We start from the raw sequence: 270,802 nt of genomic DNA on the forward strand, positions 1-270,802 counted from the left end.
AGTTTGTATTTTGTTAGCCTTGGATCTCTCTTTTTTTTTTTTTTTTTTAAAATGAGTAAGTACAAGAAATACAAAAGGAAATATTACAGTGCAAAAGCCTAAATGAAAAGATGTTCAGAAGAGGCTGCTGCGGCTGTGCAATGGGAGTGTGATAAAGAAATATTAACTGCAGCCCAGGCAGTTAGTGGTAGGTTTGGGTTTTTTTCAGAAAACTCTTCTGATGAAGAATTTCCAACTGTAACAAATATAATTTGGGGAGAAACCCAGGCAATTCTAGGAACAGAAAAAAGGATGCTGCATATACCATTGCAGTAAAAACTGACAGATTAAACAAAGAAGTCTCTCCTGAATATCAAATCTCTGTATGCAGTGTTACAGAGGCCTTCATGATCCACAAAGACATTCTGACAGTGCACTTCATTTCTGCCTGGCCCTCATTTAACAAGATTATTTTGCCTTTCTTTAGCACTTTACATCTGAGATTCCAAATGTCTTGGAAAGCACCTGCCATATGGACCCTGGCTACATAAAGATGTATTTTTTGTCCTTACTTGACACGGTAGAATCTTAGGACACCGAGTTATGGAGAATTCAAAAACCTGTTGAGTGAGAGCTGCCTTTGGAAACGGTACATCCCTTTCAGAGCTGCTTGAATTTCCAGAGAAATCACTGCTGTTGTGAGCAAAAGGATTAAAATATCTCTTCCTTTCTTTTTTTTCCAAGTTTAGAAATACAGTTACTGGCAGATGGCCTATGGTACTCAGCACTCATTCAAACAGTACTGAAATATTAGGAATTTCTGTCCATGTGTCAAGGCACACACAGACCCACATGCACACACAGAAACAATTCTAGGCAGCTTTTTAACGTAATTTTCAAATCAAAGCATACTTCAAGGCAGATGCCCAACCAGATTCAAGCTAAATTTGTAGGCTGAGCTCATCGGATGAATCGTACTATCTGACTGCGAAAGATTATAATGATTAACATGTGTGACAAGTATTTTATTGAACGAGTTGACTGTTTAAGGGATTTGTCCGTGGCAAGTGCTTCCCACTCCCACAAGGAGAGGACATCAGACTGGTGGTTTGCATTATGAAATCAGGCTGATCCCCTTGGTTCTGGTGAACCATGAACGTGGCTGTGTTGGGGAAAGCGGGAGCAATGCCAGTACCTGGGAACAGGGTAGTGCTGGCAGCTGGCTAGCCGCGGGGCAGTGCTTCTCCAAAACCTGGCTAATCTCTTAAAACACTTCTCCTTGTACAGCCCTTGATTAATGTAATACTGATTAGGCATTGACTCTGCTATTTGTGCATTAAAGATGTGGACATTTCCCTGGCGACAGATTGCTTTGGCAATGTTTAAGCAGGACTTGGTATCTGTTGCACAGTTATTTTATAACTCCTTGGTGCCAGTTCCATGCAAGAAAGGGTTTCATCAGTGTTTTTCTTATCATCCTGTCAAGACAGCACACACTTAACAACTATTGTGAATAAAACATTCTGGTTTCTCCGACAGGTATGTGCAGATACGGATTTTTATGCAAAGATGATGTTCAAATTGAAGAAGGTGCTTTGAAACAGTAAACGACTCTGTGTCCTGGTTTCAGCTGGGATAGAGTTAACTCTCTTCTTAGTAGCTGGTACAGTGCTGTGTTTTGGATTGAGTGTGAGAATACTGTTGATAACACGCTGATGGTTTAGTTGTTGCTAAGTAGCACTTATCCTAAGTTAAGGATTTTTCAGTTTCCCATGCTCTGCCAGCAAGCAGGTGTGCAAGAAGCTGGGAGGGAGCATGGCTGGGGCAGCTGACCCGAACTAGCCAAAGGGGTATTCCATACCATGGAATGTCATGCCCAGTGTATAAACGGGGAGGAGTTGGCTGGGAGGGGCAGATCGCTGCTGGGGCATCGGTCAGCAGGTGCTGAGCAATTGCATTGTGCATCACTGTGGTTTTTTTCTCCTCCCCTTCTTTTTTTTTTTGTTATATTCCTTTTCATTACTATTATTATTATATTTCATTATTATTATTGTTAGTATTATGTCTTACGTTAGCTATTAAACCATTTTAATCTCAACCCACGAGTTTTACCTTTTTTCCTGATTCTGCTCCCCATCCCACTGGGAGCAGGGGGGAAGCGAGGGAGTGGCTGCGTGGTGCTTAGCTGCTGGCTGGGGTTAAACCACAACACTCTGTGTGTGCCCACATATTTAACAATGAAATCTAAGAAATCCTAAAACACACAGGAGCACTGCTGTACACAAAGGGAGGAACTGATCACCTAATAATAGAAATCAAAGAAATCAAAACTTTATTACTTTGAAGAAAAACAAACACAGCATCAGAGCAGGCTTGATAAACACTGCTTAATATAAAGAGGAGGATGACTAATTTTCTCAAGGAATTAGCAAAAAATCTTTTGTTGATGAGAAGCTCTAAGACGATCTTTAGTGACTGATTTTTTTTAACCTTAGACTTCTTATATCTGTTTCTTTGGTCTCTGCAAATATTCTATCTACAGTCAAGTTCATCCAATGGATGAATTTGACCTCTGATATCTTATACCACGGAAACCGAAACAAGTGTTGATCTTGGAATGATATGGAAGAGAGTCTTTAGAGAACTGTATCATATATATAGCAAATGAATCTTAGAGAGGCTTTTACCCTCAGGAGTTTGGAAAACGAATGTTTCTATGAAGATTTGTAGCTGAGTGTTTGAATCTGAGACACTTTCACCCTTAGTATTGACTTATTTTGGTGTGTTACAGTATTTATACAGAGTATGTATCTTAGACTTTTGCAGCAAATGAATAATTTAATAGGTGGTATCCACAAACAATTTATAATAAATGTATCTAAGTGTATATTTTCTCACTTTAAAGTTTAGATCTCGTTGATAGTGGCATTTTTGCTCCCTGCCTTCACCTCCCTGTATGTTGGAGGCAGTTATGCTTCTATGTTTCATGCTAATTTAAACTAAATACTTCTTAAGGGTTGTCCACTTTTGTGCTCTGGGGGAAACCCATTGCATCTGGGGAACTTTACATCCTAGTAAGACTTGCAGTTAATCTATGAAAATTCAGGAGGAAAGACATAAATGGAGAGAAATCCTTGCTGATGGATTCACAGCTATTAGGGTTTTTTTCCCCCCTTGCTGCAAAGATGTAGTAGGATTTCAAAAGGCAGTAAAAAGGTATTGGATCAGGATAATTATTTTTTTGTTGTTGTTGTTCCCATTTGTAGCTGGTGATCCAAATTAAAGCTGGAACAAAGTGGAGTGTCATTATTACAGATGACACAAGGCTGTGCAGAGCCAAACTGTGGCTGTGGCTCTAAGCCTGGCGTGACTGTTCACTTTCTGTGCGTGGCTCCATCCGACTTCTAAGATTTCTCTTACTCAGCCCTTTTAGTCTCATATTTACTGCAGCATGTTATGGAGGAGACACATGTAATGTGTTCCCTCTCTTGGGCTTTGCTTATGTGAAGCAAATCACACTCACTGCTGCTGCAGTGGAAGCCGTACGGATACACTCTTTCAGAGTAAGACACCATCCGGAAAAAACTGCTCTGCTTTTGAAGTAATTATTTCCAAATAAAATTGGAACAGTGTGCCCACCTGAGGACCACGATAACTCTAGGTTATTACCGTATTCATGCTGGTTAATTTTTCCACATAGACAAGGAAATCAACAGAATAGTTCATTTTAGTCTCCTTGTGAATGGAAATTATAATAGCACAGCCAGTGGTGGCTTGTCCTTGGTCTATTTTATACCAGCTATATACATGCGAGAGCGTGTGTGACTGTGTAAAGGGCAGAGATTAGAAGACAGAGGAGCAATATTAAAGATGAAGGGTCTCAGTTTTGTTCCATAAACACAGGAAAACACAAGTCTTGCTAGTGGAGCTCACAACGTGTCAGGAGTCACGCTGCAGTTTTTAAATCACAGCCTGAATTTTAGAAGCTGCTGGGGGGAAGCCATAATTCAGGTTAATCAGCCCCAGATACTTATTGCCCCACTTTTTGCTGTCAGTGGTGGCAGCATTACGTACACCCCACCTGGATATGAAGACGTTGTCCTTTTTCATTTGCACTTTCTTCTCTACCTACTGCCAGACATTGTTTCCCCAAGCCACTAAACTAGACCCAAGCGGTATCAAATGAGCTACAGAAAAACTTCAGAATAATGTGAACCTCCACATCTGGGGATTTCACGGACAGCTGAGGGCAGGTGATGCTCAGCAGATCTGCCTGGATCGCTGGATGTTGTCCAGCCGTCCCCAGAGCACAGCAGAAGACCGACAGTGTCAGGGTGGCACGGGTCAGGGCAGAAAATCTTGCTTGCACTTGGAAAATGTGACAAAATTACAGATTGCTGAAGCTGGCGTTGGGATAAAATGTTGTTAGCGTGACTAAAATCTGCTGTGTAGCAACTCTGAAAGTACTGCAGGTTTCTGAAAATATGCTCCTAAAGTTCGGTCCCGCTGATACAGCCACATGAGGTTCTATGATCTGAGCAGCATTTGAATCCCGAAAGCTGAATATTACTCCATCGGCTTAATCTGATCTTTCTCTCTGCTTTCTGTTTTCTCCCTTTTTCCTTGGGGTCCAGCTCCTCTTCCAGGTTCCTCTGGGGTCCAGTTAACTGTTTTACTTTCAGCACCCTTCCCTTATCTAAAGCAAAATAAAATGAGATTTTGGGCACTCTCTGGGAGGTGAAGTGTGGAAAACACTAAAGGATATACTTCATCTCCACTCAGCTGGTGTCCTAGAAAAACACAGAATGCTACTGGTGCTATCGACATCTGACCACGTTGCAAAATACAAGTATTGCAAATCCTATATATCAATGTTGGGAGATCCATACTCATGAAACCACATTTAATTAGGATTTTGACGTTCACGTTGCAGAAGAGGTGCATAACCTTCAGGAAGAGCAGTAGAAAAACAGTATTTCTCAGATGTGTAAGAAAGAGGAGAATGTAAAATATTCCTGGCAGCCTCCAGCATTACTGATTCCAGTTGTAGATAAAGTTGACCTTTCCATAGAGATCTGCAGAATAAACCCAATACATATAGCACATTATCTTTTCCATCTTTTGGCCTGAAATCAGAAGATATAAGCAGTGATTGATTTACATTACAAAATTGAATGCCAACAGCTGCCTATGAAAGTACTTAGCAAAAGACATTGTTTACAAGCATCAGCTTTGCTTCCATGGTATAATCCTGCCAGAAGCCAAACGCTCTGCAGCAGGAGCACCAAACCTTCAGTGCTTTATAACGTTACCTTACAATTGATGCAGAAAATGGGGGAAATGTATATGACTGACTTTAGAGAGATTTACACGATACTGTGGGGGGATAAGAAAGATAAAGCGAAGTCCCTTTTCATGCCACTTCTACATTGGCGTAACCCCTGAAATGAACAGAACCGCTCCGATTTGAATGAGAAGTGGTTCAGGCATAATCTGCTCCCTTGTCTTAGCGATGAGCCATACAAATAGGCTGGACTTGTGGACCTTTAAAAATTAAGATAATGGATGATTGGACATTAGTGCATGTATATTTTGGTGATTCTGATCCTTATGCTGCTGCTGCTGAAGTTAATCTTCACATTTGCATGGCTATCGGCTACTATTTCCTGCCAGAACTGATTACACAGGACAGTCGTGCTCTGAAATAAGGGCTCATCAGTCTGGGCTGCTATCCCAAGGTGCTGTGGGACCTCTGGGGATTTTTCATGTCCTACCGGGAGATGATAACCACATTTTTAAACTTGGGAGTCAAAGGGAATAATTCTCAGAGTTTCTCCCGCTTTGCCCCATCATCCGTCTTTCTGTTGTGAGCCAGCACCGTTTCCAGCGAGCTACCTGGCAGCACAGAGGAATCATTTGCAAGCACGGCTATTCTCCTGTGGATAAATAATGAACAGAGCATTGTTCAAAGGCAGGACCCTAGAAACAGGGTGGAAAAATCATGGACGGAGACTGAATTACTCTGATATTGCAGTACTTTTGGAGGGGCCTTGATCCCCTGTGACCTGGCACTGGCAGGGGCACAGGGCAGCATTAGCCACATGGTGTCTTGAGTGGTGGCAGAACTTCATACACCCCCAAATCTGTTTTCCTTGAACTTTCATTGAATCCTGTGCTGGATTAACGCGGCCCTGCAGGGAATGACCTAACGGGCTCGCACTTCAGCATGAAGACAGGGGAAAACCATGGTGGGATGTGGTTCTGAGCGCTGCTTGTTTAACTGTGACCTGGCGTGGTGTCAGCGTGTTTGCCGACAGCGCTGCTGGAAAACTCGGCACACTGCTTGCCGGGAGCTGCTCTCCTGCCAGTCCCAGCAGTTATTACTTGCTCTGTGTGCCTGGGATTTCCTCACTGAAACAAGGTCACTGGCAGGAATCACACACCTGTCTTTTTGTGACTCATCCCAGAGTTCAGCAGCGTGGAAGGGGCTGTTTTGGTTTTTTTTTCTCATTGCGTGCTATGGCCTGGCTGACACCACTGAAAACCTCCCTGCTCTGCACGGAGGGTGGTCGAGAGTGCGCTCTGTGATACTGTTTTGTTTGCATCAAAGTATTCTGCATTCGCAGAACAATTCAGCTCAACTAACAGCATCCTTCGCGTATTGAAGAGTCCGAAGGCACTGCCTGGTACCTCGTGCCGAGCCTGTCACTGCAACAAGTGCCTCTACACAACCCTCTGCTGGGCTTGATTTAGTTATCAGCCCAGATATTGCCGTCATGAGCAATCATCTTCAAAGGAGTGATAGGCAGAGCATCTGGGTCAAATTGTAACGTGATTACCTGACAGAGTCTTTAATAAAGACAATACTTCAGAGACACTTTGGTTGATCTGAATTTTTTTTTTTTTTTTAAATTTAGATTTGATTTTAGAACACCAATACTGGAAACGCACTCCCTGAGCCTTGTGCAGGGGCATGAGTCAGCAAGGGGCTCTGGCTTGAAAGAAAACAGAGCCGCTGACCGTTTCCTTTTGCAGTGCCTAGGAAGAGTGAACCTGAAAAAGTAACCAAACATTTTAGAATGTACTTTCATTTTAATAATCTTAAGTTTCTAGTAAAAAGGGAACTTTTTAAAATTAAAAAAAGGATTCTTTTAGCTCTTTTTTTAAAAAAGTGGGTAATTCACTGTTCATTTAAATCCTCTTTGGAACTAGCACTGCCTGCTGAGCGAGAACAGAAGATAAAAGCGATACAAGGGAAACATTTAAAGGACTTAAAAAAAATCCCGACGTGCCCGAAAATATTAAAAACCTGCACAGAACCACGCCTGCTCCTCGGGGCCGGAGATTTCAAGCAACTCTGGAGCGCCAGCCGACCCCCGCAGCACGGTTACTGACACCCCCCCCCCCCCCCCCCGTCCCCGTCCCCGTCCCCGTCCCCGTCCCCGGCCTCCCCCGGCTCGCCACCAGCCCGAGGTGCGATCGGGCGCTGCCGGTGCCGCCCGCTGGGTCCCGCCAGGTCCCGGTGGAGGGTGGGGGAACCCCGCCCGGGCGCCGCCCCGCCAAGGGTTTCCGCGCCGCCCGCCCCGTCGGGCCGCCCCTGGCGGGATCCCCGCACCGCCCGCCCCGTCGGGGCCGCCCCCGCCGCTCCCCGGGCCGGGTCGGGCCGGGCCGGGCGGGCAGCGCGGCGGCGCGGCAGGCGGCGAGGGAGCGGCGGCGGCGGGCCGGAGGCCGCCCTGCCCCGGGGACGCCGGGCAGGTGTCGGGGCGCCGGATCCCCCCCCCACCCCGTCCCCGCCGAGGTGAGTGGGGAGCGCGGCGGCGGCGCGGGGCTGCGGGCCGGGGCGGGGGGGCGGGGGGCGGCCGGTGCCTGCCCCGCTGGCGGCTTCGCTCCCGCGGGCCGGGGCTGGCCACCGCCCGCCGGGGGCAGCGGGGCTGGGCTGGGCTCTGCGGCCCCCCTGCGCTGCCGCAGCGGGCCGGGGGCCTCCATCACCCGGCGATCGGTGGGAGTCATCCCCCCTGCCACGGACACCGAGGGGCTACATGCACCGGCGGGCAGTGAGGTGCAGCCCGCACGCCGATGCCCGCGAGGCTCCATCTCCGGGGGGTCCGTGGGTGCCTCCCCCATTACCCTGGGGGCTCCGTCTCCTGGGGGTCGGCAGGGTTCATCTCCCCACCCTGGGGCTGAGGTGCTTCATCTTCCCCCGGGGAGTTGGTGGGGTGCAACGACCCCCCGTCCAGGTGTCAATGGGGTGCCTCCCCCATGACCCTTGGGGCTGCATCCCCAGGAGGCTGGAGGGCGGCATCCCCGCCTTCAGGGGGCCAGTGGGGTGCGTACTCCATGACCGTGGGGAACTCCTTCCCCAGGGGGTTGGTGGGGTGCATCCCCCAGGGACCAGCAGGACTGCATGCCCGTGCTCAGTAGGTCAATGGGGCAGGTGTAGGTAGGGTCCATCCCCTGGGGTCGGTGGGGTTTCAGTACCCTTGGGGGTCAGTAGGGTGCATCCCCTGGTCTGGGAGTGATTGCAGGGTCTCTGCTCTGATTGCTCTGCTGACCCTGGTGTGCCCGCATGGAGGGCAAGGGGCAGCTCCATCACCTGCTGTGACACTTTGTGCTATCTCCCTGTGCTGTGGTTTAGCTCATGTCGTGACAGTGCGTGTTACTGTCTTGCAGTGCAGCAAGGCCCAGGGATATGAGGAAGAGGGGTGGCAGTCACAGAAAAACAGCAACCACCCCCCTTCCCTGTGCGCAGCAGTTTAATAAAATCAGACAGCATGAAACATCTGGCTGATTTTTTTTTCCCTTAATCATCAGAAGGTAGTTCTCTATGTCATTAAATACTCTTGTCCGCACAAAGCGGACTGTGATATATGCAGTGTTGTAAGCCCAGGAGCAGTTGTGGATGAGATACGTAAGAGGAAAACATCACGAGCTGACCTCAAACTCTGAAGTTAACTATGCTGCCTCTCCCTCAGGTGGCCTGGGGTACTCTCTTAAACCTGTCTCAATTTGTAACATTACACTTCACTGCAGAAAACTCTGATGCCCCTTTGAAGGTGCCATAAAGCTATAAATGGGCTTAATATAGCCCATGCCGTTAACCTCAGTGCTTTCCCTTGGTAGCCTTTTAATGAACGGCAGCACTCATGAATTTCTCTCAAAGGGCTGTCAGATCTTCTCTGCTTCTGTCTGGAGAGAGCGCAGCGGGGCTGTGCGGGAGGAGATGTCCCCGAGCCGCCTTCACTCCCTCATCCCTGGGGGCTGCGGGAGTTGGTGGGGGATTGACACGAGGGGTTAGTGTGCTCTGGCCAACGCAGTGACAGTGGGTTCAAGCAACATGTCCAGTGTCCCTGTGTTAGCTTCTCGATTTTAGTGGAGCCATCAGGGCTTGGGCTTCGTTTTGCTCCTGGCAAAGGGGCAGCAGGAACGGCTGTGAGCAGATCACGTCAAAGTGCTCGACCGCTGTGGTCTAAGTTCCTCTGCCTTCATTTTAAGGCAAACTGTGATGGCTGTATGCCCTCTGCAACCCTCACTTTCATGTCCAGGATGCACGTCCTTGCAAATATTGTGCTAATCCCTCGAGATGACTCACAAACATTGCCATTTGTAGAGTGGCTTCTCCCTTTCTTGCATGGGTCTTGCACTGGACAAATTATCTTATGGGTAGCCAAAGCTCACAGTGCGTGGAGGAATAGCCTGCGATATTACCGAGGTAATAATTTTCTGAAAAACAAAATGCCTGAATGCAAATAGAATGTAAAAAGTGTCTTTGAAGTCTTTTTTCTTTAAAATTATTCAGTGCTTAGCCTGGAGAAAACCTATTTTTTCACTTTTATAAAACTCACGAACATTTTACAGAAGCAGGATGTGAATTTTTTTTTCTTTTTATTTAAAAGAAGAGCTAAAAGTCTTTCAATTTTCATGGCATGAGGTCTTTTTTGTGTTCCCTTTACAATGTTGACAGGGGATTGCTAGTCTAAAAAACTTCACGTGTGAGTAGATCTTTAGTCTGGTTTACCAGCTCCTGAGCTGGCAAAGGCAGCTGCCAGCAGCTCTGCCAGGGGCACAGCAGGGCTGAGTCCAGCCAGGGATGCTCAAGAGTCCCAGGGCAGAAATCAAGACTCTGGTTCTTTCAATTGAGACAAAGTAGGGAGAGAAGGTCGAAGTCCAAGTGACGTTGTAAAGGCTTTCCTAGGAAGGCAGAGAGCTGCAGCTATCTTGCGTGGCAGGGATCTTACTGCAGGGCTCGTTTGGCAATGCTGGTGACATCAAACCTCTGTGTCGTAAGGGCCAAATTTAAAAGGTGTTGCATGTCTTCATGATATTGCCACGGGTGTCTTGCTAGGTTTTCAGTAGCTTTATGGAATAAAGAAACAGCTCTGGGCAGGAGTCTGGCTGGGTGCAAGAGTGCACACCGTGTGTTGGGAGGTAGGAAGAGGCTTTAATGTAAGGTCCATCTGCCTTAGCTCATCTGCACAAGCGTTGTGAAATGTTTTGTTCAACTTAAGTAAAACTCTTCTCCACTTGCTGCCTTTAAAATCCAAGTCATGACATCTGTGAAAAAAATAACTTGTTTTTTTGTCACTGTTTTAACTATAGTTCTTGTACACAGCACGCTTGTCTCTTGAGAGGTCAGCTGAGTTGCCCTAAATGAAAAGCTGTGGATTTTACCCAAGTAATATATGAAAAGGTCTTACAATGCAGGCACATTTCTAAATTGTTTCTGAATGTTATTACTGAAAGTACCTTTCTTTGCTATTTTTGTACACATTTCTGTACTAAATAGTATTTCTCAATGTTGTTACTGTCTTCAGTAAGAGCTCGTTCTTTTGCTGGGTTTCCTGCAGGTGTTAATAGGTGCTCTATGTAGCATTCTTACCTTAAATGGGTTCAAACCACTAATAAACTCCATTAGACAAATGCAGAATTAAAAAAAAAAAGTTTTAACTGGGCAACCTTAAGTCAGGAAATGCAGAGGCTGAGGCTCCAACAGCAATATTAACTTGGCTGCAATACGCATCCTGTAAGCTCTTTTATGGCATACATCTCATAATGTAAACAGGAATAAGCACGTAGATTAATGTATGCAGAGAAAGAGTAGAAAAGACTATTTTTCTGAATTTGACCCACTTGTCCATGTGACAGCTGGCTCTTGCATAGAGCCGGGGAAAGCCTGGCACTGCCTTACACCGTGCTGGGCAGCGCATCCAGCACCGACTCAGATGTACCCGATTGCTGATGGAGTAAAAATAACAGCAGCGAATGAGTAATTCGGGTTTTGTTTCTGTCGAAAGAATACCATTGTAATGAACTGCATTTTGTTCCTTAAGGTCTGTGAGTGTACAATGTACGATCCTTAAGCGTTCCCTCTTGTTATTGCCAACTGGCGTGTCTGGCCCTGCTGAGGCTGCTGGGGTTGTAATGAAGTGCAGTGGCTTCGCTTTGGGGAGTCTCAGCTTTCTACTTGTATTACCCATGCATTACAGTAACAGCTCTCCTGCTAATTTTAACTAGATCATGTACAAAATTGATTACATGAATATTGTATTTTAATACAGATCTGCAATGGACTAAGCAGTATTGCTCTTTGTATTATGTTGTCTTAATTAAAAAACATGTTATTAATATATTTCACTAAATTGATAAATTTAGCCTGAAGGTCAAATGGTCTAATCTGACCTTCGCCATATCACAAGACATTATATCTCGTGCAGTTACCACTCTACTGAGCTGGAGATTTGCACGGGATGTGGTGTCATCTAGGGCAGAGTCTGTGGTCCTTCAGCAGCAGCTTCCAGCAATGACAAAGGTGGTTCGGGTGAATAAAATTAATTTATGGTTACTCTCCAGGAGAAAATAATTATCCTTTTCTGTTTAAAAAGGGCTCCTAATCTAGTATCAACACACTGATATTGCTGCCTTGCTTTGACATTGTAAAGCTTTGCAAGGGAGATGGGAGCAGCTCTAATTCCGCAATCTAATACTTCTCCTGTTATACCTGCCTAGTTGCAACAGCTCCTCTCTGGTGCAGCCTCCCAAAGATGCTGCTAGAGCATGGGGGTAAGCTACGCCAATTGCGCTTTAATTTCATTACTGTTTGATTTGGCCAGCATTTTATTAACTTTCTCTGCAGTGTTAGACAGTTTGCAAAGGGGATTAGTACCTGGGTGGGTTACAGCATTTATTGTTTGCACTTAATCTAAATTCCTCTTGAAATGGAATTGTATTAATCTAATTTGGCAAAACTTAGAAATTACAGTAAGGCTGCTTTTGATAATTGATTTTTTTTTTCCCAAGTAACTGTACTTGTTAACATTATCATGATTCACACAGTTAGAATGGTTCAAATCAAACAGAGCGTTTGGATCCCACTAAGTTTTGGTTTTGGCCATTTTTGCTTTGTGAGAAATGAAGGTAGGCGCTGCTTTGGGGTCCCACTATGGTGAACGGCTGGCTGTCCTCTGTCAGCTCTCAGAAATGGAGCAGTACCTGTCAGGATTTGTGCTGGGGGAGTTACCAGAAAGAACAGCATTGAAAAATGAGAAAAGCGTAGAAAATGGTCTCTAACTACATTAAAGACTTGTGAAACTTCCACAATTCTGAAAAAAACCCCTGTAATTTTACAGAGTAGAGCCATCCTCCCTGACTCAGAGTGGGAAAAAGACCTATTCAATGTTATATTTTAATCATATACAACACAAAGACTTTTGCTGTGCTGTTTAAAATCCAGCCTTCTTTCAGCCTGTGTTCTGCCGGGATGTTTTCATCCAAAACGGACTGCTGAGGCTGACAGGAGCAGTCTGAAAAAGCGGCTCTAACCTTCCTTCCTGACACTTCAATAGTGACATCCACTGTGGGAAACTAGGGCATAAATGCATTAACACTTGTCACTGGGAAGAAAATCCTCTCCGTGATGGGGACCAGAAGAGAGTGATTCTTAAATTCATGATACAAATTGGTTCATTATTTATTTCAATCCAAGTCTGTAGGTGCTGTTACAATGAAAAAGCGCACTTTGCAGAATGCATGTGAGCTGACACTGCGCCAACCCCAAAGCCTTCCTGACCTACAAAACGAAGGAGAGCTTCGATGCTTGGCTTCAGTCTTCGCAAAGTCTCAGACAAACAGGCTTTGCCCAGAAGTTTGACAGTGGTAGGACCTATTAAAACAGATGCCAAACCCACTCTGTTCGCTGTTGCCTTCTAGGGAAAACATCCTGCTGTTGCCTCCTGGGTGTTACACATCTGCACAAGAACAGCCCAGCTGCTGGGTCTTCTGTAAATACTTTGGACTTCACTAGATATCATCTTACCAGTGCCACCATCCCATTGCAAGTTGTCTGTAAGTTTACCAATGCTCTTGTCTTCCCAGCCCGGTAAAAGACAGCCTGTGTCCTGCTGGAGCAGTGTTTTTCCATGCCTCCGGCTGTGTGCAAATGTAACAGTTGTATAAATCGGTAATCATGATCTGACCGAAGGAAGGGGTTAACACGCTGCTGCTTCTCTCTCTGCTCCCAGAGCAAAAGCAATTGTCCAGCAGTGTGGGGAAAGTCTAGCTTTAATACTGAGCTGTGTATTTTACTGGTTGTGCTGGTCTTGGGGTGACCAAGATCTGTTGGGATATTTATGTATTTCTCAATACAACCAAACATCAAAAAGAGACTTCAAAATGGTATGGGTTTTGAGAGAGCTTCTGTCCAAAGTCTGTACTAAAACACAAACCCCAAAGGTTTTGCTTACTTAATGCAACCCTAATGCTCTGATGCAAATGGCGCAGGCCCAGCAGCTCCATGGTGTCCCCTGCACTGGTGGAGGAGAGTGGAGGGGACCCGTGGCAGCCACCTCTGCTCGTTGTAGTGCCCGGCTGTCAGCCCATCAGCTTTAATTGGGGCTGGGAGGAGCTCTGATGGCCACTAACCTCATATTAAAGACTAAAGTCCCTGTCTCATCTGAACTCAATGCCCATCATGAAGGATGTCAGATGACAAGTGGGACAAGTATTAAACATTAAACATTAACCAGCTGTTTGTCTTTAAAATGTTAATCCTGGTCTTACGCTCTTACCTGTTTTCCCAGCATGCCTGGGTTTGAAGGACATGAGACTGTCATGAGTGATGACTACCTATCTCATGGTCATCTGTATCCCAGATCTGCAGTACCAGTTTCCAGCTTTTGAGCCCTCCTTGCAGGTATTTTTGCTAGGAACATGCTTACCATGTTTATCTGGGAATACAAACATGTGGGTGGACTGACTTCAGGCCAGCTTTCAGTTTGCCTTCCAGGCTCCCAGCAGCATAGATTATATTCCCCTTCCCTTAATAATCTTCCCTACCCTTTACTCCTCTAGTCTTTGCAGCAGAAAAGCAAAGCATCTCATTCGTACCACTGAGCAACCTTCCTCCATATGGGTTGTATTTGGATCCTCCACTTCTTGGGGTGAGGAGCTGAGCAGAGAAATGTCATCGTTGGTATGATGGGGCTTGGGCTGCGGGATGAGATGTGGCACGTCCTATTCCAGCAGCAATCCATCTCCCCTCTTGTATGGAGTAACAGACATCCTCCTCTTTCTGTTCTGAATAAAACTACAAGCATTTCTGTATGGGAAATCTGTCCCATAGCTCAGCTGGAAATAAATAAATGCAACAAACAAATGGGTGGCACCGCTCCAGAATGCACAGTTATTCTGGCTGGTGTGCTGTCGCTTCTGTTAGGTGCGGGGCTGTGGGGAGCTGGGTATGATGGGCTTGTCTTGGCCTGCAGCCTTGTCTTTCAGTCCACGTCCACATGCTCATCAAGGGATTTAAACCTCTATACAGTGAGTAGTCTGAAGGGCGGTGAATCACAGCTCCTGGATAGCTAGGGTAGAAAGGACCTGCTAGGTCACCTAGCCCTCTGCTTTGCTTTCAGAAGGAACCTTCCTAATTAAAGCATGACTGGTGATTGCAAGATGTCTTGTTTGGGTGTTTTAATAAATTGCCATCCTCTCTGCGAGAAGTGAAAGTGTATTTACTAATGCGGCTGTAAATGTCTCAGCTGTGGAGTGGTTATTTACTGCACTATTCTAATGCAAATGTTTGTGGTTACGTTTGCATTGATCATACAGACAGTGCACACAAATTTTATTTCTTGGCATATTTAGGCTTGTTTTTTTCCTCCTTCCTGCTATATCTATTCCACTATATACTACGTAATAGAAATTGGTTGATGTGTAATTGCCTGTCACTCAAGTGCCATTTTACAATATAGAGCTATATCAATGAAAATATTCTTCCTCCTCCAATTAATTTGATTCTTGGGGGTGAGATATTAGTGTCTGTCTGGAGAACATTCCACTAAATCATTTGGTACTTTATACATTTATTTACTTTTAAATGTATTCTAAGTGAAAGGTAATGGCCTGTAGTTACAACTGCAGAAAAGAGCATTCATCGTCAGAGCTTTATGGCTGGCTGTGGTGCTCCCGGCATGGATGCAGCTTGAGTGCTCCAGTATGGTGGATGTGAAATCACCAGTTGCACACTGCCAAAGAGGCGACAGCTGCCCTCTTGTAATGTGTGTCTTGGGGCGTGAGGTAGGGAAAGGTTTAGGTATCACAGTTGCAAGTTTCCCAGATGAACTATTTTTTGAAGTTTATTTGTTAGTCCTAAGCCCCATATCTCCTACCTGGTTCTTTTGTGGATGTGGGCAAGCATCAAAAATGGTAGCTCAGCTTGAGAAACACGGGGAAACTCTTTAGAATTGATATTTCCTGTTTGGAGTGGTCCTCTAATACGATAGCAGCTTTTCAGTGTGTACAGAGACTTTGGAAAAATGGAGTCTGTGAGTAGGAAGTCTTGCCTTGAAACAGCCTGCTTTGTGATTAATGATTTTATGTGTAGCTTTTTAATACCTGCTGTAGATGGGATGATAGCTCAGAGGTAATCACTCTGATGGGATGGAGGAAGTGTTGCGGGTTGGAAGATATGATGTGGCATCTTTTAATGTCTCTCCTCAACATTCATTGGGGTCAATCCTACCTTAGGGTAGGGATGGCCTTAAATCTGATAGAGCTTGGATTAGATGCCAGCTGAATTAGGTACCTAATCTATAGCGAGTAAAACTATTAGTTTGGATCTTGTAAGCAAACAAATATAGGAAAAAGTTAGGAGACTTTTTGAACTTTATGTGCTATTAGATAGTCAAGACAGTGGACATTATTTTAGCTGCTGGCAATGATACTGCCATGGCCTTGTACTCATAGGGCTATGCCTGGATCCATTGATTTCTGTTGTGGGTGGGAGGGAGGGAGGGGGCTGCAGCTTGTTCTAAAAACCACTGTAAGCTGCTAAGACCAATTACATTATTATTTTTGTAATTGTTAGTTGAAACTTTAACTCGATGAAAGCTGGAAACACAACAGAAATGAGTGTTAGCCTGTCAAAACTGAACTTGAGCTTTTCTATGGAAGACCTAATATTTGCCTTAAAAACACCTGGTTTCATTTTGGTCTGTAATTGCCTGGAGTTTGCCTGGCTGCACAGACCGCTGAAACTGGTTGGTACGTCAAGTCCATTGTGTACGATCTGAGTGTCAACGCTTCTGTAGGTTTTGTTAAGTGACAACATCCTTTATTTGTGGAAAAAAATGGTCCATTGGGGCCCATTTCTGCTAGAGCCAGAGCAAACCTGGAACAAAAACCCATGGCTTTCACAGTCATCTTTTTCTTTCAACTCCCACATCTATTTATTTTATGAAGCTGCTGGCACTGCAGGGACAGTTTGCTCTTCCTCTGCTGCAGACGGAAACTTTCTGTTTGCTGGGAGGTGCAGCTGCAACCTGTATTTGGCAGTTTATATTGAGGAGCAAACAGCAATTCCAGTTGAAATGAACGCTGTTTTTCTTAAATAAGAACTACTTTAAATGGAATCAGGTTAAAAACCAACTAAGAGTCTTTATGGAAGAGTTTCCAGTTTGTACATGGCCTGGAAGGCATGTGCACAAGCTTGCCAGTGTTTGGGAGAGGTGACCTTTCACAACGGCGTCCCTGTCTCCTTCCCGAAGCTGCTCAGGAGAGGGCAAGTTCTCTGTTCCCCTTAAATCTGGCCAAATTTTGAAGCAAGGGTGAGAAAAGTGGTCTAGCTTGTGTTGGTACAAATTGAATGTAGATTTTTCTGAGACCTGTTTGTTTCAATGAAGAATGTGTAGGGATAGTCTGATCTGGTGTGTCGGGAAAGGCTTATAAAAGCATTTAGGACAATAAGCAGCTGCTTCTTCTGGCTGCTGGCATGCTTGCTTCTGGCTACTTAGTGGGTCAGGTATAAGCTGCTGCTTAGTCCAGGCCACCATCTGAAGTGATGTCCTAGAGGACTTGTATGTCCATGGATGATGGGCATAAGCCTGGAAGAATGAACCCTGTGCTAGCAGTCCTCTTGCTATGTAGTGCTGTGCATTGCAGGAGCCCAAATTGCTATCCAAAATATGAGTTTAAAGGTGGTCTCAGGAGCTCTACCTGCCTCTTAGTTTTCCTGATCACTTCGGTATTTGTAATACGCCCCTTATTCTCCTGTTGCTATGAAGAAAAGCGAAACAGGCAGGAGACACCTATTACGTGCTTGAGAAACAATGAAAGTTTATGGTATTGGAAGTGTTGCCAAAACATGAAAAGGAAAGGGAAAGGATGAATCTGGGGAAAAAAAAATATATTTTTCTGTTTCTTACATTGTGTGTATCAGTAATGGATGGAAAATTATTTCAGACAAAGCTGTGAATTTTTTTCGTCCTTATAAAAACACTAATTTTTTTTTTAAGCTTTCCTTTGAGTATTATGGCCAACCTCATTTCACAGCTAGATATATTCATCTCAGTTAAATGCAATGGACAAAATCTACACAAAACAACTGCTTAACATTACAAGCAACTTGCATAAACATGAATTATTAAGGTCACAAAAGCTCCTAGAAACCAGCAGAAATGAGTGCACAGTTGCATTTCTTTTTTCAAAACATGCATTAATTAATAAGGGGCTTAGTGCCCAGTCTGTTTCTCCCCCCCGCCTCCATCACATTTTGCTTTCATCAAGTGGAGGTGGAAAATGTCACTTCTCTCTCTCCCTCCCCCCTTTTCTTTGGCTGAAGCACAGAAAGGTGCCAGACTTCATCCTACACAAGTCCATCATTCACAGCTGTGATATCCTAAAATGCTCAGGCGCATTGTGTTGGGGGTGTCACAATACCAACGCACCCTCCAAAACGGCCAGGGGTTTCATTTCATGCCTGCCTGGACTGCTTGCGTGCCTGCTGGGATAGGAGCAGGAGATTGAAGTCAAGTTGCCAGGAGCTAACGAGTAGTCACGTTCACGTATTTGGGCAGTGCAGAGAGGGCAAGGTGCTCACAGGAGGACCGTGGAAGAGGAGAAGACAATGAGGGGGGGATGTGGTAGTAGCTAGAGGTCTTGTCCTCCCTCTGGAAGTGCCACACACCCCAGTTTGTGTAGGTGTGGACAACATGTCTGCTGTTGGTCCCCTCCACATGATGTGGGCATAGGCAGCATGTGGTGGCCGTGGTGCCCCTGGGCATCAGAGCTGTGAGAGCGTTTGGAGGGAGTTCCTCTCCAGCCCTTTCAAGCACAGGAAAGAATAGCAGGGGCTCGATGGGGAAATGGGACATGTGGGCTGCTGTGATTGAGGGGCTGAGCCCTGCTTGTACGCAGACTAAAGTCAAAGTGCATGTAAATATATGCCAAGGTCAACACTGGGAGATGTTTGCAGCAAGGAGTTGAAGAAGAAAAAAAGAGGAATAAAACTATGTTAATTTTTTAAATTTATTATTTTAGTTGTGGTGCTGGCTGGAGTGGAAGCAAGTCAGACTAATTGTGAGGAGGGAAGAGGCTGCAGTGACCAAGGTGGGAGAAGAGGAGAACTGCGATGGTGGGTGCTGGTCGTGTGGGTAGTGGGGGAAGGCTGGATCTCAGCGAGCTTATGCAGGAAGAAGTGGCTCAGACGAGAGAGCTTATTCATGGGAGCGTATGTCTGGGAGAGAGGATGTCTTCAGAGATGGTCCTAAAATGTCACAAATATTAAGAGGCAGGAAGTGAACTTGTGTATAAGGGGATTGAGTCTTGGGATGCTGCAGATAGCAAATGGCTGGAGATTTTCTTGCCTCGTTTGTACTGTGAGTAAAGCCTCTGAAGCAGACACTTCTCTGTGTTTGTCACAAGTTAGTGCAGAGAAGATGGGGATGAAGGCCAGTGGTTGGTGACTGTCCTGTCTGGGGTCGTGGCATCTGCAGAAGAAACTCAGATATCCAGGATCTGGATTACTGAGCTCCAGAAAGACACAGTCGGGTTTTTTTGGCCTTGTTGCGTTTTAGTAATTCCACTTTTGCTTCATGCCCTAATGAAATATAACGCAAATGTCAAGACATCAAATGTGGTCTTCTAAAAATCTTCCTGGGTACTGCACCAGCTCTTTATCTGTGAGGAATCTAATTTCTGCAGCCACTAGAGAAACACTTCATGGAAAGACAAATATTAAAGCCATTATTCAAATGCTTCTGGTCTGGGGCTGGTACCTAGTTTTAACTTACCAAACAGCAAAGAGGTTCTTTGGGATGAGTTTGGAGGGAGGAGCTGCCTCCACTGTGCTGTGAGATAGGACACAAAGGCCACAGTGCAAACATTTACCCCATAGGATAATGCTTTTGCGGGCAGCCTTGTTAAACAGCAAGAAAAATGTTTGTCCCATGCTTTATTGCAGCATGGTTTCTGAAAATAACTAGTCAGGGGCTGCTTTTGATATATAATAATAAAACTCTAAGCAACAAAGGGGCTTTAAACCAAGCAAAGACTTGACATATTTGTTAATATGCAGGGTAGCAGTGCATTAATTTTAAGGCATGCTCTTTAGGGTTTTTTTTAAATGAAATGAGGACACTAATTAAAAGTAATCCATTTATAAATCTTTCCACATCCAATTTTAAAGCGTAAATAAAACATTTGCCTTGTCCGTCTCTTTTCTCATCGTGAGACAATACACACCATGTAACCTTTAACTCTTTAAGGTAATGAGCAGAGAAAGCTGTCTTAAATGATTTACTAGAAGATACAAAAATTGATTGCACGGTGGAGATGGCTTGTAAAGCGCAGGGAAGATGGCAGTGGGAATGTTGGGAGTGCCTCAAAATGGTTTTTAATGTTGGCTTTTGGGAGCAAAACTTAAGTGAATTCATCTCTGTGTATTTTGTAATGCAAATTACCACTCTGAGAAATGCACATCAAGGAAGGCAGCCAAAAGACAGCTCGTTTTCATGAGAGGGGTGGGAATGGAGGGCAGGGAGGCAGCCGGGGCGAGAAACCGCTCAGGTTTGCAGCTCCCAAACCCAGGAAGGATTTGCACTGGCAGGGTTGGGAAACAGGAGGGGTGGCCAAGTGGATCAGATAGACCACTCCACAAAGATGCCATATTCGTTAATCGAATAACGGGGGCTTATGGCAATAATAATAATATAATAAATATAGGGGGCTTATGGCAAAGAAACTCTTTGAAGTTTTAGTTCTCTGACACTTGAGACTGTACCGTTTTCAATGCTGAAGATACTACCCTGTGCCTTGTTTAAAAAGGAAGCTAAACATGACCTTGGGTCTGTGATTGTTGATACCTCCTCAATGTATGTTAATTAGTAAAGACGGTGAAAAAAGTAGTACAGCTGCTGAGGGAACTATATATTCTAATTTTTTAATGTGTTCCAGATATTATCAATTGTGCCTACAGATCTTTTGTGCAGTTATGGCTGTGTGGATGTTGCCAGTGTCTGTGCAGTCAAGTTAAGGCACTTGCACATACAGTGGTGGCAAAGCTGTTAAAAAAATTAAAAAAAATCCCAAACAACAAAAAAAGCCGTATAGATGGTATTTTAAACTGTAACATAAGCAGTGTGTCTCTGCTCCATCTCAGGCCACGCAGAAGGGAAGAGATAGCACAGGGCAGGTCTGTTGTGTGTGAGGATGCTCCCCTCTGCTTTCATATGCAGATTTTTAATAAGAAAAGTATGCATCTCTGCTTCTTGTCACTCCTATCCCTGGGATGTTTTGCATCCCTCGCTATCTTCTATCAGTTTCCTGCTCTTTGGTCTTGATGTCTGTTCTTTATAAACCTTCCAGCCTGAAATCTGCCCAGCACTGACCCCACCCTGGCTCCCAGCCCTCTTTGCCAGGACTAAAGCTCAGCAGCTGCAGACAGAGTGAAGGCAGGAGGAGAAAAATTGCAAATCCCCAGAGCAAAATGTGCAAACCAAAGTTGTCCTGGCTTGGGAAGGAGTGGCTTGCTATGGCTTTCCTACAGACGCAAATGCACAATGAGTTTCTGTTTGGTGAATTAGCAGATTGAGGGTTTAGATAGAGAGTTGTTTCCATCAGTGTTTGTGCTCTAAATATTTATCCATAGTGAGGAGGCACGTTGTTCCACCTTTCCCAGAGAAGTCATGCCCAGGTAGGAGATTTGAGCCCTCTCTCCCCCCAAGGCTAATGGGATTTAGCTTTGTGATAGCAAGTTTGCGGCTCTCAAACCAAGTTGCTGGGACCTACTGTTTTAAGCTGTGCTTCTGGTAATCAGTCTCCTTTTGGAAAGGCATAAAGAGACAAATGTTGCAATTGCAGGAGTTAAGGCTTTATTGGGTGTTTGCTTGGGGTCTTCCTTCTCCCTGGGTGCAGCCATGGGAGGTGGGGGAGTGCAGGAAGACATGGCTGGGGACTCACCCTCCACCTCGCCAGCAAAGGAGAGGATTTCTCATTGCAGAAAGCAACTTCTGCATGGGGCTATGATGGAGTTTTTGTCCTGTGTGCTCTGCTTTCTGGTTTTAAAGTGCTGTGCAAAATGACTTCTTTGCTTCAAACTACAGATTCAAAACTGCTAACCACCCGCTGTACAGCTGCTAATGCACAGATTATCTCCACAGCCAACAGCTTTAAGTAATCAAACAGAGATAATTTTACCTCTGTGACCCAACAAATAAACACCAGAATCAGGCAAAATCCTCTCGCCCACACAATCCTACCCAGGTTTTCAAGGACAGAGTAAAGGGTTTAATCAAAACCAGTGGCAGTGACAAGGTCACCAGGTTTGTCCCGTCTTGGGTCGGTGGTGAGGTATGGCCGTGTGGCTGTGTGGGGTGCTGTCAGGAGGTCACGATGCTCCGTAATCTGATGAGACCATCTCTTGCTGCTGCTGCAGAAGACATTAAATGAGTAGGGCATACACTGGAAGTGGTGTATGCAGTCATACTTTTACAGGAAAAATTGTGGCTTGGAATGACTTTCGTTAATGACTTCAGCCTTTAACTTTCTGCTCTTCTGAAGAACAGACGTTTCTCACGGCTATCAGGGGTTTAGTACCATTAAGAAAATACAACTGGTACATATCCTAACATTGCATCTGTGGCTTCTTCCTCACTGACCAATCTCCATCAGTGTCAAGAAAGAAAAAAATTCTAGCTCAAAAGTCATACCAGAAAATGTATCTTTTTATGCTTTAAAAGACTGTTTCTTTTTACTTTTATTTCCCAGGTCAGCTGACCATGACTATTTTATTTGAAATGAAGTCTCGGCTTTTTTGTGTTAGTAAATTCTAGCGGCTCAGAGCTTCTCTCATTTTCCCTGCCCTTTTCCCCTTTGTTCTAGGAAACTCATTTCCTTATTCCTGCTATTAAGGATACTTAGCATGTTGTCATTGTGAAGCAGTACTTACTTCTTCATGGAAAGAAGCTGCTTAATGTTTCATGTGTTACAGTGAATAATTAAATAAAGAAAAAATATCTAAGCCCACAAAACTAGCTGGCAGCTGAAAGGAAGAAAGCATTTGCAGTCTGCTGGGGAAAAGTGACACTCCTGGCCTGGTGTCTTAAACCACAAGGGTAAGGTTTAAAATTGAATACGTCTGGCGTGACATTCAAAAAATCTGGATTTTTCAACTTTCCATGCATTTATAACATTAATCTTTAATTGTCGTATTCTTGAGCTACTGGCTGCGAGAACAGAGCTGAAATTGATGGGGCTAAGGAAAACCAGGCTGGTAAGTGGAATGAAGTGTCTGCAGGGACCACGACCTTGTGAATTGCCAGGGATGGAAAGGCTGTCAGCACTCAGGCAGGCAGGGAGCTTGGCAGCCTGATAGCGTATGGCACTAGCAGTCTTCATGTAGGATGTCTAAATAAGGGGGTTTATTGGCCTTTATAGTTCTTTTCACCCTTTCCGGGCTGCTACAGTCATTGCCCCTTTTCTTTTGATTTTATAGCAAATCTTAAAACACAACTGTTGGGCTCTGCGGAAATGGGATGAAAAACTGGGGAGATGAGACTTCTGTGCTGGGAGTTGCGAGAGGGGTGACTGCTCCCAAGATTATCTAAACGGCCCATGGAATTTTTTCCTTTTCAAATAAAACCAGAACTGAGCTGTAATTTTGCAGTGACCTTTGCCATTTTACAAAATGAGATCAGACAGCTGCCATCCTCATGGCAGAGGGAGCATCGTTCTAACAGTAATTCAGGGCCCAGTTACAAATGGGGATGTGTGTTGCGTGTTTGGTTTTTTTTCTTTTTTCCCCCCATCTAATTTTTTCCTTCACTGTACATATCATCTCAAACTGATAACATGCTTTAGCAGAATTTGCTGAGACCAGAGACAGATGGAGGCTTATGCAGAGCAATAGCTCCCTGTGCCATTGCACATCCCTTTGAATTTGGTTAGTGTTAGTCCCATCAGCTGGGGTAGGAGTCTTTGCGTTCTTCTTTTTCTATCTCTGTGCACTGAGATGTGTAGGCTGCATCACATAATTTGTGTCTGCATTTTTCCACTGCCTTTTGCATTTTCCTTTCTGCATGTGACCTGCAGCTCTGGCTGCAGTGGGGACACAGTGAGCAGGACTGCGGTGATGCCCTGTACCACCGTGAGAATTATTCATGTGGATCTGGTGTGCTTGATACACACCAGAGCGACTGCTTGAATAATCAGAGGACATCTTGCAGCCCTACAGCTTTCACGTGCTTCGCTGCTCTGCCAGCGCGACTCTGGCCTGACCTCTGCTCAGAGCGAGAGATTCGGTCCAATTTGTCTTGGAGCAAAGCGGGGTGAAGATTAGGGAGCTGTTGCAGCATACCGGAGAGTATCCAAAACGAGGAGAAAGGAGACTTTTGGCTTCCAAAAAGACTGTCACAAATTCTTGTTGAGGGTTGAGCTTTATCAACGCTGTTAACTCTTCTGCTGACTTATCTGTGTACTGCTGCAGTAGTGGCCATTTAGATCATGTCCACCAACTCTTCCCTAAATTGACAGAATCTGCACTGAATAGCTCATACTTGATAAGACAGATACAGAAAAGATGAGAAACGGTTTGAGAAGAAATGTGGATTTTGATTACTGCCTCTTGCACCTCATCTGTGGTAGCTCACCAGTTTGTGATTGGCTGTATGGCAGAAAGGATAGTGGCATTTTAAATGTGCTGCTTATACTGCTGGCTTAGGCTTTTCCTGTAGACTTGATTCAGCAAGGTACATAACCTCACATCTAGTTTGAATTGCATAAATACTACTACTGATATTAGTGACACTCTTCTTGCAGTTCATTTAAGATGCGTGGTTGCAGCATTACCCAATTCATGTTGAAATAGGTGGAAGAATTTCCCACTATTCTGATAAACCCAGATCAGGTCCTAAACCCAATTAACCCTTCGGGCGCCTGCACTGATGTCTGCTTATCATGGTACTGTGGTCTGGGAGCAATACAAATACTGGCATGTACTGCACTAACGAAAATGCTTTCCATATGGTGTACCGAAAGAGGGGCTCTCCTGGGCCCCAGACACTCTGCAGTTTATCTTCTGATGCTGCTCTGTGTTACTACCTGGTTACTCCCCTGCCGAGACCACTGTTGATTTTATTTAGGAGAAACTGCATTTTCTCTGTGCGTGAGTAACAGGTAAGAGGAGTCACTGCGCTCGAGAGCTCTGATGTCGGTAAGAGGGCAACGGCAGCCAGACCTGGAAATCCAGTAACCCTGGTACCACCGACCTGAGGATTAAACCCTTCTCACTGAAACATGAGCCCAGACTGCTAAATTGCCCGTGATAAGCTTTAAAGAACTGGGAATAAAACCATGCATGCATCTATTTCCTTTGCAGCAACTTTTTAGCTGGAGGCTCTTAAATTGCTGCGGCAGTGAATGGAGAGCCCCCGCAAGAGACCTGGCAGCTCTCAGCTGTGCTCCAGGATCCCATTCTTGGGGTTTTGTTTATTTGTCATCTGGATTAAAGGGATTAAAGACTTAACCTTTGTACAGCCTTTCAAATAATAACATGTTTGTGCTTGTACTGCATGTCAGGGAAACATTTTTTCCCCTGTCCTGATTTTCATGATGTAAGTAAAGATCTGAGAGTGGACAGGCTTATGTAAAGTCAGGTCTTGTACTTTAAACCCATGTAATTTTAGCGCAGTGCCCCATTCTTCTCTGTCCAGTGGTGTTGCTGGGACGAGGGCAGGGTACCCGCTTCAGCCACCCATCCTAAGTACTGGGAGTGGTCGCATCGGTGGGGGGCTGCAGTCTGAGCTGCCAGCTCCTCATCCAGCCGCCGCGCCTCTGAGCTGTGTTTTTCATAATCAGAAATAAAATTTATGCTGCCAGACAGGACCCTGCTGCATGTCAGTCTGTTGCACGCCAGCTGGCTGTGGCAGTTCTTCACCTCCTGCTCTGGAGTGGCTTTTTTTAAATAGGTTTCAGAGATTTGCAGTTTGCAGCGTAGCCCTTTGAGTGAGTGGCAGTGGCTTTTTTTTCCCTTTTCTTTTGGGATTATTCCAACAGTGACTGAAGTTTTCAGAAGCATCCAAGTGATTTAACGAATTTACTGTCATCTGCAAAAAAAGATTGAAATCATATTGGCTTTAAGAGAGACTTGAGAGCTGTCTTTAGCTTGAATATTTCATCTCATCCCTGTGCGTATTCCCCATGTGATTAAGGGAAGACCCAAGGCCACCTTTGGGACCAGCTGGTCTCACCTGCAGGTATGCCATGTGCAAGCACGGCCAGGACTTGCTCTCCTCAGCACGGTGCAACACCTGCATGGTCTGGGGGATGCCCAAGAGACATCCAGGTGGGCGGGGGGGTGTGGGTGGCCCAGGCGTGAAGACCGCGTCCTTGGAGCTGCTTCCCTACAAATAGCACTGAGCCAAGACACGCTGTATGTGGGGACGGGATTTCTTGGGGATGGGATTTCTTGGGGTTGAAGTGTGTGGGGAAAAAGCTCCCTTCTGGCAGCTCACTCTCTGGCAGGGAAGATGACCCCCCTGTTTGCCAGCATGGGTAAAAGCAGTCCACCAAGGGATTGTTTTCAGACAGCTGGCAGTGCCATAGGATTCCAGTAGATGCAATTGTCAGCATTGGACTCTGCAAACAGTTGGTAAAAAAAAAAATAAATCCTTTTGACTCTTTCTGTTCACAACTGACTGGGTGTAACAAAGATGATACAATTTTATCATCTGGATTAGATAACAGCTTTACCATCTGGACTGTCATCACAGTTAGTAACTGTTACCCCCTCCATCAAACTACAGTTCTTTTCTAGATAGAACAGCCAATGTTAATAGTAATTTAAAAACTACAATACACAGAAACCCCACGGATCTACAAATCTATAACCAAGAGGCTGTAGGATCCAGCCATGCTCAGGACCTGAGTGACAACTGCTTTCCCTCCAAAGACAGCACATGCAGTGTCAGCCTCTAACGAAGGTTGTTACCATCAAGGACTTTCCTCTAGGGAAACAGATTTTTAAAGAACTGTCTGAACATTGCCTAAAAATGTACTTTAAAGAGAATCCTTAATCAAAGTGATGTAACAACAGGAGTATTTACTTTTCTGCTCGACCCTGGAACTAATAAGTCACAGATAGTTAACCATTCTCTGCATTTTAGAGAGGATTTTATCTTGGAAGAAATTTGCCCTACCCTTCCTAAATTTAGAAGACTCAAGTGCCCTTGTGTCTCCTGTGCACCAAAGGGAATACAGACTGAGGTTGAGCAATATATGTTAAATTTGCCAACAGTTCTCCACTGCAATAAATACCTCTTGCAACATAACACTGAAATCTGTGCATTGCAAGCCTGTGCTTTCTGGAGTATAATGTACTTCATCCACTCCACCAAATGCCCATAAGGAAGTTGTAAGTGAAATTAAACCACTATATATGAGAGCGAACTTGCACAGTTAGTTGATTTAGGACACAAGCACCTCATTCTGGCTCTTGACTGTACAATTTTCGGAAGCAATTCACAGCAAATATGTGATAGTCAAACAAGTTGGGTTGGACATTAGGCTATGTGGTGGGTAACATGAAGAAATAGATGGCAATATGGTTACAAATTTGAAACTTTATCTTTGGAAACTCTGTGTAGCATTTTTGAGAGCTTCACTTGACCTAAAACTGCTGGATAAAGGCAGTAAAAGAGATGTAAAGGCAGTCAAAGTGAATTAATTAAAAAGTCTAAGTGAATATTAATAGGACCTGCTGAATTCAGCAATTTACAAGCATGTCTGGCATTTATAGATGAACTCTACTGTTTGTTACATGTTACATTAAAGAAGAATCCTGAACCAACATATCAAAATGTCAGACTAACACAGCATTTTTCTTTGATCTCCTTTTTTGTTAAAATGAGTTATTGATAGCCTTTTTCATGGCTGGCAGGAGAGATTTCTGATTTTTATTTGTGTATTAGATCAACTCTCCTATTCCTTCTGTAGGCAGAGCTCTTTATAACAATATCTAGATGTGATACATGCAATTACGGAGCTCAGATTCTTTCTTGCGGGGAATGTTCTCCCCACCCATCCCTTGTTGCTGTGATTTCTTAAGCTGATATTTTCATTGGAAGTCTTTAAGCAAATACATAGCCCACCCTGCAGCTGGTGGTCAGGACAAGGGTGTGATGGTTGTGTGTGGGCCCACAGACCACACTGGTGGGTCTCCAGCTCCATACAGGGATCTGAGCTGGTTTACCCAGGATCTGTGGAGAAAAACCTGCTCGGCTTCCAGCGGTGTGGCTTGGGAAGGTGTTTTGCCAGAGCAAGGTCACGGGGATGATAGGTTTCAGAAAGCCCAGGTGGGGAGAGGGTATACACGGTTCTTGGGGTTTTGGTGGCACCAGGGGATAACAAGGTCTCTATTAGCCACCGTCACCTGCTCCGGACATCTGCAAAGTCTTGGTCCTCACAAGAGCTCTCAGCTGCTCCGAATTTCATGGTTTGCAAAACTCTTTTACTTTTCAAACGTCACCCCAATTATGGTTCTGGCAGTCGTGTGTTTCTTAAGGGTCCACCTCACCCCTGGAACTTGGCAGCCCCCAAACCCATTTACTGCACTCGGCCTACAAATGCAGAAGTGGTTTTGGCTTATTTTATTTTAAGGTCAAAAGTCTCCATCAGAGTAATGGAGAAAACAGAGGTTCCTCCTCATGGTCTCCTGTTCATCCTGTTTAGCGTTTTTAATTGTTTCCATAAGATGCTGCCTGAGCTTGGCAGTTGTTTTTGGGGCTCTTCCTCCAGCATCTCTGGGTTTGCTCAGGCACTAGGAAGGAGGGTGCAAGACATGGCCATCAGGCTCACGAAGGGTTTTAAATCTGGATGGATTAAAATTGTCTCACTTGGTTTTAGTCAGAATAAATTGACTGGGAGGGTGGGTGAGGGTGGCCTTAGGCAGACTGCCGTATGGAGGACAGAGGGACACACTTATCTTCTCATAATCCCCCATCCCAAAATGTGCTTCTGTTACCTGCATCCCATTACAGATCTGGGGAGCGCAGTTCTCTCCCTGCAATTTTGGGAGAGGGGACCAGCGGTCCTTGCCTTTCTGTGCCTCCACAGGGATGCGGGGCCTGTGAGCGCTTTTCCCTGCCTTCTGCCGTCTCTCAGCCAGCAGGTCTGCCCGCTTTCTTCATGCTGAAATCAGGTTTTCTCTCTCCATTCCACTGACCCACTTTAGGCTCTTTGAAGGCGTGGCGGAGCTCCCCGGCGGCTGCAGCTCTGCCTTCGGGGGACATGGATGGGCGGTGGAGCTGAGCGGACGAAACGGCAGCGGCACTCCCAAAACCCGTGGGAGGAGGGTGGTTTTGGAGGTGCAGCCCCCCTTGGTTTGCTCCCCTGTATTTGGTCGCATGTTCTTCTCTCTTTAACTGCTGCCTAGGGTGTGTTTTTAAAAAAAAAAAAAAAAGCTCTTTTTTAAAAGGAGGTTTTATTTCAAGGCTGCTGGAGCAGTCTGCAGCGGGGTTTCAGACACACATGCTCATGCTTCATGCCTTAATAGCACCTGACATAACCTGGTCACAGGCACGAGCAAGGCACAGATCATCCATCCCCCACCACCTCTCTGTCCCCACTCCCATCCTCTGTATGTAGGGCATCCTATATCCCAGGCAGCATCCCCTGCCTGAATCCCTTCAGGAGCCCAGGGTGAGCCCTCCCCACCTCCCCATCTTGTCCTGGGGTCTCAGTTTCACATTCAGGTGCTGAATTTGGGGTGAGCGTGGCTTTCTCAGTGCGTGGGTGGGGATGCCAGCTTTGCTCCGACTGCACAGGGATGATTGCAGCTCTGCGGTAGTCATTATGTGAGCTTGGCCAAGGAGTGATGGTAGGGGAGAGGAGCTGCGTGGTGAGATGACTCAGGGGTGGGATGATGCAAGTCTGGGGCCTGACTTTCTCTTTGCAGGCTGCAGAAACATCCCTCCGAAAAGCTGGTGTCTAGGTCGGGGAATGATTTACCACATGGCTGCGAGTCTCCATTCTCTCTGCTTGGCACTGGCCCCACTTCCCACTGCAAAGGTCTCCAGAAAAACTGTGAGATCATTTGTTTTCACTGTTTTTGTTGGTATTTGGTGATTTCCCACCTGGCTGGAGGATCTCAGGTGGTATAGGAGGAAACTAAGGACCTGTCTTCATGAGATGCTGTTCATGATGAATGCCGTAAGTTGGCCTTTGGGAACTTTTATTACAAATTGTTTTTATTTCCTTCCATGTCCCTTTAACAAAGAACAGCAATTTTGGTTTGCATCCAAATTTACTTTAACCTGGATGAATCTTCCTGTGTAGACACGCTTTGGGGTGTCAGAGGATCTGCGTCTGTGCAAAGCTGGTCTGGTGCTGTGGCAGCAAAGCTGCCTTTGACTGACCCTCCCTGACCCTTCAGCACAGGATACAGTAGCTTGTGTTTCATTGCCATACTTATGACTTTTGCATGGCTGGTAAATTCAACCATGTGGGCAGGAGGTCACCCAGATGCAGCTGCCCTTCTGATAATGCGTGTGGTGTCAGCCTTCTGCACACTCTTGCTTGGTCTGTGGTCGTGATGCAGAGACATTCATAGCCCATCTCTCCTTCTCCTAAATGCTTCTTTAGATCCAACCACTCAACCCTATAAGGAAGGGCACATAAAGATGGATTTATGGATTATCTGCCTGCTGGTTGGCAGGTAGAGACCAGCTTGTTCCAACCCGGGGGCATTTTCCACATGTGCGTTTTGGTGTTCAGGCTCTGTGTAAGGACAGTTGTACGCAGGTTTTGCCCTGTAGTAGATGCCATCACTGTGTATTAAAGCAAAAAGTGCTTCAGTATCTGTTCTACAGGTAAGATGTATTTTTATTTTTGTAACGTCTCTTGTTGCCTGTCCCTTTTCTCCTTGTACATCTTCATGGGGGCTACTCATTGCACTGAACCTCTTTCCTCTAAATCCCATTGCTGGTTTCCTCATGTAGCTTTATTATTTACTGATGAAAACAGGGCACTTCTGAAAATTAGTACAGATTGTATTTGGTAGAGTAAAAGGGGTAGGTAACGGCTCTGGAAGTTTTCCCACCCTGGTTATTTTGGTCCTGGCTCTCTGGAGCAGAGCTGCTGATGGGGCTGAGCTGTGCCAGGACGCCTGGCGGTTTATGGTGCACACATGCAGGCTCTGCAGCAGACCCCCGGTTTAATTTTTCTCTTGAGATCGCTCCAGGATTTAAGCTCTGCAATGAAGGCAAGTGCAAAAACCCTTTTCCACACACATGGTAGTAATACTAATGTGTATTTGTAGAAAGGGCTGGTATTTTTTCCTGTTGGTGTTAAATTATTGGAAGAAGGGTAGAAGAGTTACTAAAATGCAGTTCTTTGTCTCCTCTGTGCATTGCTCCTCTGCTGTCTAATAATTCTGTGTGATGCTGAGATTGGACGGTCATTTTTGGATCGTTGTACTCCTGTGGGTTAGGCACAGATCCTGGAAACCCCTCTGCACCATCATGTTGCTGCATTTGCGGGATTGTCAGTGGGTTTTGTGTGTTTCTTGGACACTGGTTTGAGAGTTTGTGCTTGCCATGTGGGGCTAAGGCTGAACATCAGAGGTAAGTCATTGCATTGGTTTTGGACTGATCCTGGACTAACTCCAGCAGAGCCAAGCCCTGAGACCAGGCGCTTTGCACTGCCTCCACAGCAGGAAGAGAATAGTAGGAGCAGCTCAGCATTGATGCCAGTAACATAGTGGTTTAATTTTTATTAATTTCTCCAAGAATTAGCTGTGTATATTTTTTTTCCATGTGCAATAGCTGACTTGGTGGAGGCAGAGGCTAGATTTCTTGCAGGGTGTGTTTTTTGTGGTTTTATTAATTTAATCAGTATACAGGTGTCTAGGTTTGTCTAGCAAACTGGCAGTGCTTTCGGCAGTTCAGGTAGCCTTCAAGTAGATGTCGAGAAAAATCCGATGAATTGTTCCTTAAAAAGGCCAGCTTTTCTCTGGCAGCTAAAACGTGCATTCAGCTATATCATATAGGCAGTGGAAGAGAGCTGGAATTAATCCAGTCTATAGTTCCTATAGTGACAAAATATCTAGATAACTTAATACCAGGTTGCCCCAAGATGGCACTCTGTGTGCACATCATGCTAAAGTAATATTATGGTTGCAAATGACCGTGTTTACTATCTAAACACTGCATACTACTTCTCCTGGGGAGGTGAAGAAAGAGTAAGCCAGAGGTGACAGGCGTGCATGCGCGTATTGCTACACTGCCCTTGAGTGATGGTCAATGAGGGCAGCAAGAGAGTTGTCAGAGGTGACACAGGCAAAGCTAGGAGGTTCACAGCTGAAAGCGCACTAGTGGTTGGTGCCCAAAACATGACCTAATACATTTTTATCCTTTTACATGCTTTTCATGTATTGATAAGATGGTGTAATTCCCAGATATTCGTAATATTTTATGCAATTGTTTTGCTATTCCTTTATCTCCTCCCAAAAAGATTAGCTGTGCAGGGTATACTCCTCTGACAGGGAAGGGAGTTGCACCCTAAGCAAAATCTGCTGAGGAAGCAGAGTTTCCAAGGGGTAGGTCCAAAATAATAAAAACCTTCCTCTTCCTGTGTCAGAGGAAAAAATGCTGAAATACTCAAAAAAGTGACAGCATAGAGGGAAAAGTATGGTACCTTAACGTTACATTACAGATACATTTTGGAAATTCTTAAGCCCAAGGGGATTAACCAAATGTATATTTTAATGAATAGAAGATTGTCAAATATGTGTTTAACTTCGTTTGGTGTCTTAAGTTGCATGTGAGGGGCTTTTTTTCTCCTTGCAGAGTAATCTTTATGATTCTGCTTTAATGATTTTTCTTGTCTGGCTGGAAAACTGAAAAAGAAAATTTTAAAATAATTAAACTTTTCTCCTTATCCACTTTCTCTGTAGCTGTCATCTATAATTCTTTAATGATGTACATGCTTTGAATAAACTATATATTTTTAAATGGTTTGTAGAAGGAAAAAAACCCTTCCTATTTTTGCATTGTATTTTTATAATAACTTTTATCAGCCTGTGACTGAAAACTTTTCTCCATTTTGGAACTTTCTGTAATGGAATGAGATAAAATCTAATTCTGCACTTCACATACTGCATGGGCCACATCGATCCTTTGTTTAATTCCATTAAGCGGGTTTTGCAGAGAAAGGAGTGATTTACAGGAAGCACTTGGCCCGAAACCCTTTTCAAAGTGGCTGGCAAATTAGGTATGGTACAGGCACATGGAGGTGGATCCTACTGCAGCCTTCTTAATATGGGTGGAAGATGAAACCTTGAATGGCAAAACCTTTTCTGGAGAAGAAGGGATGTTAGCCAGAGGTGCTGCTGCTCTGTTGAGTGCCATTGGTTTGCTCAGGGTGCTCACCCACCTCTACCTTCACGTGTCACCCAAAGGACACTGGCTGAACTGATGCAGACACTGATTGCATTGCTCCACAGCTTTGACAGGATGCATTAGCCTGAAATTTGACGTGGCATGACAAGACCCTAACTTCTGCTCCAGCAGCAAGACTGTTCACATGCAGTACAGTCTGCCAAAGTCTCCTAGGACGTTTGAGTCGTATCTGTGTGTAATGGCCTTGTGCAGTGAAGTAGAGCACGCTGTCTAAGATGAAAGTCAAATTTAAGAGCAGGCTTGTTTTCCTCCCCTCCCTCTCCCTCCACCATTGCCGCTTTCACCGCCGCAACGGGATGTCTTCCTGCTTCCCCATTGCTCCTCAAAACACACAAGGCCTCCTCCCTGTGTGGTGGAACTAATCTGGTTTGCTGACTGAGCTCTGCTGGGGCCTTTAAAGTGATGCCAGCTACTACGAACTAAATGTAGCATGTAGCATTTCAGAGTGAAGCTAAAAACCCAAATCCAATAAGCAAGGAAATAACCATAAAGATGAAGCCCTGGTTTCCATTCTGTCCATCAGCTCACTGCCTTATGGGGCAGCTTTGCACTGAGAGTTGGCTGTGGACCATATGTTAGAAGTATGAAGACTTCCTTTTTTCCTCTTTAAGCTTAAATCTATGAATAGATGCATTTTTTTAATCTTACAGGAAAATCACATTATTTTCAGAGATGAGCTTTCAGGCAGTTTGGATTCCTTTTTCTCTCTGCTGGGATTAGCAGACAGCAGCAAAACTCACACTTCTCTTTCTAAATCCCTGTTCAAAATGGAAGGGAGGTTGCCCAAGCTCAGGTTTTGTTCTTTTGAGATTTAACTGAAAGAGAGTTTCAGTGAGGGGGTTCTGATCGTGCAAGGTACTGGCTTTCATGAAAATTATCAGAACGATTTTGTAAAAAATATTTGCATTTCAAGCAAATGTAGATTAGTAAGACTTTAACGGTGAAAATGTTTTGTGAAGAAAACAGGTTGAATGATTTCTTATTTGTTTAGTTTGTGGAGAGAAGAGGACTTTGCAAAAAAGGCAAAAGAACCCCCAAAACACGGCTACTGAACATCATGTGGGGGCACATGATGTAACCAAAAAAAAAAGGGCATGGGGGATTCCATCCACAGTGCTGGGAGTGGGTGCTGGAAGCAGGGAGATACTTGCTTTTGAAGAAGTAAATGGGTGCTGGAAGCTCTGTGGTCCTCTAAAATGGCAGAGCGCTATTTCTCTTCTGCCAGGGCATCCCGAGGGAAAACTGTTCTTACAAGGTTTCATCAGGCCAATTTTCATTTTATTTTATTTTTATTGAACAAAAAAATCAGGAAATTCGCCAGTGTGAGGAGGATTAAGTGTGGATAATCCATTTTTGTGACTCATTCTGATAAGAAAAGAGCTCATCAGCTCCCCGTAGCCTTGCATCTGAAGACAGTTGCTGACAGATTGCACAAAATATGTCTCTGCATTTTTAGGACCCTGAGACAGCATCTTGCAAGCAGATAAAACCAAATAAAACCTGACAAACCATCTTTGTACTGGAGAGATGAGAAGGAAGATGCAGATAGTTTCTGTTGGAGGATCTGAATATGAAGCTATGAGGAAAGGCACTGAGTTACAACTTAAACTCCTTAAATGTTCTCTTAAACATTAAGGATCTCAGTTAATTAAAAGTTATTGCATAACTGCTGCTGGGGAGTGAAAAGTTTATTTTTAATTATACTGCCTTACATAATGGTTACACGATGACAGAGGCAGCATGATGAAGTGATAGAGATTTAAGTATACCTTTTTTAATACACCGAAATTAAAAAGTGAGGTCTTGATGCATTCATTCATCCTTGACTTGTACCGCCCGCCTGAATCTGTTTCATGGCCTGTGCTTCAGCTCTCAGCTTTTGAGAACAGTATCAGTTTGTTCTGTACTTGTACAGCCCACGGCCGTGGTGACGACTTCTTGAACGCGATGTTCATCGAGATAATAAATACTCTTGTCCACTTTCAGCTTCTCCTTTGATCTTGAAGTGTTTTGTTCAGCAGACCGGTACACATGCATCTGTAACTAATATGCCAACAAATCACTTCTATAATTTATCATAATTGTGGAAAACCTATTTAAGCTGGATGATTTCTTAAGTAATTTATTTAACAGTGGTTATGAAACTCTGTTTTCTGCCTTGATACAATGAACTGTTGGCTTTAAAAGCTGAGCGGGCAACAGGACAATTAAGTCTGTTGTTTTTAACTGGAGAGAGCATCTACAGAAAAGTTGCTAACACAAAAAAGGAAGGTGAGATGGATGGGATGGGAACTAAATTTTTGCTTATAACATAAGCAAAAGAGAAACTTCTTTTTTTATCTCACTTAAAAATATCTTCTATGAAATACTGCCTTCTCTCGTTACTTTGAAGTCTCTGTGTGTCTACTCTGTATTTACCAGCGTTGGAGGGGTGTCAGTGTGGTGCTTTGAGTCATTAGAAAAACTTGCCTTCCTCCCGCATGCTCAGGGATGGGGACTGCCGGCGGCGGCTGGGCTCTGCGCCGGTCCTCAGACCCATCATCCAGCCCCTGGTGGGACACACCTTGGGGCCCTGATGGCTGAAATGTTGTGTTCTGAAGTGTGATGTTCCATGTATCTAGCCAAAATACTCATCTGGAGGAGCCACCACCAGCTGATCGAGCCAAACAGAAAACCAGCCAGGAAAACAGCAGCTCGTAGAGTGGTCTTGGCTTGACCCTTGTTAGACTTAAAAAGACTTGTTTCTAGCCATGAGCAAACTACTGTCTGTTTGCTTTTGCTTTGACAAGCAGCTTTCCTACAAAAGGACTGATGATGATGATGATTATTGTTGAGCTGGCCTATATTGTGAAGGGTTTTTAAGTTAAATGATGATAGACACTTGTAATAGCTCCAAGGAAATCTGGTGTGAGACTCCTCTGCTTTGTGGCCTCAGTCTGCTCTTCCCCCTCTCCAAATTCTGTAATTTCTGTAAGTGCCCAAGACTTTCTTGAGTTACAGAGGAAAAGCTGGAATTGATTTACAAGCTGACTTAATGCAGCTTTCATCAGAAACTCCCGGCGATTGAGTATTTCTGGCAAAGTCTTGTTAGAGGTTTAGAGCTTGCTTTGTGAATGTGTTTATTAATTAATGTCTGCCTCTCATGACTTTGATTTTTTTTTTTTTAATGGAAGCCATCACAAAGGATTTAATTGTAGTGATTTTTGAATTCTTTTGTCTTAAAAATATTTGTCAGCAAAAGCATATGAAATTGAACGGATGTAAAGATTAATAACAACATATCCTTTCAATAACAGGGTATTAACGCAAAGAAGATCTGCAATACCAGGTTGTATCTGCGGAGTCAGACACGCAGAGATCTCTGTCTGAGGTACATGAAATCTTATAGGTGGGGCTGAATTTACTGGGAATGATGAGACTTTCTAACTATTTGTGATGTTATATATGAGCATGCTTTCATCCTGTTGTTTGATGGGGAGGTTAACCCTCAGAGTGGTACCATGTGCCTGGTGTAAACACGCACCTGCATGGACAGCAGGCTTGGTGCGCTGGCCTTCCTTTTCACACTTGTCCGTGTATCTTTGACTGTTGTCTCAGTATGACAAACAGAAAAGTAGTAATTTGAATGTTCATTTGCGAGCTTCTTATGTGAGTATGTGCTTCTTATGTCCTTTTGAAGGACTTCATTAAATTCTTTCCAGATAGATGGAAAAAGTAGGACAGGAAGGCAGGCTGTCAGGTACTCTCCAAACTAGTCTGATTTCCCACGGCCACAGTAGGTACTGGGAACCCTTAACTGAGATTAAGATGCCTGTATGATTTTGAATGCTACAATCCTGCATCCTTGTTTTGGCAAGGAGTGTACTGTATCCTTGTTTTGCCAAGGAGTGCCACAAGGGCTCCATTGTGTACTGTTTATCTTCATTTTTCTTAAAAATTATGGGGAAGTATGTGCCAATTGTAAAACTGAAAGGAGAGGCTTAATGGAGAGGCATTGAGGCCAGCAACAGTGTTGGTGTTGGGAGAAGGACTTGGTGGGAGGAATGGTTCAGCTCCACAGCCTCAAACTCCAGAAATATGTTAGCAGGGAAAAGGACACAGAGGAGCTGCAACAAGCAGCAAATAACTCCATCCACCGATGTACCCCGGGAATACATAATGGTGTGCATTTGGATATGATGTTAGATGCAGCATGTAGGCACAGAAGACTTACAGGACGGGGTTGCAATAAAAGACTGCAAAGAGCAAATAGTGCTGAGCCCTGACAAACCCTGTTAATCGGCCAGTGCACCAGAACCATCGCCTCCTCAAAGGCACTTAAACTTTTCTTTCCTCTTTGTGAATTAGTTGACTTTCCCCAGCAGCAAGAAAAGAGTCAGTCTCTGTTTTAAACTCTGGCTTACTGAGCTCAGCCCTGAAAATTAAGATCTGGCTGCAACTGGGACTCGTTGGCTTTTGCTGTGCGGTTCTTTAGGGGAAGAGCTGCTCACTCTCATGGCTGGTTTCTCTGGGGTTTGGCTGAAAATACACTGCTGCTGTCACCTTGCATGTGTGTGTGTATCCTGGGGGTGGATAGTGCTCAGTGTCCAGCTTTGCGCCTTGCCTTGCTGGCATTTTACATGGGAGGTTTGTAAGTTCAATTAGAACTAGATCAATTAGAAACCAAGACAAGGTAGAACTTAGGTTCATTTGAGAGCTTTTGTCAGGGTGCATTGCTGATCTTTAATGCTCTGTTTTAGCATTTGTAAGCCCTTTTTCTCAGGGGTAGAAGACCTTTTGTGGGATGGGAGTGACCAGTGATTTATTCATTTGTTTTCCTAACTCATGAGTTTCCTCCCCCCATAAATGTAGCCAGAAAGGAGGCGGCATCATTTGGCAAAGGAACATTTAGGTTAAGTTTCATTTTGCTGGAAATGTTTTTCCGTAGTTGTTAAAAACAGATTGAGGTTTTTGACAGTACAATGTGGTGTCCAGCCCATGTGGGGGTGGCAGGAAAGACTTTGTAGGGGGGTGCCAGATGTTTTCCTCTGCCTCAGGGAATTTCTTTGAAAATACTCACCCTTTTGGTGCAATCTGTTGCTGTACAAACTGCAGAAACTTGTGTGGATCCCAAACATGCATGCTGCCTGTGGACACTGAGCCGGGACTCATCTACATCAGGAGCTCAGTAGGAAGCCAGGAGATCTTCCCACTTGATTTGGAGCTCCAGGACCAGCCGGGTCTCTGAGTCATCATCTCCGGTGCATCGCTACCGCAAATGATTCGAGTTCAATGTGGGTCTGTAACTAAGGTAATGGCACTCGTGGTCACTGGTGGTGCTGACTGTCGTGTTTCACTCATGGATTTTCTTGCCTCCGATGGTACTATGGGAATGGTTGTCTCTGGCTGAACGATATGATCCCTCCCAGGCCTGTTTGCTTGGGGATTGCAAGTGTCTGCTTTGCTCTTGAAGTCAGAGCAGAAACTTTTCTTCCACTGATGTTTGTTTTACCCATGCTTAGCTGCCTTAAGATGGGTATTGAGTGCAACTATGTGACTATCTGTTTTTCTGCACTGGGCTTTGGGGTCAGTATAGAAAAAATAAGTCTGTGTTCTTGGTGAGGACACAGCATTCAATAGGAGTGCTCTCAGCCATTGGGGGAATTGTGTCTGTTATCTGTTGGGTATCTATTTTTGCTCCAAGAAGGTATATGGACGAGAAAGCCAACAAAATATAGGACCAGAGGCATACTGGGAATTGTGGGATCCAACTGCCCGTCCTGGAGCAGGACCAATATACTTAGGCCATCTCTGATCGATGGATCCTAGCTTGCTTAGCCTGTTCTTTTAAAAACCTAAGGGGAGGACATTACACAACATCTTTTACTAGCTTGTTCCTATGCGCCCTGTCCTTGCAGCTTTTTTCTAATGCATAGCCTAAATGTTTCTTGCTGGCAATTAAGCTGATTAATTTTTGGTTTGCTCTCAGTGGGCATGGAGTACAGTTGACTGTTGTCCTTTTTATAACCTTACACAGCTTTGAAGACTGTTACTATGTTCAGACCTCTCTTTCTGAGAATAAATAATTTTTTTTCTTCTGGCCTTTCCTCAGAGGGACACACAGCCTTGCAGTAAAATATCCAAAATCTGGAATACTTCTGTTGGTCACCTAGTAGGTTGTCGTGGAAGCTTTCTTACTGTATACAGTGGAGATGATTCATGGAAAAATCTGGTTATAATCTGTGATGGCTATCTTTATTTCTAAGAAGTATATTCTTTCTGAACCTCTTTATAAAGATGACTTTACCAGATATGAGTACACATGTAAGCAAAAAAAAAAAAAGTCCTCTGTAAGACAAAACATTACTGAAGATCCTTTTCACACAATAGCAATTAAAGTTCTTCTTTCTCCCTTTCAAAATCTAAAATGCAAAGATTCAGGGAAACATGGACATTTTTTCTCCCTTCTTACCTCGAATCCCTGCTGCAGAAATTGTGCATCTTCCAGAATGAGACAGGGCAACTTTCTAAATGTTGGGGCAACCAGAGCTGGGGTTGCTCTATGGATTTGAATGACTTCAGGCTGTTTCCTTGCAGCTGAATATTTGGCTCTGTAGGTGGGTTTTCGAGTTACTCTCTCCTAAAAGCAATGAAAAAACAGGGGGAAAAAAAACCACTAAGTAAATTCTAGTTCCAAATTTATTCAACAGATCACAGCTTCCATACCATGGATACAGACTGTCTCACTAATATTTCCAACAAAGAAAGGAGGCAGCACCACAGACCTGCAATTAATATTTCACTTCAGCAAAATATTATGATGTAGCTGTCCTGATTCTCCATATGTACAAAATCAGCATTTTTCAAGCATTATTTTGCACTCTGCTTTAGTTTCTTGGGAGAAACATTGCAGCAGAAACTGGTACTTAGTTTATAAAAAGCGCAGTTGGTACCACATGGAGGGATATTTGTGCTGTGTGATGTGGTGTGGCATATCCTTTCTTCAAATTATAGGCAGTCAAAGTTAATTGCAAGTGCGATGCCAGGCTGCAGCCAGCTTGATGGCTGCCTGGCCTGGCCTTTTGCTTGGCTTCCCATGCTGTGCACCCCAAAGCTTGGGCTGCTGGTATGAAAAATATGGGGTGGGCATCTGCCCACCTGGGCTGCTGCTCTTGCTCCCTGTGGAGTGGGTCTGGGCACCACTGTGGAAGGATGTGCCGGTCCCTCGCAGGTGCCTGTGTCAACAGGATGGAAACACTCTGAGCAGCCATGCAAGGAAGAGCAAGGGCTCTGGGTCTGGCCATTGCAAAGGTGTACAGGCAGGATCTACTCCTCCAGCTAAGACAGGTTTAACTGGCTTGGGTATAACGAAGTGAAGCCTAACCTAAGGATGTGCATGTGTAGAGGGCAGGGGCTTTTTTTTTTTTCTTTTTTAATCACTTTTCCCCCAAATCTTTTAAGTGCTTTGTTGCAGACAATAAATACATAGTTGAAGAAGGCTGATAGGCACTGCCTTGCTTGACACAAGTGCTTGTCAGAGCAATAGAGTTGGGATAATAGCTTATATGCAGAGAATAATGTATCTGCATCAGAGCCAAAGTGCTTTGTATATTAGGGTTTCTGCTGCCCAGAGATGCTGGGAGAAGGCTTCATAACAGCTGGGATGCTCACAGTTTTGGGTGAGGGCTTCTGTTAAATACAAGGTCTGAACTCTGGCTAATAAAACCAGAAAACCCTCAATATCTACTGAGAGGTGCTTAGTGCATTTACTTAACTTTGCATTCCCACCTCTTTAGAAATGTGAAATTGTAGTTAATAAATCAGGGTGGGTTTTTTTTCCTTTTTACCTCTACCTGTTTCCATCACCATCATATCATGGATGCCACCAGGTGCAGATGATCATCAAACCACCATCACATCCCCGTCTGCATTAGTGCACCCTCCTGTGTGTCAGGGGCCCAAGGGCATGTTTCACATGCATGCAGCTCATTGACGGAAGCACTTGGGATTTGCAGACCTACTGGGAACTGAAGTTTGTTTTCTCTCCCATGGTAACCACCAGTTTCTGTCAACTAACTCAGTGCAAATCATTGTCTTTCATACGAAGACACATTTTTATGGAGAAATAACTGATAAAAAAGCAGAGCTATGGTGCATTTAGAGACAAGATGTGCCTTAACTAAATCATTACTTCTAGAGAAGTTGTTTACTCAAGCTGGCACCCAGGCTGCCTTCACCCTGGCCAGCAATGGTCTCCCACCAAACCCCAGGACTCTGCCTGGAATTTGTTTTCTTAAGAAGTAATCCTTGCAAATCCTCACCTCAAATTGCAATTTTCTCTTTTCCTAGTTTCCCTGATTTTGCTAAATCCAGGTATCCTTGATATCCTTTGCCTGTTATGTCTTCCCTGTGCCTCAGCCAATTCCCAATGCTCTAATCGTTAATCCTGAGGTTGTTTTTTCTTTAGCGGTGGTTTTGCATAAATTAATCTGGGTTCTGCACATGACTGGTTTGTCTTGCAGCACAATTTTAATTTGGATCAAGAGTGAGCATATTGTTGCTTCTGCTGAATTAGCATAGATGCTATGTAATTTGTTCTCTGGCAGTCTGAGAGAGGACAGCTCTTGTGCACTCTCCTCTGGCACCCAACAAGCTCTGAGTTGCCCACTGATGGTTGTCTTCTCCACCGGTGCAGAGCCACCTCTGCAGCTCTTCTTCTTCTTGGCACATGCTGTTAGAAATGCAGCAGTGACTATGGGGAATTATAGACTGATGCAATTTAAGACAGTTCAGAAATTCTCCAGAATTGTGTTGGGAAATTGGTTGGATTGAACTTGGCACAGAAAAGCACCCAGTGTATGAGCATGGGGCTCTGCCCAGTGCAGCTGAGGACCCCACTGAGTAATGCTTAAGAAGTTTCCTTCGTTTGTGTGTTCATATATAATACTTTCAGCCAGTGTCCAGGCAGTCCACCAAAGTCTGTTAACAGCGTGATCCTAAGGGGATTAGCTAATGACTTTCCATACTGATTGGGTAATGACTTTTTGGAAAGTGAGAGCTCAGCAGAAAACAATCCTGGCAATTACCGTCTGCTCGTGTCAATACTGCAAGTGCTGCAGAGCAGCTCCACAAATGAAACGGCTTAACTTCGCAAATTAAGTCTGTCTCTGTCTCCCTAACCTCCCTACAGAGTCTCTTACTCTTGTCTGATACAAGAATATCTTTTATGCTCCAGACTCTTTGGGGGTGAGAGTGGTTATAACCTCTCTGAACAGCTTCTTGCTCTGAGCTGCGAGAGCCTTTTGGTAGCGTACCCTGGGTCCTGTCGGCATTTCGGGTGCAGTCCCACGATGCAGCCAAGCCCTGCAATGGCTGGTGGCACATTCATGTCCTCCCCAGGCTGCGCAGATCTGTCCCCTCCTTTGCCCTGGGAGTGATGCTCGGTGTGCTACTGAAAACAGTCAAAAAGCTTTTTGGCTTTGGAGGTCTGAATTTCTGCCCTGGGCAGCTTACCCTGGGGCTGGGGAGGCAGTGCTGCTGGCAGGGAGGTGGCTGGGATGTCCCCCTCGCTGGCAGGACTTGGCTGCTGGACTGGTGGAGATGTATTCCCCAGCCATGCTCTTCGCTCAACTGAAGCCTCTCTGCCCCACAGGCAGGTTCACATGGACCATGGTAGCCTCAGTGCCCTGGGAGGGAGGGTGATGCTGTCAGCCAGGTTAGGATGGAGGAACAGAGATGGGAGTTTCAGGGGGCAAATCCAGCCTTGCTCTAGGGCTTTATTCTAAGCTCCTGCTGTTGACAGTGCAACCCAGTGCCCAGGCTTGGTGGGATGCTGCTGGAGGGGATGCAGAGCAACCCGGCTTTTGTGCTGGATGAGTGAGGATGCTGGCATGATTAAATTCACCTTTTGGCCCTTTCATTTTTCAAAAGTAAAATCTCAAAGTGCCCAAATACCAGTAAAAGAAGGGATTTTAGGCATCCAAACCCCATACAGGCACCACTGGCGAGGTAAATGCTCTCTTGAAGATATGTGATCAAGTCATGAGGAGGTCTCTAAGCAGAACCCTGAATGAAGGGCTGGAAACAAAGGGAGAAAGAGTTGCATATGTAGACCCTCACAGCTCAGAAGAGGGCGGAAAGAGGGCAAGTTTCCAACCCAACTTCTGATCTCTCTTCCAGAAAGGTGGAGCATAACCTCACATTTGCCCTTAGTGTATGCAAAGGAGAACAGTTACACTACAAGAACAATGTGGAGGAAAAACAAAAATACAGCCAAGAATGGACTTGAACCATACCAACACGTAGGGCTTCGTTCCTTTGTGGAGGCAAGGAAGGATGTGCAGCCCAAGCTTCCTGGCATTTGCAGTAATTTGTACTTTTTCTAAGCACCAGTTTTGCCAACAAGACAACAGTTAAAAGATGTGTTTGCAGCTGCATCTGCAAGTGCATCCTTCAGTCATTGTTATGCATAATTACTCAGTATTTTACCATTTCTCTTATGCTCCCAGTAGTCTAGTTTGAGAGCCAAAGTACATCATTGAGATATATGTGTTCTTGGGTCCCATCTGAGGCACTGAAACTTGGCTGACTAACTGCTTTGTGCTGTTTGTTTTACTCCCGTTGCTTGATGCTTGATGTAAAAACCAAATAAACCCATCCAACCTGTAAATGGAATAGCAAAGTTTTTAAGTAACAATAGTGGCCAGCATGCCACAGGTTGCCTTCTGATGTATGGAGTTTGTAACATACCTCTTTAATAAATAGTTAGGAAGAGGAAAAATTGCAGATATGCACTACATTGGAGCTAAATCTAGCTGCTCTGGTCTGTTTCCAGCTACTGCTGGACACAGTCTTAAGCAGTGTTGGTAAGCTGGTTTATAAAGAGCAGCTTAAAATTGAAAGTGTTGCGTAGATCCTGATGGTGAGCTCAGAGAATCACGTGCTTAAGAAAATTCTTCTTATGCTTTTTTTTACTGATATGTATTGCTTTGGAGAGTTATTTGTGGTACGTACAAGTATGTCCTTCAAGTGAGAATAAGCTCACCTCTCCCATAGCTGCTTGCATCCCCCTTCCCCACCATCACAGACCCCCTTCCTTGCCTTTCCCAGGTTACAGGGGGATTTGTTCAGCTGAAATGCAATTATATTTCTTCTTTGTTTTGGCAACTATACTTTTCCCACTCATCTTCACCGGCAATACAAAAGTTAAGATTTTTTTATGAAAACTATTTCTTCCTCTTAAAAAAAAATAAAATAAAAACAATAGTGGCAGGTCTTTCTCTCGACACCAAATATATGTTACGAGCATGCAAACCCAGGAGATTATAATGCGAACTGATTTGCAGCCTTTGAGTGTAGCGGCCATTGCCAGCTATTGGCTGCAATAAAGTGCTATTGTGCTATTGTGTCGCCCCGTTGGGAGCCCGCTGTCACCTCCAGCGATGCTATGAATGGTGCCAAGTGCATCCCCTCACACCCTGCCTCAGACGGGGGAGACCCCTCCTGGCTGTCCCCAGGAGCAAGTCCCCACCACTGCCACTCATCTTCCTGTGGCCTTGGCTGAGCAGAGATGCCTCGCAGGCTACGCCTTTCCCTGTACTCCTTGTCAGTCAGCTCCTTTTGTCCTTCCCTGGCCCGGGGGCAGGCTCTGCTGCCTTACGGCTTTCAATGTTGTGTGTATTCCTCCAGCTGTTCGAGGTGGGTGCCTCTCACATGTTTTAACAGCCTGTGAGTCATCACCCGTGCTCCCGAGCTCTCCTGCACCTTCAGCATCTTGAATCTTGGTCTAAATCTTAACTACTTGGCCCAGTTTCTGCTATTTTCCTTCCTTGTCCTTATTTTCCAGATTATAAATTTAAATGAAGGGGGCTCTGATTTTCCACTCTTTGCGGCTCCTGGGCCCTTGCTGCATAGTAAGCGACCAGCTGACAAACACTGCACATAACATCATGCATATTCCTGCTGACATTGTTGACAGCAGAGCTCATGGATAAAAAAAAATATGCCATAAAGCATAGGTAGCTCTGCAGACTTCTGCTCTATTTAATGCCCAATTCAGAACACTGGTCAAAGCTCCTCTAAGAACGAGAGATGACATTTCCCCATCTGCTCATGCAAGGGGAGGAGTTTGTCCTTTGGAAAGAAGAATAATTGTTAGAAGACAAATGAGCAGGCCAAAATGCAATATGCCTCATGGGTAATTGCTCCTGAGTTGCAAATGTGTTAAGTGAGTAGCGGCTGTGTAGCAACGCTGTTGGGAACACGTGTGAAAGCTTTTTAATGCTGCTGGCAAAGCAGAATGGTGCTTCTTTCTGACCATGAAGGAAAATAAGACAAGGATTTCATAATAATTTTAAAATAAGGAGTAAGAAGAAAGTTTTTGTGCTTCTTATCTAACCTATCTTCTGAACTGTTCCCATTTGTAAAACCAGAGACCCAAGGATGGAGTCTACAGCCATGATGGTCTCATTCCATGTAGCTGCCTTTCTGCTGTTTGTTGGCAAATCATAGTTTGGGTTGGAAGGGACCTTTAAAGGTCGTCTAGTCCAACCCCCTGCAATGAGCAGAGACATCTTCAACCAGATCAGGTTGCACAGAGCCCTGTCCAGTCTGACGTTGAATGTTTCCAGGGATGGGGTATCTACCACCTCTCTGCGCAACCTGTTCCAGTGTTTCACCACCCTCACAGTAAAAAATTTCCTCCTTATCTGTAATCTGAACCTAGCCTCTTTTAGTTTAAAACCATTACCCCTTGTCCTATCACAACAGGCCCTATTAAAAAGTCTGTCCCCATCTTTCCTATAAGCCCCCTTGAAGTACTGAAAGGCCGCACAAAGGTCTCCCTGGAGCCTTCTCTTCTCCAAGGTGAACAACCTCAACTCTCTCAGCCTTTCCTCATAAGAGAGGTGCTCCATCCCTCTGATCATTTTTGTGGCCCTCCTCTGGACCCACTCCAACAGGTCCGTGTCTTTCCTGTGCTGAGGACTCCAGAGCTGGACACAGTACTCCAGGTGGGGTCTCACCAGAGCGGAGTAGAGGGACAGAATCACCTCCCTCAACCTGCTGGCCACGCTTCTTTTGATGCAGCCCTGGATACAGTTGGCTTTCTGGGCTGCAAGTGCACATTGTTGGCACATGTCCAGCTTTTCATCCACCAGTACCCCCAAGTCCTTCTCGGCAGGGCTGCTCTCAATCTGTTCATCACCCAGCCTGTGTTGATGCTGGGGGTTGCCCCAACCCAGGTGCAGGACCCTGCACTTGGCCTTGTTGAACCTCATGAGGTTCACATGGGCCCACTTCTGGAGCTTGTCCAGGTCCCTCTGGATGGCATCCCATCCCTCAGGCTTGTCAGCTGCAGCACTCAGCTTGGTGTCATCTGCAAACTTGCTGAGGGTGCACTCGATCCCACTGTCTATGTCATTGATGAAGATACTAGGCAGTACTGGTCCCAGTACGGACCCCTGGGGGACACCACTTGTCACTGATCTCCATCTGGACATTGAGCCATTTATCCATTGCAAGATGTGACTTTGTGACAAGAGCTGCCTCTCAGTTTGCTAAACTATCCTCCTGAATTCAGGGTGGAGGATCTGCAGTCACGTCATCAGACGGCATCAGCACACTCTGCCCACTGACCCTATGGTGAGACCGTTCGTCTGGTTTCCTCCTCTCCATGTAAGGCCTCTCCCACTTTGGGGAAGAAGGACACCATCACCCAAGTGGGCAGAATTATGATGATCCTTTCAATGTTGAAGGTTGTCTACTTTTCTATACTGTGCCTCAGCATTCAGTGCAGCAGGGACCTGCAGCCCTGGTCTTGCCTTCACGTGCCTTGCAAACTCATCCATACCAAGTATTGAAAGTATCTGATACGAAATGGAAGATGTTAATGGGATCTATCCAAAAGGCAGGTGGCCAGGGTGCAATCCCCCTCCCTGTGAGGGATTTGAAACCAGTATCATAAATATGTCATATTGCATCTTGAGAATGGACCTATTCGCTACATTTCTAGGTGAAAGACTGGCAATTTTCTTGCTGATTTTGTGAACTAAATCTAAACCAAGTCTTCCTTTCCTATTGCTCTGCTTATGCTAAAAACATTCCCAGATAGAAACAATGTGGGTTTTTTGGGTCATATATTTACACACGAATGAAAAACCACATGCACAAAACTTTTCAGCATTTTATTTTGGCAAAGACAGACAAAAACCCCTGGATTTTTTTAGTTCAAATCTGTACGTGAGTCTTCATGTGTTTGTTACACATTTCTGGATTAAGCGAAAAATCCTTTGTTTTTCTGGCTTTGCTGTCACTTGACTAGTTTGTTTAAATTTCATAATGCATGATGATAGACCTGTGGCTAATCTGAGCGTTGCAGCTGCCTTAGACGGCATGCAATGTCAAACCTACGTGCCGAGTGATCTGCTGCTTCATCTGAAGAATCTTAATCTTTTTACCTGAAGGAGCAGAATGTGATTTAGTGGGAAGGTGTGAACTGCATGTCCTGTATCCCTGTCCACTTGCGCAGGTTTGGGTGTTTCATGACGTCATGCCACTGGTTACGCAGAGTTGTCAGTCAACCATCTGTGGCCACATCTTTCCACCACTCACCACCCAAAGCAGATTCTTTCCAGAGGATTGTTTGATGGGAGACACATGTTTGAGGGTGGTTGTAACACTAGTATTTAATATTTCCTAATATCTAACGGCACTTTGTGCCAGGCTATTTCAAATGCGCTTTTAAAGACAATGGATTGCAACCTGTTAGATCTGCAGAAGCGTTATACCTGTGAGCTGGGCTTATTAATGTATGCACTGGTTCCTCTGGGTATCCAGGCATCTGGCAGTGGTGCCTTTTTCAGCAGTAAATGTTCAAAGCAGGAATTTTAAATATTCCAGTATGATGTTTTCTTCTGGGCAGAATATATTTGTAGTGACCTGCCTCTATATGTCTATTGACTGCTGTTTGTGCTGTCAAAGTGCCACCTGGCTTCAGGCATCCGCATTCAGTCCTGCACCACGAATGAACAAGCGCCGTTTGGTTGGATCCCATAAATAGCTTTTGTTCATTCATGGAAAATACAGTAATTATAAACACACTAGTTTAATAACTGTGTTTAATTAATGGCGGGTTAGTAAACAATGCATGGAGGAGAGGTTAAAATTTACTAGAGGCTGTTGCTGTGTAGCTCTTAATTGAATTAAGTGCGTATTAAACTGGGCCTCTTCCCTGACCCTGGAGGAACAAGCTCAGTGCACTGGAGCGTATGGATGCTATTGATTTCAGAAAGCTCTGGTTAAAGGCAGTACAAAAATGCTCTGTGGCCAAAGTCCAGATTCTTTTGCATATATAATAAGGACAAGGCAGTGTTAGCGTAAAAAGTTAGGGCATATCCTGTTTACTTAAGGAATTCACATACCTGTAGTTATTATTGGAAGTCGTTTCCCAAGCAGTGCTGTTAAACAAAAAAATTCTCCTACACTCACAATTTTAGCCTTATTTTGGACCCATTAGTTCTTTCTCTAGTTTTTCTCTAGGAGAATATGTTGTCCTGTGTGCGGTTTCTCTTCATATATACATAAAAGCACATATATTTTTAGGCACACTGTCAAAAGTTTGTTTTTTAACTAGCTGCCTGAGGCTGTTTCTTCGTATTACTCTTAGAACATAGACTAAAATTTTCCCATCCCCAAATCCATTTATCTACCAAAAGAAAGATATTCTGAAGAAAAATCTGAAGGAAAATGGCAAGTGTGGTTTTTTTCAGCAGTCTGTGTCCAGCAAGACTGTTCGTAGCAAAGAGGAAAAATAATCCTCAGGGAAGGTTTGTAACCCAGGAGAATTGAGGCAGGACCTGCCGCGTCCTAGGCATTGCATGCTTGTGTCCCGTTTACGTTATAGAAACTCATTTCATGTTTGCATTACTTGTGTCCTTAACACAGGAAAGTCACGTGCACATGTGGAGTGAAGGTTGTCTCAGTTTGCAAATGGGAAAATTAAGGAGAAGGTGCTATTGAGTTTGCTGGAAGCTTTGGATAAACACTACCATTTAATGTGATGGAGTAATTTTTTTTAACTTTTGGAATAAAAGCTTCTAATGGACTTTTTAATGTATTTTGAGGGTCAGCATTAAATACTGCAAAGGGACCTTTTCATGTTTTATGAGTATGTGTTCCCACTGTGTTCATGTGCCCTCTTTCTGCAGGGTCCTCTGGATGTTGCTTTACCTTTCTGGTTACAACCTTTGCAAGTAGTTCCCTTGGAGTCAACTTGAGTTTTATCCACATGGCAAACCAGGGGTTGGGTTTGGATTTTATTTTGTTCCTCGAGATGCACAACTTGTATGCTCAGGAAAAAGCAGTTTGCATGAACTGAACAAGTCAATAGCCCAAACAAAACTTTGCAGAGAAAGAACTTGCTGGTATTTGTTTCATAGATCAGCATCGGAGTGCAAAGTCATATCAGAGACGTTGGATAACTGAATCCCAAAATGCGGGCAGCTTGTGCTTGAGTGTGTTTTCTCCTATTGCATAGCTTGCAGAATCAAAAATAATATAAGAAGACCATTAGGACAAAGCTGGGGAGCTCTCTTGGTGTTCGATATTTACTTTACCATTGGACCAAGCCCTCAGTTACAGCATTTTGTCAGAAAAACAGTTTTCCCTCAAGTCCTTAGAAAAATTCTGTTTGAACTTAAAAAGGCAGATATTGTGCAGAATTTCTTTCCCATGTTTGTTAAAAACATTTTTTCTAGTTTTACACAAAAGTAGGTCACACTAGGGTGCACTATTTCTTTTTGTGGCTTACAAACAAAAATGCAGTCATAGAAGGATGCATTTTAATGAAACGATTAACAGGGAGATTTGTAAAAGCATTTGCTGAATGCCAGGTTTCCAGGAACCCAGGCAGTTTGGGAAAGGACCAGACTTTTAAGAGATTCAATTACCTGTAAGAATATTTGAAATACATGAAGTGTCAACAAGAAAGAATAAGGTAACCCAAAAAGTCATTTACAAAAATGTGTGAAGAAATTTAGTGGGTTTGGAGGTCTGAAAAAAATTGAAGAAGCAGTGGAAGAAGTGTTTAATGACAACTTCTGAAAAAGAGTAAGGCAACAGAATATAAAGATCATTGGTCTTGGTGATGTTTCTGCCCGCTGGGTGCAATGGGTCCTGATGCTGCTCATGTTGGGGTGAAGGGTGAAGTTCCAGCCCATGTGAAGGCTCTGCTAGTTCTTGGAGCATTTGCATGCCTGGATCTTAGGGTGATGCCTGTGCAAGGAGACCAAATGTTCTCTGCATGGCTCTGTGCAGGACCCACATACTAGTTTTGCGGATGAAACGGGTGCTTTAAGTATCAGTGCTAAGGCTTGTGACACTGTGGCACAGTACAATACACTTATGTTTGGTTTTGTGTTGTAGGTGTGTATTTTGCCTCTGGTGTTTTCCTGGGAGAAATGTGCCTAGCAAGAAATAGAGCAAGCTAAACCTGCTAAATCTTGCTTGTGTGGTAACGTTAATCTTTTTGCTGGACTCTTGAATTAATACTATTGCTATCCCACAATATAATGCAGTTGAATATAAGTTGCTTCAAAGAAATCCTGCTGGTGTTGCTGCTTAGTTACCCTACAACATTTGGGTTAAAATAGTAGGAAAAAAAGGGTGGCTTAGCTTTGATGTCTGATACTGTTAGGAGTGAGTTGCTCTTTCCTGCTTCAGAGAGCTTCTCACAGCTGTTGAGAGAAGTACTTAGCCCCAAATGCAAGACTTGCATCCCCCAGGGCTGGTGGAGAAGAGGTTGTGAATAATTTGACTTGAAGTCAAGGTGGTGCTCGGTGGAGCAGGAAATTAGGAGTGCTATTTTTAAATGCTGAAGAACTTATTAAAAAGCAGTAATAGTTTTCATTAGACAAAGAGCTTTGAGTTTGGGAGGCTCGTGATTTGAGGTAGCACCGTTCATCAAGTAAGTGTTTTTTGAAGAGTGCCAAGTAAATCTGTCTTTCTGGAAGGGCTGGTGACTATCAGAAGAATTAAGTAAGGGATGCGAATCTTAGTGACATAAGTCTCGGCATGCCAAGTATGTCTCTCTAAATTGGCAGCTGGTGTTGCCACACATTAGCATTTAGAATAAAATAAAAATGGCAAATTTATCTAATGTGAAATAAAACTAACACAGGAATTCTGCCCAGTCTGTATCTTTTGGTCCTTTCTCTCCTTTGCTCTGTGTCTGCAATTTTCCAAGAATTTTGAAGATGAGAAAGACCGAAGCTCTCATACCCCCTCCTCTTCTAACACGAGATAGAAAATGGCCCATGGATGTAGGCTTGCAGGAAAGGAGGAATAATTCAGACGTTAGAGAAGAAAATTCTGACCGTAAGGGTGGGAGTCACTGGGAGAAGTTACATAGAGAGGCTGGAGAATCCACATCAGTGGAGATTTTAAAAAATTTGTCGTGGAGGAGTCTGCAGGGATGTGCTGGCTCTGTTCAACCCTGTTTCAAGCAGGGAAATCGAGCAGAGGCCCGTTGAGGTACCTTCCAAACGAGGTTAGTATGCTTTCTCGGACAGAAAAAGGGCAGTTAACCTTTGAAGACAGTTGTACTAGGTTAAAATCAAGAAAGCAGAAGTCTTACCTCTCTTTGTCCTTGCCCAAGACAGAAAAGCATGTTAATGCAAAGAATATTTGACATTAAAAAATTATGTACAACCAGAGCAGAATAAGGTCCAGATCCCCATGGCTGCAAAAAGTCACTTTGATTTTTTTCCAGACCTTTGGGTTTCTTAGCAACAAGTTCCCTGCCTAAGGGCTTTTCAGAGAATGGGAAGTCTAAAGCTGGCAGGTCTTGAGATTCATTTTATATTTTCCTGCTGAATGTAAGTCCAAGAAATTTGCTTGGAAGATGTGTAGTAATCATGATAACACATACACAGCTTCACTGAAACGCCCTGACCCTAAACAGGTCATAAGCTTCAAAAAGTAACTGTTCTCCGTGATGTTAAAATAGCATTTATTCTTTAGCTTTGTAAGACTTTATAGTTCCCTAGAGTGTGAACAAAAGCTTCATATTTGATGCTTCAGGAAGATTTTCTATTTGTTAGTGCCCAAGATGTCTCTTCTCTCCAAAACAGGGATGATTTTTGAGGTATCATACTCTTCAGAACCTGGTTGTGCATGTTTGCACAGATCCATAAATGAGAGATTTCCTTGCACTGTTCAGTTGCTCCTGTTCGAGGAGTGGTATATACATAAGTAAAACTAAGGAAGATTTTTTTCACTAATTATTCAATGGAAAGCTGATTAGTGAGACCTTGAAACCTAATATCCCCAACAGACAGTTCACAGCACTGCATGAAACCTGGTTTGTAGCCGGCAATAAAAGTTAGAGGTGACTTGAGAGCGAGCCATTATGTGTTTGGAGGGGAAATTCAGGCTCAGGCACACAGAGGAGTTTGCATCGGGTAACAATTCATGCAGGTCAGCTGAGCTGTGATAACTGGGGCTCAGTGATTGCCTCTGGACGATCCAAGAGAGGTCAAAACCAGTCTATTGGAGGGCTCCTGTCCGGCTCACTACTGGTGCGTAGTCATGCGCCTTCTCTTTCGCAAGTACTAACGCTTGCGTGGCCGGGTCTCCAGCCTGGCTGTGTGCACCCACCAGCCCTCCAGCCCCCGGAGCAGTGGAAATGGACCGGCCTCGGCCCAGCCACCATCTGCATCCTTGGGACGAGAGAGCACATGAGGACATCGTGCATCCCCAAAGCTGCAGCAAGGAGCTTGCTCAGCCATGATGACCTGGTTGGGCTCTGAACTTTTTTTGTAGCTAGATTGTCAGATTTTGAATTTCTACTTTCTCACCACCCTCATGACAATGAATGTTTTGTGTAGCTTCCAAGAAAAAAAAAAAAAAAATTTGCTTCCCAGTGCCAGATGAGGTTTGCTTCTAGTCTAGTGACTTGCAAAATAAATCTGAAGTTTACTGAGGCTGCCTATGGTTTTTAGAAACCATTGCTTTTGAAGTGAGGGGCTTGGTTTCTAAATGGCCTTTTGAGGGGGTTGAAATTCCTGCCTTCAGCCTCCCGAACCACTGCTGTGGTTCAGACTGGTGGGGCTTTTCAGGCATGGAAAGTGTTTGGAGCAGGGTAGGTTTTGATCGCAACATCCCAAAGTAATGATGGTAGGAAGAGAGGATGGAAGAGGGAAGGGGAGTGGGGAGGTGGCCAGGAAGCCGGTGTCTGGTGTTGGGGGGGAGGCTGGGACTTGTTTGCTGGAGGAAGAAAGCAAAACCCCTCTCTGAGGGCATGGTACTGCTCTCGATTCAGTGCATGCCGGTTGAAAAGGGCAGCCTGGCTGGATTTCTGTCTGCTCTCTTAAATAAATCTCTGCTCTCCAAAGCCTTTACTGCATTAAGTGTAAAGTTTAGCATTGCGGCTCACACTCCCAAGGCGTCTGAAGCAGTGGCAGACTGGTGCCCGCTTGCTTGATCTTCATTAAGGTGCATTGCAATGATTTTGCCTGAATGCACTGTAGTGGCTTTGGGCTACGACCAAGCTGTTGTACCTCGTTTGGGGTCCTGACTCCCTGAGCTGAGGTCTGAGGGTGGTCGGCAGGTTGGGGAAGGAGTTTGCACTCCTGCAACCCCCCGCCAGGGGCTGGTTAGGGCCCATGGGGTGGGCTGATGTCCTAATGAACTGTGGCCACGTGGATAACGAGGCTAAAACTAAACCTTGCACATCTCCTTCCATCTTAAAATTATGAACTGCAATGTAATGTATTTGGGCAACCTTATTTTCGGCATTTTTTTTCCTCTTCCTCTCCAAGTGTTGTACTTCTGCTTTGGAAGCTGGTCTGCTTTATTTTTATCTCTCTCATATGACAATCCAGAAAGCTTGCTTGCATCCTCTTTTTTTGTGTGTGTGTGTGAAGTAAATTAATTTTTAATGAAAGGTGAGCAGTTTTAAGATGCAAATGTACAAATACAGTGTTTCAATGCAGGAGGAAAAGTCATGAGCAACGTGCTTATCCCCAGGAAGGCTTGGCAGGGCTGCAAGGCTGGAAACCCCAGGGATGAATAGTTGAGATGGGTTAAACAAGGGCTTAATTTTTTTTTTTTTAAATATTGTTACCTAGTGTATCAAGCCTATTCAAAGAAAAGTAATCCAAAATGTGTCTTGGCAGATTATGGTTTTAAGAAATCCTGTTTTAATTCTGCTTCTTTCCTTACTGGATTCCTGTTACAGTTTGCACTTGCAAGCTTTTTGTAGAAGTGGTGAGACATTTCTATCAGTGTGTTTTGTTGGTGGAGAATAGAGAATCCGTAAAATAGCTGTTGCTTGCAGGAAAGCCTGCAGTGGCAATTCATGTGGGGTGTTGTTCCTCACAACAGGCAACACCTCCTATTCTGGCTTGCATCCTGTGGTGTACGTTGGCCTTTTTCCATCGGAGCGAGGACTGGCAGGTTGAGGATGTGTGATCATCAGCCTTGTCTGCAAGAACAGTATTGGACACCCAAACTCTTTAGCTTTTTAAGGCTGAAGGCAGGGAAAAGGGCAAAAGAAAAGGAAATATTTGGAGATTTCTTAGTATAGTTCTCTGGAACTTTCAGATCTGTACAGGTGTTTTAATCTGATTTTTCCAGTGAATATGTCTCTTTAAAATACTGGGTTTTCCCAGTGGATGAGAATTCCAATTTTTGACTAACTCTACTTCATTGTATTTTTAGGGTTTTCCATCTTGAGGGCAAGCATCTGGCTTCGGTTTTCCTTTTCTTGGAAAAGCAGTGGGACATTTAAATAATTCAAGGGAGAAATTATATGTGCTCAGCAAACAGATGTCAAAAAAATGAAAGAAGCTGAAAATCTAGGTCTCCAAAGTCACTTCCATATATTTCCTTTTTAAAGAATGTATTTTTAATTAGCTTTTAGAAACAAAGTGCCATGCTGACATACACATACTTGCCCAGCATTTCATCATGGGACAGAACAAAGAAAGTGAAACCAAAGTTACAAACTATTGTGCTATAATATGTGAAATAGATGCTATGATACCAAATTGGTTCACCTGATAAAGCCCACAGTTACAAGACTGTCGTGTTGCTGTTTTCCAGATGATACGAAGATAATTGAATGAGTTTCTATGCTTTGCAACAACAGAAGTTCATACAAGAGCTCTTCTGGCTCTGGTAAAAATAAAAATTAAAATTAAAAAAGGAATTAAAGGAGAATTCCCTTTTCCAGGTAGTAAGAGCACTGTTCTAATTGTAACTTGTAATTATAATTTCTGATTTGTCTTTTGTGGTCTCATTCAGCATGTTTTCCTATGAAATCATTTCAGGGGTGAAGTTTGGATTGTGGCGCGTCTCTGCCCTCTCCATGCAGCACAGCTGCAGGACGGCTCCTGCCCTGGGTATCATCTAAGTTGTCAGCCAAAATATGAAGTAATGCAGTAATCTGAAGGGAGTCTTGCATATTTTAGTAGCATTAATGGAAGAAAAGTAGGTGAAGACAGACAGAAGAGGACTTTGCCCTCCTGAGGTTGGTGTTGGAGGGGTCAGCCCAGCTCGTTTTGAGGCTGCTGATAAAGCTGCTGTTGCCACATGGTTTCTTGGTGCTGCCATGTCATTAGTTTGAGTTTGAGGTGTTACAGTCCTGCTTTAGTGCCTGGGTAGAGCTCTGAGACAGACTGATGTCCGGCGGCTGCAGATTTGCTTGGGACGCCTGGGAGAGCAGGGACGGTGTGGGGTCAACACGGTGCTCTTGCCTCTCCTCCCTGGGGAAATCCCTCCACACATCAGGTTTGCCACTGGGTTTTGAGCCAGTTTAGGAGGATCTTTGAAGGTGACTGAATAATCCAGTGAGGGACAGAGGTTGCTACGCCTTCCGTCTGCACCTCCAAGGGTGGATCAGGCTCAGTGGAACAAATCCTCTTCTGCCACCCGCTGCCATCAACGTGCAGATGATTGTTTCTGAGTTTGTCACCTGTCCTCCTTTTTTCGTTTTGGAGGAGGGTGTTGCTTAGGTTTTATGGAGTCTTTTTAAAGTTGTGTGTGACACCCTGCTCCTCCTTTCATTACCCACCCTGCCCAAACGGGACCACGCTAGGCAACTATTTGAAAAGAGCCGCTATTTAATCAGGTCTATGCTTGCTTGTTGCCAGAACAGGAGAACATGGGGCTAGCAAAGCAGGGAAGGGTGTACCCGCTCTGTCTGGCGCTGGGTGGAAAGAATAACACTTCGTCATGCTCTGGCTTTCCTGGCTGCCGGTTGTCAATGCTTGCTGGCAACTCCTCATGAGCTTTCCTGCTTGGGAAAAGCAGTTCTTGCTGCAATTTCAGAGTATTTTCTTCTCTCTGTTGTTTTTCTTGTTGGTGCTGGGTTTTCCCTGCCTGGGGGTTGCCAATTATGGAATGTTAATCATCACAGCACTAAAACTGATTTTTTTGCTTAGATACATATTGTAGTCATGTGGCTATCAAATCCCTCTCTTTGGCTGCATCTTAATATCTTGCTTGGGATGCTGTGATGACTTTGAAGCTGAAAGTATTTAAGAAAAGGGTTTTCAAATATGAAGAGGTGGGTTGGATTTTCTTGTGCTGAAATACATGCTGAATATTGAATATATATTATACAGTCTTTGGGAATATTCTGGTGACAACATATACATATTTTAGCTCCTGATCCCAAGCGTATTTCTAAGCACATGATAAAGCAGATGCATTGTAAGTCTGTTGATATGAGCAATATTACATAGCTGCTTAAGTGTTTGAAGGGTTAGTACTTTAGTTTTCAATATCTGGATTTTTGCCTACGCTACTCTTGCTTTCTTCTTAAAAAACCCAAAAATGTGTATTTAATTTATAATATTTGAGTCCGACATTGCAGTAACACTTTTTTTAGTTTTAAAAGGTCTGTTTGGTTTAAATGAGGGTGACTTTGAAGCTTGAGCTTAATAGTAAAAGGTTTGGGGGGAAAACAGGAGTGTGTGATGGTTCTGTTTTGTGTCTTTTAGTGGTTATATCCCGTTACAGAGAATGATTATGATGAGAGCTTACATGGGGGAGTCGGCTTGTTGCATGTTCTTAAATCTTTGGCATGTCTCTGAAAGCCTGCCTGGTTTCTTTTAAATATGATCTGCTGTTACACACATCTGAACAGCATAACACATGAAAGTGCATATGATGCTTCTGTAAGTCCAGTGTATGGTTAATGTACCAATAGTGTATGGGATGGTAAGGATTATTATGTGTGTTTGCTCTGAATGGACTTGCTTTTTTGTTTTTTCAGCCTAATAAGAACATTGGCTCAGAAACTTGAATATTTAAAATGCCCGAAGGCAAGACTTTGCTTTCCAGGCTTTGCTCCTTGTCTTTGCAGAGACGATGACTGCATAAAAACACATGATTAGGTATTCAGTTAGGTAATTGAATCATTATTTATAGACCATAACATTTATTTATGTATTTTTAATTGGAGCTCAATTCAGCACTGAAGTCTTTTAAAGCACCAAAGAGATACATGAGAACTACCATGACAGCGACTTCTGTGTTTGAAACCTTTGCCCCAGACTGTGTGAAGATTTAGTGAGATTGTATGTAATGTGAATGGGTAAAAAAAGAGTCTCCTAACTAATATGTGGTGGTAACAGGGGTCCCTCAAGAGTGAAGTCAATGTCTGCACAGTGTGTATCTGGGTTGCAGCACCTGGACTCTGTTGAAGCTTGTGTGGAGCCTTCCAGGAGGCAAGCATCTCCTGAAGTTATCCTGAGAGCACAGGCTCTACTGATTGGGTGTAGGTCCTACAGTCCTGGCAGAAAATACTTAATAATGCCCAAAAACATGGAAGAAACCCTTACATTCTAACAAGCTGAACTTGCTCTATCTCTAGCCTGCACTCTCCCCTCCTTTTTCTTAATAATTTTCAATCAGCCGAAAAAACTGTTTGAGAGGAACTGGACCAAAGGCTGCAGCGTTTTACCCTGTCCAGCTATTGCTGGAGCCAGAGGACCATCCTGGGCTTGGTTGTGTAAAACCTCAGAAGCAGCTGTAAAATTTGGCCGCCTCCAAAAGCCCAATCGCACATTGCCTGAGGAAGGCCAGAGGAGGCTTGGGCTGGTCTCACACAGGCTTTCTTGGTGAGCACTGCTTACGTCCTTGGTGTTGTTAAGGCAGCTGAATGCAATGTGTTCACTTCCGATGACCGTGCAGAGGTTTGAGGCTCCCACATCCCTGCTCTGAGAGGTCTGGCCGCAGAAGGAAATGGATGCTGTGGTCAGCATCAGCATCATCTTGTCTCTGAGAGGTGACAGCTCATTGCTTCCAGCAAGTTTCTACCAGCAGGGTTAACCTTCAGGTTGGGAAAGAAAAATGCAGTCTGGCATGCATGCGTTGGGAGGCTGCTGTAGTTCACCTGGAGGTTAAGAGGACAGAGGCAGGAATGGCAGTGTTATGGTTCAGTGGCTTGTGTCCTTCAGAGGTCACAGATGAGCCCTTGTTGCCACAAAAACCTCTGCATTGACTTGAGAGTGGGGATAGGAGCTAAACTAAAACTGCAGAGTGCAGAGACTGACCTTCCAGCTGTGGAAATCCTGCATTTCAGGTGCACTATGCTGCTGGCTGTCGTCGAAGCTATGTCCTGGTTTCAGAGGTGCGCTCCCTGAGACAGTGATGAGTAGTTGGCTTCACGTGTGCTCTTCCTTGCCTGTCAGGGCTGTTATGGAGGAAAGCTGAGCTCTGCCAGTGTGTCAAAGCGCTTCACACAGCTAAATTGAGCCTTCATGGGGAATGAGTGAAGTGTTGTCACTATGTGGTGTTGAAGGCAAATGCAGTTATTGCCTCCAGGTAGATATTGGTGAAAGAGATGTAAACTGTTATCTGAACATCCTTAGGTTTAAAGGAGATGCAGTTTACTGGGAAGTGAAAGAGACTGTTGGTGATGATAAGTAAGTGAGCAGTGTTACGAGATCTGGCAAAGCCGAGATAGGAAGGATCTTCTCCGCAAGTCCCTTCTTAAGCACTACTTGGCACGGTTGCTTGGGAGCACTCACAGTAGGCTTATAATTATTTCCAATGCTTAGGTCATATTTGAGTTGATTAATGGATTTTGGGAATAGTGATATGGAAATATGTCTTGTAAAATCTCGTAGTAATAAAAATAATTTTGCTGATCTTAATTCAGAGTTAAGAGATAATAGAAAGCAGCTTCTTTTTTCTTTCTTTCTTTCTTCTTTTTTTTTTAAATTGTGGCCTTTCCAGTAACACAGTAAAATCACATCAGTCCATCTTCCAACTGTGTTCAGTTTGCCAGGTTTTAAGCTGTATGTTTTCTTGGTGCTTATCAAAATTTAATTTAAACAATTTGTTAGGCGCATTTGTTTTTTTAATATAGAGTCACAGTATTAGAACATCAGATGTTTGTGGTTTGTTTGTAATTCTGGATTCATGACTCCTGCAGACAATGCGGTCCAAACTTAACATGTTATTTGCATTTTCTTGTTTTATGAATAATTATTAAAGAGGTCTTTCCCACAGGAAGGTCTTGAGAAGAGTGGAAGCATTTAAAAATAATTACAGATCTACAAAGCCTTTTTTGTTTCTTATTTTATGTAAGTCTTGTTTTCAGAAAGAACTGAGTGTGCAGTAAATTGCTATAGGAGTGTTCAAAACGTTACATGGAAGCCCAGCCCTTTTCTTCAGAAAGCCTTGCAACTGAGAAATTTGGGGTTGTGGCTATCAAGGTGTAGGTAGATGAGTGCTTATTTCAAGGTCATACAGGAGTAGGTGACATTAGTGAGGGCTTTTGAAAACTGGGTCACTTATTTAGGTGCCTAAATGTTAACTTGCAGTCTAACTCTGTTACTTGTATTCTGTGTCTGTAGTTTTGACTAGTTCTCTGTGTGCGTATGTGTGTGTGAGAGCTGTGCTCTTTTAAAACTTGGTAAGGGGATGTTTCTAGGAATCTGCGTACTTAAAATTAGATTTCCGCTGTGGTTACACAACTGTAAAGTAAATCCAGAAAAGCATCACTGACTTTAATTATGTTACTCCAAGTTTTCACTTCTGTAAATGATGTCAGAAACAAATTCTGAATACTCTGAAAATTCACCAGCTCTGAACTGTTCAGCAAGTGGAAGAGATCCAAAGGATGATTAGGCATGTTGGCATACAGAGGATGCTGAACAATTGCAGAATTGTATGGGGGCCATTCTTCAAGAAACTCTTTAAATACAGCTCTTCCATCATTCAACAAGCTTGCAATAACTTGTTTCCTTAAGCAAGCTTTTTCTGTTCTGCTACAACATTGAGTAGTCCTTAAGGGCTCATAAGTAGATAGATATTTTTAATTATCTGACAGCTATAGAAGTTTGCTTTGATATAGTCTGGGACATTAGATCATGTGAGAATTAGCTGATTTTAAGTCTTGTCTTTGAAATAAGTCATTTCATTCTGGTTTAAATGAATGCAAAAAGGCAAGCCTATCTTCCTTCAATACTCAAAGTACATTCAGCATAAAAGAATATTAGAAAGATTTAAAAAGTCATTTAGAAACTGCAAAGCTTTTCCATTGTCCCACCTGACCTGGACTTGGAGAAGAGGCTGGCTGCTGGAGACAGTTTGTGTAAAAAGAGGGTGAGGACTAAAGAGAATAATTTGATCGTACTAAAGGGCTTCTGTATCGCTATCAGAAAGAGTTTTAGATTTGATCCTCTCATTAATAATGGATGGCCAGACGGATGCTTCCTCCCCTGCCGTCTTCTTTTTAATTCATCTGAATGATGGTCCATCGGTTAAAGCCAAGCAGTCTCTCCAGTTTAAAAGCTTGCTGTGTCTGTCCCCGAATCTCCTCTCGCACCACAGCAGTTTTGGCAGGTTGAAAAGTACGCTCGGAAGGTTTCCTTACCAAGCTGAGCAGGTCAAACAACCTAGTTGTTGTTTAATGCACAAAAGACTTAAAACCGTGAAGCCGCATCATTGCAGCCCTGGCTCAGTATTTTCTTAGCATATGCAACACAACTGGCTTTGGCTTTCCCTGCCTTCAGACCAGGGCTGCGTGCATGATCGCCTCACTGTCCCAAAAGGGATCACACTTGCTGTCCCCAGAGCAGCACAGGCAGTGGGTAGGATGGCAGTGGTGAAAGGAAAGGAGGGCTGCTCATCCTCATGTGATGTGTCTTTTGCCAGTATTGGTGCTTAGCATGAGGACATGGTGCCCCATGTGGTGCGTGGCGGGGCACATATGGTACTTACAAAATTTTCCAGTGGTATTGTGGCTACAGGAGGACTTCAGATGAGGCTGTATGGGATGCAGCCTTTTTGTAGCTCTATTCTCTTTTTATAAAAACGGGGACAATCCCATTTCCTTAACTAAATATTTTACTAATTGCCAGCAGTTCGGATACTATGAGAGCACCTGGTAAATAAACACCTCCTATAGGGAGCCATTTGTGTGCATTATCGTACTGGTGGTGAGGTTTTCAAAACATACCCAAGTATGTGGCTAGGTTTTTACCTAACTGTTTTGCTCCTTTTTTGTGTAACATTTCCTGCACAAATTTTGCATTTCCACGCTTGGCTATTTCAGTGTCCTCTTGGTGAACTGTTCTTTGTTCACAGGGCTTGCTTGGGCTGATACTATAAACATCCTGGCAATTACTAGGTTTGATTTAGGAAATCTAGATGTTTGCACAGGTCTTTTGATTTTTGATGTAGTCAACATAAATACTTGAAAATGAAAGCACTTAAGAAAGCATTGCAGGGAACCTTTCTGCAAGAGTTGATAGAGAGTTTGCCACTGCCTTTATTTAGCTATGCTATATTAGATTTTTTTTCTGTGCCCAATTTGTCTGGTTAACTACATGTTTTAGAGTAGGATCCATCTGATCATATTCAGATATCTCTATTTGACTTAGCCACACATTTTTCAGGCAATAGAGCAGAAAGTGCACTTGAAAGATGTCATGCATCTAGTCTGAAAATAAAGATCCACAATAGGTCAGATAACCATCTAAGAGTGCCTGTTCCTCTCCTTTGGCCAGAAAGAGAGCCCATGGTGACAAGCTCAGATGAGGATTCAGCTGATGTTAAGGAACAGAAATCCCAATTTTCTTGTCCCTGTTGGTTACTTGTGTTGAGGTCAAACCTAAGGCTGTGGTTTGACTGTGCAGTAAATCCAGCTTTAGGGCTCCTACAGCTGGATTAAAAGCATTGAGGCCATGAGATATAAAATGCTGACTGCTGTAAAACTCACTGTCAATTCAAATTTGTTCAAAATCTCTCAAAGCCTGCCAGCGTAAGATTTAAATTTTTATTGCCAGGTCAAGTATCAGGAGTCTTCCTATGGCTGGCATAAAGCTGACCTGTAAATGTGCACTCTGGCTAATTCAGCAGAAACATAACCGTGTGCTCGGATCTGATTTGTACCACTGGGTAATCTGGAATAAAACAGATTCGCTACTGTCCTGAAGGATTTCAGACCTCAGACCGTTACAGGAAAACTATCTCTCAGCAATAGCATATCTTTTAGTGAAAAATCTCAATTCAGTTCCTAGCTGTTTTTTTCCCAGTGTTACTTTTTTGCTATTAGTTGCTAACTAAAAAGTAGAAGAAATGAAAGCTACACTTGGATAGAAATTAGTAAATGAACATCTTTTGCTGGTAGTGGATTTATTTCTCTGGTGCTGAAATGCCCAGGTGACTTCAGGAAAACAAGTATGATGCCTTCATCTATATATAAAAGATTAACAGTATCTGTCAAACATAACCTTTAAAGCAATTATAAAGTGATCTCACTCAGGGGATGAAAGGAATTTTTGGAATAACTGTATGTATGTTTTTCTAGAGGTTTAGGCCTGGCTGGAAATGCCAGAGGGGTTATCCTGAAGGATTGTGTGATGGTTGTTTGCACAAATCGCCTTTTAAAAATCAGTAATGGGACATTTTAATGACCCTCTGTATTTCCTTTTCCCTCTATGAGAAAGTGATTATTGTAGCTCTTTACATCACTCCTTTGAGGATGATGTAGGAAGAAAAAGCTCAGCTTGCCAGAAAAAAAAAAAGTTGTGTTTATGCCCTGAATATCTATATATGCTTTTTGACAGTTCCAGCCTCAACTCATTTAAAGAAAATATGCTTATTTTTCTGTAAGCAGTCATTTAAGATAGCTCTTCCTTAAGTAAGTCTGAAAGAAGCAACCCCTCTGCACCTACATCACTTATGTTTAACTCGGTATGTTGAACTAGAAGGCTGGAGATGAAGAAAAAAGTGTGTTACTTCCTGAGCCATAACTAAAAACTTTCACCGGGGAAGGGACAAGAAGATATCCAGTTCATTTACACGGGTGGTATTTTAGCCTTTGAGAGCACATCTTATGTGAGAGTGCTGGGTGGAAGAAGGGCAGGTAAAGGCTGATATTTCTGGCTGTAAATACTCCAGGGATGAAGGTGAGAAGAGCTGATAAACACCAAGAAGAGCAGAGAGCTGTAGAAGCTACACGTCTGTGGGTACAAACTGATTATGAATACATTTAAGCTGGAATACAGACCATTTCCAACTTTGTGGTGTGGTGGGACAGCTTTCCAGGAAAATAACAGAGATGTAAATCCTCTTTACTTCAAGTTAAAATTTGACGATTTTTATTGAGTAGAGGGTGCAAGAGTTGCTGTGATAGCTGGGGACTGGATTTGATGATGCCTAGCAGGATCCTTTGTGGCTAGTGGCTGGCTGGGGAGGGACCAGGCTGCTTCGCTTGCTGGGTGGTGGTGGCACATCTTTGGGAAGAGGCACGTACCCGGGCTGGGCAGGCTACAGCTGCACAAAGTGGCTGGTTGTTTCTGTGGTTGGACGGAGAGGAGTGGTACTTGGGCTGCTGGCATTGCTAGGTGAGAAGGGACCATGTTTTTTCAAGGTGTTTGCTTCAGCATTTTTGATTCTCTGAGAGCATCTGGCACAAAAGCCTCATTTTCCTGCAAACGAGGGTGCCTGTCCCATGCTGTGTGTTGGCTGTGGGTGCAGCCTGTGGGCTCCTGCAGCAGAGGAGGGTAAATCTGAGCCCTAAAACCAATACTCAGCATGGTGAGGGTCTTTCTAAACTGAGAGCCCATGAAGGGGTAATCCCCTTTGAGGGTTCTCCTCAGCCCAAGTGGTCATGCTGTCTCTGCACCATCATGACCCTGCTAGTTGAACAGGACTAAAATTGTTTCCATATCGCACCCAGTAAATTAAGTAGGATTTCCCACCCTAGTATCTTTCCAGTTGAGATGTTCTGAGCCTGCAAACATCCTATCTGCAAAATCTTAGTCCACTTACTTTATCCTTTAAACTGCAAACAAAAAAATCTCAATAGATCACACTTACTGAGACCCAGGTAGGCTGCGAGATTAAATCACTGGCCAGAGAGTGGGAATCAGTAGCCCCAGAGGGATTCAGAGCAAAGGGGACAAAACCTCTTTGGTGGAAAGTTGTTCCCAGGAACAGGGACTTTTGTCCCCACAGGGCTGCCGATTCCCAGTGCTGGCCTGGTTTACTCCAGGCAAGGCCAATGCCAGGGTGGGCATAAAATCAGAGTTTTTTGTACATATGTCTTGTACTCCATGCGAGGCGGTGGGATGGTTTGGCAGGTCTGTCACCTACAGAAAGTAAACAAGGTGGTGGTGACTTCAGTAAATTTTCTCATGTGGGTCTTGAGTCTGTTTTGGTAGAAGTCAAGAGCAAAAATCAATTTCATCTTAGTGTTGAGTTTGCCATTTCTATCAGGCAGATCTATTTTTTCCCTTGATGAACAATTTGCCACCTTTCTATTTTTTACTCCCATTGGCATCAGATAGCCTGAGCTGCTCTTCTCAGCAGCACAGAGGTGTTCAGCTCAGTGCTGTGCTGCCTGTTTCATCTGGAAGGATTATTTCCTATTTATGCTTGTCAAGAGTCTATTTTCCGAAGCCAGAAGGTTTTGTTTGAGAAAATCAAATCCCTTGAAAGTACTGTATAATTATCTACATGATTATCTTAACTGTCTGCCATGGCTCTGCAGTGAGCTCAGAGGCGCAGACAGGCAACCCGCAGCATATCAACACCCGCAGTTTTTCCTGCGGGGAAGAGGAATGGGGTTTTGAAGGCTGCCTGCCTCCGGCGGGGTGGAGCGGGCTGTCATCCTCTGGAGGGACGTGTGTGCATGGAGGGGGAGAGCCCTCCAGCAATGTCACTAAATGAATGATGGATGAGTTTTGCATGGGATGCAGATGCCTCTGAATGCCCCATCCTGCCCAGCTAACTGCAGGATTGAAGCTGAAGTCAACATCAAGTTGTGCCCTTGGCCGACACAGAGGAGATTTGGAGACTCTGGAGCTAAAACTCTGAGCTGCTTTCAAGGAGCCGCACGGTCTCGAGGCTGGAGACTGGGGCAGCACATTTGCTCTGGGGATAGTTTGCAAAGGGCAGCCCGTAACATGTCCACCCAATGTCAAAGTTAACCAGCTAAGAGCAAAACTCCTGAAATTATTAGGCCAAAAAGGGCCTCAAAGGGTGATCTGGTCTGATCATCTCTAGAGCTTGAATGGTTTTGAACCCTGTGTGGTTACTGGGAGCCGTACTGATGTTTGCTGTTGAAGCAATGATAAGGGTGTCTTTGTTATAACTCACTGGATGTTACCCATTATATGATCTCTCACTGTGCTCTCACTGAGACAGAAAATGATGCTGAAGGGAAAAAAGTAAGAGGGATTGAAATGGAGAGATCTACTCTGTCCCACAGCCCAAGAGAGATTGGCTCTAATCATTGCTCCTGGCAGGTGTCTAACCCACTGCAGAGACCGTGAGTGATGGAGACCCCAGTCATCTGAGACAGTGTCCTCCAATGCTTTGGTATTCTTTATCCTTATTAGTGTTACCTAACTGCTAACCTAAACCTACCCTGATGTGATTCACATCCATTACTCCACCATGGGCAAGGGGAATAGGTTGCTCTTTTCCTCCTGGTAACTGTGAGGCATTTTCAAGTACATGAGGACCTTTAGCTTGTGTTCTCACACCCCACCTGCAATGCTTTCTCCTTTTTAGACTAGCAGGCCCTAATTTCTTGAGTATTTCCTAATAAGTCACATTTTCTAGACTGGTAGTCATGTCAGAGCTCTGCTCCAACCAAGCAGTTTTCCTGCTGAAACCTTCCCAGGCCTGCATGAGGCTACAGAGATACTTCATACGCCTGGTAGGCTTTGTCCCTCTTGACACATCCTGGGACAGTGACCCTTTTTTCTCCCCCAACAGCCAGACTTTATTGACAGGAATGATTCACTTCAAACTCTGCATCTCTTCCTGAAGATTTGCCACCTAGCAAACCCTATCTACATGTGATTTTCCTTTTGTAGCATTCTGCACTTGTCCTTGCTGAACTTTATCCTAATTTTTAGACAATGTTGTTTTCATTTTTGTCAAGATTATTTTAGATGCTAATCCTGTTCTCCAGTGTGTCTGCAGTCACTCCCAGCTTCGTGTAATCTGCAGATTTAATAAGTGTGCTCTCTTTCATTGTCCAGGTCACTAATGAATGTGCTGAGCAGAACTAGACTATATAGATCCAGCAGAGCTCCGCTCACAGTGTCCTTCTGTTTTCACAGAATATCATTAATAACTACTCCCTGGGTATGCCTTTATAGTAGTCTCATTTAATCATGTTTTCCTAGTTTATTTATGAGAAAGTTGTTTGAGACAGTGTCAAAAGCTATAATAAAGCCCAGATAAATGACATCTAACAACTTCTCCATTATGAAAAGAAATTAATTTGATTTGATATGATTTTTTTCTTGTCTCTTCTGTATCTGCTGCTGCTTATATTTTTATCTTCCACATACATGCAAACTGTTTCTTTGTTTGTTTTAGAGTTTTTCAGAGGATTGAAGCTAGACTGACTGATGTAGCATCCTTTTGCTGCTTCTCTTTCTACCCTTGAAGACAGGCACTGCACTTGCCTTTGTCCTGACTTCTGGCACCTTACCTGTCTGAGCTGTCACAGGGGACCAGGAGGGAGGTATCTGAGATGGCTTCAGCTGGTTTTGTAGGGAATTTGAAAGGTGGTTTGTCCCACTCTGCTGGTCTGGAAATACCTGACTCGGACAGAGAACTGATCTCACCCTGGGATGGGCAGAGAAGAGGATAGTATACCTTTGTAGTGATAATATGTCGTAGTATTAACTGTACTAATCCCCTGTTCATAGTAGGCAATTTCAACAAGGACTAAAGCAAAAATCAAACCAGCATTGCCTCTTTCAGTGTAATTTTTCAATAACTTTCTCTCTATTTGAGCAACACTTTTCCAGACTGTCTTCTTGGTATTAATATACATATAAAGGGTAACAAAATTTTTAATCTTCTGCAAGTTTCATTTCATTTTTGTGCCCTGATGTTTCTAATATTTCTGCCTGTGTGTTCACACTATTTTTTAACTCCTGCTCAGTAACCTTTTAGTGTTCTTTCTTCTTGTCTTTGAGGTAAATGAAAAGCTCGTGATGCTGCCAAGTCTTCTGATCCTTCTTCTGCATTGAGATGTTATTGTGCCTGTGCCTTTTAAGCACAAAATATTGTTTCTTTGAGAAACTACAGCTCACCTTGATTTCTTTTTCCTTTAAACTCTTATCCATGAATTCTTGCCTACCAGTTTTTTTTAATGTACTGAAGCCAGGCATTTCTGTTTTGCTGTCCCCAATCCCTTGCGTATGGCAAATTTCATCATTTCATGCGCACTCCTACACAAGTTTCCTTCCACCTTCTTACCCCCAACACATCCCTCTCTAGAGGCACTTCCCTACTGATTACTTGACCTATCAGTTATGCGAGAATATTGCTCCAAAGGCACCAGGACTCTCTGTCTCCTGCTGCTTTCCTTTCCTAGCAGGTATCTCATGCTTGTACTCTCCCATTACCATTGAGTCCGTTGTTATCAGGTAGCCTGATCCATTTAATCTTCTTGGTTTGGGGTTTGTTGTGCCCTCCCCCATGTGTTTTTTTTCCTTTTATTATTAACCAGAGAATTTAGCAGTTCTTCCCTCTGTGTTCTGGACCTCAGAGCAAGTATATGCATCATCCTTGGTATACTAAGAGATGCTGCCTCTACTTTTTGCCTGCCAGTCCATATATAAGCTATGCATCTTTATATCAGTATTCCAGATCTATGTCTTACTACAACAAGTTTCAGTTATGTCAGTTAAATCATCACTTTCGTCTTAAATTAAATCTGAGATCTTAAATAAGACCTAAGTTCTGTGTTAAAAGCAATATATTCACCAATGTTGCATTAGATATCCAAGATACTCAGAGGATTTAACCCTATTTCCTGGTCAATCTGTGACTGTATTATCACCCTTTCTTTTTAGACCTGTGCCCAGGCTGCTTCTGTCTTTATTCTTTCCTATCCTGAGCCTAACTCCGAAGTCCCTCTCACTAAGCAATGGGGCCAGTCCCTCCTTTCCTGAGCTGATGTCCATCCCTGTTCAGCCGTTGGTGTAACATCACCCTGTTGGTGAAGATGCTGGCGTTCTCCTAGGAGCATCATGCGTGGCTCTGATATGTTGTCCCTGTCCCTGCCTGAGCTTCCCTGGGGTCACTCCTGTCCATCTAGGTAGTGCCAGGCAGCCGGGGAGGTGTCAGAAAACTTCGGATCCAGCTTCTGGGCAGCAGCATTTTGCAAGAGTCTCCCTTTATAGTCATACTCTTGGGGTTGTGGGCTCTTGCTACAGGCTCTTCTGCCTAACCCAAGTCTTGCATCCACGTCTGCAGGAGCAGATGTGCAGGCTGCAAGCTCGAAGCTGTTGTCTTCTTCTGCCTTCCTGGTGCACACCTCACTGAGCAGCATCCGCTGCTAGAAAATAACTCCTGAAAAGGAATGGGTCAACCAGACTTGACTCACGTCAGGGTTTTTCCTTGTTTCATAGATCCTAATGATCCTAGAAAAATACCCTTTGTTACCCTCTTGCTTGCTAACCCCCAGCTCTCACTGCCTCCTGGCTGCCTTTGTGCCTCCCTCTCTGAATTGCAGGAAACTGCGGAATTCACCTGCACAACTCTTGTCCTGGGGAACTGGGTAGCCACCTCCCTTAGATGCTTTACCTGCAGGGTATGTTTAGTCTGCTGTAAGCCACCACTGCCAGTAAGAGGAGGGACCCCCATTGCCTGCCCTCACCCTTCATGTTTGCTGCTGCCCATCCCTCATGCAGCTTGGTGGGGAGCTAAGTCAGAGAAGTGACTGGATTAAGCCTATCCCAGCCCAAAAACACTGTCAGGGAGGAGGGCAGAGCTGCTTTCAACAGCAGCGTCAACCGGCTTCAGTCACTGGTGAGAACAGTGTTGCACCGTGCCCCTTCAGTGGTCCTTGGAGTGGATTGGGTTGGAGTGTCTCCTTTGCTTCGGTGACAGTCCTGGAGCTGTGGCAGGAGCATCCCCACAGCTCATCAATTCCCCGTTTTACCGGGGAGGTCAGGAGCTAATCGTGACCTTTTATTCCCTTGCTGAGAAGAGCAGCTGGTGCCCTCAAGTGGTAAATCGCAGAAGGAGAGCGGCTCCGGCCGTGCAAGCCCGGCTTTGGGCTCCTGCCCAGGGTGGGATGCTGGGCTGGGGCTGTTGGACGCCTGCAGTGTTTTTGGCACTTCTAACCATGCTGTTTCCCCCTTGCAGGACAAGACGGTGTGGTGACCGTGGTGGGAAGGAGACATCGTTCCCAGCAGACTGGGGACCCTGACAGCAGGCATACCCAGACAGCCACAGACGCTCCCCACTGCTTCATCCACCGACCTTTCCGTGGGGCTGGCTGCGGCATGTGCACACCAAACATCCTGCCTTGACCGTGCTTTTCGTCAGCTGGAGCCCAAAAGACGTCCCTGTGAGATTAGATGGAGCTTGCTTTGGATCTGCAGCCCCACTCCAGCATGGCCCCAGGGGCTGCAGGGGGCTGCGGCAGGCAGCGGAGCCAAGGTCCAGGGACCCGATCGGGGCCAGGGCTGCTGCCGTGAGGGGATGCACGGGGACGGCGATGCCCATCACGCAGGACAACGCAGGGGTCTTCCTCCCCCTCCTGTGCCAGTGGCTGCAGAACAGCCGTCGGGAGGGGGCTGAAGGTGCCGAGCAGCAGCTCTGCCGCTCGGCTGTCCAGAAGCTGAGTGAGTACATCCAGCTCAACTTCTCTGTGGATGAGAGCAAACTGCAGCCAGGGAGCTGCGGGACTTCGGATACGGAGATCTGCACCATGTACCTGGCCCAGGAGATGCGAAAAACAGAGGTTCTCGGGTTGAGCTTTGGGAACATCCCTGCGCTGGGGGACTATGGGGAGAAGCGTCGGGGAGGGAAGAAGAAGAAGGGACATAAGGGGCCAGTGCTCGACGTCGGGTGCATCTGGGTGACGGACTTGAAGAAAAACAGCCCGGCTGGGAAGTGCGGGAGAGTGCGCCTGAAAGATGAGATCCTTTCTCTGAACGGCCAGTTGATGGTTGGCGTGGATGTCACCGGTGCAAGGTAAGGGTGGAAGAGCAGCTGCCGGTGGCCACCTCTTGCGACGTGTGGTGCAGGTCGTGGTTGGTACTGATTAATGTCTGAGAGCAGAGGTTTTGACCTCTCTTTTCCAGCCCCCAGGAGAGCTCTGGGTTCCTTCTTAAGGTCTGTAGAAAATAAGTAACAAAAGCAAATTGATAATTAGCCTACATCTGCTACTCGCACATCCACTGGGAAATTTTGAGGGGTCATTGTGTCAAAAAATAGTATGTTGTAAGCATTGGAGGGTCTCCACTAAAACAGGAGTCTTCCTGTGTTTGGATAAAACTGTTTTCTTCAGTAAAAATGAACACAGACTCAGCAGCACTGGAAGATTTTTTTACAGGTGCATCTTATTTTTGTTGAATCATTTGAGTTGAGGGAAGTTTTTTTGACAGCTAAATGTTGTCTGAGACTTTTTCAAAGCAAGACAATTTTGTGTTTTCCAGATTGGAACAACTTCATTTTAATAAATTCCCTTTGATTTTATTGCATTTGCTCTCTTTTGCTGTCTCCTGTCCCAGAAAACTTGAAACCTTTAAGAGTTCAAATCAAAAATGAAGGTTCTTGCAATGATATAGATTATTCTTGCTTTTTTATTTCAGCTGCTGTGTGCTGCAAAATCAGTTATTGGCCCAGCTTTGTTCTTTGTGGGCCAGCAGATTTGCTCACATTTCCCTTTGCAAAGGCAAAGACCTTTCTCTGCTAAAGATGAGGATACATATGTTCATTCATACCTGACATGAAATCCTCCTCCTCTTGCCAAAGGGGGTTCATCTTGGGGATGGACTGTTTTGGAAACAAAATGCTAGTGAAGTGGCCCTTCCTTAAAAGGAAACTGTTGATCTGCAGCCTGGGTAATCCAGCACGTTTTATGGGCCTTGGGAGTAATATGTCATTTTAGACCACCTGAGGAAGTGCTCCAGCAAGTGAGATTTGCAACACGGGCAAATAACAGGTTTTAACTGAAATAAGCTCTATACTGGAAAAAAAGAGTTGAATCTTTACAGATTCGTCCAGTGAGAATATAGCATTGATGGGAAGACTTGTTTGTTGTTTATCTGCTCCTTTAGTTGTCAGGCTTGCAAAGCCACAATGGCCTCGGAGGGGTAACACTTGCAAGTTATAATCCTGCAAAGTGCACGGCCTTTGGTCCCAACAGGCAGTGAATGCAGCAGCAGTTTAGGATGACCGTCGCTCCCGATTCTGCTACGTGGCAGAATAAAAGCAGTGACTTCTCAATGAGCAGATCAATCTGGCTGGGGTTTTGCAGGTGTGATAACAACCCTCTGTAATTTCAAGCCTGTAATTCAATGAGCATATAAATATTGGTACTGTGGCAGTATCAGTCAGTGGCACCCCCAAATTTGAGATGTTTTGTGGCAAAAAGCAGTTAGTTTGCTGTTTCCCCTTTGCCAGATGTCACTGTTCCTAAAATCCAAGGGAATTGCTTGCAGTGGCCAGCAATAATGTTATCTTATTACTAATGCAAAATGGAAAGATAATACTCAATGGAGTCCAAAATGTTTGGATATCTGTTCTTTTTATCCTATCCCTGAAGGCTTCATTTTGGGCTTGTTCCTTTTGGAAAGCTCTGTTATTAGACCAGCAAGCTGTGACTGCTGCTAATGAGAACCAAGTGCTCCATTTTCCTTAGTTCAGATTTTTTTTTTTGGCCATTAGGAAGGCAGAGTTTTGGTGGTGCAGGGCCAGTGATGTTCATAAGATCCTGTTTTAGAATATTCTACATCCAATTTAGGCCAAAATTTAGAACATCTCTTGTCAAAACCTGACTTATTTTCAGCATCCAAAGCATCCTTGCCTAACTTACTGTCAGCTGCTATTTGACAAGGGTGATGTTGATGGATGACAGTTTGGGACCTTGAGGATGCTCTCAGTTTGGAGTGCTTGATTTTGCCTCTCAGGGAGCTGGCTGGTAGCTCCAACCCCATGTTACCACCTTGCTAATCTGATCTGCTCCAGGATGCTTTGAGAGTCCTTCAGTAGGTTTCTCCACTGGGGTGCTCAGAAGGGACATAATTCTGTCTAGGTTTATAGCAGGCTGAAAGGCAATGTCAGCTTGTTTTCTGGGAAGACTGTTTCAAAGAAGCAGCTTTCCTAGAGTATTTCTGTATTGCTGCTACCTTGGCAATAGCAGAGCCCTTTCCCCTTGGCTCTTCAAGGTATTGGGGCAGGACAGCACACTGAGTAGTAGTCCTGGCTCAATTTCTGTCTGCCTAATTATTCTCTGGCTGAGTGAGAAGCTCTTCCAGGTCGATACAAAGGGGTGTGAGTGCTGTCATTTGCAGTGTGATGTACTTAGTGTAGCCTGCGCATGGTCAGTGAAATTAAAATACTGCCTTAGCTCCTGTAGCACCAGGCTGGACTGGGCAAGCAAAATCACTGCTTGCATGTTTATTCCTCGCCTGCCAAGTGTGCCAGGGCAGCCCCATCTTGCCTGGTGAGCGCGTTGTCCACAGTGGTGTTTTAGGGAATGTCCTGATTTATTTCCATAACAGTGAGGAATTTGGCATGAGGGTCTCACGACTCTGCCACTTTCCTGGGGGTTACCACCTCTGCAGCAGGGTTGGCAGAAGTGTGCTCATGTACCCTGGGCTTCATGTCACCTCACCTCCAGCTCCATCCCACCATGCAAACCCTCCCTGTTCCAAGGGGCTAAGCCAATACACTGGACAACGGGAGAGGAGAGGTAGGGGCACGTGGTCCCTTCTGCTGGCTGTCCTATGGATGTGGTCAGCCTCTAGAGGATGCAGGGGCAGACGGCTGGAGCCGTAACAGATTGGGCAGCCCTGGACAGATTGTGCTCTTTCAGCACCTGCCTGGTGTAGGTCGTGTGCCTACAGGTCCTTACGTCGTGGAGCAGTGATGGGGTCCGACACAGCACAGAAGAGCAGCATGCTGCTTCTCGGAGGAGTTGGCTGTGGGTATCACTCATCTGTCTCTCCCTGCTAGGGAAGCTGAATCTGACTTCTTTAAAGAAAAGTTATTTATTTAAATTCCACCTGATTGCCATGTAAACAGCAGAAACAGGTTGATTATTGCTGAGCTTGTTTCTTTTTTTTTCTTTCTTTTCATTTAGAGAAACATTATGCAGTAATATAATCATCAAAGCTCTTTGCTTAACAGGGTATTATTACGTTAGAGAGGAATGATGTAGGTGGTGGCATTTTTGGTGATGTTAGTGACTGAGGGAAAATTATTGCTCTCTTCAGAGTTAGCAAATTGTGTGTGTCTGTCAAACACAATTGCAGGGAAATGAGCTGTATTGGAGTACTGAATAAAGGTTAGTCAAAACTCTGCATGTTTATTTATCTTCTGTCTATACAACTGTATCTCCAAAACACATGGGTTATGTTCCCCCAGACAACAACTTCCTATGTATTTTGGAACTACTCCTCTCATTTTGGGCTATTACTCATTTACTGGAGGGAGGCTGTTAGTATTCCTGCAGATGACAGATGAATCCTTCATTTCTTGAGCATGACTGAATGGGGCTTCATTAAGCAAGTCCTCAGAGGATTGCAAAAGAATTATTTTGTCATGAGTATCATTCAGTTTGAAATATTTGATTACAAATTTCATCAAGCATAGCTGCAGTGCTTGGACACAGCTACCATATACATCTAATCTTTAAAATCAGTGCTGAATAGATTTCCAAATTCAAACTGCTTTTGAAGAAAGCAGAGTAAGATACATTACAAGTGATGACAGTGTGGTATAAACATGAGATATTATTATAATTTTGTCATTGAGGAAACCCAACCACTGCTTCAAAGTATCGTGTTCCTCATCGCCAAAAATGACCAAACATCACCATGTGTGGGAATACAGTCAGAGAACTGGCTGGCTTCTTTTTAACCCACAACCTGGAGTCGCTTCCAAAAAACGGACGGAGAAGTGTGTTGACAGCCATACCTTTGCACAGCGTTTTCTTAGTCTCTCCTCTTCAGCCAGTGTCCTGAGGGAGTTGCTAGGACTCCTCCCCAGCACAAGATACGGCATGCCGAATGTCAGAGAAATCAGTTTATTTTCAAAGATGCTGAGAAAGACCTTCAGAAATCAGATGTCCAATGGAGAGTGAGCTTCAAGTCCCACTACTGAAGGCAAAGCTTTGACCTTACCTGAAGTTGGGGGTTTCCAGCAGAGCCAAGGTCTTTCCTGAGGGCTTGCTGATACTGCATATCATATCTACGTGCTCCAGGACAGCTGGAAGTATGAAAGTAATGTCCTGGCCCTCCTAACAGGTCAATGCTATTAGTAGTTGTGTCATATATGGACATTCTAAACATAGTCCTACTTCTCTGTAAGTGCTAGCAGCTGATTACAGAGCACAATACTGAACGTCTAACCAAATTACAGGTCTCAAAATGTGCAAAGCACTTTGTGCTGCTTGCCTGCGGCAGTCAGTAACAGTCCTGGGCTCAACTGAATGAAACCTTGAGGTTCTGTATCAAAACAGTCCTTGCTGGTGCTGGAAAGCCAATATGCAGTTCCTGGCTGTATTTGGAGTCAAATTCTACTCTGAACAGTGGTCTTCAGGAGAGCGCTCTTCTTCTGTGCCCTCTTGTTTGGAGCCCTGCATGCAAGGAGATGCAGAGCGGTACATCTGCTGAGGGGATGGGGATGGAGAACGGGGACCTTTGCTGCATCTGAGTAGAGCTGCTCAAAAATCTGACACTGTGGTTTAAAAACTGGTGTTTCAGAAGAGCACACCTGTCAAGGCACTTTTTATTGAGCTCCCCCTTCCTCAGAATTTTGAACTGAATGATGTTTTTATCATAAACTGCTTTGCCCCTGCAATAGAAAGATTTTTTTGTTGGGAAGAACCCCTCCCCCGAATGTGGTCACTCTTTGATATCAAAGTGCAATGCTCCAATTTTGCATTCTCCATGGGGCACTACTCCCTGCCACGCTGTGGTGAGACACTGTCACTGCAGGAGGCTGGCTGGCCTCGCCATGGCCACTTTGTCCCTGTGCTGGCGGCCACGGTTGTCTCTGGAGCATCCGCAGGATTTTGTAGCACCGTGTTACTCAGCAGTGTGTTCAAAGTGCTTCCAGGTGCTCCGACTGGTGTGTGGGGATGGCATGCTGTGGGAATGGGGAGCAAGGGCTGTCCTCCCTCTGCTCATCAGCTGGGTGTCTCAGTTTAAGTTTTTGGTAATAAATCCATTATTTAGTAGGGTCAGGCGTTAGGGTGTATGAATGCCTGTGTTATGGTGGAAGGTGAGGTTTTCAGGTTTCTGTGCCTGTGATGGGCTCGTGTTTCTGTGGAAGTTGTTGTGGATTTATTTTCTGCTTGGCAGAGCAATCTCCTTTATACATCCTTTTTCTTAGGGAAAAATCACCCCAAGAAAACTACCCCTGGTCATCCCAGAAAGCTTTATCTCACCACACCCCCACCTCCCGGGCATGTCAGGTTGCATGGATCAATTGCTCTGTTTTACTGTGTTTCCTCACCTCCTTCCTAAAGCAAAAGTGCTGCCAACACAAAGTGCTGCTCAGTAAAAGCAGCTGCTTTGCCTGGTGTTAGTAGAGCCTTCTTTTGGTTATGTTCATAAGAAAATATTTTTGTTTTAATAAGAAAACAAATGGAAATGTATCCTGGCCCTTTGCCCTTGGCCAAGGGGCAAACATTTCTGTGGGAGTTCCTTGTTAAAATATTAACAGCACTGACTACACAGAGAAAAACAAACACCATGGTCCTGGAGACTGCAGCCTCCAAATACAATCTCAGGGAACAGATTTCTCATAACTGACCTAAAAAATACCCCCAACCTATTGTGGAGTTGAATTCGTATCCTTTTTTATATCATATTACCAATCTTCATGCTGCTAAGTGATGGATCAGAGCACAGAGGCTGAGACCTGGGGCTTGTTATCACGGGCACGGATGGGAAGCGTATGCTGACATGCCCTCCAAGCTGCCTGGCGCGTGAGTCCCAAGGATGGAAAATAAGCAGCATGTAGGGATTTTGGCTGAGGGTTTTCTCCTCCAGTTGAGCTGCTATGAGTGGAGAGACAGTGAATGTGTGCTCAACCTGTGCGAAATGAGAGGAAGCCTATGGATGTCTAACATTCCTCAGACACAGCCCAAGTCTCACTGTGCTCCTAAAGTCTTGTATGCTGGAGCATGGAGGCCCCTCTGAAGCACGGCTGCTGTATTTTAAACTGATAGTGGACATTAATTCCCCCCTTAAAAAATTCCCCCCTTAAAATATAACAGGACTAAGAAACTAAGAAAAAGATGTTTTTCTTCCCTTCTTTTATGTCTTCAGGAAAGGTATGAGCAGACTTAGCCACACGTGTTGAAGAAATAAATTGCTCTGAAGAAATGAGCTTTATCCCAAATCCTCTCTCAAGAGCCAAAGACTTAAGCAGAAGGTCACTAATCCCCAGACTCAGCAGAGATCATTTAGCTTGTTTGTCCTCTTTGCTTTATTAATCTGAGCATGGGTTTGCTCAGTTTCCCCTCCGCACCCTCTGGTTCTTGCCTTCCCTCTCAACCTCCCTGCGCTGAGCCCAGCCTCTGCAGAGGCAAAACCTGTTCGCTTGTAACAATGGTCATTTGCAGCATTGCACCACTACAACTGCCTCCTGAACACGCTCTCCAAACCCCTCTCCTCCTCAACTTTGCATCTTATTTATCTTCTCACTCAGCTCAGTTTTATCTAAAACCCATAAAAGATAATGGAAAGACTCCCACTGATTTAAGTGGCTCATGTCCCGTGCGTGTTTGAATGGTTGTCCCAAAATTTTGGGAGCAAGATGCTCGTCATTGCCTTCTACACACTGTTGCCACTGAAAAACAGAGCTGGCCTCTCTCAGTAGAAAGTGTGATCCCCAGAGGGCATATGTGTATAATTAGGCAACATCCCCAGGGTCATCTGCAGCAACTGCTCCCCAGTCCTGGCTCTACACGCTTTCTTTTCAGAGGCATTGCATCAGGCTTGAAAAGACTTGGACAGAGGTTGGTGGTGTTGCCTTAGGACGTGTAAAAGCTTCAGAGGTTATAGAGTGGGTTGTCCTGAACGTCTTTTGTGTGCTTTTGTTTTGTTCCACTGAGCTGTGCAAGCTCTGCTTAGAAGGCTGTACCTTGTTGCCAAATGTATGGCTGTGCATCTCCATTTAATTTGCTGTTCTGAGCATGCTGTAATTACAAGAGAACAAGCCGACTGTTTGGGAGGGAGCTCTGCCCTCCGCACTCATCTACTGTGGGAACAACCTGGTTTGGTGAATCAGCCTCGTGCCTTGTCATTTATCCCTGACACCAAAGTGCCAGCAAGAGCCCTTTTCCATCCTGAGTGGGATTTTCAGCCTTGCACACAGCAAGCATCCCATGCTCTCAGGTCATCTGGAAGCACAGTCAGGATACAGCAGAACTTAACTAATTGGCAAACCGCTGGAATGCGCAAAATAGGGTCACTTTTTTCCACCACCCAGCCAAGGAGCAGGTGAGGCCTTCAGCTCCAGCAGCAGTTATTTTCACAGCCTCTCCAGCAGTGCATTTGCTAGCACAGAACAGTGTTTTAGCCATCAATAATTAAAAATAGAGATGTTCAAAAACACGAGCAAGGAACATTTTGTGCCCATTATTCTTGCTCTTTCTATAATGCTTGTGCCCTTACACACCAATTTGCAATGTGCAGTCATTCACAGTGTCTCTTCTAATCTGTAAATGTGAATTTCTCTTCCTATCTGGGAGTCCAAAGTTTTGCACAAAGCAGGCTGTGGGCTAAAGACTGACTTCCGTGAGACAGGAGCACCAAGCTGCTGCAGGAGCAGGTGACTGGGTTGCAGCAAGATACATGGCAGGTTGTCCTTTCCCACTCGTACTGACCGATGTGCCATGAGTCCTGGAAAGGCACAGTTTTTCCAGTCTTCATTGAAATGTTTTTTCTCATAGCATTGGGGTAAGCGAGCAGCGTTCCCATTCTCAGCAGGGTTTCGGGGCTGCTCTGCAAGGAGGCGATGATCATATCTTCTTGCCAACCTCATGTGCCTTTGGGTGTGATGGTTGCTGTCCTGGAAGATGCACTAGGACTGAGCTGTGACCCTCCAGAGCTAAAAGCATTAATGGTTGCAGCAGCTTAAACCCGCTTATCCCCTGTCACTGGGAATCAGGCCTGGCTTGGAAAGGACAGGAGCGAGGAGGGTTGAAAGATGATCAACAGGAGGCGGTTCCACAGGCAGAGGCTGTGCTTGACATCAGCCTCAGAGAGACGGCTTGTCAGCAGGAACCTGCCATCTACGGACATAAGTGAGAGGATAAATATAAGAAATGTAGGTGTGATCAGCAGAGAGGCAGGTATGTAACTCCAGAGACAGCTGCTGCGGTGGATGGCTTTGGGGCTGGGCTTTTTTCCCGTAGAAAACTCATTGCTTTTCTTATCTGATGTGACACTTGCCTCCAGCTCCGAGCAGTATCACATGCTCCTTGAAACGTATTTTCCTGTCTCCTTTCTGTCAGATGTAGGCTAAGACGGGAAGAGCTTATGTATCAATCGCAGGCTCTGCAGCATCACTCACCGTTCTTGCTGCTTTCTCTGGATTAAATGTATGAAACTCAGCAAGATCATCTGGGCCTCCAAAGGGAAACACTTTTAACAGACCAGTACCAGTAAAAAGGTAAGTTGGCAGGCACTGCCAGAAGGTTTGGGGCAGCTCAGGAAGACTTGTACCTACAGAGACAGGACAAGAGTAGGGAAAATGTGATTATTAGCAGCAAACTTCACCCTAGAGCATCCAAGACTCAGGAGGCCCAGACAGACTGAAGGCTCTTTAACAAGACTGTGAGAAACTAGAGGTAGATGGAAAATGGATTCTAGCTTTTTCAAAATGCAACAGAGTTGTTGAAATGTGACTGAAGGAGATCATTGTTTCTGCTGATGCCTAAGATCTTTTCTATTGTTTAAAAAGGTGGCAAGGTCTGTTTTTTTCCCTTCTTCATAGTAGGTATTATAGATAACTGGATGATCTTCTAAAAACAAAGAATTGATTAATAGAACAATCGTTTTGACTGTGTTTTCCTAGTCCGTTACTTGATCATTGGAATGGGTTCAGGCTAGCAGAGTAACTATTTGATGAAACAGAAGTCAGTGATGTCCTCCTTCTCATCCTCATACACATTGACCAGCGGCTCTTTGTGCCATAACTGAAGAATTACTAAGTGCTTGCCAATTTTTCATAGCCTGGGCTGTTTTTGTTCTGGTAGTGAAGAGAAAAACACAGACATGTAAACCAGTAAATGTTGTGGTACCCTCCATCTGAACACAGAGCCCAGATGAGGAAAATGGGCTAGAGGTTGGGGAATTCCTTCTTGAAGACTCACGGATGATAAAGGGAGCCAAACCGATGTGGGATGTTCTCACTGAAAATGGTTTCTAACACACACAGTAATTGTTCTGCTGAAAACGATATTTCATATTTTCATCTGTAGAAAAGTTCTACTAAAACACAGATTTTTCTCGGTTTCCTCTAGAGGGCAATGTCATATAAATATTTTAAGCAATTTTTGGGTTATGTCAACTGGGAATTTAGCCTGCCTTATCTAAGAATTCATAAGACAGCAGTGAAAAGTGTTTCTTTACATGCTTTTTAGGATGTGTATATACATCATATAATTACTCTAATTGTTTCTTGAGCTTGTTCAGTGCTAATCCCTTTAAGGAACACAGAAATACGTTGTGCATTTTGGGCAGATTTGCCTATGTAGGAATGCAGAGAGGGAACTGTTCATGAAGATCTGACTCTCTCTTATACCTGTGCATCTTCAAGGACTTTCAGCAGCTACTCCTTATTTAAACTATTGTAAAAGAGATTATGATCCAGTCCTCTGAGAATGAAGTTACCAGTTGCTGCAGTTTATGTTGGTAGCTGGAACTTCAGTGCAGAGGAGAAATCTAAATACCAAGTCTAAGTAGTCCATAGGATCTAGGGAACAGAAGTGTTTTGTGTTACTACCTATTTCCCTAAGAATTTAGGTATTCCCAAATTCATTACTGTATTGCTTGTTTGATGGATGTTACTAACAGCGCAATGTTCAAATTAATTGTCCACATAAACAGCTGCTAAAATTAGTATGAACGAAAGGTGGCCACTCTGGATCTTAATAATTAAACTTAAGGGATATTGTCTCCTATTTTCAGTCACTGTAGTGTAAAAAAATGGCAAATATGGATAAAGGCTGTTTTGTTTTCCTTAAAGCTCACATGTATAATTTGAAACACGCTTACATAGGCACAAACTTCTTTTTTGTTGTCTCTATCATTACCTCCCTCCCTTCCCCCAAACCAACACTACTAAAAGGGAAATTTGCTCTTGAGTTCCCAACATGAAAATGGCTTTGGGGAAATCCTTTTAGAATTAGTCTCCTTTCCCCTCCTGATGGTGACTAGTCAGTCCTCTGGTGCATCACCATAATGGCCTTATTGGATTAACTTGCAAATCCCATATGTTTACTGAATTTGTGGGTTAACATTCTTTTAAAAATATCTCTTCCAAAAAAGTAATGGGCAATCTGCAGTTGCCAAGTTCTCTAAATGAATAAACCTGTTTTTGTTTGTTTTTCCCCAAACAGGAAAAGCAACTAATTAAAGTAAAACACTTATTCCCAGAAGCACTCTATTTGAAAACAAGGGCCTGTGAATAAAAAGAGCAATAGTTGCATTGGCTTCAAAGCTAGCAGGCATTAGGTAGCAAAGCAGGATTTGCCCTCTACTTTTGAGTAATAGAACCTCTAAGAAAAATCTGAGGACACAGCTCTTCTGTAGCCTTTACAAGTTAAATAGGTGAGAACTGCTTTTTAATTACTGCTGCTGGCCAGGATGGACTTTCTCTTAAACCATGTCTTAACAGAAGTATGATAAGGAGTTTGTAAATTTTAAGTTGCTGGGAAAATTTTTTAGAGACACTAGTGGCAATTAAATAATCTTAGTTTCATTTCTCATGCTGCATGGATCTGATGAATAGCTTCGGGTTTGAACTGTATATTCATCACCACCTTGGTTTAGGGCTCGTGTTTGGATCTCGCTGGCTCTAAGGTATCTGACAGCTTAATGCTTAATCACGGGGGATTATTCTTTGCCTTCAGCTTGAAGGAGCTATGTTTGGGGTGTGGGAAGGTTGATTCACCCTGAGCTGGGTTCTCCGTACATGGGTAGCCCTGGGAGTGTCACACTTGCATGGCTGCAGGTACTGAAGGAACCACCAAGGGTTCATGACTTTGTCTCCTCCTGCTCACTCTCTCTGCCTTCCTTGCTGGTGAGTGGTCTGAAGCGCAGCTTTCTTGCACAGAAAAACAAAGCTATGCCTGAGGTCTCTGACAATACCATAACACTGTGGGCTTCGGTGGAATTGCTTCCCGTCTGCCTCCATGGAAATGGGGCAACTCTGCCTTCCAAATTTCCTCCCGCCGCTCCGTATCTGACCCAGCAATACACAAAATTGTCTCCTCTCTGATCTGTTTTTTGATCATTGCCTGCATTTGGAAAGTAAGTGGTATGTACAGCAGAGCAGAAAATTATTTAGTAAACTAGCCAATTTCATCAGGATGAACTATCTGGTTAAAATAAATCGGATTTCAATAATTCACCAGTTATGCTGTGGAGAAAGAAATAATAGTTAAAACAAGTGTATGGATGCCAAATGGATCAGAAGTTAATGGCTGGTGTGTGGAATTCAAAGTCAACAAGGGTTTACTGCAGGGCTCTGCCTTTAAATGGACTCTGTTTTAAATAGTGTATGAGAAAGGCAGAATCTCAGTGCTTTATTAGAATTACTTTGTGACTCAAATGCTTTCTCTGATGACCCAAGAATCAAATTATAAACTGTGGAAATGAGTTTAAGGGGCATCATCATTAAAAAAAAATTATGCAAGTTAGTAGAGAAGTAAACATCTGTCTTGAGAGAGGTGGATTTCAGAAGAGCTTGAAAAAAAAAGAGGTAAAAGACAAAAGGGTAGAAAAAATTTAGGATGGAAGAAGGACTTAGAAATTAATTAATTCAGGCTGGCTGAATAATAATCAAAAGTGTTTTGTCTAATATGTAATTAAATTAGATATCATTATCTGTTAAAACAGTTCAGCCAGCTCTAATAACCAAGGAAACCAATCCCGAGTCCAGGTGTCAGCTCCCATACTCCCTGAGGTTTTCCCAGCCTCGAGGATATTCTCTCATTTAATGATAGTATCAATAATAGTATTAAAGAATATGAGGAGGCATATTCTCCCTTTTTATATAATCTTCAACATGCACAGCAGCGCACTTGGGACCCACTGGCCATGTACTACATTAGAGGAATTGTATTCCTCTAATACAATAGTCGGTGAAGCCAAGGCAAGATCTCCTTTAGATTAAAAAATGTCATATACCTTGCTATATACTGAGTCATAAGCTGGAGTAAGAATCCAACATGAACCCAATGTAAAGAACTAGTTTAAATTCCATGTAAAGTTTTGCCTTCTTCAGATATTAGTGGCATTTGCTACTTGCTTGTGGTTCGTGTTGCTTTCTGCAGTGAGCCCATGCTGGTTGCCTGCTTTACCTTCTGTTTCTCTTCTGCATGCTTCTATTTTAAATCATTTACTTGTAAGTTATGTTTGCATAAACTGTATATGACTTATAGCTATGTATCTAACTGCTGTCAGGGTCTTAGAGCCTAATGGATAGCATGTGTGGACTTAAGAAGTGTTGGGTCCTGGTCAAGCCTTTTCCCCCCACTGCAAACAAGTCATGGTACTGGTGACAGGGAGGTGATGACAGCAGCTCACTTTCTGCAGGTGCTTGAGCTCTCCAGGGGAAAAGCACTTTATTAAATGCTGGGTTTTACTGCGGAGCATTTCTTCCAGGTACCTGCCTGTCTGTTGGAGGGTTATAAAGTCAGAGCAGCTTCATAAGGGCTAAAATTTTTTGAAATACCTGTTTCTGCAGAAGTACATTGAGCAATACAAATAAGCCCTAGCTTATGAGATACCTGCCTGGTTATGAATTTAGACATTATCCAGGCTTCCCAAGTGTCTCCAAGAGGCGTCAGTGTAAACAAGTGAGACTTATTTACCTGTAGGGTTTTGCTAGAATAGTGACAGAATGGAAAAACTGAATTCTGTTTTTCTGAGGCCTTGAAGCCAAAACACTGTCCTTTTCTGCGCCTAGTGTAGGCTTTGAGAAAAAAAACCCCCGACCTTGTTTTTGTCATGGTGCTCCAGCCAACATGCAGCTGAAGTTTGATTTCCAGATACGGTATTTGAGGTTTGTTGTGAAGTAAGAAGGTCCAAAGCCAAGCCTGCTGGAGCTGCCAGGTTTCTGGTTGGAGCGATCACTCCAGTTTGTAAAACTTTGCATATTATACCTCAACGGGTTATCTTTTAGAGCTGAAACAGTGCAATAGTCTGGCAGGGCAGCTCTAGATGTGGGATGTGTGTTTACTGAGGAAAAAGGAGCCACTTTGTGGCTTTATTGGGGAAAATGTGATGAAATGGTTTCCTGTTCAATGCAACTCTTACTTGGTGAGAACTTCCTTTCCAGTATAAACAGTTGGGAAGCAACTGAGCTGAGGAGGAACCAGTATCAGTATCAAGATAAGCACATGAGAAAAAGAAAAATAGGATTAAATATAACCATCTAATTCATCTCATGGCTGCATGGCCACATACTGGGAACAGCGTGGTAACACTGGGATCATCCCACTACCCCAGCCCCCAAACACAACCCTCTCTCATGCTCACTTCATACATATCCCCCTTGTTTTATGGTCCCTAGTTTGGCAGTCGGGGGGCCCATGGGAGATGTGCAGGGATGGTGTGCGAGTTTGAGGCATGGACAGAGAGGAGGTTTGTGCTGCCGTTGATGTTGTCCAGGGACTTCTGCTTCTGGTGTTCCCCAGACTCCTCTTCTGAGGACTAACTTCGTGCAGGTAATGGGACGAAAAAAGTGAATGTGAGGTGAGGCTGAGGGTTTCCATCTTGGTCACATTTTGCCGCCTGCTCTTTCGGCAGCATTCATCAAAGTAGCCTGAAAATTGTGTCCTGGAGAAGTAGCTTGATTGCGTATTTAAATTTTAAACTTACCGTCGCTCTTATTTTTCCCCAGGTCAGCTGCATATTGGAATTTTTAACCTTTAGATTGTGCCAATTGATCAAAATGTTCCTGTGTAGTTACTGAGGCCTGATTTTTTTTTTTCTTTCTTTCAACTGATGGCAAAATCTGCTTCTGACTTGGGGGGAAGGCTTGGGACCTTACTCAATGAAAGCCTGAAACCACAGAAGAGCATTTGTTGTTCATAATACCCCTTCTCTTTGGGTACAATCAAAAGGCAGATTATTTTTCACTGCTTATAAAATGACTTCACTTTTTTCCCAGACATTTTACATAATCATTGAGGGCGAAGGAGGTGAATCCCAAATATTCGGGGATAGAGGAGTGGTTCCTGATTTCCATATGTGTAAGCATTATGCCAGGGTAACTCGATTAACTAAAGCGGTGACTCTTGGTTTATGACCATGTAAAAGGAGAATTGGACCTGCAGGATGCATTCTCAGATATGGTCAGCTGCCACAGATTGGTCCATAATAAAACATCACAGCTCCAAAAAATTAACACAAAGCTAAGGACCGGTCATAAATCTCTGATCCAACAAGATACAGGGATATCCTAGTGAAAAATCCAAAACGGATCAGAAATCCAAGAAAGATCCTGCCCATGGAGCCCATAAGCACGATGCCTGAGATCTGCAATCAGTACCAGATGCTACTGATATATGGTGTGGAGCCTATAACAAAGACACACTGGACCCATCCAGCCCGAGCAAGAAGCCTTGCAGATTAAATTTGTATTAGCTGGAGCCTGTAGATTGCTTTAGCAAGCAAAATTGAGCCTGGGTGTTAAGATGATCTGGATCAAGAAATCCAAATTAGGTTTCCTCCTTAAAGAGAGACAAGCACATTTTGGCACTGGTTTTCATAATGGTTTTAGAAAGAAAATATTTGGAAACAGATGCAGTATGTTTCTGTATATTAAATCCAGTCTGTGAAATAAAACTACTCTCTGTGACTGCACAGAATGGTCAGAAGACTCCTGGAACAAAATCCTCCCTAAATCTCATGTATGTTTTAAGGAAGACTCTTGAAACATTAATAAGTGGTGAGCGGATGGCATGTTCTGACACATACTGGGAAGTGCGCGCAGATAAAATGCAGGATGGTTGGTGATGTTTAAAAAGCAAACAAGATCTGGGCTTCCACTTTGAATATCATAAGGAATGGAGCACAGTGTATTGCATTAATGGAGGCTATTCTAGCATAAAATGAAAGCCATATTTAGAACAATCTCTGCAAGCCCTTGTTTAGGACACTGGGGAGAGTAATATAAAATGACTCCAGGGTGGAGCACAGGTTGCTGGAGGGGGCAACCTCTGCTGTAACTTACATTATTTTTGTAGTTAAAGAGAAGGGAGAAATGTTGCTTTGATAGGAAATCCTAGTGATTGGGCACATATGGGGAGTGTATTTGCCAGGAGGGAGTTAACCCCTGAACAGAGAGCTTGTATAGCCCTACCTGCTATGCAAGTCCCACTAGCTGGGGTGCTGGCAGTGCAACTAGTGCCTAAGCATCCTGCTGGCTGTTTGCAGAGGAGTAAAACACTCTGTTCCCTTGGCTGCCCTGAAAATGCACCATGCCAGAGCTTGCATTACTCCCCATGGAGGTGTGTTTAAGTGTCGATGTGCTGCTGACAGCCTTCATCAGCAGAGGGGCTGGCCTTGCTCCCCTGTCCCAGCATCATCGTGCAGTCGAGGTCGTGGCTGGGGTTGGCAACTGGCACCAACCTTCCTTTCCTCTGGCCCTTCCCTCTCCCATCTTTACCTTATCTCCCTCGTGCTTTTTCTGGGATGTGTGGTCTTGTCCCATTTCATGTCACTGCTGTATCACTTCCAATACTGCAAGTGGGGGAAGGCAGGGAGAGCACCTGGAGGCACCATCCTGGAGCAGATTGCCAGCAACATCCTGATGGGGTAGTTGATCTCTTGGCCAAATTAATCTTCTGCAGTAGATTTGGAAATCCTAGTATGAGACATGGGCAGTAGCGGGTGTGCAGAGCCCTTCCAACCCGCAGCAGCGTCTTGCTGCCTCTAGCTAGTGGCTGGCGAGTCTTAAGTACATTTTTCCCCTATCTGTTGACCCTTTAGGTTTATAATGAGATGTACATCACGTACTGTATGTACAGAGTCTTGTTGCTGGAAGATTCAGATTGCTGTTCTTGTGCAAAGAAAACAAACCCTGTCGATAGCTGCATTCCCCTAGGCTGCTGAGCACCCCGTGCAACATTTTACACTCAGCAGAGCTTAGCAGAGCTAAAAATAGTTCTTGTTGTCAAAATATTTCTTGGTAGTAAAAATGTCCTTAGGTTACTTTGTGAAATGGTAACCTTTGGACCAAACAGGGTAAGGAAAAATCAGGACATAGTCTTCAGCACTGCAAAAAAAGTTTGTCTTAATTGTGCAATACGGGAGAAAGGTTAAGAGCAGAGAAAACTGGCATCACCTTGGGGAGGGAAAGAATGGAATTTAAACAGAGATCTAAGGGTGAGTACGTAATGTAAGATATTATATGTTCGTGAAGTATTTCCCCTTGGTGCTTGAAAGATTATCTGGGAGAAAATGTCTGGCTTTGTGTAGTGGATGGAGGTCTTGCTGGGAGTCTTTGAATTCAAGGCAGGGTAAAACCTGGGCTTTCACTTTTTTTTTTGTTTTTAAAGGGTAATGTAAATTCTAAATTTGGCCCCCAAGTTATAATTTCTAAAAACAAGCTTAGATAAGTGTTTCCACCCTGGGGAAAAAAAAAAATCTTAGTGATAACAGATTGTTTTGAGCAAATGCATGTTCCTGTGTAGAGTCTCAAACCTGGGCCATACACTGTAAAGAACCAAATGTATTAAGTGAGCAGAAATTAAAATTAAACAGAGGACATTACCGAGAGAAATGCAAACAGTAAATAGGGGTTGAGATGTGAAAGACGGCTTGATGATTTTTTCATTTTAGTAACTGTAGCTGGTGTTAAATGTAGCAGATAAGGCAAATTGCTTTAAGACTGTGTGATTTCTAGGTTATTACTCTCTATTTTATTTCAGCAGTAATAGTACATTTCCTTATATCTATTTTCTGCTCTCCAATCTTGAGTTACTGCTTTGTATTTTGAAGTTAAATACAGTATACTTAATGCCATGTAAATCTCCACTGTTGGGTACTAATTGATATTGTATTAGTCTGGTAATACATACTTACCTGATTCAGAGAACTACTGGGTGAGAAGGCTTTATCCCCTATAGATTTGTAGTAACCTCTAAATAAATTCTACGAGCACATAAAGAAATTAAATAAAAAGTGAGGTCAGAGCTGTAAAATGTAGATACATTGCATCACAGTTAGGAGTTTCATGGAGTATTCTCTAAACTGGGCATTTTTTCATGTATATAATTGATTTTTTAAATGATCAGCTTATAAATAAACTGTAAATGCATAAAATCAGCTCTAATATGGCTGCTTACTAAACATTATAAATGTTTCACAAACAGCTCTCTGCCCATAGAGCTCAACCTCTGGCTAATGGGGTGTATTTGGAAGATGTATTCCAGAAAAGGGCTTGTGGGGAGCAGTGGGAGAGGGTTATCAGTACAGTCAGTCTTACCTCACCCCCCCACAAGGAGATGCCCAAACAAACAAAAAAACCCAACAGTTGACTGGAGAGATTTTCTTAAAACTTCTGTTTTGAAGACTAGTGAGCTTTCATATTTTAAACATGAATTAGCCTTAACATAGGAAGTTACAATGTAAGCTCTCTGGGACAAAGACCCTATGTCTGCATTTTCCTTACAAATTACTGACTATTTTGAGTGCTATAAAAATAATAATTATGGACAAATGAATAGATTAATAAAATTGAGAGGTTCAATTTCCCAACAGCTCTCAATACTGCTTCTTATGATTTGCTTTTCATATTTTGCCTAAGAAACCCTTCCTTCTATAGTAGGAGAAAACATCTCTGACTATGTCCTGTGTAAGTAAGGAGCACAGCTGAAGAGCTTGCTGACACACAGAGACAAGACATCAGAACCCCTCCTAAATCACTGAAAACCATCTCATTTCCTGTATTTGTATGGTGGGAGGAATAAGCGAGCATTTACAAATAATTCTAGTATAGCTCTTGCAAGGGCCTGTCTGCCTGTGATTTGCACATAAAACCCCACTGAAGATTAAGGGCTGGGGTGTTTTCAGCCAGACCTGGAGCTGTTTGGAATTTTTTTGGTCATTGGCATTTTTCTGTACACCCCATGAACTTGCAGAGAGTTTGCAGCCAGCCCGAAAGGATGAGGGTGTAACTCCTAGCTGAGCCCTGGGTGGCTCTGGGGGGATGCTGGCTGTGGGCTGTGGTATTCATCTCTCCAGAGCTGTTTATAGTAGTTGTGTGTTGGAGCTATTAAACTTGCATTTAAAAAAAAAAAAAAAAAAAAAAAGACCTTTGTTATTCTTGTGTGCAGAAGAAATGGTTAAGGGAAAGGTTTTCTTTGCAGCATTCATCTCATAGTATAATAGCATGTGGTGCAGAAATGGGGCCTTCTGGAGATGGTGTTTGCAGCCACTTTGGGAACTCAGTGGTCTAAATGCACTGCATCAACTGAACAAACTGTGGGGAGATCCATGTGGAGGTCAGGAAAGGGATTTTTGTATTTACACTGGCATGGCTGGAAGCAGAGTGTGGCCTTTGCAGTCCTTGGCTCTGCCTTGGCATGCTGGACTCCTATGCAGTGTTAACCCTCTTTTGTGTCATTTTTGTGGTTTCTGGCTGAGTTCTGAAGTTTGCTGTTTTCTTTTAGGAAAAAATGGAACATCATATTGTTGTCCTGGGTTGTATGCCGTCCTGGATGCTTATTGTGTTCTCAAAGGAATTTCATTTAAATCTGTATATTCATTTTGCTGCCCATCAGATCCACAAAAGTCTTGGATCCTGGGAACATGTACCATATAATTGACTTTATCTCTGTGTGTTGTGTGTCAGGGGTGTCAGACATCTGGTGCCCAGGACACAGCAGTGTTAGGAGAATGTAAATGTCTGTGTCTGTTGTAAAGAACCAATGTTTCTGGTGCTTCCAGCTTCTGAAGGTAACGCTTGAGATAAGGCATAAATATAGTGCAGTTTTAGGTACTCGGGAACAGACCTAGGACTTACAAATTCTCCTCAATTGCTTCCTTGAAGTGTTAACTTCTAATACTAACATATTAGTGAAACTAATTTCAGTGACATTTAGTTTGTACGAGTGTGGCTCTAAGGTGATTTGTGTTCATTGTTGCTTTTCTGAATGTGAATCAAGAACTTGTGTGTGCAAAGACAATGACAGGTAAAGAACCAAAAATAATGGCACTCCCAAAAATGCCATGTAGCATTCTCCTTGTGCAGTAGCAGGATGCAACTGCAACTCTATTAGCTAAGTACCAAACTGGCTTTTTCTGCAGCCTTTTCACTGCTGTGCAAAATAGTTTCATCAGTCCACAGTTTCTCCATCCTTAATTTTCTCCATCCTTCATTTTGTACTCCTGAAATTCAAGCTAGAAAGCAATTTGATGCCCACCTCTGTGGGGCAGAAAAGAATGATCTCTTCTAAGTAGTTCTCCTTGTTGCTTGCATATGTATGAAGCCAGTTTTCTTTAGACAGACTTGATTTATGTGTTTATACATCAATACTTTATCTGTAAAAAACCATATGACTCAAATCCTGTTTTGGCTTATATCACAACAGATTACTTCAAAATGCACAGCTGCATGTGTGTGCATAAAATATCTACATGCTATCAATATCCTCCAAAATAAGAGCTGAGAAGATTTAGGGCCGAATCCCCCAAAATTTCAATGGGATGTCAAGCTCCTAAACAGACCTAGAAAAGCCCCGCGCAGCTGTCACCGAGCTGGGAAGCACCCAACAGTCTTGGACTTCCCTGATGCCTAAGAGCCTGTTTCTGTGCTTTCGTCCAGGGCACTTCGGTCTTGCCTGAGCCTGAGCAGCTCATCTGTCTCCTTGTCCCCTGGGGACCCCCCATGCCGTTTCCCGCTCCGCCGTGCCTCCGCAGGCCAGCCGGGAGGAGGAACCACCTTCTCACACCCTCTGGCTGCTTCCGCCTAGATTTTACCAGGCAGGACTTTGCATTTGAATAGGAAGTTCGGTCATATTTTGTGGCCCATAGGATAAACATTTCATGGACCTTTCTGGACTTCCAGTATCATAGGAGATTGTGCAGGATAAACGCTGTGGTCTCTTTTCTGTTTATGACTGTAGCCTAAATAGTTAGGGAGACAAAAGGAGGCATCCCAGGGTGTGATTCCTGCTCCAAAACTCTTTTGTATTATTGTAATAACCAGGTCGTGGGCACAACACAAACAGTCTTTAGGGCAGGGACTCAGGACAACCTCTGCTCTCGTGAATGTCCTGAATTTTGGATTCTTTTGCGCAGAGGAATAGTTAAAAGAGGTGGTGGAGAGGGCTGAGGCAGGAGCCCTCTGGAGGCTACTTATTTTCCTAGGAAAATAATGCCAGTGCGCATTTCTCTCCTCTTGAGCAGAGGCTGCTGAACTTGCTGTCCGTATCCTGGATGAACTCCCCAGCCCCTGTGCTGCTCAGAGGACGGATGCAGCCATCACACCCTCCTCTCACTGTGCTCAAAATCTGATCTTCACTTTTTAAATGAAGGGGCTTAGGAGTTTTTTTTTCTCAGGAGATGTCGGGCCATGAATCACGGTTGGAAGGGAGGCATTTCCTGGTTAGCAGCGTTGAGCCCCAGAAAGAGGCACATCCCAAGGACTGAAAGCTTCCCTTCGGGTTAGCTCTGGATATGTTAACTATTGGTGTGTTCAATTTTGGCACCTAATTAACTACCCGTGCTCCCTGGGAGCAGAGGCACTGACACCAGGCTATGCATTTTGCTCCAAGGAACAAAGTTCACAGTCTCTTCTGTCTCCCTCTGAACCCCTGTCTCCCTCTAAACTCCTGCAAGGCTGAAAGTAACACTGAAAATCCTAAAAAACAGGAGGGACGGTTCTTTCTGCGTAGGGTAGTACTGTATCTGAGAGCCAGGACTCCTGTGAGCAAAGCTAAGCTGTTAAAAGACTGCTTGAATACAGCATGGGACTCAATGGAAGAATTTCATCCTTGTCCATCTTGAGTACAGCCTGATCTGCTCACTCCTTGGGCAAATATAATAATTCTTTTTTTTTTTTTTTTTTTTTTTTACAGTTATAGCAGTGGGTTTGTTCCCGGTGTATGGCCAGAACTTCTGTCATCAAAAGATGACTGTGAGCACAGTTGTGTAGTGTAGACTGTAGAAGTAAAAAAATGCAATATTGGATATAACCTGACTCTTGTTAGGCCTGCTGGGAACTGCCTGCCACACACCTGAAAAATGGCCGTGAGATGTTAAATGACAGCCTGTGATAAAGATACTTGGCTTTGGCACATCAGGCCACGCTCCAGGGAAGAAAACAACCCCTGGTTGTTGTGTGAAGGCAGCAGTGGGGATTTTAATTTGCATGCCCCGAGTGGAAACATTTTCAAACGGGGGGAAAGCATGCAGGATGGCTTTCAACAGGAGCGTGGCTTGGATCGAGCAAGTGTGTAGAAGGGAAAAACACCGTGTCCGGAGCACGTCCCGCTGGGAAGCGACCCGTTAAGGTCCCCTAAGGCAGAGCAAGGCTGCGCTGCTCATCCCGCCGGCGGGACGGCCTGCGCCTGGAAGCTCCGGGGAGGGGGTGGGCACCGGGGTGGGGGACAGAGCCGGAGGGCCGGGACTGGCACTAGGCACCGGGGGGGGGCGTGGAGGGGGAACGACACTCCGGTGATGTTCCCCGGCTGTGCGCGCCTGCGGTCTCTTCCCTCCCCAGCGCTGTGGGACGCTGCGCGGCCCTGGGGGCTCCCTGCGCTCTCCGCTGCGCGCCCCGAGGTCAGCGTTCCCGCCTGCGCGGTGCGGAAGCCGGTGCGCGGCGGGCCGCGGAGCGGGGCGGGGCGGGGCGGCGGCGCGGGGGCCGTGCGTGGCCGCCTGCAGCCGCGCCCCGCGCCCGGGAGGCGGTGGCGGCGGCGGCGGCGCCGGTGAAGGTGCCTCCCCGCCGGCAGCAGCGGCAGCAGCAGCAGCAGCAGCAGCCACCGCCACCGCCGCCGGCGCGCAGCGGCTCCGCGGCTCGGTGCCGGCAGGTGATTAGGCGGATGAGCGGGCTGCGGGGGGCGGCCGGCGGGGATTAGCCGCGGCCGCCAGCTGCTGCGAGGAGGCTGAGCCCGGCGGAGGGACGGGAGACGCGGAGAGGTGCGCGGGGGGCGCGGCGGCCGGAGCCGCAAGTTGTGTCGGCGGCCGGAGCGGGGCGGGTGCGCGGCGGCCCCGGGGGGGACTGCGCTGCGGCTGCCGGGGGGTGGGGGGTCCGGCCGGGCGGCGGGTGCCGGGGGTGCCCCGCGGGACCCGCCGTGGCCCCGCTGCCGCGCCGCCGGCGCTGGGCATTCTCCGGGTCCGGGGCTGCGAGGGGTGCGGGGCGCCCCCCAGCCCGGGCTGGGGGCTCCTGGCTCGGGGCTGGGCAGAAACTTTAGTTACGGTCTGGCATGAGGGTACGCTTTCCCGTGGGGAGAGGACTCCGTCCAAACCCACTAAACAGTTCGTTTGGAGAAAACCTTTACAACTCCAGTCACAAAATGCTTTCCTGTAGGACACATGAATACCAGATTTTTAAAATGAAGGCGCTGCTGAAAGCCTTGCAGAAGAGCTTCGCTTGGCAAGCTTGTGTACTGAAGGCTTTTAATAAAGAAAATATATTGTCTTCCAACTGGATGCAAAAAATAGAGCTGAATTATCACTTCCTAAATCTATCATGATTCCTGGCTGTCAGTTAGGAGAGCTTTTGGTGGCGTTCAAGTGCCACAGCCATCGTGTTCTCTAAATATCTCCTAATCCTCAAGCAAACAAAAGTCTGTTGGTGTTCAGTGGGTTTTGTACATGTAGGGCATAGGCATACTTCATTCTTACTTCATATTTATGTTGATACAAATTCAATGCTTCTGCTCAGCCCTGCGTTTTGGCAGGGTCCTCTCTTGCAGCGGAACTGGGGGGACCTTCTAAATGAAGCTAACAAGTAAAATATGCTTTGAAATGGAGTGCAGATGGGAAGCGTCTTAAGTATTGTGTTGCACAACAGTGCGCTCTCTGTGTGTGCCATTCAGCTCACAAAACTGTAGGTTTTATGAATGCATCCACAATCTGAACTAGACCCTGCGCTGTTCAGAAATATCATGCATTAATGTCTGAAACAGCAGCAGTTCTGATGAGAAAGGTTAATTCATCTCTCTCCTGACAGTACTTTTGATGCCTGACACCTCTGGTCAGTATGTTTGTTAGAAACGTGTATGTGTTCTAAGTTTTTAACTCCAAAATATTCTCAAATTGTTGAATAAGAAGAGTAACTGGTGTTTGCTGGCTCAGGTGGGTGGTGTCTTAACTTTTCTAGAGTTGTTTTTTGAGTTATGCAGCTCTCTTGCATCCTAAAGCACTATCATGGATTGGCATTTCATACTGAATGATAGACTGATAATAACACCCTTGACAGCAGAAATTGAGGTTCTCTACCCCAATTTCTTTACCCCACATCTCAGCCTTTCTTCATGGTAGGGAGTGTCTCTTTGGCTCCATCTCCTGGCTCAAAAAGGGGATCCCCCTTCATGGAGGGGGTATGAAAAGATGGGAAGCCTCCGGATGGCATTGGTAAAAGGTGAGTGAGAAAGGTGATGAAGTCTTCTTCCTGGACTTGAACTGTGATCTTGGGACCTGTTACAGCGGGGTACCTCCAGCTTCAAACTGGAGTGGGAATTAGTCCTCACTTTTTTCATGGGAAGAGACCATGTCTCTTATGTTACTTTTTCTTATATCTTGGAAAGATTTTTGACGTAGTGACTAAATATTATCATGGTATTTAGAAAGTCATAATTTAGTATTTTATTCCTTGCATGGATCTGCTGGAAGGGTTAGTCATCTCGCCTGATATATCTCTGTGCGTAATCTTTTGGTGGAAATGTGTTGATGATATGTCCTTTATGTCCTGATTTTTCTGCATGGTCAGGAAAGTGTGTTGCCTGAAAATTATTAATTCACTTGAAATAGAAAACCTGTGGCAGTATGGAAGGATCTTGCTGTGATTTAGCAGATGTATGACTATGTATGGACTTTGGAGTGTTAGCAGAGGGAATCCCATTCTGCAAGCACAGTGAGATGGCAGGATCCTTTCTTTGTGGAGGATCTTCTGTATGCCCTGTCTCTAGTGGAGAACACCTTTCTTCAAGTGCAAAAGACAGGAGGAAGAGAGCCTTAACCAGACTGTAGAACCAGGGTACCTGTCCTACCTGTGACAGACAGACTTCTGTATCTACCCACCGTACCCCAGAGTGAAAGGAGAAGGTGGCAGACTTTGTTCTGACACTGATCATCAGTCCTTGAGATGCTGTTGGGGGGAGCAGAGCAATGAGATACAACTCTCTGAAGCTAGCAGGTATTGCCTGCAAGTGAAATTGCAAAGATCTCTTTTGTTTCTATATAGATGTCCTGTGTATTCCAGCAAATGCCAAAGAGGCCTATGTATGTCAGTGCCATTTAATGCTTCATTATTATTGTTTAAAGTATCATAAATCATGTGGGCTTAGGGTAAGAACTGACAAAGACAGCATGGTGTGGTGTGGGTGCTACCTATTTTTTTGTAATTGTGTGGCACTCTCAGTCAGAGTGGATATAGCCCTCCCTATGGACGCTAGTTTTTTCTGCCGTAGTGCAGAGTGCCCCTGTTTGCATGCAGAGATGTTCGTCCTTACACATGCAGTCTGGCAGCAGGGGAGCCCTGGGAAGAGGACAGCCTCTGGTGGGCTGTGGTGGCCCAGGGCTTCTCTCCAGTCATCCAGAACCCCTCCCTTGAGGCTAAACATTGGTGAGTCTCTGAAAGCATGTTATGTCCACAGCGTCCACTGCAGAGGGGAAAAAAGATGCTTCTCCGCAGATTTGCTCTGTATATCTTCCGAAGTCTGCGCCTAGCTTTTTACCATGCTTTGTGCCTGCTACAACCACAGAGCCACCACCACCAGCCCTCCAAGGCTGAGCTGAATTATTTTCTGACTTATGTATCACCAAGAGACGCATCAGCTACAAGAGATTCCAGCTGCAGAACGTGTGTGTGTGGCGTGTCTTGTTCAGATGTTATTTCCTTAATAAAATTGCTCGTTTGGCATAAAGAGTTGTTGGCTGGTTTGGGTGTTGGTTTTTTTTCCCCTCCCTCCTTCTAGCCTTGGGATACAACGATCAAGTTTTGTTCTTTCTGGCTTGTTTTGTGATGTTAATTTAAGGTACAGTCCACAGCTGTGGTAGAGCTCTGATTGCAGAGAACTTGAGGCGTTTGACACGTGTGGGTAGAAATGGATGCTTTTGTGGGTACTGTGTGTTCACGAAGGACAGCAGAAAGGCAGCAGCCCTTAAAGAACTCTTTGCAGGATTTAACTGGGGAGCTGCCTACAGCCAGCCTCATGAAGATGCTGGCTGCAAGGACTCTGGTGAAGTTTGAGTTATCTGAATATGCCCTGATTTCACACACAAACTCACGCACACACGCTTTCATTCACTGTAGGCTGAGACACGTTTCTTCAGAGTCCTGTCACTTTTCTCCTTCCCTGTCCTTCCTCCTCCTCCAGACCTTGCCCCGTGGTAGCTGTCGCTCTGGCGGAGAGGTTTGGTTCGCAGCGAAGCCTGTGCTGCTTGCGAGGTGGTGCACAACCTGTGGAGCAGGATTCGGTACCCCTGCTCTACCTGATGGATGGGAAACATTTTGCTTGTTGTAGGAATGCCATCACTTCTGGAGTAAATGCACTCAATGTTTTGCTAGGCTAAAGACAGACTAGGAACAGCCTGAGACTGCTAATGAGGAATAATACATTCAGTGAAAATACACAGTGGAATTCTATTATTGTAGGCCAAAATGTAGTAAATGAGTGAGAGCTTAACCCGGGATTCAGGGAAAATGTTGCCATTTCTGCAGAGTGCTCCGTGAACGTTGATAGTGATCAGTGATTGAAGTCACTTGTCACTTGAGCCAAAAGCTGGCACAGATCCTGGTCCGTTTTCCAGAGTTGTGGAGAACTGGAGTGTGTAGAAACACTTTGGCTTCAGGACCCAGCCTCGGTCCATCTGGTGTCCCAGAGGTCCATCTCTAGGGCTTCTGGTTGTGGGAAGGTGGTTGTAGCACTCTGGGTTGTCTCAGTGCAGGGCCAGCTCAGATCAAGTAGATCCCTAGAGCATTAAGAGAACGTGGCTCTGCTGCTCCTAGACCTGCAGGGGATGCAGCGTGGCTGTGTTTGCTTAGCCCTGGGCTGGAGTGAGCTGGTCCAGGCGTGCCAGCTTTGGGGCATGTCGTACCTGTGCCGTGCTTTAATAGTTCATATAGAACTCTCCTCCTGACAATGGGTGATGGACTAAATCTAATTTTACGTAATCTAATGTAAGTCTGAAACGTAAGTTGAACACTGCAAGGGGAAGGCTGTTTGCATAGCTGCCAGCATTGCTTTCTGGAGATTTAGGTTCATATTGGCATAGTTCACTTGATTTGTCCCGCAGCATCTCAAGCACTTCCTACAGCATGGAGAAGCTCTTGGCTCCAGATGAATTCTGCTGGAGCTGAAGATTTGCAGTAACTTGCAGAATTGAATTTGAGCTTTTGTCTCAAGAAACTGTGGCGTGGCTTCCAAGTACTACTGTGAGTATGTGCAAAATAGACGGGGAATGTATCCGTAAATCCTTGCAGCTGCTGGTGAGCCGGGAGAGCAGCAGGGCAGCGTCGATGTTGCTGACACAGGAGTTGCAGAGAGGAGCAGGAATCTCACCCTACTGAACAGGAAGGAAACACATTTTCAAGTTCTTGTCCATAATCCAGGATGGTCAAGAATGCCTTGGTGGGGTCAAACTTCTGTGCTGGCTGTTCACAGATGATCTCGCAGTCCGAGGAGGGAGTAATGATACCAGGCAAAAGATCTTTGTCCTATGTCTTTGAACACTGACCTTCCTCTTTTGGGGACAGGATGTTTTGCGATGTGGGCTGATCCAGTTACGGCTCTTGTGCTCTTCTAGGTCAAAGCTGAAAGAGCAGAGGGGAGGAGGATGCAGCAGCCAAAGCAAAAAGTTATGGAGATCCTTAAACACACTGACATGTAGGAAACAGCTTTTAACAGAGCTGTTTAAAATATGAATGAGCGTGAGATGTAAATGACTTGCTAAGAGGCCAGCTTCCAGAGACAGGATAACCATAGGGGACTGCTTGGCTTGTACTGCATATTCATCCGACTGGCTGAAGTTTCTGGCTCTTTCCCAGACTCTTTAATGTGAAAATATTTATTGAAAGTGACTTCTTGATTCTGTGGGTCTTGACCAGTGACCTAGGGATAAGTGTGATTTGCTGAGCTGATACTCATGCCTTTTTGGGGTTGAGTACAGAACGGATTTGTTTGTTGACTAAGTGGCATCTCCGGTGTAAATCCTCCGTTGCTTGGTTGATGATGAGCCAACTGATAAGAAATTGGGGAAAGTTGCTTTCTTCAGCAAAGGGAAGTTATTTCTTGTGGATCTCCTGGGAAGAAGGCTGTGAAAGATGTAGAAATGTTCTCTGCGTGAAGTCACCTCAGCTTTTTCATGTTGTTCATGCACTAAGGGTGAAAAAAGTAAAATGGATTTGGTAGGAACCACCAGGCACCACCTGTCTAACAAGACCCAGCAGTGATGCAAGAGGTCTTGAAGACTTAAAAGCGTCCTGCCCTGTTGAATTCCCTGCGCTGGCATCTGAATAGCAGAGCAGGGAGGAAAGAGTGAGAAAGGGCTTGTGGATGGGATGCTTCTCTAGGGAGGTGGATGCATCCGCAAGAGGCAGCAAAGGAAAAACTCTGCAAAGTGCCTGCTGGAAGGAGAAGTGAGTCGAGGCAGGTAGGTTGCATCTCGTAGAGGAAGCATGCGTGTGTCCATGCAGCAGCATCTTCTGGTTGCTTGAGGTGTTGCTGGGCTCTTTCAAGGGAGCTCAGAAGTTATGGGGCTTCAAAGGGAAACCTCTCTCCAGGCTGCTCTCTCCAGCTGGACTTAAATGAAATTATTTATGATTTACACCAATCTACAGGAATGTGGCTGTTCTCTCCTAGCTGTAGGCTCCGTTTTAAACTTTGGATAGAGGCAGACATTCTCTCATGTCTTCTCAAGTTCAGCTGCTGCAGTCCTTTTAAAGTGGTGCTTTCACTTAAAAACCATGAAGCGCCTTTCAGTGCAGCTTCTAAAGCAGAAGTTTAGACTGGCCAAGATGGTTTCTGAAGTTATCCTCCAGGGAAGAAACTTCTAAAGAAGCCGCCACTCAGCCACAGTACTTGAGCAGCCTTCCGGAAACAGCTGTTGGGGATGCACAAAGCTGAACTGGAATCTGGTTCATGGCTGAAAAGTTAGTTTTGCCATTAAAACTAAAATTTAAGAGAGTCCAGCTGCCTGCAAAGTGCAGCAGCTGGCTTGAGCAGCCAGGGCACTCCTGGAGGAACAGGGAAAAATATGTTTTATATTGTCTTCCATGAGCTCAGCTGCCCTTTAAAAACAAACGCGAAGTCGGCCAAAGGCAGTTGTTTGCATTGCAGGTGAATTGCAAGAGAGCACTTGGGGGACGTGGGGACACATGTTGGTAGTTTTAAGGACACTTCATAGAACTGCTTGTAATTTAATTCAGATCTCAAAAGCTGTAATATAAGAGCAGTTTCCACTATGCGATCCCATCGCTTAGCAAAGCCTCCTGCCAGTGCTTAGTTAAAGTAGGAAATCGTTGTCTTCGGTGTTGCAGTGAAGACTTTCTGAATTCTGCCTAACGAAGGGGATGTCGGGTGTACTAGTCCCAAAGTTGCAGCAAAGCGAAAGCAACGGAACATGGTCAAGGAGTACAAGGAAACTGTTCATTTCCGTTTCTATAAACTTTTGACTAATGACTCCTTTTCTTCTCGTGGCTAGAGAATTTAAGTCTCACTTAATGACCTAAAAATACTGTACAGTTTGTTGTAAGGTTTGAAGCTTGAGTGGAGTACAGCAACTGCAAAAAAATGTACACATGAACCCCCTCTGTGGACAAAATTGGTGGTGGGGGGAAAAAACCTGGAACGAGCTAGTGCTGTTTGGGGCTTTTCTAAATCTAAGGTGGCAGTGGGCTGGTGGATTCACAGAAGAAAAACTCCTAGGGGTATTCCTCCTTCCTTGCATATGCACTGTATAATATCAGTTGTGCATGGAAGTCATTTGGAGTCTAGTTTCTATTTATCCTGCTACACAGGCATTTTAAGCCTTTGCTGTTGAGATGGTACAGAAGGCATAAACATCCATAGGTCTCTACTGCAACATCTGGAAAGGGTATTTATGTATCAATATCTGAGCGAGATGGTTTTGTGTTGTGTGGATTTCCAGGCACCCTCTGCCTAATCCCACTTCTGATGCGGCATTCTTACACTCGTCTCACGCTCGCTCAACTATCTGCAGAAACACTGTCTCGAAGGGTCATGTCAAAAGCATCAGTCATGGGTTTTTATAGTGATTGACATTAATTAGCCTCTATGGTTTCCTTCTCCCCCCCCCCCGTCCCCTTTTAACTTCATCTTTCCTTTGAAACAGAGATTGATTTGGAGTAGCAGGATTGTAAACTGCCCTTGTTTGAACCTGCCTGCACTGTTAATTTTATTGGGCAATGTTGGGGAATAGTGGGGGAATTCAGCCATGATAGCAAATAGCTTTCTATCACCGTGATGGTTTCTAAAGCCTTCAGCTGTAACTATCTCATCTCCTCCCTCCGAAGCATCAACCTTCTCCTTTCCTTTAGTAGTGTTTCTCTTCTACCCCCAGTCATTTCGAGTGAATTGCCGTGTGCTTCATCAGCCTCCCTTCATCATCTTCCTTGGACTTAATTGGGCATAACCTCAAGTTTTCGGGGGAAGAGTCATCCCCTTTTCACTGTGTAGTGACTCGGGCAGCCTATCCATATCCAAAGTAGCTTTTCCTGTGTGTCAGTAGTGTGTGTCTGGGCTCTCTATACACTTAAACACTACGTTGCTCTGGTGACAGCACAAGACCTGGTGGCAGGTGAGGGAAGGTCTGGGAGGTTCTGGGGCAGTGGTGCAGCTCCTGCACCTTGGTTGGTGGGCTCATTGGGCTGTGTATGGTGAGGAGATGTGTTGTCAGGACCAGCTTTGGACCTCCCGCATGGCTGGCCTTGTTTTGGGCTATCTCAGGCAGCCATGCTGTAGATTTTCGTGCACTGAACCATCAGCCTCCTGCCTAATTTTGTCTTTTGGCAAGCTCTGCTCAAACAGTATTATTTTGGTGGATATAAGCCTCCTTTCAAGTTCCACCCTAAACCTCTTTATGGCTGGTTCATACTGCTTTATCTTTCTTTTTCACCTCCAAAGAGAGCCTTTGTTTTCCTCCAGTAGCAAAGCCAACGTCTTTTTGTCTCATGAGAGGGGTCATCCTGCTGACCTTTTCTTGCACTATTCCAGTTTCACTTAACCTTTCTTGAACTCAGTAACCTGAAGTTGCACGTTGTTCCAGCTGAGACCTTACTGGTGTCTTGTGTATTTTCCCATTCCTCACTGAGACCTCGGGCAACATCTGGCTTTTTTTACACTCTTGCCATGAGCCACTAAACCACCAAAGTCTTTGTCTTTCTATATCACTTCCAACTGTTGAGCTCCCAAGTGGCAGAACATAATTCTTTAATCCCAAAGTGCATGACTGCGCTTGGCTTTATTACAAGCTGTACCTCCTGTCAGTTGTTTTAGTCCTCAAATGTTCTGAATAAACTTCTGCCCATCCTGTGAGTTGACAGACTTTCCCAGCTATCCGTTGTCTGCAGATTTCATTCGCGCTTCCCTACTTTCCGTATCAAGGGAATTAGCGGAATTGCTAGATAAGACTATCCCAAGGCAGATCTTTTAGGAAATCTGTTTATAGTTTGTTTTTCTCACCAGAATTTCAACATCTGCACAAGCTGCTCTTCTTCTGGCTTTTGGGAGGTGGAGCTTGGTTTGGCTCTAACGTTTGTCCTAAATAGTAAACAGGATGGATCGTGGAGCTGGGCTGGTGGGTGATCCACACGCAGGCCATCACTGCATGTGCAGGGTGTTGCCAACAAGCATACATGTGTCAGAGCCGTGATGTTAAATATTTCCTCTTGGAGGGTGAAAAATGGCTTTGTATTCTGGTCTGTTATTATCAACACTTAACAGTTCCTGGAGAAGGTTTTTGTTCATCTAAAAAAAAAAAAAATACAGAAAAGTTATAGATACATGAAACCGGTAATTTGAATGTAAAGTGAGGATGGCATTTTTAATTTATACTCTTACTAGCTGTAGGAATTACCAGAGCTGAAAATTATCAATTCTGTCAGCTCTAAGCATTGAAGGTATTACTGAAATAGTATTGTGACTGTCTCACTTGCTTATCTGACTGTGTTATCTGGCAGAAATGGTCTCGAAAACCTTCACCTGTGTCCTCCTCTATGGCTAGTACCGAAAGACCAGAATAGATCATCTCTGTGGGCCTCGTCCAAGCCCAGTTCCAGGTGGGAGAGGAGTACCTTGGTCTCCCAGAACTTTGAGCAAGCAGCGCAGCCCTTTCTAAAAACAGCAAAAGCACCAAGTAGGTCATTAACAAAAAAAAAAAAAAAAAGGCTAAATTTTGAAGCATACATTGTATATGCCTACAGTGGCCAATAATCTGAATTATTAATGGAGAACATGACAGATCTAGGGCATTAGCTTTATACATTTCATGAACACACATACGTGTATCAGAGAGAGAAGGCTGTACTTGTATGATGTTCACCGAAATCAACGTTTGAGGGAAGTGAAGTACTCCAAATCCACTCTTAACTGCTATGTTTCCTTTGTTCAGTAGCTTTAGAGCTCACCTGGAGAATTCTAGCAGGTAAAATGAGCAAACAAGCCATTCCTGATGGCTCGGTGGGGGATTAGAAACTCGGTGACAACTGCGAGATGGTCACCTGAGGCAGTGAGAGTCGGGACTACGCTGGGTTGAAAATGAACAGCATTTGCTGTCCAGCGACAAAAATCCACGTGACAGTTTGCTCTGTGTGTGTGTACTTGAAGAGACAATTTAGAGTTTTGTCCTTGTATTAATATGTGGAGGAGGAGTCTGTATTCAACTGATCTTTTTCTGTTAAAGAATCATCTAAAGGTAGGGTTTTTTTGGTTTTTTTTTTAATGCCTCATATTTGCTCCCTGCTGCTGATCTGCACATCTTTGTTCATCACGATGCCAACGTTGGGTTCACACAATCTCTGTTAAAGTCACGGAAAAGCCATATTGTTGGGTCATTACTATTTAGTCATTTGCGTATTGGTCTTTCAGTGTATGGTTTTCTGTTTTTTTTAATGGCTCTTGGATCTGTAGAGGCTGATCCACTTAAGTCGCATGGTAGAAGGTTTTTATCAGTTAAAAAAATTTTCTGCTTGAAGTCCAATTACTTTCCACAAAGGCGTGGAAAGCCCCAGTTCTCAACAAGGGTTATTTAAGGCAACGTTTGTACTTTGGGTGGCCAGTGTAAGAGGCTTTGAGCCACAGGCTTAAATCTGCTGAACCGTGAAGCTTGTGCAAAAAATCCTTCCCAAGCAGCGAGCCAGTTTTTATCCTGCCACCTGGATGCAGCTGGGGTGATGGTGATGGGAAGAGGAAAGGCTGGGGATGATTGCACCAGTCTGTACAAAAGCTCTGGCATTGTCCTCATCTTTGGTTCTGGTGCTTTCTCCTATCCATTGGAGCAGATTTTCAGGACCTCGCTACCACAGCTGTGGCGTTGCGTGGGTTGCATAGTTGCATACCAGCCCGGGAATGTTAAACGGGGTTATAATGGATTCTTATTTTCACCCTGTGATTTAAAACAAACTCTCTAACATGTGGTTGTGGCTCGCATGTTGTCACTTTACAGCACTTGCAGTTTCAAAACAGATGACTGAAATTGCAGTGGTTTTTAAGAGCACACTTGCTTTCTCCCTGAGGTCTTCCTCCTCGTGGCATGGTTCCTTTCCCCGGTGCCTCCTGTCCCGCAGGGACCCAGGTGGTCTGTCTGCACGTGTGGTGCCCCTGTTCCCCAGAGTCTCCGCTACAGAGCTGCTGCTCAAGAATCAAATATTTCAAATATTTACATTGCTGCAAATGAGTTTCCCGTGTCATTTAGCCTGAGCTCGGATGAGGTTAACGGTCCCGCTGCAGTGCATGGGGAAGAGGCGGCAAAGCTGAAGATGAACAGCGGAAACATCTAATTTGTCTTATCATGCTAAGATTTATAGTGTTTGCTGTCTTTATCTTAGCCTCATTTAAAGTACACACTTCGGCATGGCTTGTTGATATAAAGCATGCCAAATCTCCATCGCTGAATTTACAGGCGAGACACAGGGCCAAAGTCCTGTCTTAGCTCCTGTATAGGATTTTCCTTTAATAAGGATAGTGGAGCAATGGCTTATAGGGACTTTGGGGCCAGATCCTCTCCTAGAATAAATAAAGCTAAGCTCATTTACAGCAATTGAGCATTAATCTCTATAAGACTTTTCTGAAGATGTATTGCAATGAATGTAACGAGGAAGAGAGCTCATTATTTTCCAAGAGAAGTGACAGATGAGAGCACATTTCCACTACGCAATTACCATCGCTCTTTCTTTTTAATCACATCACTGAAAACATCTAGTGGCCATCTAGTATTTGTGAATGGAAGCTGGATGTATTCAAAACAGTATGAGTCCAGCAGTTTTTCTTTCATACGGTAAATCTTGCCAAATACCTAATTTTCAAAGATTAGACTCTTGAAGCGCAGAGCTGAGGGTATGATTGGCTGGAGGACATTCACGGCTCAGTAATGAAACACTGGTGTATAAAATGGTAATTGATCCCGGGAGCACTGTGAGCACTGAGCCAGATCACATTATGTGCAGATTCCAGCGCGGCAACAGAAACTATACAAATGTTGGCAGAGAGGGTTAAATGTGAGATTAACTAACCACATTCTGCAGAGATGGTACTAAAATGAAATACACCGTGTTCAAAAATTTTAGGGTGATTTGTTAGAGAAATGGTTTGCCATGCAGCTCTAACCTCTGTGCATTTGTTTCACAGACACAACTAGAGGTGGTTGCTCCGTAGAAAGGACTGCTGCGATTTATCGATAAGTCCAAGCTTGACTAGTCATAAAAAGTAACTTCAGAAGCTAAGGGTATTTTTTTATGCACCTCTAGATGTTATGTTAGTTGTACAGACCCTTTTAAGCGTATTGCTTTCTGAGGAACACTTATTTTTTCTATGTCAAAAAGGCTGCTGCAGCACTTCAGTTCCAAAATAATTAAAAAATATAATCCCCACCCTGCTGCTGTTTTTAGACATTTGCCTTTGGCCTGTATGACTCGTCTGTCCATGAAGTCCTAACAAAACTTTCTTTGTGGGCAGTTAAGGAAGCAAGACATAGCAGTTGTGACGATGGATTTTGTGCCCCTAGGTACACTGGAGGGCTGTGCTGGAGCTCTTCTGTGGTTTCTGATCTACCTGGAGTAATGGTGGCTCTCTTGTCCCCATGGGCTGCTGTAATTGCAGGCTCAGGGCTTCCCATGTTTGTTGGCTTGTTTGGAGACTATCCAGAGTCCTTTCTCCTGCGCTGAGGGTCGGAGGGTCCCTTGAAAAGATTATTTTCTTTCTTTTTTTGGGGGGGATAGCATCTGGGGGGTTTACATGGAGGCATCTAAACTCTGCATGTCTTAATCCTAATACAGAGGCTGTAGGAGAGAGAGCGTGCTCACTGCAGACTGGACCCCACCATACCTCTGCCATATTCCCCATCTGTTGTGTGTGATTGGTGGTGCTTACAAAAAAGTTCTTCAGCTCTTCCAAGGCAGTAAAAATCAGCAGTGCGGGCGGGACAAATATCCTTCATCGAAAACTTGGAGAAGTTGAAGCTAGGGTAGTAGCCAGCCCCTGGTGCAGGAGGAAGCAGTGCGCCTGGGGCAATTAGCTAATTAGCTGATCTTTACTCCACCAATTCTCTGTGCCACTCTGAAGAAAACAAAACAGGGCAAAACTCTCTTTGCCTGCAGAGTGTTTAACTGAAAGTGGTCTCCTTGTAATGGTGATTTTGGAAAACGGGCAGGTAAATTGGTCCATGTTTAGGGGAGGTGAAGCTGTTCTATTCCCAGAAAACTGAGGCATCAGTCCTGCTCCCTGCCAGCCGGGGTCATGTTATTGCCAGTTGGGCAGTAGAAATTCCTGATGGATGAAGTGACAGACTCTTTTCCAAGCTGCTGGGTAGTCTCTGAGATGGGCTCCAGGATCTTCTTCTCTTGATTTCTTCCAACAATTCCTCATTGTGTCTGAAAACAATTGCTCAGTTCTTCATCTTAACCATGGCAGCACTGTAAATTAGACTACTTTTTTCTTTTTTTTTTTTTCCTGCATCTCTGAATTTTAAATCTGGTGGAAGTTAGTAGTTCTGCCTCCCCTGCTGGAGTTGAGATCCTGCACTTCCATCTGCGTTCGGTTTGGGAAACGCAGTGGTGCGGGTTAGCATCAGTTTGGGAGGTCGGGTGGCGGGGCAGTGAAGGCACGATTAGGTGGCATGAACATGCTTGTCTGCCTACTCAAGATCCAGCAAACTCCTGTGGCACGGGATGACAGCGAGGACACCACGTCTTTGTGCACTTTAACTTGTGCTTGCTAGAGTTTGCACATACTTGTAGACATCTTGTGAAATTATAGGGTGGTGCAGCCGTGGAGTGCGTGTCTATCCAGCATGTAACACAACCCACAAATACAGCATCCTAAGCTCCAATCAGTTCAGGTAGTAACAGTTACGTACCGCTGAAGCGTTTCACGGTGGTCTGAGTGTTATTTACATTGTTTTAGCCTAACCTTGCAGGGAAGCGGGGGTTTCAAATACATTGCAAGTAATGCCAGCGTCTTGTGAAGCTGTTTAATAATAGATATTTAGGAGCACAATTGTTACGGTGAGTGCAGTAGATCTTCAGTTAATCAGCGTGCCTTCTGTGGGCCCTGGAAGCCCATGTGCAGAGCTGGTGATGACGCAAATTAAAATCCCGCTTTCGAAGGCAGGTGGGGATGCAGAGGCGCAGCTGGGCGGGTTGGTAGAGCTCTCCCTGGTTTCCGAGCTGCTGGAGTTGGCGAGAGGATTGCCACCCCTGTTAAAAAATGCAAATGGAAAGAAATGTTTGTTTTGGTTTGATTCTTAATCCCCCTGTATTTTTCATTACAGCTGTTGACTGTGAGTTTTTGCGTTACTTGGTTTGGACGAGAGTTAGCCAAAAAAGTGTCTCGCTGGCTCTCCCTTTCCCATTCTGCCTCACTGCATTGCGCTGTCTGCATTATAAACATCCCAGGATGATGTTTAAATCCAAATAAACAGAGTTGTCATGGCAATTAAAAAAAAAATTGGTGAACCGCTTTTGTTGTTCTTGTATAATGCCTTGTACGATGCCATGTTCATAGGAACTTCAGCTGTGGGTGGGATAATACAATTTTTTTAGAAGAAATAATGAAATCTGCGTGTGGTGGATAACCACCTAGTGGTGACAGAGTAAAATCGTTGCACCTCATACTTGCAGCCTTTTGGTACCTTGCAGCCCCCAAGAGCTCTGGGTGCACCGGGCAGGGCAGGGCAGGCTCCGACGTTTCCTTGTACGTTTGTTTTGGAGTTTGTTTTTTTTTTTCCCCCTCCAGACTGTGCCACTTGCTGTGTGATTTGTGGTGGGTTGCTTCTAGTCTCTCTGATTGCTGCTCAGTAAACGAGCAAAGAGTCGTTATTTTCTTCTCCTGACAGCACCGTGGCCATCGCTAGCTGACAGATGCTTGTAAAGTTAGGTCAGTGGTGCTCCACTGCCAGATGATTGTAGTTAAAAAAATATTTATAACTGGATAGAACTTTTTTTTTTTATTCTTTGGGTATTGATTGATTGACTTTTAGCTGAAGCCAGTACATTTTTTGGACAGATGAAAAACAGATTTTTTGTGAGAATTCTTCTTGTGTCTGTTTGCATCAAGAATGCTTTTAATACTTGGCTCAAAGGAATTTAATATTTTTTTTTTCCTTCAGAAGATGATCATTTTATAGCATGTTGTACATTAAAGTTAATACAAGTATTCAGAGTGTATGAAAGGTTTTTTGTATGTACATTTTTAACACAAAAATACCTTGCATGCCAACAATGCCATCAGCTCATTCTCTCCCTGTACTTTGTTCTCAGATCATTTCAGTTCTTTAAACTTCTACAGACATACTTTCTTAAAAGCAGGATTGTAAGTCTATGGTTTATATTATAGTTCTATGTTCTCAAACAAATCTTATCTCAGCACAAGTACATTAAATATAAACTGGGCAAATGCAAAGTATAATAAGTAATTAACGACAACTGTTTTACTGCAGACATCATAGAGATAAGGTATGTGTATTTTAGAACATCTCCTAAAATTTGAACATGGGCTAATTGCTGAAAGTATTGGAAGGATTTGAATATGAAGGAGAGAAACACTAAATATGCAGCTAAATTGAGGAAAATGTAAAATAAAAAAAGGTATGGTCATCATCATCCGTTAGCAGCGTACCTCCACGAGGATTATCAGGGGCTTAATGCAGAAGTCAATGCAATTTGTTGTGTGGTAGGCAAAAGGTCAGACTAGATAATTGCAGTGGTCTCTTCTGGCCTTAAAAGCTATGAATCGGATAGCGCCAGCCATGTGTTTCCAGCACTATAGGACACAAAATACGGAAAGTCCTTATTCTGAAGAGTTTGCAATCCAAACAAGATAGATGCAGAATAAACAGCATGCACCAGAGAACTCCAGAGAGGAAATGGCTGGAATGTAGTTGTTTGTGAAGATGTAGTCTTTGAGAGAGCACTGTAGATTTATAACCTCTGGGCATCATGTAAGAAATGAGCAGAGAAGAGGACTTTGAATGGGTGGAATAGTGCATAGAAGGAAAAATGATGGAAGGCATTCTATACATTGAGAGAAGAGGGGAATCAAAAAAGACCACAAGGATGGTCCAGTTGGTGTCCTCGCTGGTGGAGGGGAGAAGAATGAATAAAGGCTGCTTGGACCTTAAATAGGGCTGACTCAATCTGGGCTTTCAGGGCAAAGCTGCTGAGCGAGAGTTATTTGCACCCGAAGGTGTCCGTGGTCCCATGGTGTCTGGTACCCAGGCTAGCGACGATGCTGAGCTTCAGTCTGCTCCTCTGCTCAACCCAGCTCCTGCAGGCAGGACTAAATGTGGGTTCAGACCCTGCAGGTACAAAAGTCCTCTAATCTGTTAGCAAGGGGAAGAGATGGAAGGGGTAACCATGTGCCCTGGGAGTGGAAGTGGGCTAGGGACTTCCACTGTTTTCCAGGGTTTTCAGCTGTTTTAAGCCTGAGCATCTGAGGTTGTAGCCCCAAACCTAGGCTGTGGCAACCAACCCTAGGAATCCCCATTCAAAACAATTACATCTCAATCCATTTTAGTATTAAGGATGTAAACAGAGGAAAATACGTGGCCTCTTCTAAGTGATTGAAGATCTATTGCGACAGCTGCTAAGTGTGAGCAGTGCATTTAATGCTGGCATGCCTTCTGTCTTGCCAGCATGTGCTGCCACAAGTATGTGTGAATAGGTTCCTGCTTTGTAGATGCTTTCATGGGTTTGTGTGGAAAGATCAGACCCATGTGCATGCCCAGGTGTGAACTTGACAGGGATCACTTGCCTCACTGGGACCTCTGGACAGAATTACTGTCTGAATAATAAAGACCATTACAGTCTATATTATTCTGTTTAAAGTATCTTTTAAATGGCAGGGATTCCACATGATAGATTATTTTTTCCGTGTGCATTGAAAGCATTTTAAAACCCATTTAAAATATCATCCATATTAATTTAACTGTTTGGATGCATTTTAAAAAAGTATTGAGAGCAGAGAAAGGAGACTTTGGGAGCATGCCATTTGCTGCCTCCCATCAAATGCTAAAATTTGTTAGCAGATGAGGCTTTTGGATATCTTCTCGGCGGTCAGGGATTTCACAGCGGTTTCTGCGTTACGACGCAGGACGTGAGATTCCTCTGGGTGCTGTAAATGTTTTACATTTGCAGAGGGATGGATTGCTTTAACTGGAAGAGATGAGCCGTAACACAGGCATGCCCCACCCTCCTTTCTCCTCTGGGTGTTGGAGACCTGCATGCTGTGGGTGACTTGCAGAGATGGAAAAAATTGCAAGGATGGCCAGGAGCAGGTAGACGTGAGCTCTGCGATTGTGGCGGGAGGCTGGTGAGAGCTCGGTGGTGTGATGGCCAGAAGATAATTTTCAGACACCATAATAGTGAGGATGTTGGGCCACTTAGCAAATACTCATGAGACACCACTCCAGAAATGTACGTGTGTGTGTGTGCAGGCAGGGGAGGTTTAGGTAAACAGCTCCTGAGTGTGCTCTATGAGGTCTGCCTTGTGTCTCCAGAAACAGTCTCCAGTTGAGGTGGATCACTGGGATCAACAATCATACAATCTGTGCTGTGACTTTTTGGCTGCTCTCCTCTCTTGCTGCATGTTGGCACCATGAGAGGGACCCTATCCACATAGCATTTATTTGGTTGTTTGCCTGTACAAAAATTGAATTGATTAAATTCCAGCCATTATTGATGATAAGTACTAAATTATTTTCCCAGATCTTTTTTTCACCCATTCAAAGAAATGAAATACTGCATTATTCATGCTTTTCCCCTCATTGCAATGGAGAGTATGGTTATCTAGTATCTGCTGATCTTTTGAAGTCCTGCACTCTGAAAGACCTCACAGTTGAAGTGCTAACTTGGTCTTAATCCAGAATTTTGGATCAAGGTGCCATTGCATTGCTCCCTTGTGCAAGGGGGGGAACCTTTGTTTCTGTGGGACCTGGGTTCAGAACATGGTGCGGATGCTGCTGACAGCGAGAGCGATGGGGGATCCCCTTCTCCTCCGGCTGCCAGCTGCTTGGCAGAAGAAGCTGAAGTCAAGAAGTAAGCTAAAGCAGGGCCTAAATTGTCCTCAAAGCACTGGAGAAGACTGTTGGCCTGGTTGTGGTTCCTTAGCTAAAGGGAGAGTGTTCGTCTTTTTTGGCAAGGCGAAAGTCCCATGAAACTGGTCAGATCAATCCGTCTGCTTTTTGCTAGAAAAGCAGAATTCAAATGAGACTCGTTATCTGCATGGTTTGTATGTTTAGGAGTTGCGTTAATTATCCTCATTAGCTTCGTTTCTTGAAAGAAATGCTCTTGATCTTACCCCTTGTGCCAGAAATACAATCTGGAATAAGTCTGTGAAAATAAATAACACATTGATAAGGTTCACGCAATGACTTCTGAGTACTCTGGTTTGGCAGCATCTGTCACTGTGACCATTCCTGTCTCGCCTGGTTGGGACCCTTCAGATTATCTTTCTTGGACTTCAGCTGGCAGGAGCTACCATTTAACAAGGCAGTCCACATGGTTAAGAGGTATTGCTGTCTCTGATAATATTCAGTGCAGCTTACACTTGTCAGACACTGGAATCTATTTACTGAATTCTTTTCAGACAAGTCGTTTTTGGCACTTTGCAAAGTTTCCTTCCATGTGTCCTCACTGGCTGAATGCTAATTTATTCAGAAGGGCTCAGCTCCAAATACACGAGACAGTATTTTCAGTGTTTCCTACTGTCTGGACAGCACTGTGTTTGGAGAATTCATGTCTCCTCTCTCCTTTGTGCCCTTAATTTCCTTCGGTAAATGTGTGATGATGTGAGACAGTCAGTCTATATACTTACATTAAATGACATTGTATTGTTATGGGAAAATGGATCTCGATTGATAACCTCTCCGTCGGGAAACACCCGATAAGCTCATTGTATCAATATAATAAATACAGTCAAAGTGCCTTTGACAAATGACATCTCTGAATTTTCTAGTCCTCAGTGATTCCTCTAGCCTGGAGGATACAATGAATTAGCTGATCAAAGCTGAATTGTCCTAAATATCCTGATTATTTCTAACGTCTGAACCAGTAGCAGACACAGAGGAAAATTGTAAGGAGAAAGGGATAGAAATTATAGGCTATGCAAAAAGAGAGATTATCAGGTCTGAAGGGCAGTTGTTTCCATTTAGTCTGACCTTGTGTGTAAAAAGAAGCTGTAGACCTTCTTGAATGACATGTGAAACATGTAATCACTTAGTCCAAGCTTTGGGGTGGGATTTTGTTCTCCCTTAGTTCAAACACCATAAGCAGCTCAGATATCCATCTGTGTGGCTCTCAGCATCACAGTACCTGGTTGTTCATGGCGGATTAACGAGATGTAGAAATTAAACCAAGGAAGTGCTTTTGATCTCCTTTACAATCTAGGCAATAAGGCACAGTGTCCCCTGCTCCCCTACCCATGGAAACTGGTTAGTTTGAGCGTCACATTAAAACATGTGTGAGCACCAAATATGTTTATATGCTCTGCCAGCACAGAGCTCTGTCCTGTCCTAGCACCAGGCATGCTTTACAGTATAACTTACTCATACAGCCTGGATTCAGTCTGTGTTTTCCAGGGCATCTCAGCTGCTTTGGAGCACATGCTCGATGCCGGTACCCTCGTGGTTGGGTCGGGAAGCTTGGTGCTGATCTCATGCCTGGACCTGCTGTTGTAATTCACGAACTGCATGTTCTTAGACCTAATTCCTCGCAGGTCTGATTGGTGAGGTGATCTCTGGGTGTGCCGACCAGTCATGCACATATGCGCAACAGGGACTGTGTGCAGGTGAGCTCTTGTGGCCCCTCTTTAATTAAAAAAAAAAAAAAGGCTGAAGGAGGTCATGCTTGGCTTTCTGTGTAGTAGCTCTGTGATTGGGGCACTTGCTTGTGGACAGTTGCATGGGAGGATGTTGTTAAAGCCTGAATCCAAATGTTTTCTGTTTCATGGTGTAGATTTTGGTTTTTTATGAGAGGGAAGCTGGATGCATCCTATTAATTAGCTGTTCCATCTGATCTGACTCATGCCTCCTTGGCCCACATTGAGACCTTTGACCATAAAGATTTTCTTGGCAAAGACAAGATCTTATTTCTTGGGAATCGGGTCATTCACATCAGGTAGGAAAGGGAGCAAACGAGAGCTTTTGAATTTAAGGAACTCCTCCAAAGGTGTCTTGTTTTTCACTGGGTGATATATTAGCCAGATAACATGTTACTGTTGTGGTTTAACCCGGGAAGCAGCTAAACACCATACAGCTGTTCGCTCACTCCTGCCAGTGGGGTGGGGGAGAGAACTGGAAAAAAGGTAAAACTCATGGCTTGAGATGAAGACAGTTTAATAGGACAGAAAAGGAAGGGAAAATAATAATAATGATTATAAAAGAGTATACAAACAAGTGATGCACAATGCAGTTGGTCACCACCTGGTAAGCAATGCCCAGCCAGTCCCCAAGCAGTGGGCTGCCTCTCCCTGCCCGACTCCCCCCAGTTTTATTGTTCAGCATGACGTCGTATGGTATGGAATATCCCTTTGGCCAGTTGGGGTCAGCTGTCCTGGCTGTGTCCCCTCCCAGCTTCTTGTGCACCCCAGCCTCCTCGCTGGCAGGGCAGTATGAGAAGCTGAAAACTCCTTGACTTAGTGTAAGCAGTGCTCAGCAACAACTAAAACATCAGCGTGTTATCAGCATTATTCTCATCCTGAATCCAAAACACAGCACTGTACCAGCTGCTAGGAAGAAAATTAACTCTATCCCAGCCGAAACCAGGACAGTTACTAAATCTGTCTTTTGAGTTTGGTAATCCTTGTGAGATCCTACTAGTCAACCAGGTTTGAGTTTGAAGAAAAACAGGCAATTAAGTGGGGAGGCATTGGTTTCACCTGCCTACCACAAAGAGCCGGTTCATGTCCTCCCAGTAAATTACAGCTTGCAGGAGGTGGTGATTCATCTTTGCAAGCACAACAAGTGGGAGAACACTGGTTTGGCAAAAGCAATATTCAGGCCTGTTTGCACACTTACTATTTTCCTGTAGAAACTCAGGAACGGATTAGCACATGGTATTTCTCTCCTGAAGGCTCCAGAGAACCCTTTCGGAGGGAAACAGGAATGTCGTGTTTCTCCTCCCTTTCCCTTGGTTGGGGCAGTGCTTTCTCACCCTACCCTTGTGCTGCTGCCAGTGTTTGTGTGGGCACATGGTCAAACAGGTCAAGGGTGCAATGCTGTTGAAAACAAATCCTGCGTGCTACACTCCCAGGTTGGTTTTTCATAGAATAGCCCAGGCTGGAAGGGATCTCAAAAGATCATCTGATCCAACCTTTCGTGGGAAAAGGAGCCTAGATGAGATTATCTAGCACCCTGCCCAATCACATCTTGAAAACCTCCACCAATAAGGACTCTCCCATGTCCCTGGAGAGGCTATAATTTTTAATTGCATCACTTCCCTGGTTTGCTGATGGAGTGGCTGCATGCGCCCTGGTCCTGGCACGTGGATGGGAGTGCAAAAGCACGTAGACGCAGCACCATGGTGGCATTGATTGAGGTTGTCCTAATCCTGCTTCTGCTGTCAGCTCTGCCATGGATTTGCTTTATGGCCTTGGGCAATCACTATAATCCCATCGCAGGTTTCTCCGTGGCACAATGGGGATAATGCTGGTGGCCTGTGTGGAGCAAGGGCATGCATCGAGCTTTAGGTAATCCAGTTTAGCATGTGGATTAATAAGGGATGAGAGCCAAGCCCAGTTTGTTGGTGAAATACTTGTTTGTTTCTCATCTCCTTGTCGCTCTGGGGCCATCGGGGAGCCCACACCTGTGTGGAGCGTGCACTCACGTCGCTTCCCAGTGCAGGGACTGGTGAAACCTGGAGCAGCCTGGGCTGCCAGTTACGTCCCTATGGGGGACCCGAGGCGCGGGATTGTTTGAATGGTGTGCACTGGTGAGAAGGACATCACGGAAAGCGTACGTGACCGTGAAAGTAGGTGTGGTTGTTGTGAAAATAGCCACAACAAATTGGATTAAACTTAAGAGGAAAGTGCTCTTATTCACTACTGACTGATGAGCAAAGGGAATTTTGGCCTGTGAATATCATGATGTGATTTATTAGTAATCACTTCCATAGTGTTTCTCATCTATAGATCTTAAGTGGCAATTAGTATGAAGGTGAGAAAGTATTATTCTTGTTTTATTGAGGCACAAAAACATCAAATGACCTGCTGCAGGGCATTTTGTGAGTCAGTGGTAGAGTTGGGCATAATGCCTGCTTTGAGGAGGATAATTTTTGTAAGATTGGTTTGTGTCTGCCGGTGCCAGTTCTGTATGTGATTTGGTTAATAATTGTGAACGTGACTTGAAATTTTATGGAGTTCGCTGATGGTAGGTCGGAGTGTTGCCAGGACTTGCTGACAGTAGAGGCTAATTCATGCTAATCTGTAGACTTGGTATAGTTTAATCCAATTCATCTCGAGTAACATGTTTCTCCTTTTTAAATTCCAGTGCCCATTTCCATTGCTTTATTTAACGAATAGATACCTGTGCATTTTAATGGGAAATATGAAAAACCCTTCAGCCCTTACCAGCTCTGTAGGTGTCCTAGCTGTTGCTAAAGTAGTCTGCTGCCTTCTTGAAGCTCGAGATGGTTTTCCTCCTTGTCCAATTAAACCAGATAATTAAATCTCCCTTTTTAGTCATAGCCTGCATTTTTAATCCTGTAACTGAGCTTGGCCTGCCAGAGGAAGTTCTTTACATTTCTCAACACAGCAGATCCGTAGTAAACATGGCATTAAATCCAATCCCATGCTGCTTCTCTGTATTCATCTGTCTTTTCTTGACCTGATATTTTTATGCTGGGTGTTTCCGGTGCTAATGGTTATTTTATTTAAATGCCAGGTGCACTGTGATTATACTTTTAGCTCAAAGTATAGGGAGGGTTTTTTTAAGCATTAGATTTAGTTACACGTACTTGATACTTAGAGTACAAGCACAAAGATGTTTTGACTGAAGCTGCCTAGACCCAAATTGACAATCAAATAAAAAGCTGGATGTTTCAGGAACGAAATGGCAACATCTCTTCAGCAATACTAATCGGTTCCTCGCTTCTGTATTCATTGCATGTCCTTTGTTTGATGGTGGAAGCTTTTAAATCAGCCATTGCATCTTACCTGAAGGATGTTTTGCAGTTGCTGAGTGTAGGTGTATGGGATGATGTGACAAGGAGCTGAGCTGAAGAACTTGCAGCCCTGTGAGGCTTTACATGGTGATGCTTCATGACTTTGATAGACCAAACAAAATTTGAAGGCACTACAAATAATCGTTCACTTCATGGGTAAAGAAATTACAGACATCTCTTCTCTGTTGAATATTTGCCTTGAACTCTGATACAGAAATGGGGAAGAGCAAGGACTTAGGAACTGTTTCCTTCTCTGTACCTGTAGCATCTCCTTATGGAAGTTGCTTTTGGAACTAGATTCAAATAGTTCTTTACTGGTTTCATTTTCAGCTGAATTTGCTCTGTGAGACGGGCAAAGCTATACACAAGAGACTACTTAAACAGAGATGTGCAAAAAAACCCATGCAATATTTGGATTGCTTTCTAACACTTGAAAATGAAGACTCAGATTCCTTAGTTCTTACTCAAGCTCTTTGCTCAGGTCAAACCGAGGCCATGAATAAACGATGTTGGTAGGATTTTTCCATGTCTGTACAAAAGAGACAGTGCTGTCAGGATAGCACATTTTTGAGCAGCGGTGGTTCTTCATCTTGCAGTGGATTGTTAGGTGTAACCTCTGTCATTTGTGTCGTTCCTGGAGCATCTAAAGACCTCATCTGGAGGAATTGTTATTTGTGCTGCAAAAATGCTTTGGTAGATGTGTGAATCCTCACATTAAGGCCGTGGGAGACCTGTCTGTGGGCAGGTATTGCTGAACAGTAATACTGGATCTGTGCATGCCTGGATCACCTCGCACTTCCAATTTGATGCAGATCAGGCATCGACATTTGTTAGACTAGCCAGTGTACATAATTTACACTGGATTCATACGGTATGCAGAAGGACAGATGATACCTGACATCATGGCCTTATGTCTCTCAGCATATAGCTAACCCTTCAGCTTTTTTTTTTGTCAGGGGGGACGTTAACCTGGCAGGAGCTGCAGTAGCTTGGCCCTTTGCATCGTGTGGTTGGCACAATTTTAACCCCATTTTAAGGGATCTAAGACTAGATTTCCTTTCTTGCTAAACTGTGGCCTGAAGAGCAGAGTAAATTATGCTGTGGGCAAGTCCATGCGCTTGTGGTTGGCGTGTACAAAGCCAGCTTGGACACTTCAGCCTGCAACGTAGGTGCATCTGAGATCTCTGTATCATAGTGTTCCCAGCTCCCGTTTGTGTCATCAGGAGCTGTTTTGCCACATCAATATGACAATGGCTGTGATATATGGGGTTTGTATATGTTATTACGTCTCATTGATTACTGTCTGTTCTGAAGAGAGATTATTAATTAGCACAACAAATTGCTAGAGAGGGGGTGTGTGTAGGGAGTGGTGCTGGTACTGTCTGCTATCATGTCTGGAAGAGATTCAATGAGGGATGCAGCTGTCTGCCATGTAGTTAAGAATGAGGTTGGGTCAATGGTGTAGAGTGAGACTTCTTGTCTAGTAAAGGAAAAAAATAAGAGTTTAGAGCAAGGAGAGAAGTACAAATAAGAAAGCCAAAAAACCCCTCAGTTTTTAGGATGTTGTTCCAAATGGGTAGTGATGTTAAAGTAAGAGTTGGATCCTGTGTTATATGTATTGGGAGAGAGCTTTCAAACAACTGTGTTGGTATCTCATGCTGTTCCTTTCCAGATTTCTTTTTTTTTTTTTTTTTTGAAGGAATGCTGTCTTCTCCCTCTCCATTTATTAACTGTTTTCTGTGAGGAAAAACCTCAATGCAAATCAGTAGCTCAAAAAAAATCTTTGACAAACTGTAACTTTAAGGGATTTGATGCTGGGGATTAGTTTTTGCTTCCCACCTATGGTGATTTCAGGGATTTTGCAGGCTGGGGGTACAGCTTGGAGATATCGTGGTCCTCCAGTCGAGGGAAGCCCTGATGCCTGCTTATTCAAGGATGCAGGGAGGAAGGCACCTGGAAAGCCTTGTCTGTATGTGTGCCACTGCAGTTGTGCAGCACAGCTGTACCAGGTGCTGCCTAGAAATGACACTGCACTGATGAGGATTATTTGGGTTATAGAAATGAAAATTTCTGGGGCTGGACTGTACTGTGGAGGAGGGAGAAGACAGGGGACTCCACAGGGGCTTTTTTCCACCCTGTGTTTTCTGCAAGAGAAAGGCAGACCTGAAGCATAGCTGGGACTAATGGGATCCTGAGCTGAACTTTGCAGCTTTCCCCTGCGTCTGCAGCAGACTGACCAAAGCTCTGCTCTTGGAGTTGCCTGGTTTCAGGGTGTGTCATTGATTTGTTCTGGATGGTGGCAGTTCCTCTGACTTCACCGCAGTTTTTAAAAAAGGAGGGGGTTTGTGTTTTTCATCCGTTGCAAAATTGTGTTGACTACATTGTCACTGAATATGCTTCCCTGATTTTTGTTGAGGAGAAGGCTAATCTGACTTTTCAGGCACTGTTAACTTGCTCTCTTTTTATTCCTCCACAAAAAATTCTTGAGTTCTGATTTTGCAGAATTAGAGCTAAAGTTTAGTTCTAATTTTTAGAGCTAAAATTCTACCATTTCAGTTATACAGGCAGTGTTCATGTCATGCTACAAAGAAAATGCAAGAATTTGAGCGTGTCCCTGTAGTTACTAAATGTTTGCCATCCTGGATAAAATTGGAGGGAGGAAGAAAAGCCAGACTGAGCCAGAGGATGATCAAAAGTCCAAAAGGTCTCAGAAGCCTGTGTGCCTGGGAGAGTTTAAAAATGGGACACCGATGTCAAAGGCACTTTGTTGCTTTCAGATGTGCCATCCCCTGAGTTCAAACGACCCCAGAGCGCAGATGAAGCAGGCTGAACCTGGGAATGGCGTGGGTTGGGAGCAGTTTATAACTGCAAATTGTCACTTAATTTGCTTGTTCTTATTGTCATGCAATTAAAGTCATGGCCATTGAGCTAAAAGATGAGGGTGTTTGATTGGATTTGGGGATCTGTAATTGCTGCTGTGATGTTGCTGCCTGGAGGCAGGGACTTGCAAACTGATCTTTCCAATAGGAGGATTATAGCTGAGGAGGGAGTGCTGGGTTTAAAGAAAGAAAAGTTTAAAGCTGTCATACAGTGGTTTCCACTCAGATGAAAAAGCAGAGTATTATAAAGCTTTTGCAAAAAATAATAGAAAAAAATTAGCATTGTTAGAGGACTGACAATGGAAAAGTCGCTCTCGGGGGAAAAAAAGCTCTTGGGACTTGCGTTGTGAAAGGATGGTTCCCCACAAGTACAGGGTGAAGCGAGCTCCCGAAAGGCATGGCAGGCCGCTCTCAGGGCTGTGCATCTCTGAAATTTTGCTCCTGGCAGAGGTTTTCTCAGCTAAACCGGTGACTGAGTTGCTGTGGTGTGGGGCTGCTCTCAGGAGCCCCTGCAGTGGTGTAGCCCTTCTGGGCTCAGTCTGAGACTGGGGACTTTATGCATTTTGTGGTTTGTTTTTTTTTTTGTCATTAACTGTGTTTTGGACGCTCATGCTTTATGCAAAAAGGTCTCTCCTTCCATCCTTGTTGAGGCTTGGAGGTATTTTTGCAGCTGGAGGGGAGGCCAGGCTGCCTCGGGGTAGGTGCTGGGGACAGGAGACTCATGGCTGGGGGAGAGAAGTGAGAAAATGAGATGGACAATACGGAAACTCGGAGGTGTTTGAAGAATGAGAGGAAATAACATCCTTCTCTCCATATGCCCCTGATGCTGCCTTAATCCATTGGGTCGGGAAGGGACTTGGATGCTCATTTCAGACCCTTTCTATGCTCCCATGCATTGAACTTGGTGTGCTCTAAGGTGCTAGCCAAGTAGCAGGGCGCTCAGGTGAGACAGGGAAACCCAGATTTGTCTCCTTGCCCTTTTGAGGCCTTTCTGTGTGATTTACCCAGAATCATTTGAGGCCTGACTTTCTAAAAATCAATGGTATTGAGGCGTCTGAAGGTTTTTCACTGTTGTGCTCCTTTGGGTCTCTCTGGCTGAGTAGCCCATGTTTGACTTGGATCAAAACATAAAGCAGTGTCATAGGATCCAATACGCCCTGATAAGGGCTGATGTATTTAGTCATGGTAACTGTAAAACATCTCCATTCTGTGATTAAATTTGATTTCTGTTTATGGTAGGTATTTAAAATACCACCTTTGTGAAAACAGCTTCTTTCAGGAGTGCGTGTGCCTCGGGACATAAGGATTTAAGGATGGCTGTAGAGCACTGTGAACTGGAAGGGTAACGGCTGTAAGTATTAATTGTTACAGAAGGAAATGTTTTTTCACTAATTGGCAGAAATGTGTTTAACAAGATAAAGCTGGGTCAGACTACTGCATAGCACGTGCAAGTCTGAGCAATAACCCCTGGCATAAAACACACACACATGCATATCTAGTTTTGAGATGCAAAACTAGAGGTTGATGCTTTGCTAAATTTTTTCCCAGTCCGAATTGAATTACTGGGGGGTTGTGAAAACCTGTGGAAAGACTATGTGGAAAGAGCCGAGTGTTGGTATTTCTGAAGAAGCTGGAGTTGCTGGGAGTTTGCGAAGGCTATGCTGAGCGCAGCTGGGGGACCAGGCAAGTGTGGGAGTCCTGCCCGGCTGAGAGCCGCGGGGACCTGCAGGATGCTCTCTGAGTTCATATGGGCCAAGTAATGGTGCAGGTTGCTAAAATGCTTGAGGATACAGGAATGGTTCAGTCGATACCTGCTTTCATGCTGCTGGCAAGGAAACAGCAACGTTGACCCGAGCAAAAGCAAACCCTGTGCTTCGCTTCAGACCACGGATCGCTGCTGTGCAGCCAGCTGTGGGTTTTTTTCTTTGTATTCGGCTTTTAAAATTCAAATGCTTTGGGCAGAAACATTATAGCGTGAGTTTGTATCTCCGAGGACATTAGTCTGTTGAGACACTTGGCAGGAGCACAGAATATCTGAATGTGGAGTAACTTGCTTTTTCGTTTTATACACCCTTATGTAAACACATTGTTTGGATCATTGGGAGTCGATTCTTTAACTTTTCTCTCTACGGTTTGAAAAACAACAACAAAAAAAGCCCAAAAGGAAAAAGAAACAAAACACTACTTATTTTCCTGGTGTGTCCATGTAACACTTTCCAAATGTAAAAGCCTCTTAAGATACGGAAAAGCAGCAATACTTTTTATACTGCCTTTATGAAAAGACTGATCAAAGGAGCACAACTGCTTGGCTTTATTTAGCATCGATGACTGCATTAATGTCAGGGTGCTTATTATTTTATTGAATTCAAAAGTTGTGGGCTCTGCAAAGCGTAAAGCCAGCTTAGGCTCTGGTGTGTGCTGGATATGCATCGTATTATGTGCCACGCTATCACAACACGTTTTGTGCTCTGATGGCTGCACTTCTTTGTTGGTCATTTGGAAAGTCTACTTTGTGTTTAGGGCTTGTCTGTCTTTTATTTTTCTTCTTTCTTTTTCCTTGTTTTTTTTTTTTTTTTAACCCTGCTGAAGGGTGTTGGGAAGGTTTGACCTTGCTGGGAGTGCCTGAGTTTTCCTCCATGGGGGAGAGCTGATCCCAGCTGCATTCAGCTGAGCTGCCAGTACTCCCGGCGCGCGGGTGGAAAGGGTTTAAAAGACATTCATGTACCCTGACTCATCGTGCCCAGCTCCTATGGTTGGGCAGCTTCCTTGGCCACTAACAAGGCTGTGAAGAGGCCAAGTAAAAACAGACCCACAAAAAAGCCTCAACAGATGAGGTGAGGGCAGTTGCTGCTGATTTGCATACAGGCATGATACCTTATCCCAAAATGTTTTGACGTTGTGTACACGTATGGGGCAGAGCGTGGGGTCAGCACCCCTCTGCCTGGGGTTGGGGAGAGAGGAAGATGCAGCAAGTGGATGGATAATTTAAAGGGTTAATACTAAAATGGTGGTATGCCAACAAACGGTGCAGCTGGTTAAAGCCTGACTTTAAGGGGCAGATCAGATCAGATCCCAGACCAGAAATCTCACTAAAAAGCTTTACATGGGTTTTTATGAGTGCTATTGTCTCTCTTTCCACATACACAGTAGGGACACGGCTTTTGTTCTGTCCTGCGAGCAGCGGCTATGGATGGGAACAGGCTGCACAGTCCAGCTCTGAGTATCGCTGGTGTGGGACAGCAGCCTTTTGACATGGCATAGTTCAGCATTTTGTTGTTGAGATTTCTCCTTTTGTAACTGCTGGTCACGTTGGTGGTGAGAGCAATGCTGCTTTTAAAGCAGAAAAAAGCAATTCTATGTGCTAGGCAAGTTTGAAATAGTTGGGTTTTCCCACGTTCTCTGGACTTTAGAGGTTGGCTATGATTTCCCTCCCCCAGATGGTCACATTTCTCACTTTATGAATCAGGTATTGTTTTTATTACCTTCATTTGGTTACCAGGGAGAGTCTCTCTCCCCCCCTTTTTTTTTTCTTCTTTCTTTCCTCTAACTGCCTTTTGCCTAGTCATAGTCTGACCTTACCACCTGCTTGGAAGTAAAGATGATGTGTGAGCCTAAAAATAAAATGTGATTGATTGATTCTTTCCTAGTCCCCTCTTGTACAGGCAGGTTTAGGCAGCAGTGGGCATGCTGGGTCTCCTGCCTGCAATCACTGTTGGCTGCTTTGCAGAGCTCTCCTGCTGTTGGTACTGGCTTTGGTGAGGGCAGAGCCTGGTTGATCCACAGCCTACCTACATCAGCCCTGGTCAGATGATCTGGAGATGGTTAAGAGCCTCTCGTTTTCCAAACACTGAAAAGGTTGGTCTGAGCAAAACTGGCAGATACTTCCAGTAACACTTCATGTAGCATGCAGGATCTGGGGATTTTCCCATTGCTCACTCGGGAGCAGAGCTGGTGGTCAGCACCGCGGCGGAACCCAGGTGTCCCTACATTTTTTGTGTCACATCTCTGCAGTGGCCCTTTGAGACCAGAGCTCTTCACGATGCCATACTCACACCTTGCTTGCCCTTCTGCGAGGGGATTGGAGAGCAGCCCTGGGACCTGTGGGTCTGGCTCCTGGTGCTCCTCAGATGGTGTCGAAGATGGAAGATGGAGCTGAATTTCAGGGATGCAGGTTGTGCGTGGTCCCAGCTGCTGTGAGGTGGAGCACGTCCAAAAGCTGGGCTTGCCCTCAGTGTCTGCAGTGGGGGACTCAGCAGCAAGTGCCCGGAGAGGCTCTGGTATTCCAGCTATATCCTCCTTGCAGTGCTTTGGTGTAAGAGATTAATTCACTGTCAATGCTGTGAGATTGTGATTTGGATTAATTTATTTCACATTGAACTCATTGAGTGCTCTCTGTCATGCATATTTTTGACCAGCAGTGAGAAACCTCTGTGATGTGGGTGCCAAGGATGTGTTAGCAGACATTGAGTAGTGTGTAACAGGGTATGATGGGATGAGCGGGGAGACCCTTGCTGGCTCCTAACTTCCACTGAGTTTCCACTGCAGGCTTCACCGCTTATTTGGGGATGAAATGCAGGGTCTGGCACACAAGTCTGCAGGGCTGGTTGACCCTTCTTGGAGGTGTCATCGATGATATAGAGCAAATGTTCAACAGCAGTCATCATTTCCACAGGTTAAGGACCTCCTTTTTGAATCCTTTGTGACAGGGTCAGTAAATGTACTAAAGAAATTAACAAACTGAGTAAATTATTAAGTCGGTAAATCTAATAGGGATTTAGGGTCTGCCCTTCCTTCATTGAGTTTGAGTAATGATGGTTATATATGAGTTTAAACTGCCAAGTTTGGACTTGTATCCAGACTGCTACTTCAAGCCTCGTGTCCTGGCTTTTAACTTCTGGTCTGGATCCAATACATTAGGATTAATATATGTATATTGGCAAGGGTAAATAGACCTTAAAATGTGGTAGATATTAGTGAGATATTGGTGTGTTCTTTTAACAGCTCTGTTTCATATATATGCTTAGAGGTCTTGATTTTTAGATAAAATTTAATAAACCGGAGGAGGTGACAAGCTTTTATGTGCAGCAAATGGCTTTTGTGACTCATTTCAGAGAGAGCTGGAAGTTTATGCTGGGGGCTACTGGGCAGTACTGCTGAGGCCCCATCTCTGCCTTCCTGTCCAAAGAACTGACTTAGGAGGGTACAGGAGTAAAATAAGAAGAATGTATTAACTAAATTGAAACATGAAGCTGAAATGGCACAAAATATATCAATAAATTTGGTGTGATAGCTGTTTTCTTTATAGGAGTTCAACTGTTAGGTAAGTCAGCCGACTGTTGCTTTGCTGAAGGCACATCTCTCTAGGTGGTAAATTCGTCCTCAGTCCCTCCAGGGTTTATGTCTTTTTTTATTTCTCAGATGGTGAAAGTAATCCCTCTTGCAAACTGAATTTTGCCTGTGGCGACTCTTCTAAGGCATCAGCTTTGAGCATGGTCCAAAGCTAATTAAATCAAAGCGTATTGATCAAATAGTTGGCTTCATGCTTTGGCTTTGTGTTCTCCTCACTTGAACACGGAGCTGCCTCCCTTCCCCAACGTATGCTTATGTATTTAGGAGGAATAGAGAAGGAAAGAAGAACTTGTGCCTCTCTTCCCTTGCAAAAAATGTGAAAATGCTGGGGGGATTGAGGGAAAAATGTTTGGAGAGTGAGGGTAACCTCTAAACTGGAAGATGCATTGGGATTTTCAAGGGGTAGGAACATCTGGAGAGCTGACAACATCTTCCTCTTCTGTTTGCCAGCGCATTTCTATAGGGTCCTTGCCAAAAACTTCCCCAAAGTAAGGGGCTTTAGTCAGTCACTACAAGGAGGGCTTTGTGAGGACAGTGCTGCCCCTTGTCCCCTCTTGCCTTCTGGTGACACAGGCAGCTTAGGCCATCTCTGTTTTTGGGAACATGTAGTGTCTTGCATGAAAAATGCAGTAACTGCATTAGCAGGGCGATTCTAGTTGGTCAAATGAAACGCGAGTTTGCAAGCAACATGATGAGACAACAAATCTGGTAATGGCTCAATCCCATCAAGGTGATAAGAAGCTTTGTGTTTTACTGCACAGAGTATACGCATTTTATGTATGTAAAGGATAGGTGCAAAATCCAGTAGGATACAACAGATTTAATCGAACTTTCAGAGTTTGATAACCATTTTGTTGGATTTTTAACTATCCTATAACTTTTATTAATATCTATATTGTTGTCCTGCATTAAATGCCAAGTCTTACATCCTCTAGTATCTTAGATTTAACAGCTATTCTGTTAATCATCTCCAGACCCCAGACTTTGACCTGGCACCCGAACTGATAGGTAACCAAAAGCAGTCCCCCAGCACATCGCAGAATTTTGTCCATTAATATTACATAGCATTTGCTTCTAATATATGTTACATATGTGTGGGCGCTGTAGTATCTCAGTCATGTTTATGACTTCATCCTGGTCTGATGCATAAAACATATGGTACTTGTATGGCATCCATATGAGGAGAGTTTATGCATTGTATCTGTATGTGTATATGTTTCTATATTTGATCGGTGTGAGAGCAAATATCCCAGCCAAATAAAAATTGTTCATGGGAGAGTAAGTGCTACCATATTTCAGAGTAAAGGCTGTAGCAGGCTAATTTTAAGGTTTTGCATATAACAGATGAAACTGTTAATAGTGCCTCGGCATCAAGATAGCACCAAATAAAAAGGAGAGGATCAACAGGTGCCCGTCCTGTGGTTTTGGTATTTTTCTGGTTTTGTTTTTAATACTTCAGTCCTAATGCATGATGGGGGGGGGGGGTAGTCATTGTCATGGAAACTGGGCACGATGGTGATTAAGATGGATGTGGGTCTTTTGTTTCTGGGGTGCATGTGGCTGCTGAAGTGTCTGTTATTGTTGTGCTCAGCAGCAATTTGTTGAGATTATCTGCTGTGTGCGACTTCCATGAGGACAGCAAATGGAGACCGTGTGTTTTGATGCTTCTCATCTGAGTAAATGCCAGCAAATAGGATCCACAAATTTGCTTTATCTTTGAACACAAGGGCCTCTAGGTAGGGCTGGGGGGGATATTTCTGTCTCCAGAGAAGTTGCTATTATGCTGAATTGCTTTAATTGGGGGGGGGACGGACGGAAATAAACCCTCCTTGCTGCAGAAGGTTGGTATTTAGTGAAAAGTAAGTGGAAGCTGGAAGTCCCTGGGGTAGTTGTTGCTGGGCTGGGCATCGGGGTTGAGGGCTCCTGTCCTGGCTGGTGGTGAGGACAGTCTTGTGCCTCCCGGTGAATGGCGGCGCGTGTCGGAAAAAAGACCTTGTGCTCTTCTTGGCAAAGCTTCCCGAAGGGCTGTGAAGGAGCAGCTGTGGCTCTGAGCCATCACTGCGCTCTGGGAAGGAAGTCTCGGTCTTGTGGGGTAGGTGGCAAAGTGCCCGTTGATTTTTGGGGAGAGTGATGGGTTGTCAAGGTTTTGCTGCTGGAGATTTGGGTGGATTAGGACAGCTTTAGGGCTGCTGTAGGGTTGCAGTGGCTGTTCTGGGAAGATTGAAAATAGCACTACATTAAAGTGCCCATGGCAGAGTTGCTTGGCATACACATGTACAGCTAATATTTCTCTGGCATTGCATGTGGGCTGTCTAATACCCTTCTGTGTTGCTAGAGGAGCAGAAATGTCCTGCCACAGGGATATGATCCAGCCCCCTGCTTGTCCAACAAAGAAATTCTTGTCGCTAAACAAAAGGCTTTCTTAAGGAATATATAGATGCCCAGAGTCTGAATTTGTGCTTCTCTCCATGGGATGAGTCACTGCACTGGTTTTTAATAGAGCCCCTCTGGATTTATGTGGCTGCTGCTCAGATTAAAGTCTGATCTAGTGCATGGAATAAGATTCAGTAGTTGTGCTCTGCTGCTGTCCTGCTACTTGCAGACAGTTGCTGTTTAAGATCTGCTTCTGGCTTTTTCTGTGCAGATAGCAGTTACAAAATACGTTATGGAGCATCCTCCTTTTGGGTTATACTGACTGCCTGTGCATGTTGCTACTTGTTGTTTTTAAGCAGACATCCAATACCTGCTATCTTTTCGGCTGTGTTTTGTTTAGTTGAATTCAGTCTCATGTGAGAATGTGTTGACAAGTCCAATCAATACCTTCAGTGAAAGTTTAGCAAGGGGAGGGAAAGGAAATTAGCTATATGACATCTTATAAGCTAATAATGAAGCAGTTGTGATGATTTGTAATGGGAATTTTTAGCTTCCCCCCTCTGTCGGGACTTGCATCTCTTTTCCTGCAGTCGCTGCCAGGTTCTGCTCTGAAATTCAGAAATGTCATTTGGAACACCTTTGGAGCAAGAGATGCCAATTCCCTTGGGGAGGGAAGTGAGCTGGAAGAGCTCGTGGAAGAGCTGGGGTGCTGTGGGTGGGGCAGGCGATGGAGGAGGAGGAGGAGAGGGAGCCGGTTTGGAGGGAGCTGGGAGCGGCGCTGAGCCATCGGATGCATACCTGCTGGTCTCCGCTGTAAGTAAACCTACACATAAAGCAGATGAATGGAAGTCAAAAGGCGAAAGGAAATTTCTTTTCCTGTGATGCAGTTGCCTCTGATTTTTCTTTTTAAGTAGCAAAGGCTTATCTGCCAAATAAACCCGCTCCGTAAGAAGCAGGGATGGGAAGAAGCTCTTGGAATTAAAATTTGTGAGCCTTGCAGTCTGCTTCTTTGGGCTTTGCATATTTTGTGGGGGTTTGTAAACTTTGTTTTGCTTGACAGCCTATCTGCATCTACGAGGGAGGGTTTGCCTCTGGCTAGTGTGCCCTTTGCATTAAATTAAGCAACACCCACCCCCCGTCCCCCGTGTCCTGTAAAAGTTGATGTGGAACAGCTGTACGGCTCATCTGTAGTACAGCAACTATTTTTTTACCTTCTTTATTTTTTTACTGCAGCTTTTGTTTTTGTCTTCTCTTGTGTGTTTGTCTTCCATCCCCTCGTGCTGTCTCTCACTGTTGAATATTCAAACTCTTGATCTGCACATGGGCTAAAAATTATTATTGCTTTGAACTTACAAATGAATTAAGTGAATTCCCACATCCACTGCAGGAAAGGAAAATATTCAGTTTGAAATATAATTTGGAGCCCATAGGAAAATGCATCTGATGAAGTTTGTGCTAATTCTATGGCTTTGGTACCAAAGCACCAGCTCTGTTATCGTCAAGAGTATTGCATGTAAGCTCTGTATTTTAGTAGTAACTCAGTATGGCTAATTAGTTTGAAGGCTTTTTGAAGAAGCTGATGTACTGACTAAATAAGCTCTTATTTTTCAAAGCAACTAAAGGCACTCTTAATTTACAGAGCAGATAGTTGTAAAACTGCCTTCAGTTTGCATGCTAGGAGCCAGTGTGAAGCCCGAGCGTGCTTGCAGGCAAGTTTACTCCAACGCTGTCTGCTAGGATTGGTGTTAGTGTGCTTGAGGGAGGTTTCTGGGTCTTTGGCACAGTAGCACAGCATAAATTTGTGCCACTGGGCTTGATGTGTCCGGGAGGAGGATGTCATGTAATGAATGCTCCTGCACCATTGAAATCAGTGGCAGTATTATCAATCTCTTCTCTGTTTGCAGGCAGGTTCAATCTAATAATGAAGAGCAGCTTTGAGTTTCTAACCAGACGACACAGCTAATCCTGAAGCATGTATAAAGAGGCCATAGTTATTAGGAGATTTGTGGCTTTGAAAGTTCGGATTCCCTTAGTGCAGTTTGTTAATAGCAAGGATTTGCAGTAAGTGAATAATAGATGAAAGTCATCAAAAGGCTTACAGGGGATTTCTTGTGACGTGGTGCTGCTCTGTCTCATGCCAGAGCTGGCGGATCCTAAAAATAAAAATTAAAAAAAAAAAAAAAGAGAACAATGGTTCCATATTTTGTGTCGCTCTGGGAAATAGAGTCGATGGTGTGATGTATTGGGAACTACGGCCACAGTGCAGAGCTGTGTGTGCTTAATTCCCCTGGCTCTGGCTTTCTCGTGTGCTGGCAGTGCCCCAGCAGTGAGCAGACCCTTCATAGCCCCAGGGGCTGGCAGGTGGAGGGGAAGGGGTGCCCATGGCCGTCTTGTCTTCTGCACGGTGCAAGGTCAGCAGGGCTGGTGCTGCACCTCCTCACCATCCAGCATCGCTCTTCGCTGGGGCACACACTGTACTGTGCTCCCAGGGGTGTTTTCACCTGCAAAGCTTCTGGGGCCACAGCACCAAGCGTTTCCTGCAAGCTGGGAGCTGCCAGGCGGCAACCCCGATGGGCTCTGTAGTTCTGGGATCCTTTCCCCAACACACCCGTCCTGCAGGACCCTCCCACCCTCAGTAGGAGGGTGCCTCAATGTTGTGTCAGGGACTCCTGTCAACCGGGGTGGTGTGCAGCGATGCACGCCCTTACCTGCTTCTGTGTTAACAGATTCAGTCCTGACCAGTCACTGATCTGGGGTACCCGCAGTCACCTTTTGGGTGGCAGCATCAATCCGTGCTTGGAGGCTGGGTCAGGGCAAGGGTCTGTGTTTGGGTGGCAGCATCAGTCCCTGCTCAGAGGCTGGATCAGGGCTGCGGGAAGCTCCTTCCTGAGCCTGTGAGGAGGAGAAATCGATGAATAACCCTCACCATTGTCGTGGTGTGATGGAGATGTGAGGGGTCTCAGGGACATCCTTAGGCAGAAAAGTTGTGGGGTGGTATCCTGACATGGGATGGAGGGTGAGAGCTTGCAATCTCCATTTGTTTTTTAATTTAAAACAAAAAAAAAGTATATATTTTTTAATTCAACTGTCATGTCCCAAGTTAGATTGCACCTGTGTTACGTTTGGCAACATCTAATGAAGCTGCAACTTGGGGCAAATCCTGATGAATTTTGGCTGCAGCAGTAGCTTGGTGTGGCTGATTTGCTGCTGGGAAAAGCCAGTTACGTGAATAGATGCAGGAGGCAGAGTCCCATCTGCTCTCCTGACTGTTAAAAATAATGTTTGCTTTTGGGGATGCTGCTGGGGGCTGTCCTGCCCACCCAAGGCAGTTTCTGGGGTTGCAGCCCCCATCATGGCCTGCTGGAGGGGTGCTCATATCTTTTGTAGCTGGCGGAGTGGTTACAGCAGGCTGCAAAGTCTGTGTTAAATCCAGAAACTTCACTGTGTGCAAAGCATTTGTTAGGAAGTTGAAATCATCTGCAAGCACTAATCCATTGGCCCTCTGAGGAGGGCATGTCTGTCTTGTTTGTGTTGCAAAACTGAGTGAAAGTTAGGAAATGTTTATGGTTGCTGCCATGCGTGTTCGTTAATTCTTCTCCCTTTTGGCCTCGTCCAAACTTGCTGTGGTAAAAACAGAAAGTGAGGATGTAATTAGAGGCTGGTTTATGATGCGAGCATCCAAGGAAAGAGGCAAACGTACTACAGACAGGCACATGTATATCTGGCATTGCCCAACTCCTGCCTTTTCAAAGTGTTTTGTTGCAGAGTCCTGGCTGTAGTTCCTAAATCTACTTGAGCGATGGGGTTTGGGGGCATGCAGTGTTGGTGGGGGTGTCATCCTGGGGGTGGTTGTCACCTGGGTGGGGGTGATATTCTCCGCCTGGGTTGGTGCCAGCCTCACCAAGTTGGTAGCTGCTCTTGTTTTGCTGGTGATCTGCCTCCACCTGGGAATCCTGAGAATCCATGAGTGAAGTGCTTGAATTCAAAGCAGTGCACTTGCCTGGGCAAAAACAACCCCAGCCCTGTCACCGGGGAGCTCGGGTGGGAAATGTTTGTGCTCATGGGGAATTGTAAAACTGAATGAGTATCGGCACGGTTCGCTTGTTTTAGAGAGGGCGAGTCCTTTATTCTGGCCAAATGTCAGGAATATCAAAGATGTATTTAGGCAGTGGGAGAGGAAGGGTTTGGTGTGACTGACGGAAACTGTTGAGCAAGAGAGACGGTGCTTTGTGCAGGGTTATTATGGTTAGAAACCTGTCGCAGCATGCAGAGGAAGCATGGTTCAGCAAGCGCATAGTCAGAGCTGAAAGCAGTTCATCCCCAGGATTTACTGTATGCACAGCCTGTCATCACGGCCAAGAACAAAATAGCGATGTTAAATAGCTAAATAAACCTCCTGTCCCCGCAGGCAATGGTCCTCTAAAGACAAAAATGTCCTTTGCGACAGTGGCTGCAAGTGAAACGAAGCGCTGACGGCCTCGCTGGGAGGGGCAGGGGGCTGGAGGGTGGGTTGGCTTGGTCTCATGCAGTCCATGAGCAGAGTGATGGGTAACAGCATCGTGTGAGGTGCGTTGAGGGCTTTGCCACAATGAACACACTTGTGCAAAATTCACTCCTTTTGCCTTCTTCCTCGGGCCTCCTGCAGCCTGAAATCCATCCTAAAGTCACAAGAAGTAACGTATGTGGGGGTGCATTTGTGTGTACAAGTTCAGGCTCTTTTTCCCCTTTATTAAGTTTTTGGTTTTTTTTTTAAATTTTTATGGCATAGTCAGATCACACTTTCAGACTTTTCCCCTGCTCTGATGGAAGGTTAGGGTTTCTTTTTTGCTGTTAGTAGAGAGCTGAATTTCTCATCTCAAATACATGTTTCTGGCTTTGTGAGCTTCGTGGTCAAATTACAAGATCTGAAGAGGCTGAATGACAAGTGTTGCTCCCCCTTGGTGAGGAGGGAGCAGCTGATGAAGTAGCTACTGTTTTCAGTATTAGGAAGAATCCTGGAAAATACTCAAAACCAAGCGGTCTTTTGAAGGCAAATAGCCCTTGCTGCTAAAATTGGCCCCCTCAGATAAATCTGAGAGCCGTGAATTTGTTCCTTCCCTATCTGCCCCCCAGCAGTTGCGGGGTTATTTGAAGCCTGGCCTCTCTCTGTTAATAGGGCTCCTCTCAGGAGCTCAAGCAAGCTTGCAAAAGCATTGGAAAGAAGTCTTTTCTAACCCAGCATACCGCTTCCTGTTGTAAAATAGACTTGATTAAATTTTCTGGCTCTCCCTTTCATTGCTCGCAGACATCCAAAACCTTCACTTCTCAGTGGAAAGAGGTACTTCGGGAATTACAACTAATGTTGAAACCTAAAGAATGTGGTTTGCCAAAACAATGTTGCAGAGGTTTCCCCCCCCCCTCCCCCATTTAAAACATCATTGTAAAACTTTGCTGCTGGAATAAAAGCTCTTTCAGTGGGATGTGTTTTTTCTCCTCCCTTTTGGGCATTTGTGATAATTTCTGCATAGGGAAAAATAGGAAGTTTTATCCCAAAGGGGTGACCTCACCGCCCAGGAATGGCCTGGGCCTGCCACTAGCACTGCCCTGCCCTGCTGTACCAGCGCTGGCTGGGGGCACGATCCAGCCCCCGTGCGCTCGCAGACCTCCCACCAGCAAGCTTTGCACCAGGGCATCATCACATTCACCCGTGGAATTTTTTGTGGCAACCTCCCCGGGTGCTGCATCTGTGCAAAAATCCTGGATTACGATAAAGAATATCTCCCATGCTGAACTTCTCATTCAATTTTGAGTGCAAACCATTTCTCTCAGGTTAAATCTACTCCCGGCTGTCACTGCTGCCTGGTGTGATTGGAAACCGGGGGCAGAATTAGATAAAAGATTTGCAGGAAGGAAGAGGGAAGGATGTGAGCTGGATGCTTAGAAAGAAGCTGTTTTAGAGGGGTGATCTTAAAATAGCCTGGACGAAAGGTGGAGAGCCTTGGAAATAGGGTGGCGAGGTGTGAAACACAGTGACAAGATTTGGACACTCAGGGTGAAGTGGAAGAAGCGTTATACATGTATGTACTTTGTACATGGGTCACACATGCACGGCTTTTGACCCCTTCCTTATTTCTTCGTGTGAGGCACATGTGCTTTCCAGTTGGGTGATTTATTTCATGTTTTGCAAATGTGAACTTGTTTGGGCTTCCTGGTATGGAGCGAGTCTTACACCTTGGGAGGAACAGTGTGGAGAAGGAAATTGCTACCGTGCAAGACTGAAGATGTTCAAACAGATAGTACTCAGTGCAAATCAGTCTGCAATAAAGTAAAATCTTTATTTTGGCATATTCTCTCAGTTTGAAAGTCAAAGCTCCAGTACCTCTTCATTCACATTTCTGAGATTTGTTGTCTAATTCAGAAGTATTGTTTTCAAAAAAGCCAAACATCTGAACTAATGATAACAAGCTGCGTCTCTGCAATTAACAGCAGCAGTGAAAACACTTTGAGTGCTGCTCTGTAACTTACAGCAACTACTGCAAAAAGTAAACAGGAATTTGGTGTGTGTGCTGGGCATGCCTGCAAGCAAGTCTTGTCTGGCTTGGTCCTTGCACTTCTTGTTGAAGCGGAAAATCATGTGTAGACCTAATAGATGAGAGCCCCAGTCTTGGCATGGAGCGATTACCCCATGTCTGCATTAGGCAGTAGTGTAGTCCAAAGGGGAGGGAGTCTGTAGGATGAAACTGTTGAGCCAAGACCTGACCGCCACACTATCGTTATTTTTGGGGTTACTTTGGATTACGTCTAGTGCGGTGCCATGGACCGAACACGGGTGGGCATTCAGCTGCAGCATATGGCACAGCAACCGGAGTGCATTGAGTGTGCTCCTGGCACACATCTGCCACTTCAGTTTCATCTGAGGAGAACCTGGTGGGAGCTTGGAGACTGCCTGGGTGTGCAAACCAAAGCACAGTAATAGGGAAAATGAAATTTGCTTCAAAAGTGTGCTCTTGATTCGTACTGAAGTGGTACACTAGACCCTGTTGATGGCAGCCCTTGATCAAGGGGATGTTGGGAGGGACAGGGGCTAGCAGTCTCCCTGCAGATTGAACATCCCCCTTCATTCGCAGTTTTTGGGCATTTTTTCCCCTCCATCCACCCTGCAGTATCAAGGCTGTACAGTAACTGCCCCATGCCACATTAAGAGTCCAGTAAAGCCTTGCTTGAGGAGGGCAAGCAAACCCAAATCAACACATTTTGGAAAATATATTTGGTAAAAATGGAGTAAGGGGAAAGTTTCTCTGTTGTTAACAGTGGTGGTGTTCGGATATGGATGTGGATTTAGGGGCATGACTGTACTCATTCACCCCTGCAGTGATGCAGCTGCATTACCACAAGGCATGAAGCAACCGAGTGTGTCTAGCCTTGCCCTGTCCTCCAGGGGAGGGCATGTCTGCCTCTGGGCTCCAAGAGGAAGATGAATTGATGCCTTCTTTGGCAAAAGCGTAGAAGAGGTGTAAAACTCGACCTGTCTCCAAGTCCTCAGAAAGAGAGCAATTGCATAGAGAGCGATTGGGAATGAAGAGCAGTTGCATAGGACACCAAACAAAAAGCTTGTGCTTGTATCGCCTGGAGCTTCAGGAGCATGAGTGTCTTCAGAAGGGCAGGAAATCATTGTGGCGGGAGAGACTGCATCTGAACAGCAGGAACACAGCATGGATCAAGGAGTAATTGCAGGTGCTAATGCCCAGTTGTAACTTGATATCATTTTGGCCTGCTGCAGCAAAGGTACAAGGCTAGTATTTATCATTTTTAAACTGATAACTCGTCATTTTAAATTGCTCAGTTTTCTTGTAACTGGAAATTATATTTGTGAGTGTGGCCATGTATCCAGCTAAATGCCTGTTTGCGGCAGAGCTATCAACTAACAAATTGGAGCATTCAATGCCATGATGGTTTGACTGGATTAGACCACTTCTGTTTGTACGCTCTGCCTTTAACCGAGGAACAAATAGAATTGTCTCGTTAATACCCATTAGTCTGTCTCTAGGACCCAAACCCAAAAAGCACCATGTACATCTGTCTCTCAGGACTTTTAGATGCAGTTGTGGGAGCTGCGTGTTTAGTAAGATCAGGTCCTTTGTAAAGCTTGAGTCCAAAATCTCTGCAGTCTAAATGCAACGTCACTGCTCTGTTCTGCTAGCACAGCCAATAAATCAGCAAATCCCAAAGGATTTTATGGTGACTGCAGTTGCATAATCTGTTAGGTTTAGGATGTCTGTCAGAGCTCGGGGGGCTCCTTAGGTGTGGAGAAGCTGTGCAGCTCCTCAAGTCATCCTCTTCAGATGTTTGTTCTGGGAGGGGAGAGGGCTCAGTGTGGCCATTCACGTCCTTCATCCATGTGCTGGGTGTTTTGGAGGTCCTTGCTCTGCCTGTCACTCTCCCAAAGCCCTGGACGTGCTTCTGAGACGTCTCTACAACATGCAGGGCAGAATGCGTTTTTTGTGCTGGGCCAGCATAATTGCAATGATCTAGCCTGTCTTTCCACACCTGCGATGGAGGTGCGATTCAGCTGGGCTTCGTTGTCTGCGGGGAGGATGCCTATCCTTTCAATTTTAGAAACTGGAGGTATGAATGCTATTGAGCCAAAGCCAGCCAGTACCTCTGTCTGTACCATGTGTGCAACTCCCTTCCCTCGGGCTGCGGCTGCACGTGTCTCTCAGCCGTACCGAGGTGGGGGCCGCTGGTAGGAGCGAAAGTGTGGTCCCCTGCCACCACCAGCCTCTTCTTCTCCTGTACCTGCCTCTGTGCTGCTGTGACCAGATCAGAGCTCTGGGCTGGGTTTAAACTCCCCATCTTGAGGTCTGAGTTTTTGAAAGTTTGCTTTGGTTGGGTTAATGTAAAGCTGGATCGGTTCCCTCATTGGGTTCATTTGTACTGTTGCTCAAATGACTGTGCCAGCACCTGAGCAGGATACAGGGTGGGAGGAAAGCTGTGGTGGTGTTTGGTGTTAGCTGATCCCAGATGTAAGGTGTTTGTGAAACTGTAATACTTAAAGGCAATGGCTTCATCACCTCAGACCTTGCAGCAACTCTGCGGGATAAGATATGTTGTTGGCCCTGTTTTTTTCGTGGAAAGACTTGCCTGGGGTGCTGCGAGGTATCTGTAGCACAGCAAGGGAAAAGGAATTCAGTTCTCCCAAATTCAAAGCCACATCATTGCATCAATACAAGGTAGAGTGAGGTGTCTCACCAGGCTTTAGTCATGGTCCTGTGTCGCAAGGCTGAGCTGAATCTCATCTTCCAGCAAAAGCCGCAAGCAGGCAGTGAGTCCATGAAAACACAGCAGCAATTCTCCCTCCACTCCCTTTTCACCTTTCCTGAGAGTTCAGGATTTCACGGTGGGCAACGAGGTCTTGCCTGGGGCCTCCTGCCAGCCTTGCCAGAGGTGTGTTTGCCCAGGAGCTCTTGCAGACTTGAGCACTGGAGCATTTGTTCCTGTTGGTCTTAAATTCTTGGTGGCTTGGTTTCTTTGATGAACAGTGAAGATCAGACCTTGCCCCATCTGTTTGCTGCTATTGTTGCTTCTCTGAGATGTTGGTGTGGTGGTGTATTGTGTTGTACAGACTGACAGCAGCCAGCCTGCAAGCAGCTTGAGTATCACTGCAGTGAGCACAGTGTGATGCTCAAAGCTACAGGCAGTTTTAATCCAGCAGAGGATTGGTTCTAATCAACACCAGACATGCTTGTACTGGCTTATAAAAGGCCACAGAAATATACCTTGAAATTTAACTTCCAAATTTGTTTTTCTTTAAGATTTCAGTAGGTCTAGTTGCATTCCTTGCTATAAATTTAATAGTGAAAAATATGCCATAGACAAAAAAAACCTGGATTCAGAGTTTTGTTCTCCAGAAGCCACCAATTTGGCTATCCTGAGAAAAACCTGGTATGGCGTAGAGAGCCACAGCCTCTGTGAGAGTCGGGGAGGTGCTTCTTAACCTTGGCCACAAGCCCAGGGCTGAGGGTTGCTCGTTCTCGAAAGGGAGATGGGAGCCCTCTTGCATACCCAGGGCCATCTGAATGCACTCCCTGGGTGTTACTAGTCTCTCAGCTCCATGAGTGACTTTTCCTTTGCCCTTTCTGCCTTTCCTGCTGTTTATTAAGGCAGGCAGAGAACATTGCGTCCCTTGCATGTGCCATCGCCCACAGAGCCTGAGGCAGGAAAGGGCTTGTCGGTGACGAGATGCTGGATCGAGCTCATTCTTGGTGTGCTGTAGCTCGGTGCCCACAAAAGTATGCTGAAGTAGCAGCCAGGTTTACCAAAGCCATTGCTTTCTGCTGAGATAAATTGTGGTTGGAGAGCTTAGTCCTCTGGGGAGGTGCAGGAGAGGGCTGGCCATGGGGTGTCCCTGCAGCCCCGAGGAGGTGAAACCTCTTGCAAGCTCGGCTGCAGCAAGGTTTGCCCAAGACTTTGTAGCTCAGTGTTTTCCTTTGCCCGCATGCGTTAAGGCAGACTTGACTCCTGCCCAAAGACACAGCAATCTGTGAAAAGTACCCCCAGTGCTTGCCAAAATCTGTCCTCAGTGGGCTGGGCATTCTCGCATAGTGAGGGCAGTGAGGTGAGGGTTTCATGAAAAGCCATGTGCCCTTCCATCAGTCACTATCTGTTAGTCATTACTTTGCCCTGCCTTACCTGAAAAGCAAGTTAGCTCATTTGCCAGTGTCATGGAGAGACAGTTTGTTGTGTTTAGCTTTTAAATCCCCCTTGGGGCTGGAGGTTTCAGTTCTGCGAGGATCCGCACTGCCCTTCATCTTTCCAGCCTAAAGAAGATTGAGTTTCAAGACGTTTTACCATGCCAGAGTCTTTCTGAGAAAAGCATAAAAATTAGTGGTCTGTCTGTCCTGCTAAGGACATTACAGGTCCTGGTGGCTAGGCAGGGGCTCTGAAAGCCGTCATCTCAGCTGAGGTTTCTCCTCTGTGCCCTGGTGAGCTGCACGACAGGCTGGCTGGCAAGATGTCAGTGATGCTCTGTGTGTATCATTTCCAAAGCACTTTCTGATCTATCAGGATGAAAGGTTCTAGAGAAATGCTAAATAGTAGTATTAGTGTAAGATAAACATACTTCTTCAATATTTCTGATCCTAAAGTGGATCCAGATGCTTTCTTATGGCTGCTGGGTCTGCTTTGGTTTTTCTGTAGCTCAGTGTGGCCGTCTGCATTTGTTCAAGTGAGATGGGATGTGACAGAGCGCTTGTCACAGCATGCTCTTGTCAAGTCTGTAAACCTTTATATTTATACATGCACACGCACAAATATATATATATAAATGAAAAAATGACTGGCTTACTCTAAGACACCATTTCCGAGTCTGACACTTCACACACGTGCCAAGGAACTTGGACTAAACTCAGCGAGTTTATCAGTTTTTATGATCACAACAATCAGTTCAGCTGTGTAGGGGAGAAATGGGATTTCACTGCGTAACTCAAAATAGTCTCTGAAGGAAGTGGACATGTCCATCTCTTCATAGCTCTGATACAAAAAGAGTATTAAATGCCCCTTGATACCAGCCACCAGTTGCGTTTTGCAGCCTGTGGTTGAGCTTTGCAAGAGGTAACTTTCCAGCTCTGTTTCAAGTGTAAAATAATTTTCCCCTGGTTTTAAGGATTATTAACATTTTCATGGTTTTTCTCCTACAGAGAAGAACAAGTCTGCCCCACTGCTTAAGGGTGGCGTTTTATACAGGCTGGGATTTTACCGGAGCTGGTGCCAGGGTGAGATCAAAGCAGCAGGAGCAGCTGGGTGGTCCTTCCTTCTGAGCACACCAGTGGGAAATGTTTCCAAGCCGATGTTTCAGTGATGTTTTAGACCTTGCTTGGGGAGATGACGCTGCAGCATCTGAGGGGACTCCCAGCTGTGCTGAGGAGACTTGACACTGCCTTGCAAAGACTGGCAAACACAGAAAGTGTGGATGGGTGTTTTGCTAGTAAAATGTTTTGTTTTGGTAACTAATACTAATAGATGTATGATCAGCTGGTAAAATCTCTTGCATTCTTAAAATCAGTGATAATAGGATTTGTTACATGTTGTCATTCACTGGCACTAGGAGTAGCTGCCCAAGGTTTCTTGGCTGCTGTATGAGAGCCAGGGCTTTCACCAAATCCTACTCCATTCCCTGCAAACCAAAACGGGGAATAGTACGTTTTAGAGTCTCAGTTTTCAATAAATTTGGATCAATCAAAGCTGCATTAGGGGTATTTTTGCTCCATGCACGTTCTCCATCCAAGCTGAAGACTGTGTTCAAACTAAGCGACAACTTGGAGGTTGCAGCTGATTCCCCACATCTGTGCCGAGAGCTACGTATGCTCATCAGCTCTGATCCTGCCCTGCCTGAGACACGGTTGGTGTATTGATTGCTAAAATCTCTGTGAGTACTCTACAGGGACCAAATCTAAAAAAAGGCTTGTCTGCGTTGCACACATTAAACCCCCTGAGAAGTGGGCTTGTGGGTCCTGTCTAGCTTTTGCAGTTTTCTGCAGTCTAGAGGCTGTATAATTACATTTTATTGAATCCATTCCGTTACTCCCTTCTGGCACGGGATGCTCCTGGATTGATAGAAAGTAATTAAAAATCTGAAGGTTCTCACTCGTTTAAGACAACCTTTCCTGTCTTTTGTCCAGTGTTGAGAGCTTGCTGTGCTTCTGTGGGGTTTTTTGGCTTCTTACTTGAACAGGGGAAGGAAAAGGAAGCCAGCTAAATAGGCAGCATGTATTTAGCAGAACTTAACCAAGGAGCCTGAGCCACCTTTAACGGCCCTGTCTTGGGAGGGCAATACAGCAAATGACCACAAATTCTTGGTATATTATTTTCCTATCTTGTAGTACGAGTTTGGTGTTATACCAGTGCTGGTTTTCCAGCATGGGATGCCTGGTCTTTGGTTTGAAACAAACTCTCAGATAATGATGCCACTTACTGCATCACTGGTACCAACTGGATTTACCCTGTCTGGAAATACCGGACATCATCTGGTGTATGTAATCACTTGCTGCCATGCAAAGGTAATTGCTTGCTGACCCAGAGAAGACATTTTTTTTCATGGAAATTTATTGTATGCTTTGAACTGCTGAGAAGTACTCAAGAAGACATAAACCCATGAGTTACTACAGGCTGCACGCCTGGAACATGCAGGCCATCTCAACATATGGAGTAAATCAGCAAAACTCCGCTGACTTCAGTGCAGCTGGATCTATTACTGCTTGCTGTAACCCTGCTCCAGACTGTAGGGATGGTTGTCTGTGAACAGTGGATAGAAAAAAACGCTCTCGTTTCTTCCTTTTTCATAGCTTTACACTTTATGAACAGAATAAATGTGCCACAAGTGGAGGTGAAATAGTAAATTATTTTTGCCCCTATAAAATTACTTTATTTGAACATATGCTAAGTTCCCTCTCGTTCCCCTTAGTTCTTAAATCAAGTAGTTGATTAACGCATGCGCTTGGTTACTGGCACTCAAAAATACATCAGTGATTAGTTCAGAGATAGAGATCGGTGTTTTAAAAACCCCCGACATACATGCACCTGCACAAAAACAAGTCAGGCAGAACTGACTCTGCATAAAAACAGGGTGGGCAGCACCCGTGTAAGCTACAGGACTAGGGGAAGAGGAGCTGCTTTTCTGTTTCCAAGTGCCAGGAGAAGCAATGCTATCAGGCTTATGTGTGATGGATCAGAGTGCAGTGGTATTGCTGCAAGCAAAAGTCATGAATTTTAATCAACTTTACTGGCTGCCTTGAAATTTGAGTTGAAAGATAAATGTGAAAAACAGGCAGCCCATATTGTTTCTGGAACAAAACTGCCCCTTTTCTGTTGATTAAAAGAATTTTTCTTTTAACTTGATAATCAAAAATACTTCCATCTTAGTTCTGGAATTTTTTTAGGCTAACCCTTCAGGTCCTGCCAGCCCTGGGTGCCTCCCTGAGCCAAGTGTCGCCTTGTGGCCACCCAGATGGCTGACCTTGGCTGCAGAGACTTTCCAGCCAGCGGGGCTCGTTGGCTGCCTGCTTTCAGCCTTTTTGAAAAAGACTGTTTTAGGGTTTTATTTAAATATTCTTAATGTTTAAAAAAAAAAAGAGGCTTGCCTGGTGAAAACTGCTGAGTGGACTATCCAGGGAGTTGGAGTCCAGTTTGTATTCACTGGGGAAATTGGGCACAGCCAACATACTTGTCCTTGCCCTCTGTTGCTCCAGGGCTGCTTTTAAGGTTATGTAGTTGACGTATTCATTTGGGCATCAGTCTTCTTAATTAAATATAAGTGATTTAAATGCCGACGTTGTCTGTGGGGGACATCTAAGCTTTGGGAAGAAGTGGACTGAAACTATCAGCTCATGTCCCTGTACAGAAACACACACCTGTCGTGTTGTTTCCAGCCACTGCCAAGCTGGTCCAGATTACTTTGAGTAATTGAGAGTGCTTTCTTCACTCCTCTGTACAGAAGTTTGCTTCAGGGGTTATCGTAGCCGCTTTTCCTGTTTTGCCATTAAGTCAGCTCTGTGCAGGAATAAGTTTGAAGGGTTGTATTTAAGGCCAAACAACTTTTAAGAAAGGGAAGGGGAAAATTAGCCTACAAGCACCAGGGAGAGAGAAAAAAAATGGTGGAAGACTCCTGAGTCGCTCCTCCTCTCTCAACCACAAGTGCTGTGTTATTTTGTCTTAGGATCTTCTATGGTTCAACTCCACACCTAGTTTCTCATCTCCTCTGATAGCTGTAGGTTCAGCAACTGCTCCGTGTTAGTGAAGAGTTCATTGCAGCTGCAGCAGAGGCTTATTTGATGCTCTGGGAAATTCTTGCTGCTTTCACTAGTGAGAAAGGCAATGTATTTTGGGGCCTAAGTTAGTGTGGAAGGGGACATACAAACCTGCTAAGTACAAATTCCAGCTTGTTTGTACTCTCAGTTGGTTACACCCTTGGCTCAGAACCCAAATATTTCAAGAATTTGGGTTGAGATATATCCTCTCCCAAAAGAGGCATGAAGTTAGATTCCCCTTTTGCATCAATGGATGCAGTTTCTGTAAGGTCACTGAGTATTTGCTTGAAGCAGAAATGTTAATTCCTTCAAGGCATGTCCAGAGACTTTGGGAGGGGAGGTGATGCTTTGCTCTGGTATGAGAACCTGGTGGCTGCTCCTTGCACAGCTGAGATGACTTGGCTGTTGCTTTGATTGGAATACGCTTGATGTAAAGGAAACCCACCTTATTTCCGTGTCCCTTTACGGGAGCTGGGATGCCTTATAGTGCCATGCTTTGCCGTACGGAGGTCGTTGGCACTATGCCTGCTTACCCCAGTGGGTGATTTTTTTTTTCCCCTGAGGCCTTCAAAGCATGTACGTATGCCGAAGCAGAAGATTAGTTTCACTAAGGAGGCTCATTTCAGATGCAAATGCTCTACGGGCTGCTGCACAAATGAAGCCTGCCTGATTTTTAATTTTTTTTTTAATTATTTATTTATTTTAATGCCCCACTGAAAACATTCTCTGCTTTGCTTTGCTTGCTCCACCTTCCCGTGTTGCTGTGCAGTGGGTCCGGATGTCAGGGTGGTGGGAACACGTTTGGTGGCATTTACCAGTTGTTGTATTATGCTGCGGTGGGATCAGCCTGGATGGCTGGTAGGGCTGTTACTATCCCCGATATTATTCCTGGTATTATTTCCCTCTAATACTGAAGGAAGAGAGCATTTGCCAATGCCTTGAGACGTCCTAACATATCCACACACAGGTAATCAGCTGCCTGGGAACGTGCATAAACATCATGGGGCACAGCGTGTTGGGGTGCCGGGGCGGTATGCAGCCACCGCAGGGCGAGTAGTTGGTAATCCCTGTGCATCCCTTTCCTTGCAGTTACCTGGCCGAGCAGTGCTGGAATGGCGGCTTCGTCTACCTGATCATGTTGCGCCGCATCAAGCGCAAAGCCCCTCTTCCTCCCTCCAACGGCAACAACAGCAACAGCTGTGACCCCAAAGCCAAGCCCAGCCCCGAACCCAGCGACAGAGCCGCTCAAAATGGGAAAAGGACCAGGAAGTTTGGGGTCATCACCCGAACACCGGGCAGCAAGGACAGCAAAGAAAAGCTGGGCTCGGAGCATGGGAACGGGCACTGCGCCCCAATGGAGGTGGAGGTGGCTCAACCAGAGACCTCCGAAGCAGAAAGCAACGGGGAAGAGCAGCTTCAGGGCACCAGGGGACAGTACCAGTGCCGGCTGTCAGATGGTGGCGTGCCAGACATTGATGACCAGTCTGCCCAGGTACGTTTCCATTGGGTTTTTCTAGAGAAGGAAGCAGCAGGCATGCAAGTGAATTAAGGGAATTTCTCAAGTGATTTCCCTGGTTTCAGTGCTCTGTCCTCGGCCTGAGCCTCTGGGTGACAACCCAAGGTGTCGGGGCACCAAGCCATGGGATGGGGTCCAGAACAGGGGGGCAGGAGGATTAGAGAGTTAAATAATTGTGAGAAACCTCTGTCATGCTCCATCTGTGATGGAGGGGCAGGTCCTTATATCTCTGGCCTGTCATGGTTGGGCTCAGGATTTCTTTTGTTGAGACAACTGATGACCTTACGACACCGGGGCAGGAGGTGTCAGTGGAACATGGTCATTTTGTCCTTTGGGGCTTCATGTTTAGCTCTCTCTGAGCTTGACGGCACCTTAAAGCTCATGTTAACAGTGGAATTGAAGTGTCCCTTTTTGATGCACCAGACCACAGTGCATTTATTTGTGTTACAAAACTTGTTTGGCCAGTGTTTGGGGTCCACATGGAAGTCATTGTGAATTTTGCTCCGAGTTGATGAGGTGGATGATTTGTTAATGTTTGGGACAACAGTGGGATTGGGGCTTTTGTTGCTTCTCTCTTCATCCTAATGGAGATCTTGGGGTTTGTTGCCTGGCTAGAATTGCAGCGTTGCTGGATGGAGAAAAATAACCCTTGATCAGGTTTCAGTATGCATCTGTCACCAGAAGAGCTGTCTGCCAATCTTTCCAAAGACACTGATAGTATAAACAGATGAACGCTGCTTTGTTGGACTTGGGGCTTGTTGCAGCAGCTGGTTTTGGTTTTAAGACTTCAAAGCTGGTAACAGAGTAGTATGAGTGGACATCTCATCACTAAATTCTGTTGAGGAAAGCATGGGTTTAAATGTGTCCTCTGAATTAGTGCTCCCCAATACTACTGCAGGATGGTGGTAACGGTGGTTGTGAACTTAAACTAACCAATTTTAAAAAATGCTGGTCTTAAAGAAGCATAATTGAGAAAACCTGCTCTTCTCATCAGTGAAATGTTGGATTTCATGGTGCAGCAGGAAGGGGGAGGATGTTGGTGTACTGTTCTTGCAAGCCTCGTAATTGCAGTCTTTCTGAAAGAAAAAATCAAAAGTTTAAAAATAAATAAATAAATCCTTCAGTATTTTGAAAGCTCTGGTCCATATAAAAACTTCTTGAATCTGTTCTGAAGATGTCTAATTAAACACATGTTATAAATGAAGATGATCAGAGTTTGTTTTGAGGAAGGAAAAAGCCAAAATATATATATAAGTTTAAAAAAAAAAGAAGCCCTTGATCCAGAGCCATCTCATGCTAGTGTTACCTTGATGTTTTGAGTCATTTTGGTCTGTGAAGTAAATTGTTAAATGCAGAACATATATGTATCAATATGAGCAATAAATACATTTTTAATGCAAAGCACATATAAAGTGGCTTTGTAAAACATAAAAGTGTAGTTGAGTCACTGGAAATTTAAGAGCTATAATCTGTTCAGTTGTGGTGTGTCTGTCATGGAGCCTGTTGGGAGGCACAGTCGTTTAGTAAAATTGCTTCTCTCTTTTAATTTCCCCCCCCTTAATATTTTGCTTAGCAATATGACCTCTGTGTGTGTCAGTATTAATTACATTTTCGTGACATCTGAATGAGGAGAAATGTGAATAGCTGGAGCCTGAATAGCATGCCTTGCTCATCCTTTGCCTTTTAAAGACGATGGGGCCTTACAGAAGCCCATTACTTTAGCATCTGTGGTGTAGCTGCATCAGAGTAATGAGTGGCTTAATTCAGTTTCTTAATAAGTATTGAATAGTGACAGTTAATAAAATTTTCAAAATTATTTGAGTCCTGTTTAAAAAAAAAGGCAAGGAATGAAGACACTTGGGAGCCTTAAATCTCACTTCCAGCTCCATTTTCAAAGCGTGACCTGGCACTCAGGCGTGTGAGATCCAGTCGTGTCAGGAGCCTTTTGAAAACAGCATCCAGGACGTCGTGTCAGAAGTTGCAGCCTCCTTCCAGGCTTCAAAGTGCGAGCCAAACCTCTCGTAGCCGCGGGATGAGTTACCTCCTCCTGAGTGGGGACAGGGTGCATTGGCAGGGCACCCTCTCCGCAGGGAAAGCGGCTCTATCCCCTCTGCCCGCCGTGCACTCGCCGTCTCCTCCACGTGTTGACTGATTGAATATCCAGGGCTGTTAGCCCTGCACCTTTGGGGAGCACTATATTCGCTTCGAGAGGACGAGAGCCAGCCTGTGGCAGGCTGGAGGTCAGCTGCGGGTGGGAGGAAAGGCTTTGAGAAGCCGCTCGGTGACCAGTGCAGCTGCGGGAGGACCTCGCTGGTCCTCCCCACCGCCCTGGTCCTCCCCACTGCTTCTTCCTCCTCCCCTGCCCCAGGACGCAGATTGGAGAATTACAGAAATTGGAATATGGAGTCCAGGAAAATATCTTTTTTCTCCCTGTAGAAAGTTAGTTTGAAGTTGTCATAACCAAAGCGGGAGAAAAGGTTGGGTCGAATCTGTGTGTCTTCAGCTGCTGCTGTACTGAACCCAGCGGCCAGCTCATGGCCGATGCCTTGGGGATGTTGTGCTGGGAGTGCTTTTTAGGCATCCACGTGTCTTCGGTGTTGTTTGCTTTCAGGGTACCTCCTCTCCCACGAGTGTGGGGTTGTTCTCCCGTTTTCTTGCTACGTGCTGCTAATAACAGCAATGCCGAATTGTGAAATGACAGGCAAGACAAATGCTGTTTGTCAAGTGAACCTGCCAGGAGATTCCTGTATTACTGGTTTCTGTGCATGTGTCAGTCGCCTTCTTCAGGCTTGCTTTCATCTCCCAGATCTTGGTCTGTGTCTCCTGTGCACTTGGCATTGCTATCGCTCTGTGTAAACAAATCTGCCAGGCTGTTTGCTGCTGTGTAACCCTCCGTAAATATTGTACCTGTCAATTAGCATGCAGCATTTAATGTTTGCAGGTGGTTAAGTTATGCTGCAGTATTTTTAGGATGAACCTAAATGCCCTTTAAAATGTGGGGATTCAAAGCAGCAAGGCTGCATGTGCCTGGCAGGAACATCTCGAAGGTCTGGAAACCAGACCTGACCTTGGAGAGGACCCAGGCTGGCTGCAGTGGGAGTCATGGGCAGTGATTTAAGACCAGGCAGTCTCTGAGCTGGAGTAATGATCCATCACATCCTGGGAAGACTGGGGAGCTTAAACACAGAAATCAAAGTTTACTTCTTTTATTCAGCGGCCTGAGACAGGGTGGAGTTTTGTAGGCTGGTAATTATAAAGGCACAGATGAAAGAGGAGTATGGGGAGGGGCTGCTGGAGTCAGCTGAAAAATGATAAAGAAAAGGAAACTGTGAGGTTTCCTCACAATATACCGGTTTTGTGGTTTCACTGTGTTTACCGGTAGGACAGAATCCCTCGGTTTTGTTCTCAGTTTCTCTATCACAGTGTTTTTGGAAGAGCTGTGGACTGCTTCCTTAGCTGTTCAGCCCCTAAGGAGTGCCCAGAGGTGGCCAGGTACAGCTGGCACAGGCAGAGATCTGAAGTAGGACTGTGAGGGTTGCAAGGACCAGGGTTATGAGTATGAGGGGTGGGAGTGTAGTTTTCAAAGGGAACTTGAACTGATCCACCTCTGGCTGGCGTGACAAGAGGCTTTCATTGATAAAGCCAGAAGAAGCTTGGTTGGAGATAAAGTATACCAGAGCAGACCAGCCACCTTTGCTTCCTCCGGCCCCAGCAGGACACTCTGAAAAGTCCTTAGAACACCAACCATTAAAAGCAAAAACAAGGCACCTCGAAAATCCTCTTGAATCCCTTTGCTTCTGTATAAGCATCTGGATTAGTAAGGGATTGAAATTCAGATCCAAATTTAGCAGTCACCAATGGAAACTGTGTAAAGGAGATTGGGCAGAGTAAAAGTGCCTTAATAGTGAAGGAAGGCAGGTGAGAGGGGCTAGGGCTCTGCATTTGGACATTTCTCCATTGGGAGAAATATATGGCATGGGAGGAGTGCAGGGTGGGCACCAGGTCTCCCAGGCTGGTCGTAGCACCGTGGCTGTGGTGGGATGCCTTTCCAGGATGGAAATAAGTCAGCGTCTGGTGGCCCCGTCCGGTGTGTCTGGTGTTTTTGTGAAGTCGGTTTACCATCTATTAAAAAAAGGGAGGGGGGGAGGCAAGGGGATATTAATGCCTTGCCTCACAGAGGTTTTTGGGGGAGGTCTGGGTTGTAGTAGTGCTTCAAGATCTTGGCTCCATGTTGTTAACCCCAATTACTCTGCAGTGGGTTGCAGCTGCCAGAGTAGCGTGCCTAGCCAGCTTTGCTGTCTTATAGACCGACTGAGCTGAGCTGACGTAGACCACAACCCTCTCCAGACTTGTGTGTACACAGGTGCATGCAGACGTGCGGGTACGTAGAAGACAAGCCAGGTCTTTGCCAGCCAGCACTTGCTTTTGTATCACTGCAACTGCATGGCACTTGGTTTTGTTTTAGCAGCAACTCTCTTCTTTGTTCCGGCCCATTATTGCTTTCTTATTAAGATGGCTTGTCTCAGGAAAGGATGAATGCTTTTGAATTGCATTTTGCTTTGCAGTTAGGAAAGGCTGAGAGCCTTTCTATAGCAGTATTTACCAATTAGCTTTGGTAAATGCCAGCCTTACCTTGCATTTTGGTTAATGGATAATGTTCCTTATCTTGCCAAGCAGAAGAGGAAGGCTAATGGCACGTTACAGGATTCAAAACATGAGACTTGAAATAATGTACTGGCTTTAAGCATTTTACTATTTTTTTAAACGTTATGGCGAAAAAAAATTCTCATCCTCTTGCTGTACCAAAATGAAAACCTTGCTGTGAGCAAGGTACTCCACTGAAGCTACTGAAGCTAAGTTGCTTTACAGCAACTGTTTTTGGCAACCTAAGCAGTAATTATTGTTTCAGCAAGGCTTTTATGGGACTTTTATATGATGCATGTTTTAGATATAAGTAACTCTAGTTTTTAATGTGGACACCTTTAGTCATGTAAAGGCCTTCCTCAGAATCTGTTTCTGTTCTGAACGTCGTTTTATCTGTTGTGTTTGCTTCCAGCTTTCATTAACACGAATCCTGGGGCTATCTGCTGTCTTGAAGTTTTAATGTGCACTGTGATAAGCACATCTTCCCTCTCTCTCGCCTGTTTTGGGTTGTAAACTCTCTTAGGGACAAGGGCTGTCTTTTAATTGTAGCTGAACAGCAGTGACAAAACTTGGCCTTGCTTTTGCTTGGGGTTTTAGGAAGTGCTTTGATGTAACTAGTAGTGAAATTGCAGTTAATTTTTTTTGCTGCCAGTTACATTCCACCTTGCCATAAAACAACCGTCGTCACAACTTTCTGGGGTTAAGTCTCACTCGCTGCCAAATTTTTTCAACTGACTTAAGTTTTTGCCTTTCTTTGCTGTGATTTAAGCGATAGCTACAGCTGTGGTAGCTGTAGATTTTAATTTTGAATAGCAATCTGTCCTTTTATTCTGTTTTTGGATTGAATTTTCCAAGGGTGCGGTGGAGGGTTGGGCGTAGAGGTCGTCTGGTAATGGATAAGTTGTAATGAGTCAGTTTTAATGTGTCATCTTGAAATGGGGTCCTCGATCTTGGAAAAGAGCTACCCCCAAAGGCAACGCAGATACGCACGAGGTTGTGTTATTACAGGTCTCAGCCATGCTCAACTATCACAAACCGTAGGTGAGAGGACCAGTATGAAAGCATTTCCCACCTACACAGAAAGTGTTTTTTTCATTTTGCGTATGGTATTAAAGATACAGCAAACCCACAACTGGAATGCAAAGGACTGGCTTTAGCTGAAATGTAAGTTCACACCATTTTATGTTTTAATCATTAAGTACGAATGTGTGAAACCAAGTGGACGTGCCTAAAAATAGAGTATGCCGTTTGCTTAGATGCTGTAATGTTTCAGGTGTTAGTCGGGATTATAAAGCTACATACACTTAATTTTTGAGGCAGGGTGCTGAAACCACTGAGCAAACCCAAAGGATTCCTGATGCGGACAGATATAATACCAGTCCCCTCGAGAGACTCCTCTTTAGCTGACATGGGAGTGTGGTGACTTACGCTAGATGGGCTTTAATCCACTGCAGGCAGCAAGGGTGTTTGCTGAGAAACTTCAAACTAACCAACCAACCATTCCACAGCAAGAGAATGAGACTGGGGAAGATACTTGAGGGAATGCAAACACCTTGTAACCCTTAAAAGCCTGAGCTCCCCAGGGGCAATTGCTGGGCCAAAACGCCCCAGGGTCAGGGATACCTGAGAAATCCTTTGGCTGATCTTGCAATAAAGCTTCAGTTGACAGCAAGAGGGAAGCAGCTTGCAGAGGTGCAATCCAGATGGTGATGGCTCAGGATGACAAATGACTCCAGCAGATTTTTGTAAAGGGCGATGATGTAGTTCAGGTGCTTGCAATGGCTGATAAAATGTTTAAAGCCCTTGCCAAGGAAATGATGTCAACAAGCAGTCTGTCTCAGGAGACAAATCCCTGGGGGACAGTCTGCTTTAAGTCACAGAATTTTCATGTTTTGTGTATTTTAATTTGTGTTTTAATTATGTGTTTGTGTTTGGGGGAGGGTATGTTTTTGCTTTTGACTGTTCCCCAGGCTTTATCCCCTAGGACGCTTCTCTTTCCATGGGGAAAGTACTCGCATCTCAGTGAAAGGATGCCAGGTGTCTGGCAGCCGTTTGTCCAAACAAGGGGACTTGTTAGATCAGCAGTGGATACTTGAATGCAATCGCAGTTGTGTCTGTGCTGCTGGCTCCTACTTATTTTGAGGACATGGAAAGTTCACATGGTGAACACTGTGTAATTCATATTAAGGGCTACTTGGGTTTTGGGGTTTTTTCCCCTCTTTCAAGTGGTGTAGGAGACACCCACTGCGTGGCTTGCATCATCCGGAGGTAGAAGCCAAAGGCTTCAGTGGCTCAGTGCTGAGAAGCTTTCATAGGCAGTAGGGATGGACAAAGAACTCCTGTCTTGGAATAATTTATTGATAAAGGAGTTTAGATTTTTTCCCCTGCTTTTGATTTGTCTTGGAGTTGTTTAGCTTGCTTGTACAACAATGAAAACAAACCCAAGGTAGCAGATGAAAGCAGGAGTCCTGCCGTCCAATCAGCCTTAAAAATAACCTGGTTAACGTCAGATGAAAAATATACTCATTATCCACTAATGAAATAATTGCTTTGTTAAGAATCTGCAAAAATCAGATTTTGGCATGATTTTCTGGTACTGAGTCATTCACACTAATATCTGTGATGTGAAGAGGGATGGCTTTTGACTGTATCTTGAGATTGACACGTTTGAGCTACTCACCTGGTATGTGATCATGCAAGTTAATTCCCCAGCTACCGATCCATCTCTCCCACCTGGCCGCTGGGGTTTGGGGATAGTGGGAGGAGGCATGATTTGACTCAAGGTGGGGCAGGCAGGTGGGAGCAGTGCTTTTAAGTTATCCCACATCAGTGAAGGATGCTGGGGAGTGGTGTGCTAGTATGGCTATCCCAGTATACTCCCTGTCAAGGAGGATGCTGCACTGGTCGTTGCTTGAAGGCAATTGCTTATATGCTGGTCTGAATGTGGTGCATTTCTGTTTGGGAGATTTTGTGCTGGTTTTGTGCTGGTTTTCAGCTGCATGTGATCAGTACATTGGCTGCCAGCTCCTATGAAGCCTATTGAAGTCATTTTTTTAAGGCATGAAACTTAGAACTTTCTCTTAAGTGTCACATTTCCAAAGCAGCTTCATGGCCGGTGAGGAAGAGCTCACTGTTTGCTTCTGCTGCTCCTACGGGGAAAACCTGTGAATTTTGTAAGTGGGAACCAGTCCCTGCAGACAGGCAGTAAAAATCCACGTTGAAATGCAGAGGGAAGGAGACATCCTGCGGGCTGCGTTAGGGCCCGTGGCAGTCAGCGTGTGCGTACAGACCTTGCGTGGTTATTGGTATTCTCATCAGGGCTTATGTCTGTTTTTATTTAAAAATTGTTACATATTTACACCAGGTTCAGCTGAATTGCTGCTGTGACAGAAAGTGCTTTTTTGTCGACAACTATTTTACATTTTCCATTTTACTGTCTGGCTTTTTAACTACTTACTGCGTTTCTGTTTTCCATTTGTTTACACCTTGCTCCTGCCAAGCTTTTCTTTAATACAAGATTTCAAAGCAATTTTTCCTTTGTATATGTAGATTTGCAGCTTCTTGAACATGGCACAGTCAAAATCAGTCAAACCCTTTTAAACTCCTCTGCAATTAGCTGGTGAAAGAAAAGGGGGGAAGAACGGCTCTGCTGTCTTTTATTTACTTATTTATTTATTTTCCTCAACACTCGGAGGAAAAACGTTCCTTTTTGTTTTATTAATGATGTGCTTATGAAATCGAGCGTTTGATGGTATGCACTTGGAGCAGGCAGAAGGCGAGCTTCCCCACGTCGCGCTGGCAGCGTGCTTCCTTTCTGATCTGTAGCACGCTAGTTTATTCCAGATGTAGGCTCGCTCTGAACAGAGGCTGCCTGATGTACAATGGCTTCACGGTGGAGAAAGATGGCCTGCAGGGACCCACTTGAAGCTGCCAGCTGTATTCTCTATTCTCACTTGTGGTCTGTTACATAAGATGACCCACTTTTTTTGCTTGCGATTAATCCAAGTAGAATATTCATACTGTCTTTAAAAAACATTTTAATTATTTGTAGCTTAGGCACTTTGAAGTTGATCAGCTTCAAGTGAAAAAATCTGGTCCAGAGGGCTGCCTGCTCGGAAGAGCCAAGTTAGGAGGAAAGTTGAGTCACCTAGGAGTGATGTAACTGCAGAGAACAAAAATTAGTCATTAGCCCAACTGCAGCCTGACTTGACCATTTGTATTTCTACTTGCTATGTGAGGGAAGTAAAAAAATGTTGGTCTGGAAGGGACTTCGAGAGATGACCTGGTTGCATCTCCTCCTCTGAGACCATCTTTGACAAATGTCGGTCCACGTGTCCATGAAACCTTTTCATCTAGAGGAATCCACAGTGCTGCGTAGGCAGGTCTGCTGCTGCTCTGGGTTTACAAGCAAAGTCCATGGGGTGGATCTGAGCAGGGTTAACATTTGCTCCCAGGACATGGGGAACAAATCTCTAAAGGGAAATTTTGGCTTCTTATTCCTTTGATGCTCTCAAAGCAAGCATGGATGACTTTCTGAGTGTATATCTTGGCTGAATCTCAGGTGAATTGTATGAAATTTTCTGGATTGACATATACAGGTATTCAGCCCATGTTATCTAGTGAGCCCTTTCCACTTGGGCTTTCAAGTGCTGAGCTTTGTTATTGTGACCTCCTTTGATTAAGGGATATAGGTTGGTCTCCTTATTCTTAAGAGTGACCAGAGCTGGGTATTGCCTAGTCCCTGGCTGCAACAGGAGCTGGTAGTGCCTCTGTCTCTGTCCTTGCTGAGGATGTGTGGAGTTTGAGATACCTGGCTGGACCGACATCAGCACATGTCTGCTTTAGGCATGAAATGCTTTTGCACTGAGAGCTGTGGGTGCACGTGTGCAGATTTATTGTGTCACTTGTGAATGGAGCTGGGGGGATTATTCTGAGTCATTTATAAATGAAGCTATGAGAATTATTCTGAAAGGATGGAAAAGTTCAGATGTTACTAGGAATAGGAAGCTGACAGCGGCCAAGCAGCAACCAGAATTGTGCAGCCGATCAGAGGAGACCGGTCCGCAGTTAAACTCGTCCTCCTCTGGGCAGGGATTATGCAGGCTCCAAGGACAGTGACATCAGACATGCAAACTGCCAAATCTAACTCCACTTGGAGTTTCCCTTGGGTATTGTAAGTCTCTGGAGCAGAGTGAATACACCAGAATCTTAGCTTTCATTTAAAGACTAAGTGAGCTTGTAGTCTTTTTGTTTATGAAGGAAAGCTTGAAAATATGATCCTTTAAAAAATATCAAAATTAAAGACATGCATCACTCTGCTTTTTTTTCTTTTCTTTTTTTAAAGTGTTTAGGCTGTGTGTTGTTGAACCTGGGAACCTCCAGTAACTCAAGGAAACTGGTTTTAAGTAAAATTTAAATGCATTTACAAACCCTTGTAAAGCACAGAGCTTTACTATTAAGGCTTTCCTGTCATGGAGTCACATAAGATGCACATTCAAAGCAGCAGCATTTCCTAGCTGGCTATGAAGTATCCCATGCTGCTCTTTTGCAAAAGAGATAGCAGCTTTGTGGGGAGGGGAAGGGGGTTCTGCTGAACACCCCCTTTCTCCAGGAGGCCTCAAGCAAAGGCTAGCAATCTGCTTTTTTAATACTTAGCTTTCAAAATCTTAGAGCGACGTACCTTGGAGGTATGTGTGTATTGGTGGGAGACGTTTGCTTTGTAACACGTGGTTAAATGAAGAGCTATGAATGTTTTATGAAGAAGAGGGAAAGAACAGTGAGGGGATCTGATTTCCAGTTGATGCCGAATTGTTTATTCCCAGTGAAATGCATGCAGCTGACTGGTGAGGACTTGAGGGACAGCCTTTTCTTACACAGGAGTTGGTGATCGTGTCATTTGAAAATGAGTGAAAGAAATACATGTTTGGGTATGTGCCAAATGGTTTTGTTGTCTTTATTGTGGCTGCATTTTGCCGTCCATGTTCGGGCTGAGTAATGCTTTACTTTGCAAGTGCTTTTGGAATAAGATGGTGCTTGCATTAAGAGTATCAGAGTCTTGCCATTTGTGCTGTGAAGTGCTTTGCTATGTAAATGAATATTTGAGAGTGGGTCAGTTAGGAATAAATTTGGGATTTGTTTTTTTTAATAAGATGTGTGATAGTGAGGAGTGCTGAGGCATGAAAGCTAGGTGCTGCACATTGTGGGCCTTTGCATAACTCGCATTCCAAAAAGCTTTTGCAAATCATTAAATGCAATTTTATGACTGCATTGTTAAACTTTATTGGAGGCTCTGCTTCCAAACTGGATTTAACAACGGGACACTCGGAGTGGCACCTTGTGAGGAGAATAGATGGTCATCGTTTCAGCCTGGGCTTGGCTGGGGGAGGCAGAAAGATTATATTTCTCTGTTACACTGTTTTCATTATGGGGGCAAGGTCCTTTATAGCAATAAAACCTCTCTGGAGCATTCTCATGCTGTAGCTCAGTTCTGTGTTTTAAGTAGATAAATATAGTTGACTCTTGCCCCTGCATTTAACGCGGCGTCTCATGTATCACTCTAATTCATCTCAAAGGATTCTCTGTTCTGACACGTCCTGTTGTTCAGCAGGAGACTGGGCTTCTATCGATGCATTGAGGATCCCAGTTAAACCTGTTGGGATATTGCCCATGTGGATGACTTTCAAGTTAACAAATTACCCACAAGTGTATATGTTTTCAGGCTCAAACTTTTGGGTTACATCTTAAGACACCTGGTTTGTTTTTCTGTTTCTCTTACCAGTGGTCTAGGGGCTGTGTAATTCCCCCCCCCACCACCCTTTGTTCTTAAGATATTGGTGTAGATACTGACCTCTTTGTTCTTGTATCTGAAAAACTCATCTTGCGTTGCATTTAAAAGTTTCAGCATAGAGCCCCAGTGATCAGGTAACATTTTCTTCACTTAATAAAGGCTCTGATAAACAACATTGGCCTAAAATCTGCAGGTTGCTGCCACAACCCTTGGGTTTGCAGATATATTTAGCAGTTCCCTTCTCAGAAACAAGCAGTGATTTGTACATGCTCTTCACAGTTTGGCATGAAATTTTAATCATCTTTGCTACTTGGGCGTTTGCGTACTGCAAGGACGTTACTTGCGTGTATAACAGAGCCAGTCAGAAATAGCTGGGTCTGGTGCCTGGTGACTACAACACATGGCCTAAAAATTGCCTCCAAATTGTGCATTTTGCTGTCTTGCAAGCTTGAAAACTTCCTAGGGTTTCTCATATTCTGTTATCCTGGTTCTTCTCCTCTCTGAGAGAGTCCTAGCAATAGCCTTACGTGTCTTGCTTGCTTGCTTGTTTCTCTTTTTCCTTTTTTGCTCTGCTGATATCTGCCACACTTGTGTTTCCTTGTGCCCAGTCCTACCAATAGGACTCACAGGAACTAGTTTTTGTTTTGCATTTCGTATTGCTCTGGAGTTTGTAAAGCACTTCTGGGATAAATATTTATGATCATTAAAAAAACAATAATAAAGGTGTCCTAAACATTGCTTATTACCTTGCTTATACTGAAAAGTTATTCTCTGCGGTGGATAAATTTATTACTTACAGTCTGTACAACAGCTGTCCAATAAGAAATATTTGATTGGCAGCTGATGATTTGAAGCTGATATTTTCTTTCCTGTGTCTCAAATCCTGCAAACCCCTCCAGAGAGGGAAATGCTGCTTGTGTGATGCCAGCCTGGTCCCTACTGCAATAGCAGCTGCGCTACCTGGTGTTTGAGGTCCACCTTGAACAGCATCTTGCTCCTCTGCAGCCCTGCACAGCTCATCCTTGAGTTTTGGCGGAGGGGCTTGAGGCCGCTGCTTGCTTCAGGAAGGATCAGGGCACTGAGAGCAGCACCTCTGTGTGGCTCAGAAAAGCAGCAAACAGCCCTGCAAAGAAACCTCTACGTGCTGACCCTGCTCTGTGCTGCCTCCTCCTTTCTGCCTCCTTCGCTTGGACCACAGCTAACACAGCAAAGCTCAGCAAAAACACCCGTATAGCTTGAGCTATACAGATGTGTGGTGATGGGCAGCAAGGTGCTAAATAGCTCCCTCCTGTACCCTCCCAGCCTTCTCTCAGTGTCCAAATCCAAATTCAAGGACTCTCTGCACGTTTTCTCTCAGCGAGAAGGTTGCCGCATATGGAAGATGCACATCCTGAAGGGGACGGATGGACTGGGAATCCAGATAACGGGAGGCAGAGGGTCGAAGCGGTCCCCTCACAGCATCATTGTCACCCACGTGGAGGAGGGCGGCTCCGCACACAGGTGAGGCGACAGCGGTGCCTTCGCGGGAGTGCGTGTGATGGAGCATCCATGGCCATTGCTGTTAGCCAGACTCATGAGACAAGTGTGGGGGTCTTGCCCTCCCATTGTGTGAGGGTGAGAATACGGCATTTTTAGCTTAAAAACTTCTTTTTGTGATTGGTCACTGGAGCTTCTTCCAGGATGTTTAGTCCAAACTATAGACAGATGAAACACTTGCTTGGTGAAGGAGCATAAACCAAGGAGTCTGATGGCTTGTGGGGCTTTTTCCCCAAGTCCCTTTTTGGAAGATGGGCCTTTCCCATGGAATCGGCAGTGGGTGAGTGTGGGTTGTGCAACCCAGGGTGCTCACTGCCAGCCCTGGCCCTGCTCCCTGATGGGGGCTGAGATGGGGCTTACTGCTGCTCCCTGACTGTCTCAAGTGGGGTATGGAGAAGGTTTGAAGGGTCTCAGCCCTGCAAAGAGGGTGAAATGGCTCTGGTTATAGCAATGATTTCCTGGGGCCATCTCTCTGAGCCACTTTTTTGGGCAAATAACACTACACCAATCGATGAAAGCTTAGCGTCAGCCAGATCACATGTTGTCCGTGCCTCCATGTGCCACCACGTGCCACCGGAGCCTGGCACTGGGGAAGGATCGCCCTGCAGCTCCATGTTCCTGCTCTGTTTCCGCAGGGACGGCAGGCTGACAGCGGGCGACGAGCTCCTCATGATCAACGGGCAGTCGCTGGTTGGGCTCTCCCACCAGGATGCCGTGGCTCTCCTTCGCTCGGCTGCTGGCCTGGTGCAGTTGGTGGTCGCTAGCAAGGTACAGTCCTCTCCTTGGTGGTCTCCTGAATGTAAAGTGCAAGTGCTGCGTGGAAAGGGCACATTTTTGATAGGGAATCACACGTGCACATTTGCTCCTCTAAATTTAATGCACAACCATGGGAAATATATCAGTAGCTGCCATAAATCTGTGGCAAATCAGCAGGGTGTACACCAATTTAATGATTTGCTTGTATTGTCGCTGTCGTTCAGTGTGCAAATGAGTCTGTATTTATTCATGCAGACGCTACTTAAGTTTTGGCCAAAACCATTTTCTTAAAATACAAGCTAAATAAAGCAGGCTGTTCTCAGCCTCTTCTGCTTCCTGCCTGCGTAGCCTCCGTAGCTCTCATCTCTTGTCCTATCTGTGTGCCTGAGGTCTCTTGATGATGATCTCTTGGCTTGAGTTCCTTATTTTGTCCTTGTTAATAGCCTGGAGTAGAGCTCTTGCACATAAAGGAGCATGAAATTTCAGGGAAATGAGAATGGAGCTCATTTATCAGTCAGGCTCTTCATTCTGCTTTTATCGCAGAAGAGGTTGAGGGGATATTACACAGTATTTTCTCCTTTGTTTAAGAAAACCCTGCCCACCCCCATTTGCTCTCCTCCCTGGACCACAGCCTGCTGGTCCCCCGCTTGGGTTGAAGCAGGTGTTTGGTGGGCGGCCGACCAACTCCCGAAAGTGCCTGTGGTCTCAAAGAAGGACCTGCCTGCAGGTGGGGGCCATCAGGGCCTTTGGGGTGGCGGCAGGAACATCTTGGGCCAAAGGGACTGCTTGTAAACCTGCATTTCCAGGTGGAGCGTGAAGTGTCAGCAAGCCACTGTGTCAGTATTTTTAAAATTTGTCTTAACTTCATCTTCAGGTTGCCCTAGCCAACCTGACGCAGGTTTCTGCGGGTTTAATGTCTGGATGCTCTTACGGCTTCCCGTGATCCTTTATGCTCATGTTTTTCAAGAAGAGGCTCTATCCCACCATATTCCAAGTGAAGAGCCTGTAACTTCTCTAACATTTCAGTTAGTGAAGTTAATTGAAGACCTTCTGTAGGCTCACAGCCTGGTATTAACCCCACTGGTGTTTATTCTGGAAACAACATGCTTTGACCTGAAGCAGGTACATTTTGTATTTCCTTAGACAATTGGACACTGTGCCAAAACGCAAGGCGGTAGACTCCATAAATTTCTCCTTGAAATTATTTGCTTGTTCATGTGATGACTGAATCAAAATAATCATCACAAATAAGCTTACAGCATAAAACTTCACATTCCTGATCAGGCTGTGAATCTGTTTGGCCTGTGCTCTGTGCGCTTGGACAGTTTTCATGTCCCTGCGAGGAGGACTTGGAAAGGCAAGCAGTGGGGAATCCAGCCTGTGCCGCGTTTCAAGCAGCCTCAGAAAAGGTGTGAATAGGTGAAGTGTTCCCCAGCAGCTCCCTCTGGGCGTTATTTGTTGGAATGGGAAAGCAGCCTTGCAATTTGGCCTGGTGAGCACTCTTGAACGCAGGATTTGTTCTGAAAGCAATAAAATAAGAGTCTATGTGGCCACTGCTTTCAGCTGATGCACCTGTTTGCCTCCGGGAAAAGGTGCCAAAGACTGGAAACAGATCCTGAAGCATCAGGACTGAGTTGGTAGAGGATCGGTGGGTCGGTTTTCATTTTGTTCTCCTAAGTGGGGTTGTCGGTGTATTATTCTTATGTGTGTAGATAGATAAACGTGTGAAGGGAACATCCACAGGGAGGGAGCAGGAGCACAGAGTGTGATTTGGGATGCAATGAAGAGGTCTGTAAACTCTGAGTCTGCTCACAGTGACATTTAATATACCCAAAGTGGGGAGGAGCTGGCTGCTGGGGAAGCGTTTATTTTAAATTCCCCTTTATGAAATCTAAATGTTTCAGATGTGTATTGGCCTGTGTTTACTATATATGCACTTTAAAACCAGGTCTGCTTTTTGTAACTGAACCATTGAAGTTTGAGCACATGGAAGTGTGTAACGAGGGGAGGATTACCAGGGAGCTCTCACTGGGCAGGTGAAATGGAGCAGTTTCACCATGACTTCAGTGGTTTTCTGCACACAATGTAACATACTTTGTTGTCTCTCGGGTAGGAATCTGCTGAAGGGGATTTTCTGAAGTACCCATCTACCAGTTTGCCAGACTTGCTTAGCACTTGTGCAGTCCAAGACTCTGTCTCTTGCACTGACAATAAGGAAAACGAAGAGCCAGAAGAAGAAGATGTGAAAGGAGTGAATGTGTCTCCTGAAAAACTGGTCGCTGTAAGTGTGGCTTTGGTGTGACGTTTTTGCTCTCTCCCTTGATGCCCGTTTGCATCTGTCACGTTCTCCTACAGCCTGACACGGAGCAGGTCCTCGGGACGGGGCAATCCCACCCAGCCCTTCTTTGCATGGGACGTGGGTGACAAGCTGAAATGGGGATGGCGTCTACCACAGCATCTGCCATCTCTGCTACTGCGCTGCAGCGAAGCAGTGGCACAGGGAGCAGGAGCTCTCATGTCCTCCAAGCTATGTGGCAATCATGGTTTTGTTTTTCTCTCTGCCGTTGGATTGTTTTCCACCCACTTCCACTGCTTTTGTTGGAGCTGATGCAAAGTCTCTCGCAGTGCTTACGTGGTAACACGGTCTTCTTTGTCCTCCTTTTGTAACTAAACTTCTTTATCAGTTTATGATCCAAGTCTTCAAGTTTTTATTTGCTCTGTTGAAGCCAACAGACACTTTTGGGGGGAGGGATATGAATTTCTGGCTGTGAACTGTAACTGAAGTTCTGCTGAATAAATGCTGCTCGTTGATAATCTCACTTGCATTCCCTTCAGGGCTGCATTAAGCAGAGATTAAGTGGATTATTGCTATTTATTTGTAATGTAGCAGCTCTCTGAAACTTCATTGGTGTTCTAGGCCTCTGTTGTATTGTTCAGACAAAGAATAAAATGGTGTTTGCTACTCTAAAGAGCTTGCAGGCTGGCTTTCCAGCAAGGGAAAGCAGGTGGATTCACTTGAAGCTTTTATCTTTTTTCTGTTTTCTCTTCTTGTCTTTTTTTCCCCTCTTTTCTGCGGCAATTATAATAAATCTCTTAAACCTTTGGATGGCTCAGACGTGATACTGGTTTTCTGACTTGTTTTGATTTTGTATTCTTATACTTTCCCTTTTCTGAGCAAAAGACCACTCCCCGGGACGCATCTCGCGCTGTAGTCTAGCTGATGCTGGTGTTCACTTCATACCTGCCTGTTATCTCTGACTTTCTTTGAGTCTATGCTTATAACAGTCCTCACTCTCACACATTTCTTTGCTGTGACAAGTTTTGTTATTTCTGCACTGTCTTCTCTTCTGTGTGCCAGGGTGCCTTTTTGGGGGGAGGAGGGGAAAAACAAATAAATCAGGGATGCTTATCGTGCTGATGACGGTGTGGTGTTTGTGTGCTAACTCAAGTGGGCACCTAAGCATTCTTTTAGCTATCAAAATACTTTAAATTCTTCTATATATCACGTTTCAAATTCTGGTAATTTTTCATAAGGCTGTGGCTCAGCAATGCTTGAACATAAAAATAAATTTTGTTAAAACTTAGTTACATGTGGCTTCAGGATGCAGCTCCCCAGTGCTCCAGTGACTCTTTCAGCACACGCTAGGAGTTATTTATTTGTCACTTGGTTTGCTCCTGACTTTCCAGAAAGGCTCTGCCTGCTTTTCAGTGATGGCTTTTTTAATCGGGTGTTTCCTTTCCAGATTAACATAATGCTTAGGGGAAGCTCAAGGTAGCTGAGGTGCATGCCACTGTGAAGACCCAGCTGCACGAGCCTGCCCAGAGCCCTTCAGCATGGACCTGAGTTTGGAGCCTGCCCCAATGTCCGTCCCAGTGCCGCTGCAGCTGGCAGTGGTGGTAATTCAGAGCCAATTTGATTTGCCTGCCCATCTGGCACTCTCGCCCCTGATGGCAATAGCTCTGTGCTTTTATAATGCATGGCTGGGGTATGGAGGGGAAATCACAGAAGTCTGAGTACAATAAACATTAGAAGAATAGCAGCAAGGTTTTTTTTTTTTTCTTCTTTTCTCTGTTTCTATTAATTTTTTTTGTTGGAGGGGATGTAATTCAGAGGGTTGTAATAAGTTATTGGTGTAATAAGTTATCTCAGGACCTCTTCTTTTTTTGCTTGAGCTGCACATGAAATCCTTCCTCTTCTAATCCAAAGCACAGGATGTCTTTGCATTCCCCTTGTAATTGCTGTCTGGGCCTCGGGAGTGCAGACAGGGCTCTCTGCAGCCTAGGGTGGGCAGTCTGTACAGTATAGACCCCTCGGCTCTACCCGCAGCCTGGTCCATCCTCATCAGATCAGGGCAGCCTCAGCTGAGCTGGGCTGTGCAAATCCTGCATGCAACTGGGCAGGACGTAGGAAGGTAAATGTATGGAAAAGGTAAATTTCACACGTGGCTTTTTTCCACCTGGCAGGATGGGAGGGATTTCTCATAGCAAAGCTTAGAAGCTGATTTCAAGGTCAGTATGAATATGAAGCATCACATGATTTTATATTTTAAATATATGTGTAGTCATATAGATTATTGCAAAATTGCTTTGGAAATTATCGTTCTTTGCTGCTCCCACTCTCCTGATGATACTCACATGTCTTCTCTTTCTCTCATGTATATTCCATTATATTTATACTGTAGATAAGGAATGATAGTGTGACTGATGAGTAAAGCACGAACTAAGTTCAACCATTTTTAATCAGTGCAAATATAATTGTTTTAGACTTCCAGAGTGGGTGGTACTCAAGGTCTGGACCAGGTAACTGAGACTGTGGTCTCAGTTTAAGCATCAGACCTCTTAGATTTGAAACTGATTCTCAACCCCTCTCTGGCCAGAAGTTACCTTTCTCACCTCTGACAAGAGGTTAATGAATTTTCTTGTTTACTGTGCAGGGCTTTGTAGAAACTTAAAGGGATGCTATCAGGTCCTGGGTGGTTAGGTAACAACAAGTAATTCAGAGTGATTTATCATCAGCCGAGGCTTCACTGTCCCTTTTCTGACCAGCACACTGGCTATCTAATTCGTAAGCAAGTGTAGAAGATACTACAAAACTTGCAGGAGCTCTTAGGGTTGTCTAAGGTCTTCTTTCATTAACTTCGCTGTGAGTATAGTTCAGTGCTGAGTATTCAGAATCATAATTTATAGACCTGATGGACTTGCTGTTAATGCCTTAGCACCTGGCTGCTTAAAGGCTGAACCAGGCAGAAAAAATAATAATTTGGAACTAAGGTATATAGTCAAATCTTCATCCTTGTAGTTATTTAGAACTCAGCTGGACCAGGCCCTGAGGAACCTGATCTAAGTTGTCTCTGCTTTGAGATGGGGGCTGGACCAGGGACCCCCAAAGGTCCCTTCCAACTTGGCTTACTCTACAATTCTGTGAATAATTAAAATTAAAGAAATAAATCTCTTTTCTAGGGGTGGGATGTTAAAAATTTTCCCTGTGAGCAAGTTCTTCAAAACTCTTAAGTTCTGCTCCAGTATTTCCAGCCAGGGAAATACAATCTGAGCTAGTCAGCTTCCCCAGGACACAGCAGAAGAGTTTAGTGACACTTGAAAACTGTAATTTAAAAAGAAATATCACTTGCAAGTCTTACTTGAAAGTCCACTTGTGTTTCATTAATAAAGGTTTCATAATACAATTTAATTGGAGCTCTGTTTTTACAGTCTCCTTATGTAAAGACCTATTTAACATGAAACATTCCTTAAAGTTCTAACTTTAATAAAACTTGTGCTGCCAGGCAGAAAAAGGATTACATTAATATCCTTAAAGTGCATTTCTTTCAGAGCTGGTTTGGCCAAAGTGTTCCTTAACTTCAGGTACGAAATACCAAGCCACAGAGTCATGTTGTGCTAAATTGTCCTGAGGCACTTTGGGGATTTTAAACTCCCTCCCCCGATCCATATTTTGCCTTGTGCAGTTGATATTGCTATTTTAAAATGTCATTATTTATGTCCAAGTGAAATAGGATGATATGATAGTACTTGCCTTTGACGATTTATTTTTAATTCTAATTCACTTTTCCTAGTATTTCTATTGCTGGAAATTGAATCTGTCACTGTATTGCTGGCTGGTGGAGCAACCTGGGAAATGAACTCTAAAGAGAAGGCAGATCTGCCAAGAATTTGCAAGTGTCTGATGAATTTGGGACATTTTGGGTCCCCAGAGGCATCTGCTTAGTTGCTTCAAAAGTTTTTTGCCTTTGTTTCTGGTAGTGCTATGTTGTTCAATATATGATGATCTGAGTACTTTATTTTTGAAGTGTTCAACTTCAGTGACCAGCTTCATATTAATGGCTTAAAATTCCAAAAAGTTACTAAATACAAGTGGAGGGTATCTGCCTGGGGAGGTTTGGATCTGTACTTGCTGGAGGCAGGGAGGGAAAGCGGGGCACTGTTCCTCTGTACCTTACTTAATCTTGTGCTCTCCTATGGGTATCTGCCACTCGTGATGCTGGAGGCAGGACCGTGAGCCAAGTCTGTTCCACGCAGAATAGAATTTGTGCAAAAGAAATTTCTTATTTGGGAAAGGAGGTCGTCATTATCCCTACCTGTTAGGGGGGAGCTGGGAAGGGAGGCGATTTGCCTCCCCGTGCCCATGCTCACCATGCAGGCAAGCCCTAGGGACACAGCCTCTGGCAGCATCCCCGGCTGCATGACCCTCTGCTGTGGGATGGCAAGCCCCTTTTGCTCATGTTTAATCATTTTGCTTTGACCTGAAGCGCTTGATGTGTGCCTTCACACGAGCTGTGGGCGCATTGCATGTGGAGACGGCCGTGACCCAGCAAGGTCTTGATCTTCCTACAAGTAACAGAAACAGGATGTCTCCGGTTAAAGGTTTCTTGTGTGAGCCGGGTTTCCTTATCCCTGCCAAAACCCACTTGTGTTTTTTGCAAGACATGCAGCTGAAAGTGGATAAATAAGCCTGTTTTGTGAATATGGAGAAATGCATTTGTTTAACCACGCTCCCTCCCCATTTTTATTTTTTATCTGAGCTGTAGGACTGCTTCGTTATTTTCTGTCATGAGCCTTTCTGTCTTACCGGGGAATCCATACGTAATTACCTGTAGCCATGCAAGCATAATAAGGAAGAGGATAACAATGCCATAGGTTTAAAAACACTCTTGGGGTCAAAAGTTCTTCTGGAAACACTGGGCGAGCATTTCAGAGAAAGCATTAGCATTGAGAAGGAACAGGAAGCATAACTCAACAATTAAATGTGTGCAGAGTGCGGGGAGAGACCCTCATTACTTGGAGGACTTGGCACTACAGTGTCGAAAGAGGTTGCTGAAACACGATTTACTCCTCAAACAGCACTGCATGACTGGAAAAAAGCAAGAAAGAGCTTTTGCTAGCAGAAATCTGCTTTGCAATGAAATGCTTTACTTGCTGGGGGGGGAGAAGATGAAAAGCCTGGTCTGAGGCTCGGTTGTGGCCAGCCCTTGTCTTGGAGAAGGGTTTAATAACTCCTTTCCTCTTCATGGTGAGGGCTAGCAATGTTTGCAGATCCTACCTCATGCCAGATGGCTGTTGGAAGGGGCAGGTGAGAGCAGGGTTGAGCTGCACCTTAGCATGGCTTGGAGCTGCTGCTCAGCTGTAAATGCTGCTTTTGTTGAAAGTCTGGCAGCACTCAGTACCTCTCTGAGATACATTCTTGTCCAGCATTATCTGTGGGTCTGTGCCCATGCAGTGCCCTTCACTTACGCTGTAGCTGAGCAGACACACTGGATCCTACAGTGACTCCAAATGCAAGTTTTTAGAGTAAATGTAGTTAGGAATTTGGGCAAGAGAAAATGACAAAATATTTGGGGACCAAGTCTTGTTCACCCAATGTGACTCTTCTTCTTGTGTTGTTTGCAGAAGCTGTATCACATTAAAATAAGCAATTGTAATTCATCTTATGGCTGAGGGGATGTTCAGTGATGGGATGATGGTGGTGGTGCGGCACTGACAAGGGCTTGGGGCAGGTGTGGGCACGCATCACATGAGTTTGGGGAGGAGAGGAGTGGTGAGAGGCCCCCAGAGGGGAAGCATCATTGAATTACTGTCTTTCACACATTCTAAAATTCACCGTCAAGGAGACATTAATGTGAATGTGTTCTTCAGGTCAGGATGGAGTTCTTCAGCAGCAGTCGCATCCTTCCCTGTGCCTGGCTCCCAGCCCTTCTGGGCCACTTCCTACTGCCTCCATGTTAAAGGCAAGCCCAGAGAAAATTGTTTCACCCAGAGGCCAGTACTCTGAAGGGTTCCCTGTAGACATGATGCAGCCTACAAACTGTGAAATATCTCCTGTTGCTTGGGCTGGTGGAAGATAACCTTTTTGACTTGACCATGAATATCAGTGTAGACAATGCCCAGAGTTACAATTTTTGCTCTTCCCGTGTGATATGTTTGAAAGCCAAGTCAGCAGAGTAATAGAAACACAAGTTTATCTACAGTACAGGTTCTGCATGGTCTTTGTTTTTGTGAATGAGGGTTTTTCCCATAAAGCAACAGATACAGTACAGCCTGTCTCTCCTTTGGGTGTTTGGATAACTGCCCAGTTTTGAAGGAGATGAACTGCCTTTAACAAGCTAAAAATAACCCCCTCATGGCATTGGAACAAGAGAGATGCTGTCACAGCCGTGTGATTCACATACATTAACAGAAGGATAATAAAGGTTGTAGGATTTGAGAGTTAGCATGAATGTCATATCATCACATCTGCAATGTGTTTATCTGCAAATTCTTGAGCGTGTACACAGTCCAGTCGTGGTTGGGCTTGGTTAAAACTCGTTCGAGATGTGCTGTGCTTGAGTAAATGTAGCCTCTATAATGTATGAGGCTTCAGATCCTTGATTCAGGTATGAAAGACACTTAATGCTTACATATTCCATATCCTCTCATGTACTTACGATGATATAAAATGTGGTTTTGGAGCTGAAACCCAAAGCCCTCCACCAGCTGCGTCATGGGAATGCTCTCTGCAGCTGTGGGTTGACGTCGGTGTTAGGAAGGTCTTGCTTCATTCTCAGGAGAGTTGTTTATTTTGAGGACTGTTTATTGCTTGCTTTATCCCTCACCATGAGTAAAAAGGTTGTCATTTAAAAAAAAAAAAAAAGGCAGAAGCAATTTATTGTTCGTCATGATGCATAAGCTCCAGATTTGTGCTAAGCCATGAACTGAGCATTTATTAAAGAAAATAACAGAGGAGCTGCACCACCTTTCACACAATGTGAGTTCCATGTTTGACTCCTCTGTTTACCAGGACCAATCTTCTGGGACCTCTCTGCAGCACATGGAGACATCTCGTGGGCAGTGACTAAACTGCATGCAAATGTGTCATGCTTTTTGATGTTTGGGGGAAAAAAGGATAAAGCATAAAAAAGAAAACAGCAGTGATCTGTTTGTGCACCATTTCAGAAGTATATGCATTTGATTTCCTTTAGCTTAGAAGCTGTTTCTAGTGAAAATCATAATATATTGCAGAAGAAGAGTAATCTGGTCCAAAAAGGATTGGGAACTGTTTAGCTGGGAGCATCTTACTATTTCCAAAGCATGTGTTGTCTGCTTCTTGGAGAACTTATCTGCATTAGCCATTTCCTGCATTTCTTCCTATTTAAAAGGATATTTTAAAAGTTTTGTCTCTTCAAAACATTATTATTAATTTTAGCGACTGTTTGGAAACCTGAAAATGAAATCTTCTTTGCTTGACTGCAGCCCTGACCATAAATATAACATCGCACCAGTGGGTCTTTGGAGCCAGCACAGCTGAGATCCTGGTACATCAAGAACCTGCCAGCATCCTCTGGGCCATGCACATTGGGGCTCCTGGTGTCAAACACATTGAAGAAGGTTTTGGAGTGTCTTGTACAAAATAGATAGAGCATTCTGGAAGATGAGAGCAACTCAGCTCTGCCATAGTCCATTTCCAGTCTGTTTGCTGAGGGTGCATGGGCAGATACTGCTGCTGGCTTTGTGCTGGTGAGTGCCAGGTTATGTTTCATGTGCAGGTTAGTGTGTGGCTACTCTATAGACATGGTAAAGAGCAATAAAAATAACCATTGGGGTTTTTTACCTCCTGAAGCTGATGGTAATGCCCTTTCTAGCAACTACTGCATTACAGTGAAGGCTTATGGTGGCTTTTGAATGCAGGCATTTGGTAGAATGATAGACCAGACATTCTTAGAGACCACTTTAAAGGCTTTTGTTTTGTTTATTTGGCATTTCCACCTATTCAGAAAATAGGGCAGCTCCAGTTCTTGACTGTTTATCAGATTTCCTGATCTCCTGCTGCACATGAACCAGGAGTTTTCCAACACTTTCTTTATAATTAGGTAACGGAGGCCTCAGGTTCCCATCCCCTTTGCCTGGGCAGGAGGAAGCACAGGCTGCACCCGGTGGTACCGGCACGGGTAATTCCCAGATGAACTGCTGGGGAAGGTGGCCGGTGCTTTGTTTCACCAGCGGTGCTAAATATAGCCCAAATCTGAGCCCTCCTGGAGCCTCACTGATGGAGCCTGCCCTGGCCAACATGCAGAGCTGCTGTCTACCCGGGCAGCTTCGCGCTGCAGGAGAAACCGGGCACCAGGTTTTTCTAAGGTGCCACTTAAGGCACTGAATTAGTGCTGACATGGAGGTGACATTCCTCCTCTTTTCCTCCATCCCTGGCTCCATTTGGATCTGTGCATTTGTGCCATGACAGAGGGGAGCAGCAATGCAGTGCGCTTTGAAAGAGGGGAGTCCTGTAGCTTGCACCAAAACCGACTAAATCTGGGTTTATTTTGGACTTGTTGTGAGCCCCATGGTTCAGCCACGGGAACTCCCTGGGCGTTGGGAGGTGCTGTGTTTCGGAAAGGTGCCCCTGGGTGCTGCAGCCCCTGACGTGGTGTGTCCTGGTTTGTCTGGCTCTTTCCAGCATCCAGGCAGCTTTGTGCATGCCCTAAAACAGAGCAGTAAGCCATGCAGAACTCAATGCTGGCCAAGATTAGAAAATCCATGTCCTCTGCATCATTCGCAGTGTTAATTCTGGTAAATTATAGTGCTACAGTTTGTAATTTATCTGGGAGATGGATTCAATTAAATTGAAAAAGAGCTAATTTAAAAGTGAAGGTATTTTACTTTCTGTGCAAGGGAAAGGGGCCTGTGGAGTTTCCTGCCTACCAGATATATTTAAGGCTTAAAGCATGCTGTGCCCTGTAAAGCAATAAATAATTGCACAAACAACTGGAACAACTAGAATTATAATAGATCTTGGAAGACAATCTCCAAAACTTTTGGAAAGGTTAAAGCCTTTAAGGCATCAGCTAGTCTCAAGGGACTATGAAGAAATACTTTGTGCAGGGACCAGGTGAAGCCAGGTTTACATCGGGCATTTTGCACCTTTCTCTGAAGGATCTGGTGCTGGCTCCTCTTGGAGACTCCTTGGGTTCATCCTTCCAGCTGCCCTGCAGACAGTGGTGTTGGGGTGTTTCATGATTAAATATGTTTGAGGTAGTGCTGCTTAAGGAGAAGCTGTCCTGGCTGTGTCCGGACCAAAGATGATGAGGAATTATCCCATGGAACTTGCGCAGGGTTCCTGTGTGCAGGGGCACGGCCATTCCTCTTTCACATTACTGTTTTAAAGAAGGGCAGTGGACTTGCTGGTGGACTTGCTTTGCCAGTGCAGGTAGGGCTGAATTTGGCGTGCCGCAGACGTCTCAGTCTAATTCTCGCTGTTTCGCTGCCTAACTATCAGGTTAAACTTGTCTATATGCTGCTAGCGCTTCTCAGCAGAGAAAGCCGGCAGGCTGTGCCGTGGGGAGTTGGATGGGTTCGCTGATAGGAAAGGCAGCAGCTTAGGAGCTCCGCAACGGCAGCAGTAAAGCAGTTTGCTTATTAAATTGTATCATCCCCTGTGTGCCGCCTTGTTTTCGTAGATCGGCGACGATTGCCAAGCTGTTTGTGGTTAAACAATGCAGACTCTCATAATCCTGCTCCTCATCTCGCCTAATTAAGGGCCTGCTCACGCTGGAGCTTTGCCCGAGCAAGGACTCCGGGGGCAGTTGCTCGTGCTGGTGCGGTGCCAGGACCGCATGTCCGTGATAGCGCCGTTTCCTTTGAAATCAATTGAGATGTCACCATCACTTGATCCTGGAGCTACTTAATGAACTGGCAAAATGGGCTCTATTTTTAGATCTCCCTTCAAACTACTGTGCGTGTTAAAGCTCCCCTTGTCCTTAACGCCGGGACGGCGTTGGGCAGGATTTATTGGTTTAGTTTAATAAGAGGCGTACAGAACTGAAATAATAAGCTCCATTTCCTTGAAAGTGAGGAAAATTAAAATGGCATGGTTAAATCCGGGCAGCCGCCTTGAGACAGTAAAGTGATACGTTCACGTGTGGCCAGAAGGATAAGGTGGAGCTGGGTTTTTCTTCTTGTCTAAGTTACAAGAGAGCCAAAGATTACAGAGACATGACTTTGGGGAGTTCTCGCAAGCTTTGTGGATTGGATTTCTAAGTGTTTTCTGAATAGGATAAAACTCTTGGTCATTTATTAGACAGGCTCAACAACTTAAAGAATATCTGCTTCATTGCAAATGCTCGAGTGTCTTCCCCTACATGTTTATAATTAGTGTCAGAAAAGTATTTTTGCTAAAATAAGAAATAAACACAGACCTAGGTAATTCAGATGTTTTTACTTCTTATTGTAGTCTGAAGCCAAGTTGGATAAATTGTAATTTCAGGAAGCCGCTGAGAATGCCTTGAGGCTTTCCGTAGCATTGGTGTTTGCACACACATGCCCTTCTGCGGATCATACATTGGGTTTGGGGGTTTGCTGTCTGTAGGCTCACAGCCTCCAGGATTGCGCAGTGATGAGGTGAAGGAATGGGGTGCACAGTTTTAATGCAAGTGGCAATTGTCTCCTGTTTTTCCTCTCACCCCACTACATGGAAATGTATGTAATTGCAAAATGCATCTCTACTTTGCTTCTGTTGCACAGTCAAAATAAATAAAAGCGAAAAAAACTCCAAACCAAACCCAAGTAGTAGAAACACAAGATGTACCGAATGCGTAACCCTTGAGCCCAGGCTCAGGGTGGAAATTGGCTCTCTGTACACTGCTGCAAACTAACTCAGATTTTTCCCCCATGTTCTGAGCTGGAGGAAGCGGTCCAGCTTTGGACTGGGAGTTCTGTGGTCTCATCAGGTGTAACTGCTCATGTCCATGCATGCTGCAGAAGTGAAACAGCTCTGCAGCTCCGGACCCGACCTGGGTTGTGCTCAGCTCCAGAAAAGTCGGTTTGGACCCATCCCTGTCTGTTAGGATAGTTAAACAGCATGCCAACAAAACTGGCTGCTTTGGTGAGGCATCACTCTTGTTTTTCATCATCCCTATGCTTCAGATATTTCTCCACCACAGAGTTATCGCTGCCCCTGCGTACTGATTGTTTTGCAGACCTTTAAAACCACCAGCTACGTGATTTTTTTGTGCGTTTGTGCAAATGATTTCTACCTTCCTACAAGGGAGGCATTCTAATAGAGTATTTTTGCGTGTATGGTAAATTCCAACATAACTTTGTGTGATCCATGAAGTCCCGGCTGGCTTCCAAACACTGCTGTCTTCAGGGTATCCCTATCTCTCGTAGGGAGAGTTTGTGATACTTTGACTGCGGTCTAATCACTGATGGTTTGGGTCTCTTGGGTGGGTTTTTGGATCTGATTTCTTACATCTTTTCTGGAATGAGTCCCTCATTAGGATGGCCAAATCATAAGCACTGGTTTTTTTCAGACTTAAGTAGTTATTTTCTTCTTCAGATGAATCTGATTACGTGGAGCTGTGAGCTGCCAAGCATTTGATACTAGAAGTGGACTGAAGTAGTTGCTGCAATGCCTTGAAAAATCAACAGGAACTAGCTAGGATGTGCAAACTATGTGTAAACTTTGTGTAGCTGTTCATGTTGAAGGGGGAGGAATAAAAAGCAGCTTCCATTCCAGCTTCCTGTTATCTGCCAGTTTTATGTTTTCCTGAAGTTTTTACCCTTTGAACTGAGATCATGAAGTCTAGACTCTGCAAAAGATACACTTTGGCTTTCTTGGTTTGGGGATAAGAGGGACTGGGGGATGTGACACAGGTTCTGGGGAAGATTCTGCCATTTTTAAGCTTGAATAGTGGAACTAGAAATTATTTTAACAATAAGAGTGTTTGGTCATTTGAGTGGGATTTTTTATTTAAACCGACTTCCAACAGTTTATATAGTACATTAAAAGTATAATGCAACCAGTAAGTGGTTGTATTGGAAATTTTGTCATCCTTGCCGTGAGCTGGCTTAATAATCGTGCAGAGGATGCGTGGTGGGTGATGGGGTGAAAATGTAAAAGAATTAGTGTGTGCATGGGGAGCGTGTCGAGGATGGTGGTGTAGCGGCACATCTAGGAAAATGAGACTGCTGTAGCTTGGTAAAGGAAGCAGCGAGTGGAGAAGGAGGTCACTAGGGTCTTCCACAACGCATGGCTTGGGGAGAGTGTTTGCAGGCTTTGCACATGGGCAGCTCTGCTCATCCCTGACCATGTGGGAGCAGGACGCAGGGGGCGTGTGGCCGTGCTGCTGTACATCGTCACCTTGTATTGTCACCTGCATCTAGGCAAACACGGTGGATAAACAGACTCCTCCTGTCTCAATGCATTTACTCAGGGTGGTGGGGTTGCAAGTCCATGTGTAAATTTAAGTTGAGCATTTCTAGGCTTTTAAGTGCTTAGCTGTATAATCTTCATAGCTTTTTGTTGAATTAGCTTTTCATCCATTGTGCATCAGCATTCAGCTCCCAACACTAACAATAAAATAACACTTTTTAAAAGTGATTTTCTTTATAAAGATGTGATGTCTCGGGAAGCTTGCTGAACTGAACAAGCTGCAATAAAAACTACATTAAAATTTTGTTAAAATGCATGTGGAAGCACCTGAACAAGATGCCGTGGATGCTGGAGGTGCTCTGAGGGCATTAGTGTGGTACCCTGCAGAGGATCTGTGGCCATACTGAGCTGTACCTGTACCCATTGGTAAGATTTGCAATAATGTCCAAAGGCATTGCTGAAAATTACTTACAGAAACGTGTGCTGGGTTAATACAATGACATGTTTTGGAAAAAAAGATGATGTGCAGTGGAATTTTCTGTCCCTTAGTAAAAATGAGAGGAATTCCATCAACTTCTCTGGTTTACAAGTAAATAATTTTTTTTTTTTTTTTAATTTTTTTAGGTGATGGAAACTGAGAAGTCTCAAGATCCAGCTTGTGCAGAAGTGTCCAAAGGAAACAACCAGAGTCCAACTCTGGGAAGTGGCATACTGAAATACAGAAGTCGATCCCAAGGTAAAGCTGGGTTGATAAAAGATAGCAATAGTAGAATTTTTATGTTGTGTATTTATTTTAGCTCTCTAAAAGTGAGATAGAATTTCTTTCCTTTGGAGATCGTATTAGTTTAATTTGGAAGGAAAATCCCAGCTGTAAGATGTTTGCATTCAGCCTCCTGAGTTGAACTATTGTACGGACAGAAAGACGAAGCAAAATTTTGGAAGCGTCTTTCTTTTTTTTTTTTGCTTCTCCTCTTCTTCTCCTCTTCTTCTCCTCTTCTCTCTTTTTAACATTTACATTCCCTATATATTTCAGTGTGCTCTGATACTGAGGTGGGGGACATGTTTCAACATGCTGTCACCAAAATACCCGTTATGGCAAATACTCCCCAAATTTTCTGTTCTTTGTCCCCAGGTCTTAACGGTAACCTCTGTGCAGAGCTCGATCACATTCTCATCCCTAATACTTTCTGAGGCTCCCTCCCTCCTGTGTTCACCTTAATTTCCATGTACTCAGATATTTTTAGCGTCCTCCAGGGAGCTCCTCTGCCTGTAGCCCCTGCGGCTGTGTGTTGGTGGCTCACTGGGGATCTAGCCCCAGTTCCCGTGAGCGCTGATGCCCCTGGGCTGTGGGTGAGCCTGGAGCATCCCCCAGCCTGGTCCCAAGCCTGGGCTGCAGCATGGGAAGGGAAGCTGTATTCAGAGATGGGCAGAAAACACAGAACTATAACTGTTCTCCTAGAAGAAGAGAGGGAGAGGTAAGAGGAAAGGAGTAGTTGTAGGTGCCAGGAGGGTTTGGGACTGAAAGAACTGCCACGATGGCGGGTCCTGCCAAGATAGCTGTGCTGACTATGTGCAGTAGCAGCAGTGCCCTGTGTGCCTGGGGAAGGGGAGCTTTAAAACCAGAGGTAATTTCACACCCCAAAGCAGGGAGCAGGTTTAAATTGCACTCTGGTCAGTGGGTACAAATTCTGCCTGTGGATGCGGTGCCAGAATTGCTTTAATGCTGAGTGAAAACAAGTGGCTGCCCCAGCTCTGTACTCCATCCCTCCCTGGCACTGGCAGTGATGCTTGCACAGCCTCCAGACAATGAGGAGGTGGCAGAAAATGGGTTTGGGGCTCTCCTGGGCAAATTTTCAGTGGGTCTGCCTCAGACCATGGCTTGTGAGCCCTGTCCCCAGAGTAAGGACAGGGCAGTGAGGATGAAGAGAAAGCAGAGCTGCCCCTTTCAGCAGCAGCTCCAGCTTAACGTTGGTTTAAAGTAATCTTAAAACCACGTCATGAAATCCAGCTTGCACAAATTTGGCCTGTCTGTGTCTTGGGTTTTCATCTGTAAAATAGGGGTTAATGTCCCTTCCCTGCATGGCGGGGAAATGTCAAGGATAAATGTGCAGGAACTGCTGTGACTGGGGGTCCTGTGGGGACCTTGGAGAAAATGAGAATTGGAGGAGCCCTGGTGCGAGGAGTGGGGTACTCTGCGGCTAATTACAGGATGTCCTTCAAGACAAATAATTCTGTTTCTTACGTGAACTCTGCACTCTTCTCCTCTTGAATACATTTAGGATCGTTGCCAGAAGGAAAAAAATAGCATTTATTTGGCACATTTTCCCTTTTTCCATTCCAGAAAAATTTCCCTCAAAGTGACATCACACCTCCAGAAATGAATACTGCTACAGTGTCAGGTCTTTTAATTTTAAATAAATGAAGCTTGAGAGCTTAGTGCACTGGCAAGTGCCACTGGGTGAGAACAGCTGAATTTCTTTTCTGTCCCTGAGCTACCGGCTCAATTATCTTCTGCTTTTCCTTACTACCATGAGCGACAGTGCTGAGGAGTTCAGCATCACTGAAGGATCGTAGAAAATGTGTGATAGCAGGAGAAGTTTTTAGTTGAGGATGATCAAAACTAGCTTCTAACTGCCCAGTTGGGAACTGCATTGTTTTAAGGCGCTGTTTAAGTTGGGATTTGCAGGAGGTGATTATTGTCTGCTGGCAAGAGGATAAAGCAGCTCTGAGATGTTTGTGGGATGTGTTTCTGTGGTTTTCCCTAGGTGCCGGATCCCGCTTGGAGTCCGTGGGAGAAGACGATGAGCTGACAGTGGAAAATGGTGAATCGAATTACGAAATAGCAGTGAAGTATTCCCGGGGTGGCAGAAAGCACTCTCTGCCCCAGCAGCTGGAGTCGGCGGGAGCCAGGCAGGTGGGTGGAAAGACATGGCTGCCTCTGAGCACCTCGCTGTGGTCGGTCCTTCGAGATCTGTCTGGAGGTTGTAGAAGCAAGTGTAGTAAAACAAGACCATGTAGGTACATCACGGGGACTGAAACCAGCCCTGGACACCAAAACGGGATGCGTTGGCCACCTATGGAGAACTTCTTTACTCTGAGGATGGTGAAAGGGGGTACCTCTTGCTGTAGCCAGAAAGTCCTAAGGCTGATCTTATGAGCTGCAGTTCTAGAGATCTGAGGACTTAAACAAAAAAATTGAAAAATCGTGCTTCTCTTTACTTTAATGATTTGAGGATGGAGGCTTTTTTTTTCTTTTTTTCCCTTTTTTTTTTTTTTTTTTAAGCAGATAAGGACTTTAGTATATCGTGAGGCTACTCTTAATCTTCCTAATTTAAATTGTGACTGGTACATTACAAAATGATCCCACTGTGCGAAATGCAGGAAAATTACTGTGGCAAGATTCACTTTGACTGTAATGAGCTAGGATTTCATCCCTTGAACATTTTTCTGAATATATCTGTGAGATCCCCCCCCCTCTTCGCCAACACACGGAATTTTCCCGGTGTGACATCCCGGTGCCTGTGCCAAGCAGTCAGAGTGACTTCCCTTGTTTGCTCGTGTTTGTTAGGACTACCATATAGTGAAGAAATCCACCCGTTCCTTCAGTGCTGCCCAAGTGGAATCTCCATGGAGACTGACCCAGCCGTCCATCATTTCCAACATCGTCCTGATGAAGGGGCAAGGCAAGGTAAGGATTCCTGCATGTGGCTGGTTTCTCACATGTAGCAAGAGCTGGCGTTTAAGAGGTGTCTCCTATACCCAGGACTTCCAGCAGCTCTCAAGGTAGCCAATAATAATCGTAACAACAGTGATAAACAAATCCCATTTTCAAATGTAAATGCCGAAGTTACACCTGCAAAATATGGGGGAAGCAATGTTTGTGTCACGCACTTGATGCAGGGTGGCTTTCATTCTGATTTGGTGCATCTGGTCATTACTGACATATTAAATATTAATAATGGAGCTCTAAATATGTATGTTTATGCAAAGTTGGTGCAGCTACAGAGGAGTAGCTGTTTGAATGCATATTTATGGACAAGCATATTTTATCTCTGTGGAATCCGGATACATTAAAAGAAAATTACTGCAAATTAAGTGTTAAATCCAAAGACAGGTTCCTGGTTGATTGCTTATCTGAGAGCACTGAATTCTCTGGGTCGGAGAGTCCTTTTTATTCGCCCCAATAATGTGTTTGCGCATTTGCTAGATACCAGCTGGCTGAATGCTAAGGGAAAATAGGCAAGCATTAACCTAGGTGTATATTGTTTTCCCTACTCCAATCCACGCTAGTATTGGAGCTGTCATTTAAATATGCTAAAAATATGCATGTCTTTTTCTGAAATACTCTTTGAATTCATCAGGTGGATACGTTTTGGACTAAAAAGACTTGTTTTGACTTTCAAGCTCAAATACAAAATAGGTTCCTTGTTGTGCTTTAAGTTTAGCAAAGAGTTAGAAATAGTGACTTCTCTGGGTAGGTTGACTCACGGTTGCTATAACTGTCCTTGTTTTGGGAGCTTCAGGTCTTTCATGACACTTCCAAGCAAATATTTCTTCATTTTTCATGTACTTATTTTTTTGACCCTATTTTTCTCATAAGAATGAGATTATTTCTCCCTGTGGGATAAGCCACCCTTTCCTGCCTTTCTGTGGTTAGCTCCAAGGTGTTAGGAAGCAGTTGGGAGCGTGCAGTCTAGTGGTCACGAATGACCTCAAACAGCTGCTGTTTTGGGTGTCTTCCACCCACTTTTTGAGTGATCACCTCTGTTAGGGGTTGCACTTCGTACAATTTGTGCAGTAGCATTTGCTTTATTATCTCTATGCAGAGCTGGGACTTGAAAAGTATTTCCACAGAGTTGCCGTGTTGGTGGCTGGGAACCAAGTGTTTGCCCTTGGTTTTTCATCTGTAGGTAGATCTGCAGGGGGTGGTTTTCTGCTATGGGGTGGCAGCGCTTCTCAAGGAAGGTGGGCTAACGTGGGAATTGCTGTGCTTTGCAGCCATATTTCTCCCAACCCACCCCGCAGAGCCATGGGGAGAACGGCTGTGTCTGTGCAGGGGAGTGCCAGGAGCCTCCTGCTTTCTGTAGGTTGCTTTGCAGTTGATAATTGCACAGTAAACAGTTGAGTTATTTTGTGTTGCACGGCAGAGCTAGGATGCTTCCTTTCTAGAAATCAGTAATGTCTTATCCAATTACTAGAAGCTCATAACTGTGGTAGTCTACTTTATATTCACAGAGTAAAACAAAAAAGCTGGTTGTTGTATTGGGTTGTAAACACAGTGTTAGTGCCTGCCCTGGCAGCATCCCTCAGCTGGAGAGCACTGCCCTAGGCGCTAATAATAACCGTGGATTAGATCAGATCTGGATCAGATCACTGAAGAACAACAGTTTTCCACTTTCCTTGTCACCTGGTCAGTGACTTTTCTCTTTATTCTGTAAAATACATGTACAGCAGTGACAAGAGGAGAAATATGGAGAGGGAATGGATCAAGGAAGTGATTTGGCTGGGAAATAACTCAGCAGAAGGGGGAGAGGTTCGTTCTGCTGTGCTCATCCGTTCCCTGATCAGCTTTGCAAAACGGTCCCGCAGCCAGTCGGGGCAACGCAGGGGCAAGAGCTAACAGATGGAGCTCTGGGGAATGTATTGATCTAGATTTATTTAAATACAACGTGGTACATGTCTCCAGAATAATTAAAAATGTACATGTGCATGGCAACCCCCCCCGCGCCAGCCCCCTTCCAGCTACATTCCTGACATTACAGCACTGACCTTATGTCATGTTCTTAAGCTTTTCTTTTTCCTGAGGAAGTGCAGGATCTGTGACAGCAGAGAAAACTACAGTTAATCCTGGATATAGATCTCAGGGGTGGGAATCTACTGTCTGTTAATTTAAAAGCAATGTGTGACAGTTTTTAGAATGGGAATAGGATAACATAAAGTCATTGACCCAGTGTTTTAAAAAAAAAGTAATCTCAAAATAGCATTTTTGCTATTTCACCTTAAGGTGCCTGCTGCTGCTTTTTGGGCTGATAAGTGTGTTGATATTAGAGTGAAAGTAAATGAGGAAATGCAAGCAGAGGGTAAGATGGCAGTGCAATTCATCAGAAGCTTTTAGGTTTTCATCTTTCCTTTGTCTTGCATGTTATTGACAGTCTTTCTCACACAGGTGATAATAGAGTAAAGTGCCAGCTGCGTGTCTTCTTCCTTTTCTGTAGGGCCTTGGATTCAGCATTGTGGGAGGTCAGGATTCTGCTCGCGGACGCATGGGGATTTTCGTGAAGACTATATTCCCAAATGGAGCAGCGGCTGCTGATGGAAGGCTTAAAGAAGGTATGGTAGAGAGAATCCAACTGCATATAAAGGACCACAGTGGGATATTATTTCAGTCCAGCAGAAAAATTCAAGTACAGCTTTATTTAGGCACCTGGCCATCAGCAGGAGGCTGTGGAGGATGTAACACACCCTATTTGTCCATCCTGGGGAAGATCATTCATAGCAGTTAACTTGATGATATTGCATATTGAGAAGGGGAAACTACAGCATGATGTTTCTTTTTTTTTTTTTTTTTTTCCCCTTCCTCTTCAGTGAACTTTATTTGCCCAAGCCATAAGCTGCAATTCTTTAGTTGGAGCGGGTCATTGATAGCAGCGAAACCTATCTATCCAGCCAACATCTGGTTTAAAGATGCTGGTCCAAGAAGGGGTTATACAGAGGGACATGCTTGGGAGAGGCTGTTTTGGGTCCTTGTGCTCTCTGAGCCTCTTGGTATGATTTTGACATGAATCAACAAGTAAGAGTCATAACCAGAAAAAGAAAAGAGAAAGGATGGGATTGGCAGTAAGATCACCCAGCTGGTTAGAGAAACAGATATATCCTGATTTTATTACTGCTTTTCCAGTCTTGATCTCTGAGCTGGACGTATGGCCTGCTCTGTGGGTGTTTGCACCCTGGTCCAAACGCTGTGCCGGACAGACAGACTCTTACGCACTGTTGAAAAGACAAAGTGACCATGAGTTTAGAGCGGTGGTTTACAACTCTTCTGCAGGGCTTGTGTTACTTCTCTTCCACAGAAAGCTGCCTCTGTGTTACTTCTCTCAAGCTGCTCCTGTGTTACTTCTCTACTTCTCATATCATCATTCCCCTCTTTACATCTCATCACACTTGTATTTGAGGCTGCTTTTGGTGCCAATGCTCACACTGGCTGCCAGAGGGAAGCTCACGTCCCTGCAGCATAGGTTGTGCACTCGCCATGGGAAGCCAATAAGTAGCAGCTGTCCCATAAACCCAGCAAGCCTTTGCAGGCTATTCAGAGCTTGCATACTCCTTTTTTTTTTTTTTTTTTTTTTTTTTTTACTAGGGCTAGGAAAGGAGAGGAGGGTAGACTTGGCTGATGACATCACCCCATCTGATTTTGCACAGATGCAAGTAAAATTGCAGAAAGTGGATCTGGATCATGCTGATCCTCCTTTTAATAAAATGAAGGTAGATCAACACAGCTGGGTGTAAATAGTAAGACTCAGAGCCTGGAAGCAGGTAGAAATGTGATGGGACGTGTTCATTGGGGTGAGAAGGGCATTTGCTGTCACAGTGTGTGGGCTACACGCTTCTCCGTCCTCAGGCATTTAGTAAGAGGACACGTTTGCTTTCTGCATGTGGATGCAAGGTTAGTTTTCTCTGAACAGGCTTTTGGAGCGATGTGCTGTAGTGTTTCACTTAGATTCTCATTTCTCCTGTTGATGCTCACAAAAGAAAGGGAGTTTTATAGTCCCTTTGGACTTCATGTTATGAGCATCTATTTTCAGACTTCAGTTACAATCCATAGTGTTTTCAGCTTATTTGTTAGTATGAGAATGCCAAGTTAAGGATCTGTGCTGAAGAACAGTCTTTACTATGCTAATTCATCACTATTAACTTGTAAAGGCATTAGGACAAGTGAAAATAAACTGAGAACAGTAAAAGACTTTTTACTGAGCAGTTAACTGGAATCCTCATAGTAGCAGGTCGCCTTACGTACAGGAGAGGTTTTTTACATCTCTATAGTCTGTATATTGCTGACTTCATGTTTTTGTGTCTAATTACCAGGGGATGAAATCCTAGAAGTTAATGGAGAGTCCCTACAAGGACTGACCCATCAGGAGGCGATTCAAAGGTTTAAGGTAACATGGATGTAGTACGGGAGAGATTCATGCTCCTCTTCGTTCAGTGCCATTTCGTACCCTTGGCTTTATATTGTTTTGCTGCCACAAATTACTGTATGCAGGTTTACTGGCAAGTGGTGATGTATCGTGTCACCTTATTGGGGTTCTCTGATGTCTCTCCAGCAACTCAAGAAAGGTGTGGTGACCCTGACGGTGCGCACGCGGCTGCGCAGCCCGAGCCTGACGCCCTGCGTGACTCCCACCTTGCTGAGCCGCTCCAGCTCCCCCAGCTCCAGTGCTAGTGGTGGCATGTCGGTCCCTGGCCCCGATGAGGTGGACGGTTCGTCCTCCAGCCGCAAAGGACCCGGCCCAAAGGACAGGATCGTCATGGATGTGACGCTCAATAAAGGTGAAGGTCCATTGAAATGGGCTTGGAGAATGAACCCCTGCTTCTTAGGGGAGTTTCTGGGAATAGGCTAGAGACTCTAATATCCAGGGCACCTACCTGTGTCCATCTGATCTTGAACCACAGGATAAGGGAGAAAAACACCCTCTAATGCAGAAACTTCTGAAGAGTTCCCCCTTCCACATTTTGCTGCTCCAGAGTCAGCAGACTCTTATGGGTAGCAGTCAGTGTCCATGCTGCTGAAAGAAGGAGGCTGTGAGATAGTGGGCAAAATGTGAATCAGCCTCTAGGCAGCCCAGATGGCCATGCCATTCTCGTAAAGGGCAGCTCTGGGGAAGGCAAAGCCACGCAGAGTGCTCAAAATTACCCAGATGAGCTGTTTGAACTCCTGCCTGAGGGTTGCTCTCATTATCAATAATTGCACAAGATAAACTTAGAACATATGCTCTATGTGGTGGGACAAATATGCCTATTTTAAAGGCTTAAGATATGCTGATTTTAAAGGTTGGATTAAAAATTTGGAGAGAGAAGGTAAGATGTCCAGCAATTCCTACTTTAGGAATGCTGTTACCTGAAGGAAAGCAAAGGTGAAAGTGGACAGAGGTAATCGTTGAACCAGATAACACTTCACCTTTCTTTGTGCCGCTTTGCTGAGGAATGACATGCAGATATTTAACGAAAGAGAGCAGTACAGTTGGCAGCATCTTCTGTGCTCACATTTTCTGCAATAATTTTAAGCGACATCCTTATTGGATTGCTGCCCCCGCTCCTTTGTGCCTTGGACCAAATCAGACCTTGTGCGACATTTCCAGGCGGTTCCCACGGCACACAGAAAATTTGCTGGGAGTGATGGATCTCAGAAAACAGTCAGGATCAGATATTTTCAATCCTGATTTCCACTGTTGGTCTTGGCTTCCTGACTGACTGCACCTAAGGCCAGCCCTGAAACAATACATGAGTCTTGGTCTCAAATGGGATGTGGGAACACAAACACTTGTGTGTCCTGTGTGATTACAATCTGCTACTTTTCTTTGTACTTTTTGTTTTTCACAGAGCCAGGGGTTGGGCTCGGGATTGGTGCCTGTTGTCTCACGCTGGAAAACAGTTCTCCAGGGATATACATTCACAGCCTGGCCCCAGGATCAGTGGCTAAAATGGATGGCAGATTAAGGTTAGTTAAAGCAGAAACATGCTGGAGTGGTTTTACAATAAAATTGATTGAGACTTTGTTTTCACCAATTGGTTGATGTAGCAGGGAGGGGCTTTATACTTAAAGAGTTCACCAAAAAGAAAACATTTAAATAAAGACATTCCTAAGTGGTATTAAATACCCAGGAAACATTATTCTGTGTGCTGGAAGCAGCGCAATCATTAAGGTTTGGGGTGGTTTTTTTATCCTCTATACAGAAAGCTGAGCCTAATAGCACCCTTCAAGAAAGGGGAGCAGCAAGAAGTGCAGCCTCATGTCTTTTTATCAGAGCTTCAGCCAGAAACCCCAGATTGGGAGGAAATTTGCAGAGCTCTGCTAAAAGCTCAGTCACCTGAAACTCTCTTAAAAAGAGCTGGGGGAGATGTTCTTGCAGCTGACTGTGCCCATGGCTGCAGCAGTGCTTTTCTGCCCTTACTGTCTGTCTGGCAGGATTGCTGCAGGCTGACCTGCCCATCTCATTTACTCTGTCATGGAGTTTGGATGTCTTTAAGGAACCACAAGAGAGAGAAGCAGTCATTCCTAGGGTCCCCTTGTGCTTTACATTGGATTAAGTGACAGAAAGTTATTTGCTGTTCCTCTCCTGGAGGCTTCATTTTTAAAAACCATTGGAGGAGATCTTCCACCTTTCTGCTTTGCTGCGTAAATGCTGGTGGGCACTGGGAGCATCGCTTGGGAGGGGAGGCTGCACTGAAGACCTGCTGGGACTGCATGATCCGCACTGAACGTGTGGTGTGAGCACTGGTGCAGAGAGGCTGAGCAAATGCCTTGCTTTCACATGGATAGGGAGTGCCTTCTGTTTCCTTGCTCACCAGGAAAACTGTGATAGAGCAATTTGACTTTTTGGATTAAGGGAAGAAGATAATTTTATGGTCGCATCCCTGGCAAAACCCTTGAAAGTTCCTACCATATAGAAATGTCTGTAGGAGGCAGTATTTAATGCTAACTGGCTTTCTTGTAAGCCTCTTTGGAAAAGATTGCAGTGCTGGTTGTGTCTGTATGTAACAGCTGTATCGTTTATTAGGTTTAAGTGATTGATTATATCCAGGCATGCTTCCCAGATTTCTAGCTTGCTTCTTTGAGACATTGCTTCTGTTGTCCCGTCAGCGGTTTATGGCTCCATAAGCCAAAACTTACAGGATGGTTTTGATTTTTGGAAAACTTCGTTAATCAAATACTGGCTTTGCTATACCAAGAGAGGTCTGAATCCAGCTTCTCTGTATCTGAGCTCCCCCTCCCAATCATGCGCCTGTGTAAGTGACTCCATTTGTGTAGTTTCTAATAGCTGTGTAAATCTAAAAGATGGGCAGAGCAGCAGCATGATTACACAGCCGATAGGTCACCCTTTGCTTTCCTGAGCCTGTACCAGAAGTACAGGTTACTGAAGGCTGCCACGTGCGCTTGCCATTTTGCCTTTGACTTGTGGACTCACAGTGCAAACTCATGTCCATTGTCACAAGTAGCCCAACATAAATCAGCAGTAGTAGATTGTTTGAGAGTGTCTATTTAAAGCAAATGCTTTAGTACTTATGGAGGACGCTCTAATGATATCCCTAGCTGATGATCTTTTCTTCTGAATAGTTCCAGATGTCTGAGCACCATGAACAAGAGTTAAGAAACTGGGAAAACAAAACTAAGCAATCTGTGCTTTCCTTTCAGAAGAGGATTTTTTTTTTTCCTTTTTTTATTTTTAATGGGTTCTACATGTTAATTTGAAGCAAATACAGGCTTATTGCGCTCAGTTTTTTCCTGGAGTCATTTCATAAACTCATATCTAAATCATGAATTTCTTATCAGTGTTTGTGTTAAGTAATTCAATATGATGGGAAGGAACAGCCCATCTGAATCTAATTTTTCCTCTTCTGTGCTCAACAAGTATCTGAATGCAGAACTGGAATTACAGTTTGCTTTCACCCTAGTCCAAATGCAGCCAATTTTCTCTGTTGATTTAATAGGGTTTGTAGCACTGACGGTAAGCGCAGAAGGGAACTCTGGACCTCCCTCCCGAAGTCAATGGGACTTAAAGCATTCACGTCACTGGGAGCAAGAGCAAGACTGGCTTCTTTGCAAGTCAGATCTTTTCCAGACACTTGTATCTTTGAAAAACCTTGGCCATCAATTGAAAGCACAAATGTTTCTGTAAAAGGCGGTTGTGATTAACTGGCTCTATGTCTGACTGCAGTCGGGGTGACCAGATCCTGGAGGCAGATTCGGTGAGTCTGCGTCATGCGGCATTAAGTGAAGCCTACGCCATCCTGAGCGAATGTGGTCCAGGTCCAGTCAGCCTAATCATTAGTCGGCATCCTAACCCAAAGGTGAGAAGAAAATACATTAGTGTATCTGGGTTGTTTTCATATGGTGCTGTAATTTGAGTCTTGCTGTCGGGAAAGCAGCAAATGAAGAATATTGGATTTTTCTCTCTGTGGCATGTGTTGTGCAAGAAGTCAGGATTGTAATGATGCCTTCCAGTTTTGTAAGTTGTAGCAATGCTGGACTGTCCCTGCTGTTTTTCGCTTAGTCACCCACTGATCAAATGTAGTTTTCCTGAAACTACTTGAGTGAAGTGTTCCCATCTTTCTCGGTACTTGGACAAAGTGGCAATGCAAATATGGCACAAATCCTCTTCCTCCTATAAGTTATTTTGCAGTTAGTTTGTCTTTGAGTAGGATATAATTTAGGACAGGAATATATGTATCAACAGATTGAACTGATGAACTATAATAAAGTAGTAGGAATACTGTTTTTAAAAAAGTAAACTGTCCAAAGGTCAAAGTTTTCCTTCAGGAATTAAAACGTGAGAATCTGGAATGTACTGCTACTGTGAAATCTGTGCAAGGGCAATTTGGAAATAAGGCTGTGTTTACAAAGTGAGTATTTTCAAGCAATTTTTAAAAATTGATGATAGAAGATAAAAGCCTTTTAACCAAGCTATAGGGAATAAGAACTTCTTTTATTTCAATATTTCAAAGAATTTCATGAGTGTACAAAACCTTCCTGTTTAAACAGGAATGAAGCTGTGAAAATATTTGCATTAGTGGGTCCAGAGAGCTCTGACTTTTGAACTCGTAACTACAAATGGAGGCCTTAATAAATCCATATCTAGGAGAACTCAGATTTCTTATTTTATAATTAATTGCGTATTTTCTGCTAAATCAAATATACAAACAATAGACAAATAGGGGTCTACTGCCCAGAGTTTATTATTGTTGCTGGGAGGCCTTGTGCTGCTAAAAAGAAAGAGGCTGTGGTTCTGTTAGTTAAAGGTAAGCATGGAGGGGGTAAGAATTGGGCTTATAGCCTAAGATAACAGTATTTCTAGGGAGTCTGTATGCTGTGCTGAACCAGCACAACAGTTCAATTTGATTGCATTATAAAGGTATATAGACTTGTTGGAGAGTCTGTAAGTAGCATGAAATAAAAACTCCATGGAGAAGAGCCTGCCCCCTCTCTTCCATCCTTCATCTGCTGTGGTGGTGGCTTGAAAGCCAATGAGTGACGTAACCAGGTATCTGCTGAGAAGATGAACTGAGTTAAGCTAATTACTTGCTGTTACTCGGTAACAGAGGGAAACTATTAAGTGGCTCCTATTACAGTTTTCCATAAATGATATTTAAAATGACAACAAATCCTTTGCCAAGAAATGCTAAGAAAAGCTAAAAGTTGAGGTGGAGAGACCCTAAAGCATTTTTTCCTCCCAGGCAGTATTGAATCCACAACCCCTTATAGCTGGATCTCTGAAGGAGTGCCCATATGGAGACCCATATTTATCGTTACGCCACTGTCACCCTTTTTCTGACAGCACTGGGGGATCTACAGAAGTGTGTGGGGGGGGTTGTTTTATTTTATTATTTTATTTTATTTTATTAGCTCTTAATAATATCCCAGCCTGCAGATTGTAGTTAGGAATTAGCTTGTCCCTCTCCAGTTTGATCTGCCTGTGGCATAGAGGATGCTAAAAATCAAAATTGGCAGAGCTTGCAGAAGTGTGGATTTTTGGTTAGCTTTAAACAAATACTGCAGTCTGCTCAGCACCTAGTTTTACTCTTGGGACATCTTGTACCCGAAGGTTTGTGTAAAGGTCCTGGAGCATACTTTCAGGGCTTGGTCCATGTCCTGTAGGAACTCCCTGTGCCCCAGGAGCCCGGAGGCTTTTGGTTTGCTGTAAGGTCATGCCACAGGCTGAAAACAGAGATGTATTTCTACAAAGGCTCATGTTGTTTTGGACATTTTTATACTTAATGTCTCATTTTATGACACAAAAGGTCCACAGTACATTTTGTTGCTGAGTATGTTCACTTCAGTGTTTTCATGTACTTCCAAGAGAAATACCACAAAATTTTCTTTCTTCTTGTTATTCTGAGCGAATGTGGCATTTAAACTATGTTTAAACTGCTGCGTTTGCTTAGGAATCTTTCAAATCTTCATGGTTCAGAAAGATTCAAGTTTCTAGTCTCTATTTATGCTGAATTTTAATTCATGTAAAGCAATGTGCATAGAAATTATTTTTGACAGAATTAACTTGCTTTCTGTTTTTAAATATATATATTCCTGCAGACTAGTTGTAATCCATAAAATTATATGGAGTTTTCCAGTAATAAGAATTAAGTGCATGGCAGTAATTCAGGACAAAATTAGAAAATATGGTAAACCAGTATTTATTCTTAAACCAGAGGAACATTAATTACCAATTACTGATTTAGGTTTTCTTTTTAAAAGCAAGGAGAAATGAAAATTAAAAAGGCAGCTAATCTCTCAGGAAGTCTGGTATTCTTCCGGTAGGTTAAGTGTAGAGTATCTTCTGCTGCTGATGTATGCTTGTACAAAGCAATCTTTGTCTATTTTAAAGTAGTATTTTCTTGATAAATCAATGTACAGCACTTAATTGAGTTAAAATTGTGCTGTAATGGCTTCATTTGATTTCTTTAAGTCTGGTGCTGTTTTATTTGTTTGCGTAATGTGGCACTTGGACGTGGTCTTCATGAAGTCGGCGGACTTCTGCCTCCTGGTTTCTACAGGAGAGTGGCATGGAGGGAGTCTGAAGCAGGGGACCGGGACTTAGGAGCTCTCAACTAGGTCGTCTTTACTGCATCTTTTAAAATAATAGCATATCTGAAATGAATCATGTATTTGTAGTGATAAGTGGTCAGACTTTCTTCTTCATTTCTTCTACCCAGTTTGAGCTCTGTCTTCCACTTGACTTTAGGTTTCTGAGCAGGAGATGGATGAAGCAATCGCACGTACTACCCACCGAGAGAGCAAGGATGCCAGCTCCTCTCATGTCACAGGTAGCAGCATATTCTCTCCTAATATGTGTCGTTTTCCAGATGCAGGAAGGTTTAAGGGCATGCTCTTGGGTTCCCCAACATCAATATTTTGAGGGCCCTGAAAACAGCAGAACAGTTGAGGGAGTGTAATCACTCTGTCCACTGCAGAAATTTTAGCAAAATCATCCAGTTCAGATGGATCAACTCTATAGCTCATGTTACTTGCTTTGTTTCACTAGGCTGCCATGATCTGAAAGTAGGATTGTTGAGAGGTGGTTGCTCTATCCTCTCTTCAAGATGAATGGGAAGCATCATGTCCCGGTAGGGAAAGGACAGGAGGAATCAACTCCATCTGTGTACACTTACCCATATAGATGGCAAAAAAAAAAAAAAAAAAAGAGAGAGAAAGTATTGTTGTGTCCATTTTAAAATTGTATACTGGATATTGTATACTGGACTATATGTTTTAACTCCATTTTAATCTTTGGGGTCATGTCAAAATGTGTGCTCTGGCATTTGTCTGATGTTTGTAAACTCCAGACTTAGGACTTCCTAAAGTCTCACAGGTGAAAGCAAACTCTTGGCCATGGCAGGGTGACTAGCAAGGTGATTTTTAGAGAGAAATGTTAGATTTGTAATTATCCTCTTTATATCTGTGTCAGCTAAGACCTTTTTTGAAGTAGAACTTGCCAGTGGCTGCTGATTTGTCTTTCGAGGTTGCACCTGGTCAGCAGCATGCTCCAGTGGGTGAGGAAGACCATCTCCTGCTCATCTCTTGTTCATAGCTCTGTCCTAGGCCTGGCTGGCATAATGTGTCTCTCTGATAATGTTTCACCTGATCTGAGGGAGAGCTTGTGAAATGTTAAATAAATCTCACTTTAGAAAAGTAATTCAGATAATAAGTAAGTGGGATTAAATGCAGCCCCCCGCTCAGAAGATGAATGAGGAGCTTGTTTGGATATATGGACCACAACTTCAATTTTTGGCATCTAACTAAGCTGTGTTTAACAGGAGCTGTACAGAAAAGTCCATCTCCTAGTGTGAAGGCCAAACAAGGAGAGACCTCATCTCCCCTCAGCTGGACTATGAAACGCTTCCTGGAGCCAACAAGCCGGGTAAAAGGATTAGGTGCAATAAAAACAGCGTCTGCTTCAAATTCAGCTTTTACTGAAGCACTTACTTGGTCAAGATGTTTAAAACCAAACCTGCATGCTCCTTCCCTGTCACATGGGCTCCATGAAAGGGTTTGTTTCTTGCATCACACGTTTAAATCGTGACAGCAGCAAGCTCTTGTTCGTCTGTGTGGCTGTAGCCTTTGGGAGTGATGTGCAGAGCATGAGAGAGAAAGCTGCGTGCTCCCACCTCCTACCACCTCGAAGGCACCCCTGGTCTGTGGGGCACAGAGACGAAGTTAGCAGGAGAGACCTGAGCCTGTGGGCAGAACGCTGAGCGCTTGGTCTCTCTATATAGCCATTGCAGTGGAAAAGTCTCTGGTTTTCCTGGCAAAGCCAAAGAAGCCATACAAACTGTGTCCAGAGATACAAACCCTTCCCTCCTCTCAGTGCAGAAGGTATATAAAGGGAATTACACAAGTAAATGGTTTAATCCCTTGTTTCTGCATTGAACCACACCTGCAAAGTAGTGGGATTTGGAATCTTTTTTTATTTATTATACTGGCTAAAAATGTATTGATGTGCAGCATTTCAGCCATCCAAGTTTGACAGTTTGGCTCTCAATATACTGACAAGTCCTCTGTTTTAAAAATCAGCGTTAAACTTCCTTTATTGACACGGCAATGTGAGCGGAGTTTGTGGTGCTTGCATGCAGACGGGGGCTTTAAGCATTGATGACGGCTGGTCACCAGGCTCACTTCTTTTCAGCAGGGATCTGTCAGCTCCGAGGCAGAGCTTTCCCAGTACTTCTTGCACGATGGTACAAGCCAGCTCCCGTTTTCTGATGCTGTAACTGGCTCCTGTGATGAAGAGCAGCTCCGTCAGAAGAACAGAAACAGTTTGTTGGATGATGGCTCTCTTCTTCCTGGCAACCTGAGTAAGTGACGGAAATGTGTCTGGTCATTTGGCTAATGGGGGGAGAGTCACTGAGCGCTGGTTTGCTTTACAGGAGAGCTACAGTGATTCCTGTGATCATAAGAAATGCCAAGCAGCATAGTGCAAGCCAGTGCTGATCACATGAAATTCTGGAAAATGGAAGGGGTTTACAACAATGCACATAAATGCCCGTTTCCATGGTATTTTGTCCAAATTACTGCTCTGGTTTTGTGAAAATGACTTTATTTGATTGATTTGGCCAAAACTAGATTGACAGCACTGCAGGTTATTTTTTCAAATGACTGATGATCATCTGATTGGTCACATTTAAATGAAAGTGTTCATAGCTACCTGAAATACACAATTTCAAAATGTCACGTATAGCAGTGTAGAAACAATCAAGTGTTCAATTGGACATCGGATATTTTGCATACGTGTCTTTCTCCCCATAGTAATTGACTGAAAGAATCTTACATTTCCTTACTGCTATGCACCTGATCTAAAATTCAAAGGATATTACGTTTGTTCTCCCTTTCCTATGCTGCTCAAGTAGTGTCTTTGTCTACAGCTTATTTTTCTCTGGAAATTCATTATTTAATGCTTAAAAGCATTTTTACATTTTAAAATACCCACAAAGCAAAGCAAAACAAAAAAAAACCTTTCTACCAAATAAGATGCAGTCCTTTCTAAGAAGGATGTGGAAAGGGTTCTTGGCTTTATGAGTCTTTAATTTGAAACTGATTGTCATGTGCTTGTGTCTTTGTTCAGGAAGGCATTTTTCACTCTCTGTAAGTTGATGCAGGTAATCCTGAGCATAGATGTAAGCAAAATGTGAAAGAAATTCTGTTGTTTAAAGTAAACTACACATATGAATTTGCATCCCTTTCTTCTTTGGGTCATAGTCATGATTTAGAAATAAACTGAAAATAGAACCAGATGTGCCATGAACTGATTTTGGGAATTACCCATAAATTGTAGAGCTATCTGCCATCCCTCTTGCTGTTTACTGTAGTTAGAGGGAGGACATGAAAAACCTGCTTTTTGCTTTGTGAGGAGAGGTTAAGCTTCCCCTGTAAACAGAGCCACATGTACTCTCCTGCAGTGAGATGCATTGTATTAAAAATCATCTATAAATGCAATTAAAGTATAACTTTTTTTTTTCCTAGCTGCTAGAGAACCAGGAGTGGCAAAAGCAAATGGTCTGGCTTCTCCAACTAGTGGGAGATCATCCAGCCTTCACAACAAGCACATGGAGTCTGTCCGACCCAGCATCCTCAGCGACAGTCCCAAATCTGCCCGCAGCCCCTTTCATCGACAGAGGAGGGTTGTTTTCTATGATGGTGACGTTAGTGATGATGACGAAAGTTCTCACTTGCAAAGAAGCCAGAGGGCCAAGAGCCAGGAGGACGCTGGCATTGTCGTTACAACCTCGTCTGTAGAAATCGATGATGAGAGCCAGGACAGCGAGTCACCTAGATATAGTGGCATGGAGACGTCTTCCCCTGTCTTCAGCAACTCTGTGGAGTCTGCAGACAGCACACTGGAGCAAATTGACTCTCCTTTCTTCCCCATCATAGCGTTCGATTACTCAAGTGTGCCTGAAGTTCGTCTTGGCAGCCTGAGTTTGAAGGAGCTCCGGGAAGCACAACTTGAATCTAAGAGATCGCCAAAACTTGAGCACAGAGCAGTCACGAGAGTGAAAAGCATGATGAGCACTGAATGCCGAAGCCTTCAGAGACAGAGGACGGAGGAGCATGGCTCTTACAACAAGCCTGTTGCAAGGACACTCCCTCACAGCAAGAAGTGTGAATCACCCGATGGGGCCGGGCAGGGCCAGGGTGAAATAGTCACTCTAGTTCGCAATGAGCACGAGTCATTCGGCCTGGATTTGGAAATCCAGGCCATGCCCTTAAAGGTTGTTGTCACAGGGCTGCGGCCAGGTGGAGCAGCAGAAATGGTAATTTTTTTAATTTGGGTTCCCTTGTTGTGATTTGCTTTCACTTTGCAGGGGGGATGATGATGATAATGATTATTATTAAGCAAGTGATCTGTTCAGAGTAAGTGCAAGGGAGATGTTTGTCTCTGCTGGGCAAAATGTCTTATCCCATATTGTTCTGAAGCTGCTGTTAAATGACTTGTTTCTGATTCAGAAGTGCACCCTGGCTGATTTAAATCTAAGAAAGTCAAGAGGCAGATCTGCTGAGATGGACTCATCCCCACTATTCTTTTGTTTCCTTTCTCTTTACCAGGGGCAAAGACAAAATAAGTAAATCCTGGTGGTAAAAATGTCTGTTACACGCTATTGTTTTATATGCAGGTATTCCTGTATTACACAAATCTGGTACCAGGAGGCCTTAGGTGCTGGCCAGGTTTGCCAAGCGCCATGGTAGTACCAGTAACACACTGCTCTTCTGCATCTCATACATGCACATACTAGTGTGGATACTTTATGCTGGATGTGGAATTGCTGACCTAGATGCAAAAGTGCAGAAAGAGGGAGGAGGATACTCTGGTGTACAAAGCTGGATGTAGCATTTTTAATCTAGTTAGTGGCCACTAGGGTAAGAGGGGATATGTTGTAGCAGTTTGAATTGGGCTGTGAGAGCTGGGGATTTGGATTCTGTTCCTGCCTTTTTCTCTGACTTACTGTGCAGTGTTTAGAAGCATACTTAGGCTTTTACCTTAAGAACTCAGTCCCTGTCCAATTTAGTTATTTAGGAGAGTCCCATTGGTCCAATAGGAGGTTGTGACCAGGAATATAATTCATACGTGAAAGGCAAAAACGATAGACAGTGTTCCAGTCCTGAAGAAGCTGGGGCTGATTCATCTCAGTTCATTTAAATGAAGAGGGCTATGTCCTCCATCCTGGTACTGATCTCTCAGAGAAACCAGCAGCTCTTTTGACCTTCCTGTTTGAGATTGATTATTAATTCCTCTCCCGGCAAAAGCACAGTCTGCTCTTTATTTACGTGTTGGCAAACTGACAGCAGTGGTACCTGAGCTCTGCAGTGATGTGAAATAGGGAATGTTGCTCATAAGCCATTAATTGCTTCACTGCAGTCTTTGCCCCTGTGGCAGGGCTTCTGATGTGTATTTGTAATTTCCTTGAATCTGTCATTGCATCAGGGATCAATGGGCAAGATGGCTGTAGGAGATGAGATTACCACCATCAACAGTATTCCAGTCAGTAAGATGACATATGAGGAAATCTGCTTGCTTATGCGGTGTCTTCCCACATCCGTAACCCTGGAGATCCAGAAAGCAGCATCAGGTGAGACAGTAGTTTTGATTTCGTACCACTATTCTAAGTACCAGTGAAGAAAATTCCCTTGGATCAGCTGGGTCTGATCTGCTGCTGCCCCAGCTTCCCACATAGATTCCGAGAAAGAACAGGGGGTACATTGTGTCTGTGTTGGTGAGCCAGGCAAAGCACTTCATCACCAAACCAGGCTTCAGCGTCCTCCCTAGCACCATGATGAGGGGGCAAACCTACTCCTGTGTGAAGCGTTCAAAGCTCCCACTTATAGTATGTCCCTCCTACCAGCATTGGCAGAGGTCTGAGTCATTTCATGCAGACCTGGAGCTAACTCAGCAGCGACCCTGTCCTGACAACCCATTTTACTGCTATGCCTGTTCAGTAAACATATTACCCCTTTATAATCACATCTGTCTCTCTTAAATCTGAAGTTTAAGTAATGTTTTTATGAATGGACAATAAGATAATAAAAGCCTCTTTTCTTTCTTTCTTTCCCTTTTTTGTGTCAGAATTCTCTAATGTACAGAAAGATGAAAGAGAAAACCCAAGATAACTAGAATCTTATAAAAATGTTTATTTGCATGTTTCTTACAAAAAGTTTCTAGTTTTAGTTGAAGTATTTGATACGTCCTCAGTTTCTGCTCAGGGCTGATTTATGCTGCTACAGCAATATATACATCCCCACAGGCTGTACAAATTACGTGGTGTGGAAATGAGTGTTTGAAAAAGAAAAGCATACTTTTCAAATTCAGGAAGAACATAATGTTTTGCTTCATTCTAGCTTATGATCTTCTTCATGTACCTATTAATACCTGGGAGCCTAAAGTGGTTCCAGATGCTTCAGTTCCAGTTGTTCTTTAAGGAATTCCTGGCTTGGCAGAGTCCTGTTCTTGTTCCCTTAGATTGCTGTGGCTTTTGCAAACTAATAGCATTGGGGTAGGGGCACATTGGCACTCCTTTATCAGGCAACTCTTCTGCTTTACCATTGCCCTCTCACTGCCCCACTGGCAGAGAAGAGGGTCTCTTCAGCATGTGATCCAGCATGCGGAAGCAGGGCAGTAATTCAGATCCTAACCTGGCTGCTTCAGATTGCTCTTCTGAGATGTCTTCCCCTTTGTTGACTCCAGGAGGAATCTGCGCTTCTTAACATGGGTACCTAAGTTAGGTGAATAATCCCTCAGGTTTGTGCAAGGATTAGAGAGATGTGCTGGCACGTTTGAATGAGCAGGACAGGATGCTGACTCTGTGACTCTGACCCCTCCTTCTCCATGCACTTTCTGGGCCTCACCTGTTAGTAACTGGCCTCTGGAAGGCAGCTTGAATGGGGATGCGTGTCCCAGAAGCAGTGTAGAAAGGTGCAAGCAGGTGCTTAGGATGAAGTGCCGAAAATGGAAGAGCTGGAGAAATGGGTGAACAGGAATCATGTCGGACTGTAGCAGTGACAGGGAGCTCAGTGTGTTGCCCAAGAGTGGGTTAAACATGTATTGGAAGCAAGGAAAGGTCTGTGCCAGAAGTCCCGTAAAGCCCATATGCTTAATGCGTGTATAACATCACCCATGCGTGTCACATTAAACACCTGCAGAAGTGCCAAGAGGATCAGAGTCAAGTTATTTATGCACAGCTCGTCACTGTGTTATCTGTTCACCTTTGTTTGCTATGCCAGGGCTTTGTGTACTCTCTGCAATCTTTTGGAGACATCTTCGATCAAACAAGTAATGAGAAGCAGTACTGCTCAGCCTGACTTACTGCACACTGACACTTTGGTAGTTGGCTGCTTGACTGCTGAAATTTCAAAGATGAGAATTAAACAGATCATGACTACTCACCTTGGATAAGTGGATTGCTCCCTCCTGTGTGCTACTCAAATACACAGGGTTATGATTAATTTGAGTTGTTGGAAACATCATTACAGAAGAGGAGGAGTGCAGAGCAAAAGGAAAACATGTAGTCTGACTACGTGGGTGTCTATTTTTGTAATAAAACCTGGTGTTTTGTGTATCACTTCCTCTATCTGACAGGATTTTGCTTCTTTCTTTTATTTATTTTTATCATGATGCAGCTGTCAGCAGATTTACAAACCTCATCCTGTCTCCAGGGGTAGACAGCCAAAATCAGGCCGATGTCAACAGCATCCTCGCAACTGAGGAAGAACCGAGTGCTGGGAAGCGAGAAGGAGCAGTTTTGCAAAATGCTGGTGGCGGCTGTCCGGTGGAGAGAACAACACTGCCACCTGATGCCACGAGCAAAGACGTGCAAAGAGGTACGGTGAAAGGCAGCCGTGCCGACGACTGCGCTGCCATCCCCGTCACGGATATCGACGACTTGCTCAGCCAAATGGGTGCTCCCGAGAGCAGGGCTTCGCGCACCCCGTCGCGAGCGGAAAGCCCCCTCCGAGATGAGTACACCACGATGTGCTGCTGTGGGACTGACGAAGGCTGTCCCGGATCTGAGCCACGGTCAGCCAAGGAGGAGCTGCTGGAAAAAACTGTGAATTGTGGAGCTAATGCACAGGGGGTTTTGGGGCTGTCTGTGTTGGACTCCATTAACACAGGCAAGCTTTTTACTGTGAATAAAAACTCTTTGAATAACTATTCTAGGAATTTTAGCAGTTTAAATGAGGATGAGTTGCCTGCAGCAAACTCTCTGGAAGGTAAGAGAAGCGACCCATTTCCAAAGTCTATGTATGGGGCTGCAGAGGATTCTTACTCGGACACAGAGTCTGTGACGGAAACCTTTGATAGTGCTAATGAGGTGTTGCTTGAGCCGTGCGCTGGTGCTAACACCCCTGCAGTCTGTACTGTAATGGAGTCGGATGAGGAGCAAATTGAGATTTGTTGCATGAACGATGAGCCACTGAAGCCTGCACAGGAGCAGCATCTCACATCTGCAACAAGCTCATCCTCTCTGTCCCTGCTGCACCCTTATGGCGGCAAAGTTTTGCAAACTGAGGGCTGTGCAATGTGTGTGTCACTGGAGACAAGCATCAACAAACTAGGCTTGGAAGATCACGGTAGTCCCACTCCATGTCCCTCACAGTGTTCAAATGTGTCCACTGCATCCTTGTGTTCTCCTTCCTCATTTTTTCTGCCAGAAAAAGACATCCTAAAGAATTCAGTTAGTATCCCTGAAGTTTACTCTTTCTGTAACAATGGTGCCTTAAGTACAGAAGAACAGATGGGTTTGGGGAACAGTGACGGACATATGAAATGCTGTGAATCCATTGAAAAGGAAGGGTCTCTGCACTGCAAAAAGACAAGCTTTTGCTCTGCTAGAAATGTCAGTGGCTTGGAGAACAACTTGCTTGAGAAAGAAGGCTATCATGATGAGCAGAGACCCAAATCTGAAAGCAAAACAGTGGTTGATGACTGTAATCACGCTGTTAGTTATTGCTTAGTGAAGAAAGAAACCAACAGTTTGTCCAACTTGTCCAAAACAGACAGCAGTCATGTGAATGCATCGTCATCAAGAGCAGTATCACTCAGGTCTCCCTTTCCCACTAGATCTAAAGATCCAAAGGCTAATACAACTCATGACTTGCCAGGGAAAAATGAGAAAATGAACTCTGTGACTTCAGGAAGGACTTCAAATGGAAAAGTCCAAAGCTCAGGCACAAATCACTGCAAAGGAGCTGCAGTACCGCACAGCCCATCCTCACAGAAAAAGTCCTGTCAGGAGTCTAAGGGAATGGCCCAAAAAAGTATAATGGACACCCTTTTAAATAACCAAAAGGCCAAAGCAGGACCAAAGCTAAAAGGATTCAACATCAAAAGCAAAGCAAAGGCAAATTCAGATTCTTCTGGCATTAATCCTACCAAAGTCAATGGGACTGATCAGAAAAGGGCTTCTGTTTCTCCACAGCTGTCCCCCAAACTCCTGGGGAAGAAAACACCATTGTCCCGTAATTCGCCTACAAACCCAGATCCTGGCAAGAGCATTTCAGCAGCCTCAAGGACTCTGAAGTCAGAGCTAGAAAATAAACCATCTCTGGTCATTTCTGAAGATTCACTTCTGCCTCTCCTGAATGGCACCAGCAGCCCAACAGTGAGCGGTGAAATGAAATGTGGCTGTGGGGAGCTAACAGACCTGCAGCAGGCATGGGGAAAGCCAAAAGAAAAGCAAGTTTTCATGCAGCCTGCCGTGTGTCAGGGTAAGGGTGCTAAGGTGGATGATTTCAGAGCCAGAGACAGTCAGTCCAAAGTCACTTCATCTCCTCAGGGGATACCAAAAGTTGAATATGTGAGAGGGAGGACTGAGAACCCTGGAACAGGCCTGAATGCAATCAAGAGCATCTATAGTGCAGATGACCTTAGGCAATTAGACCTGCAAAACGTAGGACCATCTGCTGGAGGCTCTTCTTCGTTGAGGTCCCCCTCGGTTCAGCAGGAGCAGCTGGAAGGGCAGGAGATCCAGCGTACATTCATTGAGGTGAAGCTTTCCTCCTCATCATCCTCTTCCTCCTCCTCCTCTGCCTCTTCCTCACCAGCATCTTTTTTGCAGCTGCCATTGCTGGAGAAAACAGAAGAGGCGAACACAGAAGTGCCTCAGCTGACTGAGCAGATGGGGACCGTGCAGTATTTCTCGAAAGCGGATGCGGCTGGAGACAGAAATCTCTATGGCTTGTCGAAACCTGTGACAAGGACTTACTCGATGCCGGCCCAGTTGTCAGGTCACTTCAGGGAGGACTGCCATGTTGCAGAGGTTCATCCTGTGCAAGGCCCCCAGGGCCACGCTGCAGAGGAGAAAAACCCCCAGGCAGCGACGAGTGTGTTAAAGATGGTCCATCTGAATCTGCCGAATGGCCAGAGCGGGAAGGAGCAGGTGTACACCTCCAAAAGTGCCCAGAGGGTCCATGACATGTCCCCCTCAGCCAGTGACATTAGCTGCCATGCCACCAATAAGCTGAGGAGCTTCAGGAGGAATTACTACTACTATGAGCTGAACTGGCCACATGAACCTACCTCATCTTTCTCTGTCAAACAGAGGATCAAATCCTTTGAAAACCTGGCAAATTTTGACCGGCCCATCGTGAAGGCCATCGATATACACTCGGCTGCGAGGTCACCCCTCGCCAGGAGGTCGTGTGGTGGCATGGCCGCTGCAGCCAGCCCCGCTGAGACGCCGCGGGCCTTGCGGCGCAGCTTGAGCTCCTACGGTGGCAGCCCGAGCTCGGCCAACGCCATGGCCAAGTCTCCCGCCAGCGCAGAGCCCATGCATGTGGCAGAGGGCGACAAGGGGGAAGGAAAGCCTCAGAGGAGCGAGGAGGGTGGCGCTGGGGCAGACGCGGCCGCCTTTCCCCCCTCGGCCTCGCAGGCACGCCGCAGCCGGGGCCTGGGGCGGCCGCCACTGTCCCGCTCCAGGCTGCGGGAGCTGAGGGCCCTCAGCATGCCTGACCTGGACAAGCTTTGTGGAGAGGGCTTCTCAGGGCCACCGCAGCCCGCCTGCTTCAAGACGGAACTGGAAATCACACCCCGTAGAGCCCTCATCGTGCCTGCCCGGAGTGACGCAGCCCTGCCAGCCCGCTGCGGCCCCGCTGAGGCAGGTGGGATAGGAATGGGTGCCAGCAGCCCTCGGGACAGCGGCTCGGGGACACCGGGGTCTGCTTCGGATGATGACGTGCCCCATGGCAGCTCTCTGGATGGGGAGTGCTCAGAAAACAGCTGGTCCATCAGGTTGGTGTCAGCTTTGCTACCGCTGGTTCGTTTTCATCCCCCCAAGCCTCTCCTGAGGCGAAGCTTCCCCATTGCCCCCGGTCTGCCCCAAAGCGCGTTTCAGCTTTGGCACCAGCCCCCATTCCCCTCACGATTCGGGGTGCCGTTCTTCATGCTCTTGATCACTTGGAGCTGCCATGCTGCTGTCTGGTGGTGGCTGCGCTTCAGTACAGGGTGAAACACTTCATCCTGGCAGGGCCAGGCTCCTTTTCTATGTCCCCTCTAGCTGATTTTGGTCAGGTTTTGGCCATGTTACGGCACAGCAACCGCTGCGGAGGGGAGGCTGCGCAGCGCTGGCTGCCAGCACAGCCTGCGGTGACAAACGAGCTTGTTGTCCTGCCAGAAGCAGTCTTCAGATGTAGCTGTCTCCTTGTTTTTGCTAATGTCTGTTGCTAAAACCATTGGAGAAGAAGGAGGGGAACAGAACGGGGACTGATTTTCAGAGTTATTCTTAAATTGTCTTCTCTGCCCCTTCCCACTCTCCCAGCATACACCATTTCTTACCTGTTTTCAAGATTTCTGCTTATTAATGAGCTGGCCCTTCATTGTTTACCCTAGTGCAATCTACATGGTATATCTGAAAGTATCTCTACACCATCTAGAAATATAAAGGTCTCTTTTATATTTTTCTGTTCATTTTAGCTTGGATCAGCTGCTCGTCTCAAGCCTGGACCAGCAAAAACTGCAATCTGTTTTGTCAGCAGTAGTACCAAAATGTGATGTTGCTGCTGTGCTCCAAGAAGTCAAAGCACAAGTAAAGGTAATGACCAGAAGATAAAACTAGATTATTGGTGGTATTTTTAAGGGTTTTCTTAATGGCAGATAAAATCTCTTCCAAACAGTTTCAGAGCTCCTCCAGTAGTCCTGTGGTAGGTTACAGTTGATGGCAATTTTACTAATGCTGGTTTTTGAATGCCTGCTATAAACCCATAATAAATTTGAATAGCTTTTGTATAAGAAAGGATATTGTTTGTCCAGTGCAAAAGCAGTTTTGAGCCACAGTAAATAGACCTATTTTAAGTGGAAAAGTATGCCTCCATTTGAGTCATTATTACAGCTGAGAAACTCCGGGGTTTGCCAATAATTGCACATCAGAATTTAACTTTCCACCAGCCATCTGGGTCAGACTCACTTCCCCCACCGCACAAGGGAGCTCTGCTCTTCTCTCTGCCTGGAAGCACCCACCTTTTGCTAGAAGCTGTGATCATGGAAATTGAATTTATTTTGTTTAATGCTGAACTGGTGGCGTGCAACACCAGAAAGCGGCTGCCGGAGGATTTGTAAGAGACTCCTGTGACCTTTTTGCTCTCTTCTGTGGAAACTGGTTATTGCATTAAGATAACCTGCTTCATTATCTAGGTGTTTAAAGAAGGCCTCCAAAGTGAAATGATTGCCAGAACATTACTTCCCTGATTGCAGTGTTTGTGTTTTTGGGATACTTCCACATCCTTCTTAAATCAGAACAGAAGTTGATAAAATAATGACAGCACTGGAGGGGAAACTGCCATCTGGTCTGCATAACTGCTGGCTGAGCTGCATTTAGAGCGTTCCTGAGTCTTATTCACAAAGGTTGCTATTTCAGACACAGAACAGGCTGGGGGGAACTGGACCTCCCCAAAATACCCAGCTTTACCTCCTTCCAGGGACAGCGTAGCTAAAGCTTGCAAGTCCCAAGAGCTTGGTGAGCCAAGAGGGTTTAGTAGGTTTACTGATAAAATTAGGATTGGATTGTACTTCTGGCCAAAGGTAATTAAGTGTTCTTTAAAGTATTTTGCATGGGGTCTTGGAGAGATTATTTATTTATGCCACTTTCAAAGTCTGAGAACTCAAATATTTATAAAGCTGAATGCTTTTTGGAATGCATTCATTGTCTGCATAGTTTCTTATCCATATTTAAGCCCAGTGTGGCACATACTCTGGAAAATGTTATGCTAGTCAAATGCTGGATTTAAGTGTACAGTAGGACAGTTCTTCATTGTTATGCAATTGCAGAAAAATTAGATGGACTGCCTGATTCGGACTGAGAGCTTCCCCGGGAAGAGTTTGTCATCATCATTTGCTCTGAACAGCGCTGAATTTACTGCTAGCATTTAATAAGTGCTACTAATATTAAAAAAAAAACCAACCAACGAGCATTTTATTGTTTAAATCTCTATGACCGATGATCTTTGACTAACAGGCTAAACAGAGGTGATCACTGGAGGCCTTGTGTGTCCACTGTGTGCTCAAGTAAAGCAATAAGCATCCATAGCCAGGTCTCTGTGCCCCATAGTACACGTGCTGGCTGAGGACAGCATTGAGAGCTGGGGAGGGAGGAAATGCATGACCTCGGCAATGGGAAGTCAGGGTTCAGACTGTGTTGCTGACTGGCCCAGGACGTGTGGTCCTCGCACAGCCCTCTAACATGTGAGCATCTGATATTTTTATTTTTTTTCTTCCCCAGTGTAAGCAAATTAAGTTGTGGTAGCAAGGGTTGGAAAGAACCTGACCTCCTAAACAAAAAGGGTTGCTATAGTACTTAATGGTCAAAGATCTGTGTATGTTTCCATTACCCTCACTGCACTTTGAAAGAGGCTAGCCTAGATACTTCACTGATTTTATTATTTCTAGCCTAACATAAAGCTGTTCTCACTTGAGTGCAGGTGAGAAGCATCTTAACATCTACAAAAGACTGTGGACTAAGATGTTCAGCCCTGACTGCTTCTCTCTCCTCGAGCGCTGATGGATCAGTGATGTGGAGCCGGGTGGCATCAGTTTCTGACATTGGCTCTGCGCATTGCAGGGATGCCTCTAATGCAGAAAATCTTCCAGGGCCACTATTTGGCAAAAAAGCACACAGTGAGGCCAAGAATTTGACTGTTGTTTCACCAAAAAATAATCATCTGTGGTTCCCTGTGCCTTTTGAAACAAAATTAAAGGCAAATGCTGAGCTAAAATGTTGAGTTTAGTGAACTAAATATGTCATTTAATGCTAAATAGATTAAGAGGTTGGTTTCTAATGATGTGCCATTAATTTTAGTGTTGGCAGTTTCTGGAAATGACTGCTGTTGGATGGGATCCCAGGGAAAAGCTGAGACCTGCTTTCTACTCCTCACTTCTGATGCTCTGCCCCACAGGCGGTTACTATCCCCTTTCTCCACCAAATGCCTGCTTATAGCCCCCCTTACACCACAAAATGTGGTCTCTCTAACAGCATCTGGTTTTGTCCTAATAACTGTTCAGAAGACAGCACCAGACTTGCTGAATGGGACTGCTTCTCTCTCATGGCAAATTCTGTATTTTGGCAGCAGGCCATCACTTCGAAGAAATCGGCTTTACACCTTTGTTCTGGTCCGGAGCCAAGTTCAGCCCTGGTGCAGACCTGCACCAGTCCCTTTCCTGTGCTGGATGCTCCTATTTTCACAACAGCACAGCTTAGTCCCATTTGGATCACTAACAGGCTCCTTCCTTTCATCTCCCAAGTGAAACAGTTTTTCCTGCTGTCCCACCTAACCTTCCCAAGCTTCAGTTTGTAGTCACTGCCCCTTGCAAGATTGTCCAGCACTGCTGAGAAGAGGTTGATGCAGCTGCCCTGCATTACATCTTTGTAACTGCCTTTCAAGAGGAAGGAGAAATGGGATAACAAAAGTGTTAGTGATTCCCTGGAAAGTACAGTGCTTGGTCTAGAAAGGTGTATGGGAACTATTGAGTTTTGACTGCAAAACATCAAGCAATGCAAAGTTGATTACAGCCTGTGAAAATTAGGCTGCCCAAGGTTTAATACCCTTCCACTATCCTAATTTTGACTTTGCTTTCTAGCCTTGGACTGACTGAAGAAATCTTTGCTGTCACCTGAGTTCTGTTATCTGGCTGCTACTCATCTGTAGCATGAAAAGAAATGCATTTAATGTCTCAGTTTTCATTTGTTGAGTTGCTTTTTTCACCTGCCATAATCTGAGGGTACTGGGAATTTGTCATTTGTGCGGGAACTTGGTCTTGATCTTTGGTTTTGTTTTTCTTCTCCTTCCTCTTCCCTTCCACCTCCATTTTTCTGCTAGAGCAAAGAAGACACATACTTTGTAGTCTTGCACAAAGAAGAAGGAGCTGGCCTGGGATTTAGTGTTGCTGGAGGAATAGATCTGGAACAGAAATCAGTCACAGTAAGTGATGGCTGCAAGTCATTTTTTTGCAAAGCTCACTTTAAAGGAGGCTGGTGATTAGATCAAGTGCTCGTTTATCAAGACTCACTGCAAGTCATTCACAGTCATAAAACAGTGTCTCTCAGAGGCAGCTGCATACCATCTGCTACTGAAATCACAGTGTCTGGGAAGCGTAATTTTTATTATCGGAGATGGATATGTTTTCAGTCTTTAAAAGTCTGTTACTGGATGGGATCGGCTAGATCTAAATCCTATTCATGTGAATAAAATTCTGCATGCCGTTGTGGTGCATGCAACCTTTTAGGGGAGATTTTCATTCCCAGCCCTTGAAAGTAAACTCTGTGCAGCAAAATTTGTGAAGGATTTTGGAAATCCTGAGAATGACTGTTTCAGACCTCAGCAAACATTCTGGATTTCATATCACAAATTTGTTTTGGTGTTATTAAGAGCTGTAGGTGGTCAGTAAATGAGAATTGTTGTTTTGGTTGTTGTGTTGTTTTTTTTTTTTTTAAAAGTCTTATACAGCATTCTGAACCAAAGATATTGTGTGCCATTAAGTGATGTTGGTATGTAAAAAGTGATACCAAGCAACTTATATACTGTTCAAAAACAGATCAGTGAGACAGAAAAATCCAAGACAACCAGTGTCCTGTGTGACAATTTCTTTACAGAAGATATGCATTTAAATTCTGCCCTGAAAGAGAGAGATCCATTAAGTGCTGAGAGTAGAAAAAGGGTGTGTCCTCAGTCTTTGGGGCCTGCAGCATCCCTTGCAGGAATCTTCTGGTTTTTGCTCCTAGGTAAGACCGATATAAGTAAATGTATTTGACATGAAGCAGTCATTGAGTTAGAACATGGTCACAGTCTAGGGAACGGACTCTACTTCTCTCGCTACAAAAGTTGTGTTCCCTGTCTCTGGCCCAAACACTTGCAGTGGCAGCTGTGAGCAAGAGGAAGGCTCAACAGTGTCCTACCCCAGAGAGCTCCTCACCTAGAGACTGGGACAGTACCGAAAAATAGAATCTTGAGCGCTCTCAGGCTGAGTAGCTGATGCAGTCTTTCTCCTGAATGCCATTAGCCATGAGACCAAAAGAGCGTCAGCTCCTGCTCTTTCCAGATCCTCTTTGTTCAGTGTGTGTAAAGCATGCTTCTCAGGTGGGGAACATTTTAATGTCCCTGACCTACTGGGATTCTGGGTCCCAGCTGGATTTAGGGTTCCCACTGGGTGCTGAGCTGCTTAGATGGGCTGTTCTGCCCACACTTGGGTGCAGAAATAGAAATGCCTAGTGAGCTTCAGGATACTGAGGAGTTGAGCATGTGAGGGAAGGCAGCAGATATTTTGGACATGGCCCCTGTATTCCACTTAACCTCTTGCATTTGGGTGTCTACATCTGTCATTGAGGCTGTTATTCCAGCTTTGAATGCCTGCTTAGACTGGCTGGAAATGTATCTCCTTGGATCTGTAGCGTTGTGGCAGGTACCCATCTCAGCATGGCCCTGCAGTGAGAGGGAACAGGAGCCAAAAGGCTTCTGATTCCTTGCTGTTGGTCTGTGTATTAGGAGAAATTCCTAGAGAAAATGCCATGCAGAATTGCGTCCACAGATTTGCTGCCTTGAACCTTTGCCCAGCAAACCTAGAACTGTGTGCATGGGAAACCATATTCTGGCTGCTAAAATTATAGTGCCTCATAGGCGAGTCTTTAAATACCAGGTCTTGAGTCTTTTAGTCAGTTCCTTTCTGTAAATGGCACACATCTAAGTCTCAGCTGCACGTGCTGGATTTTACTGAAAATGTAATCCACTCTGAATAGAGTATTTTTTTTCTCTAGAAGAAGTTCATTTCAAGCCACTAAATCATCCCTTTGCATCTATTTGCATGATATTTGATCAGCCAAATTGAGATGGACAATTAAATACTTGTACAGCTGCAGTAAGTCAGAGCCTTTCTGTGCACAGATGCTGTGCACCGCTTAGAAGTGTGCATTTGAAAACAGCACAGGATGCATGTCAGTGGGAATTTGGGGAGTGGGTGTTGCGCACCGCAAAGTTGTTCTTGGTGTTTGCTGTAGCACGGGTGTGGATTTAACCTGTGTGTCACTTGAAATATGTTGATCGAAGACCTTTGAGGAGTTCAGTGAAGGTGTAAGTGATCTGTGATGTTACATTCTCTAGCTGGTTTTGGTTGTCTTTGGCTTAGAAATGACCATACAATAATAGCATCTTTTCCTCTGCTTTCCTCCCCATCCCTAACTGCAGTTCTTGTCCAGTCACGTAGGCCTTAGTATTTGAGGGTGTCCATTGGAGCAAATGTTGTGTGCTTGATATCTAGGCAGTGGGCACTGACTGCAAATTTTGGTAGGGTCTCCATGTTCACTTTGGCCTGTCGAACACTGTGTGTGATCATGAGGTTAAAGCGTCCTTAAGTTAAAATCTTTCTTCTAGGTCCACAGAGTGTTTTCTAAGGGAGTGGCATCTCAAGAAGGAACTATTCATCGAGGAGATCTTGTTCTGTCAATCAATGGCAAGTCTGTTGCAAGTTCAGTCCATGGGGATGTCCTGAATACTCTTCATCAGGCAAGACTACACAAATACGCAGTCATTGTCATCCAGAAGGAAAAAGACAAAGCAAACAGTTCCTCCAGACTTGAGATATCAGCTACTGGCAGAAAATGTGTGGGGTCTGGAAAGGATATTTCCATGGAAATAGGAACAGGTATGATCTTTGTCCAAGAACAGTTGGAAGGATTCCCTTGCAGAGCAGACTGAAGGGAAAAATGTCCATGTGTTTTAGATTAAAAGCATCTGTGCCTTATATGATTGAAGAGAGCAAATGAAATTACCTTTAAATTTTATTTGTTCTCTTTGGAGCCTAAATACAGTTTGGGTTGGTTTTTTTTTTTTTCCCCCCAAATATCATAACTAGGCAGAAACTTGGAGGGACATTTAGGACGTAATCCAATTTCTACTAAAGTTAGTGATTCCACATATTCTTCCAATCCAGGATAAACTCCTTTTAAGTAATAACAGTAGTCAGTGCAAGAAAGCAAACAACCAAAAAAGAAAAAAAAACCCCAACCTCAAAGAAAACCCCAAGCCCTGAAGTTTGTTATGCATGGGGACTGAACTTGCTCTTTGTACTAGCAGATTTCATACTGTTTCTACTAAAAACCTAGAAAAAAATGATTTTGATACTACAGTAAATGGAGCTAAGCCAAATCCAAGTCAGCCATCCCATAGGAAACTAGGGATAAATGGTTTAAGTGGAAATGTATCAGTGGAATGGTAAGTTCCTGTTTGGGAACAAGACAGCATTTCAGTGTGAAGGCTGCACTTGGGGTGTTACAAACAGATCTCTCAAATTTTTTGTAGAATTAAGACACAAAACCCTTTAGTACCTGTCTGTACGCCGCTGCTTTGGGAGCAGGGGATGACCTGCTTCAGTCCTCCACTGCTGCAGTGTCCCTGGGAGGGAGTGGGCAGTGGTTACAGCTTATTGCTGAGAGGTTTGGTGATGTGGCTTCCCCTGCCTTCCAGGGCAACACCAGGCACTCAGCTCAGACCACCCCAAAACCAGGACATGGAGCTGCCACTCACCCATTTTTGACCTGATGGCCATAATCATTACTGGGTATTTTTCTGTAGCAGTTTTTATTGTTTTATCCTTTCACTGGGTTTTACAGTACAGCTTTGTAATACAGCTTAAAAGAAATAGGAAGCACTCTCTAAATGAATGGATCGGCCTTTCTGGAATTGTTCCCCTGGATATAATGTATGTATGTACGTCAGAATCCCTTTCTACCCTAAACTCCCTGCATCCTGCACGTTGACAAATGCAGAATATCTGCTGGGTGCAGGCACTAGGGGGCAACATTATCTCATAAACAACATAGTATTGGGTTATTAAGAACATATTTCCATCCTGCGAGGCAAAGCACATCTTCAAATGTTTTAGATAACATTTAAAGTTGTTTGAGAGAACGGTAGCAGTAATTTGTGATAATGTGGACTGCATAATTTTTACATTCACACAGGGCAAAGAGGGTCTTGTTTTCCAAAACTGTAAATTTATTTCCTCCTAAGCAAAATCCTGTTTTATGTCACCTACAGCAATATTGCATTCTAAAAGTATCTGCTATGTAGGAGGCAGGATGCACCTACAGGTAATTATGGTTATTTCTGTAGATATGAGACCAGAAACAATTATTCACACTAGTGAGTGATTACAGATTTTTCCTTAAGAGGATGGAACATGTTTGTTTAATGTAACGTTTCATTCATTACTGTTATTTAAAAAGATGTGTCTCATTGAATAAGCAAGTGGGAACAAATGAAAGAAAAAGAAATACTCTCCACTCACTATTTTTGTAATTTTTCAGTTATTTTTTTGATGTTTAGAGTCTTTGCTAAATTTCCTCAGCTTTAATTTTGGAAAAAAAAAAAGAAAAAGCATTGGCAGATTTTTGTTGAACATGCAAAATGAAAATGTCTCTGTGTGTAAATGCATTTTGTACTGTCTCCGCTTCACAGCTGCAATAATCTACATTCACTTGTGAGAAGCTGGGTGACAACATGTTCTAGTCTGAATATGAACTGAACTCTGAGTTGCTTTGTCACTGCAGCAAAAATAAAACCAACCAAACACGATTTGCAATTTACTGTTAACTGCATAACAAGATGCTGTGTATATTCTGTCACAGATCCAAACCTGGATATGAATGATGTCATCTGCATTGAATTATTGAAAACCTCTGCTGGCTTGGGATTCAGTCTTGATGGTGGAAAAGCTTCCATTGCTGGAGACAGGCCCTTGCTTGTAAAAAGAATATTTAAAGGTACTACAAGCATGCAGTGGATATTATCCCAGTTTTCCTTTTGTGCATTGTACACACATTTTAATTCTTGGACTCAGTTTTTTTTTTTTTAAGTAAGGGTGTTTTTTGTGGCCCTCATTTATTACCACTTACTAGCCAAAGTGGTCATTAAAAAAACCACTCCTGGGAATGGCTAGGGATTGCATCTGCTAGTAAATGTTTTTGGAGCAATCTAATTTACTAAATATGATGCAGTTCCTTCCTGGGCTTGTCCACTATTCTAGACGTTAAATTACAGCAGCAGTATCGTATGTAACGGTTTGAGAAGTTCACGCCTTAGCCAGTTCTCTTTTCTAAGAAAAGCACAGTGCAGATAATCAGTGTGGTTCCGAAGCACCATCCTGCATTATACCCAATTATTAATTTTACCTTTTTTTGTGTTTTTGTTATTTTTTTCTTAGATATCAGTATTAGCTTTCGCTAAGAATATGTGATGTTTGTATTAAAAAACCGCCACTCTTGGATGCTTTGGTTGTCAACAGGTAGTTAACTGTGTATAGAACTGTGTATAGAAAGGAAACCAATCCCAGAACTATGCTGTGATTTTAATATGTCTTAGTCTAGAATTCAGTTTAGTGAAAAATATAGCACTTTCTAAAGGAAGCTGAAACTCTCAATGAAGCTGTGAGTGTGCAGCATTTTTACAGGATTACTTTTCAGTGGTTTATTCTCTCATCAAGGAAGAAAATCAAACTGCTATTTCCTGAATTGCTTATCAATTTCTGTGTGTGCATTTGTTTTCCCCTTTTTAGAAATTGATTCTGAGGGTAAAGAGCATGTTTAATTTTGAGCTTATTAATTTGTATCCTTAGGTACAGTCCTTTTCGCCTCCCCTCCCCATGATGGCTGATGTTAGTTAAATTATCATTACAGAAAACATACTTTCATCAGCAGTGAAGGGTGTGCCCCTCTCTAGGAGCTGTTTCTGTGTCTGGTGTGTTTGTCCTAAGTTTGCTACCCGTGTTTGGTTTGTTCATCCCTGTTATCTGGGTTTTACATTCTACTGCATTATCTGCTTATTACCATGTTAAAATTCCATTTGAGAAAATAGATCCATGCCACGTACAACCTGTATGTTTATTTTATCACCCAGATTTTCTTAGAGCTACAGAGGTAGCATACAGCATATTTCACGCACTCATGCTGCTTCCTTCAAAAACAGACATTTTTTCTGAGAACAAGGATTTATCTTGGTTAAAATAACATTTACTGTGAGATGCAGCATGGGGTAGATTGCTAAAGCTGAGCTGAACTTAAGTGACTTGCACTGAAATTGCCACTGTTGGAAAAATGGTTTATTTGCTGTTCATCACAGTGGAAAGCAAATTCTTGTGGGTTTACTTTTTTTTTCCCTACACTGACTTTTTTCCCCTTTTGCTCCTAGGTGGTGCTGCGGAGCAATCTGGAAACATAGAAACTGGAGATGAAATTCTTGCTGTTAGTGGAAAATCATTACTTGGCCTCATGCATTACGATGCCTGGAACATTATTAAATCTGTGCCAGAGGGCCCTGTTCAGTTACTAATCAGAAAACACAGAACTTCAGTATGATGGAAGCACTACATCTAATCACACTTGCTAAGACAAAACATTTAAAACTGGCTACAAGCTGTCTTTGTTTCTAAAGCCACACAGAAGTGTCTTAATGCGCTACAGAGAGGTGCTAAGAGCCTTGAAGAACCACTGAGCAAGCATGTGATTAGCATCATAAAATCTCACCTAATTATCGAGGATGAAGGAAGCCAAATGTTAGAGACACTTTGGTATTATGTGGCAGTTTTAATGGAACTTCAAGACCTCTCCTGGGTTTGATTTAAAGTATTTTGACTGAGATAAAAAACACTGTGCCTGTCCCTGATATTTTTAGTATCTGCAGAGCATTGGGAGTATAACTTGTTGGTTGCCATCCTGTTGACAAGGATGGGTATTTAGGCTGTACTGTATCACTTAACTGTAATAAGACTTCAGGACACTTACTTAGGGTCTGGTCCTTTTTTTGTTGTAATAAGAGAATGTCTGGAACAATCTCACTTTATTCTTCTAAGTGCAGTTTTGCTAAAAATGCATGACAAAAGAGTATAATTTTGCACAACTTTTATGCCTAAAATATGAGCATTTTATTGCAAAGCTGAAAAATCGTCTTAAAACTGATGAACTAACTCGGCATCCACCACAACTGAATCTGCTCTTAGATGCAACTTGTGTCTGAAAGCACTTGGCATTAATGCAGTAGAAATCTGTGAGCAAGAAAATCATGTCCAAATAATAGGTGATTGTCCACCAAGGTGCAGACTGAGTTGTTAGTTGTGATTAAAATGGAAGCGATAAAAATTGGGGTCTGAATTTTCAAATTTAGGCTTCTAATGTTAGGCACCTTTAAAATATATATATTTTTAAAAGAGGGATAATTTCAAGTGCTGAGCACTTGCAGATCCCTCAGACTTCAGCAATCACAAAGTACGTCTGAAAGCCAGGCTGCTTTTATTTGGCTGCAAGACGTTTAAGGCTGCCTGACTTGAAACACTCAAGCTGGAAAATGGCAGTCTAAGGATGGGGATTATAACAGATTAAATCTGAACTGGCCATATTTGTGGTAGCTTTTAATCATTCTTTTTTGTTTTCTCCTGTCCAGTATTTATTTTTGCTTGTGTGAGAGTGGGTGAGGATGTGTGTGGAAGACAGGAGTGCGCCCAGCTGTGTCAGGAACAGGCTGATGCTGAGGGTTCTGGATGGTGAAACTGAGAACTGTTTGTGTAGATGGGAGAAACCATGGTGTTAGATACAGCAAAACTGAAAGGGTTGCAATGCCGCAGGCACTCAGTTTGGATTTTCTCACCTCTACTCACGGTAGAGGTATCAGTAGCGGGCCACGCTGCTGAGTGTTATTTATAGTCTGCTGTGTTGGGAGAACAGTGTATGGGTGCAAGAGATTAGACTCTGTTATTTCTCTTACTACATCTGGGATAGCTAAACAACATAAAAGAGATACAGGAGGAAATGGGCCAGCGTCCTTATCAGCTGAGAACAAGTTGTTTGTTCCAGACTGCTCAGGTTGTTCGTCACGTTAGGCTGGAGACTGCTTGCAGCCAACATGCCCAGGGTGAAGAGCTCTCAGCCTGGAACTGGTCCAAATCTGAAGTGCTGCCTGCGTTTATAGTGAGCCAAGACACTGCGTAGCTGTTACAAAAAGGTATGGGCTTGTCCCTTGGCCCTACCCCAAGATCATACTATAGTTCATTTTATTTACATTTATTAACCAGTGCTTGGCGCAATTGCTTCCAGGTTAGTAGAGCACTCACTCTGGTTCATTTGTGTGGCAGCTTCATTAGACTGCAACTTGTGACGTGCAGAGGAAAATTCAGTTCTGCGAGGCAACCTGAGACCAGCTGAGCAGAAAAGCTGTGCAATGTTTGCCTAAAAATGAAGATTTAATTCTTTTTCAGTGATGTATTAGCATGTGAATCCAGGGAGAGATGCAGCTTTTGGTTACAGGAAAGGCAATACTTCACGTAGTCTTACAGCTGCTTTGCCTGTAGGATTTCTGTTTAAACTAATTCAAGTTCAGTGCTGTGAAATAACTGTGGAATTGGGTCCCCTGTGACCCTGAAGCTCAGCTACTCTGTCAGGACCGGTCCTTGCCTCCAGTCACCTCTGTGGTGGGAGAGGCTTCAGGAGGATGCAGCACTTGGGGCAGAGGACCACACTGAGGTTGCAGGCCTGTGCTGGGATAAAAGAGGTTACCCCTGCATATTTGCTGAAAAACAGGGAGAAGACGTTTGGCAGTGACAATTAAATGGTGAGGCCTTGTTCAGGAATGACCAAAATGTGACTGTAATAGCGTGTATAATAGATACATAAAATGCATGTGGAATTTAATGCAGCGTAGTGAATACATACCTGTATACGTATAATACGTACAAGTGCAGTACTGACTTTTTGCTACTTTAATGTGGTAAATCACCATTGTGTTTTAGGAAATGGCATTTTTTTTCAGTCCACAGTTTAAAATTTTGGAGGTTCCAACACAGGGAGGCATATGTCTCCCTCACTCCTGAACTGGTGTGAGCTCAAAGGTAAAGTCTTCGTTTTGTAAATTAAACTTAATTTGAGGTGACCTAAGATGATACGTGGTGAATATTTTCAGATGCTTATTTGCAGGTACTGTTCATTGTGAGTGATTTAGAAGGCTTTCATTTTTCAGTAATTGAATACTGTTCAGTATTTTATTTTATATGCACGTAGATATATCTTTGCTGAGTAACAGCAAAGAGAGATGGGGATTTTTGTGTGTGATTCAGTAGTGGCTATAATTTAAAGATAGATTTACTGTTTTAAGTCTGATAGTTACTATGGGTAGAATGATACACTTCTCTACTAACATTACAGCAAGAAAAAGAATAGTATTTAACCCTGATTGTTTCTGTTCCTGAAAATACTTTTTTTTTTTTTTTGGTGAAAGAACAAGAAATATCTTTACTGATGCTACTAGTGTTGATATGATTACAGTAGCATTTCCTGATGTCTCTATTGGGGTGAGACATCATAAAAGCCCCAGGATTTATGCAACATTATTACAAACAGGATGGGTAGACCAAACAGATGTAGTGAACCTCTGGTTATGCACCTGGCAAAGTAAATGTTATTTTTCTGAGAGCTTGGTCGCACCAGAATGACAGAGGGTGTTGCATTAGTTCATCAGTATTCAGTAGGTTCACGAGCATTTTTGGCCTTGCTGTTTGCATATCAGTCCCCATGGTGATTCTTTGCCATGCTGGAGGGTTGGCCAAGCTCTAGGAGAGCAGTGACTCTCCAGAGACTTGGAGCTGCATCTTGGAATACCTAAAAATCAGGATAAATTATGGACTTGGTCCACAACTCTTCACCAGGGACCTGAAGGCATTCCAGATAAGGTGAATTTGCTCCTAGATGGAAAAGGCTTGGTGGAGGGCTTTGCGACTTCCAGGCCTGGGGCAGCTCAAGGTGCACATTCTGGATATGAGAGTGGGCTCTGGTGCGATGTTGCCATTGCATATTCTTCAGCCTTTTGTACCTGGAAGCTCTTTCCAGCTTCTGTGGGGACTGCATCTGTATTAAAAACTGTGAGATTAGGCCTAAATTGGGGAGGGAGCAACATCTGATCATTTTCTTGCTAAAAAAAGTAATATGAGGGCAGATAAGTATTAAGAAACTGTTGAGTGATTCATATTTTCTAATGACCCTCACTTAAAATTAACCCTAGTTAATGTTCTGCAGTGGTTCTTGTCAAAATCTGAAGAAACTGTTCCCAGATGGGAATGTTTGCCTGCTTCTACATTTAGGGTATGTAAATGTACAAGTGGAAATACTGATGAAGAGTAGACTAGATCATGTGAGGAATGGGGATCCCTCTAGGTAGGTTTTATGTGTTAGGCTGATACACTTATTGTATGATACTGTATATTTACACTTTTATTTATATAAATAAAACTTCTTTTAATGAAAACTGTTTAATATGCCTTGTATATTATTAAAAAGTGAGTGCAATAACATGAAATAGATTGTACATTTTTCAATTTGCTGTCTCTGTTATGTAAATCTGTATCGCCATAAACTGTTTTGTTTGGGTTTTTTAGTGATTTTGAAAATAAATGGTATCCTTAGTACTCCTCTAGATATTTATTTCTGTTACATCAAAGTCTGGTCCACAGTTGGAACGGGCATCGCAGGGACAAGGTTGTCAGGGAGAGCACAGTCAAAGACTAAGTGTTAACGCTGTCCAGATGTGCATCTAAGCTAGAAGTAAAATACTGCCCTCTAAGAACTGTCATTCAGTGTGAAGAGGATTAAAGCATTTAAGAAGTGTTAGAAGGTGGTGTATAGGACCCGCTTCAGTGTCTTGGAAGACGTGCTTTGTTTTTTCCTGCCCCTTTGCAAGGAAAATGCGGATGGCGAAGGTGAAATGTGGAGTTTTCATCGAGAGCAGCAGTCTCTGGAGCACATCACCTATAAGCTCTACCTCCTGCCCAGCCCCTGGGCTATAAGGGAACAGGTTGTATGTGTAGAGAATATGTACATACCACTAGTCCTAGCCTGGTATTTTTTCTTGTCTGCTACCTACCCTGGGGATAAACCTCAGTGAGCTGGTGGAACGGGCTGGGCTGGAGGCAGCCTCTCTGTGGATGGAGTGGAGCTGCAGTGGAGCTCATAGTGGGAGGTGGAGGCCATAACCTCCAAACTGGGAAAGCTTGCATCAAGTGGTCCACCTTTTTACGGACACAGTTGGCTTCACCGTCACTGCACGGCAGCTCGAAGCAAGCCTGCCTCCCAGAAAGATGGGGCAGCCCAGAAAGCTCTCCTCTCAGCTGCTCTGACGTGGGGAATGCCAGAGTTGCCCAAAATCCCACGCTGCATGGCAGCGCACGGACACATCAGCTAGTCACTCTGGGGTAGGCTGAGCTGGAGGAAGGAGCTTGTGAGTTAAGCGTTTATATCGACATTGCAAGCCTGTGTGCATTGCTCCATGTTTGAGTGCTGGGTTGGGCCCTTGCAGCAGCAGCAGCGTGGCTGGAAACTCCCACCTGGCTCACAGCACAGCGCAGTCCTGCCCTCTCCTCGGTGCACGCATGGCGCTCGCCTGCGTCTCTCCTGCCGTGCCTTTGCAAACCTCACCGTTTCCTCTGGTGCACAGTGCTGCCCGGAAGGGCTGGGTGGGGTTTTCTGCGAGGGAAGGAAGGCGTTTGCTTTCCCGTGCCGGTGGCATGGAGGGCATTTCCCTCATCCCCAGGCTTGTGCCCCAAAAGCCGCTGTGTTCGCTTTTGGTTTCCTTCTCTGGGTGCTGTGCCATGAGAGTGCAAGTGAGCAAGAGTCACGTGAGGAGGGCTAAGCCCCGGCGCTTCTGCTGACTCACCCTGCGGGAAAAGCTGGTGCATCGGGCTCCTGGCCTGCCCTGTGGGCACCCAGGCCCTTTCCTGGGCTGGAGGGGAAAAGGAGGAGCTTTGTGGTATCCCAGTCTCCCGTCTGCATTGGGACCCCTTTTCCTGGCATCCCTCTCCCTTGCAAACAGCCGTGATGAGGGACGCTATGGAGGCTGTGTTGTTGCACAGATGAGATTGTGCAAGGCATAAAACCAGTAGCGTGGGAAGGGGATGGACAGGGAGGTGCGGGGCGGCACAGCAGCACCCTTGAGTTCGCTCTGGCATGTCTGTCCCTGGCTGGAGCCTGGTTTCTCTCCCAGGGCTGTATGGGGAAAAGCAAAAAGACATTTTTAGCCATGAAGATCTCTTCTGCTTTCCCCTCTCCCCTTCTGTCCTGAGTGCTGGGGCAGCCCAGCCCTTCTTTCAGCAACTCCCCTGTATCCATCCTCCTGTCTGTCCTCCTCCCACTTTCTTCTAACATATGGAGTGAGCTGGGGCTCAAGCCTCAGAGCAGCCTGGCTCTTATAAGATCAATCTTGAACATCTTTAATTAAAATCTTAATTGCCCCAGGCAGTGGCTAAGTAAAGAGGAATGCAAAAGAGAGAAGACACAATGGACTTAATCCATAAATGGATTAGTACATGCAACTTTATCCCCTAAGACATGTGAAGTGGTAGAAAATTACATTTAAGTTTTACCTAACTCAGTTGTCTTTCAGGGATTGGGCTTTTTCTGAAGGCCTTGAGGCATTGGCAAATGGGGAATGTGGCACAAAAGGCCGGAGAAGTTTGCAGTTTTGGGCACAGCTTTTTTTATACCTGTATCACTAACATACAGAGCTCAGAGCTAAATGAGATAAGTAGAGACACCTACTTCGTTGTTTGCAGTCGGGTTTATCATTCTGCCTGAAAAGTTCTGGTTTATTTCTCTTTTTTTTACATCTTTGCTGCTCTCCTGTTCCCTGTTAGCGTCACTCAACGCAACTTATGTCCAAATAGGGTCCATGTGTCTCTGGTGTGGCTGTTCATGGCTCCAAAACCTTGTCTGTATTTCTGGGATTGTGTCAAAACTGCCACTTCATCACATTTCACTGAAGGCTAGTGGTCACTGTCTCTATCCCCATGCAGGGGTGGTGTGAAGGAGAGCCCCCGGGGGAGAGGTTCCCCATGGTCTGCCCCGGAGCCAGTGGCTGGGCAGGAGTGGGGTGTGTGGTCGCTGGGCATGATGCCCATGCACACAGGGAAGTGATGCCGCAGGGCAGCATGTGACTGCGATGACAAGGGGAAGCAAAACCTCCCCAGGCCACAGCCCTGAGCTGCACTTCCTGGTGCCCAGGGCCACGCAGGCTCAGCCCCAGAGCCAGCCATCGCTGCGATGCCACCCCACTGCCTCTGCCCTGCCAGCCCCTCGCTCTCCCCTTGCCCTGGGCTGGGAGATTCAAAGCTTCGGTCCAGCAGTTCGGTGCTTTTTTTTTTTTTTTCCTTTCCTATGCAATATTGGGTCGTATAAGCACTCTTGCAGCACCTCCACCCTGTGTCCAGCACCCTTGTATCAATAAGTGGCTGGAAAGGAAGTGATGCTGCGTTATCTAGGGCTGATCCCCACTGCTTCTGGTAAAGGAGATGATTGGGTTGTTTCTCCTTGTCAAGGCGTATGCCTGAAACTGGACTGTCATCACCAGCCCTTAGAAAAGCCCGTTTTGGACTTTGCCTTTACGGAAGAAGCCAGCCATATCTTGCTCTTTCCATGTAGTTGTGTTCCTCAAAGCACTTGACTCAGCTAAAAGACTTCACAAATTAGTGATGATTGCAATAATCTGTAAAGCTTTTTTCCTTTTAAAAATACAAAATCCCTCTCATTAAATGATCCTAAGAAAGAACATTTGATGCAAATAAACATCCTTCTCCAAAACAAGGAGTTGCCCTTCCATCCCACAGTGTGTAAAGCTGTGACTAGAAAGATGTTTTCTGGCAGTCAGGGTATTTTCTGAAGTTAGCCAATAATAAAACCAGAACCTTTTTGCCTTTCCATTGATAGTGCCATGTGCACTGGCCTCACCTTGCCGTGCAGCTGAATCAGTCATCTGATACCGTTGCACTGAGCAAACAAGTTACCTGAAGCTGTAGTTGCTTAGATTTTTCCCTACCTAGCAAGGCCAGTTCCTTGATGTGCTGCCGACACCACGGCAGTGCTGGGCAAAGCCCAGCTGCTGTTGTCAAAAATTACCTCCCTAATTCCTGATCCTGGGCAGGAGGGACCTGAATGTGGCCTCGTGCCTTTGTCACGGCTTGGTCACATCCCTTTTGGGAGCACGAAGGGGAAGGTGCAAGCAGAAATCTGCCCTTAATCGCTGCCACACAGCAGGTGGCAAAGGTGGCTGCAATCCCAGCTCGGATCCCGGAGCTGAGGGAGGAGGGGCAAACATGGTACCTTGACCTGGGCAGAGCATGATAACGCAGGCAAAACCCCCAAGGCACAAAAGCCCAGTGACAGGCACCATCCCGGGGCCATCCTTTGCTCTGAGCCCCCCAGGCAGGCTGCAGCGGTGTCACGGTAGTAACGTAGGGGTGCCGGCATCCTGACGGCAGCTCCAAGGCCTCTTCACTGGCCTTACTTAGTGTTGCTGAAGGTAACTGGTTCCTTCTGAGGTTTGCAGCTGGATTGTCCCCTGCAGGAAGGTGCCTTGGCCCTTCAGGCGGTGGCAGTGGCACAGAGGAGCCGGAGGAGCTGAGCCAAGTGGTGCTCCCGCCGTCCTTTCCTGCGGAGGAGGCAATGATGCCAAAGCCCCTGTAAGATGAAATGGCTGAAACAGTTTTATTTGAGGTCACTGCCATTTCATGGGATATCTCCTGTTGCTAAAGGAGTGACGCCTGCCTCCACGCTTTCGGAGGACTTGCGGACTGGTGAGATTTGCATTGCAAAGAGACCATGCGTGAGAAGGGAGGGCAGCCTTGGTGTGGCCAGTTTCTTACGCCATTATCCAGACAATATAGTGACGCACTTGGGTAAAGACCCTTGTTTACAGCTGTAGCAGCTTTTGGGACTATTGTTCACTGACGGTCCCGCCATCAGTCACCTACTTCATGGAAAACCCTGCCAGACCAAAAGACAACACATCATATACCCAGCCCTTCCTGTCTGGCCTCCTTGCACCTCTACGGATGCACGTCATGCCCTCGCACCATCTCGTGTCGACGGGAGGAAAATGATAAAATTAGTCCCTTCCAGCAGCATGTGCTAAAAATAATAAGCAGCGTATGAGACATTGTTTTTCAGATGACTTAAAAAAACATCCCGTGGGGGGAGAGGGGAGGAGGGAGGTGTTGTCTGTTGTCTAGCAATTTGTTTAGGAAATACCGCTTGTGCATCCAGTCTCAGGTGTGACAGCATGAGCTGGCCGAGGGCACGGGGCTGGTTTTCGCCTGGGTGAGCACAGTGCGAACATGGCCCAGGGCTGCACTTGTTGCTCTGGCAGGTGCCCACGGGCCGTGGTTAATGGAGAGCGCTACAGGGCGGCAACTCTGGCAGTTTGCTTCAGCAGGTGGGTTTGGTTTGTTTTTTTGATATCAGGTGCTTGCGGGTGAGTCAGGCGCCTTCAGGCAGTGATGCCATGCCCCAGTGATGGGCTTTTTTTTCCCTGCACTTTAAGGAGGAGTAGGTCACAAGCATTGTGCTCTGGCGGTGACCTGGCTGGAGAGGTGCCAGGCTCGGCAGGTGAGGATGTCTGCATGTTTTCACAAGGCTGATGAGTCTTACGAGTGTAATTTGCCGGTGGAGCTGTGCAAAAATGCCCTGTGCAGCACCTGCAGTAGCACTTGGTGCCAGGCTGATGGGCCTTCTCAGGACCGCTTCGCTGATGCCCCCCTGAAGTAAAGCTCTTCCAAGCCTCTGCTGGTGGCTAACTGGGGAAGGACAGGGAATTGCTTCCCTTTGGTTTTTTTCATTTACTAGAAACCAGAGCCTTTGGCCAGGAAGCTCTTAGTCCTCCTCACACTGGGTACATGTGCCCCAGGTGTCGTGCTCCCTGCCTGTGAAGCTGTGGAGAAGCAACACGATGAGTTAGGGGAAAGCCTGCTGATGTGCATGACATAGCAGGTGAGGATCTCGGGCTCTCTCCACAAACGCATCTTTGGGTCCCAGCTTTAGGGAGGAAGAGTAAGCTCTGCACTATCCCTTTACTATTCCCTTGCGGTAAGCAGTGTCATTTCCCCCTTTTCCAAAACTCCAGCTTCAAACTTCGGAGAAATCAAAATCTGACCTTGGCGAAACACTGTATTCCTTTCTGCCTGCGTCCAAGACAAAATCCTTAACTTGGATGTCTATTCTTCACTGATCCCCAGGGACTCTGTTCCTCAAAGCTGCAACACCTCTGGTAGATGTAATGGAGCCCCAGACACCACCCAACTATTCCGCAGGCAGTAATTACTAGAAAATATTAGAATAGGTGTCTCAGTTCCCCATTTTGAAGTTCAAGGATATGGTTATGTCTTGTTCCTCTTAAAGGCAGAAGTAAAAGCCTAATCTCCCAATGCATACCTACTGGCACTCTGCTGTTGCCCTAGTGTGTGCCTGCTGACTTGGAAGTACGGAAGGAATTTGTATAACATGATCACACATTCAGAATCCGCAAAAAAACCCTTGAGTTATAACAATGACTCATTTTTCTCGCAAACGCTTTGTATTTATTATCTCAGCAAGAATTCAAGACATACATGCATGGGGCATACAGCAAAACATCTGGCCTATATCCAGAATAGGCCTTGAGAAAAACAAACTCGTGTTGATACAGTCATATAGCAGATCCTTTGCAGAAGTAACAATCAGAATCCTAGGGAGGACATCAGCAAGCGCTTGCTCATATACTGGCACTGGTCGCTTGGATCTAGGTCTTTTTCTTGACCTCCCGGTGAATGCTAGCACTCTTGACAATGCTCAAAGAAACATAAAAACATTTCACAAAAAGCAAATAGTCTTTGCAGATCTAGACAAAAAATACTGTGCTAATACTTAACTCAGATATCCCCATGACAATGCATTTATGGGTATACTTTTTTTTCATAACATTCATGTGTGCTACAGCCTGAAGAATTGGGCAGGCTCGATGAAGCCCGCACCTTGTTTCCTACTGAATTTCAAAGCAGCGTACCTTGAGCAGAACACTTTTATTCAAATACATTTCAGCTACTAATGCTAATGCTGAATTTTCCTGAGAGTCCCAGACAGGCACGATCATTGTTTAGTGTCCTTGATGAAGATTCCAAGACTCCACCAAGCCCAGGACATACAGCGGGAGCTCTTCTGTTGAAGTTGGGGCTGCCTTCGATGAACAACTTTGCTGAGTTGCACGCAGCGCTAGCCTGGGAGCTGGTGTTTAGTCTAGCAGAAACTCTTTGCATTTACTTTTTAATACCTGAAAAACTGACCCTGTACATGTCGGCAAAACACATTACTTTGCAATACTAAGATGAATAACAACTATTCTTGAAACATTATGTTCTCACTGAAAAGGTATTAGCTGGCTTAGAGGAGGAGGGAACCATGCATGTGGCTCAAGCCAATGGCAAAGCTCCCAGTAACACCACTGGGACAGGGTTAATTCCTCCATGCGGAAAGCAGGCAAAGTCAGTCAGCTTCTGCTTAGTGAAATCAGTGACAACAAGTAACAGCCATGCACAGTTGGTTGTGACAGAGTGGCCAGAGCTATATAATGACAATTTTGCAAAGGCAGATTCAGAAGAGCTAACCGAAAAATTAATTATAAATACAAACAAGAATTCACTACAAGGCAGGAAAAAATGTAATTTGAACAGACCCAGAATTCAGAAAGTGCAACTATACAGCCTTATACAATGCAAATGTACTTACATACAAGGTTAGTCAAGAGAAGAAACTCTGACCATTGACCTAACAGGTAGCTACAAAACGTGATCAGCTTCAGCCATTTTCTTGCTAGCTTGCACCCATGAAAAAATACTGTTTAGGATCGTGTCTGACATGAATTGACTAGCAGAGTTACTGTTTGCCTTGATGGCGATCAGCATGCTTAATTCAGCTGCTCCGAAGCCAGCCAAGGGTAGTAACCCCTCAGTGAGATAGGCATAATGGATCCATCCACTGGATATGCTACAGTGGCTTCTTCATTCTGGAACCGAAATGAGGTTCCCATGAAATGGAAAGAAAATAAAGTACAAGGGAAGAACCTTCATGTGTAAGTATAGTTAAACATTCAGAAATCCAAGGCTACTTTCCTGTACTGACTGTAACATTCAATTCTATTGATATTATTTCTTCAAAGAGAGGTAGTTGCTTTCTTTGAATAAATAACATTCTCAAGAAAACTTGAGATTCAACTCGGATTCAACTTTAAGGTCTACTTCTATTTAAGAGTTATTTTGTTACTTATAAAGACACAGCAGTATTGTACTGTTCTCGAGAAATTCTTTGTAATGTTGAAAGAAATCTTCCACCAAACATACATACCTCAGTATCTGTATTTGTGTAATATATATTCATATATGTCTTATATAATGCTATACTAAAGTATGCTCCCTTCTGTGTTGCATGAAGTATTTCCTTTATTATCAGAAAACATTATGCTTTCTTCTAGTTAATATAATGTACTTTTATGTCATGTTTTGAACATTTTTTCATACTATTTTCGAGCCTAACAAGTAGCATTTAATTAATAGTTCTGTGAAATACTCCTTTCATACACATGGGGTGCACATATTTATATTTTGTATATATATTATATATATATACAAATATATACATATATGTATTATAGACTAGAACCATGCAACATTGTGTTGATTCATAGAATTGTAATTTTTAGTCCACAAAGCAACATCCTGTAACAAATAACCTTTCAATAAAGATAGTGGTTTAATTAACAAATTAAATAATCCCACCACCAGATTCCTGCCCAGCAGAATCCATGCTTGAGAAAACAAAAGCAGTCAGAAACCGAGCAACTGGCTTTTGCCTTGTGATATACAATCCCATGTTCCAAGACACTGACTTTATTTGGCTTCTTCCCGAAGGTGGTCCAAGCTCCTCGGTGAAACGCAGCTGTGGGACACGAGGACCAGAGGGTGACTGGGGAAACTAGCTTCCTGGAAGTCTTCTCAGACCAGGCTGCAGGGCAAGTTCTGTCTTGCCCCAAGACTCCCCATCGCATGGCGAGGGGCTCTGCCCATCGCTATCTTTTTTTTTTTTCCACCTGGCATTCATACGCCAATATTGCTGTAACATTCCTCAAAGAAATCATGTTGCGACAGCCATCCTTCAGCGGCTACAGGCAGCAGAATACAACGCAAAGAGCTTTCTTCATCTCCCAGTGTCAGTGAAGTCTCTTGTTCCGAATCCACAAAGCCAAGGTCTTCCCCTGCTTTTCAGCACACCGTGTCCGAGGGGAGCTCACGTTTCGGGGCAGAACAGCTTTGCGAGCAGGTTCAGGATCTTCTGCCGCAGGTCCCACTTGTCGCCTATCCTGCGCAGCTGGAGGGCGCACTCCGCCACCACCTCCCGCTCTGCAGGGGACACGCACGGCCGTCAGCCACCCGCACCGCCGCCTGCCCACCCATCTCTGTTTTTAATTTTAACGAGATCTGGACAACATTGAAAATTTTTTTCAGTTTTTCCCTTTTTTCTCAATATTAACCCCCCCACTACGAGCAGCCGCTGTACCACCCCCACCCCCCACCCCCGCCCCGCACCCACACGGGCGGCCGCAGCCGCATCCCGCGGCGCGGCGGGAGCTGCCCCCGCTCCCGGTGCTGGAGCTGGGGAGGGCAGCAGACCGGCTGGAGAAGCGTGTCCCCCCCCGCCACCCACCAACACCCGGCTGCCTTCACCGTCCGGTACCTGCGGGAGCGGCGGGCTGCGCGGCCTTGCGCAGGGTCCTCCCAGGCATCATCGCGACGGCGAGGCACGGCACGGCGGGGCACGGCACGGCGGGGCACGGCACGGCACGGCTCCGCGGCGGTAAGAGAGTGCGGGCGGGCGGGGCGGAGCGCGGCCCTAAGAGCGGCGGCGCGGCGGGGCTTTCCCCGCGCCGTGACGTGGGGAAACCGCGCGGGAATCCCGCCCCCCCGCCGGGCGGGCGGGCAGGCAGCGGCGTGTCGCAGCGCGCCCCGGGCAGCGCGGAGCCGGGGCCGGGGCGGGGGCCGGGCCCCCTCCCCCCCCCGCCCCCCCCCCCCAGGACAGCGGCTCCGCTGCGGGACAAAAAGGAACGGCGGGATGGGGTGTGCTGGAACAGGGGGAGATGGAGGGATGGGGCGTGCTTGGGGGAGAAGAGCTGGAGGAGTGGGGTGTGCTTAGGGAAGAGGAGATGGAGGCGTGGGATGGGCTTGCGGTGGGCCAGGAGAGGTGGAGGGATGGGGTTTGCATCTTCTGGGCAAGAAGAGGTGGAGGGGTGGGGTGTGCTTGTGCTAGGCAAGGAGAGATGGGAGGGCGGGCTGTGCTTGTGGTGGTGGTCCAGGAGAGATGGACGGGGTTGTGCTTGCGCTGAGGAAGAAGAGGTGGAGAGATGGGGTGTGCTTGGACAAGCAGAAGCAAGGGATGGGGTGTGCTTGTGGTGGACAAGAAGACATGGAGGGATGGGTCTGCTTGTTCTTAACTGGGAGATGCTCCTGACACAGTGCTGTGTTATTAGTGAAGGTGATGGTGACCTTGGCCTCAAACAAGCCATAGGGACACGAGCTGGCCCGTATCGTGTGCCATTTGCGACTTAGGGCCTCCCTCCCGCTGCTGGATCCTCCCTGTGGCAGCGCAGTGCCTGCATGGCGTGTCGCTGGCTGACACGCACCGGGGCATGTTACCTACACTTGCTGTAATTTTAGATGATGCTTTTTACAGGAAACAAGAGCTGGAATTATAAAGTCGCCCTCGTGACTTTGTGATTGTTGCACAGTGTTGGGAGAGCTGCCAGTGATATGCACGTCACTCATCTGCCTCCTGTCTCTCGGAGAGTTGATATTTGGTGCGGTGGCACATAGGATGGACTTCTGTTTTTAGGAGGAAATGAAAACAGCTTGATGTAAAGAAAGCACAAATGGGCCAGACATGACAAAGGACTTGTGGCTGAAAGCCAGTAAATGTCCACCTCTCCCATCAAAACACATCGTCAAGCAGGAAAAGACACCGCGGTGTAATACAGACCCACAAGGGGCTGTCACGAAGCTGTTTTCTGTGGGATGACTCTGAAGTCAAGTGTCTGGAAACGCTAATGACTTTGAAGTCTGTTGGAAGAGGAAACGTTCACCAGCTCAGCTCAGAAACCCTTTACCCTGCATATGTGCTGGAAGCGATGGCACATGTGATTTCTCTCCCTGCACAGGGAACCTCAGTCCCATTGGCACCTGGCAGAAGGCAGCGGGCACAGTGGTGCTGTGGGGCTGGCATATGGGAGAGGCAGCGGTGCCGGCTCATGGACGGGGCATTTCTCAGGGTGAGATGTCCAAACGAAGGCTACAGCTGGATGAGGCTTTTGCATGGCCATTCCTGAGATGGCAGCTGGGCTGCAGTGGGTGCTGGCTCTGGTGGCATCCTGCAGTGTGCTCTGCTGGGTTGTGACCTGGTGTCAGAGCAGCTTAGGTTGGCCACAGAGAAGTTTCTGCTGTGTTTAAGAAGATATTGCCTTAATCTCTCATCCTTTGGTATAAAACCTATATGGCATACAGGCTTATTTGCTTGACTTGATGTGTTTAGGGTCGTTTTTCAGGTATGAACACCTCTGTAACCCAGCCCCATTCAGGGAGAGCTGCCCTTTGACCATATCATTCCTGTTACATAAGAAACTGTTTCTTCAAAACCAGTTTATTGGGTTTTAGATGGTGGGAAGGCAGGTAAACAGCTCAGGAGTGTGTCAGGCTGTATGACGTGTCAGCCCTCACGGTGGAGGTGCTGTGATCTGCAGCATGTGATGCTCAGGGCTGCATCTCACGGCCGTAGCCTGATGGCTGCTCTGTGAATCATGGCAGCCCCTCCAGGATGCCAGAACAGGGGGCCGGGGGGGCTACTGAGACCTCTGCGTGCCCCCAGTGCTCTGTGGTGTCAGCAGGCCCAAATGCAGGGAAAGCACTCACCAACTCAGGCCGCGGGGAAGAGGGACACAGCAATCCCTTGCACTGCTGGGCACACACGTGTTATTTTGCTCATTTATTTTGCTCGTTTAGGCAGAGCCAGGGATGACCTGGGGCTTGTTCTTCTTTGTGAATTCAGAGACAGATCTAATACCTGGGCAAATTATTTAAATGACTGTTCCTCCAGCGAGGCCAAAAACAAATGAACCTCAATCCTGTCCTGCCTAGCAACACTTCCTCACCCAAAAGGGCGATGATCTTTAAAGGCAACTTCTCCCTGTATCTCTGCAGCAACACAAAGAGATGGGCCCTTCTTTGGGGCATATGTGGGAGAGGAGATGCTTTACTATCAGGGCAGCTGGGCACAAGCCAGTGGGATAGTAGAGTCGCAGACATTCATTTATTTTCTTTATTTTATTTTAAAATAGGTGTAGGGTAATAAAAACGGTAGGGGACTTCAGTGTACAAGACGGGTTAATAGACCCACCTGTGAGCTGGAGTATCTGAAGTGCTCATCTCCCCCATCGCTGCAGTCAGCGCCGTGTATCTGAAGGCAGTGGTGTAAGGGAGGAAACCCCACTGTTTAGGGGGAGCTGACTTGCACCAGCTCTGGATTTGGCCCCCTTCCCTGCAGGGTTTTACTGGTGTGCGAGGGCCTTACTGGTGTGTGACAAATCACAGTCCGTTATGGCAGGAACAACACACGGCGGGGCGGCTGCCAATTATAAGATTGCGCAACAGGGGCAGAGCGAAAAAAAGTCCATTGTGGTTTCAAGCCACCAGCGAGCTCTGACGTTTTTTTCTTTCAGTTCCCTTAAATAAAGCGGTGTAGCTGTGGGAAGCACGGGCCTCTGGGAAGCTGCTCTACCAGAGCAGCCACAAACGCTGTTTCTTGCCGTGGCTCCACCAGGCAGGACCACGGGTCCCCAGGTGGGCACAGCCACAGCAGGGAGCAGAGCAGCAGCCCAAGGAGCGCAACCCCCTTGGAGCAGCCTTCCAGTTTATTTCTGTCTAACACCATTTATAGTTAGTGCAATTACACAGCTGAGAAGAGAGAATCATCTTGAGATAAACATGCCCCGAGCTTTGCCAGTGTCTGGGCGATGTGGTCTAACCAGGAACATGTTATTGAAAGCCAATACGTGACGGACTCTCAGTATGAATAACACCAGCAGGCAGGCTTGCTGAAAGGAAATCGAATGTTGCAGAGACGAAATCAAGAGTAGGACAGAAAGGAAACTAGCTGTTTTTTCTCTGAACTCAGTTATTTGTGCTGAAACAGCCTCAAGGTGTTTCTGTGCCTCCCTATAAGATCTTAAGTAAATCTCTTGGTTATTGGAGTTCATCTTCTCATCTTCCCAAGGCTCTCTGGTGTTGACAACTCTTGTGTTAACTGAGCAGCTGTTTGTTTCTCTCTCTCCCTTTTCCCGTTTCTGCAGACCGCAGAGTCAGCGGTTCCTGTTGATCCTTGCGGGTCCCAGCACCCGAGCAGGAAACTCGGCTCTATTGTCAGGAGCACAAACCAAAGGTTATTTTGGGAAAGCGCGGCAGGGTGCGGCCGCGCCAAGCGAGGGGGATGATGGCCTCGGCGGGCTTTTTTTTTTTTTTTTTTCATTTCTTAAATCACTCTAGCTCTCTCGTTTGCTCTTCTCTGGCACCTTTCCTCCAGGGATCTCTCTCACCATTGCAAGTAAAGCTTCATAAATCCTCAAGCCTTAAGCATTAATCTCAACCTCACTTTTCAAGGAAACAGCTTTGTTCTGTGTTAGCGATTTTCTGGTGGCAACTGCAGCAAAGCTTTGGCCTCCAGCAGCTGCTGCTGTGCTGCCGACACCTCCACTAGGGTGAGGGAAGAGGTTAATGCAGATTTAAACAGTTAAGTGAAATACTCCAGCTAATTCGACTTTGAGTTGCTGGTGTGATCCAGCACCAGACAGGAAAAGAAACTAAGGAGACCTGCCTGCCCGTTGCTCAGATGTAACTCCCACTTGCACAGGTCTTATCTGCTGTTTAAATATTACCTAATGGCCCTACCACTAATTCTTAGACTCTCCCTAATGCTGTTCTCTCTCACCTGCTTCCCTTAAAAGCTAAAACATACAATTTTTTTAGCAAAAGGTGAACTTGCATGGCTTGTTCATATGTTGCAGTGCTCTGTCACTGGCAGAAGGGATGAACACCCAACTTTTCCTCTGCGACCACCTGTGTGCCAAGTAGGTGGCATTAATTACTTCCAAAATGCTTCTGAAAGATGACTCACTTGTGTCTGATTTGGTGCCCACCAAAGCCAGGGTGGGCAAAGCAGTTTTCCTACTGAGAGCAGTAACATTTGGTTGAGGATGGGGTTGGATAGCAGAGCCCCTCCATGATATAGCTGAAGTGGAAGCCACTTTATATCAACTGTGTGCTATTTAATCAACGACTAACTGTCAGGAAACTTAGTTGACTAAATTTTCCTGGTCATAGGTTGTTATACAGTCAATTCTAAATTAGCCAGGGCAGATTATCTGGTGAGCTGAATTTTCTGTGAGAGCGGAAATCAAAGACACTGCAGGTGGCTCCTTCTAAGGTCATTCCTGATTCAGCCCGTTGGTAGTCACCAAAAAGCTTGCTAAAAAGGATGTAAGAGCGGGCAAAATTTGCTAGGTAGTTTGTTAAGTAGGTTTTAGTGCTTGTGAAGATGACGATATCCTCATAAAGGCCAGTCTTTGCAAGTGCTATCCAGAAAAAGTAGGTATTAGTAAAGTAAATATTGGCGGTGATCACTGTTTATCAGGCTGGTGGAGTATTTGCTGAAGACCTCTCCTCCGTGTGCGTAGGTGTCTTTGCAAACGCCAAGCATACTGTCAGCACAGCTGCACCATCACTGCTGGGTTTTTGCAGAAGTCCTTCCTTGGATGGTGACTATGGTTATTTTCTGTCTTGCTATCTTTGTTGAGAATTTGAACGTGCTCCATTTCTGGAATTCTTCATTGCTTGCTGGTCTGCTAGATCTTTTTCAGGCTCTGGCTACCTCCTGTTTCCCCTGTTCCCTATGCTTCCTCTGCACTTTGTCATAATTTTTATGTATAGTCAATGCAGCAGGTGTGGGATTGAAAAAAAAAGGGAAATCCCATGTGTGAGACACTTGGTGCTTTCCTGGCATGCCAGTGGCTTGCAGCTGAGCCAGCAATCTGGTAACCCACGCAGGGCTCATTATCAGTGACTTGCTGCAAATCACTGAAGTCTAATGGGAGAATTAAGGAACCCAAAGGAGCTTTGCTGGACACCGGCATGGTGCCCTGGGATTCCTAGTCTGGCACCGAGCCGGTCCTCAGTGCTGCAGTGTCTCCCCTGAACTCTTCCAATGCTCTTCAGTTAGGACAGGAGCAATTTTGCATGGTTAGAAGATTTTCAGACTATTCTGAATAATGTTTTCTCTATGCTGGGTTTTGGAAGTCCCTTGTTTGAGTAATCTCCAATTGGATAAAGAATCACTTAGTCCCCCTAAATCCCACAAAGCAGATTTAATTTAGGGCAAGACTGAATTTAGCAAGCAGATTGAACATAGGGCAAAAGGCAAACAGAATTAATAACAGAAAGCGGGACTGAACCAGGGTGGGAAACAGTATCTTTTGTGAAGCCTTCTCCTTTGAAATTTTTAGGGTTTAATTGCTTTATTCACTGTAAAGATTAGACCTCTACATTTGGAGAAGGCAGACGGTATGTTCAATGTTATAAGAAACTATAGGATTTCCTCTACAATTTGAATCATCAGTGATTGGTATGAATAAGAAATTAGGTGTGTTTGGTTGGGGATCTTGGGGCCATGTCTTTGCTATAACATGGAAATAATGAGAATATGATTTGAGTTTCATTTCAAAATGTCTGTTTAGGAAAAAAAGGCACAAAAGTATGAGACTATATTGTGGCTAGATTATCACAGCCAAGACCTCAGGAGCTGGCAGGAGTATGGGAGCAGGCTGTGCCCTTACCCCACACATGCACACACACACACTGCCGAGATACACCCATTTTGGGGCACTCTGGTGAGTACCGGCAGTCTCCAGCCACCAGAGCATCACTGGGGGCAGGCTGGACCATCTCCATTTCAGGATCTGCACACTGCATCGTGGCAGTGTGAAACCTGCTGTATGCCCTACCTCTCTGTACGAAGGGTCCCTGCAATAGGCTGTGCTGGCTGAGAAGTGGGGCAGACTGAAATTGTGTCTTGGTGAAAGCTGGCAGGGTGGCCGCAGACTGGGAAGGCAGAGGGACCACTTGACTTATCACTAAACTGACAATGGAGGTGGTATGAAAGGTCTGACACCATCCCAAGTTGTGAGGTAGTTTCACTTTAAAGCTTTGCCTCTGATTGCGCTGAAATGAGTTCATTTCCTTTTCAGTTTTATTTTTCATACGCAGACATATAGAGAGAGGGGGAGGGTGTAACTTTTGCTGCTTGTTCTAAATGGAAGAGAAAACGAAAAGCCTCCCTTGAGATGGAAAGTCCTGTACAGCTGCTCTGCGGATACGTTGCAGGAGCTTTAGGCACAAAGGGCTGCAAGAAGCGGTGCATTGGTGGCAGTGACCTTTTACAGGAACGGAAGGAGGCTTGTCCCTTCCCGCCAAAAAGTTCTCCCTTTGGGCTCTCGGTGCTTTCTCTATAGGTGTGGGCAGCTCGTAGAGAAGAGGAGGACATGCCGGAATTGGTGGGACAGTGTGGTCAGGTGCAGATGGGAGTGCTGTCCTCCCTGAGTGCCCGTCTATTACCATGCTGACCTAAGGGCTGGATCCATCCACTGCCTGACTTCAGGGGAGCCCTGCTATGGGGAGCAGCTCCACATAGCATCACCAATGGCAGCTCATAATCCCCCCTTTGCTACATGAACACTACATTCAAGATCCTGCTTTGTTTCCAGGTGGTGTCAGGGAAAGCAAAACCAGCACAGAGCTGGATGCATTTGATGTCCACGCTGGCTCTGAACATGGGGACAAGCTTCTCCCATACCTCCACAATCATGTGCTGGGTGTCACCTCCGCCCCCCAGCACGCACACTTTTGGCCATGGGTGTGCTGCTGTGGGATGTTGGTTACTGGTGGGAGAGGGAAACCTGCGGGGGTGACCTTTGGCATTAAGAGTGCAAACAAACAGGTCAGAAGTAAGAAAGTCTCCCTTTGAGAGTTAGGACACCGTGTTCTTTCTGCAGATGCACCAGCTGACTCCAAGGGGTATAAAGGAGAAGTAAATAGGGGAAACAGGAAAAAGGGTTTTGTACTTGACAACAACCAAGTATTTTTTGCACTTTACAACCTGTTTCTATTTTTTGAGCCCTCTGTGCTCTGGGAAGGTGCCAGTATCAGCTGCTCCCTGCCTCCCTCGTGGGTCTGGGTGCTGGGTGCGTGCCCCGTGCCCCTCGGCAGGGCTGTCACCATCCCCACCAGCTCCACACATGCAGAGAGGAGCAGAGGAACGCAGATGACCAGGGGGAGGAAGCATGGTGAGAGTCACGGTGAGGAAGTGTGTGGGCTGCGTCCCACAGGCAGGAGTAGGACTCGACTTCGCATGGCAGCATCTTGGGTTGCATCATGCTTTGTGGCCATGATGCCATCCTCCCTCCCTATTTCATCATCCTGTGGTGGGCAATGAGGTGGAGCTGGCGGGGGGGGGGCATATGGGCTGTGAATCTGCAAGGAGCTCTCAATCTGCAAAGACACAAGAAGTCAGGGGTTTTTTTGTTGTTTTGTTGTTGTTCTTGTTTTTAACACGAGACAATTTAATTGTCAGGTGGTGGCAGGAGTCTGTCAGGGCATGGCTGGTGTGACCAGGCTGTGTCTGCAGTTATGGCAGAGCACAGTGGCAGGCAGGCAGAGGCAAGGGGAGCGCTGTGCTGAGGAGGTGACAGAAGACCTCTGAAAGGGCTGGGGAAAGGGCGAGCGGTGGAGGAGCCTCCCTGGACGGGTGCCAGCTGCTGCCCACTGCCCTGCAGCTCTGGGGGGTGCCAGGGACACTTTTGCAACATGGAGTCAACAGGACCCTGACAAATTAGTCAAGAGCCTGTGTGGTGGTTTTGCTGATAAAGTGTTATGGGTACTTTCCCCGCCTGGACCCTGGTGCTGCAGGCAGGGGTGTCAGAGGGAGATGGTCTGAAGGTGCCTCCTGAGCAGAGGAACTGGCAGGGTGCCCCGAGGAGCGGGTGCCCCAGGAGGTGCACCAGCGAGCAGGTGCAGGGTGGGATGTCTCATGCCAGGAGGGCTATAGGGTCTCACTGAGCATGGCAGGGAAGAGGAGAAAGCTAGCAGCCCCACCCACCCCTGCAGGGATGCCTTGGGAGCTAGTGGTCTGCACCCCACTGGTGGGGTTCACCTCCTGCTGGGATGAGAGTGGCTGGCTGGCTGGCTCCCCTGCCTCAGGCATCCCTGCTGACCCTGTGGTTGCTGGAGCATCCCTGGTGACCCCATGGGATGTGACCCTCTTGGGGTGACCATGTGATTTCCACGGCATGTGACTCCTTCAGGTGACCATGGTGACTCCATGGGATGGGACCCCCCCCTTTGGGATGTCCCTTATGATCCTGTGGCATGTGACCCCCTCAGGTGACGCTGGTCACCCCATGCGATATGACCCACTGGGGTGATCTTGGTGACCCTGTGGGAAGAGACCCCCCTGGGGTGTCCCTGGTGGCTATGGATGCTGGGACATCCCTGGGCTGGGAAGCAGTGAGCAGCATGGGGCTGCTTCCCTTGCCAGCCTCACATGGGGTTTTCCAGTTTCTCTGGAGACCTGGTATCACCGCCACCACCTCCTCCTCCTTGAGCTGGTGCTGAAGGTCCCACCTCCCATCACTCAGTCTGGGGAGTCACGCAGGGGCGCAGACTGTGGGACCGGTTGGCTTCAGGGCTGTTGGTGCAATCATTGCACCCCTGAGCTTCAGGTTCTCACTGCCCAGGACAGGCCACATCAAGCAGAAGTCACTGTGTATCTAGCAATGCTGATATACAGCCCAGGAGTTCACAGACTCACAAAATTCTGTGTTTGGGCAATAAATCTGGCAGCGATGGTGTCAAGTCTAAAAACCCAGAAGGCTCAGACCAGGGAAGCCCACAGAAGTTTGGGTGCTTAGTCAAAGTAAAGAGTGTGAACTTTCGGTTTTGGTACAGGGCTGAATCACTATGAAAACCACCTTTTTTGCGGTACATCAGCAATTGCCAAAAAGCAGAAAATGACAGCACCCACAAAAACAACAAGTAAAATACCTTGTCAGGCTTTTAAAAACCTCAGTGAAAAAAAAATTCTTGGTACCGTACATGGGAAAACAGAGTCACGAGGGCAGTCAGTCAAACACCCGTTGGACCTGGAGTTCTGGGAAACCTCCAAGGGGTGAGGGAGAATCTCCAGAATCCCTGTTTATGAATTTATCTCCCAAACGACAAAGCATGCACAATAAGCAATGCACTGAATCTAGTGTTGGCAACTCTGATAATCATTGTATCTATCCACGATATTCTTTGCAATGCCTGTTTCAGATTTTATTTGTTTCCCTGTCCTCAGCTTTCCCTTCTTTCAGTTTGTTTTTTTTTTTTAAATTATGATGTTTCTGGGTTTGGAACAACTGTTTGTCTCTTCCTTCTAAATGATATCGTACCAATCAACCACATCCTTTAATTAAAGAAAAAAACTAGAATTTAAGCAAGCTTGGTGAAAAGTAACCATACTAATCTTCTGTTTGATTTTGTTGTTGTTGTTGTAGTCTGTTTACCCTAGGTTGTAAGATATTTCAGATGACTGTTATTGGTTCATGATACTGGATTGGCATTATTATTAACTTTATTAATGTGTGATCAAATTACACTATTGATTTACATAGCTCATTTATAATAAAACAGTTGGAAATGTGAGTTATACATGTAATTGGAGCAATCGCCAAAATAACACGCTTCACTTGATACTTACGAGAGGTTGAAGGAAGATCACATTCTTTCACAGATATATAGGCAAAGTGACCTGTAAACCGAAAACCTCTAAGTCACAGCCTCCCTTTTAACACTGAAGCAATACTATTAGTTCTCTTTCATTAGTATATTTGGAGGATTCATTACTAGAGAAAGATTGCAAATATCCTTAACTGTGATTTCCTATATTCATTCTAATGAGAACATTTCATTTTTTCAGTTACTTTTAATATCCTCCCAACACAACAGGACCTCACAAATTCAAGCTGTAAACCCAGCTTCTATGTGCATGGGAAAAAAATGCACATTGAGAAATCAAGCAGTTGGCAGCCAGGAAATGGAGCTTGTTCTGTGACTTCCCATGATAATAAAGGCCTTGGTGGTTACAGACTGCTCCCAGGAGCAGTACATGTGTGTTGTTTGTAGAGCAAAGAGAAGGTCAGGTTTCATAAGAGAGCAGAACTTGTAAGAGTTGCAGTTGCGGTGCATACAGATATTTTCTACCTGCTATTTCTTTTCCTCTATTTACTTCTCCTCTACACACCCAGGAGTTTGCTTCTAAGGCACGGTGCAGAACAGAGCTTTTTGGAGGGAGCACTCAAGGCAGCCTGCTGCTGACGCGGTGCTGTGCGCTCGACCACGCGGAGAGAGATTTTCTCATGCTTGTTCTCTCAATCACTAAGGTCATTCCAGGTGGATACATCTGGCTGCTCTTCCATCCCCACCAATAAGCACTGTATGGCCACACCCAGGGGCAAATGTGATGGAGGGAAATTCTCAGTGTGAGTCGAGGAGTATTTGGCAAGAATGTTATTGGAGTGGAGGATCAAAGTCACTGTGTTCTCTGGGATAGTGGGGTCAGTACATTTTCCTGTGGTTGTGTCCTGGTGTTGGCTGGGATAGAGTTGAATTTCTTCATAGTAGCTAGTACAGTGTGTTTTGGATTTAGTGTGAGAATAATGTTGATAACACACTGATGGTTTAGTTGTTGCTGAGTGGCGCTTACCCCAAGGTAAGGATTTTTCAGTTTCCCATGCTCTGCCAGCAAGCAGGTGTGCAAGAAGCTGGGAGGGAGCATGGCCAGGACAGCTGACCTGAACTAGCCAAAGGGGTATTCCATACCATGGAACGTCATGCCCAGTATATAAATGGGGGGGAGTTGGGCAGGAGGGGCGGATCGCTGCTTGGGCATCGGTCAGCAGGTGGTGAGCAATTGCATTGTGCATCACTTGTCTTTTCTTGGGTTTTCATTCTTTTTTTTTCTTTTTTTTTTTATTGTATTCCTTTTCATCATCATCATTGTTATTATTATTATTATTATTATATTTTATTTTACTTTAGCTATTAAACCATTCTTATCTCAACCCACGAGTCTTACTTTTTTTTGATTCTCCTCCTCATCCCACTGCGGGGGGAGGGGAGGGCATGAGGGAGCGGCTGCGTGGTGCTTAGTTGCTGGCTGGGGTTAAACCATGACAGTTTGTAAAGTATTTGAACCCATGCTGTGGGCATGAGTTACACATAGCACATTAAGCAGTGCCAGGCAGGGTCAGCTCAGGCACGTGGCTGTAATGGTGGCTATGGGACACCTGAGAAAGAAGATGCTTGGACTACTGAAAACAGGATAGGCATGAAGTAATCTTTCCCTTCTTTTATTCTACCAATTTCTGGCAATCTAGAAGAATAAGGACTCCCTGATTCAGAAGATACATTTGAGGACTACCTATTAAATACAATTAACTATATTTAATCCTACAAGAATAAGTTTTCTTCTGAACCCATTTGCACTTTTGACTTGGACACTATTCTTTGGCAGTGTGGTTAAATTCTGCACAGGAGTTACCGACCTGCAGGCTGGTTATCATAGCTCTAAATCATCATCTAATCGTTTTTCTGCTAGCTCTGCCAATATGACTCATTCTTTATTTGGATGATTTGCAAGACACGTGAGCTAGATAACTGCAGTAAACTTCAGAAATCCAGGAATGATGAGACACATTCACAGAAATAAACCTAGGGCAAGTCTGTTGTGTCTCTAAAGATGTCTGGTTAGTCTTTTTAATTTATGCCTAACGGCATAGAAAATCAGCTGATGGGAGAGTCTGTTTAAGAACAGAACTGAGAAAAACCTTTATGCAAAAGAGGAAGCAGTCATCAAAACTTGTCTATGTAATTATGGGCTACACATATCTTATATTTACTGAAACAGGGGAAATGGAACAACTTTAAACTACATGTTTAAAATATGCTTCAGCCAATAGCCAGCACAATTAAAATCTGTCTATCTTCACACCTCTTTGCTGTGGCCTTAATTGATGTTTCCACAGTTCAGTAATCTCTGGTAGAGAGAAGAGGATAAGAGGCCTCTCTACAATCCATTTTTATAGTTGTCTTGGTTTTGGCTGGGATAGAGTTAATTTTCTTCCTAGTAGCTGGTATAGTGTTATGGTTTGGATTTATTAGGAGAATAATGTTGATAACACACTGATGTTTTAGTTGTTGCTAAGTAGTGTTTATACTAAGTCAAGGACTTTTCAGCTTCTCATGCCCAGCCAGCAAGAAGGCTGGAGGGGCACAAGAAGCTGGGAGGGGACACAGCCAGGACAGCTGACCCAAACTGGCCAAAGGGATATTCCATACCATATCATGTCATGCCCAGTACATAAACTGGGGGGAGTTGGCTGGGAGGAGCGGATCGCTGCTCAGGAACTAACTGGGCATGGGTCAGCAAGTGGTGAGCAATTGCATTGTGCATCCCTTGTTTTGTATATTCTAATTCTTTTAGTATTATTGTTGTCATTTTATTATTATTATCATTATTATTATTTTTCTTCCTCTCTGTCCTATTAAACTGTCTTTATCTCAACCCACAAGGTTTGTTTTTTTTTTTCCCAGTTCTGTCCCCCATCCCACTGGGTGGGGGGGAGTGAGCGAGCGGCTGCGTGGTGTTTAGTTGCTGGCTGGGGTTAAACCACGACAATAGTGTTTCTCTGATTGTTTATCAGAGAATTATCAGGAATTCTTGCTTCTAGGTATAGACTAGCCCAGGATATTGCAGATGTTGACAATGTTAGGGATGGGGAGAAGGGGTCCTTTTAAAAGGATAGAGTTTAGAAGTTCTAGAGCAGTGACAATTTTTACTTATTTCCAGACGATGAAGCATAGAGATGAACAGGACTGTGGGGAAAGCTGCACTCAACTAAGACCATTAAACTATGTTCTCAAAGAGACTGAAAATGCAAAACCTGGGAAAATAAAGGGAAAAGACAAGAAAAACCTCCAAGGGCCCCTTATGGGAATCAATATATTTGCCTCTCTCCCTCCTGTAGAGACTAGACAAGTAGCCACTTCTTGTTATGTGGGGTCAGATGCTCTGCTCATGATTAAATTGCTAGATAGTGTGCTATAAGATCACTATTTAATGTTGATCCTTTCTACTCTCCATTGTGTCCTGGAGTTTTAGCCTAACCACAGCCTCTCAGTGGAAATCCCCAATATGTAATATTTTCTCTTTCCTTTATTCCTTTGATATTTATTGTACAAAAGCTATATGGAAGTTGTTGCTGTTTTTCAAGCCACTGGTGCAGAGGACAAAGATTGAAGAAGAGGCCACCCAGGGAAGGACCTAATAATCAGATAAATAATTGTACTCCTTCCCTAAGTTCTTTTCTATGGCCCCCAGAGCTGGGGACTGAGCCAGGCTCATAGCACTGGGACAAGCATGTGTGAGCAGGGGAAGGGATACACCATCTTCTTGTTTGTTGCCTCAATTTAACAAACCCAATTACCCCTTTTTAACACTTGCATCAATGGAATGCTATACCTTCCCTTAACACTGGCCCCTTGACTTAAAATATTGCTGTGTATCCTCGAAGAGCTGCCCCAGCAGGTCACCTGTGTGACCACAGCAGCACGGTCAGAGACGTGCCCCTCTTGCAACATCTCCTCCTCCTCTGCCATTAGCTTGGCTTGCAGAGCCCTCAAATCCCCATCCTGATTTCTGGGATGATGGGTATTGGATTGAAGATGCACTAAAAGGTGCTACCCCTCTTCTGTGTCTATGTGGGTGCGTGCCCGGAGGAGTGGGGTGCTAACCACTGCCGCTTGCTCAGAGAAGAGGATCCCCACTCTGCAGTGGCTTCTGCCACCCGCCGCGTGTCGGTGAAAGTTTCTGGCCCACAGGAAAGTGAAATAATCACAGGAACTCTCAGTGGTGCCTGACTCTCTGTGTTGCAGTTTCATGAGTTCCCAATCAATAGACTTCACTAGCAGTCTGGTTTGATTTCTTCTGTTCTTCCTTTTTTTTCCCTTTCTTTCTTCCTTTTCTCTTTTTCTTTTTTTCTTTCTGTTTTTTTTTTCTTTTTTTTTGGAAGAAGATGTATTTGTATACCACCTTGTTAAACCTCAGCATTTTGCATTGTAGGACTGCTCAGATATCTGCAAAAAATGTTTGTACTGTGCCCCAGGATGAGGGAACCTGCAGATGACAGCTCTTGGCAGAATTTCATTTAATTGCTTACTGAGGTGGCCTGAAAAGCATGATATTCAGGTTTGCTCAAAGAGGACCTGAAATGACACACGATCCATGTTTGACCCTGTATTTGAAGAAGATGCCGTCATGATTGTGGACACCCTGTTTAATGGTTTGATCCATGGCAGCAAAGGCGCTGCCAGACTAAAGAGCGGCTTTGAAAGCTGCTTTAAAATACTCTGTTTTGTCCTCTTCATGGTAAAACTCATTTTACCAATTTCCTTCCTTGTATTAGCAAGGCCATAATAATGATCAGTCATGCTTAAAAAAAGGGGAATGAACAAGAGACAGAAAACAGCTTGATTTTCAGAGGAAGATGCCCAGACTTTACACAGACAGATGTGATGGCTATGCAACAAGTTTCTAAACACAGCCTTCCTTTAGAAACCTTAATATAGTCTCCAAATGGAAGAAGGGAGACGAGGTCTCTTTTATTTGAGCATAGTCCTCCAAAATGCCTTTCTAGCTCACAAAAGAAATGGAGAACAGGTGCTCACTGAGGATGTTCTTCAGTTCAATCCTGAGAAACCTGTGATTATGCCATGCTGCATCTCCGGTGCTATGCTACCCATTTAGATGTGCTGGGGATTTAGGTGCAAAAGATGCAATGGAAGAAGGGGGCAGTGTCAGGGGAGTGGAAGTTTTGAAGTTCCCACAGCCTTTGAAGCTGCTTTGGGATGAAGGAGGAAAGGACAAGGAGTAAAGAGGAAAGTAGAGGAGATGGTAAAGGATGAAAGTATGACATTTCCATGTGCCGGGGACAAGTGGCCATGGAAGCAGTAACAGGAACCTCAATACCTGAATGGTCTCTTATTGTCTTACAGCTGATAAAGCAAAACCTGTGGGTGATGCATGGAGCTCAGTGCAGGAAGCTGTTACCGAAGCTTTTTCCAGGCTAATTCCTGGAAAACAGCTGTTCTGGTGCTCTTGGAGTGGAAGCACAGAGCTGTTCTGCAGAGAGGAAAATGAATGGAAACCAAAGCCCGAGCATTCAGAAAATCCTGTGAAAATGAAGGCTTTGCAGGAGATAATTCAGGGGGAGACTGAAGCCTTCTAGAAAATGGGTATTGCATCATTTCAACAGAGGGTTAATTTATTGCTCCGCATGACTGGGCATGTCACCGCCACCCAGAAGTCACCCAGCAGAGCAGCGAGTCATCTGCCGAAGCAGCCCTCAGCCCGGAAAAATTCCCATCCATTATCCAGCTTTGCTCAGGTCAGGTATCCAGTCACCCTCATTTTACAAAACAAACCCTAAGTTACTGATTCTAAAACCACAAAAAAGCACACTCTTTCAAGGCTGGGAGAAAATAAATATCTAAATTCTTGAACTCTGTGACAAGCCTTTCAGACATTACTTGCTGGTTGAAAGGCTTAATCCTGAAAAAGTCCCTGCTTGAAAGCACACTGATACTGGTCACCCTGTTTTTGTCACGCTTCTGCAACAACATGTATTGAAAGGTCCCCAAAGCCCAGTACGCTAATCTTTTCTATTTATAATTTTGTGAAAAACCTCAGACCTCACCTTGAAGTTTTCTCATTGAAGGTATCTTTTTGATTTAAATATGGTTGTTCATGTCTGCATTTTCTTCACCTTGTAATTCAGCCCTGGCTGATAGTGGTGATAAAGCTGTTTTCTCTGACCAGCTACAGTAACAGATCCCTTTGGGGAAAGTGGGCTGAGCAGTTCCTTTCCATCGTTATTATGTGGTGTAATATTGTCTGATTAAGAAGACCTTCATCTGTGTGGCTGATGGGAGTTTACCTGACTGAATGAGCTGACTGAAAAGAGCACTTGCGTTGACCTGGATTTCTCTAAGTGCCTCTTATCTTGCTTTATCGTTGCTGGCTGGTTGAAGAAGCAGTGATCATCTGAAGGTGAGATCCCGTTTGCCTGCCTCAGGGTCCACGCTTTCACTTAATGGCAGTTACCAAGAGAAATAGTGCTGTGGAAGAAAGGGCCTACAAGCCAGTAACGAGAAACCGGCAGGTTCCTTCAGCAACTTAGCACATTTCTTGGAGTCTGGGCAACACGACTTGAGGGGCTGGATCCCACCCTGGAAAACTGAGTTCCAGTGTGACTGTGTGAGGCCTTCAGACACAGCTCACCCATGCACAGAAATATTTCCTGATAGATAATTTGGTATTACGTGTTTGAAATTCACACTGTAGCATAAATTCCTCCAGTTTGGAGGCAGGCACAATACCGTGCTATTAGGCGACCAAAAATTCGTATCAGCTGTTTGCAAACAGCTGCAAGTTATCTCTGCAAGAGAAGAAAGAAGCAACAACAGCTTCTAATTATTTGGAGTCGAAAAACTGATTTTAGAATAGAATGATGTGTTTAGGGATAGTTCTTGGCCAGAGAAACCAGTTAAGTCTCTCAAAATTATATTTTCTGTCTGCTCCCCAAGTCTCTAGCCTGCAGTCCCAGGCACGCCGGGGTGGGGCTGGGAGCAGCCCAGTGCATTTGTGGTTTGCGCGTCCCTCTCTGGAGCCTGGAACTGATGGCACCGATGGCTCATGGCTAATGTGGGTTTATGGAAGAGGGGGTTCATTTTAGTCTGATAGTCTTTAGTAACAAAAAGCATTTCCGTTATTTGGGAATATCAAACGAAATTTTTGCTTCTGATGCCATATATTTGTAGAGGAGCTGGAGACAGATGTGGGGGCTGTTTCTGTTTTGCATGCAAGCAACGCTGCTGCAAGTTCTGCTTCGACATCATGAAGGTGCCTGAGTGGAAATTTTAGATGTGGGGTTGTAGTTTGCAGCTCGCTCGGTTAGGGATGAATTTTCCAACTTCACCAGAGTGCTGGGTAGGAAGGATGGTAGATGCAAAATGGCCTTTTCTGGGTCATGGTGAATATACAGCAGCAGGGTGAAGTTTCCATAGCTGTGCTGTTCAAAGCAGGCCAGAGACTGAGAGGAGGAACATCCATGGCACCTGTGCATTGGCAGGGTCCACGTGACAGCCAAGCCCCCAGCTCTGGCCCCAGCCACCCACGTGAAGCAAACGGGTGCAGCTCCCCTGGCATTTGCACAGCCAGCTGCAGCTCTGCTGCTGGTACTGATTTAATTTCACATCTGGGCTTCATGCCACCTGCGAGCCTCGTGGGAAACCAGCGAGAAGTTCTTGTGCGTGTGGGTGTCCATTAGCACGTGTCTGTGTATCTTCTCCCTCAGGGCCCTCTGGGCTTGGGATCAGGGAGCAGCAAGGGCGGCTCTACTCGCTGCAATGTCCCTCTGGCAGAGGTTACCACTGCATCAGCCAAACTGGCACAGGGAAACTCATGTCTGGCTGGAGCTCCAGCACCTCAAACCAAAGTGCAGTCTCTCAGTCTGAAACATTTTGATAGCCAGGCTTAGCTGTAAACTGTCCCTGGGAAAGCATAGGTTTCCTTCATCTCTCTCTCCCGTGGGCTGGAAGTTCCCTGTACTGGGACAAAGGGGACAACTAATAAAAACTATCAAAAATTTTATAAAATCAGTAAAATGTCTTCCACTTGGCCACAGTGAGCCATGCCAGATTTGGCTTGTCAGGGCTGTTGACCTAGTGTTGGCTGATGGTGGGGGTAGGTGCTCGCAGTCCTGCTCCAGAGATTTGTGCAATGCAGAAATGGCATATTTGCCAGACAGGAAACCATCCGTGGCTGGTTTCACTCTGATCCCAGCAGCCATGGCCTACCTTCCCTCTGCGGAAGAAGTTTATCTTTCAGCGCTTTCTGGTTTTCTGTGTAACAGGGGGAGGAGGTAAGAAATTTTTCACCAGAAGTGCCCATGGGTGGACTGGGTGTCTCATGTATCCAGCAGTACAAGGGAAGGTACCAAGAGGGTTGTGTGACTTAATGTGGCTGAGGATATGTAGAAGTGGAAAGGACAGGATCATGGAGGAGAGTCCTTACTTCAGAGTGCGAAACCCTGAAGAACTGGACTTTGAGCAAAATCTCGACCTGCCTGCCCAGGTCTTTAGTTCAGTCCAAAAGTTACCAGCCACCAAACTGATCCTGAGCATTCCCGTTGAGCCTGGAGACATTTCTGGTCAAACCCATCATTTCTGCACATGCCATAGTTTTCTCTCCCAAATAGCACCCATTTCCATAGGAAAGCAATGATACCTCTGACTTTAAAAGGAAAATGCCTTCGTGCTACTCTCATTAACCTTTACTGAAGAAAGCAAGAGTGGACAAAAATGACACCTACTGGATGCATCTGGGTACCTTCTCTAGCAGATGTCTCTAAATCTAAAAATACAGGTCTTTTAAAGCATCTGATGACTACAATGACTTGGCTATTTTGGGGGTGTGAGAGCCTAAGTACTTCTGGCCTCTAATAGGATTGCAGGGTATTGTTGTTATATTTATAGCAAAGTGTGTTCAAACTCAAGACGTCTAAGGGCAAGACTAACCTTTCTCAGGAAAAAATTGCACAGTTTCTGTGATTCAGTTCTCTTGCCCGTAAATTGTGGAAGTCCTGTGGTTTTTTCCCTGGTACCTCAGGACTGCAGTTTAGTCCTTGAATGGTATTTTAGAACGGAAGAATGATTAGAATTCCTTATTGTTTAAAACTCCTTATTGCACCCTTATGGCACCCATTTCTAAAAGGGTAGAAAGGAGGACCCTGGGAACTACCAACCTGTCAGCCTCCCCTCTGTGCCTGGGAAGATCATGGAACAGATCCTCCTAGAAGCTATGCTAAGGCACACATGGAGGACAGGGAGGTGATTCGAGACAGCCAGCATGGCTTCACCAAGGGCAAATCTTACCTGACCAACCAAGTGGCCTTCTATGATGGAGTGACTTCATCAGTGGACAAGGGAAGAGCTACGGATGCTGTCTATCTGGACTTCTGTAAGGCCTTTGACATGGTCCCCCACAACATCCTTCTCTCTAAATTGGAGAGATGTGGGTTTGATGGATGGGCTGTTTGGTGGATAAGGAATTGGCTGGATGGTCGCATCCAGAGAGTAGTGTTTTTTACACTAAAAGAGGGTAGATTCAGACTAGATATAAGGAAGACATTTTTATGATGAGGGTGGTGAAACACTGGATGGAACAGGTTGCCCAGAGAGGCTGTAGATGCCCCATCCCTGGAAACATTCAAGGTCAGACTGGACAGGGATCTGAGCAACCTGATCTAGTTGAAGATGTCCCTGCTCATTACAGGGGGGGCTTGGGCTAGATGACCTTTAAAGGTTCCTTCCAACCCAAACCATTCTGTGATTCTATGATCCTTTGTGGATTAAAAGTTAAGAGATGGAGGTGGAAAAGGCAGGATGTTTATTCTCATATGTCCTGGTTTTGGCTGGGATAGACTTAATTTTCTTCCTAGTAGCTAGTATAGTGTTATGTTTTGGATTTATTAGGAGAATAATGTTGATAACACACTGATGTTTTAGTTGTTGCTAAGTAGTGTTTATACTAAGTCAAGGATTTTTCAGCTTCTCATGCCCAGCCAGCAAGAAGGCTGGAGGGGCACGAGGAGGTGGGAGGGGACACAGCCAGGACAGCTGACCCAAACTGGCCAAAGGGATATTCCATACCATATCATGTCATGCCCAGTACATAAACTGGGGGGAGTTAGCCAGGAGGAGCGGATCGCTGCTTGGGAACTAACTGGGCATGGGTCAGCAAGTGGTGAGCAATTGCATTGTGCATCCCTTGTTTTGTATATTCTAATTCTTTTAGTATTATTATTGTCATTTTATTATTATTATCATTATTATTATTTTTCTTCCTTTCTGTCCTATTAAACTGTCTTTATCTCAACCCACAAGGTTTGGTTTTTTTTTCCCAGTTCTGTCCTCCATCCCACTGGGTGGGGGGGGAGTGAGCGAGCGGCTGCGTGGTGCTTAGTTGCTGGCTGGGGTTAAACCACGACATCATACTAGCAAAGAAAAGCTCATTGTCCCAAACTATTCTGATACAAAAGCAACTTTGTCTGAAATAGGGTAAGAGTAACTAAACGTTGTTTCTTAATCCTGACAAATGTTGATTCTGGGGCCCAAACTAGCAAGTCACAAGGTGCTGTCCTGGTGTAGGGTGGCCTTTGGGCTGGAGGTCCTCATGCAGGTGCGTATGCCGAGGCCAGCACCACTTGGGCAATGCAGGGTGAGAAGGGGCGCGCAAGGTGTACTTCCATAAGCCTTTACTAAAGCACATGGCTCTTCAGATTGGATTTCAGTCCTCTTTTTGGACTTCACAGCTGAGTCCTGATGGGGACATTCAGCCAGGCTCAGATATGAATGATTCTGTTTACCTACTGAACAACAGTGGATTTGGTGGTGTTAGAAATGATGGTGAGAACAGAGGGTTATACCTTCTGTGTTTTCATAACTCTCATAATGCTGTTAGACTGAAGCCATCTTATTTAAGTGAACCTGACTCTTCCAGAAAGTACTGTGCTGAGTCAAAGGGAGGATATTCAACTGGGGAATTGGCATGGCCATCTAAGACAGATGCTGAATTTTTAACCAATGGGATTTTTCCCTGCATGTCTACTGCTTCATAGTTACCTGTCTTAAATTTTATCTGCCATTTCATTGTCCAGTTTTTCACTGCTGCAAGATTGTTCAGGAGTTTGTTGTAGCTTGGTGCAGCAGTAATAAGGCTGTCCTACAAATTGTCCTGCCCCATGAGTACCAGTGCCTCATAGATGGAAGTTATGTTTCCATGTTCTCTCAGTTTTAGGGAGATTGCAAGCAATGCAGCTACTGTGGGAAGTAGTTGTGGGTTTATGATGTGAAATTGTCTTCTCTGAGATGTCTGGCCAAGGCCAGGATAGGGTTGACGTCAGCACCAACTGAGGACAGGTTCACAGGCAAGCCCCATGGCTTGTTGGCAGATAATGGGAATCTGGAGTTGGATTAGAGTGAGCACAGAAAGGAAAAGTTTTGAATGTTGCTGTGGTGCCTTAAAATATCAGGTCTTGTATCCAATACGTAGAACAACACATGCTGGTAAAAGGGAAATTGTAGAGAAAAAATTCCTTTTAAAAATATATCCCTGCAAAATGAAAGAATCCCAGACATGCAGTGAGAAGCACTGCATATGTGCTCCTGCTCATCAGCTGTGTATTCAGGAAGGGTTTGGGCTGGAAGAGAGGACTTCACCACAGGGGAGCTTCAATACAGAATAATCGGAGCTTTAGGGCAGAGAACTGACCGAGTTATACCCCATTTCTCATTGATGAGGAGGGGAGGGTTTTTTATTTTCTGGTGGCTTAGCTCCCTCTTCTGTGTATGTGAGCTGAAGGCTGAGACAGGAGGATTTGGATGGGCTTCCGAGGGAAATCAAAGGCGGGGCTCGGAGAAAAACTGTTAGAGGAATTCCTGTGTCAAACTATGCCAGGCTGTTGCTTGCTTGCTGTATTTCTGCTGTTGGTGTCCATCCCCCCCAGCAGCTTCACCAGCACTTGCGGTGCCAGGGGGGACAGGCAAGCAGATCGCTGCCAACAGTTAATTTATTAGGACACCAACACTTCCAGTTTCACATGGGAAGATCTTAATTTTCTTCCCACTGCTAAAACAACAGCTGAATATAAAATAAAAGAACAATGTCACATTTGCACTGTTCATTGCTAGGGGAGTTGTTCGCTCCTAATGGATAGTTAGTGTACATATTAGTATTTTCCTGCTGGTTTCCTTATTTGCCTTGCTGGTTTTCGGTTTCCCTTTAATGATCAATTTCCCTTCTCATGATCACGTTGTACTTCTCATTGGAGTAGGTTGAGAACAAACTACTGATGACTGTGTGCTGGCAGGTTATCTTATCAAAGATACCTCCAGGGTATTTGAAGTGAGTTGTTTCATTAGCCTCACTCCTACTATGGATGAATTAGAATAATTAGTATTTTAGGGCTGCTTTAAGTGAACTCTGTTCAGTAAGTTAAGAGCACAAAATACATTAAACAGATTTGGGGTTGGACAGTCTCTGCCAGCTCCAGCTGGAACAACCAAGGGGTTGGTCAGCACAAGAGTTTGCTCGAGCTGCTAGTTCCTGGCAAAAATCAGGTATCAGCAGAAAAATCTTCAGTTCTTGTTGGGTTTGTGTGCATAATACATCCCAGATACTTCCAAGTTGTAGTGTAATAATATTAAAACTTCCCCTGCCCCAGAACATGTCCAGCTGATCTGAAGTCCGGAATGGGTTGTGTTTGTCAAATAAAGCTGTTAATGACCAGAACTCAAACCCATCCTTAGGTGCCTAAATAAAGGACAAGTTGTTTTTCTCCTCTTTTTTTAATAGCAGCCCCATTTGAAAATTAGGGCTTGCATCCATATGAAAGCCTAAAGCAGTCAATGGGGCTCTATGAACTGCAATGAGTTTGGGATCAGGCTGTAAATGATTAAGAGGAAAACTTTTGACAGCCATTAGCAATGGCCTTTGCAAAAGCTCTGCTCATTTCTTCAGGAGCTGCTGTTGAGCAATGCAGAATATTTTGAAATTTTCTCTCCAGATACAGCTATGTCTAGGTGGGAGAGACCGTAAAAAAGCTGCCTCAAAGCCTGTGTTCAACTTTATTGTGTAAATACCTGAACTCTGCTATTTCCTTCCTATGTTGCGTTCATCTAGATTATTTTAACAGACAAACATTGTTCCAGTCTTTGCATATTTATTTTTCATTTGAACTCAGATTAGATACTGTGACAGGAAGGCTAATATGCTCATTTCAGCCAAGTTTTCTTTCCAGAGATGGCTGTTGATTAGCCAAACTATGACCCTGAAAAACCACTGAGAGATGCTTTGAAGCAGGCTCTTGGAAGGGCTGAATTGGGAAAGACAAAAGTGTGTAAGATATTTTACTTACTTTTACACCAGCTTTTTAGAGGCTGCCAGCATTCAAGCCCAGGCGATGGGGACATCAAGTTTGTGATGGTGTCTGCATCCCCTGGTGTTTTATCCTTAGCGTTACCCCAGTAGAATTAGGTTCCTGGGCTTTGTAAGAGAAAAGTAACAAACAATAATGGAAATTAGAGTCATTTACAGGTGAATCAGAAGTAGTGAAGGAAAGCTGCTGCCTAGTTATGCTTAGATTTTGAAAGGTATTGCAAATGACTATTCATTTGATTTAATATACCAGATTTAATTCAAGGTTACTGGTACACATTATAAATCGGAATGTAGATACTTGTGAGTGTATCTTTAAATATACCTGGCTACTTCACTTTCTACCACTGCAAAGGTCAAGGCACTCAGTCATAGACCAAGGAAACATGAGTCAACCTATAATTGTTTTTAATCTCAGACTTCAAGGACAGTAGTAATCCGCTCTGCATCTTCAGACATCTGCAGGTGTATTTATTTATGGATCTTTAACAAGTGGTTTAGTTCTGGTGTCACAGACATTCCCAAAGGGGATTTACCAGGGAGTGTAACAGAAAGGTTAATTCCCAAAATGAAGCAGATTCTGCTGAATTCTAAGCAAAACGCTTTCCTTTCTGGAACTGGATTAAATTTGCACCATTAAAGGGGTGCATCTGTTCTGCTTTATCCCTGATGAGGAGATCCTCACCTCTGCTGGTGTTGCTGACCTCTGAGGGAGGCAGAAGGATCAGAGCCCGGCTGGTGGGAATCACATCAATAAAGTGAGATTGATTTGTCAGAGCTGGAGGGCAAAGGGAAATTTGGTGAGTGATTAAAGTCTGTGTTACAGCAGTTGCTCTGAGCAATGGCAATTTTTGTGCTATAGCTGTAGGACTGATGTCACCAGTAAAGGAGGCAAACACTCAAGGTTTCAGGTCCTCCTTCAAGCATGACTGAAAATTGAAGGTGAGCTTTTACTTTAAATATGTGTGTGTTGTCATTTCTCTTCTTGTATGTCAGATTCTTACTGCCTTGCCTCAAAAAACTCCCTGCCTTGCCTCAAAAAACTCCCCAGTTCTTGTTTTTCTGCTAGATGCACCACAAGCTCCAGACAAATTACTGTCTTGATCGTTTCTAAAAAGTTGGGTTTACAAGCACCATTCCTTTGCATTCGGTTACTTCATGCTTGTAGGCCAATTAGAGAAGGGTCAAAGGATTGGTATGTTTATGCACATTCAGGGCTGAAAATGAGTGTGTGCTTTGAGCTGTGCTACTACCCACTTTGCTGAACTCAGAGCACAGAGCTGGGTGGAGGTGGAATTAACTGCTAATCAGTTACCTTATCTGAAAAGCTATTGAGTAAGGAGAAGAAGCACTCAGGTGATATGTGGTTGGGTGAGGGGATGACCTCTCACGTCAGGGGCTTTTGGGATCCTCTTTTCTCCAGGCAACAGTACTGCAAATGAAATGAGCACAGTGAAGGCAGGCAAGGGCTTGTTTTGGGAAACGTCAGCGCTCTGCAGAGACATCGCTGAGCCACTGATGAGAAATCAGAGCATCGTGCCGGGAGCCAAAAGGTGGTGCTGTTACTGCAAGGAAGAGGAGAAAAAAGTGGATCCCGATCTCTTCAGCGGTGTTTGGGGTCAGCTAGGGAGCAGGGGGAGAGCTAAGGGCTCTCCATGCTTTTTCCAGGTAATGCGATGCTCAAGGGCTATCTTAATGTACAGGACACCACAGGTGCTGGTGGGCAGAGCCCAGGAAAGCGATAAAACTCGATACAAAAATTTGCATCTGGAGGGAGGGGAAGGAAGAGAAGGAGGAAGGAAATCACACGCTTTCACCTTCTGAGACATCAGGCAGAAAGCAAGATTGGAGAGAGGTGGCAGATGATGCTGGGCTGGGCTCTGCAGGGCAAACAGCCTGTCACGCACTCTGGGAGGAGGCAGCCAGAGAGCTGCTACTTGAGATAAACATAAATAAGGAAATGGAAGCACGAAGGATCCTCAAAGGTAAAGGGAAAAGCAGTGGGACAGTGTGGAGATCCTTAGCGTGGAAGTGAGTGGCAGCAAGATGTAACTGAAACCCTCCTGAGATGGTGTCTGCCTTGGTCTCTACAAAGACATATGTCAAATGGGGATGGCTGGCACAGTAATAATATTTAGGTGCAGTGCAGGTGGATTAGAGAAGAACTGGTGGTCCAGCAGGAAAAAGTGTTGTCTCCTTGTCCTGGTTTCAGCTGGGACAGAGTTAACTCTCTTCTTAGTAGCTGGTACAGTGCTGGGTTTTGGATTTAGTGTGAGAATAATGTTGGTAACACTCTGATGTTTTAGTTGTTGCTAAGTAGCACTTATCCTAAGTTAAGGACTTTTCAGTTTCCCATGCTCTGCCAGCAAGCAGGTGTGCAAGAAGCTGGGAGGGAGCATGGCCGGGGCAGCTGACCTGAACTAGCCAAAGGGGTATTCCATACCATGGAATGTCATGCCCAGTATATAAACAGGGGGGAGTTGGCCAGGAGGGGTGGATCGTGGCTCTGGCATCGGTCCTCGGGTGGTGAGCAGTTGCATTGTGCGTCACTGGTTCCCCCCCCCCCCTTTTTTTGGTTATATTCCTTTTCATTACTATTATTATTATATTTCATTATTATTATTGTTAGTATTATATTTTACTTTAGTTATTAAACTGTTCTTATCTCAACCCACGAGTTCTGCCTTCTTTCCCAATTCTCCTCCCCATCCCACTGGGGGGGGGACGGGGAGTGAGGGAGTGGCTGTGTGGTGCTTGGCTGCTGACCGGGGTTAAACCATGGCGCTCCTGTATGTCACCTCCTTGTGAGACTCCTTCCCATGCCAACCTTCACATTGTGGCAGGGAAGAGGTCTGCAGCCAACTTCTGCTTCTGAAAATATCTCAGTGGTGTTTTCCAGCTTAGCAGACACCTGATGTGCTGGATTCTGTCCTTTGGGGCTGGAATTGTCCCCAGCCACTGTTGGGACAGTGAGATTTGCACAAATGAGAAATTTCAAATTCAGACCTGGAGGGATCCCTCAGGGATGGCTTTAGACAACAGTGTGAAGTTCAGTGCACAGTCTTGGCTGTTGGGAAGTTGCTGTCTCATCATTTGAGGAAGCGTCAAGGTAGCCAAGCCCTACCACCATTGCTGTCTGGCCATGAGATGCTGCAGTGACCGTCTGAGGCATTGGGCATGGCATTCTGCATCCTCCTCCTTGCTCTGCTAGGTCACAGGTACAGCCCCACTGTGAAAACCTGCAAAGGGGGGGTCTGAACTGATGTTTCTCCTCTCTCCCTGCAACCATCAGCCTTACTGAATGACTGTAATAGGGTACTTGTGAAATGAATTGGAAACATTACTCAGAAATGGGCTGAGCTGTGCAAGACACCACCCACACCTCATTTTTGTGGTTGCAGATTAATGGCAGTAGGTGCAAGTGCCCACTATGTTGTTCAACTCATGTGTGTGCTTTTGAGCAGAAGTATCCCTTATTCTTGCAGTTTTGCCTGGCTCATCCTCCAGGACCTCTTTTCCCTCCTAAAGGTAAAGAAAAATAAGTCCAGGAAGAGCGATGGATGACAAATGAAAAACAGAAGGATGAAGGGCTAAAAATGTAGGACCAGGAGCCTGAATGGGGACCCCCAGTACCCGGGTGTCCCTGGTAGTGCTCTGTCTTAGCTCTGCCACCCACTCATCTGTGATTTGCTCTGCCTGTGTCCCAGTGCCTCTCCTGGGCTGTGTCCATCCAGCACCTGAACTCTGGACATTGCTGTATGTTCACATCCATTAGATCTCTTAGAAAGCAGCTGCCATACAAACTTGTGTTTCCTTGAGGAGGTAAGAATTGGAAATGCGCTCTATTTGCTCTCTACTTAACAATGTGCAGCTCTGATTAATACCAACAGGAGTTAATCAGAGGCCTCGACTGGAGTGCAGCAGTGTAGGTCTGTAATCAAAATCTTTGTAATCAGAAACATGCCAAAGAGTAAATGTACGTGTCAGCCTGTCCCTATGACAGAGGTGTGTTGTACCTGAACAAGAGATAAGTGGAAATAACAAATGTCTGGAAGAGCAGCTGATCTGTTTCTCTGCGTGCTAGGGAGCTTGCATGTAGCTCAGGGTTCTCGCTGTGCAGTGACACTCTTGTTTGTACTGGATGTTTCCACTTCTTATCATTAATGTCTTAAAGCTTGTTTATTGAACTCTGGGTCAGTTTATTCAGGTTTAATGACTCTTCCACCGCATGTTTTCATTTCAAGCACATGGAGGGGGGAGCATTTTGTGTGCTGTTGCATGGCTCTTTCAGGAGGTTGATCTTGGGTCATTGGTTGAACTAGTAGATGAATGATAGGAGCGTCTGTTGTGGTCTCCTTTTCTTTCTTTTTTTTTTTTAAACATCTGTTTCTCATTTGTGTCTTGTATTCCCTTTTCTGCTTGTATAGAGGGTTGTTGGTGAGGACAAAAAAGAATGTGGTTCCTAAAGGATAGTCTTAGCCTACATTGGAGCTTGTCTCCCATAGAGCGAGGGAGATGGTCTTGTGGTTTATGCATAGAACTGTGGAATTAAATGACCCATGCTTTTTTCTTGGTGTTGCTATAATCTTTTTGAGGAAATCACGATGGGGAATTCAATTATAGGATATATTTGTGGTAACACAAAAAGGTTGTGGCTTCAGTAGAAAGCAGATTGGGTTGTTCTGTCTTCATTTCTGCTTGTGTAGGAGGCCTTGGTGAATACAAAAGAGGAACATGTGCATTTCCTAGAGGATACTCTCTGACTGGGGGATATCAAGTTGTAATAAATCTGAGTTTTCTGAGTAGTTCCCACACTGTCTTCTCGTGCTTTCACAAGCACAAAGAACAGCTTCCAAAAGCCTCTGTACCAAACACTTGCAGAGCCTCAGCTGGCAGGTCGGGCTGTGTTTCTAAATGCACATCTGGAATGCAGAGACATTGACCTCTTAGTTAACCAGCAGCTTATAGATATGTCTGTCTATGAGTGAAAGAGCTGTGGAAACCGTCATGTAAGCCACTTCCTGTATTTCAGGCCATGGTGACAAATCATCCGATCTGTACAGTGCTTCAGAAAGCTGCGGAGTATTTAACCACAGAAAGTTTGAACTTTCTCACTAAGAGATGGGCACTAGTAGTTTTCTCATCCACCTGATGGATATTCTGAATATCTGTCTGAATAGTTCTGAGGGATATTCTCAGAGGCCTTTCCGTGCGAAGTGTAATGGATTTGAAGCATCTCCAGCCACTCATGCCTGTGGCTTATTTTGCTTAACATGCAAAGGGGTTTTTGCTCTTTTGCAAATAGGGTTGACTGAAAGTGAACCTTTGCCTTGGAAGATACTATGTGTGCTCCCTGACTGTACCCTGTCCTGTACTCTTGCTCACAGTGGGGAAGCTGAACTTAAGAGACAAGTCCCATGAGTGGGGGAACTGGAGCTGCCAGAGACATAAGGTTCCCACTTTCTCTTTTCACAAGGCCTTTCACCACTTTGTACTTAAAGAAGCATGAGTGTATTGTTCCGATTTTTTTTTTTCCAATGAAGAAGTAAACAAAAAGGCTGCTGTCTGATTTAAATCTGAAACACCATGGAAAGCACATAGGAAAAATGAAGAAACCCGTCCCAACTGATTTTGGGGGAGGGTTCTTTCCTTCATGTGGTGTAATGTTTTCAGCCCTGTGCAATGTGGCTTCTCTGTGAAAAGGTATTAACTTTTTTTTTCCTCCACTGCCCATGGAGAGCTCCCTTTGTGTTAAATATCTCTGCTCTTCAATATCTCTTCTAAAAGTAGTATCCTAGATCTTAGGTATATCCAAATGCAAAACAACTCTCCTGCATAGAATAATCTGGACTCTTAAGAGTTTTTCTCAATACTTTGAAATCCGAAAAGGTTCTCAAAACTCAGTGAAATGTTTTGAGTCTTTGTAATGTTTTTTCCTCTTCAGAAACAATCTTATGGTCCTGCACAAGGGCTGGAAAGACATATTCAATACCCGGCTCTGCCACAGAATCTTTCCATGGCACTGGTTGAGTCATTTAATCCATTTTTCCACTTTACACCTCCAAAGGGGAACACCAATAATTCCTTGCCTCATCAAGTTATTGCAGTGATGGATGATATACCTGTAGCTTTAGGAGGGAGGTGATTGGATTCTACACTGCCCAAAGCCAGATAAATACCTGATGTGGTTTTTTTGGTGGACTTTGCCATTGCTCCTCAACAGCTTTTTTTTTTTTTTATATTATTATTATAATTTGTGCCTGCAGATAGTCAGAGATTGACTTGCAGTCACTGTTGAGCACTCTGATGCTGATTTGATGGTCATTAGCACAAGCAATTGCAGATAGAGGGTTCTTGGAGTGATTTGATCCAGCTATAAAAGGGGAGAGCCTGTGGAGGTTAGGGTGGTTGTTCATAGCATAACTCCTTAAATGATCTCTGTCCCCTTCTTAAATTCAGGAGGAGAGGGTCAATTTTGATTCCATCATTTGGGCTTGCTCAGTAGGTTGGGCATGGATCAAGCTTAGTGCCTGAGATAAGAACAAACCTAAGGGAAGGAGAGGGAAAAATTGTAATGGACTTATATTGAGAAATCTTTCCCATATGGCGTAGCAGTTCTAGCCTAAGAGTGATTTTTGTTCTAATGTTAAAGATCTACATGATGAGATAATCTGCAATAACAAATTCTTCCCAGTTTTTGTGCATGGGCAAACCCCGTTGACTGGGAAATGTTGCCAAACTTGTCTGCAGCACACAAAGCAATAACGGAGTTCTGTGAAAGGAAGTGTATTTAATGAGTGACATCTGTCTCCTTCACTAAATCTGCCATCTCCATGGCAGTAATTGCCTCACTTGTGTGAATAAAATGTTAGATTCTAATGTCTAATGTATCAGTGACATCCTGTGTAGCGTATGTTACAGATTAACGTAGTTGATATTGAAAGCTTTCACAATCACTTAAAGTACAGTAGCCATTCTGCTATATGAGTACGGAACAAATTTGTTTAAAATAAGAAATCATTATGAAACTGTTCAGAGCTCTCTGTGTGTATGTGTAAAAGCTATTTTCATGTAAAAATCAAATGCATGAGAATGAAATTAGATCAGTCTTGCTGGCAAGTCAACTCTTGTTTGCAAGGCAAGAGCACTCCCGTGGCAGCTGTGTGCTTTTGACTGTATCTCAGGGGTATAATGGCTTCTTTTTAAGTAGGCTTGTTTATAATAGGTGTTGTGGATTTAAAGGACTTGTATGACTAACTGTGGGGTTGCAGCTATATGTGCGTTGTATGCTTGAAGTCTGTTTGGTGAATAAAGGTCTTCTGGTGATCTATACACCAGCCCCCGGAGAAGTTTCGGGTTTTTTTAGGTGGTGGGAGATGAGCATTTTCTGTGTGGATTCCATAAAACTGTGAGTGCATGTCTACTTGACTTTTGGCTTCTTTCTTCCCACTTCCACAAAAACTCCCAAGACTTTCTTTCACCAAGTATTCCTTGTTGTATGTGCCCGACTCCTTTGTACCAGCACTTTCCATTCTCTGAGGCCTTCTCTTGGTGGTTCAGCACAAGTATGGCATTATTAATTGTTTCGGTTGGCCAAAAAGGCATGACTCTACACTGAATAGATGCTGACCCCATGAGAGCCAGCTTTTTTTCCTGATTCTTTCAGCGCAAACAGAGGTAACTCTTATTTTCTTTATTCCACTTTGACTACCTGCCAAAATTTCAAATTTCAGCCTATGTTCTGGCCATTACATTATGCTTTTTACATGGGTTTTCTAAGCAATACTTGAGGGGAGAATAATTCTGGTGCCATTTAAATCCATGCTAAACCTCTTGTGTCCTTTAAGTGGTCTGGAGACCAGTGCTATACAAGTGCTGATTGCTGCTGACAACCTCTGTGTGAGGGTGTATGTAGTCCCAGTGATGTCCATATGTGTTGTTGGTTTTGACTGAGGACTTTTTTGGCAAGCTGGGACTTAACAGGGGATTTTTTCACCAAAATGACTACTTCCACCTCTGAGATACCAACTACCACCAGAACAATAATTACAGTCTGTTCAGGAATGGGATGCTCATACAGAAACATGTCTCTCCCCCACTATTTGGCAAATTTTAAAACTTCTAAGAATGATGTTTCAACACATTCCTGCAACGCTATTGCTCTAATTCTGCTAACCAGCAAGGATTAGACAACTGAATCATACTGGTGTTAGAATATAGCTAAATATAGCCCAAAAAGGGGAAGAAATATCCCTTTTCCATCTTCAGCCCATACTCTAATTTTTGGCCATTTTCTAGCTTGGCAGTGCAGTGTGTATTAAATGATGGAAAGTGGATCATTTCTGTGAAGTCTTCCCCCGCCCCATGACCTTTGTTCTGGCAGAGAAAGCCAGGATATGCATTTTCATAGGGGACAAAATTAGCTAAAGAAAGAGGTCTAGGTCAAGTGGGAATCATCTATATTGAAACAAACAACCAGAGGAATCCAAAATGGAGCACAACTTGTATGTCAGCAAGTTTGCCTGGAAAATGCTTTGGCACTTGCCAGAAACAAGAAATTTTGGCAGTCACAGAACTTTAGAGGAAGGGAAGGAAGGAAATAACATAAGGCTTTTTGAGTGAAACTAGTTATGTAGAGATGCCCATGATAACTTTATGGCTCTCCTGTTGAGTTCCAGCCACAGCCCCAATGTATTAGGCTCTGTCCAAAGGTAAACAGTATCTGCTAGCTGCAGGCTTCCCCGAAGCCTGTCATGAGAAAATAGCCCCACCCCAGCAAGATGAACAGGTTTGAGTTCTGCCTTTGCCTCTTTTGATGACCTTAAGTAAATGACATGACCTGGTAGATCTTGGTCTTATTGGTTGTGTAATCACATATCTACAGGTGTGTGCTTCAAAGCAATTTTTCCAAACTACTTGCTTTTGGGATCCCTTTTATCTGGTGACCAATGATTCCAGTCTGGATCTGAGAACTTTTGTTAAAACTGTTACAGTTCTGTGATGGGTTTAAATTTTAACAAGTCAGCATTTCCTAACAGGAAAAGTACTTTTTTGAGAGAGCTCCCATCTGGTACTGCTCAGATCACAGTATCTGGCATTTCTCTGAAATGAAAACAGATGCAAACTTTTAGGGCATTACATCCTGCTCTTCTCATTTCCAATCATTTACCTTCCGGGGGTGGGACTTTGAGAAACACTAAATCTGGGAAGATGGGTAAGAAAATGTGAAAGTTGGCAGTGCTGAGTGAGACAGTCCTGAGAAGCTCCTTAGGCTTCATCTCCTTGATCTATAGGTGGTGAGTTTGTAGCCTCCAGTTTAACAGCTTGACTGCAGTGATTCTTATATGACCAACTCAGGAACAGTTAAGATGCCACTTCCACTGTGCTTGCTTCTTGGGTTTTTCCCTTTTTTTTTCCCCCCCCCCCCCCCCCTCCTTTTTCTCTTTTGGCAAAGTTCTCCCTTTTCACTTGTCCACTTAAGGAGGCCACAGTCTGTAAATGTGGCTGTTGTCCCTGTATTAAAGAACAACAAGGTGGAAGGTACCCTACACCTCCATGTCTCTATTCCCCACTGAAAGGGAAAGGACAGAAGATGCTGTATTGATCAGACTGCAGAGACCCTGTCAGAAGAGGGCACTGTTAGTATATCTGTATTACATTAAGTAAAGACTCTTAACTTACCCAGGACTCCTGACTCTACATGTTGCTAATTTTGGACAAACCATGGCTCCATGGTGCAATGGGAGTTGGGGAAAGGGCGGGAGAGTTTCGCTTTCCACTTTGGTCTCCAATTGAAGTTGTTTCCTAGAATAGAGTTGTTTCCTGGGAACCTCGCGTTGATATGGGCCTGAGATCTCTAGGCGGTGGCCTCTCATTTCTTAGTCAATTCTATTCCAGGATTGGCCCATATGTGTAAAGAAAATGTTACACTTACAATGTACATGCACCAAGAAAAGCAACTGTAATGGGTCAGGATAAAGGTCTATCCAGCCACCTACTCTCTTTAACAATGACCAGTAACAGATGCTTTAGGAAGAATTTAATAAGGCAAGCCTAGAGTGAAAACTCTTCTGCTATACTTTTCTGGCTCCAGTAATTTGGTACTTGGTGACTTCCAGAGCCAGAGATGGTATCATTGTCTTGAGAAACTCCTGATGGATTTTTATTCCATAGATCCATCAAGCTGGGTTTTTTAATCCATGCAAAACATCCAGGGATCCCATGTCAGTGAATTTTCAGCTTAAATAGACGTTGTGTGAAGATACATCTCCTTTTGTTCACTTTGAAGCTGCCTCTGTCTACAGTTAATTTTTTCTGCCCTTTTGACACCCACCTGCTCAGGGCTGTGGGGGCCTTCTACTGCCCTGCACAGTACTGCTAGCCGTGCATGCAACATGTAATCCTAACTTCTTACAATAAAAGCAGCATTCTGGTGAGCTACAACACAGCCCTTACATCAATTCAGATGCTTAAGTGACCCTCCTTTCTATCCCTCTTTCCCCTCCCACTCCAGACTGCCACAACCAATTGTTTTAGGGCAATGGAAACACCGTATTCCAAAGGAGAGCAACTGCTCAACATGTCAATCTAGTTTAGAGAGGGCTAGCCCCAAGCTGTGTGAACATAGTGGCTCTGGACCACTTGGTAGTGCCTGTAAGTCTTTTCTTGCTTTCTAAGCTGTGCAAAGACAGAGTTGTCAAACAGTACTGAGCACAGGAGCGTAGGTGGGTTGCTTTCTTGGAGTGTCCCTTGCAGCTGTTCTGCAGAATGGAACCTACCTTCTGTTCTCCAGGTTTGGACCAGGTGGAGATGGAGGGTCCCGCAAGAGATGGTGTTGTCAGGAGGTCGGGTCTGCAGGCAGGCGTGGGACACATTTTCTTTGACTTACCTTGGAGTCAGTATAGCATGGAAGCTTCTTTCTGGAAAAGACCTAAAAGTGAAGCCCCAACCAATTTTGATGAACTTTGCTTTTCAGCAGCAGTGCCTGAGCAGCCCTTGCCTACTGTTGCCTCCTCAGTTCTGACCTCTGATGTCCTTAGTTATACTGGTACTGTGTTGTACCCCACAAGGTGCTGCATGTTGTGCTGTGTGTGAGCTGGTGTTTGTGCAAGGAACTTAAACTAGCAAAAAAAAAAAGAGGCAGGAAAAAGGGGCTGTTTCTTACAATGGCATTGCTGCCAAAAGAAACACATGTCAAACTGTCTATGCATATCTGGTAGCACTATTTCTTGGCATATTTGTGTTTAACCCCATGTCTTCATAAATACTATGGTATGGATCTAAACTGCAGGTCACCGTATTCTTATCTTTAAGTCCATTCCTTCAATGTGTTAATAAAAAAAATATCTGTCTTCATACAGCCCAGTATATTTTCATAACAGCAATAACTAAATTAAGAAATAAATCTGAGCTCCAAAGACTGTGCTCATCTAAACCCCCTCTCTTCCAGTCTCCTCAGTCACTTGTCCCTGGAAATTGGGCTAGGGTCTCCTTGTGCTGCTGTATGTGAGGAGGCAGGAGAGTGACTCCAGACTGATGCCAGCACATGAGTGGGGAGAAAGCAGGGCCAAGATTCACTCCTTCAAGTCCAGAGGTCTTGACTTCATTTCCCTTTGCTTTTTAGCTCTGCGCAACATTGGAAGGGTTTTTTTGTATAAGAATGCAAAGCAAAATAAAGCTCTGTATCTGGGAATCTGTTTTTACATGGAAATCTGGCGTACAGAGGTTCTTTCCTTTGACAGGATGCTACTTCTGTGAGGCTTCCCACATATTGTATTTAAGAGATTAGGCAGTACAAAATGCCAAGTCATCAGCATTTTCTTTCTGGACTCATGGTTGCTACAGCCTTGATGCAGTTTGATGCTTTCCAAGTAGAAGCAGGTTTTTTTGTGGGTATTTACCCATGCTACTTGCAGAGCAATTGCTTAGAGCTGTGCAGCTCAGTCCCTGTGAATGACCTCTGGTTTGCCAGAAGGTTTTGCTTAGAAAAGAGGTTCTGATAGAAAGAGTTTCACCAAGCACAGTTTGCATCAGTACACTAGCAAAACAGCATCTCTGACATTTGTATGTCACCTTATGTTAAAGATGTGTTTTTTGTGTAAGCTAAAAATCACAAACCCAAAGCATGAAGAACTGTTGGGAATTGAGTGAATAGCGGATCACTGAAATGGGAGTTCATTTCTCAAACAGAAAAATTGAGCCCATGAGAACATGCCACTTCCCCCAGCCCCACAGAAGATTGTATTGCTGAGAACAGGACTCACTTCTTTGGAATTTCTGCTCAGTGTTTCAGTTCAAAACTGTTTGTTAAAAAAATGAGACAAATGCACAATGTGGAGCAACTCATCAGCTGGGGACAGTTCTGACAACAATGCTTGAGACTGCACATTTAAGGCATCAGTAACATCTTCCATTCTTGCTGGCAGGAGATAGGAGAGAGCACTAATTCTTATTTGTTTATGCTAGTTTGGGCTGTTTTGAATTATTGATATGTCCCTTGAAACTGTCTCTGATCATTTCCCATTGAGCACAGAGGCATGTGGTGGTAAGCAGAGACCTGGCCTAGCTGCTGGACTTTCTCCTGCTGAACTCAGCATCTGAGCTGTTCATAGCAGCAACAGATGTTTCTGCTTTTTAAGGTCTGTGGGAACCTCATTTAGCTTTTTTTTCCTTCTTCATTGTAGGAACAAATGCCAATATAGCTGAGATGCAAAAAGCTTGACCTCAGCTTTCTGTTATTATTGGAAGGTATTGCGACTGGATATCCTATTGTCCATTCTCAAGTAATAAGCTGATAGCTATTAAAGCTGTATTTGCTTTTTTCACGCATAGTTTCTATGTGTTTGTTATTCAGCTACTTCCTGGTAATAAATAGGGGAACACATAATCACTGTTGCCTTCAATGCAAGGGGGTCTGCGAGATTCATCTTGTTTCGAAAGCATTAGGCAAGCTTAGAAACAAGCTCGCTAGCAACTAAAACAACACATTCCTTTTGTCTTGTTAGTGCCATAAGCAGTCACCTGGTACATTATATTAAAGGGATCCATTTCAACACTATTCATAAGGTGTGACTGTCCTGGGTGCACAGACATAGACATCTCAGAAACCTAAATAGTGTGTGTTAAACTTGAGACTTTCTGAATGAGTGCATATATTTGAATTACTATTACTTTTTTTTTTTTTTAAATTAGGACTTAAATCTGAGCCTGGCTTCATTCCCTGTATGTCAATAGTACCTGCTTTTGCCAAAGAGACCCTTGCTAGACAGCAGATTTACTTTCAGGAAAAGATGGGCTTTATGCCATATTTCCACAGGTAGTTTCTGAGTGTGAATTAACAGCTTTAATTTCCAGCAGAAAGTCCTTAGAAGCATTCTTGGCAGTACTTGATCAGGGGAGGTGCCAAATTCAAGCATCCCTTGGCCTCCCTACCCAAGTCCCAACATTTTAAAGATGTCAAGGCTCTGTGGCACATCTCAGCACTGCCTTTTTTCCAAAAGAGAGCTGGACCTTGTTGAGTGGCCGGAGAGGAGCCGCAAGGCAAAGCTGTGGCTGGGCAGGGTATGAAACACATCCCTGCTTTTGTAGCATAGGCTCTGGCTTCCCTCCTGCTCCACAATCACTGTCAGCAGCTCAGAAAATGAACCAACTGGCTGTGCGCAGAGTCGGGAAGTGGGAACGACGTCCCAGAACTGTGTTGGACACGTGCAATTGCTGGAGGGCAGGAGTGAGGAGGAGGGCGTTTGGGGCAGGCGAGGTCTGTCTGCTATGGTGCCCAGCAAAGGAAAACCAATTACTTCTCCCACAAGCAGTTTTGCCACTTGGCTTGTTGGAGCAACTGTTGTCACAAGCCCAAATGTGAATGTGGCTCTTGGTGGTGGTCTTACAAGGAGACCATGTTGGCAGGGTAAGTTCACCATCGATGCGTGTTATACAATAATGGCTTAAGGTTACATGGTCTGCAGGCAGAGGGGTGACAAACTGCCCAGCCAGGTTATGCTTCAATCTTGAAATGAAATGTTTTATGTTTGGGCGAAAAAGAAAAGGTGGTTCTTTGTTTCTATGCACTGGGCTCTCAGCTTTCTGGGCAGTAACATTTCAGCTGAATCGCATGTTTCAGGAGGCTGCTGGGGAAACACGTGCTCTTGTTGCTGTGCCACCCAGGGCTGGTGCAGGGGTTAAGGTCTGCCAGCCCCACCTGTATAATGCGGTGCTGGAAGGAGAGGAGGGAACCAGTACTCTATCGTGGGAAATGCAAATCCTTCCAGCTTCCTGCTATTGCTGTTTGTCTGGAGATGGCTTAAGACTGAAAAATGAGGCTGATCTGGCAGTGTTTGCTTTACTAAATTTTCTATGTGCTGGACTGGTACTGTGCGGTACCAGGATATGCCTGACATACAGTACCCACGGGACAGCTGATGAGACTGGATTTCACCCCCGTGATTCAGCAGTAGCAAGGCATACAACCCTTCTCTGTCCTGGCCGTGATGGGAATGTAACATAAGGTTGGCTGCTGGGGTGATACCTCTCGGTCTGCTTTGGTGCTAATCCTCCTGCAGGATGGTCCTCAGTGTGGAGCTGCCAGGTGAGGTGCTACAAGCATCTCTCGGGGGGCCTCTTGCAGTCAGGTCTGTTCCCCTCCTGTATGGCATTAGCCACCGCAGCTCTACTTGCAAGAGCTCAAAGGAGGGCTCTCTGCTCTCCAGCCCAGAAACAATGTCACAAAATTGCATTGAATTTCAAAGGTTTCACAGGATTCGGAAACCTCCTCTCATCAGCTGTTCCTCCCAACCATCATCTTTTTTTTAAAAATTTTTTTTTTTTTATTCTGTTTCATGCCTAGACCTTGTCCTGGGTCTCTGCCGCAGTCTCTGCTCAAGTCCGTACCTTCTCTCTTAGCCCCTGAGAGTTTTCACCCCTTCCAAGGTTAATTAATGAGGTTAAGTTTAAGATGGGGCCCAGTTCAAAGTATGAAAGGATCAAAGTGTAGGCAGTCCCTTTGGTTTGTCTCTGTGAAATCTGGCTTTCCATGCATCTGGCCCTAGAAGCCAGCTCAAGACGGAGACTTTCCTGGCCTTTACATCGCATCTCAAGCTGCTTGTCATGTAGCTTTTGCTCAGAGATCCTGTAAACAGATTTGTTATTCAAAAGCAGCAAAGAAATGTTGAATAAAAGGAGATGGCAATCATGTCCCAAATGACATGCATGAATGTAGCGCTGTATGTAAGGGGTTATGGCATGATGCTGAGTGGATGGGCTTTCCAAAGTCTTGCTAAAGTAACAGCGAGGGAGAACATTACTAAATGTCTTCTGTATCATATAAAATAGTTATCCTTATAATAATACAGATTCTAATATATATGACATGTTGTCTGCTAATGCGTTTTTAGCTGTTCCATTGCTGTAGTCTCAAATGCAAAGACTCCCTACATTCTTATAGTAATTAAAGCAATAATAAATGAACTACACAAACCTTGTGACTTAGTGTATCTATGCAATGTTCACACTGATTTTTTTTTTTTTTTTAGTATGTGTGAGAGCATGGCCTACCTCCTGTGCGCCTGGGGAAGAACTGAAAGGCACGTCTTGTACTGGAGATTTTGCCATCACACAGTGACAGTAAAGACCTTGGGTCAAGTCCTGTTGCTGGTGGCTGGTCATGTGGATAAGACATCAGTTGGCATAAGGAGATTTTGCAGTCTGCCTTCAGATTAATATAAGTAGAGATATGATGATAGAATGGTTTGGGTTGGAAGGGACCTTAAAGATCATCTAGTTCCAACCCCCCTGCCATGGGCAGGGACGCCTTCCACTCAACCAGGTTGCTCAAAGCCCCATCCAGCCTGGCCTTGAACACTTCCAGGGATGGGGCATCCACAACCTCTCTGGGCAACCTGTTCCAGTGCCTCACCACCCTCACAGTGAAGAACTTCTTCCTTACATCTAATCTAAATCTACCTTTTTCCAGTTTAAAGCCATTACCCCTTGTCCTATCACTACGTGCCCTCGTAAAAAGTCCCTCTCCAGCTTTCTTATAAACCCCCTTTAGGTACTGGAAGGCTGCTATAAGGTCTCCCCGGAGCCTTCTCTTCTCCAGGCTGAACAGCCCCAACTCTCTCAGCCTGTCTTCATCGGAGAGGTGCTCCAGCCTTCTGATCATCTTCATGGCCCTCCTCTGGACTTGCTCCAAGAGGTCCATGTCTTTCTCATGTTGGGGGCCCCAGAGCTGAACACAGTACTATATGATAAACAATAGGTACTCTCTAGGTAGGTTTTAGAAGTGAATAGCTGCTCACTCTGAAGCTGGGATATGGGACAAGGAAGGCATTTTTAATAAAAGCAAGGATGAGACTTACAAGACCTAAGACTCCAGTCTCCCACTGACAAGTTTTCTTCCTCTGGCCCAGTGAATTTCAGTAGCTTGTGTTTTCAATATTGATACTTCAGATTTTTGGGTTTTTTTCTTTTTTATATCTGTACATATGAAGTGTTTGGCAAATTCAGCTTAAACTTAGGAATCATTTCAGATGTATTAAAACTACAGTTTTCAGTGACCAAAGAGCTCATCAAGGAAATACTTGTGTGTGTCCTGTTGGAAAGTAGCAGAAAGATCTCTGTCCTCCAAAAGACCCCGTCCTCTCTCCCTTGTCCTTTCCCTTTCTGACACTGACTAGTTTTGCAACAACCCCAGTGTCAGTGGCACCAGGAACAGACCAAGGGCCTCTTTCTTCTAGATGCTGGGCATCCTAAACCCTCTTAAATTTACATTCAGCAGTGACTTTTCATAGCCTGGCAGGATGAGAACATTTCTACCATGATTAGTAACTCCTCATAGTATTTTTATGGATATAAAATGTCACGAAAGCCACTGTATGTTTTGCAAGGATAGGTTAAGAAGGCAGACTGCTTAACTTGTGGTGACCTCCCACAGAATTATGATAGCACAGCCCTCTGTGGTATAAACCTGCTGGTCAAATGTTTCCTCTCTGCAATGCAATAAACATCAGTGTAATTTACATTAAACTAGCTGGTGATGAAATGTGCCGGAAACACAGATGTGTACAATGCAGTGATCCTGTCAGTTCCCATGGGAGCGGTGCAGTGCTGCCGTCTGCACGGAGGCTGGCTCCAACTCCAGCTGTGGCGCAGGACCTGCTCCTGCTTGCTTGCCGCCTCGTCCTGTGCTTGTAAAACCCTTCGTGCAATAGGTACCCTAGTCTGTAACCCGTACTCAAAGACTCTGTGGCAATACTAATAAGTGTCTCTGACAACTGGGCTGTTTTAGATTTGCTTGACTTGACTGTGTTTTTTGTTGGGTTTTTTTTTTTAAGCTTGGATCTTTTGTACATTCCAGTTGGAGACTGAAGGACACTCAGTTCCTATCATAGCAGAGTAAACCTGCTGCTCTGAAATATTTTGTTTCCTCTCTCTCCTTTCTTTGTGTGTTTTATATTTAATTTTTTCATTCACATTCTATTTCCAGTTATCTGGACAAATGGAAACTATGCTTCACACTAAATGTTTATGATGTTCATAATTACACTGTCAACACATGATGAAATATATTTATTTGTAGCACCACCAAAATGCTTTGACATTGCTAAGAATAATTTAGGATATACTGCCATCTAATGGCTTTGCTAACAATAGAGGAAACATAAGAGTAAGCTTGGCTCAGATTCAGAAAGAAAAGTGAGAAGGTTTTCAGTTACAATATGGAAAAATGTATTTGCAGTACATTGCTGAAGAGAACGTGTGCAGACTTGGCTCCTTTTTGACTGTTTGAGGTGCTGCAGTCTTTCGCATCCCTGCTCTGGTCTGCTATAGGAGTCTATAAGTACAGGGACACATTTGTATTTTACTGATATGTAACTTGAAGAATTCTTGAGCCTGCGTCATTAAACTTAAGCACTAATGGTGCTTCTTAAAACAGAAATTCAACAACATTTTTGAATTCCAGTTTTAGAGAGGTCTTCCTCTGGCTGTGGCTTGACGTCTTTTAGTGGTAAAAGACAGTAAATGAATGCAGCCTGTGGCACTCTGAAAAAGAGGGGTTTGTCAGGACCATCTCTCACCTCCTCTGCTGAGAACCCCCTCCAAAACAGCCTTCCTGATGCATTTTGCCATGATTTCTTCTAAGTGTGGAAACAATACCTGCTCCCAGCAAGGCTTTGAATACTTCTAGTGGGCAAACAGATTTCTTTTTGCTGCCGATGATCTAGCCATGTTGGAGCCTGAGCCCTGACAGCCACGAGCTGCTGGCCAGAGTCAGCAAAACAGCTGGTGCGCAGGGGAGCCCACTGGGACTGTGCATGGGAAATCCCACAGAGAGGGGACCGCACTTCTGCCTGTGCTTTGTACAATAGTGGGATTGTTGCTCCTGTAGTCGAACAGGAAAAAATGGTGAATGATTAACAGTGTGAAAGTGTCTTCCCTTGCCTCTGCAGCCCCAGCTCTGACTCTGTTCCTGCACTGTCCACTGCTCTGTGGAGCTCCCCTGCGCACACATACACGCCCTGTTTCTCTCATTGGACCTGTATTTAGCTTCCCCCCAACCTCCTTCTGTTCAGTGCCTGTCCCTGTGTGCCTGACTGGAGCCGTGCTTTGCCATGTGCTGCACCACCCCAGGAACATCCAAGGGACACAGGGACCCTCGTGTGTGTGGCTGGCTGTGCACAAAGGGAGGTCCTGGGGTAGAAGCAGCCCTGCGGCTGAAGTGGTGCTCCAGAGTGTCTTTTCTCCAACTCTGCACCACACAGGGAATGGCCCCACTTTTGGAATTGTTCCTTCATCAATTTAAACTGATTATCATTTGTTAAACCACCCCTTGGAGCATCACTCAACAGCCCTGTGTAGTACTAAGTGCGTGACAGAGTGCAACTGTCCAAGCAGTGTTGCAAACAGTTTCTTAATTCCGTTGTATTCCCCTCAGTGACCCCAGGAGGAGTGGGGAATGTTAACTTTTCCTTTCTGCTGCATTTTGTTAGTGGCAGTCTTGTGTGCATGTCTGATATCCAGAATGCATAAATTGAAGATGCTTTTAAAAAACAGTGTGTACCTCATCTATTATGGTTCAAATCTCAAGCTTAACTGAAGTGGGGATTGGAGCAACAAGGGTATGACTGCATAAAAATGCAACAGTTACAGAAATAGCCATGTTTGAAGTGGCCCAACTGGGTAAAAGTTCTAGCTATGAGATTAAATTGCTTAATTCCCTTAAGATTTGAAGACTTAAATTTGCATTCAAATTCTCTGACATAAACAGTTAATACATTTATTCAAATCTTTGTTTTTAAAAAATCCCACAACATTGTGCTTAAGTTACCTATGCATAATGATGGCCTCCGTGAGTGCAAATGAGTCAAATTAAATGACTAAAACTCTCGTAAGCATATGAAGATCATTCTGTTGGTGTCCAATAGAGTGCATCCCTAGTTAATGCTATAGCCCCCTGATTGATCAGCGCTATGGACTTGTTCCTCTGGGGAAACTAAATCCCGCACAGCCTTCAACGAAGTAACTGCTGGCAGTAGAAAAGTTACTCTGGAAATATGCACAAGGAATTTATATATAGAAAAGAAAACCATTCTCTGCCCTGTGTGTAGGGAAGGCGCATACAAAAGGGTTATGCTTGAAAAGGGAAGTTTTCCTTCTCTGCAGTAAGAGGACCAGTGAACAAGAAGTGCAGACTGGAGTTTGTCAATGTGTGCAAGGTTTCCAGTGAAGAGTGAGCTGAGGCTATTCAGACATATCCTCTGCCTACCAGCCTGCTTGCCTGAACCCTAGGCTGAACCCTAGGGCAAGAGGCTTCTGGCACATTACACATACGTTTTTCTTCCCAGCTTCTTCACGCTTGTAGTTGGGTAATCCTGGTCTAGCTTCATCCCTGGTCCTAATTGATTTGCACCTAAGGTCACTTTGGCTTAGGCCCTGCATACCCAACGGTCACAGTGTTGTTCTAAGAGTGATTTATCCTCCTACACCCAAATGAGCTCTCTATGCCCATGTCAGGTGGTGCATGCACAACTGGGAAATTCAATTTTTCACTCGGATGCCGAAATTCCATGAGGGACGAAGTTCTGTTAAATCTCATGGAACTTTGATCACTTCAAATGAAATGTCAGTTGCCAACAGGAGGTCAAAGGAAGCCCTTTAAACTTGTAAAGGAAGCTATCAGTTAGAGTTTAATGAGTTTGGCTCAAGCTGAACTTTAAAACAGGTTCTTAAGTCACTCTTAGGTTGGTCTTCCTCTGAGCTTCCAGCAAGCACAGTGCTGCTGTTCAAATACAGTAACTGTTCTAGTAATTGATTTTTTAAAGATGTTCCAAAATTGCTTGTACAGTGTAACAGCAATTAGTGAGATGGTAAGCTAGGAAGTGATGACATTGCCATAGAGATTTTCATACATGGAGTCCCACAGGCGTGGGCAGGGTGCTGGGAGGATGTGCCTAAAGAAGTCACAGTTGTTTAACTTTGGCATTTTCATAGAATTGTGGAGGAAAAAAAAAATCATCCATGTTGTATTCAGTCCTAATTTATTTCTTTTCTCTCTGTGTCCAGTTCTTTATTTGCTGGGGTGACAGAAAAGACTTTGAAGATGTATATATTTCCCTCTATTTACATGCCTTATTGTCCTTGCAGATGCTGGAATACAATGAGCAGTTTCCACTGCCATTGTGCCCAGTTGAGTCTGTGTGTTTCATCCTCACACAGAAGTTTTGTCATGCATGGGTTTGTTGCATCTCCCTTTCTTTCCTCTGCTCTGGCTGTGCTCTCTGCAGCTCACTCAGATATGCACATCCTGGGCATTTGCATGGATCCAAATATTTTGAATAAGAAAGTTTTGGGTTACATGTTCTTGTAATTCACTCACAAATTAACACTGGAAAACTTGGCTGCAATATCAGCCTGGTTGTGGGGCGGTCCTCCCACAAGGATAGGTTGTTACATATATTTTATATTATTATATAGTTCAGCCTACAGCTTGGAAGTTCTTCCCTTCTGTCTTACCCCTCCCTTCAGCCTTCTTGGCTTGGCTGTGACCAGCGGGGGGGTTTAGGCTCTCACTGGTGTGATGTTCCCCCCGACCCACAGCCACAGGAGCAGGCAGCTTCCCAGAGCCTCCAGCAGGCAGCTGATACTACTGAAAATTATCATCTCACGCTTTTCTTTTCCCCTGCTCGCCTGTGGCTTAGTTCAAAGTCTTAATTTTTCAGAGCAACAAAATCCTGTAGTGTCTTTCTTGCATGAGTAAAATTGCTGCTGGACATTTCCTGCCTATGGTTCTTTTTGCCATATTTTGACCTTATTCAGCCTTAATGCTTTTCTTTTAACACAGAAATACTGAGGGAGAAAAGTGATATTGAACCAGGTCTAGTTTATTCATACTTAGGAATTATTGCTATCTTGCTGCACTAATGATGGCTGTTTTGTATGAGATATGGTATATTTCTGAGACATCCACACAATCAACTACTTTTGGTCCAAAGGTTAGCCCAAACCTGCTACTAAGTGCTGGCTTGCAATCTGTCTGCATGGACATGAATGAGTTCGGGCTCTGACTGGGACATCCCCTGGGTAGTGTAGATCTGGCCTTCAAAACTGCATCACTTAAACTGTGCTAGAGGACGTTTTGTCTCTCTGCTCTGCAGTGCCAAGGCTTTCTGGTTTGGTCTGTGTTTTGCTGTTTGCTTTAGCATGACGTTGCTCACTCAGACTGACAACCTGGCTTTGCTGTCCACACATGAGAAATCCTACCTATCTCCAAGTAGTTGTAGTGGGACTTCATCAGTGTGGCTCTTATACGCAGATTCAGCGTTCATTTTCCCCAATGGCTGCAGATAATTTGGACAATTGGCCAGAAAAAGGAGAGGAATATGCGTGTACCAGCCACAGACAGGGTAAGTACAACTGAAGGCATGAAGGTCTGTGAGCTCTTTTAATGTAGTCCTCTCCTGGGAATTACAAACCAGTGGAAAAAATCTTCCCAACTGTGGGCTCTCGTTAGAGTAACAGGCAGCTGTAGCTGCTCCCAACACGCTCTTTTAGCCATTTAAAATCATAGAATCATTTAGGTTGGAAAGGACCTTTAAGATCACCAAGTCCAACCGTTAACCTAACACTGCCAAGTCCACCACTAAACCATGTCCCTATGCACCACCTCTTTTAAATACTTCCAGGGATGGTGACTCCACCACTTCCCTGGACAGCCTGTTCCAATGCTTGACAACCCTTTTGGCAAAGACATTTTTCCTAATATCCAATCTAAACCTCCCCTGGCGCAACTTGAGGCCATTTCCTCTTGTCCTATCGCTTGTTACTTCGGAGAAGAGACCGACGCCCACCTCACTACAACTTCCTTTCAGGTAGTTGTAGAGAGCGGTAAGGTCTCCCTTCAGCCTCCTTTTCTCCAGGCTAAACAACCCCAGTTCCCTCAGCTGCTCCTCATAAGACTTGTGCTCTAGACCCTTCACCAGCTTTGTTGCCCTTCTTTGGACACACTCCAGCACCTCAATATCTTTCTTGTAATGAAGGGCCCAAAACTGAACACAGTATTCAAGGTGCGGCCTCACCACTGCCAAGTACAGGGGGACTATCACTTTCCTAGTCCTGCTGGCCACACTATTTCTGATACAAGCCAGGATGCTATTGGCCTTCTTGGCCACCTGGGCACACTCCCGGCTCATATTCAGCCAGCTGTTGATCAACACCCTCGGGTCCTTCTCCGCCAGGCAGCTTTCCAGCCACTGTTCCCCAAGCCTATGGCATTGCATGGAGTTGTTGTGACCCGAGTGTATGACCTGGCACTTAGCCTTGTTGAATCTCATGCAGTTGGCCTCAGCCCATCGATCCAGCCTGTCCAGATCCCACTGTAGGGCCTTCCTACCCTCAAGCAGATCAACACTCCCTCCCAACTTGGTGTTGCCTGCAAACTTCCTGACGGTGCACTTGATCGCCTCGTCCAGATCATTGATAAAGATATTAAACAGAACTGGCCTCAATACTGAGCCCTGGGGAACACCACTTGTGAATGGCCACCAACTGGATTTAACTCCATTCACCACAACTTTCTGGGCTCGGCCATCCAGTCAGTTTTTTACCCAGCGAAGCGTATGCCTGTCCAAGCCGTTAGCAGCCAGTTTCTCCAGGAGAATGCTGTGGGAAATGGTGTCAAAGGCTTTACTAAAGTCTAGGTAGACAACATCCACAGCCTTTCCCTTATCCACTAAGCGGGTCACCTTGTCATAGAAGGAGATCAGGTTAGCCAAGCAGGACCTGCCTTTAATAAACCCATGCTGACTGAGCCTGATCGCCTGGTTGTCCTGTACATGCCATGCGATGACACTCAAGACGATCTGCTCCATAACCTTCCCCAGCACTGAGGTCAGACTGACAGGCCTGTAGTTCCCCGGATCCTCCTTCCAGCCCTTCTTGTAGATGGGCATCACATTTGCTAACCTCCAGACAACTGGGACCTCCCTGGGTAGCCAGGACTGCTGATAAATGATTGAAAGTGGCTTGGTGAGCACTTCCGCCAGCTCCTTCAGTACCCTCGGGTGGATCCAGGCCCATCCAGGCCCAGAGACTTGTGTGTGTCTAAGTGGCACAGCAGGTCGCTAACCATTTCCCCTTGGATTATAGGGGCTTCATCCTGCTCCCATTCCCTGTCTTCCAGCTCAGGGGGCTTGGTACCCACAGAACAACTGGTCTTACTATTAAAGACTGAGGCAAAGAAGGCATTAAGTACCTCAGCCTTTTCCTCATCCTTTGTCGCTATGTTCCCCCTGCATCCGATAAAAGATGGAGATTCTCCTTAGCCCTGCTTTTGTTGCTAATGTATTTATAGAAACATTTTTTTATTGTCTTTTACGGCAGTAGCCAGATTGAGTTCTAGTTGGGCTTCAGCCCTTCTAATTTTCTCCCTGTGTAACCTCATGACATCCTTGTAGTCCTCCTGAGTTGCCTGCCCCTTCTTTCAAAGGTCATAAGCTCCCTTTTTTTTTCCCTAAGTTCCAGCCAAAGCTCTCTGTTCAGCCAGGCTGGTGTTCTTCCCCTCCGGCTTGTCTTCTGGCACATGGGGACAGCCTGCTCCTGTGCCTTTAAGATTTCCTTCTTGAAGAATGTCCAGCCTTCCTGGACTCCTTTGCCCTTCAGGACTGCCTCCCAAGGGACTCTGTCAACCAGGCTCCTAAACAGGCCAAAGTCTACTCTCTGGAAGTCCTAGGTAACAGTTCCGCTAACCCTCTTCCTTACTTCGAGAATCAAAACCTATCATTTTGTGATCGCTGTGCCCAAGTTGGCCTCCAACCATCACATCACCCACAAGCCCTTCTCTGTTCACAAACAACAGGTCCAGGGGGGCACCTTCCCTAGTTGGCTCCCTCACCAACTGTGTCAGGAAGTTATCTTCCACGCGCTCCGGGAACCTCCTGGACTGTTTCCTCTCCACTGTACTGTATTTCCAGCAGACATCTGTTAAGTTGAAGTCCCCCACAAGAACAAGGGCTAGCGATTGTGAGTCTTGTCCCAGCTGCTTATAGAATATTTCATCTGCCTCTTCATCCTGGTTGGGTGGCCTATAACAGACTCCCACTATGATATCTGCCTTCTTGGCCTTCCCCCTGATTCTTACCCATAAACGCTCAACCCTATCGTCACCATCGTCAAGCTCTAGACAGTCAAAACACTCCCTAACATACAGGGCTACCCCACCACCTCTCCCTCCTTGCCTATCCCTTCTGAAGAGTTTATAGCCATCCATTGCAGCACTCCAGTTGTGTGAGTCATCCCACCATGTTTCCGTGATTGCAACTATATCATAGTTTTCCCGCTGCACAATGAATTCCAACTCTTCCTGTGTGTTGCCCATGCTTTGTGCATTGGTGTAGATGCACTTCAGTTGGGCTATTGATCCCACCACCTTTTTGGGCGAAGAAGCTCTAATTCCTACGTGACCATTCTCAGGTGCTTCCGTGGTTTCTAACACATCAATAACCCTTGCATCTTTGCTGTCGCATGGCTCTCCATCCCCTGCCTCCACTGAGATGGCAGACCGAAGGACCTTGCTAGCACACCATCCCTCAAACATTGGCGTGCCGCCCCCAGGCTTATCTCTAGCAAGCCTGGTTTTATCCTTTTCCCCCTTCAAATCTAGTTTAAAGCTCTTTCAATGAGCCCTGGTAACTCACAGGTTTGACAGTGTGTGGCATACATCGACTTAAAAGTCAACTTGATTCTCCTTTGGTAGAAGTCTGAGTAGGAGCTTTGCCATTGATTTCCATAATGGCAGAAACCAGCCCTGGCATTTGTCACCTTGTAAGTAACATACCTCCCATGGCACTTCTCACTGGAAACTTTCAAGAAATCTCTCCATTACAAACAAATGTGGCCTGAAGTGGGGCCACAAGATCTGAGCACTGGTGCCATGAAGACCATAGCTTGCCAGCTACTCATGTAACTGTCTGTAGAGCAGGAAGAGACGCATTTCTCATTAAAACTCTGGATTGGGACAACCCAGAACATACAGAGCAGTCATTATAGCTGGGCCAGGAGGATATATAGCAATATATATATAATCCATCATCAGAGTGCACATTTTGGAAGTAAAAGGATTTCATGTCAGGAAAGGCATGCTTGCCACTCTATATTTCAGTTGCGAAGGGCTAACCGGAGCTTTGGCAGCATCTGGATGTCAGATATACCATGAGCTTTGTCAGCACAAGCTAGGGCTGCATGACACATGCTGAATGCCCAAATTATTTTACTGAGATTGGTAAAGACTGCAGTAAATCAGGAGCAACTGAAGAATAAACATGTATGAACTAGTTTACCAGTTTGTTGCGCTATTAATGATTACCCACTCTTCGTTACAGAGCAGCACGAGTAGCATAGCTGGCATATCTAACCATTAGCTAAGAAATGCATTCACTTCTGTTCAGACTGAATCGCTAATGGGAGAAGGTGCTGTTGTAGTTATACATTAATTGTGTCCACTGTGGAGTGGCTGATACCATCAGTCCCTGGAGCAGGAGCCCGGCCCATGTCAGGGCTAGGATGCTGCACTGGGCGATTGTCACCCCAGCTCCAAACCAGTGCTGCTGTGGGCAAGGAGGCACCAATGCCAACCCAGGCAGGGGGGTGGGAAGTCTGGGATGGATGGGTGGGTGGAAAGACAGAGAGGAAAAAGGCTTGGAGGAGAAGGCAGCAAGCCTGGGAACGAATGGCTTAGAGGCCAGGGTCATCTCATACAAACCACACATCTAAGAGAAGTAGGGAGACTTCAGTGGCTGACAAGGGGTGTCGGACGGAC

General features: G+C 44.8%; 2 protein-coding genes across 2 annotated transcripts; one reads left to right on the top strand and one right to left on the bottom strand.

Annotated features, from left to right (window-relative positions):
- The first annotated feature begins 70,176 nt into the window (after positions 1-70,176).
- On the top strand, positions 70,177-208,065 carry PDZD2 (PDZ domain containing 2). Its single transcript, XM_050913369.1, has 24 exons — positions 70,177-70,655; positions 142,408-142,810; positions 155,623-155,765; positions 156,437-156,569; positions 158,671-158,838; positions 171,814-171,925; positions 173,955-174,103; positions 174,758-174,877; positions 177,405-177,519; positions 179,272-179,345; positions 179,511-179,736; positions 180,787-180,904; positions 183,123-183,255; positions 186,144-186,225; positions 187,216-187,319; positions 188,085-188,253; positions 189,419-190,209; positions 191,379-191,523; positions 193,568-197,177; positions 197,859-197,976; positions 201,254-201,355; positions 203,798-204,068; positions 206,053-206,187; positions 207,611-208,065. Exons 1-24 carry the CDS (start codon positions 70,177-70,179, stop codon positions 207,775-207,777), a joined length of 8,067 nt encoding a protein of 2,688 aa, XP_050769326.1. The 3' UTR covers positions 207,778-208,065.
- Positions 208,066-220,483: 12,418 nt separating this feature from the next.
- PMAIP1 (phorbol-12-myristate-13-acetate-induced protein 1) lies at positions 220,484-221,038 on the bottom strand. The gene is made up of 2 exons (XM_050913652.1): positions 220,987-221,038; positions 220,484-220,652 (listed from the first exon to the last, which is right to left on the bottom strand). Exons 1-2 carry the CDS (start codon positions 221,036-221,038, stop codon positions 220,540-220,542), a joined length of 165 nt encoding a protein of 54 aa, XP_050769609.1. The 3' UTR covers positions 220,484-220,539.
- Between the last annotated feature and the right edge of the window lie 49,764 nt (positions 221,039-270,802).

This window comes from Gymnogyps californianus, chromosome Z (genome assembly GCF_018139145.2).
Source record: "Gymnogyps californianus isolate 813 chromosome Z, ASM1813914v2, whole genome shotgun sequence".
Classification (NCBI taxonomy): domain Eukaryota; kingdom Metazoa; phylum Chordata; class Aves; order Accipitriformes; family Cathartidae; genus Gymnogyps; species Gymnogyps californianus.

What these genes read in the sequence shown, in the direction of transcription:
- PMAIP1 (XM_050913652.1), bottom strand. Translation starts at nt 221,038, where the DNA reads ATGATGCCTGGGAGGACCCTGCGCAAGGCCGCGCAGCCCGCCGCTCCC. An exon ending in GCAGCCCGCCGCTCCCGCAG is followed by an intron (nt 220,653 to 220,986) that starts GTACCGGACGGT and finishes TGTCCCCTGCAG; the next exon opens with AGCGGGAGGTGGTGGCGGAG.
- PDZD2 (XM_050913369.1), top strand. Translation starts at nt 70,177, where the DNA reads ATGCCCATCACGCAGGACAACGCAGGGGTCTTCCTCCCCCTCCTGTGC. An exon ending in TCCTGGAGCCAACAAGCCGG is followed by an intron (nt 187,320 to 188,084) that starts GTAAAAGGATTA and finishes ACTTCTTTTCAG; the next exon opens with CAGGGATCTGTCAGCTCCGA. An exon ending in TGTAAAAAGAATATTTAAAG is followed by an intron (nt 206,188 to 207,610) that starts GTACTACAAGCA and finishes TTTTGCTCCTAG; the next exon opens with GTGGTGCTGCGGAGCAATCT.